Source organism: Enhydra lutris, unplaced genomic scaffold, assembly GCF_002288905.1.
Source record: "Enhydra lutris kenyoni isolate GAN:26980312 unplaced genomic scaffold, ASM228890v2 scaffoldscaffold6, whole genome shotgun sequence".
NCBI classification, from domain to species: domain Eukaryota; kingdom Metazoa; phylum Chordata; class Mammalia; order Carnivora; family Mustelidae; genus Enhydra; species Enhydra lutris.
In genome coordinates, this window is record NW_019154090.1 from 24,451,734 (window position 1) to 24,695,526 (window position 243,793).

The window sequence follows — 243,793 nt, forward strand, 5'->3', positions numbered from 1 at the left end:
ATAATAATAATAATAAATTAAAAATCAGGGCCAGGCAGGTCCCATAAATGAGCAAAGTGGGTTATGTGTAAGATAATAAAGAGTAATAGAGTCTGTAGTTAGCTGGGAGTTCATGCTCCTTCTAGAAGAGGCAGCTACTAATGTGGGATAGAGATGCCCAGTATTATTGCCAGTTAACAGGTCTTAAAAGAAACAAAAACAACCTCTAAGTCCAGATTTTTAAGTTAAATTGGTTTTTAAGTGCTGGCAACTAATTCAAATTAAAAGAGTACTGTCCTTGCCAAAAAACTCATACCTTAGGGCTGAGTTTGGCTTGTGAGCTGCTAGTTCGTGCCTGCTAATCAATTTTGGTCCAAACCTCCCTGCACTACTTACCAGCTGTGTGCTCTTGAGCAAATTACTTCACCTCCGAAGTCCTAGGTTCTTTTTTTTTTTTTTCTTCAGAGAGATTTTATTTATTTATTTGAGACAGAGAGCATGCATGCACAAGCAGGGGCTTGGGGAGGGTGGGAAGAAGAAAAGGGAGAAGCAGACTCTCTGCTGAGCAGGAAGCCCAACATGGGGCTCAATCTTAGGACCCCAGGATCATGACCTGAGCCAAAGACAGACATTTAACCAACTGAATCACCCCAGTGCCCTTGAAGTCCCAGGTTCTTATCTGTAAAATGGGGATAATTAATTCCCCACATTAGAGGGTTGCTGTAAGGATTTCTAGAAATAAATGTATGTAAATCACTTAGCACAGTGCCTGACCTAGAGCTAGCAAACACTCAAAATAGTTTTATCATCAGTGTGAAGGTTATTCTATTTCCTGTAACCCATGAAATCATGAACTAGAAAAAATAGAAAGGTCTTCAAAGACATCTCATCCAGGAGGTTTCAAGCCAGTTAAGCTATAGAACCCTCTTTTAAGCCAGACCTTTCATAGAGAGACAGTGAAAAAAAAAAAAAACAAAAAAAAATAACCAGTTGGGGGATGAGGTGGCTTTGAATAGGGGAAGGGAACCTAGACTACGGCCTACTAGGCCTTCCCACTGCTCCCAGCTGCAAACCACCCTCCTTAAGCTGTAGTTCCTCCACAAAATTCCAGGGTGTTGCAGAACACAGTTTGAGAATCACCATTATATTCCAGATCCCATTTTACAAATATGGAAACTGAGGCTCAGAAGGGCATAGAAATTTGCCTAAGTTTCAGTGACAGGAAGGGATTCCTGCCTTCCATGCTAATGCACTTTCGACTGGGAATGGCGCTCCTTCCTTCCTGTCCACTAGGTTGAGAATAAAATCTCTCTCAGTGCTTCCCTGTTTGGGTAAGGAGTAGCCCCCACTAGCATTGACCCAAGGCCCCAGGATATAGCCAGGTTCATGGTGGACAACTAGTTGGATGGGGAATGAACTCAGGCTTACAAAAGTAGAAAAGGAATTTATCTGGACGGTACTGGGAGCTCAGAGAGCTGAGGTGCCGGGACCAGAGACACAGATGTTACTAGAACTCCTCTCCAGTCCTTGTCTTTCCTTCTCTCTGCATGTAAGCTTTTCTGCTCAAGGCTGGACACAGCCGCCACAACTCTGAGCTTGCACAACTCTCAGCGGCTCCACCAGACAACCTGAAGCCTTCTGCTTCGAGTCTTAATGACAGAATCTTAAGCAAGGACTTTGATTGGCCCAGCATGACTAGGGGCTCATCCTGAGACCAATTATCCACTGTTGGTGGGGTCAAGTACCGTGACTGGCCCAGCTTGAGCCAGGTGCTCACTCTGTAATCAATCATTGTCAATACAGATGTGGGAACGGAGAAAAAGATGGCAGCCCCTACTAGAACCACACGGTCAGAGAAGGAGAGGAGCCTTTCTCTCTTCAGTGAAGCTTACTTCATCTCTCCTGCTATGCACACCTGCCACTAGCTAAGTTTAAATGAAAGGTTCTACTCTCCAAGCTTTGTCACCCTTTATTTATGACTATTAGAGAACACACATCCAGCTTACCTAGAGAATGGAGGCATATTTGTCAATTTTTGTATCCTTCCAGCACAAATAAGAAGCCCCCTAAGTGTATCAGACTGGATTGTATTTAATTAATCCTTGGAAGTATTTAGTCCAACTCACCCATTTTACAAATAGAGAAATGAGACCTAGAGAGGGTAACTCACATGTCTTGAACACTGAAGGCTGTCCATCAGAAGAGTTACAGAACCAGGGCTAGAGACTTCTCATCTTGACTCTAGACCAGGGCAGATTAAACTCTGTGTTTAGGGGCGCCTGGGTGGCTCAGTGGGTTAAGCCGCTGCCTTTGGCTCAGGTCATGATCTCAGGGTCCTGGGATCGAGTCCCGCATCGGGCTCTCTGCTCAGCAGGGAGCTTGCTTCCCTCTCTCTCTCTGCCTGCCTCTCTGCCTACTTGTGATCTCTGTCTGTCAAATAAATAAATAAAATCTTTAAACTCTGTGTTTAATCCTTGCCAGTAGGGACATCTGAAAAAAACAGAACACATATCTCATTTTGGATGCGCCCATTGGCAAATTTTAGCCAGGAGCCCAAACCTCCCTAGTGTTCAGCAATTGATGACATCAGAGCCAGATATCAAATGAACAGGCCTTGGTTCCAACCCCAACATTGCCTCTTACTAGACAAGTTTCTCAGGCTCTCTAAGCCCCCAATTTTCTCTGTAAAATGTGCATAAATTACATTTACCTTGAAAGTTGGGAAGACTAGCAATAATGTGTATAGTGTCCCTGACACATAGAAGCTCCTCAAGAAATAGTAAGCTCTTCTAATGATTGTTGTTGATGATAAAGAAGATGAAAAAATAAGAGCTTTGACTTCTCAAAGGAAAGAGAATTGTTCCTGAAGCTCTTCTCTTGGAGAACATAAATCCATATCTTTCCTGAGCAAAGGAAAGGAAGAGAAGGAGGGAAAGTGGGCAAGCTGTGACAGTCTCTACCCTCCCCTGAACATTACTGTGCCTTCTCTACCCCAAACTCTGCTCCATCCCACTGCAGTGCTGAGACCACCAACTTTGAGCCATCCTAGCTAGGAGGAAGGAAGTGCACGTGGCAGAATCAGAAGGCCACCCATGACAGCAGATAGCAAGACTGGAGCTTATGGTCCCCACCCCTGATATTGGTGACTCAAGGTTATGGGGGAAGCTTTCATATAGGTTAATGGAAGGTTGTTTGTCTCTCATTCCTCACTGGCTCAGCCCTAGAGCCTATCTCTCCTCTCTGCCTTACTAGTAGGTCTCCAAATTTATCAAACAGTAGACAGGAGGCATCTTTAAAGTATGATCTTCATTAACTAGGGAACAAATCATTCCATACATTCCCTTCCAGAGCCTCCTTCACCAGGGACTTTCAGCCTCCTAACAAGAGGGGACACTTCCTCCCACTTCCCATGACCTTCTCCCCCCGCCCCCCACCACTGTATCCATGAGCCACAACACCAAGATCAGATACAGCAACATTAATCGAAATTGACATTAAGGGTTCACTTGCTAAAGCAGAAGCACATTAGAAGAAATATAAACAAGGAAGGTTTTGTGTCTGTGGAGTTTGTTCTAATGAGAAAAGCCATGACTAGAGAATCTTATTCAAAAGATTGAGTGCCCAGGAAATAACAGATAGATGAGGCCTGCTACCCCCTCCCCACCTCCAATATTCAGAAGAGTGGCTAACACTTCCTGAGACTTTCCCAGCAACCTTGCTTCAGTCCTTGCCTCCCAGGTAGATTTCTGTAAGAGCTGTCCACCACATTCTCCTTAGTGTTCTCCATCTACTTCTCCAAATCCACTTTTCCACATTCATTTACGAGTTCGTGATCAGATGTTCTTATTTTTTAAGATTTTATTTATTTATTTGACAGAGAACAGCGAGAAACGAACACAAGCAGGGGAAGTGGGAGAGGGAGAAGCAGGTTTCCCACCAAGTAGGGAGCCTGATACAGGGCTCAATCCCAGGACCCTGGGATCAAGACCTGCGCCAAAGGCAGACGCTTAATGACTGAGCCACCCAGGCACCCCATGATCAGATGTTCTTATTTGCTGTTATACCTCAGGAATTCTTGCCCAGGTGGCCCAAGAATTTAGCTTGGATCCAACCAGGGGACCCAGAGACTGAAAGATTCACAACTGGAATAGACATGAAGATACGCAAGTACTCAGATATCTACAAAAAGAACATAAAATATTCTTTAAATTGTGCTGTAAGTGGTATATTGTCTTTTTATGGGTATTAATGGGTGGTTGTAGGTTATAGCTACTGTTTTTTTTTTTCTACGATTTTATTTATTTATTTTGAGAGAGAGTGTGCACAAGCAGGGAGGACAGAAGGGTGAAGGAGAGGGTGAAGGAAAGGGAGAATCAGACCCCCCACTGAGCAAGGAACCCAATGTGGGGCTCGATCCCAGCACCCTGGGATGACGATCTGAGCCAAAGACAGACATTTAATGACTGAGCCACCCAGCCACCCCATAGATACTGTTTTTGCCTGCACAGTATCATTTCCCCTTTGCTTGATATCAGCACCTAACTTTTCCTGTGAACCTCCACTCTCATTCTTGATCCAGACCATAAACTGTGGATATTAAAGTCTGACCACCTGGGTTTGAATCCTGGCTCTGCCCTTTACTAGCTATGTGAAACCTGGGCAAGTTCCTTAATGTCTCTGTGCCTCACACAAGAAATACAGAGAATAACATCTGCTTTACAGAGTTCTTGGGAGGATTCTAAATACTTTAACTCATAGAATCCTCCCAAGAACTCTGTGAAGTAGATTCAGAAACCAGATTAGGTTTCAACCCATGGTACCAATTCAAATAATTGATATGGCTGCCCACGTGTGGAGAAGGATTCCATAGTGGACAGGTTTCCAAGGGGAATTCTATCAAACATTTAAAGAAGAATTAATATCTATTCTTCTGAAGCTATTTTAAAAAACAGAAATAGAATGAAAACTTCCAAATTCTTTTTATGAGGCCAGCATTACCTTGAACCCAAAACCAGACAAAAACCTCACCAAAAAAGAGAATTACAGACCAATTTGCCTGATGAACATGAATGCAAAAAGTCTCACCGAAATACTAGCCAATAGGATCCAACAGTACATTAAAAGGATTATTCACCACACCTAAGTGGGATTTATTCCTGGGCTGCAAGGTTGGTTCAACATCCACAAATCAATCAGTGTGATACTCTACATAAACAAAAGAAAGGACAAGAACCATATGATCCTCTTGATAGATGCAGAAAAAGCACTTGACAAAATACAGCATCCTCTCTTGATTAAAACTCTTAACAGTGTAGGGATAGAGGGTACATACCTCAATATCATAAAAGCCATCTATGAAAAACCCACAGCGAATATCATTCTCAGTAGGGAAAAACTGAGAATTTTTCCCCTAAGGTCAGGAACATGGCAGGGATGTCCACTATTACCACTGCTGTTCAACATAGTACTAGAAGTTCTAGCTTCAGCAATCAGACAACAAAAATAAATAAAAGGCATCCAAATCAGCAAAGAAGAAGTCAGTCTCTCACTCTTTGAAGATGATATGATACTCTATGCAGAAAACCCAAAAGACTCCACTCCAAAATTGCTAGAACTCATACAGGAATTCAGTAAAGTGGCAAGATATAAAATCAATGCACATAAATCACTTGCATTTCTATATACCAACAATGAGACAGAGGAAAGAGAAAATAAGGAGTTGATCTTGTTTACAATTGCACCCCAAACCATAAAATACCTAGGAATAAACCTAACCAAAGAGGCAAAGAATCTGTACCCAGAAAACTATAGAATACTCATGAAAGAAGTTGAAGAAGACACAAAGAAATAGGAACACATTCCATGCACATGGATTGGAAGAACAAATATTGTGAAAATGTCTATGCTACCTAAAGCAATCTACACATTTAATGCAATCCCTACCAAAACGCCATCAACTTTTTTCAAAGAAGTAGGAACAAATAATCCTAAAATTTGTATGGAACCAGAAAAGACCCTGAACCGCCAAAGGAATATTGAAAAAGAAAAGCAAAGCTGGTGGCATCACAATTCTGGACTTCAAGCTCTATTACAAAGCTGTAATCATCCGCGCAGTATGGTACTGGCACAAAAATAGACACATAGATCAATGGAAAAGAATAGAGAACCCAGAGATGGACCCTCAATTCAATGGTCAACTAATCTTCAGTGAAGCAGGAAAGGATATCCAATGGAAAAAAGACAGTCTCTTCAACAAATGGTGTTGGGAAAATTGGACAGCCACATGCAGAAAAATGAAACTGGACCATTTTCTTACACCATACACAAAAATGGTCTCAAAATGGATGAAAGAACTAAATGTAAGACAGGAATCCATCAAAATCCTAGAGAAGAACATGGGCAGCAACCTCTGTGACCTCAGCTGCAGCAACTTCTGTCTAGACACATCTCCAAAGGCCAGGGAAGCAAGGGCAAAAATGAACTACTGGGCCTCCATCAAGATAAAAATCTTTTGCACAGCAAAGGAAACAGTCAAAACCAAAAGCCAACAGAATGGGAGAAGATATTTGCAAATGTCTCATTAGATAAAGGGCTAGTATCCAAAATCTATAAAAAATTTATCAAACTCAACTCCCAAAGAAAAAATAATCCAATCAAGAAATGGGTGGAAGACATGAACAGACATTTCTCCAAAGAAGACATCCAAATGGCCAACAGGCACATGAAAAAGTGCTCAACACCACTCAGTAACAGGGAAATACAAATTAAAACCACAATGAGATACTACCTCACACCAGTCAGAATGGCTAAAATCAACAAGTCAGGAAACAACATGTTGGCGAGGATGTGGAGAAAGTGGAACCCTCCTACACTGTTGGTGGGGATGCAAGCTGGTGCAGCCACTCTGGAAAACAGTATGGAAGTTCCTCAAAAAGTTGAAAATAGGGCTACCTGGGCAACCCTGTTGGGACCCCCTCTCACTCACGAGAGCTTTTTCTATAGCCTTGCTTAATAAACTTCTATCACTTTATTCACTCTCCTTTGTCCACAAGATTCATTCTTCAACACTGTGAGACAAGAACCTTGCTCTCCCACATCATTGGCAGCTTTGTACTATCACTTTACTATTGCTCAATAAACCTTGCTTTGCTGCCCACCAAAAAAACAAAAGAGAGAGAGAGAGAGAAAGAAAGAGAGGTACCCCACGACCCACCAATTGTACTACTGGGTATGTACCCCAAAGATACAAATGTAGTGATCCAAAGGGGCACCTGCACCCCAATGTTTATAGCAGCAATGTCCACAGTAGCCAAATTATGGATAGAGCCTAGATGTCCATCAACAGATTAAATGGATAAAGAAGATGTGGTATACACACACACACACACACACATACACACACACACTCACTGGTATATTATTCAGCCATCAAAAAAAAAAAAAAAAGAAATCTTCCCATTTGCAACAACATGGCTGGAACTAGAGGGTATTATGCTAAGCAAAATAAATCAATCAGAGAAAGACAATCAACATATGATGTCACTAATACGTGGAAGTTAAGAAACAAGGCAGAGGATCCTAGGGGAAGAGAGGAAAAAATGAAACAAGATGAAACCAGAGAGGGAGACAAACCATAAGAGACTTAATCTTAGGAAACAAACTGAGGGTTGCTGGAGCAGAGGGGGTAAGGAGGTAGGGTAAATGGTTTATAGACATTGGGGAGTCTATGTGTTGTAATGAGCACTGGGTATTATATAATACTGATAAATCACAGACTTGTACCCCTGGAACAAATAATACATTATATGTTAATTAATTAAATTTAAATTTTAAAAATCCCAAAAACAAAAACCAGTCATGCTCTAAGACAATGTAAAAAAGTTGGCAATCAGGGTGCCTGGGTGGCTCAGAGGGTTAAGCCTCTGCCTTCAGCTCAGGTCATGATCTCAGGGTCCTGGGATCGAGCCCCGCATTGGGCTCTCTGCTCAGCAGGGATCCTGCTTCCCCCTCTCTCTCTGCCTACTTGTGATCTCTCTCTCTGTGTCAAATAAATAAATAAAATATATTTTTTTAAAAGTTGGCAATCTTATATAAAGATTTTGGTTTTGAAGATTTTTTTTTAAGTAAAGATTTATTAAGAATAGAAAACAAAAGGACTCTAGGCCAATTTATCATGAGAAAGAATTCAGAGTGGGGGCCATGTGAAGTTCATAGACCATCAAATCTCATGCTCTAGGTAAAAGCGCACTCCCTATTTAGCCATGGGTCAGACAGTATGAAATAATTATCCTAGGCCATTAATATGGTGGCCCCAATGAACCACACTTCCCAATAGTGAAGCTTTTTTTTTTACTTTTTTTTTTTATTAACATATAATGTATTATTAGCCCCAGGGGTACAGGTCTGTGACTCATCAGGCCCAACAGTCACTCTTATATAGTCTTTTCCCACATTGACAGTGGGCTTGGCCATGTAACGGACTTTAGCCAATGGGACATTAGTAAGCATGATGCAAGCAGAGATAAATAATAAATAAATAATGAATAATAAATAAATGCTTTCACACTGGCTTATCCACTTGGAATGCCCGTTCATTTGCACCTTGAACAACCATGTAAGAATGACTAGAGAGACCGAATGAAGAGAGTCAGAATCCTAGCCATTAACCAACCTGCCCGCTGGATGCAACCACGGAGTGACCATCAGCAGGATCAGTGGAAAAACCACCTACCTGAGCCCAGCCCAGACTGCACAATTATGAACAACTAAAATGTTTTAAACTATTGTTTTAAACTATTAAGTTGGGAATTTTTTTACATAGCAATAGACAAATCATCAATAATGTTCAATAACATTTCCTAGCTCCACAAAATTCTCAAAGCCTTCCCACACCTAAGAGAGTGGGACTGTTAATAACCTCATTTTACAGATGGGAAAACTGAGGCCCCAAAAAAGGCCCGAATAATATCCCCAGCCAAGCAGAAAGTGAGCTGCCCCACTCATACACTTCTGAGTCAGCTCCTTCCACTGCATTTCCCACTGCAATAACTTCTATCCAGATGAATAAATTTATAAACAGCAGAAGAAGAAGGTGTCATAAAGAAAGAGCACTAGACAGGGAGTCACAGTGGCCCGGACTGATGTTGGCTATTGCTTGGCCGTGTGAGCTTAGACAACGCAAACCACTTCCCTCTCCAAGGTCCTGTCTTTCCAACGTGTTTCAGTGAAGGGGAACACTCAGAAGCTCACAGGAACCAGGCAAATAACAGACAAGGGAAGCAGGCCAGGTGGAGGCTGTGGTGGCAGGTGAGCTCACACCCATCTAAGGGGGTGTTAACCAGCTCCAGTAGTCTTACCATGTGCAATCTGGGCTCAGTGTGGCCAGATTGCCAATTTTTTTTTTCCCTTGGAGAGAGAGGAAATACAGGTTATAATGTGAAGCTTCCCAATGTTAAAATATTACAAATTCATTTGAATTTTAAAAATACTATGTGGGACCAAAGAAAATTATATCCATTTAGTCTTTGGGCTGCTGTTTTAAACATTGTTGACCATGTTATTTCAAAATGCCCTGTCAGAGGCACCTGGGTAGCTCAGTCGGTTAAGGGTCTGCCTTCAGCTCAGGTCATTATCCCAGGGGTCTTGGGATCGAGTCTCACGTCAGGCTCCCTGCTCAGCAGAGTCTGCTTCTCCCTCTCCCTCTGCTCCTCTCCCCCACTCGTACTCTCTTTCTCTCTCTCTAGCTCTCTCTCAAATAAATAAATAACATCTTTAAAAAAAGAAAATGCCCTTCCAGAGTTTACACTATGATCAAATAAAAATGCCTACCTGTCCTACCTCTGCCCTGCACACACATAACATTTCCATCTATCCTGCTTGTGTCATAGAGCCTGAAGAGCAAGAAAGCCTTGGGTGTAGCCACCACTTCTACCGCAGAAAAAGAGGTGCAAAGGCCTAGCCTCCAACGCCTAAAGTGGGTAGAACCTTCGAGAGGGCTAGGAGCAGAAGAGAAATGACATCTCCCCAGTACTTACTGTGTGCAGGCAGGCGTACAGTAGAATCTTGGCAGCATCGCATAGCGGTGACAAGACCAGACCTTCTAGCCTAGCAGACCTGGGTCTGAATCCTGACTCTGCCACTTGTGAATTATGTGTCTTTTGGCTTGTCCTATGCCTCTCCTGGCCTCAGTTTACTCATTTCTTAAAAAACAGAAATCTTGATGTTTCCAGTCTCTCAAGGCTTTGGTGAGAATTAAAAAATGTAAATGTAGTAGATGCTGTGAGCTGGCTATCCCCAACTCGTTTATAGCCTCCCTTGCTGCGAAAGCTGTCTTGATGTCCTAGGTTCCCTAGCAGGTAGGGTTGCTCTTACAACCTAGGTGAGAGAGTTCTGGCTAGTGATATGTAAGTGAAAGTTGCTTGGTGTTACTTACCTGATAAGTATTTTTTTTAATTCAAGTATAATTAACATACAGTGTTATATCAGTTTCAGGTGTACAGTATGATTCAACAGTTCTATACATTACTCTCAGTGCTGATCACAATAAGTGTACTTCCAGAAAAGGTGTGTGTGTGTGCGCACGTGTGTGTGTGTGTGTGTGTGTGTATGTTTTAGAGACAGACAACTGGCAACTGTTCAGACTCTCGCACCTTCCCTGTGTTCTGCGTAGAACACAGATGTGATGCACAGAGGCACAGCAGCCTTCCTGAAATCTTGAGAACAAAGATTAACTTATAAGAATGATAAAAGCAGAAAAAACAGAAAGAGCCTAGGTTCCTCCAGACTTCATACGTGAGATCAGTGAAGCCCTATAGATTCATGCCACTGTTACTTTTTTTTTTAAGATTTTATTTCTTTATCAGAGAGAGAGAGGGAGAGAGAGCGAGCACAGGCAGACAGAATGGCAGGCAGAGGCAGAGGGAGAAGCAGGCTCCCCGCCAAGCAAGGAGCCCGATGTGGGACTCAATCCCAGGACGCTGGGATCATGACCTGAGCCGAAGGCAGCCGCTCAACCAACTGAGCCACCCAGGCGTCCCGCCACTGTTACTTTTGATTTTTGCTTCTTGCCACCAAGCACGTTTCTGACTCAGACAGCATAATATCTGGTTCACTGTAGTTCTCAATAAATACTACCTTTGTTATTTTGCCTATGTTACTTTTCATAATCATAACCACCTATGCTGTATTGTTTTTTTATTTTACTTACTTGAGGCACCTGGGTGGTTCAGTGGGTTAAGCCTCTGCCTTCGGCTCAGGTCATGATCTCGGGGTCCAAGGATCAAGCCCCACATCGGGCTCTCTGCTCAGCGGGGAGCCTGCTTCCCCCTCTCTCTGCCTGCCTCTCTGCCTACTTGTCATCTCAGTGTGTCAAATAAATAAATAAAATCTTTTTTAAAATTTTTATTTATTTATTTACTTGAGAGAGAGAAAGCTAGTGGGAGGGACAGAGAATTGAAAACAGACTCTACCCTGAGTGCAGAGCCAGATCAGGGCTCAATCTCATGACCCTGAGATCAGGACCTGAGCCAAAACCAACAGTCGGGATGTTCAACCAACTGAGCCCATCCAGTCACCCCTATGCTGTGAGTATTATTACCCTCAGTTTAGAAGGGAGAAAGCCAGACCTCTTCCCAAAGTGGGTTATAAAGTTTCAATGAAATGGGTAGCCATAAGAAAAACAAACATTTATCAGCATTTGCTATGTTCCTGGCACAGTTCTAAGTGCTTCACAAGTATCAACTCACTTACTCCTCACAGCATCCCTGGAGGAAAATGCTATTATTATTCCCACCTAACAGATGAGGAAACTGAGAGCAAGAGGTTAAGAGATTTGCCTAATATAGACATAGAGGCTGGACATAGAGGACATAGAGGCTGGAGGAGGGTTGTTCATCCCTGATCATAATGAGCCTTGAAGACAGAAATGTAGTGGCAGCAAGTGACAACCCAGACATTATCTATATTAATAGAGGGCATTAAATTGAAGGGACACATGTAGCTCTTCAGTTACCAGCCAATGCTCTGACAGCCTCACCGTTCTCTATAAGTCCAACCATGCTTACATGCGGTGCAGAGAGCTGCCCCTCACACTGGCTCTCTACTAAAGAGCTTAACTGTCCGAGAGAAAATACCAGGAGTCCTGCCCAGCTCTGGGCAAAGCTGCAACAAACTAATTGAAATTAAATGGCTCGGATCTCAGAAGGCAAGGGGACACTGGGAAACATAGAGTATCTTTTCACTCAACAAATATTTAATTAGCATTTTTATGTGCCAGCCACAGTGCCATGAACTATAAATATGGCTAAGGCCAAAGCAGGTAAAAGCCTTGCCTTCATGGAGATTATATCTTTAGGAGGATTGAAATCTACCCTCTATAATTCATAGGCACCAAAAAAAAAAAAAAAAGTATAGGTTACTTTTTATAGGTGACCTTTTTTTTCTTGTGTTTCCTCTATATATTATTAACAGAGAAAAATAGAAATTTGTTATCAACAGTACCTTAGTCTCTGCCAGTTGAAAACAGTCTTGTGTAGGTATTTGGTATCTTTTGAGTTAAAGGTTCATTTTTCTTTGATCTCTACCACTTCCTCAACTCAAGGTGGTCGGTGGGTGTCAGCCAGTGCACACATAGATCCTTGTGCTAGTTATCCTCTGGGGCAGTCACCTAAGAGGTCGGGAGACAGTATGTGGACCCAGATGTGGACCACCCTCTCCTCCCCACTGATTCAGTGGAAGGGTGGGAAACCCCAGGATACCATGGCTTAGGGGAAGGATGATCCATCTGTAGCCAAAAGCCAGAGCCCTCCCATGTCTCCTCATCCTGATCACTCACCTCCATGCTCCAAGATGATTACTACAGCTATGACCCAAAAGACTCAGCCACAGGGGCACGCTTGGCCCGTGTACCAGACAATTCAGCATTACTGGTGATGATGCCCACAGAAATATCCTTCAACCAATTACAGATGGGAAGTGATGGCTACCCAGCATCCTCACCCATCATATGGGATAACTCAGAAGGGTGTTCTTAACTCCCAGAGTTCCCCAGTGGGATCAGCTCCAGTTGCCAACAGTGGTAAATTACACGATCACACGTAATTCATTAATAGACTTTCCTTTGCTTCCTTGCTCCCCACCCTACTAACAGTATTTCTTGAGATCATCCCCCAAATTAATTACTTGGTCTCAAATTCTTGTCCCAAGGTCTACAATGAGCAAACCCTAAGGTACCATCCATTTAATAGCTTTAGGTCATATTAGGTGATTTCTGACAATAAGCCAATAGAAAGAAGCCCCTTTATCTCATGTTATCAAGACAGATATTTGATCAGCACATCAAAATATTAGTCCAAATGTGGGTTAATTATAATATATGATATATATACACCTCAAACATTTTCATTTAGTCTAAAATAAACCAATGTACAGTCAGATGCCAATCTTCTGACAGAGGACCAATCTTCAGAAAACTCAACATTACTCACAAAGGCTTTTAGGTAAGCAGAGATATACTTGGAGAGAACTTGAAGAGGCAAAGGAATGACAGAAGGGAATTAACTGGGAATTAACTAACTCAGGGCTGTGAGTTCCAACCCTCATGTTAGGGTCGAAATGCCTCCAAGCTTTAAGCAGTCACGATTACAGTGAAGCTGGCCAGAAACCAGCCCTCCCAGGAGTCCAGGGACAGTAGGCAACCATATTTCCCTACACCACTGCCCCAAAGAGAAGGGTAACTGCTGTCAAGTCCAGTTTCACATCCCAGGTAGCTACCCCGGTGGCATCTAACCTGCCCTCCCTCCCCCACCCAGTAGCCCACAGAGACCAAACACAGAGGGCCCTCAAAGAGAGTGTGAGAGGGAACTGTGTCCCAGAATGGTGTGTTATTTTATAACAGGGTCACAGGACATCCACATGGGAAGTATTCCAGATCACCCCACCCCTGCCAGTGTATAGATGGACCACTAAGGTACAGATTAAGGAAAGGGCTCGTTACCAACTTTTTAGCTCTCATAAGGAGCACTATAGTTCATGCAAACTAAAGTGGTTTCCCGGGGCAGGGGCAGGTGGGGAGGTGCCTGGGTGGCTCAGTCATTAAGCATCTGCCTTTGGCTCAGGTCATGATCCCAGGGTGGGACTGAGTCCCGAATCCGGGTCCCTGCTCAGCGGGAAGCCCGCTTCCCCCTTCCCATGCCCCTTGCTTGTATTCCCTCTCTCGCTGTGTCTGTCTCTTCAAATAAATAAAAATCTTTTTTAAAATTTTAAAAAATAAAATAATAAAATAAAGTGGTTTCACGGTTCCCAATGGTTTTCCCAGTGGCCATGCCAGTGCTCCCTACCTTTATTCTGGAAATTGAGTCCTGGTGGTTAATCCAGGCCATGAGCATGTGACTCAGAGCAGGCCAGTTAGGGGCCGCCTGGGTGGTGCTGTCCATTGGGCCCTGGACTCTTGGCTTCATGGAGGCCATAATTTCAGGGTCTTGAGATCAAGCCCTGTGTTGAGCCCCACGCTTAGCACAGAATCTGCTTGAGATTCTCTCTCCCTCTCCCTGCTCCTCCTGCTTGTGTGTACACACACTCTCTCTCTCTCATTCTTTCTTTCTTTTTTTTTTTTTTTAAGATTTTTATTTATTTATTTGAGAGAGAGAGGAAGAGAGCACCAGCAGAGGGGGCAGAGGGAAAGAGAGAAGCAGTCTCCCTGCTGAGCGTGGAGCCCAATGCAGGGCTTGATCTGAGCCACCCAGGTGCCCCTCTCTCTTTCTTAAATAAATAAATCTTTAAAACACACACACACACACACACACACACACACACACGCACGCACCAAAAAAAAAACCAGGCCAATTAGAGACATCTCCTGGAATTTCTTACACCGGAGCTAAGGGACTTTCTCTACCCTCCAGGAGTTGCGGAAAACAAAAGGCTACAATTCTAGAGTTGCTAGAGGCCACATTCCCCTCCCTAGGGGCAAAGGCCATCTGCGATAAGCAAGAATGGCTCCAACAAGCACAGAGCAGTCGAGAAAAGTGAGGGAGAGAAGATCCTGACAGCATTTGGATATTGGAATACGCTCACCACTAGATCAGTTCTGTCCTGTGCTATCCACGGTTTGGCTATGTGAGCCAATAAATCCCCTTTTGTGCTCAAGCCAGTTAGAGTTGGGTTTCTACCACTTCCAACGAAGCATCTTTGACTAATACAGACATCCTAGCAATGGAAAAGATGCGGAGCCTTCAAGTGGCCTCCTGGCAACAGAGGATCACAGTCAGGGGCTGGGACAACAGAAGAGGGGCCATATAGAGATGACAGCCAAAAGCTAGTCTTTAAGCATATAGGAAATACCTTCTAGGGAATACACATAATTCTTTTCACACACACAGTCACACACATGCGCACACACACCAGGGATAAAGGGGGGAAAGAGCTTTAAGGAACAGGTACTGTCAGATCAGAACACTCTGAGTCAGGTGCTCATTTCACCCCCTGGTAAAGCCCAGCCCCTAGGTACGCTCTAACTATATCAGGCAGCAGAAAAACTAGACACATTAGCTATTGTTCTGACTCTTATTCTCCCTTTCTTTTATGAATCATTTCTAAATTAATGTATTACCTTTTATAACTTTAAACAGCCATAAAAATGAGAACAGATCCATTCTTTATGAAGAATTGCTCAATATGTGTGTTATCTCCTCTCAAATAGAAGGCCTCGAGTGCATGTGAAAGCTCGAACATAAAGCGCTGGGGTTGTTTGTCAATTCCTTCAGGGGCAAGCCCCAGCCTGGTGGTCAGGAAAGGGAGCTTAGAAGCATACACTTGGCACCAATGTTTTATTTATTTATTTATTTTTTTACAGGATAGAAATGTTTGTTAATTGAGAAAAGTGAATGTAGTGTTTTTAAAGCCCTATTGCGGAAGGTGGGGGAGGAATCCACTGTGTGAATGTTTATTGTCTGAGGCTTAATTGTATGTTGATGCTTTGGGATTAAAGGGAAAATATGGGGAAGGCTTTGCAAAGGGGGCTTAGGTCCTGCGTGAATGAAATATTACAAGAGGAACCATAGGCTTTTTTTTTTAATGTGTTTTTTTTTTAAGATTTTTAAAATTTATTTGACAGAGAGTGAGATCACAAGTAGGCAGAGAGGCAGGTGGGGGGTGGGATGAGAAGCAGGCTCCCTGCTGAGCAGAGAGCCCAATGTGGGGCTCCATGTGGGGCTCCATCCCAGGACCCTGAGATCATGACCTGAGCCGAAGGCAGAGGCTTAACCCACTGAGCCACCCAGGCACCCTGGAACCATAGGCTTTTGATAGATGATAGATTAGATTGTTGTCGTGAAGATCTCCCCACCTTCCCCTCCACATCCGTGGGTGCAGTATGTACTTCCTCACCTCCTTATTAGACTTCGTTTGGCCAATGGGCTTAAAATATACTTGTGTCGTTGGGCATGCTCTCTTACAATTCAGAAGGAAGGAAATATGTTCTGGTTAGCCCCTGGGATTTTGGGGAAGGATGAGAGACACATGGGAGTAGAGTCACCCAAGCAGGACCTGTTGAGTGAAAGAGAGCCATTCAGCTGACCAGGAATCTCAAAACTAACAACCAAATGTCATACGCCACTGAGTGCTGGAGGTTGACTATTGTGTGGCATTACCACAAGACATTAGTGTGATTTCCATTGATCATGCAACCTGGTGAATCCAGGTAACATTTGGGTTATTTTACTAATAAAAGAAAATCCTAAAGTGAGTGAATCATTCACGTTGTATTATAACTGATTTTATTATTACTGATCAGGTGTCAAGGTGAACACTATAATATAATTACCCTCCCCTGCCCCCACTACCTGCTGACCTTATGCTATGGTTTCAGAACTTGGAGAAAGAATGGTGTGGTTTCAGCTCTGGGACCTCACAACACTTCCTAACCTATCTGATCTGGGTCATGAGGCTTGTAATTGGGATATCCATAGGTGTGATTTGTTGGAAGAGGCAATCTCCACCATGACCCTGAACACTCATGAATGTTCCTACTGGATATGCCAAGAATATAGGCCCTGGTTACCCTTTATTCAGGTCATTCTCAGGGTTGTGTTTAAGACAAACAACCTTGAAGGATGAAATAGTGTTTTCCCTTCAATAAAGAGGCCTGTTACTGCTCCGTGGAAAAGCCGTAAATTCTCCAAGCTCAGTGTTGTCCTATAAACACAATTCACTGTGTGTGCAGGCCCCCCTGTATCACCTCCATGGGGAATCAGTAGAAGCCCGACCTTCTGACTTCACCTTGTCCCTGTCTCTGCCCCAGGAACCGGACTTCTGCCAGCACCAATGAAGCAGCCGAGCTTCTCATCTTGTAAGTAGGGGAAAGTCTCAGTCCCTTCCCAGCTCCTGCCATGGGTCACCTTCTATGAATGTCAACTGTCCCATGCACTGCACAGGACTGAAATCTGTGAACTCCTCCAGAGCAGGGGCCCCCAGGGGCAACATGAGGCACCAACCTGCGAAAGGGAACTTCATAAATTCTGAAATGTAAAGATTAGAAGGAACCCTTGTGATCAGAAGCTTAGTGCAGTAATTCCTAGAACATGGGCTATATCCCTGGTGGGTCACAAGATGATTTGAGATAATATGTGGAAAAGCATGATTTTAAATTTTGGTGGCAATTATTTCTAATATGTGTTGGAAAAAGAAGGTAGTCCTCTTTAAAGACATATTTAAAGGGACGCCTGGGTGGCTCAGTTGGTTAAGCTGCTGCCTTCGGCTCAGGTCATGATCCCGGGGTCCTGGGATTGAGTCCCGCATCAGGCTCCTTGCTCAGCGGGGAGCCTGCTTCTCTCTCTGCCTCTGCCTGCTGCTCCCCCTGCTTGTGTTTTCCCTCTCTGACAAATAAATAAATAAATAAATAAAATCTTTTAAAAAAAACATATTTAAAGAAAAAGAATAGGCTAACTTAAATACACACACACACACACACACACACACACACATATATATATGTATATATATACATATACACATATTTTATGTGTATATACATTATATATGTATATATACATTTAAAAAATCTTTATAATGACTTAAACCCTAAAAACCAAATTTGATGATCTCACACAATGGAAAGTCTGGATGTTCCAGTTTTCTACTGCTATAGAACAAAGCTTCCCACCTACTGACGTGTGTTCACAGATTTTGAGGCTCAGAAATCCAGACAGGTCACAGAGGGTAAAAGTTTTCTCTCAGAGAGAAAGAGCGAGCCCAATGTTTAGGGCTTTATCAAGGAAGACTAACTGCTGGAGGTGACTCACCTGGCAGAGGCTGGAATGATCTGAAGACTTTTCTCCTCACATGTTTGGCACCTAGGCTGGCATGACTCAAAGGCTGAACTCAACAGCCCAGTAGGGGCTGTTGAACACAGAATCTATACATGGCTCCTCTATGTGGCTTGGGCTTCCTTACAGCATGGCTGACTCAGGGTAGTGACTCAGGTAGTGGCTCAAGGTGTCAAAAGCAAGTGTTCTAGGGAACAAGGTCCTTTGTGATCTAGACTCTGAAATCATATTGAGTCACTTCTGCTATACATTTTTTTTTAAGATTTTATTTATCTATTCAGAAAGAGAGAGAGAGAGAGAGAGAGCAGAGGAAGGGGCAGATGGAGAGAGAGAATCCTAAGTAGACCCCAAGCTCAACAGAGCCTGTCACAAGGCTCAATCCCATGACCCTGAGACCAAGACCTGAGCTGAATCAAGAGTCAGATGCCCAACAGACTGAGCCACCCAGGCACCCCTCTGCTGTACACTTAAAATAGTCACAAGCCCACCAGGCTCAAAAGGGAAGGACATAGACATGACCTCTTAATGGAGGATATGTCAAAGAATTTACAGAGTTAGCAAACATTTAAATTCCAAAAGACCTGCAGCTGGTGGCTTTAAATATATCATTTTTATTTTATTTTTTATTTTTGTTCTTTTTTTTTTTTTTTAGTTTATCCATTTAACAGAGAGAGAGAGAGAACATAAGCAAGGGGAGCAGCAGAAGGAGAGGGAGAAGCTGGCTCCCCACTGAGCAGGGAGCCCGATGTGTGGCTGGATCCTAGGACCCTGGGGTCATGACCAGAGCCAAAAGCAGTTGCTCAACTGACTGAGTCACACAGGTGCCCCTATTTTTTATTTTTGTTAAAGATTATTTATTTCAAGAGAGAGAGCACAAGGGGGGCGGTGGCACACAGAGGGAGAAAGAGAATCTCAAGCAGACTCCATGCTTAGCATGGAGCCTGATGCAGGGCTCCATCTCACAACGCTGAGATTTTTTTTTTTTTTAAAGATTTTGTTTATTTATTTGTCAGAGAGAGAGAGAGCGAGCACAGGCAGACAGAGCGGCAGGCAGAGGCAGAGGGAGAAGCAGGTTTCCTGCCGAGCAAGGAGCCCAATGTGGGACTCAATCCCAGGACGCCGGGATCATGACCTGAGCCGAAGGCAGCTGCTTAACCAACTGAGCCACCCAGGCATCCCTCAAAACCCTGAGATTATGACCTGAGCTGAAATGAAGAGTCAGAAGCTTAACTGAATGAGCCATCCAGGCACCCCTAAATATATTATTTTTTAAAGAAATTAGAGGTGTCTATTCTTTCTTTTTTTTGGACGTGTCTATACTTAAGATGCTACCTGACATACTCTAAAGTGTTACAGTAATTTTACTTATTATTACTAGATTCTTTCAGATTTTTCCCCACATACACCAATATATGTAAACATGTAAGTATCATGGCACACAGATAAAACAGTATACACACAATTCTATAAGTTTAAAAAACTATAATGTGGATATCTTTTCATGTCTGTGTCTATAAAATGATTTCTTTTGAAAAACTTTCTGTCACGGAAAATTTCAAACATATACAAAAGTAGAAGCAATCTTATAACAAATCCCATGTGCCCATCACCCAACTCCAATGATTATCAACTTAGAGACAGTTTAGTTTCATTTCTGCCAACACCCACCTCCTTTCCTCTCATATTATTTTGAAGGAAAACTAAGACATCATATCATTCCGTTAGCAAACACTTTACTATGTATTAGAGTTATCCCTCAAAAAAAAAAAAAAAAGAATTATTTATCCGTTTGAGAGAGAGAGAGAGAGAAGAGCAGGGGGAGGGGCAGAGGAAGAGGGAGAGAATCTCAAGCAGACTCCCTGCTGAGCATGGAGCCTCATGTGGGGCCAATCTCATGATCCTGAGATCATAACCTGAGCCAAAACCAAGAGTCGGGTGCTTAATCAACTGAGCCACTCAGGCACCCCAGAGCTATTCCTTTCTTCTTCTTCTTTTTTATTTTTTTAAGATTTTATTTATTTACTTGTCAGAGAGAGAGAGAGCACAAGCAGGGGGAGCAGCAGGCAGAGGGAGAAGCAGCCTCCCCGCTGTGCAAGAAGCCGGCTGTGGGACTTGATCCCAAGACCCTGGGATCATGACCTAAACAGAACGCAGACACTTAACCGACTGAACCACCCAGGTGTCCCAGGCTATTCTTTTTTTTACATGACAAAATCAAGGGGGTCATCGCCCTTGATCTCACAGTCCTGGGATCAAGCCCTGCATCGGGCTCTCTGCTTAGCCGGGTTGAGGGAGCCTGCTTCCCACCACCCCCCACCGCCGCCTGCCTCTCTGCCTACTTGTGATGCCGGTCTGTCAAATAAATAAATAAATAATCTTTTTTTAAAATGACAAAATCAATACCTGGTTGTTATAAAGAAGCCCAACATTATACACAAATAACAAGGAAAATAAATATTCCTCATAGCCTCAACTTCTAGAAATAACTGCTCTTAACATACTCTTAGTGGCTATTCCTCTAGATCTCCTTTTCTTTTTCTTTTTTAAGATTTTATTTATCTGTCAGAGAGAGAGAGAGGCAGGGGGAGTGCACCAGCGGGGGGAACAGCAGACAGAGGGAGAAGCAGGCTCCCCCTGAGCAAGAAGCCCAATGTGGGACTTGATCCCAGGACCATGACATCATGACCTAAGCCAAAGGCAGATGCTTAACCAACTGAGCCACCCAGGCATCCCTAGATCTCTTTTTCAATGCACACACTAGCATATTTCAATACTTAAAAAAATTAAAACAGAAACATTTGGTACATTGTTGTATAACAGAAATGTTTTATTTAGCAATATACCTTGGCTGTATAGTCATTGCACCAAAGGTTCTGGATCTTTCTACTGAACTCTCCCCATTTTGAGACCCTGGAAAGGTGGGGCAAGTTCCAGTGTGAAGACTTTAGGCAGAAGCCACCATACAAAAGCAAAAAAAAAAAAAAAAAAAAAAAAGCAGGTATTGATTTTGTCATTTTTTAAAAAGATCATTTATTTATTTATTTGACAGACAGGGATCACAAGTAGGCAGAGAGGCAGGCAGGCATTTCAACCCTTCCTCTCCTCCCCTCCCCAATAAGGTAGATTTTTACTTAAATTGGTTCAGTTCAATGTGTACAAATTTTGGCTGGGTTTTGAGAGGCATTATTGAGTTGGCTATTTGAGGAGCAGTGGTTATGGTGAGATAGAGGCAGATAGGGCCTTCACTTGGGAGGCTGCACAGTAAACTGTAAATGAACTTGGACTGAGAATCTAGACATGTGATTTCCTTATCTTGACTCTGAATTTTGTATGCTTTATTAAACTTTTGAGATACCTCTTTCCTAGATGAATTACAAGGGTTGAGAACTGAGATATCTTTTTATTAGGTCATCCTATTAGGCATAATTTTGGAAAAGAGGAAAGAAACCTATCATTATTTGGAGAAAAGGTAGATGTAACTGAAAACACCAAGAGAATCAAAAGAGAAACTATTGCAAACAATGAAAGAATTCTGTAGAATAATAGGGTAAAGAATTAATAAACATTAAGGGCGCCTGGGTGCTTCAGTGAGTTAAGCCTCTGCCTTAGGCTCAGGTCATGATCTCGGGGTCCGGCATCAAGCCCCACATCGGGCTCTCTGCTCAGAGGGGATCCTGCTTCCCTGTGTCTCTCTGCCTACCTCTCTGCCTACTTGTGATCTCTGTGTGTCAAATAAATAAATGAAGTCTTAAAAAAAAGAATTAATAAACATCATCAACTGCTCTCATATATGCAAACATTAACCAGGTAAAAGACTTAATGGAAGAAAATATCTCATTTACAATAGCAACAAAAAGGTGCAAAAAGATTCAAGTTGTAAGGAAATGATTTCTTTACAAAACACCTAGGAATAAAGGTACAATAACTGTATGCAGAAAACTTTAAAATATTACCAAAGAACATCAAAGATTTGAACAAATAGGGAAACATGTACTTGGATAAAATGACTCAATAACCCAAAGATGTCATTTTCACTATGTTTATACATACATTTATCCTAATGCCAATAGAAATGCCAACAGTTATTTTTGAAAGTAAACAAGCTGATTCTAAATTCCATAAGAAAAATAAACAAACAAGAATGCCTGAGAAAACTCTGAAAAGAAGAATGAGGGAAACCAGCTCCCTCAGACGTTCAAACTTATTGCATAACCACAACAAAACAATGCAGCCGTATCACATGAATAGTCAGGGAATAACTACTTGGACAGAAGAGAATGTCCAGAATACACCCAAAATACAGGAATGAAGTATATGATAACAGTGGCATCTCACACTAGAGGAGAAAAGAGAGACTATTTCAAGAGAGTCGATGGAAGAGTTGATGGAAGACAGCTGGGTAGCCTATCTGGGGGGAAAAAGTTAGATCAATTCCTCACTCTCTTCACCAAGATAATTTCTACAAGGATGAAAGATTTAGGTTAAAAAATAAAGATACTAGGAGAAAACATGAGGAAATTCCTTTATCTTGTTGGCATGGAAAAGGCCTGTCTAATCGTGACTCAAATTCCAAATAAATTTGACACAGAGAGAGACCGAAAGAAAGAAAAGAAAGAAAGAATGAAGGAAGGAAAGGAAGAAAGAAAGACAGTCTACATGGCAAAAATACCAGAATCAAATTTAAAAGATAAGCAATATATTGGGAAAAATTTTTTTCCCAATCAAAGCTGCTCCCCCTGTTTGTGCTTTCTGTGTCAAATAAATAAATAAAATCTTTATTTAAAAAAAAAAAAAGAAGAAGAAACCAATATTTAAATGGGTAAGGATAAAAATGGATTATTCACAAAAAAAGGAAATGTATGAAGAGATATTCGAATTAATTTAGAATAAGAAAAATGCAAATTAAAACACACTGATCTGCTGTTTTTCACCATCAGATTGGCAAAATCCCCAACATTATACTCCGTGAGGGAGCCCATAGTGGTCTTATTTATCTCTGGTGAAGAGAATGAACAATACAAATTGGTGCAACCCCTATGGTAGGCAATTTGGAATTACCAAAATTAAATATACATATGGGATGCGTGGATGGTTCAGTTGGTTAAGTGTCTGCCTTTGGGTGAGGTCATGATCCCAGGGTCCTGGAATTGAGCCCCGTATCAGACTCCCTGCTGAGCAGGAAGCCTGCTTCTCCCTCTGCTCTCCCCCTGCTTGTGCTCTCTCTCTCTGTCAAATAAATAATAAAATCTTTAAAACACACACACACACACACACACACACACACACACACACAGCCCTCTCAGCAAACTAGGAATAGAGGGAAACTACTTGAACTTTATAAAGAATATACATCAAGGGGCACCTGTGTGGCTCAGATAGTTAATTAAGCATCTGCCCTCAGCTCAGGTCATGATCTCCAGGTCCTGGGACCAGGCCCCACATCGGGCTCCCAGCTTAGGAGGGAGTCTGCTTCTCCCCCTCCCTCTGCTTCTTTCCCTGCTTGTGCTCTCTCTCTCTCTCTCTCTTAAATGAATAAATAAAATCTTTTTCTTTAAAAAGAGAACATCTGGGACGCCTGGGTGGCTCAGTTGGTTAAGCAGCTGCCTTCGGCTCAGGTCATGATCCCGGCGTCCTGGGATCGAGTCCCACTTCGGGCTCCTTGCTCATCAGGGAGCCTGCTTCTCCCTCTGCCTCTGCCTGACATTCTGTCTGCCTGTGCTTGCTCTCTCTCCCTCTCTCTCTCTAATAAATAAATAAAATCTTTTAAAAAAAATAAAAATAAAAATAAAAAGAGAACATCTATCAAAAAACCTATAGCTAACATCATACCCAACAATGACAGACTATTTCTCTCTATGATAGGAAGAAGTCAAGGATATCTGTTCCTGCTACTAGAAGTTATAGTCAGTGCAAGAAAGGAAGAAAAAATAAATAAAAGATAGGAAAAAAACTGCCTCTATTTGCAGATGACACGATTATCTACATAGACTATCCCAAGAAATCTAAAAAATATAAAGCAGAACAAAAAACAATACAACAAAACCTCCTAGAACTAATAAGCAAGTTCAGCAAGGTTATAGGAGGGGTACCTGTTTGGCTCAGTCAGCTAAGCATCTGTCTTTGGCTCAGGTTAGGATCTCAAGGTGCTAGGCATTGGGTTCCCTCTCCCTCTGCCCCTTTCCCACTGGTGTGTGCATTCTCTCTCTCTCTCTCTCTTAAATAAATGAAGAAATAAACTTTTAAAAAAACAAGGTTATAGGATATAAGATGTATCAATCACATTCCTATAAACTAATAGCAAACATGTAGAAACTGAAATTAAAAACAAAATACCATTTACTATAACTCTAAATAAAACTAAAGAATTAGGTTAAAACTTAACAAAACATACTCAGGATCTGTATGCTGAAAATTACAAAATGCTGATGAAAGAAATCAAATATTTAAATAATTGCAGGGACGTTCCATATCCGTGGATTGAAAGTCTCAATGAAGTAAAGATGGCAATTCTCTTCACATTGATCTATAGGTTTTACCTAATTCCTAACAAAATCCCAGACAGGTGTTGTTGTTGTTGTTGTTGTTTAAATAGATATAAACAAGTTTAGATTGGTTAAACTTGGGTGCCTGACTGGCTCAGTCAGAGGAGCATTCAACTCTCAATCTTGGGTTGAGAGTTCAAGCCCCACATTGGGTGTAGAGATTACTTAAATAGATACATAAATTTTTTTAAAGGATTGGTTAAATCAATCTTGAAAAAAAGTGAAAAGAATTACTCTATCTGATATTAAAGCCTATTATATGAAAATAATAAAGCAATTCAATATTGGAAGAGGAATAGACACATAGATCAATAGAACTGAATAGAGAATCCATAAATAGACCCATACATATATGCCCAATACAAAACAAATCAATGAAGGAGGATAGCCTTCTCCACAAATGGGACTGCAGCAATTGGACATCCATAAACAAAAAAACAAAACAAAACAAAACCCAAAAAAACCTTGACCTAAACCTCACACCTTGTATGAAAATGAACTTAAAATAGATTATGGACTCATATGTAAAACGTAAAACAATGAAACTTTCAGAAAAAAAAATGGAAAAAATCTTTAGGGTTTTTGTGGGCTTGTGTCCTCCTCAAAATTCATGTTGAAATCCTAATCTTCAGTACCTTACAGTGTGACTGTTTTGGAGATAGGGTCTTTTAAAAAATATTAAGGTTAAATGGGGTCATTAGGATCAGTCCTAATCCAGTATGAATGGTGTCCTTAGAAGAAGAGGAAATTAGGAGGAAATTAGGGGGTGCCTGGGTGGCTCAGTGAGTTAAAGCCTCTGCCTTCGGCTCAGGTCATGGTCCCAGGGTCCTGGGATGGAGCCCCGTGTCAGGCTCTCTGCTCCGCAGACTTCCAGCCTCCAGAATTGTGAGAATATAAATTTCTGTTGTTTAGGCCACCCAGTCTGCAGTACTTAGTTATGGCAGCCCTAACAAAATAATAAAGCAGTCTAGAGCTTGGCAATGAGTTCTTAGACTTGACATTAAAGCATGATCCATAAAAAAGGAAAATTGATAAAGCAGACTTCATTAAAATTAAAAACTTTTCCTCTGTGGAAAGACTCTGTTAAGATAAAAGGACAAGCTACAGACTGGGAGAAAACTGTTGCAATTCGCATATCTGACAAGGGACTAGTATCTAGAATATAAAACAACTTTCTCAATACTCAACAGTAAAAAATTCAAAAATAATTCAATTAGAAAATGGACAAGAGACATGAACAGACATTTCATCAACGAAGATAGATAGAAGGCAAATAAGCACATGAAAATATGTTCAATATCATTAGCCATTAGGGAACTATAAATCAAAGTTATAATGAGATATCACTACATGGCTAAAATGAAAAATGGTGACAATGCCAAATGCTGGTAAAGATGCAGAGAAACTTGAAATAACTCAGCAATTGCACTCTGAGGCAGTTAACCTAGAGAAATGAAAACTTATCTTCACACAAAAATCTGTACACAAATGTTCAGAGCAGTTTTATTTGGAATGGCCCCAAATTGGTAACAGCCCAGATGTCTTTCAGTGGGTGAATGGTCAAGCAAGCTATGGTATGTCCATACATGGCATACTGGTCAGCAGTGAAAAGGAACAGGCCATTGAAACATGTAGTACCTGGAAGAATTTCCAGGGAATTATGCTAAGTTAAAAAAAAGTTAATTCAATGGGGCACCTTGGTGGCTCAATCAGTTAAGCATCTGCGTTTGGCTCAGATCATGATCCCAGGGTCCTGGGATTGAGACCCCTCATCCCTGCATCAGATTCCCTGCTTGGTGGGGAGCCTGCTCCTCCCTCTCCTTTTGCCTGCCACTCCCACTGCTTGTGTGCTCTCTCTTTCTCTCTGTTAAATAAATAAATAAAATCTTTTAAAAACAACAATCCCAAAAGGCTACACGTATGATTCATTCATGTCACAGTCTTCAAATGACAAAATTATAGACATGCAGAACAGATTAATGGTCGTCAGGGGTAGAAAAAATGAGGAGTAAGTGATGGGGAGGAAGGTATGTGTGGCGATAAAAGGGCAATACATAGGATCCTTGTGGGGGTGGAACTATCCTGTACGTTGACGTAACAATGTCAATATGCTGGTGGTATTGTGCCATAGCTTTTGCAAGATGTCACTGTTGGGGGAATCTAGATAAATAATTGGTACACAGGATGTCTTAGTATTATTTCTTACAACTGCATGTGAATCTACAAAAGTGTTATGTTAAGGGGGTCCTGGGTGGCCCAGTTGGTTGAGCCCACCCAGTTTCAGCAAGGTTATGATCTTGGAATTGTGGGACTGAGCTCCATGCTCTCTCCCTCTGCCCCTCCCCACCATGCTCTCTCTCATAAATAAATACATCTTTAAAAATTTTTTTAATTTTAATTTTTTTAAAGATATTATTTATTTATTTGACAGAGATCACAAGTAGGCAGAGAGGCAGGCAGAGAGAAAGGAGAAAGCAGGCTCCCTGCTGAGCAGAGAGCCTGATGCGGGGCTGGATCCCAGGACCCTGGGGATCATGACCTGAGCCGAAGGCAGAGGTTTAACCCACTGAGCCACCCAGGCACCCCTAATTTTAATTTTTTAAAGATTTTATTTATTTGAGGGACGCCTGGGTGGCTCAGTTGGTTAAGCAGCTGCCTTCGTCTCAGGTCATGATCCCAGCGTCCTGGGATCGAGTCCCACATCGGGCTCCTTGCTCGTCAGGGAGCCTGCTTCTCCCTCTGCCTGCCATTCTGTCTGCCTGTGCTCGCTCTCTCTCCCTCTCTCTCTCTGACAAATAAATAAATAAAATCTTTAAAAAAAAAAAGATTTTATTTATTTGAGAGAGAGAGAGACTGTGAAAGAGAGAGAGCATGAGAGGGGCGAGGGTCAGAGGGAGAAGCAGACTCCCCGCTCGGCGGGGAGCCCCGCTCAATCCCCGTACCAGGATCATGACCTGAGCCAAAGGCAGATACTTAATCAACTAACCTTGTACCTTCTGGAAAGAAAGTGGCTTGGAGGGGCCAAAGGAGGAACTGGAAAGCCCAAAAAGAAGACTTTTCCCAGCTAGAGAACAATTGAGCTCCACATTCTTCAATGCAGCCTAATCTACCTTTTATTTGTTTATTTTTAAAGATTTTATTTATTTATGACAGAGGGAAAGAGAGCACTAGCAGGGGGAGCCTCGGGCAGAGGGAGAGGGAGAAGCATGCTCCCCGTGCAGCAGGGGGAACCTGACCAGGCGCTCAATCCCAGGACCTTAGGATCATGACCTGAACTGAAGGCAGTAGCTTAACCAACTGACCCAGCCAGGCGCCCCTAATCTACCTTTGAAAACAAATTAACTGCTCTCCTCTGCTGAGGAAACCTTTCCACCCCTAGGATAAAGGCCAGCAACTCAGCATGGCATTCGAGACATTTTCACAATGTGGTCTTAACGCCGCTATTTCCAGGCTCATCCTCTCTCCCTACCACTTTAATCACGATGTTTTTTTTTTTTTATCAGAACACTTGAAGTATTGTCACACCTCTGTGCCTTCGCCCATACTGTTCCTTCTGCCTGGAATGCCCTTCCTGCACACTTCACCCTTACAATCTCCAACTCCTTAAGACCAAACACCAGGTTCTCCTTTTTTCTGGATGCTTTTCTGACCAATCCATCTCCCCATGCACAATTAATTGCTCTCTGTTGAGAGTTCCCAAGGCACTTTCTCTAACTGCCATTTTATCACTCGTGACACTGGCATATACTCAGGAGTGACTTTAATTAATTGTTACTAAATAATTAATTGAGGGGCCATTTGATATCCTTTTCCCCCAGTAGACTGCCAACTTCAGTAAGGTAAGGATCATGTCCGTCATAGAATTTCATTGACCAGGGCAGTGACTAGGATCCTGGAGCTGACTGCTAAGGGATTCTCCAAAAAGTTTTGGATCTTGAGCCCCCATTCACCTTCAAGGAGCATGCCCGGAGCATGAACTAACTGGCACTGAAGAGACTGAACTATGATTCTCCTTGTTCAGTTTATGCAACTCTATTATTGGAGCCCTACCTTGCAGTCCACCAGTCTCCCTGAGGTTCCAGCCCACCAGATGAAAGGGGTTAAACCCTGCCAGCAGGGGTTGGGGGCAGAAAGCCTAGAGCTGCATATCCAACACAGTAGCTACCAACCACAAGTGACTATTTAAATTTAAATTTGTTGGGACGCCTAGGTGGCTCAGTTGGTTGAACATCTGCCTTCTTCTCAGGTCATGATCCCAGAATCCTAGGATCGAGCCCCCAGTCGGGTTCCTTGCTCAATGGGGAGCCTGCTTCTCCTTCTGCCCTCCGCTCGCCCTGCCTGTGCTCTCTCTCTCTGACAAATAAATAAAATATTTTTTAAAAATCTTTAAAAAAATAAAAATAGACTTTAATTTGTTAAAATTAAATTAACAATTGAGGTCCTTAGGGGACGCCTGGGGGACTCAGCTTGAGTATCTGACTTGGGCTCAGATCATGATCTCAGGGTCCTGGGCATTGAGCCCCATATTGGGCTTCCTGCTCAGCGGGCTCCCTGCTCCCTCTGCCCTTCCTCCCACTCATTCTCCTGTTCGCTCTCTCTTTCTCTCTCAAATAAATAAAATCTTAAAAAAAAATTAAGGTCCTTGGTTAAGTTAGCACATTTCAAATGTTAGCTATCTGTGGCTAGTGGCTAATGTATGAGACAACATGGAATTATAAACCATTTCCATCATCACAGTCATTTCTATGGGACATCACTGAGATGTAGAGAGTTACCGTTTACTGAGGGTCTCTTATAAAGCAATAGTCTTCAAAAGCATCTCAGAGAGTGTGCCCTGGGATCAGACTGCCTGGGTTCGAACGCCAACTCTGCAGTCACTAGCTGTGTGACCTTGAGCAAGTTTCTTCACTTCTCTGTGCCTCATTTTCTTCAACTATAAATTGGGAGGGTATCACAGTAGTATCTACTTCATAGTAGGTTGTTGTGAGGGCTCCATGAGCTAACACAGTAAAACACTTGGGAATCACTACCCTGGCCCACAGTAAAGGCTCAGTTCCTGATTTGTTTGGTTCTGAAAATGTTTAAATGTTTTCTTTAAATCTCACAACAGTCCTCTTAGGTGGGCGCCATCATGATTCCCATTTACAGATGAGGAAACTGAGGCTCAGAAGACAGAAGAAACTTGTCCAATGTCACATGGTGAGAGATTGGCAGAGCTGACTTTGAACTCCAAAGCCCACAGTTTTCTAGGCTTCCTCCTTTGAGGGGTGGGGACAGATATGCCCCTAGCCCCAGCTGTAACTCGTTTTAGCTCCACAGTCCTCTTCGCCCAGATGAGCTCCTGCCAACCCTCCCAGGGGCTCTGAGCACTTGACTGATGTCCCATCTCCATCGGCAGGGGTCTCCACCATGAGCTGGCATCCGTCAGAAAGCCTTCTCCTTCCTGCTGCCCTAGATGAGATGCTAGACCCCGAGCGCTGTGCAAATACAACATGAATTCTGCTGACTGGGTAATAATAAGGCTCCTAAATCAGCACTTGGACTTTTTGCTTTACATATATTACTCAAATTACGTGTCAGGGATTAACATACATTATAAACCAGATGTGCCAGTTACATATTTCTCTCTGGAACATTTCTTGGGTGCCTCCTGAAACTGCTACTGGTGTTAATCACACGTTCTTGCCACCACGCTTGGGCCCTGGCAGGGTCCCCCGATGGCAGGAGGGCCAGGATGGGGTCAGAAAGGATGGGAGGCCAGGCGAAGCTGGAAGGAACCAGAACCTGATTTTCTCACTGTTTTTTTTTTTTTAAGATTTTATTTATTTATTTGACAGAGAGAGATCACAAGTAGGCAGAGAGGCAGGCAGAGAGAGAGGGAGAAGCAGTCTCCCTGCTGAGCAGAGAGCCCGATGTGGGGCTCGATCCCAGGACCCCGAGATCATGACCCGAGCCGAAGGCAGTGGCTTAACCCAGGCGCCCTGATTTTCTCACTTTGAAACCAGGCCCGGCTGCCCCAGGTTTCTCAACCACTTCCGTATCTTTCAGCCATTCTGGCTGTGGTTTTCGGTCCCCAGTGCTTAGCCAGAGTCTGCTACATAGTACATATTCAGAAGAGGTGGCAGAGGCTGCTGACTGCCTACCAAAGGTCTATTCTCTCCTTGTTTCCAGTGAATAGAACCCTGATACTGTTTGGAGCTGCAATGGAATAAGCTAAAAGCATTCACCTACCCAATTTCCTTGTGGCTAACTATGGTATGTGAGTCAGTTCTAGCCACTAAGATGGAAGGGGAAATATGCTGGGGATTCTCAAGAAATCCTTACATAAGGACCATCCCTTCTTGATTCTTTTCCTCCCTGCCTGGAACAGAGTCATGATGGTTACAGCTGCAGCCATCTTGGCACTGTGAGGTTACAAGCATAAAAGCAAAAGCCTACATGCTTACTTAGGTGGAGGTGTGAAAAGATGGAGTCTGGAATCATGTGGATATATCCGAGCCTTTGTACCAGCCCTCTTTTGTCTTCTCCAGACACTTTTTTTTTTCCAGTCACATTCTTTTTTTTTTTTTTAATTTTTAAAAAGATTTATTTATATGTTTATTAGAGAGAGATAGAATGACTAGTGGGGAAGGGCAGAAAGAAGCAGACTCCCTGATAAGCAGAAACCGAGATGTGGGACTCAATCCCAGGACGCTGGGATCATGACCTCAACGGAAGGCAGACACTTTACCAACTGAGCCACCCAGGCATCCCTCCAGACACATTTTTCTCTAAGGTAAATAATCCCCATCTTTTTTTTTTTTTTTTTTAAGATTTTATTTATTTATTTGACAGAGAGAAATCACAAGTAGGCAGAGAGGCAGGCAGAGAGAGAGGAGGAAGCAGGCTCCCTGCCAAGCAGAGAGCCCGATGCAGGACTGGATCCCAGAACCCTGAGATCATGACCTGAGCCAAAGGCAGAGGCTTAACCCACTGAGCCACCCAGGTGCCCCAATAATCCCCCATCTTTGGTTTGTGGTTACTAGAGTTTATCATATGGCTGATGTATTTGCCTTCAGGGCCCCTGTCATCCACAGAGAAGCAACTCTTGGGGAACCTCCTCAGTCCCTGCCTTTCTTCCCTGAGGTGCGGTCCTCTCCACATTCCTGCCCACACTCACTTCTCAGAGTGTTCTCACCACGTTTCCTGCTGGGTGGGCAACAGATCATGGCCATAGCTAATTGTGTCCGTGTAATAAATCTGACTCGACTGGATTCTCTCCCTGAGAATTTCAACTGGACCCAGAGATTTGCATTCAGAACACACATATTGGCATCTGCAGCCCATCAGGGCCACTGGAGGCTTTGTTTGGCCTGTACAGCATTTTTTTTTAGATGATTGATATTAGAAAACATCCAGCTTCCCATAAAAATCTAGATTTCTGGCTTCTCTTGAAATCATGGAAAGTCTGGCATCACTGGGCTCAACATTCCATGTGGCCATGAAGGCTACGCTGAGAAGCAGGCGCTCCCTCTAGGCAGCCCTGCCCTCCCCCATACCCCAGAGGCCCCGCCTCCTCCCAAGGTTCTTACGCATGCGCCTCCTCACTTCTTCCTTTTGCCTCGCATGCGCCTCCTCACTTCTTCCTTTTGCCTCCTGGGCTGCTTCCGGCGCTTGAGTTGAACACGTCGGATCCAATTAGACTCCGTAAGGCCCTGATTCCTGATGCTGAAGAAATGCTGCCTCTGAAAACGGTTACTCCGAGCCAAGCAGCACAGTGAGGACTTTACACACAGTATCTTATTTAGTCCTCGAAACAAGAAGACCTGGCACGCCTGGGTGGCTCAGTCGGTTCAGCGTCTGCCCTTGGCTCAGTTCCTGATCCCAGAGCCCCCGAATCGAGTCCTGCATCGGGTTCTCTGCTGGGCAGGGAGCCTCCTTCTCCCTCTGCCTGCCTCTCCCCCTGCTTGTACGCTCACTTGCTCTCTCGCTCTGACAAGTAAATAATAAATAAAATCTTAAAACAAGGGGCGCCTGGGTGGCTCAGTGGGTTAAGCCTCTGCCTTCAGCTCAGGTCATGATCTCAGGGTCCTGGGATCAAGTCCCGCATCGGGCTCTCTTCTCGGCAGGGAGCCTTCTTCCTCCCCTCTCTTTCTCTGCCTGCCTCTCTGCCTTGTGATCTCTCTCTGTCAAATAAATAAATAAAATTAAAAAAAAAAAATCTTAAAACAAAACAAGAGACCCTACCATGATTATTGTACGGATGAGGAACGAGGTACCGTAACTAGACCGAAGCCTCACAGTAGTTATAATCTGGGATTCAAATCCAAGCATTCAAACGTCCGAGTGGGTGCTTCTTAATCTACAGACTATGCTGCCTTCTCTTGAATTAAGACCAAGCCACAGCTGCAGAAAAATGCAGGGGCACAGAGCGCGCGCCAGGATAACAGAAGCACCATCTCCCCGAGGCAGGGAGCGGCTGCGGAGGTGTCTGGCTGCTTTCTGGCTCCTTATGAGGCCTGGAGGGAGCGCCACACTTGGGTTCTGAGAAAATTTCCACCAGTTGGGATTCATAAATGCAAGCCACAGAAACTGATTCTCGAGGATTTATGCAGAAAAGGAATCAGTGGAAAAGATACTGGGAAGCTTTCAGCATCGCGGGGAAGGCTAGAGAAGCAGACCTGGCTACCACCGTGGGAGAGGCTCAGGCTAGTCTGGTGCGGACCCTGCTGCCCCCACTAGGGTACCAGACCTTTCAGCTTGCCCATCAGACTCTGCTCAAGCTCCACACCTGCCGCTATGGACTGCTGCTGGTCCTACTGCCTGGGCTGCCCCAGAGACGGAATATTGTTGCCTCCATGGCCACCATCACCACATTAGGCCTCTCCACTGTCCCCATGTCTTTGAATCACTGGCTCCTCATTCAAAATGTAATGTGTACGCCTCTGACTGCCTGAGCCTAGGTTCCATGCCCAAACCCTAGTTGCAAGGGAGGCTGGAAAGCAAAGAGCTAGCATTTGCACACTCTACATTGGAAAGTGAGCTCTGCTTCCCACGAAGACTCATACGGTGGGAAATTCTCCAGGTACAAGTGTGGGTTTCCGAGTCTGGGCACCAAAAGGGGCAACTATAAATGAATGCTTTTAACCTAGCTAGCTCTCTCAATTCAAGGTTGCATTAGGAAAGAGATAGCACATTCCAATGGAATAAAGAGAAAAAAGAATTTATAAGGTACAAGAAAGGTCAAGGAAAACCAGTGAGGGAAGGGGAAGCACCCCAGAGAGCACAACAGTTGGGGGGCATTAGGTGTCCAGGGTTGAAGGGTCAAGGAGAGGGGATACTTATGGAAATGTGAAAAGAAGTAGAGTTGTAGATGAGGGTCTTCTAAAATGGCACCAGTCCACAGGGAGCTGGGGCAATAAATACCCTAATTTCTCTTTCCTGCCATGCTCTAGTCTCCTGCAGGTGCCTCCCGTTGGGCAAACCAAACAGGAAGCCAGAGAATAAAGGATCGTCTTGACATAATCCATAGAGGTGAGCCTCTGGGACAGCCCTCCAGGAAGAAGAGGGTGAAAGGTAGATCTGAAAGCTAAACAGAATGGCCAGCAACTGTGGTGTGATCTCAGTCTCATCATTTAATGACTCTCAACTGGTTTCTCCACTGCAAAATGAGAGCCCTGACATTTTGTGGTTCACACAGGCCTTCCTGCTGACCACTTATTCTGTTATTTCCTCCTTTCTGGCTCCCCCGTAAGTTTACCCCTATGTCAACCTCCATATAAAGGTCAAAGCCTTTGTTTCCAAAAGCAGTCTTCTCTACATGCTTCCAGAGATTCTCCTTTGCTGTAGGTGGAAACAGTTCTCCATCCAGCTCTCCAAATTCTGATTTAACGACTCCCCTGGAATTCTGTCATAACTGCAGCTTGCCTTTTCAGGGCATAAAATGTCTGCCCAGATCTCAAGAGCTCCCCTGATGGGGCTGTTTCTTTATCCTTTAGTGCCTCACTCGTTCTCTTTTTCCTCTCACAGCTTGATCCTCCAGCCAAATTCCCATCCTGGCTTCCCTCACAGCCCTCTGAGCAATCACCTCTCCATGACCCAGACCTCAGACTTTCTCAGTCCTCCTACTGCAAAGAACGTCACATCTCTACCTTGACTGCAGTTTGGTGACTCCATTGCCAGCATGGTTTGAAATCATTATTGCCTAGATTTCTGGTGGAAAAAGCAAGGTTTCTCCTCATTCTTTAAGTGTTCAGTGGGTGACCTAGATGAAACTATGAAGAATGAACTCAAAGAAGTGACCGTTCGCAATGGGTTCATATAAAATATGAATAGTTTATGAAACACACCCAATAAGTGATTACAAATCTTTAATGTATAATAAGTGACGATTGTAACTGAACCAAACAAGCGTTTGTCCACCCAATGTGTGGTAAGCCAATAAAAACTGATACGGAGCCTTTGCGGTGAACAAAGATAAGCAATTGATTGGTATGGCGCCACCAAGAAGAACAGGGAGCTAATGCTCAAAAGTACTGAACTCCCTGAAGGCTTGCAAGTGAGGGTTTCAAGGGCAAAATTCGGGGCAGGGGCTTCCCGAGAAGGTGGGTGCTGTTGACTGGAGGCCTGTGAGGTTCTTAACCTTAGATATTACTTAACATTTTCTAGTGCTGTTTGTCTGGTGCCCCAGAAGTCTATTCCACTTCAAGAGACTTGGAATCTGAGAAAATCTTTGTTTTGTGTGTTACAGACTTCATTAGTGCTAATTACTATTTGTCCTACAGGTTCCTCTGAATGATAAGCATTTCCACTTTTGAACCTAGGCCTATGTGTGCCCTGGCCAGTCCTGCTGTGCCTGGGACTTATAGGACCTCTGGTGTTCAGTCTTCCATCTGAACTGACAAGATGGACACCAGCATCATATTATCCCAAAAATTAGCATCACAGGAGCACCTGGCTGGCTCAGTCAGTAGAGCATTTGATTCTTGATCTTGGGGCCATGAGTTCCAGCCCCATATTGGGTGTAGAGCTTTACTAAAAATAAAAAGAGGTGTGCCTGGGTGGTTCAGTGGTTTAAGCCTTTGCCTTCAGTTCGAGTCGTGATCCCAGGGTCCTGGGATCAAGCCCCACATCAGGCTCTCTGCTTAGTGGGGGCCTGCTTCCCCCCCTCCCCCTGCTTCTCTGCCTACTTGTGATCTCTGTCAAATAAATAAATAAAATCTTAAAAAAAAAAAAAAAGGCATCACAATTCTTGGGGAGATATAGTAGTGTTGTGGACTCTGCTATTCCACACAGGCATTTCTGCCCTGAGGAATGAAGGACTTATTCTGCCAGCTGCTGGAAGTGCTCTCAGCAGATGACCCCGAGATGAAAGTCTTTTTGGGGTGCCTGGATGGCTCAATTGCTTAAGCCTTTGCCTTCGGCTCAGGTCACAATCTCAGGGTCCTGGGATGGAGCCCCGCATCAGGCTCCCTACTCAGCAGGGAGTCTGTTTCTCCTCCCTCTGCTGTTTCCCTGCTTGTGCTTCCTCTCCTTCTCTCTCTCTCAAATAAATAAATAAAATCTGGAAAGAAAGAACGAGTGAACTTCTTTGGCAATTTCCTTCACTGCTGTCTTTTTGAGGTAGCCTACACACAATAATTGACCAACTTGGGAACAGAGGGGCCTGGTCCTCTTGCCCCAACTCAAGACCACTTTGAAGACCTGTCCCGCCTCAGAGTTCCCGTGTGGTCAGTTGAAGCATTTGTTCTGACATTGGTAGCTCAGATTTCTCCCTCTGCTCTGTCCTGTTCCTTCCATAGATGATCCCAAGAACAATCCCCAACCAACCTCATGCATGCCTATCTCTATCTCAGAGTCGGCTTTCCAGAAAACCCAACCTGCCCCCACCCCCATCCATGCCCACTGGACTGTGACTTTGCAGCTTCTCCAACCAGGAGATTCTATTTCTCCACTCCCTGAATCTAGACTGGCCTTGCGACTTGCTGTGGTGAATGAGGCAGAGGTAATAGCGTACCAGTTCTGAGCCTCAGCCTCCAGAGGTCTTGCGTGTTTCTCCTCTCAATCTTGCAGCCCTGCTGCCACCACAAAACAAGCCCAAGCTAGCCTGCTGGAGTATGAAAGACAAGTGGTCAAGTCACTGCTGCTCCCCAGCTGTCAGCCAACACCCCCGCCCCCAGAAGGAGAGCCAAGGCCTGACCACAATCCATGAATGAATAGACAAGAACAGAATACTACCTAGCTGAGCCCATCCCAAGCTGCTCAGCAGAGAGAATTATGACCTAGTAGACAATGTTGTTTTAAGTCAGTTAAGTTTGGGGTGGGCTTGTTAGGTAGCAATTCCTAAATGATACAAGAAAGAGCTGTTTGAGAAACCACCTATGATACTGTGATTTGTTATAAGAAATATATATTTAATCTTTGTCCCCATTTCTGCCTCACAGTTCCCCAATACCTTTGGAATTTCCTAAGTATTGAGAGTGATCAAGGTGTCTTGTTACGTTAATGAAACGACTTTAGGAAAACTTCTAAGAATGGGGGCTGGTTTACAATGGAGCCAGTCCCACCCCCTAACCTCCTGACAGGGAAGAAAAGCTGGAGATTTAGTTCAATCAATGGCCAATGGTTTCATCCAACGTGCCTTGGTAATGAAGCCTCCATAAAAACCCAAAAGGATGGAGTGCGGAGAGCTTCCAGGTTGGTGAACACACGGAGACCGGGGAGAGCAGCTTGCCTGGAGAAGATATGGAAGCTCCCTGCCCCTTCCCCATACCTCTCCCCACGCATCTCTTCCACTTGGCTATTCCTGAGTTAGATCCTTTTACAATAAACCAGTAATCTAGTAAATAAAACATTACTTTTAGTTCTGCTCTAGCAAATTAATCAAAACGGAGGAGGAGGTCAGGTGACCTGGGCTTGTGACCAGCGCCTGAATTGGGGGCAGAGCACCGTTGTAGGACTAAACCCTCAGTCTGTGGAATCTAATGCTATCTCTAGGTCGATGGTGTCGGAACCAAGGCACACACTCAACTGATGTCCTGAGTATTGGTTATTGGTGTGTAATGTCCCTCCCAACATTGGAATTGGTACCAGAACCTTTCAGATAGAAAATAAATTTGTGGAGGCAGGAGCCTCTGGCCACAAGCAACAACACATGGGATGAGTAAACAGCTTTCTAAGAGAACATGGGCAGAACTTATTATTTTTTTTTAAACTGATCTCCATGCCCAAGATGGGGCTCAAACTCACAACCCTGAGGTCAAGAGTTGCATGCTCCACCAACTGGGCCAGGCAGATGCCCCGGGAAGAACTTATTTTTTGCCCCAGTGACTGAGGTAGAAAGATGGGACTGGAAATGAAGGTGTTGAAAAGTAAAGAAGGAGGAGAAAGTTGTGAGCAAGATGTTTGAGACTAGGAACAATAGGGTTGAAACAGTAGGTAGAATCCCCCAAGGACAGTGGGATTCTGTACGCCTGGAGATGAGATGGCAGAAGACAAATAAGCAGAGATGAACCTGAGAGTTATTTTGAACTTCTTTGCATTTCTTTGATGTAACCGCTTCTCTGTTTATTTGCATCCCATCCAATCTTCAGGAACATCTTCTTACAATACAGGAACCCTCCCAGTCAGTTGGTAGAAGTGCCATTTCAGCACAGTTTGGTAGTATGTATCTAGTGAGGTACAAAATGCACATGCCCTTTGGCCTGGCAACTCCACTTCTAAGTTTTTACAGAGAAACGCTTGCTAATGTGCACCAGGAAACACGCACAGAATGTTTGCTCTTTGCAGCATTGTCTGTAATAGAGGAAATTCGGGAAAACCTCAAGTGTCTACAAGCAGAACTTTAGATAGATGAATTTGAAATATTCCTAAGATAAAATACTATATAACAGTTAAGAATGAACTAACATCTATATATATATATATATATGTATATATATGTATATATACATATATATATATATACCATCAAAGATAGATCTCAAAACACATTATTGCGTAAAAAAGCAAGTTCCAGAGAATAAAATACGATATCCTTTTAGTGCATTTACTTATTTTTAATTTCTTGAAAGATTTTATTTTTAAGTCATTGCTACACCCAACACGGGGCTCGAACTTACCACCCCAGTCAAGAGTCACATGCTCTAAGGACCGAGCCAGCCAGGTGCCCCTTTTGTGCATTTTAAGTCTACACGAAACAGCAGTATGAGCATTTATGGATACACTATATGCAGTAAAATTATAAAAACAAGATTTGGAAGGACAGACACCAAATTCCTGATGGTGAATTTCCCTGGGGAGGGAAGTGTACAGAGAAGATTTCACTTTTAACCCTACTAGTTTAAAAACAGCAAATATAAAATAAAGCAGATGATAAAATGATACCATTAAATTCTGAGAGTTGGAGGGCATGGGTGTTTGTTAGATTATGTTCCGTTCTTTTGTGTATTTAAAATTTTCTACCAACTGAGAAAAAATCTAATTATACCCATGAATGCTTTCTGTGATTTGGGTGGTTATTTGTCTGTGTGTGTGGCTGAGTTTCACATCTGGGTCACAGAGATTCATGCCAAAATCAGGCGCCCAAAGGCAGATGTTACTGAGCATGTGAGCCCCCTGGAGTCTCCAGACTCTTGGAGAGAGCTCTGTAGACCTACAGACTGTGGACCTGGAATCCAGTAAATCTTACTGAGATCACCTGTGGAGAGAGACTCTAGGATACATCTGGGTTATAAGTGTAATCATTTACAAGCATTGATACCAGTGGTGAGCTGCTCTTACCAATTACATGAGTGGTGGAAAAAACTCTTCCGCTTTGTTGATTTTCCAGAGTCTACCATCGGGCCAGATACGCATGCATATCTTGGCATATGTTCTTCCTGTCATTTAGAAAATTAACTCTAGGGGCGCCTGGGTGAGTCAGTCGATTGAGCATCTGACTCTTGATTTCAGCTCAAGTCATGATCTCAGGGTCCTGGGATCCAGCCCCCAAATCGGGCTCTACACTCACCAGACAGTCTATCCTTCGCCCTTTGCCCCTCTCCCACCACGTGCACACAAGCACAAGCAAGCGCTCTCTCTCTAAAAATAAGTAAGTCTTAAAAAAAAAAGAAAGAAAGAAAGAAAGAAGTCTTTTTTAAAAAGATGTTATGTACTGGAGAGAGAAGGTGCAGAGTGAGAGAGAGCAAGAGCGAGAGAGAGAGACAGAGAGAGACAGAGAGCATGAGTGGGGGCAGCAGAGGAGGAGAGGGAGAAGGAAACTCTCTGTTGAGCAGGGAGCCCGACACAGGGCTCAGTCCTGGGACCCTGGGATCATGACCTAAGCAGAAGGCAGACACTTAACCAACTGAACCACCCCCGTACCCCTAAATAAATTAATTTTATTAAAAAAGAAAGAAAATTAACTCTATCCATCGCATCCAAATGTTTTTTGTAAGTCCTGAAACTACACATACTCCCAATTTTTTTGAGTGGGGATTGAGGAAGGTGTGATAAACATAGTACAGAATGATACTAGTACAGAGTACAGAATGATACAATGTTATGTAGCTCTATGTCTGTTCCCGGGGCCTTACACACAGTGACTCACCCCACCTTTATACCAACCTAAAAACACAGGTGTTATTATCATCTTCATTTTATAGATGACGAAACTGAGGCCCAGAGAGGTTAACTAATCCCAAGATCACACCTGGAGCAAAAACTAGAGCCAAGATCCGAACACAGGAAGTTTGTGCCCGGGGTCGGCATTGTTAACCGCGGAACCTATCTTTCCAAACAGACTTACCAGAAGCCCGGAGTCAGGTGCACAAAAGCAATGCATAAAATTCACAGGACTTTCTCCAGCACTTTCTCACCGGCATTGTTCTAAGCCCTTATTAGATATTACTTTGCATAAAAAGTCAAGTGGGAGATTTGAATCCATCTTGAGTCACTCTCAGAGGGGTGGCGGACCAGCTAAAATGTAGATTGTGTGGAGTACTTGGGTGGCTCAGTTAATTAAGCATCTGACTCTTGATTTCAGCTCAGGTCATGACTTCAGGGTTCTGAGATCGAGCCCCGCATTGGACTCTGTGTTGAGTGTGGGGTCTGCTTAAGATTTTCTCTCTCCCTCTCCCTCTGCCCCTCCTCACTGCCTGCGTGTGCTTGCTCTCTAAAAATAAATATTTAAAAATAATAATTAAAAAAATAAAATGTAGATCGTGTGCCTTATCTCATTGACTGCTTATAACTACAATCTCAAGTTGGCACTATCCCCGCGAACAGATGTGAAAACCTAGCATCAGGGACATGACATGCCCTGGCCGAGATCACAGGAATGTGAGAGATTCACATCATGAAGCTGGAATTTGAATTCCTATCTGTCTAGCTCCAAAGCCAGGCTCCCTTGGCCTCCTAAAATTCAAAGTGTCCTCAAGGTGAGGAGGCTACTGGTGCCCAGTGCCAGGAGCGAGGAAGCAAGCAAGTTGTTTCCAACAGTTTGTCAGATTAACGAGGCAGACACTAGCTCATCCAAGCGGCTAAACAGCATCTAAACATGTTTCAGAACCATTTAAAGCTTTCAGAGATGCCTCCCCTGAGTCTAGAGTCTGCCTCCACACCGACTTGACAGTGTGTGGAGGACACACACTATTGTGTGATTGGACATGGCACACAGCTTCCCCAACCGATAAACGACTTCTGCTAAGTCCTGCTAGGTTCTCTACTAAGGTGTTGAGAAATACAGCCATGGGAATAAAAGGGCTGGGAACTGGCGTGAAAGGACACCCACATTTCATTTGTAAGCTCAAAAGCCAGTCTATCATGAAACATACAAGGTCTTAGCACGGGCTGCTGGAGAGGCCGGGTGGGTGGTGTTTCCACAGGCTAAGCAATCCTCCTGCAGGACTGTGGACATGGGGGGCAGAAGAAGCCCCCCACCCCACGCCATAGATGGGATAGGGTGTAAGCTGCCTCTCAATGACACAGGCACCAGGGGCGCCTGGGTGGCTCAGTGGGTTAAAGCCTCTGCCTTTGGCTCAGGTCATGACCCCAGGGTCCTGGGATCAAGCCCCACATTGGGCTCTCTGCTCAGCAGGGAACCTGCTTCCCCCTCCTCTCTCTGCCTGCCTCTCTGCCTACTTATGATCTCTGTCTGTCAAATAAATAAATAAAATCTTTAAAAAAAAGAATGCAGGCTCCAAAGGGGACCTGGCATGTGGAACAGGAAAACTGAGTCAAACTACATTATGGAAGAATAGACACTGAAGTTTTGTCAGTGTCCCAGTTATAACCAAACACTCAAAATTTAGTCACTTAATATAGAAATCATTGGTTTTTCTCATGAGCCTACAATTTGGGCCAGGTTCAGGAGGGACAGCTCATCTTTGTTTATGCAACATCAGCTAGGATCCATTTCTAAGATGTCTCACCCATGGGGCTGGCGAGTTAGTGCTGGCTCTCAGTTCCTCTCCATGTGGACCTCTTCTTAAAGCTGCTTGGGCTTCCTCACAGCATGGCAGCTGGGTTTCATGACTGAAAGTTCTAAGAGACAGAATTGGATACTGATAGTTTCTTAAAGCCTGTGGCCGGAAACCGGTACGTCATTTCTTTCTTTCTTTCTTTTTTTAAGATTTTTATTTATCTGACAGAGAGATCACAAGTAGGCAGAGAGGCAGGGTGGAGGAAAGCAGGCTCCCCGCCGAGCAGAGAGCCCAGTGCGGAGCTCGATCCCAGGACCCTGAGATCATGACCTGAGCTGAAGGCAGAGGCTTAACCCACTGAGCCACCCAGGCGCCCCTGGTACATCATTTTTACCACTGGTCTGACATTGAGAGCTCAGACCCAATAAGAGGGGATATAGCTTCCACTATTTGCTAAAAAGAATATCAAAGAATCAGAGGCTGTATTTTAAAACTGCCACAGTGAGAACTTCCCCTTGCATCCTATTCTCACAGGGAAAGAATGGCAAAAAGTTTATTTTGTCTGCCTTCTCCAGTGCCTTGTGGGAGATTATGGGCTGGACTACTGCAGTGAGGATTCAGAATATCTCTGAAGGGGTGGGTCCAGATTCCATCTCTGAACCACCTTCCCTCTTGTCTCTCCATTGCCTCAGAAGCTTTATTTCATTTATTCATTCATGCACATACGCATTTCTTCATTCTTGCATTGCTTTTAGCAATACTTGTTAAGTACCAATTCTGCTCCAATACAGCGGTGGTAAATAAAGCAGAGACATGGAAACCGCAGCCCCCGTGGAACTTACATACTGTGGGGGAATCAGACAATCAGCAGGTAAAGAAACAAATATGTAATTCAAATTGGACAAGTGGGGCGCGACGGTGGCTCAGTCAGTTAACCATCTGCCTTTGGCTCAGGTCATGATCCCAGGGTCCTGGGATGGAGCCCCACATCGAACTCCCTGCTCAGTGGGGAGTCTGCTTCTCCCTCTGCCCCTCCCTCCTCCACTCCTGCCCGCTCTCTCTTGCAAAAATAAATAAAATCTTTTAAAATAAGTAAATAAATATAGTGACAAGTGCTTTGAAGGAGCCCAAAGAGGGCATTGCTGAGACTTGAGCAGGAGCCCAGCAAGGAGAGCCGTCAGTGATGGACAAACATCCATGGGACTAGAGAGACCAGGCTTCAACAGCAACATGGTGATGCAGCGAGACGCAATGGAGTGAAATGCTCCGACTTCCTAGTTCTCTCTGCGGGTGGCATTGGAACTGTACTGATGCTCTGAACCCAAATGATCCCCTAGGCTTTGAAAATCCAGGAATCACGGGAAGCCTAAAGAGGGAGATTTCGGCTATTGTACAAATAATGGCATGTGAGGATTTGAATGAGTGGAAAATTAAAAAACAGCGCTTTATTTGTGCCCTCAAACTGGCAACGTAGGTTATTCTGATTATTCCAGTTGATTATTTATTTATTTAAGAAAAAGACGATTTTTAAATTTTACTTTCACTCATTCCTTCTTAAAAGCCTTTCCTGTATGGAGACTTGACTTTCTGACCTATATTGTTGTCATTCTCTAAAGAACTTCTTGCAAGACATGAAGACTGGCAACACATTTCTTCAATTTTGGCTTATTTCTCTGTTTGTTGTGAAGGAGAATTTAGCAGGTACAGATTTCCAGGTTGGTGGGTGTTTTCTCCCAACACTTTTTTTTTTTAAATATTCGTTCCAGTGTAGTTAACATACAGTGTTATATTAGTTTCAGGTGTGCAATGTGATGATTCAACAACCTCACACATTGCTCAGTGCTCGTCCTGGTAAATGTACTCTCTTCACCCACCTCCCCTCGGTTTTTTCATTATAGTTTTGTGGTTTTTTAAGATTTTTATTTATTTGACAGAGAGAGACACAGTGAGAGAGGAAACACAAGGTTGGGGAGTGGGAGAGGGAGAAGCAGGCTTCCCGTCGAGCAGGGAGCCAGATGCGGGGCTCCATCCCAAGACCCTGGGATCATGACCTGAGCTGAAGGCAGTGGCTTAATGACTGAGCCACCCAGGCGCCCCATGTTCATTCACTATAGTTAAGTCTGTTTTTTTGGTTTATTTCCTTTGTTCATTTGTTTTGTGTCTTAATTTCCACATATGAGTGAAATCATAGTTATCTCTGACTTATTTCACTGAGCATTATACTCTCTAGATCATTCCATTTTGTTGCAAATGGCAAGATTTCATTTTTTATTGCTAGATAATATTCCATTGCATATATATATATATATATATATATATATATATACCAAATCTTTTCTTTTTTTGAGATGTTTTTATTTTTGTGTGAAAGAGAGAGAGCACGTGAGCACGAATGGGGAAGAAGGAGAGAGGGAGAAGCAGAATCCCCGCTGAGCAGGAAGCCCAATGCAGGACTTAATCCCAGGACCCAGGGATAATGACCTGAGACGAAGGCAGACACCTGATTGAGCCACCCAGGTGCACTATACCACATCTTCTTTATCCATTCACCTATCAAAGGACACTTGGGCTACTTTCATAATCTGGCTACTGTAAATATTGCTGCAATAAACATAGGGTGCCTATCTTTTGGAATTAGTGTTTTCCTATTCTTTGGGTAAATGCCCAGTAATGTAATTACTGGATCATATGGTAACTCTATTTTTAAATTTTGAGGAACCTCCATACTGTTTTCCATAGCAGCTGTACCAGCAGCACACAAAGGTTCCCTTTTCTTCACGTCCTCACTGACACGTGTTTCTTGTGGTTTTTTTGTTTTGTTTTGTTTTGTTTTAATTTTAGCCATTCTGACAGGGGTGAGGTGGTATCTCATGGTGGTTTTGACTTGCATTTCCCTGATGACGAGTGATGTTGAGCATCTTTTCATGTGCCTGTTGGCCACCTGTATGTCTTCTTTAGAGAAATGTCTGTTCATGTCTTCTGCCCATGTGTCAATTGGATTCTTTGTTTGATTATTCCAGTTTAAAAATCTCAGGCACATGACTTGTACTGACTGACACCCTACAGCTTGGTGAGTGAGGAAATAGTTACAAAATGGAAAGGCTGCACAGGCTATGAGATGGGCAAGAACAATTCTGTTGAGTCTGTTCTGGGGCTGGAGTTATCGACCTCTTCAATTTAGGGCAGAATTTCCCCTTAGTAACTGGAGAAGGGCTGATCCTGCAGTAGATGTCAAGAGGTCTCAGCTGTAGGGCAGGAAAGAGGCAGGAATAGAAACCAGGCAGAGGATAATGGATATTTCATGAAACCATTTTGTTAGGAATCCAAAAAATTGGAATTGAAAAGGCATTGGCATATGGGCAATAAAGGCAATTGCTCTCAGATGCGATAATCAGTTGGGTTTAGTCTGGCTGCAAGTAATAGGAAATCTAACTAAAACTGCTTATGTAAAAGGAGACATTATTGGCTCACAGTCCAAGTGTGTCTAGCTTCAGGTACAGCTTGACCAGGGAGTCAAATGAGCTCACTAGATCTTAGTTCCCTCTATCCCCATTTTGTTCTTCTTCAGTTGCTGGCTTGAGTTCCAAGCCTTATGATAAGAAGGCAGTGGTGGATCGAGCTCTTAGGTTGTACGTACTGTAGGGAACAGAGTCTCCTTTCCAGAATCCTGAGTAAGTCTCACTCTATCTCATTTGCTTTGGCTGAGTCATGTGCCCATCCATGAATTCAACTGTTGGGGCCAGAGGAATGAGATGTGCTAAGTCAGGAGTCTCAACCCCAGAATGGAGGGTGAATTCAGTTTCATCAGATTCCATGTGGCATGATGATGGGGCAGAGAGTGTTTTCTCAGAGGAAAATCGGGGTGTGAGTACTAGAAGGAGAATGAATGGGTATGAGGTCCACATGTGAGCTCCAGAAAGAAACCATATCTGGAAGTGGGAACAGGACTATCCCTAGGGTGCATAGGGCTCTTGACAAATAGGTTGGGGAGCACTGCCTATGAAAACAATTTGATTAGAGATATAAAATTCCTGGGCCCAGATGAGGTGTAGGGATTTACTGAGAAGCCTGGGAATAACTGGAATTAAGTGGTACTTTTATGTTTATTGTTCAATCAGTACACATACACATTTTCATGGTAGCCATCTCTTCCAGTTCTTTACTGTCAAACGACAGTGGTGTTCTGGGATGTTATATCTTGCACTATGAGAAAAAGGCAGCAACTTAGTGCTTACAATGCCATACTCTTCAGACCATGTTTATGCTGAAACAATAGAGCTCTTGCTTCTGCATTTCCCTGGTACCGTTTATTCAATGCTGGTTACACCGTTACTCATGGTGCTGCATCATCCATCCAGTTGCCAGTGAGTAATGGCTTCCACGGACTCTCTCAAAGGCGGTGCTTCACTGATGATGGAAGTCTTACCCAACGTATGGGCAATCTGTGAATGATAATTCATTTTTGGTCATGTTAAATTTACCACTTGGAATTTTATAGTCTCCAACCATGTCTTCTCCTTAACTCTTTGAGCTGCAATCACGGCATTCCTAAAATGTGATTTCAATGTTGACCTCACTCCTGCCCACTACCCACCATTGCCAGCAGGGAGCACAGATGAGGGCAACAGTATCATTTGTGCAAAGAATGTCTGTCCTCATCCAGCACAGCTTAAGGCTAACCCAGAAGAGTAAGATTTGCCTTATCAGTCAGAGGCAAGAAAGGACATTGATAATGATGTCCTTTTGGAAAAGCTGGTGAGGTACGGAGCCGAAGGACAAGAAAGAATTCTTGAGACTTGGTCTTTGGTGCAAAAATGTGCTTATTAAAGCACAGGGACAAGACACCCAGGTAGGAAGAGCTGCTGCACTGGGGTTGTGAGGGGTGGCTGATTATACACTTGGGAGTTAGGGAAGGTAAGGACAAGGGAGGTGTACAAAAGGACTTTCGTATGCTAAAGAAGACTCTCAGGATACCAGAGGCCTTGCTATTGTCAAGCTAAGGTTGTTTTTCCCTCTAGCATTGACATTAAGATAGCTGGGAGCTTCCAAGAGGACTATCACACACATCCCACCCGGGGGAGTGGTGGTGGGGTAGATGTCGGCTCTGGTCATGGGGGGGTGTCACCTTGTACTTTGTCCTCAGCTTGCCTTTGCTCCCTCGTCAGTAGGATGAGCTCATGAGCATTGCAGAACAGTGAGTGGGCACAGCTATACTCAGAATACTGACACATGACCCAAAGCCTGCAGAGTATTTTGGGTCCAAGAGAAGAAGGTACCAAGTAAGGACACTTGCTGCTACCCTAAAACCCATGGGCGCTGCAGACCAGTAGTGGCACTATAGTCTGAACACAGATGGGCAAAAGCCAATGCACAGGCCCAAATATGTGGGTCAAACCCAAGGGTCAGTGGTAGACCATTCAGAGCTCAGAGCCCTGAACCCCTCCTGGGTCCGATGTGAGAGTCACCTAAAATCTGTGCGTCAGCATCGTTCTACCAAAGTGATTTCATGTGATACCACAAAAGAAATACCACGCCAGCCAGAGGGAGTCATCTGCTTCTACACCATCCTTTGGAAGCAGGTCCTAGCCACAAGACCCTAGGAACACCCCACAGGCATGATCTTCTCAGGTCACCCAGTCAACTCCATAAGTGTGGTACGGGGTTAGAGCTCACTTTGAAAGAGGGTTGGAGAAAGAGGACTGAGAACCCACATGGACCCTGGTCCAGGCTCAGGGAGCCCCATCTAAATGACTCTGCCAGCCCTAGCCACTCAGAGGGGTTCTTAGAAACTTTTGAGATAGGGACACCTGGTGGCTCTGCTGGTTGAATGTCTGACTCTTGGTTTTGGCTCAGGTCATAATCTCAGGGTCATGGGATCAAGTCCTAGGTCAGGCTCCCTTCTCACTGGAGAATCTGCTGAAGATTCTTTCCCTCTCCCTCTGCCCCTCCTCCCACTTGTGCATGCTCACACTCTTTCTCTTTCTGAAAATAAATCAACAAACCTAAACAAAACTGTAAGGACCTATTTAACCAGAGGCTTCCATTAAGGTCAAACAACAACTTGTTGTTTAACTCTTAAACTGTCCCTGCTCCCCTTCCCCCAGGGGACTGACTTAAAAACAAGTCCCAGAAACCAGCCCCAGGTAACAAAGCCCAGATACAAGGGTGGGCCACGCCAGGTGGAGACATCAGATCAGTGGGGGTTGCATACTGTCTCCCTAGCTACCAAGGAGTATGGGCCCCGCCCTTCGGAAGCCTTTTGGGCGCCAATTCTAACCAAGGTGTGATAGGCTAGGTCAAATGTCTACCATAGGGTAAATTGTAATTGAATTGGTCACCTAGCATTACTGTGCAGCTTTCTCTGTGTGTTACAATCTCATTGGCCACCTGTGTGTGGCCAGGCCTGACCACATGGCCTTTGCCCTTAAAAGCTAGTCTGTGAAACAGAGAAGGGTCACCCTCTCAGTAAGAGGCGTGGCCCTGGCCCGTCAGTCTGATTCTTGATGCCTGGCGCGAAATAAAGCTTTGCTTGACCTTCGCTTTGTATCAGTCTCGCTCCTTTAATCATGGACCCATTTGGGGGGGGGGGCATAACAAAAACAAAACAAAACAACAGCCATTTTGAGGTAGGTGTTTCTGGCAACCAGGACTTAACACAGGACAAGGTATGGGCTGAGGGTACCAGACCCCCCGAACACTGCGGCCAGCCCCACGCGATTCCAGACACCAGAAGAGGACCGCCTTTGAGGAATGTACTCCAAAGCGCAAGGTCCCTGAGGCGTGAGCCTAGAGCAGGGGACCCCCCTTACTGGGTCTCAGGCCAGTACTGAGTGCGCGCTAACCACATGTGCACGTCAGATTCACAGTTCAGCCTGACCCATTTCCTGAGCAGCTGCTAGGTGCTGGGCACGGGGTGGGGACAAACGGAAGTCTGTGAAGCCACGGTGCATTGCACATCATGGTGTCCCCAGAGCCACGATCCACCGGTGGCATGGCATCGCTCCACTCCTGTCCAACAGATTCCAAAGCGCCTGAAATGGAGAGCAGCCCGCGCCTCCAGGGACCTGTTTCTACCTCACTGCATCCACTATTTCATTATAGTCCAACAAATATTAAATAGCAGGAAATACTGAGGTTTGGTCCGTGTGCTCTAGGCATTTGTTGAGGCCTCATTACTTTTGAGAGAGCTTCTGGGTGGAGGGCGGGGAGTGGGGAGACAGTGAGAGCCCAGAGGTGTGCATCATGAAGGGTCCAACCCAGGGCTGGGGTTTGTCAGAGACAATAATCCTCTTTCCTTCCACGGGGTTCCTTTTACACCTTATGCCTTAGTAAAGACTCTGTTGCTTAGAAGGACAAAAGTCCTCAAAAACGGAGACTCCCAAGAGCTTCCAGGAGGCGGCAGAGGAGATCACATCAGATAACCACGGCACTCTTGTGCAGCTGAGAGCACAAGTTAGCTGGGGAGGGGCTGAGCAGCGTGGAAAACAGAGAGCTGTTGCGGGAGAAGAGCAGGCGAGACCCAGGAGCAGTGAGTAGTGTGGGAGGGTACAGAGGGGGAAGCCGAGTCAGTGCCTGATGTGTGACGTGAGAGGCAAATCCCCTGCTCTGTCTCCTGAGCAATCTTCACTGAAGATTTGTTCCCATTAATGTCCTGTGGCAGCCTTCTCTGCGCCGGCTCCTACGTTCCCAAAACTCCACCAACACAAGGCCCCGGGGCGGGCTTGTTAGTTTCCTAGGCCTGTCATAGCCCACAACCACAAACCTGGTGCCATAAAACAGCAGAAATTGATTTTCACACAGTTTTGGAGACTAGAAGTCCAAGATCAAGGTGACGAGAGGACTGGCTCCCTCTGAAAGCTCTGGGGGAGGATATTTTCTTGCTTCTGTCAGACTCTGGGGGCCCCAGGCATCCTTTGGCTTGAGGCCACATCACTCCAACCTCTGGCTGCATCTCTGTCTGTTTTTGCTTTCCCCTCTACGTTTTCCTCTTCTGTTTCCTTTACTGTTTTTAAGATTGTATTTTTAGGGGTGCCTGAGTGGCTCAGTTAGTTAAGTGTCCACTTTCAGCTCAGGTCATGATCCTAGGGTCCTGGGGAACAAGCCTCATATCAGGCTCTCTGCTCAGCAGGGAGTCTGCTTCTCCCTCTCCCTCTGCTGCTCCCCCTGCTTGTGTTCTCTCTCTCTCTCTTTAAAAAAGAAATAAGTAGCAATTTGTACATCCAACACGGGGCTTAAACTCACAACCCCGAGATCAAGAGTCACATGCTCTACTGACTGAGCCAGCCAGGTGCCCCTCTTATGTTTTTCTTTTCTTTTTCTTCTCTTTCTTTTTTTTTTTAAAGATTTTTTTTTTTTAATTTATTTGACAGAGAGAAAGAAATCACAAGTAGGCAGAGAGGCAGGCAGAGAGAGAGGGGAGGAAGCAGGCTCCCTGTGGAGCAGAGAGCCCGATGCGGGGCTCGATCCCAGGACCCTGAGATCATGACCTGAGCTGAAGGCAGAGGCTTTAACCCACTGAGCCACCCAGGCGCCCCTCCTTTTTTTTTTTTTTTTTTTTAAGATTTATTTGTTTTAGAGAGAGAGGGCATGAGCTGGAAGGGCAGAATGGGAGGGAGGGGTAGAGAGAGAGAGAGAATCTTTTTTTTTAAATCTTATTTTATTTATTTGTCAGAGAGAGAGATACAAGCAGGGGAAGGAGGAGAGGGAGAAGCAGGTTCCCCGCTGAGTAAGGAGCCTGATGCAGGACTTGATCCCAGGACTTTGGAATCATGACCTGAGCTGAAGGCAGATGCTTAACTGGCCAAGCCACTCAGCCATCCCAGAGAGAGAGAATCTTAAGCAGACTCCACGCTAAGCTCAGAGCCCAATGCGGGGCTGGAACTCACAACCCCAAGATCACAACCTGAACAGAAACCAGGAGTTGGATGCTCAACCAACAGCGCCATCAGGCACCCTTCTTCTGTTTCTCATAAGGACATTTATCAGGCATTAGATTTAGGGCTCATCCATATGATCCAGGATGATCTCATCTCAAAAGCCTTAATTACATCTCCAAAACCCCTTTTTCCAAACTAGGTCACATTTACAGGTGGATTAGGATATGAACATATCTTTTTAGGGGAGCCACAACTCAATCCATTGGGGTAACAATGATCCTGAAGCTCTGGGGCAGTATCATCACTGGATGAACAGTATCTTTAAACTGAGCATCAGATATCACTGTGGCCAATGTTCTCCACCTGGGAAGGTCTTACTGGATACTTGCGTCCTCTCGCCCTGGCCTGCTGCCAAGATATTTCCCCCTCTCTCCTCTATATACTCTGTACAAAAAGATCTGTTAAAACAAAGTGGTAGGGGCGCCTGGGTTGCTCAGTGGGTTAAGCGTCTGCCTTCTGCTCAGGTCCTGATCCCAGGGTCCTGGGATCGAACCCCACATCGGGCTTCCTGCTTAGCGGGGAGCCTGCTTCTCCCTCTCCTCCCTGCCTGTGCTCTCTCTCGCTATCTCTGTCTCTCTCTCAAATAAATAAATAAAATCTTTTTTTAAAAGTTCTAAAAAAAAAAGGTTGGAAATAAGGCAAAGATACGGGAGGCAAATACAAAAGAGTACTCAAGTAAAACTGAAAATCACTGTTGCTTTATCAGGAACAGCAGAACAGCAAGGTTGGCCCCTCAGCAGGTATCCCTTTGCAAAATCAATAGGTCTCTTGAAATATTTTCCCCAACAAAAGATCAATACCCTCTCAAGGAAGAAGTCTAACATCTACCTACAGAGCGCAACCAGCACACACTGCTTCTGAAATAACGGGTTTTCTCCCAGCACCTGTAAAGCAGGACACTGTGAACTGAGAACTTCACTTCCCGGAGAACCTTGGTCAGGAAAGGATTTTGCAGAGACCGGGAGAGTTCTCAGTACAGGGAACATTCCACGAAGGCTGTGCTCCTTTTCCTCTTCAGGCCTTCAAGTAATAGTCCCAAACAGAAAAGCTACTCATGCTTATTTATGTCTGTTATTTTTGCGTGTGGAGTTATGTGGGGGAAGGGACATCCCCTCCCTGGGCTCAGTGTTTCTGTCACTAAGCATGTATTGTGATTTATAGTAAGAAATAGATAGCTGGCCCTGGGCAGGTACAGAGCTTCTAAAACCCTTGGAATTTCCCAAACCTTTCGGTGCTACAAAGGTGAAAGCCACCTTTTGTTATTCATAGCAAGCCCCTATCAACCACACCTGAATTCCTGTTAATGATGACTTGAAAAGCCCAGGATGGGGGCTGGTTTCCAGAGAACCCACAGGGAGAGATGATTGGATTTCCCAGCCCCATCACCACCACCACCCCCCCACCTCCTAGGAGGAGAGGAGAGAGGCCGGCCGGAGATCCAGCTCCATCACCAGTGGCCCCTGATTTAATCAACGGTGCCCAAGTAATGAAGCCTCCATAAAAAGCCAGGATGGGGTTTAATGAGTTTTCTGAGCTAGTGAACGCATGGAAGTATGGGGAGGGTGGTTGTTCAGAGAGATCTTGTTAGCTCTGTGCCCCTTCCCCACCTATCCTGTCCTGAGAATCTTTCAACTGACTGTTCATTTGCAGCCTTTAATAGCCTTTGTATAAAATGGTCTTCTAGTAAGTGAACTGGTTTTCTGGGGTCTGTGAGCTGCTCCAGCAAATTAACTGAAGCTGAGGAAGGGGGTCATGGGAACCTCCTATCTATAACTGGTTGGTTGGTGGAAAGCACAGGTGACAACCAGGAATTTAGACTGGCATCTGAATGGGGAGGGCGGGGTGGGGGGCAGACTTGTGGGACTGAGCACTTGGCCTGTGGGTTCTGACACTATCTCCAGGTCCTGTCAGAATTGAGTTAAATCTGTAGGACACCAATCCGTGTCCACTGAGAATTTGGAGAATTGCTCAGTGGTGTTGGAAAAGCACACAAGACTAACACAAGGGGGGAACCCCCAGGACACCTGCACACAGTCCTGCGATGTTCTTCCTTTTCATCTGTTTCAATACAGGTCTTCCATGTCAGATTTCACTTGCAATAAGTCTGAAGACTAGTGAACTTGATGACTTACTTCTAAGGGCTACATCCAGGTCTGCCCTTTGCTCAAGTTACTTAATAAATATTTACTGAGCAACCACTACGTGTGAAGCATGATTGTAGGGACTGGGGCCACAGCAGGGAACAAAAAAGCAAACACTTTATTAAAGAAAAAGAGTTAACAGGCTCAAAATGGAATCACTTGTGGTAAGCCCCACATCCACAAACCAAGACTTAATATCTAACCTAACTGTAGCTTCAACCTCTCCCAGGAACATCATCTTAATCTTTTTTTTTTTTTTTAAGATTTATTGGGGGGGGGGGTTGCTGGTGAGGGAGAAAGAATCTGAAGCAGACTCTGCTCTTAGCACAGAGCCCAACAAGGGGCTTGATCTCAGGACCCTGAGATCACCAAATGAGCTGAAACCAAGAGTTGGACGCTCAACCAACTGCAGGACCCAGGAGCCCCTCCTAAAAATGTAATCTTAAACCAGTACATCCGGAATTCCCTGGTCAGCACTGATGAGGTCATCTGCTGATGGGCTGCTTTCTACTCCAAAGATGAGGTACTCTGCTTTTTCCTTGTTCATGCGTCCTCCTGCCTTTGAAGGGGTTCGGGACAGCCCTGCACTGAATGTGCCACTCTGACATGGGGACTGTTTGAAGCTGAAGGCACCTACGACCCTTTGGGCTCAAGAGGAACTTTGGCCCCTTCCTACATAGAAGAATCTGAATTGGGGGTCTTTCCCAGAATAAGGGTTATTAGCAGAGATAATTTTATGAGTGACTCATCCATATGGCAGGGCAAACATCTAATTACCAAACATCTGATCTTCTTATCACCCTGTGAAATGCATTCCTTTACTCTGAAATCAGACCCATATCCCCTTCTCCTTAACTCAGAATGACAAATATACCTCATTTTGCCTTCTTTTGGCATTTCCATGTCTATGTGGATTCCTCATACATATGCTTTGTTAAGTTTGATTATCTCTCCTGTTAATCTGTCTCATGTCAATTTGATTCTCAGTCCAGCTAGAAGGACCTTTGAAGGGACAAGAATTCTTGCTCCCTGACACTATGAAAAGGCTTCCACTTTGTCCAGCTCTTCAGAACTCCTTTCTATTTGCTAGACGGGATGCTCCCCAATCTGTGAATTGTCGTTTAAAGCCAGTTTGGTTGAGGAGCACCTGGCTGGCTCAGTTGTTAAGCGTCTGTCTTCGGTTCGGGTCATGATCACAGGGTCCGAGGATTGAGCCCTACATGGGGCTCCCTGCTCAGCGGGAAGCTTGCTTCTCCCTTTCCCTCTGCCCCTCCCCCTGCTTGTGTTCCCTCTCTCATTCTCTCTCTGTCAAATAAATAAGTAAAATCCTAAAAATAAATTTTCTCAGTTGAATTTTGTTTTTTAATAATTTCTACCCTCAATGGAGTATCCACCAGAGTGGGAGGACATGCGACAATTTTCTTTTTAAAGTAAATGGACAGTAGATGAGAAGGTGATGAGTGCTCTGGAGAAGAATCAAAGGGGGGGTGCGATGTGTAAAAGGGTGATCAGGGAAGGGAAGACTCATGGAAACGTAGCACTTGAGTCAGCTTGAGGGAAGTGAGAAATGAGCATGCGGGATCTCATAATAGTAGATACTGTCTAGTATTTTTAACAGTTATGTGTTTATTACAACTATTTTTTTGTTTTCATTTTTAGTGGTAATATATAGTTATCTTCTTTTTTAAACATTTTATTTACTTATTTTAGAGAGAGAGTGAGAGAATGTATGTGAGAGCAGGAGGGGCAGAGGGGGAGGGAGAGGCAGAGAATTTTTTTTTTTTAAGATTTTATTTACTTATTTGACAAACAGAGATCACAAGTAGGCAGAGAGGCAGGCGGGGGTGGGAGGGTTGCAGGCTCCCCACCAAGCAGAGAGCCCAACGCAGAGAGCCCAACGTGGGGCTTGATCCCAGGACCCTGAGATCATGACCTGAGCTGAAGGCAGAGGCTTAACCCACTGCGCCACCAAGGCACCCCAAGAGAGGCAGAGAATCTTAAGCAACCCGACCATCTAATCCATCTCACAACCCTGAGATCATGACCTGAGCCCAAACCAAGAGTTCAACACTTAACCCACTGAGCCACCCTGGTGCCTCTATAGTTTTCTTTTCTTTTCTTTTTAAAGATTTATTTATTTATGAGAGACAGAGAGAGAGGGAGAGAGAGTTAGGCAGACTCTGAGCTGAGCACGGAGCCCACCGGGGGAGGCTCCTTCTCTCAAACCTGAGATGGCGACCCGAGTTGAAACCAAGAATCAGAAGGTTAACCAACTGCGCCACCGAGGCACCCCTACAGTTATCTTTTAAGACAAAAGTTTTTTTTTTTTAGAGAGAGAGAGCACAGGCAGACAGAGTGGCAGGCAGAGGCAGAGGGAGAAGCAGGCTCCCCACAGAACAAGGAGCCCGATGTGGGACTCGATCCCAGGACGCTGGGATCATGACCTGAGCCGAAGGCAGCTGCTTAACCAACTGAGCCACCCAGGCGTCCCTTAAGACAAAAGTTTTTAACTTTACAAAGTGGGAACTGATTCAAAGTACAATACTAAGTAAATTAGCGGTGGGTCCAGCACATATAGCACAGAGGGGCCTGAATGGATGGGGGTGGGTGGTATAGGGCTGGCGTGTGTGTGTGTGTGTGTGTGTGTGTGTGTGTGTGTGTGTGTGTGCGTGCGCGTGTGTGTGACAGAGATAAAGTGTGTGTGTGTGTGTGAGAGAGAGAGAGAGAGAGAGAGAGAAAGAGAGAGAAGGAGAGAGAGAGAGAGAGAATTCACCTGAGATAGAAAAAGGAAATAGAAGTTTATTGAGTACACATTAAAGGAGCAGCAGACAGGACAGCACAGGAGAGACTGCGCTGGGGCAGTGGTGAGAAGCCACAGTTACAGGACAGGGTGAAGGAGAATGCAGACTATGGAATTCTCCCTTTTTTCGGTAATCTTCGTGCCTGGTTGTAATTGGTCAGTTAGGGCCCATGGTCAATTCAAGTGGGTCCTTTAACCGGCCTGTTTGCATTCAGCTCAGGGGTCACCATGGGCCCTTTTGCCTTGCTCGAGCTTCCATTTCTCAAGCTCGTTGCCCAAAAGCAACCTCTACATACAGCAAATATGAAGGTGATTCCCAGATGCCTGAAGCTAGGAAAAGCCGACTTTAAAATTCATTAAATTATCTCTGGTGGCTATTTCCTGGGGTAATCTTTTTTCTTGAAGAACAGTCTCACATCCCTAATAAAAAACAAGGAGAAACTGGGAACCCAAACTCGACAACGGCTTTGCAACCACCTTTCAAAAATGCATCCCAGAGCTTAATAAGCATTTACTGCTCACAAAATCGTTACTGAAAAGGACAGAACATCAGTAGTGCAGGGCACAGGTGCAGGGGCACCCTGTGATGGCTGATCCAGGTGGACGGGAACCTGCCTCTGATTAAGGCAGCGTCTTCAAGCCTGGCAGAGCATAACATCACTTCTCTCTTTTTTTTTTTTAAATTTAATTTATTTATTTGAGAGAGAGAGAAAGAGAAAAGAAGGAGCAGGAGGAGGGGCAGAGGGAGAAGCAGATTTCCTGCTGAGCAGGGAACCCTATTCCAGGACCTGGGGATCATGACCTGTGCCCGAGGCAGACACTTAACTGACTGAGACCCCCAGGCGCCCCAGAACCACCTCTTTAAAAAATATAAAAGTAAAAAAAGCCCTGGCCTCCCCCCAGACCAATTCCATTAGAATCACCTGTTCGCTTTGAAAGCTCTCAAGTCATTTCCTACCTGCCTATCCTCTTGCTCCCTGGTGCCCAAGAAGTACAGCTTTGAATAAGACAGACGTAGGTTCAGATCCTTCCTGTATGCTGTGTGACCCTGTTTGATCCTTCTGAGCCCCTCCTGCCTAATCTGTACATAGTAACAATCATACCCACCCCTAGAGGGGCTTCGATGGTGCCATGATGCAGGACTGGCCACATGCCCACAGAGCATGCCACACAATGGAAGTTCAGTATACCCTGTCTCCTCCTTTCTTCAGTGATAATCCCACCACCCAGAGTTTGAAACAGAATAAAGGGGCACCCAATAGCAAATCCTCAGCTTCCACTCTGAGCTCTCCAAGAGCAGAGGCCTGAGTTTATTATTCAGAGGGAGTAACAATGCCTATGAATCAAATCCTTAATCCATTCTTTCTTTCTTTTTTTTAAGACTTTATTTTTAAGTTATGGACATTGGGGAGGGTATGTGCTATGGTGAGTGCTGTGAAGTGTGTAAACCTGGTGATTCACAGACCTGTACCTCTGGGGGCTAATAATACATTATATGTTAATAAAAAATTTTAAAAAATTTTTAAAAAAATTTTAAAAGACTTTATTTTTTAGTAATCTCTACACGAACATGGGGCTCAAACTTACAGTCCTGAGATCAAGAGTAGCACACTCTACTAAATGAGCCAGCCAGCCTCCCCTCCATTGATTATTTTCTATTTTTAAATTAATATTTAATTATATCAGTTCTGGGGCAGCTGGCTGGCTCAGTCAGTAGAGCATGCGACTCTTGATCTCAGGGTTGTGAGTTTGAGCCCCTTGTAGGATGTAGAGATTACTAAAGAGATAAGTAAAACTGGGATGCCTGGGTAGCTCAGTAGGCTAGGTGTGTGCCTTCAGCTCAGGGCAGGATCCCAGGGTACTGGGATCAAGTCCCATGTCAGGCTCCCTGCTCACAAGGGAGTCTGCTTTTCCCTCTGCCTGCTGCTCCCCCTGCTTGGGCTCTGCTCTGTATCTCTCCCTCAGACAATAAATAAAATCTCTAAAAATAATAATAATTAAATAAATAAGTAAAATTTTTTAAAAAGTAATTATATCAGTTCTAATTGAGCCATTGCTTTTTTAATTTGAGAAATTAACACGCAGCATTTAATATTAGTTTTGTGTATACAATACAGTGATTGAACAGTTCTAAACCTTACTCAGTGCTCATGATGTAAGTGTGTGCTTAATCCCCTTTACCTATTTCACCCATCCCCCACCCACCTCCACTCTGGTGACCATCAGTTTGTTTTCTATAGCTAAGAGTTTGGTTTTTTTGGTTTGTCTTTTTCTTTGTTCATTTGTTTTGTTTCTTAATTTCCATATATGAGTGCAGTCATAGGCTATTTGTCTTTCTCTGCCTTTTTTTTTTTTTTAAACAAAGCATTAGAAATAAAGCACAAGTCTTCTTTGCACATCGCACACAACATCCTGGTCACTGGCCCCTTTTTCAGTAATGAATTTGGCAAGTGCCTTCCAGCACTTTTAAAAATACGTTTACGCATTTTATAAAAACCGACAGAAAATATATAACACTGTTTTATGTGTTTTTAGTGGATAAGTGGGGTTTTTTTTTACTATGTAGATCATTATGGAAATTTTAAAATACAACAACATGTTTACAAGATTTACTCCACATTGTTACATATAGCTGAATATATATATACATTCCTTTTAGTTCCTCTCTAATATTCCATTGTATGGATGGGCCACATTTATGTAACTATTTTTCAACAGATCGACATTTACATTATTTATAAGTTCTTAAACATTTATTTATTTGAGAGAGAAAGACAGTGCATTCAAACGGGGGAGAGGCAGAGGGAGAGAGAATCCTGAGCAGAGTCCCCTCTGAGTGCAGAGACCTTAATGGGGCTCGAACCCACAACCCTAAGATCATGACCTGAGCGAAAACCAAGACTCAGACACTTAACTGACTGAGCCACCCAACTGTCCCTAAATTATTTCTAAATTCTTTTTTTTTTAAAGATTTTATTTATTTTTATGACAGAGATCACAAGTAGGCAGAGAGGCAGGCAGAGAGAGAGAGAAAGGGAAGCAGGCTCCCTGCTGAGCAGAGAGCGGGATGTAGGGCTTGATCCCAGGACCCTGGGATCATGACCTGAGCCGAAAGCAGAGGCTTTAACCCACTGAGCCACCCAGGCGCCCCTATTTCTAAATTCTTAACATCACAAACAAAGCTGCCAGGAACATTCTTATACCTACCTCCACGTACTCCTATGCATTTAAAAGAAAGAAAGAAAAAAAAAAAAAAAAAAAAACAAACCCCAACATGGGGCTTGCATGATATCACAATCCTGATATCAAGAGTCACCTGTTACACCAACCAAGGCAGCTAGGTGCCCCTCTCCTGTGTATTTTTCACCTTCAGAATTACTCATTTGCTCAATAGTGGAATGAGCGAGCACTGGACTGGGAGTGAACTTTGGGCTGGAGGCTTGGTACCTCTGAATCCTAGGCTCTTCATCCTAGGCACAGTCTCTGCCCCTTGCCTGCCATGATTCTCCCACCTTAACCACTTCACCTGCCTCCTCACTGAGCTCCTGTCTCTGGTGAGGTCTCTGGTTCCTCCCAATGGAGCCCTAACACCAGCTATCACGCCCTTAAAGTTCTCCCCAGCTGTAGAACTCAGCCCTGGGGAAGGCAGAGCCTGTAGGGGTGAGACGTGGGAGGCCCAGGGGGTGGTGAAACAGGCAGAAGCACTGAGAAGGGCCGCAGGGGACAGCACAGAATCACAACAACCTGGGAGTGACCTGCCTGGAGAACTCCCCACTGGCCATACACATACTCCCCATGAGGTCTACCGGGGCACAACTGCTCCCGCCCACCTCACAGTCCTACATCGGGCTACTTCGGCACTTTGCACACTGAAGTTTAGCCTGTTCTCTTCCTACCTGTGTCCTCCTTGGCCTGTGAACTTCTTGGAGGCTGGGAGTGCGTCCCTCAAATGACCAAAATGGGTGTGGATCAAGTAATAGATCCGAATCAGTGTTTGTTGAAAAACATTCTGCCCTTTGGCTCGGAGTTGGACTTGGGCAGGAGAAAAGAGCAGCCCTGGCAGGTAGTCCAGGGAAGTAGAACACATGTGTCAGTCAGGGGCTCTGAAGCTGGCAAAGTATATCATAAGCCCAGGGAAAGTCAGACTCCAATCCTACAAGGTTTGGTATTTCAATTATCTACTGCTATTTCACAGACTACTGCAAATCTTTTCTTTTTCCCCCTTTTTTCCCCTTTTTTTTTCTTCCTTTTTCCTCCCCCCCCCCCTTTTTTAACATAAGCTCTACGACCAATACGGGATATGAACCCAAGACCCTGAGATCAAGAGTCACATGCTCTACTGAGCACGCCAGGTGCCCAGCTACTGCAAATTCTAATGGCTGAAAACGATTTATTATTTCTTACCATTCCAAGGGATGGGCAGATGCAGCTGTGCAGCTCTCCCACAGGATGTTTGCGAGGTCCCTTACGAACTCAAGGCGGGGGGGGGTCTGCAACATTCAAGACAGTGCCTGGGATGACTGGGGGCTGGTTGGGCCTTACTGTCCGGCAAGTTAGTTGGATTTTTTTCTCAGTAGCACCACTTCTGATGGGAAGAGCAGCATGCTTTCTCTGGGATGGATGGGAAGGTGGTGTTGACCTTAAAAATAAAGCTGCCAATTATTTTACCAGTTCAAAAAAAAAAAAAAATGTGCTTTGTTGTTGTTGTTGTTTCTGGAATAGCAGAAAACTGCAACCTGGGAAAAACAAACTATGACAAATCATAGGCAAGTCCATAGAACAAAGGAGAGAAATGCTCTTTTATAGAGGAAAGGAGTGGTGGGGCGGGCTATTGTAAACACAAAGTCCATTGGAGTAACTGGGAGTCCCAAATATAATGGCTTTTCATTGGCTGAGCTGTGACTGTCTCTCATTGGCTGGGCTGTTGCTAGGGGAAGAGGAAAGCCAGAGAGCGGGGAGGGAGGTAGTATCCAGGTGCAGTCCATCTCTTCCTGTTGAGTTTGCAACTGAGCACAAGTGATTGGGCAGGAAAGCTCCCTGCCCCAGTCTCTTGATTCCATTTTAAACAAGATTTCCTTTAAGAAAATTTTTTTAAAGATTTATTTATTTATCTTGAGAGAGAGAGAAAGAGAGCACAAGTGGGAGGGGCAGAGGGAGAAGAAGAGAGAACCCCAAGAAACCGCATCCCACGATCCCAAGACCATGACCGGAACCCAAAACAAGAGTCAGACGCCCAATCGACTGCGCCACTCAGGCGCCTCACAAGATTTCCTTTTATTAATTTTCACAGCAGCTGTCTTTGGAGGCAATCTCCCATCGTTGGAAAGAAAACTGGAATATTTTCTTCCAGGTACCAGCCCTTATAGTTCCCTTTATGTAGGTCTTAGGTGGGGGACTGATGGAGGAGGACAAGTGATTGATGATGCCTATGAGAGAGACTGAGAATTTGTAGAGAAAAATCCAGAATAGTCACTAACTGCTAAGGCTGTCAGAGAAGGGGTGGATAAAAAGAACATAGAGGCAGAGGAATGGTAGGAAGGTCAAGGCTGAGTTTCAGGACTGAGCTCTTTGATGGTGGAAGGGTCAGAACCCCCCACCTACATGGGTCACAGAGGTGAACTGGCGACAGTCACGTCAGGATGAAATCCAAAATCTTATTTCAGTGGGGAGAGGGGAGGAGAGAAGCATTGTGACCCCCCACCCCCCAACCCTGCATTGTGACCTGCCTTGGAGACCACAGGTCTCACCCCTCCCCAACTCCCAGGGATGGCTCTGGTCCTCTCACCCCTGTAATTATTTCTGAGCCAACTCTTCCATTTAGGACAAGACAATTCCTTGAGTTTCGATTGCTTCCAGTCAAAGAATAAGGGTATCTGTCCAGTTTCTCCTAATAAATATTTGAACATCAGTTTGTTAATTTTTCTTGCTCTTTGTGACAGAGATCAATTGCTATTTTACATTACACTCAACTTCTATTAGTTTAGGATTTACTTCCTAAGTGATACCACTAGCATTGGGCTTGAATAAAACATTTTACCCTGGACAAGCTCATTAAATTCTTGAAGGTGAGCGGACAAAAGGGAGGGAGAACCAGCCCTAGTTTTACAATTTCGAGGGTATCCATTGAAATCCACTAGGGGACTATCAAGCAGGATGGGGGTTAGGAAGTGCTAGATGATGAAGGATAGAAACCATTGTAAGGACAATCCTGTTGGGCCTCAGGACACCAAAACTAGCCCTTTCCCAGAGCCAACCCCACCCCCAAGCTGGCTTCTGATACCCCTAAAGTGTTCAAGGCTTGGCCTCAAACAGCTCATCCTGGCCCAAATAGGACTCCCATTTCCCAATATGTTTTGCATCTTCCTACTTTCTGACAATTAAATCATATTTTTAGGGTCTCATTTTACTTCTTGGAACTGACATTCAGCCCTGCTGAGGGTGGTGAAATTTTTTCATCTATAAACAGGGGATTTTATGGGGCACCTGGGTGGCTCAGTAGGTTAAGTGTCTGTCTTCAGCTCAGGTCATGATCCCAGGGTCCTGGGATGGAATCCTGCATAGTGGCGGCCGTGCTCAGCAGGGAGCCTGCTTCTTCCTCTGCCTGCTGCTCCCACTGCTTGTGCTCTCTCTTTCTCTTACAAATAAATGAATAAAATCTTAAAGCAACAATAACAACAAAAAAGTAAACAGGCGATTTTATGAGAATTATCTTGTTCACTATCATTATCATTATAAATATCATGCTATCCCTGACCCCCCCTCCCCAAGGGCTACACCCTGCTTTTCAGACTCCCCTGTCACTCAGGGCACAACTCATTAATGATGTGGCACCCTATATTGAGAACCCCTCTAGCTCAGAAGTCAACTGCCCCACCCACTTCTCTTTGACTCCAAACCCTGCCCCTGCTGGCTTGATTCCTCCCCTTTATTCCTGCAAGAACCCACATACCCACATTCAACAAATGCTATTTTGGGATTGAAAAGCCGAAGGAATTTCCATAGGAGTGTTAAAGAGTTGAGTGTTTAGATTTGAGAAATGTAGTTTATGACCCCATTATTTTCCTGCAAGACTTCAGACTCCCAGATCTCACTTTATAGGTAGGGTCTGATCTTAACCCTTCAGCTTAACACGCAGCTCTGTTGAGGATGGCAAAATTACATGCCCAAGGCCATGGGTAAAAGGGAAAGAAATCAGGGAAAGCTCAAAGCAACAAGATTGGATTCCCTCACTAAAAGGACACAGGCTCCCCCAGTCGGCCCTTCTTCCTCCGAACCACTCCAAATTTATAGCCTAAGAGTGGTGTTAAACACTGGTCACCAGTTACAGACTCTCTTTGCATTTATGGTCATTTTTCCTGTGGGTGTTTATTTCCTTTCTTTTGGGGGCCTCAGCTGCGCACAGCCCAATCAACCAGAGAGGTTATGATCATGTTTTATCTCAAAAGAAAAGGGCACAGGGACTTGGTTACTGACCTCCCAGGTAGTTCCTGGCCCATATGCAAATTCTCCCAGGTCATCCCCAGCTTCAGCTCTGCAAACCAAGGGTTAACTTTGAGGGGCATATTTATGAAGCCACAGAATGTCCTTTGTGGCACAGTTCCCCAGAGCAAGAGGTACCAACTTCCTTATAACCACATATTTCAGAGGGAAGGTTCTAGAAGAGTCCTGGAGAATCTGCTGCACTTGGATGGGGAAGTGGCTAAATTATTTTATGTTCCAGAACATCTAAGATCCCACTTTATGACTACTTGGAAAGCCAAGAGGGATAAACGCAGGACCGTGCTCATGGGGACCAGAACTTGAATCTTGGAAACACAGGAACATTCCCCCCTCTTCGGGTCTATCTTTCTCTCTCCCCTTCCCTTTGGCCAGCTTTCTCTGCTCCTATTTCCACATAACATCAATATGCCACTTAAGTTTGCTTGTGTTCCCCCAGCAGCAGACCTCAATACAAGGATCCAAGTGCAAGTCATTTACTTGAGAGGCACCCCAGCAAATGCTGGTCAGGGAGTGGAAATCGAGACAGGGAAAGCAAGGGAAGGATGCATGCTTGGCCAGTTACCACTGTGCAACAGGATCTCAGTCCTACCAGAGAGCTCTGGACATGGTGTAGAACATGGGTCAGAGTTAACCCACCCAAGGGGCGGGGGAGCCATATTCCCCCCTTCAACTGTAATCAGTCCTTGGTGGAAGACTGCACCCTGGAGGACATTAACCCTCTGGGACTCTGGCAGCCAGATAGAAGCCCTCAGGTGGAAGGTGCCAGGTCCCAGGTGTTTAGGGCATTCATCAGGGGCTCTCACACATGCAGACGCTGCAGCAATCATGGCTGCTCCCTTGCCCCGGCCAAATGCTCTGTGAACATTCATCTCTAGTGCTTGCCTGTGGCCTGGGTTGAATTATGGCCTCCTAAACTTCATATATGGAAGTCCTAGCCCCACCCCAGTTCTTTAGAAAGTGACTGTATTTGGGGGCGCCTGGGTGGCTCAGTCAGTTAAGTGGCTGCCTTCAGCTCAGGTCATGATCCCGGGGTCCTGGGATGGAGCCCCACGTTGGGTTCCCTGCTCCATGAGGAGTCTGCTTCTCCCTCTGCCTATAGCTCTGACTGCTTGTGCTCTTTTTCTCTCTCTCTGTCAAATAAATAAAATCTTAAAAAAAAAAAAAAAAAGAAAGCGACTGTATTTGGAGAAAGGGTCTTGGAGGAGGGGATTAAGTTAAAATGAGGCTGTTTGGGTGAGCTCTAAACTGACCGGTGTCTTTGTAAGAGGAAATTTGGACGTACCCCAGGGATGTGCACACACAGAGAAATGATCATGTGAGGACACAGAGAGAGGATGGCCACCCACAAGCCAGGGAGAGGGAGGCTGTGGGAGAAACCAACCCTCCCAGCATCTTGGTCTTTGACTTCTAGACTCCAGAACCACGAGAAGTTCCTTCCTTCCTCCCGTCCTTCCTTCATTCTTCCCTCCCACGATCCCTCCCTTTCTCTCTCTCTTTCTTTTTTAGAGAAAGAGAGAGAGAATCTTAATTAAGCAGGCTCCACACCCAGCACAGTCCCTGACTCAGGGCTCAATCCCACAATCCTGAGATCATGACTTGAGCCAAAATCAAGAGTCAGACACTTAACTGACTTGAGCCACCCAGGTGCCCCGAGACATATCTTTGTGTTGTTTAAGCTGCTCAGCCTGTGGCAGTACTTCATTAGGGTAGCCCAAGCAAACTAATCCACACTTCCCTGTTTCTGTATCTTCATCTGCAGAGTTGTGTCTGGTTGGCCCAGCTCATCTTTTCAAGCCAGGCCACCAGTCAGAAGCGATGGAGCCATCTTTGGGTGAGGTGTCCATCTCAGGCCAATCAGCCTTTGCGGGGGAAACAGGGCCATATGGCCAGCACTGTGAGTGAGGACCGATCTCTGAACAGGAAGCGTCGCTGGGGAAGGCACCTCAAATATGTCTGTACCTTGGCCTTCTGCAATAGTCCTAAGCGGAGGTGGTCAGTCATCTGTGTGCTTGCTTTAATCTGGGACATCTCCAACCACTGTGTCCTTGTCCCAGAATAGATCATCCAAGGAAATAAGCCAGAACGATGCTGAGCATCTAGACTCTGCTTCAGATAACCCACACCTCAGGCCACGTGTTGTCTGGCTTCTGGGCTAGAAGACCGTGATCGCGAAAGTCCCCAGCCCTGTCCACCGGGGCTCAATCAGACGTTGAGAGGCACAGCTTGCCTTGTCTGGAAACCAGCAGGTTGTGAAGCTGACAGTTAATTAGATTAATTAGGAAACCGTGCCTTAAAATGTAATGTTGTTTTCATGAGTTTTTAAAGCCTATCAGAATGTTTGCCGAGCTTCATGGCTGGTAATTAACAACCTTGTAAAAATATACAAGGAAACAAGGAGATAGATGTCAGGAAGCTAATAAATGTGACAGCTGCCAGACACACAGACAGAGCCTCGTTCTGGCCTTCTTATCTGCTAAGTTCATATCCCTACTCTGCTGGAACTTTCCATGGCCTCAGGCAAGTTCCTCACCCTCTCTGGTGTCATATGCTTCTCTAATGAGAAGCCTGGATGATGGCTAAGCCCCACACCAGCTACATTTCTTGGCCTTTCCCTTTCTTGTACCTCGGAGCATGGGCCTGCAGGCTCCACTGGTCTGAGGGCAATTCAATCATGCAGGCCTAAGTGTCCACACAATAGGTAGGGTTCCAGTATCTCAGGGAGATCGCCAGCATCCCAGTCCATGGAAAGGGACATCTTTTTGTAGCCAAGGTCCATCCCACCTTCTCTGGCAACAAGTTTTTCCTTTGTGAGATCTCTCCATCCTGGATCTGTCCCTGTGTTTTAGGGAGAGTTGGTTCCACCCTTGGCCCTGCGGGATGGGTCTTCCTCTCAGCTGTAGCACTCAGAGCGTCTCAACCCCCTGACCACAGGGATTTGTTCTGGGATGGCCAGCTAACCCAATCAGAGCCAACGAGGCACAACAGAGAGGCTCTCTGTTCCATTTCACTGGGATGGTTTAGGCCTCGGATTGTGGGCAGCCATCTTTTTCTCTTTGAGAATTCCTATTTGTCTTCTCAAAGCCTATCTCAGTGGCGTCTCCTCTTTCTCAGCTCTGGAGGCAGGCAGTCACTCCTTCCTCCGTGCCCTTGTGGAGGGTTGCTAGTGAAGTTTCTCCAAATACCTGTATTTTGGGGACCTTCTACAACTGGACTGGGATGGATCCATAAGGTTGTCACTAGTACCTGACTCAAATTGTCAGAAGGAACAGAAGGAAAGACCTTCAACGGCTGTTGACAAGATTCATTATATTACCCAATGCCCCCTTTGTAAGAAAATGCATGATAAATTCCCAGAAAAAAGTTGTCTTGAATAATTGGTAGTTTCACTTCTGGAAGATAATGATAGTTGTGGAATCCATTGGGTTTCTTTTTCTTTTCTTTTTTTTTTTTTAATTTTACCACCAGGGGACCCAAAATAAGTCCAATGTTCTTGTTGAGGTCACCAGTGACCTCCACGTTGCTAATCCAATGGTCAGTCCTCATTCTTCACCTTACTTATCCCACCAACAGCATTAAACATAGATGACCCCTCTCTCTCTTTCTCTGTTTATTTGGCTTTCAGGACCATTTAAGCTCTTGGTTTCCTCTCCTATCTCACTGGCAACCTCTCAGGTTTTTTGTTGATTCTTCCTCCTTTCCTCAGCCTCCAAACATAGGGAGGTCATAGGGTCTAGTACTTTGTCATGTGACACTAACTTCATTGGCAATCTCATCTAGGCTCAGGACTTTAAAGACCATCTTCCTGATTATGATTCCCAAATTGCTATCCGTAGCCTGGGCCTTTCTCCTGAATTTTGAATTTATATGTCCAACTGCCAATTTTACAAATCTTCTTAGACATCTGTATTAGTCAACGTGGGCTGCCATAACTAGATGCCACAGACTGGTGGCTTAAACAGCAGACATTTATTTTCTTACTTTCCCGAAGGCTGAAGTCCAAGATCAAGGTGCCAGTGGGGTTGGTTTCTGATGTGACCTCTCTTCCTGGCTTGTAGATAGTCACCTTCTCACTGGGTCCTCACACGGTGTTTCCTCTGTGTGCATGAGGATGGAGATCTCTGGGTGTCTCTTCCTCTTCTTACAAGGACACCAGTCTATTGGATTAAAGCCCCATCCTTTTGATCTCACTTAATTACTTCCTTGAAGTCCCTATCTCCAATACAGTCAACAATGAGGCTTAGGGCTTCAACATATGGATTTTAGGGGTGGCTGCCTGGCTTAATCAGTAGAGCATACAATTCTTGATCTCAGGGTCATGAGTTCAAGCCCCATGTTGGGTGTAGAGCTTCTTAAAAGCAAAAACAAAACCATGTGGATTTTAAGGCAACATAATTTAAGGGGACATTACAACCAACAGGCACCTCAAACTAAACACATCCAAGACTAAGTTCCTCCCCAAACCTATTCCGCTCATGGTCTTCCCCATCTCAGAAAATGAGCCCCCCCCCACCGCCCTTTCGGTTACTCAGGCCAAAACCCTTGAGGACATCCTTGACTCCTTTCTCTTTTTGTTTCATATCCTTCCTCCAACCCATCAGCAAATCCTATGGCCTCTATCTTTAAAATATAAAATACATCCTGTACTCCACTACTTGTGACCTCCTCGCTGCTTCCACTTTATTCCAAACCACCATCATCTCTTGACTGGATCACGATAATATTCTGAATGCTTTTCCTGTTTCTGCCCCTATCATCCTCCAGTCTATTTTACTCCCAGTCTCCAAAGATACTCCTTTCAAGCCGTAAGACAGGTTGCGCCTTCCTCTGTTCCTGCAGCGGCACCATCATGCTCAGTGTAAAAGCCAAAGTACGTATGTGGCCTACAAGGCCCCACGTAGTCTGTCCTCTTGTTACCTCTTCAGCTGTTTCTCCTATTGAGTGACTTGCCTTCATGCAAAGATGATGACTAGTGGTCATGGGAGTGGGTGAGCTCACTTGGGGCAGGGGAATTAAATGAGAAGAGAAGATAAGGGAAGGGAAAAGAAGGGGAAGGGAGAACAGGGAGGGGAGAGGAGAGGGCACAGGGAAGAGGTTGGAAAAAAAAAAAAGGTGAGCTGAGAAGGGACCGCTAGAGGACTAGGACAGGAGCCAGCAGAGATAGGTCCACCAAAGCCCAGGAGAGAGATGTTCCAGAAGGAACAATCTCTTACTGAGGGCCCACAAGGCTGAACATCTCATCTTCAATTTCCCTTTTGTGCTGTTAAAAATTTTAAACCTTTTTAAATGATGACCAATTTGTCAGCGAAGCAGTTGGCAGCCAAGCCTGCTAAGAAGAAAAAATATTAGCATCTTTCAACTGGTCATTTTTTTCCCCTTTTCAGCATCAGCAGGCCAGAACCAGTATCCATTATTAATAGATGCATGTTTTATTAAAGGTATAAAGACCAAAGATTTGTAACTTTAATAATCCAGATTCTTATTTTAAATTCTCCAACATTATTATTTATTGATCAGCTGAGGGTGTTTCTTTCGAAATCGCCAATCCGCCAATTCCTGGAGGGGAGATAGAAGCGGTGGAATTAGGAGACCTAGCATTGATACTAACTCACTCAAGGGTGGGCAAAAAAACTCCCACAAAATGAGCAACCCCTCTGTGCCGGGCCCTGGACCAGACATGGTGCATAGGGAGCAGGATGCCAAAGACGGGACCCTCCCCTAACTGGGCAGACAGAAAAATAAACAATATATGGATAATGCAATAATTCGGGTGTGTATGGGAAGTAGAGCTGAGTGGTTAAAAGCTTTTCTCTGGAATTAGGAAGGTTTAAGTCTCAGGGCCACAGCTTAACAGCTGTGTGATCTCGGGCATGATACTTTTCCAGTCTGAGCCTCAGTTTCCTCATCTGTATAATGGGGATGATACAAGGTTGTCATGAAGAGTAACAGCAATAATGATGCACGTAGCTTGCTTGGCCTGGTGCTTAGCACACAGTGAGCCCTTCTCCGTTAAATGCTAGCTAAGGTTGTGGTGGTAGTGCATTGATTGGGCATTGATTCTTTCTGGAGGGGAGGGGTTAGGAGAAGCTTTCACAGAGGAGGACAGCTGGCTCTTGAAGGATGACTAGAATTTTAAAAGGTTGCCAAGCGGAAGGGAAGGTTACTCCAGGCAGAGAAAACCACCAGGGAAGTGTGAGGTGTATTTTGGGGAAGCTAAGAGCTTGGTGGGGCTGGGGAGTATGGTAGCTGGAGGGGACTGAGGGCAAGTGGCTGCAAAGGAGGGTCTAAGATGGTAGAGAGGACCTTACAGGAGAAGGGGTCCAGGTTTGCCTTAAAGGTTATGGGGAGCCTTGCAGGTGTTTTTTTGTTTTTGTTTTTGTTTTTGTTTTTTAATTAAGGCAAAAAACAAATACATGTAACAAAACTTACCATCTTAGGGGCTCCTGCCGGGGTCAGTCAGCACAGGATGCAACTCTGGATCTCGGGGTCAGAGTTCAAGGCCCCTGCTGGGTATAGAGATGACTTAAAATCTTTTTTAAAAAGGTTACCATCTTAACCATCTTTTTTAAAGATTTTATTTTTAAAGTAGTCTCTGTACTCAATATGGGGCTCAAACTCATGACCTTGAGATCAAGAATTGCATGTTCTACCCACTGAGTCAGCCAGGCGCCCCCACCTTAACCATTTTTAACTGTACAATTCAGTGGTATTAACTATATTCATATTGTTGCGCAAAAGATCTCTAAAACTTTCATTTTACAAAAGAGAAACTCTGTATCTATCAGACAACAACTCTCCACTTTGCCCTTCCCTGAACCCTGGGCAACCAGCATTCTACTCTGTTTCTGTGAGTGTGGCTACTTTAGATACCTCATGAAGAGAAAGCATATAGTCTTGTCCTTTTGTCACTGGCTTATTTCACTTAGCAGAATGTCCTCTAGCTTAGGGGCGCCTGGGTGGCTCAGTCCAGTTAAACGTCTGACTCTTGATTTCGGCTCAGGTCATGATCTCAGGGTTTTGAGATCGAGCCCTGTGTGGAACCCCATGTCAGGTTCTCGGGCTTGGCGCTCAGCACAGAGTCTTCTTCTGCCTCTCTCTGCTCCCCTCTCCTACCCTCCCCCTTCCCTAAGACCTGCTCTCTATAAAATGAATGAATGAATGAATAGAATTTTTTTAAAAAGAGAATGTCATTAGCTTCATCCATGCTGTATCATGTGGCAGGCATCCTTCCTTTTTAAGACTGAATAATATTCCGTGCTTTGTGTATACCACATTTTCTTTATCCATTCATATCTTGAAGAATTTTAAGCAAGAATGTGACCCAGTTTGATCCGTGATTTAGAACAATTGCTGGGGAAGAGGAGAGACAGTGTCTTTCTAGAAAAGTGGAGGTGGGGCGCCTGGGTGGCTCAGTCAGTAAGCATCTGCCTTTGGCTCAGGTCATGGTCTCAGGGTCCCGCATCGGGCTCCCTGCTCAGCGGGAAGTCTGCTTCTCCCTCTCCCTCTGCTGCTCCCCCTGCTTATGCTCTCTCTCTCTCTCTCTCTCGGTCAAATAAATAAAATCTTAAAAAAAAAGAATGAAGTGGAGGGGACAAAATGGCAGCAGGGAGCCCAGGAAGGAGCTAGTGCAGTTGTCCAGGCAAGACGATGGTGACTTGGCCTCAGACATGGCAGGGGGCTTGGATTCCAGAGACAATCTCGAAGGAATTGGCAGGATTTGATAATGATAAAAGATATGAGTCCTAAGTTTAGAAATCCAGAGGTGCCTCAGGTCTTTCCAGCCCCATTCATCCCTGGAAAGAGGAGGAAAAGAGGGGATCTGGCTGGTCTCCTTTATCTTGGCTGGCTACATAGGCAGGTGAGGGAACATAGCCCCAAGGGGAGAGAACATTGGCCTTCTGGTCCCTGTACCACCTGTGGCTCACTGTGAGATCTTTGATAAGCCGGGACCCCCTCTGGTCCTCAGTTTCCCCACATGTAAAGGGAAGCAGTTAGTAAGGCAGTAATGCTCCTGTAAATGATGATGGTGGTGGTGGTGATAGCCAGCAACTCTGTCTGAGGGCTTACTTTCTGCCACGCATCCTTCTAAGTGCTTTATAAGCATTAGTGCATTAAGGCAGTTAATTCTATCAATACTACTATTATCCCCATTGTACAGATGAGGAAATTATGACATCACTTGCCTGAGATCCCAGTGATAACACGTGAGCTGAAATTCAAATTCAAGCAGTCTGGCTCCAGATCATTCCGGGAAATCTCTAGGAGAACTTTAAAGGATCAGATGGGGGCGCCGGGCTGCCTCCGTCAGCAGAGCATGAGACTCTTCATCTTGGGGTTGTAAATTCAAGCCCCACATTGGATGTAGAGTTTGCTTAAAAATAAAATCTTTCCTTAAAGGATTTCATTTCTTTATTTGTCAGAGAGAGAAAGAGAGAGAACAAGCAGGGAGAGCAGGAAAGGGACAAGCAGGCTCCCCTCTAAGCAAGGAGCCCAAATCCTGGGATCATGACCTGAGCCCAAGGCAGGCGCTTAACCGACGAAGCCACCCAGGTGCCCCCAAAATAAAATCTTTTAAAAATAATAAATAAATAATAAAATATCAGATTCCTGGATCCCCCCTGGACCTGCTGGGACAGAGCCTCTAGTGTGGACCCAGGCAGCATTTGCTAAGACACTCCCAGGGCTAAAGTTGAGGCTTGAAACTGAGGGTTCTCTGGGGACAGACAATGCCTGAGTCTGACCTGAGAGGGAGTGGAGCGTGATGCTCCCCCGCCTTCCCTGAGCACTGATTTTCCTTGGATCCAGGGGTGGGTGACCCTTTAGGGGACAATCCCAAAGGGGTGTCCGGGTCATTCCCACCCCTCCCCCCAGTTCCCCCAGAGGAAGTAGCCTTCAACCTCCCAACTCCCCCAGTCCTCCAGAGAAGGTCCCTGCAGGATGTGAGGAAATACAAATGACCAGTGATCCTAAGAAAAGACACTCAACCTCTCTAGTAGTCCAGAAAATCAATAAGAAGATGCCCTGGAAGGTTCTCAAGAGGAAAGGAATGTGGTCAGATAATTTCCTAATCAAACTCACCCCTGCTCCACTTGGAACTCAAATGCACTCGAGTACTCTCAACATCTAAATTATTCCCCTCTTTGGGGGGAGGGGAGTACATACTATCATGACAGTATTAGAGCCACAAATATCTTGGCATCTGGTTATTTTTAAAAAGGACAACATACCGTCAAACTAGATACCAATAACCAGCAATCACTAGCATAATCACTTTTTTTTTTTTTTTTTTTTTTTTTCATAATCACTTTTTAAAATTTTAATCTAAAAAAGAGCTTAAGGGGTGCCTGGGTGGCTCAGTGGGTTGAGCCTCTGCCTTTGGCCCGGGTCGCGATCTCAGGGTCCTGGGATCAAGCCCCACATTGGGCTCTCTGCTCAGTGATGAGCCTGCTTCCCCCTCTCTCTCTGCCTGCCTCTCTGCCTACTTGTGATCTCTCTCTCTCTGTCAAATAAATAAATAAAATCTTTTAAAAATAAAAAAATAAAAAGAATAAAAAATAAAAAAGAGCTCAAAACCACTGCTCTATGCACTGAGGATGAATCTCACAGACAGAGCAGATGAGCAAAAGGAGACACACATACACACACACACACACACATGCAATACCAGGTAATTGCATTTATATGAAAGTTTCAAGAACAGAAAAAGCCAATCTCCGGTGACAGAAGTCAGGATAATTGTTCTCTTCAAGTTAGTGACTGCAAAAGAACATTCAGGGGGGCTGGAAATACCCTGTGTCTTGATCTATGTGGGGATTACGTGGGTGTACCCAAAGTAACAATTCACCGGGTGATGCATTTATAATGTATGTACTTCACTGTGTACAGCTCATACCTTAATAAAAATGTTTTGAAGAGTTAGATTTATTATGTCTTTCTGGTTATCCATGTCTTTCACTAAAATGTGGACGGTGACTCAACACTGTCTAAAGCTTACACAGTCACTCATGCAAGGCAAGTGGCAGAAGCAAAGGTAGATTAGGATTTGGCTTTCTACCCAAAGGAGCTGGCACATGGCTCTGGACTTAGAACAAGGATCACAGCTGGAGGGGGCTACCCAGGGCCAATCATGTCTGATGCCACTGAGATCCTGGCTCCCCACCCCACACCCCACAAGATCCAAGGCCAGGCCTGGACAGCCCACTCCATCAGGCAAATGGCTCAGTCAGAAGGCAGCCAGACACAAGAGGCCAGGATGTGCAGGGTCCCTTTGGGATGGGAATAAATGAAGCATTAGTTAGCAGAAGCCTGGGCCACAGGGTTCTGTCTGGATCAAAGATAAGAATGGAGCTGGCCATGGGGCAACAGGGAGGCCAGAGTCAGTAGGAAGGACCATTAGAAAGGACATCAGGGGGCGCCTGGGTGACTCAGTCAGTTATGTATCTGACTCTTGATTTTTGCTCAAGTCATGATCTCAAGGTCATGAGATCAAGACATATGTTGAGCTCCGAGCTGGATGTGGAGCCTGCTTAGGATTCTCTCTCTCTGCTCCCACCCTCTCGTCCTCTCTCAAAAAAAAAAAAAAAAAGAAAGAAAGAAAGAAAGAAAAAGAAAAGAAAAGAAGAAGGACATCGGGTCATTTGGACAACACTCATAGTTAATAGGATTCTCGTCTCCTAGTGGTGCTACATGCCAGGAGGCCTGGGCTTACAGTAGAGGCTGGATGAAAGATGTTCAACCAGCCCAGGCAGAAACCAGAGATACCCAGTTCCTGCTCAAGGTTACACAGCAAGTTAGTAACTGATCCAGGCCAAGATCTCACACATTCTATACCGTATGGGTTTCTTCCTACCACTCCAGTAACACCCCAAGGCCCCAAGATTATTTCTATTTCCCCCTCTGGATACTCGACATTTTATATACCCTTTTCAGCTGAAAGAAAGGAAAAGAAAAAAGAAAAGAAAAGAAAAGAAATATACTTCTCGAGTCTATGACAACTTACATCATCTTAGAAATGCAAAAAAAAAAAAATCCTACACCACCCACTTTTAATACAGATCTTTGCCGTATTGGGAAGTATAAATAAACCAAAAGACTGATAATTAGTTCTAAATTCAAGCGAGGTTTATGGAACGTGAACCATTTGGGTAATCGGCTGGGGTGGTGCCATGAAGTGGTAATTAATTTGTTTTTTCCTTAAAATGTTTTACTTAATTAAGGGAGGTGCTGATTTATATACACCCATCCCTTGGGGATGGTTTGTAAGGCAAGAGAAAATTCCGACTGTCTCCTTGCCACGTTTCTCATCGAATTATTTCATTACATTCAGATACACTTTTGTAACACTGATTGTGACAGATCCTGGAGTTATGAGCTCATAAATCCTGGGGTGGGGGGAGCAGGAGACGTACACTTAATGGGAAATGTTCTCATAATCAAAAGAATATTTCAAGCTGTGACAATGCAGGCCAAGAGAGGGAGAGGGAGCACTTTTCCTTCAAAGAATAACAGGTTGCTGAAACCAAGCCAGCACCTGCAGATCTGTCTACTTCTGGGCTCCAAAATCTCAGCTTGCCGAGGGTGGAAGTCAGGAGGAGTTGGATCTAGTCCTGGCTCCACCATAACTTACTTTGAGCTGACCTTTCATTTATTCAACATCTATTTAATGAGCACCTACTGTATGACAGGCACTGTGTTACATGCTGAGGATACAGTGTGAACAAGGCAGATTTGTTTCCTATCTTCACAGAACTTAGAGTCAAATGAGAAAAATAACAAACACATAAAAGAATAAATAGCTGATAAGCATAATCCCTCCCTATGATCTAGCAATTCCATTCTCAGGCATATACTCAAGAGAAATGAATGGGGGTACCTGGGTCGCTCAGTCGTTAGGTGTCTGCCTTTGGCTCAGGTCATGATCCTGGGGTACTGGCATGGAGCCCCACATCAGGCTCCCTGCTTGGCTGGAAGCCTGATTCTTCCTCTCCCACTCCCCCTACTTATGTTCCCTCTCTCGCTATGTCACTCTCTGTCAAATAAATAAACAAAATCTTTAAAAAGAGAGAGAAAGGAGTGTATATCTGTCAAAAGAGATGCATTAAAGTGTTCCTAGCACCATTATCCGATAGCTCCAAATCAGGAACAGCCATCAGGTCCACCATCAGTAGGATGGATAAATAAATTGGGGTATATTTAAATAGTAGAATACTGCATAGCAATAAAAAAGAAAAAAAAAAACACATTGCCTGTATCTACATGCAAAACATGGCTCAACTCACAAACAATGACAAGTGAAAGAATTTGCACAAAAGGTGTGCAAACCATATGATTCCATTTATATGAAGTTCCAAAGCAGGCAAAATGAATATGACAAATCCGAAATCAGGATAGTGATTACCTTCAGAGGGAGAGGCAGAGGGAGCTCTCTGGAGTGCTGGAAACATCCCTTGTCCTGGTAACCAGAGGTGGTTACGAGTATATGTATGTAAAAACTCACTGAGCTGCGCACCTAAGATGTATATACTTTACCCGTGCATATTATACCTCAATTAAAATTTTAAAAGAGAGAACAATTTTAAATAACACATAGTTGAAATGATTTCACATCATGATGAGAGACGTGAAGAAAATAAAAACAGGTAACATGGAGGGTCATGTGAAGGTAGAGGTGGAAGTTGAGCAATATTAAGGGGAGAGGCCAGAAAAGGCCCTTCGGGGCAGGTGGCTTACATCTGATACCAGAATGTCAGGAAGGAAGCCGCCCACGTGAAAATCCAGGGAAAGAGCATTTCAGAGAACCAGCAAGGGCAAAGACCCCGAGGTAGGGCATCTTGGCAGGAAGAACATGGAGACCAGAGCAGGGCGAGAGAGAACAGAGGAAGAGGGGGGCCAGAGGGGCTGTCAGGAGCTGGGCAAGAAGGGCCCTGTAGGCCATGTAAGGGCTTGAATTTTATTCTAGGGGTGATATGAGCCACTGGAGGGCTTAAGTAGAGGAACGACATGGATCAATTGACCTAAGTTTTCAATTAATTAATTGATTGATTGACTGATCGATTTTGAAGATTTTTTTTTCCTAAAAGAGAGAGAGTGGGAGATGAGGCAGAGGGAGGGGGAGAGAGAGAATCCTCAAGCAGACTCCCTGCTGAGCTCAGAGCTCAGTGCAGGGCTCTAAGCCACAACCCTGCAGTCATGACCTGAGCCAAAACCAAGAGTCAGTTGCCTAATCGACTCAGCCATCCAGGCACACCAACCCGACTTTTTAAAATCGAGGCCACAGATCTATTAAAATGGGGAAAAGAAAACACCGAAACCTGACAATACCAAGATGGTGAGGATATCAAGCCTTAGGAACTCTCACACATTGCTGGTGGCGAGGCAAAATGGGACAACCATCTGGAGAGCACCTGGGCAGTTTATTACAAAGTTTAACATACACTTACCAAAGGAGCCAGAAATCCCACCTCTTGGTATTTACCAAGTGAAATGAAGGCCTATGTTAAATGAAAAACCCACATGCAAATATTTATATTAGTTTTTTTCATAATCATGAAAAACTAGAAACAATCCATACATCCCTAGGTGGAGGAATGAATGAGCGCACATCCTATCAGAGCCCTATCATAGTCTACTACACAGCAGTGAGAAGGAACAAGCAGTTCCCACCTGCAACAACTTGGATATTAAGTGAAAATGTTAAGTATAAAAAGCCAGACGCAAAAGGTTACCTATCGTGTGATCGCATCTGTTAGACATTCTGGAAAAGGCAAAACTGTGGTGATGAACAACAGATCGGTGGCTGCCAGTGGTTCAGGGAGAGGGGAGGGCTCGGCTACAAAGGGGCAGCATGAGGGAATTCAGGGGGTTAAACTGTTCAGGATCTCCACTGTGGATTATGGTGGTGGTTCCCAACTCTGCATTTTCAAAACTCTTAGAACCACACACCAAAAAGAATGAATCTAACTGTACATAAATTTTAAAATAATTTTTAGGGGCACCTGGGTGGCTCAGTCATGATCAGGTCATGATCCTGGGGTCCTGGGATTGAGCTCTGCATCGGGAGCCCTGCTCAGTGGAGAGCCTGCTTCTCCCTCTTCTCCCTCTCCCCATGCCTCCCTTTCCTTCTGCCTGCTGTTCCTCCTCCTTGTGCCCTCTCTCTGTGTCAAATAAATAAAATCTTTAAAAAAATAAAAACAATTTCGAATGTAAAAAAAAATTAGGTTGTATTTTCCTATTAAAACATAAAGACTACTGGAAGGAATGAAAGAAAGAACTATCTGAAAAGTTGAGCCATATTGATTAAGATATCCAAAGGTGGGGGTCTAGGCCCTCCCAAGCATGAGCTAGGAACAGTGTCACGCGGTCACATCAAACTTGGCCTCTGAATGTTGCATTTTGCTAGAGCCACTTCATGGGGGTTGGGGGGGGTGCGGTGGGGACTGTCTTAGAAGCAGACCCAAAGACAAAGATTCCTGTGCAAGTGATTTGTTAAGGAAGTGCTTCTACGAGAAGCTGGACATGGGTGTGGAAGGCAGGAAGGTGAAAGGGGCAGACAGGAGTGTAGCTTCAGCCTCGGCCTGATCCCACCCAGAGCTGAGGAATGTAAATTACACCTCGGAGCCTAGGCGGGAAAAGAGGGGAAGCAGGAACCAGAAGGTGCTATGCCTACTGTCACGGGGATCAGCAGCTAGAAGGATAAAGAAGTCGACTGTGTGAAATCCTCACCTTTCAGACATATCTTCTTCATTCATATTCCAGGATCACAAGCAAGAACCATAACAACCACAAGGCAAAACAAAAGCTAAGTTATAAATGAACTGCTCGACAGCACTGTATGTTACTTTTGCTTATTGTCATCAACAATTGGGACATTAAAGTTGCTCATATGCATAAAAGTGCATAAAAATTCTAAATGAAAAAAAGAGAAGTACAGGGACTGTTTGCCGAAGCTTCAGGTTCCCTCCAGGGTGGGCTAAGGGAATGTGGGCAAGACGCTGATCCAAATTAGACACTGCGCTTTACATATTAAATCTTCTCCGCCCTCCTGTGAGATAGATACTATTTCCATATTCCATATTTCAACAAGCCTACAATGGTATCAATCACATTATACATCATTATTTTGTTACCACCAAGAAAGAAAAAATGCGACTGCTTAAAAATACAGCATACCATCAATTGTGACATACAGCCCAATTTCAGAGATGTGAAATGTAAAAGACTGTACATCTTGGGATCAATAAAATATGACTCATCCCCACTTTGCAGATGAGAACACCAGGCAACAGGAGTTAATGTTTAGTCCAAAGTTACACAGCTAATGACGATAAGGGCCGAGATTCAACCTGGGCCCATCTAACCCCAAAACCCGGGTCCTCTGAATTTCCCATGGAATAATCTGCTGAGTGTTGCCAGACAATTTGAACAGCTAACTATGAATGGTGTCCCTGGGATTGCGGGGTGCTTATTCAGTGGTAACTGGCGGTCCTGAACTTGTTCCACTGAGCCCGGCTGGGGCGGTGGGCTTAGAACCTTCTCAGAAAGCTGGGGATATACCCTGAGCCAAAGCACTAGGGTGGAAACAAGATAGGAGCCCAGGGCTAGAAATCAGCCTGACCTCGCCAAAGGATGTACACTGGGAAACCCAGACAGAGACAGGCCAACAGACGAGGTAGTCTTGAGTAATAGGCCACCTGGAAAATGCCCTCAGCCTCTCCTACTTCCTTCAGGGCCTACTTTCTGACATTGCCAGTTACAAGTGCCAGAGGACAAAGCACGTTCTTCAAGCCTCGTCCTGCTCTAAAATCAAGACCTTGTCTCCCAACCCCTGCTCCTGTTTCTCGAAGACCTTCCTGAGGTCTAGCAGTGATCGGGCAACCAATTTGCTCACTGCTTCCCTGGGTTTGAGCTGAGTTGTTGATAATCCTGCCATGGACCCTCCTAGTGTATTTCTTCATTTTATTTTTCCTTATGCCACTGGGTGAGTTTTATCAAATGTGAGAAATAGATACATGTCAGATGCATGACCTTGGTCCCTGGAGAGTTTTGAGGACATTCCCTGGAAATGATACTCTGTTCTCCACATTAGGCTTATCCTGGATATCCAAAGGATTTGGGGAAAAAGTTGATGGGATTTATTTTTTATCTCTTCCTCCACTCTCTATCATTCCAAAATCTCCGGGTTAGAGGCCGCCTGGTTGGGCAGGTGTAAACAGTAGGTATTTTGAGCATTTACTCTGCCTGCCTCAACTTCCCACTATGCAGAGGGTCTATTGATCTGAAGCCAAGGCCTCAGGGATGGGGTAAGTGTGGCCACATCTCTGGGCTCCACAAAAGTGGAGAAGGTCCCAGCATAGAGGCGTGGCACACTACAACACAGCCAGCAGTTTCACTCCCTTCCTGGGACCTCACATCCTCCCCAGCCATGTGGTGAGTGTATCACCCAGGAGAAGCAGCAGAAACCCAATCCACACTGGTTACAATGGTTCATTACATGTGGCAGCTGGACTGGGCTGGGGCATGCCCAGATAGCTGGTAAAATGCTATTTCTGGGTGTGTCTGCAGGGGTGTTTCCAGGAGAGATTGGCATTTGAATTGAACCCAGTAAAGCAGAAGACCCTCCCTAATGCAGTGGGCATCACCCAATCTGTTTAGGGCTGAATCGAACAAAAAGAGGGAGGAAGGGTGAATTCACCTCCTTTCTGCTTGAGCTGAAATATCCATCTTCTCCGTTTGGACATTGGCATTCCTGGTCCTCAGGCTTTCAGGCTCACATCAGGACTTACATCAGCTCCCTCCACCACCAAGTTCTCAGGCCTTCAGATTCAGACAGAATTATACACCAGCTTTCCTGGTTCGTGGGACTTCCTGGCCCCCATAACCACATGTAGCAGTTCCTATAGTAAGTCTCTCTTATTTGTCAGAGAGAGCGAGAGAGCAGAAGCACTAGGAGCAGCAGAGGGACGGAGAGAAGAAGCCCCCCATCCTCCCCGAGTAAGGAGCCTGATGCAAGGCTTGATCCCAGGACCCTGGGATTAGGACCTGAGCCAAAGGCAGATGCTTAACCCACTGAGCCATCTAGGCGCCCCTCTTCTTATATTTATCCCTACATATCCTACTGGATCTGCTTCTCTGGAGTCTCCTGACTTATACACCAACTTAAGAGAAAGGGAGACTGTCTCCTGCAATGCAAAAAGGAAGTTAACAACCAAACCTCAGGCTGGGGAGGGATGGACCTGTGCCACCTAATTCCTGGCACCTGGGGCTGGAGGCCACCAGGATTCCCTGAACCCCACCCTAGCTCTGCTCCTCAATGTGTCAGATTCCTTCTCTCTTACTTCAGGTGCCACCATGGTCACCCACATTCCTTCTCTTTTCACACCAGAGAAAGGAGCTGACTCACTCCAATACAGATTAAAGGACTCTGGCCCAGTTTGGATCAGATGCCACCAAGAATCGGGTCACTCAGCTGTGACCACATGAACAGAATGTAAAAACATGGGGCGCCTCCTAGAGCCACAAGGTGAGACCAGAGAGGAAAGGGAATTCCTGGAAGAATGGGGGTGCAGATTCCTGAAGGAAGTAGGAATTATGCCAAGCATGGAACCTCAGAATCCTTCTCAACACAGTACTCTAGATCACCACTACCACTGGGTCAGACTGATCCAATGAGATAAAACCATCAATCTAAACTTTAGACCCCAGACCAATAGAACATCGGGAAGGATCTTTTAGGTCCATCCTCCTTGGCATCCACCAAAATAACCAAAACTTTATAAAGGACCTCATAGATCAATGACCAAATGACTTGTGGCAAAGATTCCAGAATTTCACCAAGTCCCCAAAATTTTCCTCCCAGGCCCCAGAATTAGCTGGTACCCATCAGATGTCCTCTGTCGATAGCTAGTTAGTGATCACTCAACACATTAGATGGCTTCCATCCCTAATGTTGGCAGTTGGGGCCCACTACAGTCTGAGTATTTTTATTTTGCTCTGTTCCTAACTAAGACTGGCGCTGGGGACTCTGAATGGCTGCGCGATGTGTCAAGACAGTTAAACAAACAAAGCCATCACGTCCGTTTGCTCACACGCCAATCCTTGGCTGGGCCCTGGCAGGGCCGGAAGGCTCTCTGTTCATTTTTCTTTAGAGGCAGTGTACTCCTCTGAATGTCTTTGTTATTATTATTGATCTCCCTGGGTCTCCTTATGGCCAGAAATAAGGAATCCAATTTGATTAAGGGCTGATTTGGCCTGCGAGGCAAGACGCGCCAATACAACAGCGGAGACTGGAGCAGGCACAAATTTGGTTAGAGTTGACCCAACACATTCGGGGTGGCAGCAAGGCCACCAGTGCCCTTCAGGGGCCCCTTCCAGCTGTCAGCCTCCTCCACCCCTTCTCTGCTGACCTCCTGACTCAGATGGGGGTTTAAAAAAAATTTTTTTTAAAGATTTTATTTATTTATTTGACAGACAGAGATCCCAAGTAGGCAGAGAGGCAGGCAGTAGAGAGAGTTGGAAGCAGGCTCCCTGCTGAGCAGAGAGCCCGATGTGGGACTCGATTCCAGGACCCCGGAATCATGACCTGAGCCGAAGGCAGACACTTAACTGACTGAGCCACCCAGGTGTCCCTCAGATGGGGGGTTTTAATGTAACTAATGGAAGATATTGCCAAGGCTTACACAGTCCACAGCTCCGTATCTGAGCCTCCATCCCCTTAACGTCTCTCAGAAGTGTGAAGAGGTGATTCATGCTGGCTTTGGAGTCCAGCCAACTTGGGTTCACGTCCTAGCTCTACGACACACAGTGGGGCCCTGGGCAAGTCATCTGTACAATGAGTATATTACACTGACATCCCTTTGGGTTGTGATGGCAGAAATTCTCTGTTGTCTTTTGCCTTTCAAGCCTTCATCCTCTCAGTTCAGCCCTAGCGAGCTTCTCGTAGGTCCCTCCCAAGTGCCAATGGCCTTCCAACCCAACGTATTCTCATGGCTGAACTCTCTTTCCTTTACTGTTCGCCTGTCAGGTCTCTGCGTAGGAGCCACTTCCTCCAGGAAGCTTTCCCTTGCCTCCTCCCCTTCCCCCAGATGGGTCAAGGGCCCTGGCTCTGGGCCCCACCATCCCTCATCTCTCTGCCCAGCAATTGTCTGCCTCCCCATCAGCCCGGGAGCCCTGGGAGGGCTGAGACGGGGCGTCTCCTATGTCTCTGCCTCCTCAGTACCAGGCCCACAGCAGGCACCCAATGCATGAATCAAGTCTGTGACGATATTTTACTGTCCTGGTTACTATTGCTGTGAACAAATTACCCCAAAACCTACCAGCATACAACCCTTTATTAGGCTCACAGTCTGCGGGTCATGACTACAGACATGGTGTGAAGGGCATGGCTTTTCTTTGCTCCATGACCGTGGCCTCCAGTGGCAAGATGGGAGGCTGGGAACTGGGGATGTCCCCAGCCACACCTCTGGAGGTTATCTTGGCTACTGGACGAACCTCTAGCTGAAATTTACAACTGAACCCCTTACCAGTGGCCTGTCCCCACAGCCTGGACTTCCTTGCAGCCGAGCGACCTCGGGGCAGTTGAGCTGCTATAGGAACTCCAATAGGAGTGTCCCCGTGAGCAAGTGGCAGGAGCCGGTGCCTTTTAAGGCCCAGCCTCAGGGGCCACGCAGTCGTTCCTGCTGCCTTCAGAGAAGGTTTGGACACGTTTTAAAACTGCTCAGTTTTCTTCCAGCTTCCACTTAGGATGTAGAAAGCTGGAAAGAGGATCACTTCCACCTTTGCCACAAGAAAAACCCAGATCATCTGTGATGTTATGACTTTCCTTGTAGCTATCAGAGAGCTGAGATCACAGGGCAAACAACTGGCCTGACATCTCGAGGCACAGGCATTGGGGCCCCTGCATGGTTCAGCGTCCGACTCTTGGGTTCGGTTGCGGTCATCTCAGGGTCATGATCTCAGGGTCATGCGATCGAGCCCCAGCTGGGGCTCTGCGCTCAGCATGACGTCTTTCTCATCTGAGCTGGAGATTCTCTCTCCCTCCCCCTTTGGTCTTCCCCCTGCTCGTGCTCATTCTCTCTCTCAAACAAATAAATAAAATCTATGAAGACACAGTCACCTCCAAGGAAGATGGGACTTGAGCTCTTGCTTACTCAGAGCTGATACCAATAAACTGGAAAGAATCCAAATAAATTTTTAAAAAGCTGCGAAGGCCGAGTGTGGGCTGGTATGGTGGTGTGGATCCCCTGAGGGCAGCCGACTAAGGGGAAATTTGTACCCCCAACAGGCTCTTCTCTGCAGACTACACTGGGCGCTGTGAGGGAGACTGGGGGTTAGGGAGCCTACCTTGGGGTGCGGGCCTAGCGGAAGGAACAGCTGCCACTGCTGGAAGAAAGGCCATAGGCACTGGGGAAGGGGCAGCAAGCCCCAGGGCCCTTGGTGCCCACTGCAGCTGGGGGAAAGGCACAGAAAAATCCCTATGCCAGTGAGAGAGGGCTGGATCACTAAGTCCCCCGGTCTCAGAGCGCCCGCCTAAGACTTAAACAGAACCTTAAGAACAGAGGGCAGCTCCCACACCTTCTGCTTCCAGACTAGCAAGTACCAGTAAGAGCTGTCTGCTGCTGGAGGCCAGCAGGATCACACGGGAGGAACCTCTTCCTGGCGCAGGATCACAGGCAAAATCTAAAGCTGGGGGTGAAACCGGATCATTGTGGGGAAAACCGTCCAGCAACCCAGCTCCCACCCTGAATACAAAGCAGCTCTAGAGGAATTTGGAGTGTGATGCGCTGACAGCAATCCTTGGAACAAAACCCCAACCCGGCTCAACTCCTGTCCATACTGATCCACCCCCATGCTGAAGAGCTGGCAAAGGAAAAGGCATGACTGTGTTCAGGCACAGATACTATTTGCTTCAGTCTCTACTGACCTACACAAGACATCGAGCATCCAACTCTTGATTTTCGTTTGGGTCATGATCTCAGGGTCACGAGATCAAGCCCAGCGTGGAGCCCCACGAGGGCCCCATGTCAGGCCCCCATGCTTCGTACAGAGCCTGCTTGAGATTCTCTCTCTCCCTCTGCCCCTCCCCTGCTCACACGCTCACCCACACACTCTCTCTCTCTAAATAAAATCTTAAAAGAAAAAAAAAACAAAAACAAGGGGCATCTGGGTGGCTCAGACAGTTACGAGTCTGCCTTCAGCTCAGGTCATGATCCCAGGATCCTGGAATCAAGTCCCACATCCCGCTCCCTGATTTGCAGAGTCTGTTTCTCCCTCTCCCTGTCTGCCGCTCCCACTGCTTGTGCTTTCTCTCTCTGTGTCAAATACATAAATAAAATCTTTAAAAAAATTTTTTTACAAGAATTTGTTAAAAAAAAAAAACAAAACCCCAACTATGCAAAGCAGAAGGTATCTTTAAAGTATGAAAAGAGGCAGCACCTGGGTAGCTCAGTCAATTAAGCACTGATTCTTGGTTTCAGCTCAGGTCAGGATCTCGGCATCCTGGGGTCAAGCCCAAGTCTGGCTCCGCACTCAACGCAGAATCTGCTTGTTTTCTCCCTCCACTTCTCCACCTGCTCTCTCACGCATGCTCTCTCTCTCACACAAATAAATAAAATCTTTAATAAATAAATAAATAAATGAAGTGCTGAAAGAGGCTTCCACCTTTAAAGTTTGGAATGGAGTGACATCCTTAAAGTGCCAAAAGAAAACAAAAAAACCAAAAAACCACAAAAAACCCTGTCAATCCAAAGTTCTATGCCCAGAGGAAATGTCTTTCAAAAGTAAGCAAGAAATGTCAGACCACTTCAGTTAAACAGCACCAGAGAATTAATTACCAGCATGTGTTAAAGGAAGTTGTTCAGGAAGAAGAAATATGATACCAGAAAGAAACTTATATCAATGCAAAGAAACGAGAAGTGCTAGAAATGGCATAAATGAAGGCAAATATAAAAGTGATTGTTCTAAGTACAGCACGGGGACGAGAGTCAATAAGATTGTAGTAAGTCTGAATGGTGACAGATGGTCACTACACTTACCGTGATGAGCATTTCGTAATGGACGTAATTTGTTGAATCGCCATGTTGGGAAGCTGAAACTACTATGTCAACTGTACCTCCATTAAAAATAAAAATAAGACAATAAATAAAAATTGTTTCATGTTTAATTACTCTAAAAGATATGTGACTGTCTAAAGCAAAACGGTAGAAATACATTGTGTGTTTGTAGTACTTGTGAAAATAAGATGCGTGAGAGATGGCGGGAAAGAGTTCAGAGCACATGGCCCTCGGGCCTTACACATGCAAAAAAGTATAACATTAACAGAAGGTAAGCCCCCAGACAGCTACTAAAGCCACCGAGGTCACCCTCCCGGCAAGGATTTACTCCATATCTTCCACATGCCAGATTCCAGCCAGTTCTGTGGATTCCAGACACTCACCGAGCTCACAGGGGTAGCATCCTGGGGGCTGATGGTGACAAGTACCTGGCAGAGAAGTGGCACAAAGGACACATCAAAGAATGTGGATTTCTTAGTAGTTTGCCCCACACTCTAAGCCCTTCATCTGGTCTGGGGTCTTCAGGTTATATAGGACAGACAGAAGGACAGATGTCACCGGTTGTTAAGTGTGACTTTTCCTTGTTGCTTCAGAATCAGCAATGGGACTCAGGACAGAAGATGAATAAGTACCAAGCTTCTTTCTCAAGATAGCCAAGATATCTCTCTAGCTATCTCAAGATATCTCAAGATAGCTAGAGAAGGCAACTGGCTCTTTTGCTCCCCAAGTGTCCTTCTCTGAATATGCAGGTGAGGGGGACAGTCTTTGGAGTTGGGTGTGCTGTCAAAGGAGGCGGGGACAGATGGTATTACAGCTTTCTGTCCCCTGATAGCGGAGAGGAACTCCCACTCCTCCAGCCCAAGCCAAATGAAGGGGACTCCAAGAGAAATCTCAGAAGCTGGGGGTGCCATTTAAAAGGGGAGACCAGCACCTCATTCTTATTAGATGTCTGCTTGGGCTCACCCATTCCTGGTGACTCTCTTAGTGGGAGAAGAACTGGGGAGGGGTGACCAGGCAGAGAGAGGAGACACCTGGAGCAACCTGTGTTCCAGCGTCTGAGTGGCAAGGTTGTGGGAGGTTTCTGGTCCTTAGAAGATGTACCTAGAAATGCTCACATTTACATAAAGAAACTCTGTAAGGAGACACAAGGGACTAAGAAATGTGGTGGGTGATGAGAAGGGGACAGTTGAGAGAAATGTGGAAGTGAGACTGTGTGGCTAGTTTGTTTGTTTTTTCAGTGTGTGACTAGTTCGGTGTTTGAAACCAGTGAGCATGTGACTCTGGAGGGATTTTTCCCCAGCCCCACCTGGCAAGTGGGTGTCTGACAATTTAGCTCAACTCTGATATGACCTGCCTGGAGATAACATCAGATCCCACAGGTTGAGGGCTCAGTCCCACAAGACTGCCCCCACTTCAGCTACGGCGGGAAGTTGCCACAACTCCCTCCCTGGGTTCAATGGATTTGCTAGAGCGGCTCAGAGAAGTATTTGTTCACATTTACCAGTTTATTTTGAAGGACAGAGCTGAAGAGCCAGAAGAAGAAATACAAAGAGCGGGGTCCAGAAGGGTCCTGAGCGCAAGAACTTCTGTCCCCTTGGAACTGGGATGTGTCCCCTTTCCGGGGGATACATTCACCAACTTGGAAGCTCATTAAATCGAGTTGTTCAAGAATTTGCAGAAAGCTTAGCTTCTCTTAGCTTCCTCCAGGTTGATGGGTGGAGCTGAAAGTTCTAACCCTCTAGTCATTTGGTCTTTCTGGTGACCTGCAGAACTTTCCAAAAAGTGACCTCATTAACATAATAAACTCAGGTGTGGCTGAAAGGGGCTTGAATAATAGAAGATACCTTTATCACGCTTATCATTTCAGAAATTCCAAGAATTTTAGGAGCTCTGTGCCAGCAATGGGATGAGGACCCATATATATTTCTTTTTTTTTTTTTAAGATTTTATTTATTTATTTGACAGATCACAAGCAGGCAGAGAGGCAGGCAGAGAGAGAGGAGGAAGCAGGCTCCCCGCTGAGCAGAGAGCCCAACGCGGGGCTCGATCCCAGGACCCCGAGATCATGACCCGAGCCGAAGGCAGCGGCCCAACCCACTGAGCCACCCAGGCGCCCCTCCTTCTTTTTTTTTTTAAGATTTTATTTATTTATTTGCAAAAGAGAGAAAGAGCACAAGCAGGGGGAGCAGCAGGCAGGTGTGGGGGAAGCAGGCTCCCCAATGAGCAGAGAGCCCGATGCGGGACTCGATCCCAGGACCCCGAGATCATGACCTGAGCCGAAGGCAGAGGCTCAACCCACTGAGCCACCCAGGTGCCCCTCTCATACATATTTCTTATCGTAAGTCCTAATATCACAGTAATCAATTCTAAAAAATTAACTTACAGGGGCACCTGGGTGGCTCAGTCAGTTAAGCATCTGCCTTTGGCTCAGGTCATGATCCCTGGGATGGAGCCCCGGTGTTGGGCTCCCTGCTCAGCGGGGAGCCTGCTTCTCCCTCTCCTCCCTGCTTGTGCTCTCTCTCACTATCTCTGTCTCTCTTTCAAATAAATAAATGAAAAAATTTTAAAATATTTTATTTATTTATTGGACAGACAGAGATCACAAGTAGGCAGAGAGGCAGACGGAGAGAGAGGAGGAAGCAGGCTCCCCGCAGAGCAGAGAGCCCAACTCGGGGCTCGATCTCAGGACCCCGGGGTCATGACCTGAGCCGAAGGCAGAGACTTTAACCCACTGAGCCACCCAGGCACCCCTGAAATCTTTTATTTAAAAAAAAAGTGGGGGGGGGGCGCCCGGGTAAGCAAAGGGTAAGGAACGGGAGATACGGTCGGCTAGGCTGAGTCTGCTGTTTATTTTGCGGTTAATAGGGAGCCGTAGAAGGAGGCATATAAAAGCAGAGGATGGAGACATGTAGGACATGACAAGACTTGTAAGCGGCCAGGGTGGAGGGTGGCTTGTTGGGGGGAAGGCTAGAGCTAGGAGAGCAGCATCAAGAAGGCGGGTATGATCACCCAAACAAAGTACATGGCCACTGATCTAGGGCCGAGATCCAGAGTGGGTGGGGAGAGTTGGGGGTTGGGGCGAGGAGGGACAGTCAGAGAGGGACGTGTTGAGGAGGGGAAGCCAGAAGGCAGAGCTAAGGAGGCCTCCCCTGGAGGGCAGGGAGCCAGCTCCTTTCCCTTCAGAAGAGATGGGGATGTGTGGACATCAACCTCTGAGCTCCACCCGGCCATGCTGGCCCCTGGGAAACCCCTACTCCCTCTCCAGGGGCCAGTCAGTATTCCTCCTGTGTGCAGCCCCCTAATTGGTGGAAGAAGTGTCGGAGGCTGCCCTCTTGCCATGGCTGACAAATGCCTGTCTGAACAAGAGCTGGGGGAGGGCCATGGAGTTCTCTGTTCAGCTTCCCAGCTCCCAGTTCCCCAGGCCCTGCTGCTCCTGTAAGCTTTGGGAACCAACAAAACCCAGTGCTTGATGGGGCCACCCAGTCACCCATCATGCAAGGTCCGTGCACTGAGACACTGAGACGGGGGGAAGTCCAGCAGCCGAGATCCAAGCCAGGGTCCTTGAGTCAGAGCGGGGAAGGGGGTGGTGGGGCTCAGCAGGAAGAACATGGGCTCAGGGCAGTCGAATCTGTCAATCACCACAGCTCTCTGAGCTACGACTTCTGCCGTAAATGAGGATAACGTTCTGCGTGGCAGATGGTACAAGTTACTAGCTCCAGACCTCCTTGCTCTACTCCTTTACTAAGAGAACCACAATTACTGCACGGTGGGAAAGAAAGGTGCCACCCAAAACCTCACTCTTTTCAGTTCTCTTTGCAACCTGTGGTCGCCCTGTGACCGGGTTCCGGACAAACGACAGAAGCGATGTGGGTATTTCAGAGATGCGATGCCAGCAAGTTCAACAAGGCGGGTGAACCCCGTACTCTTGAGGATGACGGAGTGGGAAAATAAAGGTGGCCAAGCCTCTGGCAGTTGCATGGAGCCACCACTCCAGCTTGGGGCCACCATATTTGGACTTCTGGTTGGAAAGAGTTGGCATTTCAATGCCGCTGTGAGCACAGAAGATGAGGTTCTAGACCCTGTGAGAGGCTGGAAGCTGGAGCTAGGCTGCCTACATAAAGCAGAAGATGGAAATGAGCTATTTCTTCTTTGAATGGAAACCGGATAAAAACTGCCCAATAGGGATGTCTGGGTGGCTCAGCTGGTTGAACCTCTGCCTTCAGCTCAGATCATGATCCCAGGGTCATAGGATCGAGTCCCGCATCAGGGTCCTTGCTCATCGGGGAGTCTGCATCTCCCTCTGACTGCCCCTCCCCCTGCTTGTGCGCTCTCTCTCTCTCTGGCAAGTAAACAAATAAAATATTTTTTAAAAAACAAAACAAAACAAAAACCACTGCCCAATAACCCTGGATAGCAATGTAGAAGTGGGTTTCCTACCCTGGGCCATGGAAGGAAAAACGTCTTCCAAGACAAACTGAAACAGATGGGTTGAGCAGTGGTCTGGACATAGCTGTGGCCTAGAAGATCTAGATATTTCAAGGCTATCACCCAAACTACAACACGCAGAGACACAAAGATGCGAAATATAGAATAAAAGTTAAGATGGAGGGTGAAATAAGAGGATCCATCATACATCTAACAGGAAATTCCAATAAAAGACAATAAAGAAAGCGTGGAAAAGGCAATACATGAAATCTAAGATTTTTTTCCAGAATTGGAGAAAGATCTGAGTCCTCATAGAGTTCAAAGTGGGATAAATAAAAAATAAATGCACACTTTGGTAGTGAACAACAATAAAAATAAAAACAAAGCCTTTAAAGCTGCTGACGGGAGTGGGGGGGGAGGATGTGGTGATTCCCTTCGGAAAAACAATTAGACAAGCAAACAGACTTCTGGTTGGCAACAATAGGAGCCAGAAAAAAGTAGAATAATATCTCTAAACACAATGAAAAAATACTTGTCAGCCTAGAATTCTTTACTTAACTAAACTGTCATTACAGAATAAGACCAAAATAAGGATCCTTCCAGACATCAAGATAATAGGGCTCAGGGGTACCTGGCTGGCTCAGTCAGAAGATTACGTGACTCCTTTTTTTTTTTTTTCTTTTTTCAGATATTTATTTATTTATTTGTCAGAGAGAGAGAGTGTGTGTGAGAAAGCACCAGCAGAGGGAGGGCAGGCAGAGGGAGAAGCGGGATCCCCACTGAGCAAGGAGCCCCATGCAGGGCTTGATCCCCAGACCCTGGGATCATGACCTGAGCCAAAGGCAGACCCTTAACCTACTGAGCCATACAGGTGTCCCAGAATATGTGACTCTTGATCTCAGGGTCATGTTTAAGCCCCACGTTGTATATAGAGATTACTAAATAAATAAATAAACTTAAAAGAAAACGATTAATAGATTTTACTACTCACAGGTGATCACTGAAAGAAGTATTGGGGTGCCTGGGTGGCTCTGTGGGTTAAGCCTCTGCCTTCAGCTCAGGTCCTGATCCCAGGGTCCTGGGATCAAGCCCCGCATTGGGCTCTCTGCTCAGCAGGGAACCTGCCTCCCCAGTCCCCTCTGCCTGCCTCTCTGCCTACTTGTGATCTCCCTCTCTCTGTCAAATAAATAAATAAAATCTTTAAAAAAAAAAAAGAAGTATCAAAGAGTGCACATCAACAAGAAGGAAAATGAACAAGGGAGATATGGCATGCAAGGTGCAGTGGTCTCAAAGCTTTTGGCAACACATGATGGAAAAATCTTTAAAGGTTTTTATGCTAAAAAAAATAACGCTAAGGAGGCACCGGGCTCAGTCAGAAGAGCATCCCACTCTGCTCTTAGGGTCTTGAGTTCAAGCCCCATGTTGGGTGTAGAGATTACTTTAAAAAAATACTAAAAAAGTAAGGTTTTATCAATAACATGGAACTAAAATCCTAAACAACAGTAACAAAGGAGTTGGGAAAAGGGCATTCAGAAGGAAGGCAATGTATTCTGAGATTTTCTTTTTTAATCACTTTAGAATCCATGCCGTTAAAAACAAGTAGGAAGGGGCGCCTGGGTGGCTCAGTGGGTTAAGCCGCTGCCTTCGGCTCAGGTCATGATCTCAGAGTCCTGGGATCGAGCCCCGCATCGGGCTCTCTGCTCTCTAGGGGAGCCTGCTTCCTCCTCTCTCTCTGCCTGCCTCTCTGCCTGCTTGTGATCTCTCTGTCAAATAAATAAATAAATAAATAAATAAACAAGTAGGAAATTCAAGTGTGGCTTCTGTGACGTTCAGATTGATCAAAATTAAAGATGGCCACAAATCCTTTGTCACTCATTCCATCACATGCCTTGGATCTGTTTTGTCTTTATGATTTTTTTATCCAAAAGAATGAAGTGACACTGCGTAATATTCAAGGCTGGGCCTTAAGATAACTACAGCTTCTAACTTCGCCTTTTGGAACTCTCCTTCTTGAAATCCAGCCGCCACGCTGTGTGGAGGGTCAAGCAGCCATGTAGAAAGGCTGAAGAGGAGACTAAGGTCGCCAGCCAACAGCCCCAACTAAGCTCCCAGCGAGCGGCCAGCATGAATTTCCAGGCGTGTTAGGGAAGCCTTTTTTAGGCCCTTTACCTCTTAATGCCCCAGTCTCATGAAGCAGAACTGATAAAAAAATTTTTTGTTTTAAGCCATTCAGGTGGAATGGTTTGTCACGCTGCAAAAGATACCTGAACAGAATGAAAATAATATTTATACCTTCCAAACAAATAGATGAAATTAGCTAAAGAAAACCTGATCAGTCCAACAGTGCCTGGCTGGCTCGGTTGGAAGAGGATGCCCACTCTTGATCTCAGGGTTGTGAGTTCGAGTCTCACTTTGGGTGTGGAGATTACTTAAAAAAAAAAGGACAACTTAAAAAGAAAATAAAACTTGGGCGCCTGGGTGGCTCAGTGGGTTAAAGCCTCTGCCTTCGGCTCAGGTCATGATCCCAGGGTCCTGGGATCGAGTCCCGCATGGGGCTCTCTGCTCAGCAGGGAGCCTGCTTCCCTCTCTCTCTCTCTCTGCCTGCCTCTGTCTACTGTGATCTCTTTCTGTCAAATAAATAAAATCTTAAAAAAAAAAATCTTTAAAAAAAAAAAAAGAAAAGAAAACTTGATCAATCCAAAAGGAAGCTCAAAGAAGAAAAAATAAGAAGCAAAGAAGAAAAGCTTCTCACAGTCCCACGTTACCTCTCACAAATGGCCTTTCTGGAAAAGCAATGAAGCTTTGGATTTTACTCTGTTTCTAGCTGGACCTTGACCTTCCTGATTTTCAGACAGGCAGGGCCTGGCCACGGAGATGGCATGGGAGGAGTGACAATGTTTGTGTCTTTTCTTTGCTACTTCCTGAGCTCCCAGCAGCTGGCCATAGCTCTGACTAAGCCACCAAAACTCTTTGGTCTAATTAAAAAATAAAATCAAAGCAAGAAAGGAAACTTTTTATTACACGTTCCTAATGGTGGAAAATAGTTTCAGGCATTAAAAAAAAAAAAAAAAGCATTCAGCTGGCTACTTCCCAGGCGTCAAAAATTAAGAGCCACTACATTTTATTCTGAGGAATTAATGAAAAATTTTACATGGTGGCGTAAAATGTAGGGGACAAGATGAAGGACACAATTCTTCACTGAAGAGCTCACTCCCTCACTTGCAGCAAAGACATTAGCTGCTCTGAGCAGGAGCTGCAGGCTCCCAGAAGACCCAGTGGGTTATATGGGGCCTGAAGGAGCCGACGGGGGGAATCAGGAACTTAGTAGCTTCATGGCTTTAGCCAAGTGACATCTCATATCCTTAGTCCCCACCTCTGTAGAGTGGGAACAATAGCACACCCCTCCCAACTTGTCCTACCTTCCTTGGCTCCAGGGACCTCCCAAGGTGCACTCCCAGGGACACAGGCCCAAGCTCTTCTTGTTTCCACGAGAGTTCATTCTAAAACACAGCAGTGAGCTACCCCTCCACGGGGGTGGGGAGAACTGGGTTTATATCACTCATTCTGCAGCAAACAACTGAGCATCTCCTTTGGAGCAAACACCAGTCACTGTGTGGGGAGAGGGATGGAGGTGGCAGGGGGAGTACAGGGGGGTGGGGTTTTTAAAAATATGTAATTTAAATATATTTGGGGGAAAAGCAGGCTATAATCGTCCTTGTTTTTTATTTGAAATGTTTCTGAATCCAAATTTGTTACCTCCTGAATATCTCCTCCCATGTCCCACCTCCCACTCAAGGGGCCCAATATTGGCCGCAGCTGCTCCCTACCTCCTACCCCCAAATCCCATTTTGGGTGCTGTCCTGGCCTCTCCTCCGATTTCAACATCCAACAATCCTGATCCTACCTCTGGAACCTCCTTTGGGTCTGTCCCCTGCTCTCCATATCTGCTGCCCCTACCCCAGGAGAGGGCCTGCCATCACTCACTTCCCCTCTGATCTTTGCACAACTGAAGTGAGCTTTCTAAACACAGTGTGCAGCCCGGTCCCTCCCACTGCTCCAAGCCTTCCTTGGCTCCAAGGGCTTCAGGACAACATACGCACTCCTCACCTGGCATCGACACCCTCCAGGACCTTTCCAATTTCATCACTCATCACTCCCTACACAGAGCCTAGAGCTACACAAGAGCCCTGCTCATCCCAGCTAATTCCTGCCACCGTGCCTTTGTCCATGCTGTGCCCTCTCCCTGGCATTTTCTTCCCTCTCTCCATTTCTCTACCTTGTGCCCCCATCCCAACATCCACACCTACTACATATCCAGATCCTTTGAACATCATCTCTCTAACACCTTCTAGCCTGGTCCGACCAATCCGCAACTCCGGTCAAAAACGTGTGTTGGGAACACGGCACTGAGTCAGACTGTGATCCTGTCCTCAGCGCCCAGTCTGGTGAAAAAGACACAGACGCAGATGATTAAATCCTGTTTTAATAACGTGGGGATGAAGGACACTTACCGGCTGGCATTCCAGAAGGAACCCTACCATAGCCAGAGAGGCCGAGGAAGGCTTCCTGCGGAGACAGGCCTTGAAGGGAAGAGCACAGCATTCGCAAAGGCTGGGGGTGCCCCATCCAACAGGGGGCCCAGCCTAGCCTCAAGAAGCCTCCTCCCAGTGGCTGGGAGCATTTCCAGTTCTTCAGAGCACTGCCCAGAGGACGAAGATTTATTTATTGGTTGTAAAGTGAAAGCTAGGCTTGGGTTGGCCAGAAAGAGGGCAGAAAGGATAATAAAGAGGCAGGGAGAGGACAGGCCCCTCCAGCCCTGGGGTCCCTGAGTCAGCAGCTGCCCTCAACTCAGTGCTTCTCCAACAAAGGTGCCTCCCACAAGCACATAGTGAGTGCCTGCTGTTTACCAGCTTTGTGTGGCTGCTGGGATACCGGGGCGAAGAGGACAGAAACCTTGCTGTCAGCCAGAGACAGATGCACCCCAGGCAGGGACAGGCCAGAGGAGCAGGCGCTGAGGTGGTAGGAACCCTGGAGGCCAGGAGAGCCCAGAGGAAGGCCCTGACCCGGCCTGGTTGGTGTGGGGGGCAGTGAAAGAGGACAGGCAGAGACAGCTTCCAGGGAAAGGGGCTAGGACGGGGAAAGTGTATAAGGATGTCCCCCAGCCATGCCTTGTGCCCTGGGTGGGTACAGGTCCGCAGTCCTCAGGGAGGTTGTCCATCATGGGACAACCTCTGTGGCTCTGCCCCTTCCATCCCCCAGCTCCCACCCTGGGAGCCCACCTCAGACCTCCTGCTGCCTCTGAGTGCTTGTCCTCGCAGACAGCTCTGGCCAGCCTCCCCCTCTGGGGTCCCCCTACTGACAGACTTATCCGTGCACCCCCTCCCTGCCCACCCACGTCTGGTCCAGGGCAAGGAGGCCAGGTGACTGCATAAGCAGGGCCCCCCACATGGCAGAGATGCCCGTCTGCCCTTCTGGTGGTCCCCATCTCTGCAAAGGCTGCCTTTGGAGGTCCCCCGTCCTCACCCATAGAGTGGAGATGATCACCCCCCTCCCTACCCCCACCTCCAGGTCTGCCAACTTGCAGTCCAGTACCTCTCTCCTCTGTCTCTCATGGTTTTCTGCTTCTGGAGACAGGACAAGGGGACAGGGGCTGTTGGTGGGGCTGGGGGTTACAATTGAAATCACAGAAATTGCTGTACTGTCTTTTATAACCCCCAAGGGTGTGTTTGGCCCCAGTTTTAACTGAGCATTCTAGAATGTGGGATACTTGCGGTGCCTGGCTGGTTCAGTCTATGGAGCATGTGACTCTTGATCTCAGGGCTTTGAGTTTAAGTCCCACGCTGGGCATAGAGCTTACTTAAAATAAAAAAAAAATAAAAAAAAAAAACATGAATGCAGCGTACTTGGTGCTTTTGCCTATGGCTTTGGCCTTGGTCATCGCTGCTGGGGCAACAGGGAACTAACTGTTATGTGTCCTCTGGTCTGTGTGTGAGATGTATAAACTCCAGAAGAACAGGGACGGCTACCTTATTCATTGTTATATCCCCAGTGACTCATGCGGTGCCTGACATAGTAGATGCTCAGGAAACATTTGTGGGGAAAACAGAAAGAAAAGGGGAGGAAAGGAAGAAGGAAGGGAGAGAAAAAAGAAAGAAGTAACTTTGAAAGAGTCTTCCAGAATCCCAGAAAGCAAACCCTCTCTCCTTCAGCTGGGTAGAGAAAATGCACTTTGGGGGGGACTGTTACTGTTCATTTTTAAAATTTCCATCAAAGGACTCCAAAATTCAATTCCCTCTTGAATGTTTTTCTTTTTCCATTTTCATCATCCCCCATCTTTTCAACACTCACTGTTGAGTTGGTTGATTGGATTGTGGCTCTGGGGACTTGGAAAAGTCATTTTAGGCGCTTAGAGTTCCAATCACGCTGCTACCATGCCAGCCCCCCCTTTAGCGCCAGAGAAACTATCTCTTATGAGAGTCGATTATATCTGTACAGCCCAGAGCACCACGCTCCAAAACATGGACTGTAAAAATTCTCCGTGACTAATGTATGTCCAATGAAAATATAAAAAACGCCTATTTAACGGGAGAAGGGCTGACTGGAAAGACCCACATGCTGGTGAAGTTCTGTGCCTGACGTCAGACAGGACCCAGGCCTGGAAAAGGCTGGGAGCTCCCCTGCCCCAGAGCCAGACTGTCCAGTCCCTCAGGGCTTGTGGAGGCTCCCCAGTCCTCCTGACCCCCAGGGAGCAGCAGGCTGGGGAGGCAGTGGCAGCCGGAGGGAGGCACAGCAACAGAGCACCTCCTGTGTGCCAGGCACCGTGCTAGGCAAAATCTCATGGACTCCGGAAAACAACTTCAGGAAGCGAGATTTATTATCACCCTTTTGCAGAAGGGGCTTTCCGTGGGATCTCAAAGGGCGAAGAGGAGTTAGCTGGGGGAAGAGGACAGTCCTAGAAAGGAATTACATGAAGAGAGAACAGCATGTACATAGGTGGGAGGCAACACACAGAGTAAAAGCAGTTGGGTATTGCTGAAGCAGGAAGAGAGGAGGGAGGAGGCTGGGGGAGTGAGCAGGAGTCAAGTCACAGAGTTCAGCGGACTTTGCCAAGCGGGGAAGGGACTGGGAACCACTGGCCAGGATGAAGCCTAGAGGGATGCCTCATGGAGACAAAGTCAGCAGGAACGGGTGACTGATTGGTCGGCCAGGGAGGCTGAGGGGAGGAGAGGACCCAAGGATGGCACCCCGATTCCAGTCTCCAGGGCTGATGGTGGGGCTGCCTCTGACTCAGGGACCCATGGGAGGCACAGGTCAGCAGAAAGGTGCTGCACGGCACTGTGGGCGTTGGGGTTCATGGTGCTTATAAGGGATGAGCCCAGGGTGAGAGGGTCTGCCTCAGATGTGGTCTGGGCCCAGCTTAGGGGCACAGTGGTCAGCTGTCAGTTTGGTCCTTAAAGCCACAGAGCACAGGGGCTCCCCTAGGACAGTGTGGGTGGGACGCTGCAAATGAGCAGCTGCGGGCCTCGTCGGTCCCGCACACAGGGTCAGCTTGGCCTGCACAGTATTTTAAAAAGCTTTGGAACCAACATCTAAAAATTAGGCTCATGCAAAAATCCAAATCTCTGGGGGTGCCTGGGTGACTCAGTCAGTCCAATGTCCAACTCTTGATTTTGGCTCAGGTCCTGATCTCAGGGTTGTGATATCCGTCTCCTCACTCAGTGAAGAGTCTGCTTAGGATTCTCTCTCTCCCTCTGTCCCTTCTCCCCTCCCCGGCTCTCGCATGCACGTGTTTTCTTTCTCTCTCTCTCTCTGTCAAATAAATAAATATATTTTAAAATAGTTTCTATTTTAAAATAATTATATATTTGTTTATATATAAAATAATTTAGATATACAAATAAATATATTTTAAAATAAATAAATTTATGTATGTCTGTATTTATTTGACAGAGAGAGAGAGTGCAAGAGAGCACAAGCACGGGGAACTGTAGAGGGAGAGGGAGAAGCAGGCTCTCTGCTGAGCAGAGAGCCCGATGTGAGGCTTGATCTGAGAACCCTGGGATCATGACCCAAGCCTAAGGCAGCTGCTTAACCAACTGAGCCACCCAGGTGCCCCTAAATATGTTTTAAAAAATACAAATCTCTGGTTTCCCTTGAGAAATCAGAAGATCTGACAAAATGGATTAGAGAAGAACTTAATGCTGAGAAATAGCTAAGAAGTGGTTGCCCTCTCCAACAGGCACATGCATTCTCATTTCCCACAGTCCCCACCCCTCCCTACTGTCTCACAGAACCCAAGGCTAAGTAGTTCTGTTCTCAGCATTGCACTTGCACTATATCCCACACCTCTCTTATGTATTTTGGGGTATTTTCTTAAGATTTTATTTTATTCATTTGAGAGAGAGAGCATAAGCAGGTGGAGGGGCAGAGGGAGAGGGAGAAGCAGGCTCCCTGCTGAGTGGGGAGGCGGTCGATCCCAGGACCCCAAGATCACTGCCTGAGCAGAAGGCAGATGTTTAACCAACTGAGCCACCCGGGCGCCCCAGGGTTGCTGTTTATCAAGCAAAACAGGAAAGCATACGTCTCTGTAGATGCCAAGACTGTTCCTTTGCGTTTACTGTGCAAAACAAGTCTGTGTCAAAAGCCCAGGTCATCCCTCTTCTCTCATTCCCAAGCCTGGGTGTTGGGGGGGGTCCCCTGATCTAGAGAGACATACCAGACGGAGAAAGAGAGAGAGAGATCAGACATGGAAGGTGACACAGGATGTACCAGGGGAGAGACTTTTAAGAAGAGAGTGATTAGCACCATTTAAGTTAGAGTCGAGTCGGATAAGCCATGAAACACCTGTGACAAAAAAGTACACACATGCATCCACACACAAAACGCACACACATGTGTGCGTACACACGTGCTGGCACACAGACACGTGCACTCAGGCACAAAGACGTGTGTGTATCTGCACAAACACGAGCATGCGGGCACCTGCATGTTCACAGAGCCTCCCGAATCTGTGCGCCCTCCCAGGGATCCATGCTCACACCTAATGAAGCCCCACCAGTTCCAAACCAGCAACTCGTAACTAAATAAATATGATAAACACTTCCCCTCCAGATGGCTCTGCACGCACACCCACTCCTCCCGCTCGGAGGGATGGCACATTCTATGCCAATAAATCCTCCTGTTTGAAAACATTTGCCTTCTTAATTGGCCCGTTTACGGATAAAATATGTTCCTGGGTAGTGCTTTGCCAGAATGGGACGCTGAGATGCCCACTCGCCCTGGGCTCAGCCCAGAGACAGGACTGAGGGCTGCTGGCACCACAGGGGTCCCGCCTGACCCATCCACAGAGACAAGACCCAAAGGCAAAGGCTCTCAGGACTGTCAGGGAGGCCCCCTCACTGGCTTTTTCCTCCCTGTGCCTCACTTTTTTTCTCTGGGTACACATTTCTTGAGCTTAGGGCATGCAGAGCTATCTAAGGTCCTTGGAGGAATCCTGCTTCACACTCCCCTTCCTTGGACAGCAGAGGTGAAGTGTGATCACTAGGATAACCCCCCTAGTGGGCTGAATGGCGGCCCCCCAAAAGATCTGTCACATCCAAATCCCTGGAACCTTTGAATGGGACCTTATTTAGAAAAAAGATCTCTGCAGATGTAATTAAATTAAGAATCTTGAGATGATGTCATTCTGGGTTACCCAGGTGGGCCCTAAATCCAATGACAAGTGCCCTTATAAGAAGCAGAAGACACACATAGAAGGTCATAGGAAGGCAGAGGAGGAATTGGAGGCTATTTACCACGGAATGCCAAGGCTTGCTGGCAAATTAGGCAAGGAAGCACTCTTCCCAAGAGGCCTGCTGACATCTTGAGTTCAGACTTCTGGTCTGAACTGTGAGAGAATAAATTCCTATTGTTTGAAGTCACTCAGTTCATGGGGTTTTGCCGCAACAGCCCTAGGAAATTAATACGCCCCCTCTTTTATGTGGGGTACGACCATGACAGAGCCGGGACTCCAATTTTCATCTGCCCTTTACTCTGACACTTCACAGTTTCCAAAGGAGACTCCCAGTAGAGATGGGGAAACCGAGGCCCAGAAAGGAGCCAGGTGTCACCTGGTGGCAGAGCCAGGACCAGAACCCAGCACGCTGCCCCTCCTGGGACTGTGCCCTCCGCTGTTTCTTCATCAGGAGCTGAGTGGGCAGATGCACAGCAAAGGACAGCCCTGAGGGGAGGTTTCCCCCCAGGATCCCATTCTGGGGCCCACTGAGGAAGGACAGGAAAGAGAGCCCCTTAGGGGTCCCGTTCTCCTCTGCTCTAAGATTGTGGAGGCTGAGAAAAATTAAGGCCATCCCACCTCAGGTTTAGCCTTAGCATAAGTACAGCCATCTTAGCTCCAGCAGCCATCTCAGACCCCTGTGCCCAAGGGCTGAACTTTCCCCTACTTTACTTTAGTTCTAAGGACCCCCACCCTGCTTTAGTAACAGGAAGCCCCACCTTGCTTTGGTTCCAGAAATCCCCACCCTGCTTTAGTAACAGGAACCCATAAATACCCCTGCCTTAACTAAGCTCGGGGTCCAAGTCCCTACTCCACTGTGTCGGTTATACTTGGGCCCAAGCTTAAGCTTGTTAAATAAACCCTCGTGTGATTGCATCGGTGTTGGCTCCATGGTGGTCTCTCGGACGCGAAAACTTGGGTACAACAAGATAAACCCAGGAAGAGTCAATCATGAAAATCTCTCATAGCCACTTTCCACTGAGAACTCGGGATGTGCCCAGTGTCTTGGCAACCTCCTCTTCCACATGCCCACCCCCACCTGGGGAGATGTCTGAGGACATCTGTTCCCGCCCTTGCTCAGGTGGGAAAGTAAGGACCGAGAGACAAAGCCACATCCCAGGTCATGCTGGTCACCAGCAGAGCTGGGATTTGAACTCAGGTACGTCTGCTTCAAATGCCGCTCGGCCACGTCACTTCACAGGTCAGAGAGCCAGGGCACCTTCTAGGGGGCTGGGGAGCAGCCAGGCCACCAGGAGCAGAGGGAGGCCTTGAGTCCTCTTTCCTCTCTCACCCACAATGAGCTGGTATATGGCTCAGTGGCCCCAACATGCCCAGGTCACCTACTGTGTGACCTTGGCCAAGTGACTCCCCACTCTGAGCCTCCCTTTTCTCATCTAGAATATGGGGTACATAATAACAGCTACGCCTAAGGGTTTTTGTGAGGACTCCTGGGAAGAAAGCTGAGAAAGCCCTTAGTAATATGCTGAGCATCCAGTAAGTGCTTAATAAATGCTGGCTGGCATTAAAGTCTGCTTAGAGGCCAGTGAGAGAGAGCACAGAGCCTCGGGCCATGGAAAGTCACTTGATGAGGCCAAGATGTCAGGCTATGGCCCTACCTCTGTGCTCACCACTAGTGTTCCTCCCCAAGGGACACACCTCCTCTGCTAGTGACTCAGCCCAACTGCCCTTCTGAGAGTTGAGAAGTGTCCAAGAGAGATGTGCACAGCCAGGCAAGGGGAGAAAACAGAGAAGGGAATGCTGGTAGAGCAGGCTCCCCCAACCGACACCCAGCCTACCTTTCCTGGGAGGTATGCAGTAGGTGCTCAGAACAGGTAGCCTCAGTGACATCCTCTCCCCTCTTCACGGGAACATCAACTGGATTTATAACCAGTGTGACAGCTGAGGGTTCAGTCTGGCAAATAGGAACAGAAACTAGAACATTAACATTAGCCAAGAGGGGTTGGCCAAGGTTCAATGTAAGAAGAAAAGGAGAGTGGCAAATACTGTCACCACACCAGATCCATTGAATTCTCCCTGTTCTGCAGGGACAGTCAATGATCATGTGGGGTTCCCGTGCAGACCAAACATCTACTCTTCTTTTTTTTTTTTTAAGCACTCTCTACACCCAGTGTAGGGCTTGAACTCACAACCCCAGGATCAAGAGTCACACACTGCACCGACTGAGCCAGCCAGGTGCCCCTAAACTACTTTTCTAAAAAAAGATTTTATTTATTTGTTTGAGAAACAGAGGGAGAGAAAGAGTACAAGTCACGGGAAGAGGCAGAGGCAGAGGGAGAAGCAGTCTCCCCGCTGAGCAGGGAGCCCGATGCGAGGCTTCATCCCACGACCCTGAAATCATGACCTGAACCCAAGACAGACGTTTAAACAATTGAGACACCCAGGCACCCCCACAACTTTTTTTTTAATCATGTAATGAGTTTCCCTGTAAGATCTCATTTGACTTAATGATTCTGTTACCAAAAAAAATTGAAAACCTCTATCCTAGTCCAACTATGCTTTTCATCAATTAATTCATTTACTCAACTAACAAGTATTGAGCCTCCCAAGCGCGGGCACACAGTGGTGCTGAGCACAGGACTACAACAGCTGTGCCCTCCTGAAGCTTAGGGGATGGAGGGACAGACAGACATTGTGCTAGTAAATGTAAAGTCTCTCCAGTGGTAAGAACAAGGTAGGGGAGCAATGAGGTCATATCATTGAGGAGCTAAGGGTGGGGGAAGCAAGCCAGGCAGAAGGACCTTGTGCTCGCTCTAAAAGACAATAGGCTGTGGACTGAGAAGGTCCAGCCTAGATATTAAAAGGTCCCCCAGTCTGCTGAGTGGAGAATGGTTTGCAGGGAGGCAGGGAGACAACAGGGAGACCGACCAGGAGGTTGTGACAAGTGAGCATTGTTGATGGCCTGGATAGGGCTAGTTTCACGAGTGTGCGACCTGTGCAATTGCACAGGGCCCTCACTCAGAGAGGCCCCACTTGGTTTAAGACCCTGTTGTCACTGTCTTGAAATTCTTAATAATTTTTAACAAGAGGCCCTGCATTTTCATTTCGCCCTGGGCCCCCACAAATTACACAGCAGGCCCTGACCAGAGCAGAGACAGGGTCTTCCTTAAACACTCCAAGTCATAAACAGACCTTTTCCCACTAGCATGCTGGAGCCAGCTTGTACCGTTCCCAAGAGCCAATTGTTCCATTTGGAGGAATTATGTTGTCCTGTTGGTATCCCGGAATTGGCCACGCTGTGAGTAGTTACACCAAGGAACTCAGCGAACGTTACAAGTAGGTCTTTTTTTTCTGAAGACCGTTCTTCGTCTGTCTTTCCCAGAGTGGGTCCACTGCCCTCTTCGGCAGTTAAAAATATAGTTTCTAGGCACCCCTCCCCAGACTTGCTCGGTCACCTACTGGGTGATTCTGGGGGCCCCCTGAGGCTGCAAGGTCAGGGCAGGAAGGCCCTACAAGATGGGCCCACAAGCTTCCCAAAAGGAAAAACGGGTTTGGGGGAATTGGAAGAGGATACCGGCAGAGGTGTGGGGGTGGCAGGTCACCAAGAGAGCAGAAGGACAGCCTCTGGGGGGGTTCTGTACCCTTGGGCGCCCAGCTCTAGGTCAACAGCTGAAGTCCCCAGATTGGGACCCTCCCTCACCTTTCCATGTGAGGCCCAGAAGTAAGGGGGAGACATCACCCACAGTGCTGTCCTCCTTTGTTGGCGTTTTGGGGAAGGGCAGGGACCCCCAACAGAGACACCTCCCCATAGGATGAAGGAGGAGCGCAGACCACCAGCGCCTCTTCCTCCCACGGCCCCAAGCAAATAAGGTGCTCAGGAAATAAGGACATTGTTACCAATGTTGTTGTCCTGATGGCCCCGCCTCAAGGCTGGCTTCTCCCTTCTCCTCTCACCCCTCAGGGCCTGGAAGGAGCTGGGACACACCACCCATCCCTCTCCCATCTAATCAGAAGGCCTCCTGCAGCCTCTCCTCGAAGGACCCCCGCAAGGCAGGGCAGGGAGGAGATTCTAAGCACACACACCCCGCGTTCCCGTCCGGACTCCTGATTCCCTTCCGCCTCTCTGTCGGGGAGTGCAGACCACCCGGGAAGAGCCCACCCTCCCCGGATGGTTCCAGCGGAGCGCGGGGTCTCACTCCCTGGGAGATGGCGCCACCTACAGGCTCGCAGGAGCGTTGCGGCGTCGGCCCCTCAAATCCAGGAGGAGCACAGAGAGGATCCCATACTCTTTAGGGGCCTGAGGCGTGCTCCATCACTGGACCACAGCATTACATTGTTTCCCATTGTCCCGTACCTGGAAGGAGCCGTGGCAGCGTTCCCCAAGATGTTCTGCAGAACCCACACCCTAGTCAAGAAGTTGGGAAAACGTCCCTTGGAGATTCTCCATGCACATTTGGCCCTGATGTCTGACTTAACTCTTCAGTTCCCTCAATGAACATCGAGGTCATGGGAAAGTTATTCTTTCTAGGCCTCAGTTTCAGTTTCTTCATCTGCAGAATAGGGGTGAGGGTGTTGCCCTAGAAGAGATTATCTCAAAGGCTAGGAGGATTTCTCAGACTTCAACGAGAAAGAGGAACCGAGGCATGTTTAAAATGCAAGTTCCAGGGCCCCATCCCCCCAAGCACTTCTGACGGCTGCAGGAATCTGCATGTTGAACAGTCCCCAGGAAATCCTAGTGCAGACGTCCTGCCAACCACAGGATGAGAACAGGACTTCAGGGAGACTGGAAAAGCAGGCAGAGAGGCCTGCCAGATTCTGCTGGGAAGATTGGAAGCTTTGATTCTGTCTAGAGGGCAGTAGAAGTCACTGAGCTTTTATTTATTTTTTTTTTATTATCACTTTTTTAAGATTTTTTTTTTATTTGGGGCGCCTGGATGGCTCAGTGGATGAAACGTCTGCCTTCAGTTCAAGTCATGATCCCAGGGTCCTGGAATCAAGCCCCGCATCAGGCTCCCTGCTCCATGGGGAGCCTGCTGCTCCCTCTCCCTCTGCTGCTTCCCCCCTGCTTGTGCTCTCCTACTCTTGCTCTCTCGAAAATAAACAAAATCTTTTAATTAATTAATTTTGAGAATGCGAGGGAGTACAAGCGGGCGGGGAGCAGCGAAGGGGAGGAAGAAGCAGAGTCTCTGCTAAGTGGGGAGCCTGAGGCGGAGCTGGACCCCAGGACTCTGGGATCAAGACCTGAGCGGAAGGCAGACACTTAACCAACTGAGCCACTCAGGCGTCCCAAAGCCACTGAGCTTTTAAAGGTTTTATTTATTTATTTGTCAGAAAGAGAGAGAGCAAGAGAGTACACGAGAGCACAGGCAGGCAGAATGGCAGGCAGAGGCAGAGGGAGAGGGAGAAGCAAGGACCCTGATGTGGGACTCGATCCCATGACGCTGGGATCATGACCCAAGGTGAAGGCAGCTGCTTAACCCACTGAGCCACCCAGCAGTCCTGCCACTGAACTTTTAAACAGGAGTGAGAGCTCTTTAGAAAGATTACTCTAGCTCTGGCTACTGTGAAGGATCCGGGCCCTGGGGAGGCAAGGTGAGTGGCAGACAGACCATGAAGGTCACTGCTGAAGCTGCTCAGTTGAGATTTAATGACATCCTTGACCAGGGGGTGGCAATGGATGGGAAGGAGAGGGGACAGATTTCAAAGGTAAACCCTTTAATTCCTTTGAAATACAGGAAGACAACCCTGAAATTTCTGATTATCTTTATTTCGTATCCCAGCCTTTTAAAACCTCAAGGAGTTGTATATGTATTATGTATATATTAGTACAATGATACATACATATACATAATTTATTAATGTATATATTTGTATTATATATAATATATAGAGAAAAGGAAATTTATAGAGAGACAGATAGATACATACTCAAAAGAAGTCTCTGGATGGGGTGGGGTTTGGAGACAAGATGAATTAATTCAATTCCTGGCACACAGTAAACACTGTTAGCTATCATGGCAGATTGTATCTTCCAGAGATAGGCCCAATGATACCTTCTGTCCTCCATGGTCTTTTAGAACTAGCCATGCCCTCTTCAAGAAGTGGAGTCTAGGGTTCCTGGCTGCCTCAGTCAGAAGAGCCGATGACTCTTGATCTCCAGGTTGTGAGTTCGAGCCCCATGTGGGGTGTAGAGATTATGTAAATAAATAAAACTTTAAAAAAGAGAGAGAGAGGGACGCCTGGGTGGCTCAGTTGGTTAAGCAGCTGCCTTTGGCTCAGGTCATGATCCCAGCGTCCTGGGATCGAGTCCCACATCGGGCTCCTTGCTCGTCAGGGAGCCTGCTTCTCCCTCTGCCTCTGCCTGCCATTCTGTCTGCCTGTGCTCGCTCGCTCTCCCTCTCTCTCTCTGACAAACAAATAAATAAAATCTTAAAAAAAAAAAAAAAAGAGAGAGAGAGATGGAGTCTAATTCCCCTCCCCTTGAACCTGGATGGGTCTACAACTCACTGATAACCAGTAAAATGCATTGAAGTGGCTCTGCATGACTTCTAAAGCAAGGTCATGAAAGTAATGTGCCCTCCTCATCCTGGCTGGGGCAATCCCTTTTAGAGCCATGAGCTTGGCCTACACTGATGCTCTCACGCTGTGAGGAAGCCCAAGCCACATGGGGAGGGCACATGTTCCTGCTGACAGTCCCAGCGGAGGTCCCAGCCAATAACCAACATCAACCACCACAAATACCAAAGGACTGTAGAGGCCTCTGGGTGATTCCAGCCGCTGAAGTAATCACCAGCCTTCAGGTCTTTGCAGGTGACGCCCCAGTTATCAGGAAACAGAGACAAGTGGTTCCCACTGGCCCGTTTCCAAATTTCGGACCACAGAATCTGTGAGCATAATGCAATAGTTGCTTTTCACAACTAAGTTTCAGGATGGTTTATTGTGTAACAATAGATAAGCAGAACTGCCATCCTTACGTGCCATAGTATCTTTGTCCACACTTTCTGTGAGGGAACCAAGTGCCCCCCACATAGCCGCCCAGGCTGAGGAGGAAGGGAAGGAAAGAGAGGCAGTATCAGTGAGATGGTCTGGGTTAAAGAGGTAGGGTCTCAGGGTGGGGAGGGAAAACCAGCCCCAGGGGCTTCCCACCTTCAGAAGGCCCTTGAGCAAGGAGACTGACTTCACATGGGTCTGACACCACTGTTCCTTTCTAGGTCACACTGGATGATTCTAGACCCTGTTGCCTGTGGTCTTTCTGCTCTCAGCAGGAAGATTCCTAAGAGGGCTGGCCTCCTCTTTGGACCCAAGCATTTGGTCACATTGAGAGTTGGAACCTTCTGAGGGAGGGAGACAGGGAAGAGAGGCTGTGAGCCTGCCCCTCCCCCACCACTGTGGCAAGTAAGTGCTGGTGGGAGAGGGGGTGGCGAATGTGGCGGTTGGATTCTTGTGGCTCTACTGCTCCCCAGCTCTGTGACCTTGGGCAAGTCACCTTATCCCACTGAGCCTGAGTTTTCTTAGCTGCAATGTGAGGTCCTCACCTGCAAGAGTTCTTGGGTGGATAAAATAAGGATGAAGCGGATTAAGTGCTTGTTCTTAGTAAATACCTCCTTACTACTTGCCATTCTTTCTGGCTATTGTTCTTACTGAAAACCAACAAGTCCAGGCAAGTAATATTATTGGGCAAAGGAACATATTTCTGCTCCAAAAGTGGGGACCTCTCCCCTTCACTTCAGCCCGGAGTTGCCCTGTGGGAATTTGGGTTCAGTTCAGCCAGAGCTTCACAGAAGTCTAGCTCGGGACTGGTGCAGTCTTGGCTGTGGAACCCAAAGATCTGGGCTTCTACCCCAACTCCACCTGACGCCTCTGTTGTCTGAGCAAGGCCAGGATGCAGCTTAGCAGGAAGGAAGGAAGCTGTTTCTGCAGAACCGGGTACCCAGACAAGATAAGAAGGGACCTGGATAGGGAGACAGGGGAGTTGAGTTCATGCTTTGCTCTAACAGTATTTGCTATGGACTTGAAGTACCTTGGTGCCTTTGTTTCCCCATCCGTAACTCATTTCAAAATACTTTTAAAAAGATTTTATTTATTTATTTGAGAGAGAACACGAGTATGAGCAGGGGAATGGGGCAGAGGGAGTGGGAGAGAATCTCAAGCAGACCGCACAGAGTGTGAAATCCAACATGGGGCTCCATCTCACAACCCTGAGATTATGATCTGACCCAAAATCAAGAGTTGGATGCTTAACTGACGGAGCCACCCAGACACCCCCCTCATTTCATAAATATGTAACTAAAGGTCTACTGACCCTGAGTCATTGACCAGCCCATGCCCACAAGAAGGCCAGAGTGGCCTCCAGGCCTTTGCGCATGCCGTTGAAAACTATCCTAACTCTGTCTTTCACACTGTTTCCCTTGCTGAGCCGTCAGCACCCCTCAATCTTGGCTAAGACAGTACTTCCTCTCACAAGCCCTCCTGGGGCAGGTACCCTCTTCTCAAAGGTTTTCACTACAATGACTATCCAGCCTGTCGGGGCAAAGATGATGAAGAGGACGACGAGCTAAATGTTTTCCACCAAACCATGAGCTGGCACAAAGACACCCCAAATACAGCTGCTGAATGGCCTTCACAGAATAAGCAATTCATCTGCTTCTTCCGTCACTTACTAGCAGTGTGACCCAGAGTTTCCCTAAAGCCTCAGTTTTCACATCTAGCAAGTGGGGCTCATAATAGCTGGGCTTCCCAGCTCGACCTCACAGAGCTCTCTAAACCTTGCTGTGTGCTTGACAAGCCACGACCTCACAGCTCTATGAGGCAGCACAGTGGGTTGAACAGTACCCCCTCCCCCAAATTCTTGTCCACCTGGAACCTCACAATGTGACCTTATTTGGAATTAGGGTCTATGCAGATATAATTAAAGTAAGGATCAAGATGAGATCATACTGAATTGGGGTGGGCCCTAACAGTGACAGGTGTCCTTATAAGAGACAGCAAAGGACACACAGACACAGAGAGAGGAAAGCCATGAGAAGACGACGCACAGACTAGAGTGATAGAGCTACAAGCCAGAGAACGCCCGGCGCTACCTGAAACTGGAAAAGGCGAGGAAGGAGCCTCCCCAGGGCCTCTGAGTTTGGACTTCAGGCATCTTAAGCTGTGAGAGAATAGATTTCTACTGTTTTAAGGCATCTGGTTTGTGGTCATTTGTCTGGTGGCAATAGAAAAGGAAAACAGACAGGGGTTTTAGTACCTGCACATTACAGGGGAGAAAACAGGCGAAGGCAATGAGGTCACTTTCTGAGGCTCTCACAGCCCCTGTGCTACAGAGAGGCAGGATCTGAACCTCGTGTGCCGGGCTCCAGAGCCTTGTGCTCTTGGCGTCCACATCCTGGCCTGTTTCTGCTCACACACCGGCTCTCTGTCCAGTCTCCACTTGGAAGACGCAGGAATTTACCCCATGGTACTGCTGCTTCTAAAACCACCCCCCACAACCCCACTTCACTGAGGGAAATAGGAGGCAGCCTAAAAAATTTCATCTCTACCCATCCCCTGCCCCCAAATCTATGGCCTGAGCCACTGATTTTCTTTCCTTCCTTTCCCTATCCTCCCTGTCTCCCTTCCTTCCCTGATTCTGGACTATGTAGACCCCTCAGTTTCACGCTCAAGATTGCAGTCCAGCCCCAAACTACCTCTCCAGTTCTACCTCACCCCTCTTCTCAAGCAAGCCCTTCCCCCGGTCAAATCCTCCTGAGGCATCCCTCACCTCCCTGCCTTGTTGTCCCCTCTCACAAGCCTCTCTTGGTCTAGAATGCCCCGTTCGTTGCAGGCACACATCAAAATTCCACTCCTTCTTCAAGCCTGGGCTCAACTTCCACCTCCTCCCGGCACACCCAGTCAATAGCACGCTACCCCTCTGACCATAAACATGCTTACACACAACATCCTTGAGTACTTGATCTGTGCCCAGGAGATCTAGGGGGTGGAGAAATGCAGTGATCTTACTATGTGGAAAGAGAGTGGGGAATCCTAATGAGAGTGTGCAAAGTGGGAAGCAGAGGAGGAAGCAGAAAATCCCTGCAGGAATGAGGCAGACTGTGCCCAGGAGAGGCAGGCCAGGGGACCGGAGCCCACATAAAGGCTGAGAGGCAAAAAACACATACATGGCAAAGAGCACATGTTGTAGGAGACAGGAAATTCTGCATTACAGTATGGGAGAGACATGGGAAGAGGTTCCAGCTCATGGAAGGTTCATGTAAACCATTCTGAGGTCTAGATCCCGTCCACCTTAGTGTTCCAAAGTGTTGCCCCACGACCCTACATCAGAATCACCCAAAGTGTTTGTTAAAATGCACATTCTTGGATCCCCACCCAGCTCAGTGGATGGGGCCCGGGACACAGAACTTTCAACAAGCTTCCTGGGTAATTCCAACGCACCTTAGTTTTCCAACCACAGAAGAGGGGAGGGGGGACAGATTGAAGGATTTGAAAGGAATGCATCATGGACAGATCTGCTTTTCAGAAGAAATGGATAGAGCTGATCTCCTATTTGTCTGTTTCAGTGTCTGCCTCTGTGGTAGACCCTTGGTGCCACCTAACTCAGCAACCATCCCCTCAACTTCCTTCCTAAAAACAGTAATGGGCTCAGAGAAGGGAGGTTCCACCCCCAGCCCAAGGGGAGAATCCTGATTGGACCCTTCTGTATAGTCCCCACTTTCCCAGACTCCTTTACAGCAAGAAATGACCATGCAACACTTGTGTCCACGAGGTACCGGGATAGTTTTCGTGGAGGCTTCTGGGAAAGGTCTGCCTCCTGTTAACACTGGCAGAGGTGAAAGAAACTCTGGCTATGCTGATCCTCCTGCTTCTAGATCGTGGGGGTGTGATGAAAGGCCATCTAATGACCGAGACGGACCAAGCCCAATAAGGAAAAGCTAACGTATAGTGGACGGCAGAGCGGAAGGATGCAAAACCCTAGTTCTTGTGACATGGTTGAGTCACGGCCTCAAACCCAGACTGCCCCCATGCCCTAGCCACCCCTATTAAGCCCTCCACCAAGCCAAGACTTCTTGTCCTGGGACTATGAGAATGTAAACACCTCGAGGGCAGGGACTGTGTCTACTGCCTGCACTCCCAGTGCCTTGAACATGCCCGGCACACAGTAGGTACATAGTAAATATTTGCTGAGTAAGCTTTGAACAGATAAGTAGATGACTTTACTGTCATGCCAACTGAGTCTTCTGTGGCTTGTAGCCAAGGAATTATGACACTAACTTTTCTCTCCAGCCTGAGAACCTCCTGAGAGCAGGAAAGAGACTGAGCATTACTGAACACGGCAAACTACAGCCTGGCACAAGGCCCACATTTAAGAAGCAGCAGCTACTTCTCAGAGGCACCCCAGACACTGCCCTCTGTTGGAAATCCAGAGCTGCCCACCCACCCAGGAGCCACGGTGATTTTATTTTTTGAAGATTTTATTTATTTATTTGACAGAGACACAGTGAGAGGGAACATAAGCAGGGGGAATGGGAGAGGAAGATGCAGGCTTTCCGCCGAGCAGGGAGCCTGATGTGGGGCTCAATGCGGGGCTCGATCCCAGGACCCTGGCTGGGATCATGACCCGAGCCAAAGGCAGATGCTTAACGACTGAGCCACCCAGGCAACCCCATCCTCCTAGGTGATTTTAATCTTAAGAGGTTTAGGGATGGGCATTAGAGAAGGGATCCTACCAAATTCTGCTAATTGGCATGCAATTAAGAACAAATATTCATAGATCCACTTTTCTGAAGAAGGTCCATAATGCTCATCAGGTTCTCCAGGGGCTGTAAGACTAAAGAAGAGAGAGTGGAAGAGGCTGGGCCAAGGTCACATCGTGAGTCACAGCAGACCTGAGACTACCACCCATGTCCTAGATTCTTAGTCACTGCCCTGCACTCTCTCTCCATGGGAAAGGTCATTTTCTTTAGTGTACCAGTGGTTCAATAAACCGATGCACCAGGTGGGCCTAGTCAATAGGAAAACCATGGTTTCCAACAGCAGGAGGCTCTGCTGTCCTGTGGGCACTGCCCATGGACACAGACATAGAAGAACTACAGAAGATCATGGAACTGCACAAGAACCACTCACTCCTGAACTGTACCCTCTGGGTACATCACGTAACATCACATAAGATGAAGGCCACAGATCCATGACCTCCAGAACTTAAAATGATTTCTAGTAAGATCCACTCTGTTCTTTGGTTCAGACTGTTGATGCAGGTCACGCTCAAGTCTTCCACAGGTCTCGACAGACTCCACTGGGCACCACGCTAGCCTCGAGAGAGTCAGCTCCCGAAGCAAATGACAGATTGATTGAACACAACAGCAAAGTATGAAAATTAATTGAGATATTTAATAGACAGTGCAAACCATAATTTCATCTGAATATAAATGTATGCACATGTTTCCAATGAGTTATCTATCAGTTATCACAAACAGCAACAAGGACCTTAGAGCTATGTTAGAAAAATGTATAGCTGTGATTTAATTCTACAATCTCACTTGCTCTCAAGAGAACACCATCCATTTCAAATCAGTGTCACAAACTCCAAAAGACCAGGAGGGGAGGAGAAAGGCGTGGGCAGAGTGGTGAACACAGGGGCCAGCACACAGGTGATGGACAGAAATACAGTTCTCAAGGAAACCAAAGTCAGATGCATTATTACAGCTAAGGACAAGGAAAAGCCTATGGCTTTTTTAAAAAACTTTTCTGCCAGTACCATACAAGTCTTACAAAGAGATGTGCGACAAGTCAACTGACTTAAGAGGACAGAGGCTACATTTTCAGATCATTTCAACTGCAAACGGTCGGCCCATTCCATCGAGGTTCAGCAGTGGAGTTAGCGTGGTCCAGAAGCTCAATGTTGGATTTGCAAATACAGTTTATTTTACAGAAATTCAACATTATAAACAGCAGGCACCTCCCACCCTACCCACCCGCCCCCCTCCCCCTTCCCCGACCCGCTGGGTGCAGACCATGCTATGCAGAGAGTGAGCAGGGACGCGGCCCTACTGCTTTGGAGGGAGACTCAGGAGCGATGGAACCTGCCCGCACCATGTCCTGCCTGCCCCGCACACGCACACGCCTGCCCCGCTGCACAGGCCACCAGAGTCTGTCTGGGCCCAGCCTGCACTGGACCAGTTAAATGGATCCAGCCCAATTCTCCAGTTCCTTCATGTCATCCTCTTCCTCTTCCTTCTTCTTGGCTGTGTGAAGACAGAAAAGGCTACTTAGGATGGCTGGTTACAAGATCTCGACACTTTCCAGCTAGGTGTGGGCTGTGCTACACCGAGTCTCTCAAACAGCCCTGCCCTTGCACCCAGCCTCACCCAGCTTCATCGCCAGCCTATCAGCAACTGCTTCTCTGTGCCCGAAAGCTGCAACATAAAACTCCAGATAAGAGGCACAAGTCCAGGGCACCGCCCCTCCACCAGCGTCCAGGCCAGGCAAAACAAGGAGATCTACACTGGGAGTCCGTCAGAATTCGTCCCACAGCATTCAAGGAGGGGGACATCAGGAAGAACCCCAGAGGAGATCTAATCCTTGCCAGCACTCCCCCTCCACCTCAAGAGGCTTGAACCACTTCTCCGCACCCACAGGCGCTCCTTAAACAGTGTTTGGACCCCCTTTGCCTGCATCCACCACAGGCTGCTGACTCAACTTGAGGAGCCGTTTCTTCTTGATATGTGGGAGGGTAAGAGGGACTACAGCCTCGTTACTCGGCTCCCCGGGCTCTCTCTCCATGCCAAGCCAAACTTCTGTACCTTTTCTAGAAGTCTGGTGTGGAATACTTCTACCCAAGGGTGAAATAACAGAAGAGGGAGGGGGAAGGAGGAGCAGGCAGAAAGAAAGGAAGGTCTTATAGAACCAGGGCTCTAAAAAAGCCAAACATGTTTCCTTCCCACACTGGCTGCCTCTGAGACCCCAAGTTTTTGTAGGTGTGCACAGCACAGAATATTAGACAGGAACCAAGAGCTGTCCCAGAATTAAACTCTCACACCTTCTCCTAGTGCCTAGAACTTTCTCTTGTTTGGTGACGTAGGAAAAAATCATTCTGGAATAGTGGTTCTCAACTGGGGGGTGATCTCCCCACACCCTGCAGGGGACATCTAACAGTATCTGGAGACCTTTTGGGTTGTCACAACTTGGGAGAGACAGAGCCCAGGGGTGCTTGTGAACATCTTCAGTACATAAAACAACTCCCCTCCCCCAACCCAAAGAATTACCAGGCTGTGTCAATAGTGCCAAGGTTAAGAAACCCTGTTCTATAGCAAAACTAGGAAAAGACAGGTGATGGTGTCTCCATGGCCATCACAACAGATCTTCTGTGATTCTCATTCCTGGGCAAACTCAGAACCCAAACGGAGGCCAACCGACCTCAAGATTACCCACAACATGGCACTAGGGGTATGTCATGACGGGGTAAGAAGTACTCACTGGGCTTTGATGGTAAGGTTATAGAGGGAACATTTGGTAGAGGGACTGTTTCGGGTCCACTGATTTCCAGCAAATTCTTGTCTAGTTCCTCCTGTTCTAGTTCTTCTAATTCTGCCATGAGCTCATCCTGGTAAAGGAAACAGAAGAGTGAGAGACATGTCCCTGAGACTCCTACCCCCTGCAGCAGTCCCGCTTTCCTGATGACTCAGAGGACACACACCCCTTCTAAGAAGGTCAGAAGAGAGACCAACTCCACATTCACACTCTGACTCAAACCCTAAACATGGTTCTACTGGTGAACATAATACACTATCCAGCAGTTACAGAGTCTCTACCCAGTGTCCTGCACTAGCTGTCAGCATTTTGAGAGGAGGGATTGCATCTTTTCACTCCTCTTTCTTTATCTCAGAACTGGGTACACTCAGTGAATGTTCAGGAATATTTGCTGAATTGAAATTAACTTGACTAGTCCATCAAATTTCAGTCTGAAAACATGGAAGACCCTTGTGCTGGAAGCCAAGTCTAAGAGCCACAGGCTGTTTTCTCAGCTATACCGTGGGAATCAGATAGCACAAAGAATTAGGTTCAGTGGAGAGGACCTGACCTTCAGTAGACTCAAATCTAACACAGAATGAAATATCTTCAGCAGGGCCTGATATTGTATTTTAAAAACCTAAGACTCAAGATCCCAACTGCTACAGCAAAAACTGGTAGGTGGCCAAGTTCCAGATGGATCCCTCAGGGGTCAGGTATAAATGCTCCTTCCTTGGCTTCATCTTTACCACAAATCAGAGTTGCCCAAGGGCAAATCCGGTAACCTACAAGGAACAGTCACCTCGGCTGCCCCAGCTCCGAGCCCATGAGATGTGTAAAGTAATTATTTACTGAAACCAATTACTGACCTGAAACCTGCTGAGGGGTCCCTATGGAGAGCCCTTTACTCAACCTAAACTTCTATCCCAACGAGTGAAAGCTGTTTCTCAAAATGTAGAATTAGGGAAAGTTAATATCATGCCCTATTCATGTCCAAGACTCTGGAGGAATGAGAACTGGTGATTTCCCAACCGCATACAACCTGCCGGAGAGCCTTCAACAGCACATCGAAGGGCAGCCCACGTGTCATTTGTGAAGCTTATGTGAACCACTCACCTCATCAAACTCTTCTCCAAATCCTACAGGTTTTGAAATAGCCGTTGAAATCTCCTCTGCAAGTTCTTGCTGGTCAGCAATGTCCTGCATTAACTCATCAACTTTATCGATGTCCCTTTAAATGAAATGGACAGATGTCATATTGGACAATCAGTCTTTGTAAGGAGAGTCTACGAGGCAGGAACAGAAACCCCAGGCACACAATCTGCTTCCTAACCCTACCCTCTATAATTACTTCCTGTAAGGAATTACTTGTCTTTATTATCTTTCTCCCCCTTTTAAAAGAGAATCACAGGGACGCCTGGGTGGCTCAGTTGGTTGAGCAGCTGCCTTCGGCTCAGGTCATGATCCTAGCGTCCTGGGATCGAGTCCCACATCGGGCTCCTTGCTCAGCGGGGAGCCTGCTGCTCCCTCTGCCTCTGCCTGCCATTCTGTCTGCCTGTGCTCGCTCGCTCTCTCTCCCTCTCTGACAAATAAATAAAAAATCTAAAAAAAAAAAAAAGAGAATCACAGAATCAAGAAGATGGAAGTGTTCTTAGACATCATCCAGTACAATGCCCTAAGGAATGAGGCTTAGCAAAGTTAGATGTCATATTCATGATCTCTCATATAAGCTAGTAATAAACACGTCAGACGAGACTACAGGACTTTAACTCCTGGGCCAACAGCTCTTCAAGCTCAAAGGCAATTCTGTAACTGTACAGGGAGAGAGAAAATCACAAACCACAAAATACAGCTGTGCCACTTGATAGGTCCTTCCTATCTACTCAAATCCACTTACGGCTCCTCCTGTGGGGCCCAAAAGAAAGGCAAACATGCAGAATTACTTCCTATGCACTGTCGGTCTTCTAAACATACAATTAATCAGTGTAATCCATACACATATGCTTCAAAGCATGCACAGGAGTTTGCTGAGACGAGCTCTGCGCTTGGCATCTTGGAGAACACAGAAATGGAGCAGACATGGACCTAACTTAGGAAGCTCAGTCCAATGAACATCTACCCTCAGATAACACCTCACTTATTTACTTTTCTGGCAACCCCACATTTCTAGAGCAGAGATTAGCAGACTTTCTCTGTAACGGACCATACAGGAAATATCTCAGAATTTGTGGGCCAGACAAACTGTCACGAACACTCCACCCTGCTATGTACCACAAAAGCAGCCATAGACAATATGTAAATTAATGGGTACGACTATGTATCCATAAAACTTTATTTACTAAAATAGGTGGCAGGGCCACAGGCTACATTCTGCCAATCCCTACTCAAGAACATGGCTGAGTGCCCCCGAAGAAGTAAAAACGGCTTCAAACCCTCCTTGAATATATGCTGCGAAGTCCAAGCACAACAGCAAATGCAGAATTTGTTCATGGGAGAGGCCCTCATTTGGAACCTAGTGTTACCCTGGCCTTTAATTACAACTGTAACAAGGTTGGTCATCGATTTCTGAGGCCACTATACATGAGAAGTAGCCACATAATGGAAGGATCGCTGAGGTCAGGAACACTGTTTTTAAAGATTTTTTTTTAAGTAATCTCTAACTCAAATTCACAACCCTGAGATAAAGAGTCACATGCTCTAGGGATTGAGCCAGCCAGGCACCCTAAGAACATTGTTAAATATGACAGCCAAGGACTGAAACCAAGAGGGGAGCCAGAAAATTCTTTAATTAAAGAATTAAATAATTTTAGAAATTAAAGAATTAAAGAAAATTCTTTAATTAAAGAATTAAAAATTTAATTAAATCTGCAAAAGCAGATTTAAGAACACAGAAATCCGAAGCCCTTGGATGCACCACGATTTTCAGGACCCCGGACAGCATCAGGAAAAAAGACATGAACACTGATTCTAATCCCAGTTCTATCCAATCTCATCCATAACCTAGGGCAAGTCACCTCCCCTCTCTGGGACATGGCTTCCCCACCTTGATAATCAGAGGCCTGGATGAGAGGACTTTTTAAGGACCTTTCCAGCTAGAAACTCTGCTCATCACAATAACCCTGAATTACTCAGAAATACTTTTTCATTCCATGAAATCTACTTTTTTTTTAAGTGGCTCCACGCTGGGTTTAAGCCCCAGTGCAGGGCTTGAACTCACAACCCTGAGATCAAGACCTGAGCTAAGATCAAGAGTTGGACACTTAACCCACTGAGCCACCCAGGTACCCTGAGATCTGCTTCTTCAGGCAACAAGGTACAAAATCCATTTTAAAAGGAGTTCCATGTGATTTTGATTTGAATTTCCCTGATGGCTAATGATGGTGAACATTTTTTCATGTGTCTGCTAGCATTTGTAGATCTTCATTGGAGAAGTGTCTGTTCATGTCTTCTGGAAATTCAAATCAAAACCACACTGAGAACCATCTTATACCAGTCAGAATGGCTAAAATGAACAAGTCAGGAAACAACAAATGTTGGGAAGGATGTGGAGAAAGGGAACCCTCTTACACTGCTGGCGGGAATGCAAGTTGGTGCAGCCACTTTGGAAAACAGTATGGAGATTTCTCAAAAAATTAAAAATAGATCTAATCTATCATCCAGTAAATGCACTACTGGGTATTTACCCTGAAGATACAGATATAGTGAAAAGAAGGGCCATATGTACCCCAATGTTCATAGCAGCAATGCCCACGAGAGCCTAACTGGGGAGAGCCAAGATGCCCTTCAACAGACAAATGGATAAAGAAAATGTGGTCCACATATACAGTGGAATATTACTCGGCCATCAGAAAGGATGAATACCCAATTTTTGCATCAACATGGATAGGACTGGAGGGGATTATGCTGAGTGAAATAAGTCAAGGAGAGAGAGTCAATTATCATATGGTTTCACTAAGGAATAACATGAAGGACATTAGGAGAAGGAAAGGAAAAGTGAGTTAGGGGAAATTGGAGGGGGAGACGAACCATGAGGGACTGTGGACTCTGAGAAACAAACTGTGGGTTTTAGAGGGGAGGAGGGTGGGGTAATGGGTGAGCCTGGTAGTGGGTATTAAGGACGGCACATATTGCATGGAACACTGAGTGCTGTACATAAACAATGAATCTTGGAACACTACATCAAAAACTAATGATGTGGGGTGCCTGGGTGGCTCAGTGGGTTAAAGCCTCTGCCTTCAGCTCAGGTCATGATCTCAGGGTCCTGGGATTGAGCCCCACATCGGGCTCTCTGCTCAACAGGGAGCCTGCTTCCTCCTCTCTCTCTGACTGCCTCTCTGCCTACTTGTGATCTCTGTCTGTCAAATAAATAAATAAAATCTTTAAAAAACAAAACAAAACAAAAACAAAAAACTAATGATGTATTTTATGGTGACTAACATAATACAATTAAAAATAAAAGGGGAGTTCCAAAACAGAATGCAAATTAAAACAAACTTGGGTGTTTGAATGGATAAATCAAAGGGTCGCCCAAGGCCATGTCCCGGGATTGAGGCCCTGCCACATGGGTGCCCCCCCACCAGTGGGTAGCCACGTACATGTTGTCATGGGCAGCCTTCATGGCCTTAGCAGCATAGCCCATGTTCTTGAGCACCTCAGTGTTGGTATTGGCATTCTCCAGGGCCTCCCGCTGAAACTCGATGGTGGATAGAGTGCCGTCAATCTGCGCCAGCTGCTTTTCATACCTCTTCTTGCGCTTCAGTGCCTGGAGGGCCGCTGCATCGGGGGAAAAAACAGGGTTTCAGAGAGCCTGACACCAGAATATCCCAGAGTTCACTTGAGCCTTTGCCCTAATTATAATCCATGCACCTCAGCTGGTGCCTCCACTATAACACAAGGTTATTAGTCTCTTCTACACAAAGAACACATTCCATTTTCTAAGAAAACTACAAAATTCACATATTTCAAAGTGCAGCAAAGCATACAAGCTCAAGCTCACACTATGTAACCACACCCCCACAAATCAAAGCACGGAGAGGCTCTGAGACAGAGAATGTGTTTTGAGGCCATACTACTTTAGGTTCAAATCCCAGCTCACAGACTTAGGTGAGCTACTCAGCTTCCCCAACAGGTTCGCTGTGAGAAATGAGATTATATATATAAATACCTAGCACAACTTAAACATAGTGGACACTAAAAAACAACACCTCTAATTATTTTTTTATTAAAGATTTTTTTAATTATTCATTTATTTGACAGACAGATCACAAGCAGGCAGAGAGGCAGACAGAGACAGAGGAAGGGAAGCAGGCTCCCCACTGAGCCGAGAGCCCGAATCCCAGGACCCTGAGATCATGACCTGAGCTGAAGGCAGAGGCTTTAACCCACTGAGCCACCCAGGCACCCCAACACCTCTAATTATTATAAAGCAGCTTTAAAGTATCATTTTATGCTAACTCAATTATAAAAACAGTAAATAATAACTATACTAAATACTGGATAAGTTAGGGTTAAATGCCCCCTCACACACAGCTGACAACTGTAAGTTGATATACTGACTCTGAAAACCAACATGGCAACACATAGCAACAGCCCTAATGATGCTCCTGCCCTATGACCCAGTAATCTCCTTCTGGAAATGTATTCAACAAAAGCAAAAATTCTCATGCCCAAACATGGTTACTGTGGCATTCTCTATCATAGAAAACAACACAACTAAAATAAAGTCAGAATTCCCTGCCAGGGACAAATGTGGAGTCTGACCATTTAGCCAAGTCAATGTCATCATCTAGCTATGCTTCCTGGCATGTTAAGGCTGGAGAAATCATCTTGTTCTTAGATCCAGTCAGGGCGAGCAATCCGACCAAGGCGAATCTGTGCTAGAGCAGGAGCCAAAAGCACATCTCTCTACTCAAACCCAAGGTGCCTTCCCCTTGCCATCTCAATTCCCTTCTTGGCACCTAAAGGTATCTTTAGTACATATCTTAGATGGGTATCAAAGCCAGAACGAATGGGACCCTACTTGGCCCGGACAGCACTAGTCTTCAACACAAACACACACAGACACCCCCCGACACACGCTCCACCATGTCCCTGAGCTCCAGACCAGAGCCATCCCCATCTCCGGCAGGCTTTTAGGGACATGCAATCATCTCGCTTACAGGGCTGTGGCTTCTCCATACGTCACGTGAATAGGTCCCATGCTCCTCCTACTCATGCTTCCTGTTAGCCTAGGACTGCATCCTAAGAACCATCTGCTAAGGAACTGCACGGAAGCCGTCCATTCTTCCTCTAAAATGAGCAAATAAAACCACTAGGAAAATTCTTCCAGCCAAAGGATAAAGCAGGCTAATGAGAAACTGCAAAAAATCTGAAGAACAATGAAATGTGCCTCCTTAAAAGTTGACAAGACAGTCAACCTGCTATCTCCCTTGATCCCTGCGTGAATGGCCTATGACCTCAAGAAGTCCAACCCGCAGTCACACCCAGGGGTCCCCAAGACTCCCTACTGAACACCTTCACCTGCTAATTACTAAGTCATACATGCTATGGAAGTACCTCACAAAACAGAAATCCTTTAAGGTAGAGACGGCCACCCTTTTTAGCAGATGAGGAAATAGTTTCAGAGAGGTTATGTAATTCAGGTCACCAGGTGGTAAGTGGCAGAAGGAATTAAGCCAAGGGTGGAACCCCAAAGTCCATGCTCTGCCATTCTAGCTATTATGCCTTCCACTTAATGAAAAAGGCAGGATCCTCCCCTGGAGAGGTCATCCGGTCCAGTGGGGAGTGGGATCACAGAAGAGGGAGTGCAAACCCAACTATGTCATTCCTTTGCTTAAAAACCCTCAGCAGTTGGGGCACCTGGGTGGCTCAGCTGGTTAAGCGACTGCCTTCAGCGCAGGTCATGATCCCAGGGTCTTGCGATCAAGCCCCGCATCGGGCTCCCCTGCTCAGTGGGGAGCTTGCTTCTCCCTCTGCTCTGCCTGCTGGTGTTCTCTCGCTATCTCTAACAAAATCTTAAAAACAAAACAAAACAACAACAACAAACCCTCAACAGCTCCCTGTACCCACATGACAAAGCCTCCACATGGTTGAATATGACCAGTAAAATCCTGCAAGGGACCGGGATTGTCCCCACAGGCTGGGTTCTGGGAGACCTTTGCCACTGACCATCATGGCAGAGGGAAGATGTCCTGGGACATAAGTGCTCAGGGCCTGGGGTTTCTTCCCTGGCCTTCCTTGGTGTTGTGTTGCCTTTCCACAGAAACAAACTCAGACATATCCTAATCAACAAATGATTCTCAAGTTTCCTTTCTTTTCTTTCCTTTTTATTTTTAAAATTAACATATAATGTATTATTTGTTTCAGGGGGATTCTCAGGTTTTCTCAGGTCAATGTCTCACAGTGCCTCTTTCCCAGATCCACCTCCTCAGCCGTCCTCACCACCCATACATAGCCCAGTCTATAAAAACTTCTCTGCCATGTTCATGAGTAAAGTAAACAAGGTGTCTGCCTGCCTGCCATGTGGTAAGCAAGCAAGATGGCTATGGCAGTCTCGTCCACCTTCTCATTTAATCTTCCTGCACCCAGTCATGGGGCAAAGATCCCAGATCTATTACTAACAAAGACACTGGAGATCAGAAAGGTAAAGCGGCTCATACAAGTCATACTGCTGTTATATGGAGAGGGGAGGGCTCAACCACTTGTCTGTGTAAACCCTCAGGTCTCTGCTCCCCCCACACAGGCTCAAAATGAGGTCAAGTGACACTGGAACGAACAGTCCTCAAAAATGAACAAGGAGATGACCCACCTGCCTTGCTTTTCAATGTCCTGAGTGTACCAGGAGCCTTGACTTTATATAGTCAGCTACCTTCTGATTTTTGTTTTTTTCTCCTTTTTTCAAATTTCGTTCTTGGGGTGTTTTTTCTTTCTTTTTTTTTTTTGTTCCCCCAGCACAAACCTTTGTGTAGAGGGCTGACTTTCAATAAATCACAGAGAGGGAGCTGCTCTGCTTTGTATGAAACCCCAACCCAGAAGCAGGGTGTCTATGAATGCTTTAGCACCAGGTTCCCCATACATTCTGATTTTTAAAACCAAATTTATTCTTTCCCTATTAACATATGAGATTTAGAGAACTGCTTTAATTTTTTTTTTCTAATACATTTTTTTAAAGGAAACCCATCCTTTTTTTTTTTTTTTTTTAAAGATTTTATTTATTTTTAGGGCACGTGGGTGGCTCAGTCGTTAAGCGTCTGCCTTCAGCTCAGGTCATGGTCCCAGGGTCCTGGGATCGAGTCCTGCATCGGGCTCCCTGCTCTGCGGGGAAGCCTGCTTCTCCCTCTTCTACTCCCCCTGCTTGTGTTCCCTCTCTCACCGTGTCTCTGTCAAATAAATAAATCAAAATCTTAAAAACTTTATTTACTTTTGAGAGAGTGTGCGCACATGTGCGTGAGCACGTGAGTGGGGGAAGAGGCAGAGGGAGAAGCACACTCCCTGCGGAGCAGGGATCCCAATGTGGGACTCGTTCTCAGGGTCCTGGGATCATGACCTGAGCCAAAGGCAGACGTTTAACTGACTGAGCCACCGCTGCAATCATGACTTGAGCCAAACGCAGATGCTGCAACGACTGAGCCACCCAAGTACCCTCTAATACATTTTCAATTAGCAATGACTCCTTGTATGCCAATCTTTCATTTCTTGGATCTCCACATTACTTCTAAAATTCCCCAAGTAATAAATGATCTGATAGCAAATACCCAAATATATCAGTGCAGTAAGCAAGAGACCCCCATCAATGAAATGTTCATATTATTCATGTTTACAGACCAATATCGAGCACAATGGCTGGTACACAGTAAGTGCTTCATATATATTAAACTGAACCTCTAATTTCATCTGTATTTTGAGTTTTTTATGTATTTTAGGCAGGGTTCCTCACGTGTGGTACACCCATATTTTATCTCCTGTGTACCTCTGACTCAAAGGAGAAATGATAATGTCTCACTGAAACACTAGCTAGAACAATCATTTGATAGGATTCTTTCCCTGCATCCCTCCTGGCCCATAAACAGGAACTTTTGGAAGCACCTGCCCTTTCCTCCATCTTCACCATGAGGTGTGCTCTTGGAGAGGAAGAAAAGGGCCTAAGCAAACAGCCTGGCCCTCTAGGACTTCCCCCTCCTGCCTACAGGGTTCACACGGTCTTCCTCTCCATGCAATGAACTCTCCAGGATGGTACCTGGCACGGACAGTTGATTTATTTACCCCAATTTAACTCCTGTGTTTATTTCTCAACTAGTTAAGAACTCTAAAAAGAAAGGGTACACTATCATTTTCTCCCTTCGTATGTGGTTCATGAGTGATCTCCCCGCCCACCAAAAAAGATTAATTTATTTTAGTGGGGGAGCAGTAGAAGGCCAGGGAGAGAAAGTCTCAAGCAGACCCTCACAGAGCGTTGGGCCCAATGCACGGCTTGGACTCACGCCCCTGCGATCAGGACCTGAGGTGAAACCAAGAGTCGGCATTTAACTGTGCCATCCAGGTGCCCCTAACGTAATCCTGAAATTAGGGGCGGCTGGGTGGCTCAGTGGTTAAGTACCTGACTCAGCTGTGGCTCAGGTCCTGATCTCAGGGAAGTAAGATCCAGCTCTGTGTCAGGCTCTGCACGGAGCATGGAGCCTGCTTGGGATTCTCTCTCTCCCTCTGCCTCTGCCCCTCCTCCTGCTTGCGTATTCTCTCTCTCGAAATAAATAAAATCTTAAAAGAAAAAAAAATATTAGACATGAAGTCACCACTTGGGGACAAGGATATGTATAAACATAAATATTATTTTTTAAAGATTTTTATTTATGTATTTGACAGAGACACAGTGAGAGAGGGAACACAAGCAGGGGAAGTGAGAGAGGGAGAAGCAGGCTTCCCGCTGAGCAGGGACCTCCCCCCCCCACCCCAATGCAGGGCTCAATGCCAGGACCCTGGGACCATGACCTGAGCTGAAGGCAGACACCTAACGACTGAGACACCCAGGCACCCCTGGGAACATAAATATTCATAGCATCTGAACCTGTCTATATTTTAGAAAAGTGTGGCAGAATGGTAAAGTATAACTTAGGGCAAACTAAAGGAGTAAAATGCCACTCTTCCTGCATACTGTTACACTTAAAGTGATATATCATCCATCCCAACCTTATTTCTGACCACAGGAATTTACTTCAATATGTAGCCAAAATTTAAAGAGACAAGCCCTGGGATGCCTGGGTGGCTCAGTCGGTTAAGCACCTGCCTTCAGCTCGGGTCATGATCCCACAGTCTTGGGATCAAGTCCCACATCAGGCTTCCTGCTCAGCAGGGAGCCTGCTTCTCCCTCTCCCTTCTCCCCTCCCTCTCCCTCCCTACTCCCCCTGCTTGTGCTCGCTCTCTCTCTTAGATAGATAGATAGATAGATAGATAGATAGATGAGCCCAATGTTTTACATAAATACATGCTGGCTCTTAGTGTTTTGCCTTATACGTCTCCAAATTCCTGATGGCTGGGTTTAAAAAAACAAGTACTGGGTTCTTACTACAAGAAAAAAATATATAACTGTGTGAGGTGCTGGATGTTAACTAAACTTATCTTGGTAATCATTTCATAATACATACATATATCAAATCATTATGTTGTATGTTAGCTAAAACTAACACCATGTTATGTCAATTCTATCTCAATAAGACGGGGGAAGGAATGAAAAAAATAAAAGCAAGTACTGGGTTAACAAGGAGTTCATCTAAACCAAATATTCAAAGAGGTATCCAAAGAAATCCCTTTTCCTGTCAAAGGACCCCAGTGTCATTCATAACCACGGTAGCTTTAACAGCCGAAATCTAACTCAGGCCAACAGAAGTTAAAGAGGTTGCTTTTAGATGGAAAAAAATAGTCCTTGGAATCTCCATATTTAATTATGCCTTTGCCGGTTCCAAGAGAGTAATTACAGCAGCAATTACAGAATCTAATAACCAGCTTTATTGGCTCTGAAAGCTGAAGCAAAAACAACTCCAACCATGTTGAAATAAACATTGGTCTCCAGACAGTTGCTTCATTAGACACTCTAAACAGCTATTTGGAGGAATAATACAAAAGAGACACCCCATGAAACAGAGAGACCAGTTGAAAAGACATTCAACTAGGACTGGAAACTCCTGCTGCAAGGCACCTGTTAGTGACTGCACAGAAACCATTTTCAGAGATCACAGTAGTTCAATACAACTAGCTAGGATGCTCCTTTCTCTTAGGCAAAGGCAGACTTGACTTCTCTTTGAAGAGTTGCTGCGGAGGGCAAATTTGCCTGCCCTGGTCTGGGGGCATTCAGGAGAGGAGCCACGAACCCAGGGCATCTCAACGGATCCCAAAAAGTCATAACTCTACACTCACGACTAGTACAGAGAGATTTAGGCAAGGAGGGCCCAGTGATATCTCCTCTCACTGAATGAATGAATGATGGTGTCCTTTCAAAGGCCCAAGATTCTACACCTGAGTTCATCTAGCAGAAGATACTAAGACTGGAAGGGAAGGAGGAGAATGCTGTTCCTTTCCCACTCTCAGCACACAGCAAACACAAACACACTCCAGAGGACACTTACACACAAATGCAACAGTAAGTGGGAATTCTGAAGAACACTCAGCAGCCTGGTCATGGCAGGACACTGGCAGGCAGGCCGCTGAGTGAAGCTGAGGGAGACCCCGCTTTGCCTGCATCTCGCAATCATTCAGATGTTCCCGCTCATCATGCCCATGACTAAACCTCAGGAGGTTCAGGGTACCCTCAGCCAGGAGAACCACATCTGGCCTTCAACCAATAGTCGACCCAGCCACTGGTCACTGTGCTGGGGTCACCTGTCATCTGTCCTATGTATGTGGGCAAGAAAAGACCCAAAGTCAAAACAACCAAGTTCATCACCAATGTCAAAGAAAGCCATTCTCCTTCACAGATGGTTATTAGTAAGCATCCCTACACCACACGGCATCAGATGTCCTGCCAGACCCTGACTAAATGAGTTATAACTCTGGCATCAAAAGGGGGAGGGGTGTGCACCTGAAGTATTCTCAGAGATCCTGAAGTCCGACCTGTCTCATTAGGTGACTGAGGAAAAACAATGCCCAGAAAAGGTAACACAGCTTGCCAGGATCACACCTCAACTCTCTTGTCTCCAAATTAAGTTGCTACAAATAAATTAGCAGTTCCCCACCATAAGTAAGCAGTTCCCAAAGCTCTTTCATCCAATTGCTAAACCCTGCCCTTTGCAAATCCCATTTAAAAGCTCATGCTGACACATGAAAGAACCAGAAAGCTTCCAGTATTCTCTCTGAAGTTCCCAGTTAGAAGAAAAAGAAAAAAGAATGGAAAAGAGGTCCAAGATCTGCCTGGTTCCAGAATACTTTCCATAAATGGGTACTGCTGAACCTGTCCACAGGAATGCTGTATTTATGCCCACACAGCTGAAGAGTACAGGCGAGAGGTGCAGACAACATTTTTCAGAGCAGCCTCCTTCTCTGTGATCTATCTCCCTGTTCCCCTAATTTGCTTTCCGTGGCCTGGAGCTAATGTGCTCCACTTAGAGATGGTAAAATAAGTACTTGTGTATGACCAGGCAAGTAGAGTCTGAAACCCTGCTGACTTCATCAGCAAACACACAGGGAGTACAGTACTCGCTGCAAGGAAAAATTCTAGAGAGAAAGAAAGAAGCCCCTTATCCGTTTAATGGGGACAAATATGAAAGAAATATGCCCCTCAATTAACAATCTAACAGTATATCAAATTGCTCCAAGTCGTTTAAACAACACATAGAAAGTATGTTCTGCAAAGGTTAGATAAAGACATGATAAGACACCTTCAAACAATCTTAGGAAATGCTGGGTCATGCCAAGTTAACATGGTCATTTAGGGAGTCCAGCTGTTCAGCTGTGAGTTTCAGTTCCACTATCAAGTAAACCCCGAGAAATTACTGAACCTCACTAATTCTCAGATAATAATACTCTAATAATAAAAATACAGAATTATTTTGAGGATTAAAATGAAATACATATGTGAAGCACCTGGCACAGGGCCAAAACGGCCAAGTGCTCAGTAAATGCAGGTCACTGGTCTTACTAGTAATTGTAGGACTTCTCAGAGCCTGTTTTAACAGAAAAGAACCACTACCATTACCGCCACCATGCCTTCCCCCACAAAAAGATAGCGTGGGGAAAAAAAACAATTTAAAACCACCTTGATCAGTTAGCCAACATAAGCTTCACCATCCTTTGTCTCCCAGTTGATGTGTATGAGCACTGGTGTGCACAGAAAAGAACACGGGGCTTGGTGTCAGAATCCTGGCTCTGACACTAGCCTGAGGTAAGTTATTTCACCACTTCAACAAATGGAAAAATGGGAGTAATTAGCACTACCCCAAAGATGAATGAGAAAAACAATCTCTCTGGAAATACTCAATAAATGGGAGCTTTCTCTTCATTCTGCCCACTTCTTGAACCTTCTGCCTTTCTCTCCTTGCCTGTGTCTGATGTTCTCTCTGGGGATCTCTGTATCTTCTTTTCCCTGTGCTGTTCCTCCTCCTAGCCCAATGTGTCTCTCCAAGAAACAGTATGTATCTGTGGCATGGCGGAGAAAAACAGAATATAGAACAGCAGCTAACACTTACAAGGAGCTTGCTGGGTAGTAGGCCCCGTGACTGGTACTTTATGTGTGCACTGGATCCTCCCAATAACCCTAAAAGCAGGTACTGTTATTGCCCCCACTGGCAGGAAAATTGAGGCTCAAAGAGTTTATCACTTGCCCAAGTCATATGGTCAGACAGTAGGAGGCCTGAGATCAATGCCAAGCTGCCTATCTGCAAAGGGCGTGTTCTTACTCCGCAGAGGAACATCTTCTGCACTGAGCAGGCAGCTGGCCTGCTTCTGCCTGAGCTTGGGGATCTGAGAACCTCCCATGCCTTCCCCACCTAAAAGATTCCACAAGCTAGCAGTCTGGCACCAAGGGCACCCAGAGGCAGCTCAGTCTGCCCAGAAACACTTGACTAGTTGGTAATCCATGAGGGTAGGCAGTAAAACCCTTTGGCTGAAAAAACAAAAAAATTTTTTTTCCAGCAGATTTTAAATTGGTTAAAAGTATATGCGATAAAATCCAACCATTTCATTAGTTCCTCTGTATTTAGGTCGACAATTCTACATAGCCGGGAAGACTGTAATGAGTTGTTTTCTGTTTTAAAGAATATCTTCTTCCCTCATGCCTGCCCTGTATTTTCCCTAGGCCATAAGCTCCTCAAGAGTGGAACCTACAGCTCTGTGCCCCTAATAGCACTGATACACAGAAAAGAGAGGGGGTACTCCATAATGCCCAATTTTGCCCTGTCGTTTCTCTGAGGTCAGTGGGCTCTGCCCTCTGTCCTCTCACCCCGTAATGTCCTCTAGATCTTTTCCCAAGGCCTAAAATAACCTTCCTTCTATATTCTAGAAGACCCCAGGACTATAGCTATAAGAACCTGATAAAGTTTCTCAAACTTCTATCACTGGATTACCTTTTTTTCCCCTGTATTAACTCCTGTTGGGATGCCTAGAACTCTAATTTTTTTTTTTTTTTTAAATAATTTCCACACCCAATATGGGGCTCACAACCTGAGATCAAGAGTCACATGTTTTACCGACTGAGCTAGCCTGGTGCCCCATGATGCCTACAACTTTAAAACCAGAGTCCAGGGGCTTGTTTAAGTGACAGTGAGCCTAGGACCTCCCCCTTGTGACTATATCTGAGAGGAAGTAGCAGAGAGCCAGAGTAAGCAGAATATTGTTCCAGACTGGACCAGTGGGAGTGGCCCAGGCCATGAAGAAGAACAAAAAATGGTCAAGAGAAGTCAGACCCACGGAGAGGAATAGTGCAAACAACTGTGTGGCTGCATCATCTTGTTCCTAGAAGCGCAGCTGATAGCTTCCCAGTGCTCTGCTGCAGCTGGGTTCCAAAAGGGGCAGGAAGAAGAGGTGTTTCACTTCCCAGATACAGTAGACATCCAGGGAGTAGCTCTTGTGACAAGGGTAACTCAGGGCAAGGTGGGGTAACTAGGATCCCAGGAAGGAAGGTAATCCTGGAAGGTAATCTGCCTTTAGTTATTGAGGGCCACAGTCAGACAGCTTGTGCTTTGGGATCCAAGGCCAAGGTTCAGAAAAATTTCATTTAAACAGCTATCAGAAACTAAAACTAAGCACCCATGCAACCCAAAGAAATGTCTTAGGTGTTCCATGTCTTAATACATAAATTTGAATGTTACATATTTCACACGAAAAAATCCAGATTTAAAAAAAAATCCAGATTTGTGGCTTCCTTTTGATAATGCAAATTTTCTGGCAACAATCTGATGCAACTAAGTAGTAGGCACCCTTTCAGAAGCATGTACTCTCTAGTGCATCTCACTGCCCACCACTGCCCACTCTCATATACATGGCCATGTTAATCATTTACATGTCCTGACCACTCCATAACACTAGACATTAATCTTAAATCTGGAGGAAACTGTTATGAATTATCTGGGACAATCGCTTGCCTTCAGGCAGTTAAGGTTATTCCCAACTTAAAGACAAGCAACCGAAGGTTCAACAACTTGCTCAAGGTCATGAAGTTAGAGGTAATGGCCAAGAAGGAATCCAAGCCAGGTGACCTGTCCCCTGGGACAATGCTCTTTCCACTACTCAGGGAGACTTGTGTCTAGACAGAACCTGAAATATGGGTCCTGTGATCCTGAATCTAGCTTCTTAATCTAAATCTGTCATGATCAAATTATGTCACTTAGCAAGTCCCTCTTAGGGCTCCGACCCCTCATCAAGGACATAGGAAGGGTGGATTAGATGCTCCCTCTAAGGTGTTCCTCCAGGTCTAATACTACATGAACCTGTATAGTTCTAAAATTTCCAGTAACTGATTAAAACAAACACTAAAGGCTTTTTCTGACCCTGTGTGATCTTGAAAATGTAATTAACATCAATACACTCCATTTCCTGAGTGTTTCACCTCATCAAGTCTTTCCTGTCCAATAAAATTAGCAGTATCTCTTTTAACTGGTTTCACAAATTTGTATTAGAAAAATCACAGACTCCTTCTAGCCTCTGCACTCAGCGGCCCCAGCTGGGCGGAGGAAGTCAGCACTCATGCCCAACACTAGCCACAGATGTCATTCATATCTGTCATTCAGCGAAAAGAGGTAATTACAATTAGAAGGTAAAGCTAGATGCCCTCACTCTCCACTTCCCTATAAGCTCTGGCACTGCTGACCTCCTCTCTCTGAAATGCCTCTCTCCTGTTAAGTCTTAGAAGATACCCTAGAATTGGCTCCCTGGCTCCCACAGTCATTTCTTCTTGGGTTTTTCTAGATCCTTTCTCTTCTTCTCAATTCCATGTGGTAGGATGGGGCTCAACCTTGATCCTGAGTTCTTTTCAAATATACCAACCTGAGTTAACACACCTGTTCAGAGCCTTGTATTTTTATTCTTTCATTTAATCCTTACAATAAGGAATTAGTCTTATTAGTCCATTTATAGATGAGGAGATTTGAGGCTGGAGAGATTATGTAACTTGCTAACCTCTCAAAGCTTGTTAATAACCGGCACAGTAAGGATCCAAATCCATATCCCTCCTGCTTCTATCCAAGATAAAATGGCGGGGACTGAACTTAACCTCCTACCTAAGAAAAATGAAACAACGATTTGCAAGACACTAGACATCAGGTAAAAAAAAAAAGGTCAGTGATCCCTGAGAAATGGGAAATAAACTAGGTGACAACTGCCCTAGTTTATTGCTTTGAGAGTCTCCGAGGCCTCAGAGCCAGGAGAGAAAACCCAGGTAGAGCCTGGCAAGCTTCCCTAGTTGACAAGATACAGCTAAGAGTCTAGAGAGACCAAAGTGGCTAGAGTTCACAGGAGACAAAGAGAGGACAAAGCTGGAGGAGGTGAAGGGGAGGGAGACAGAGAACACATAACACAAACTCTTGGAGATCTGCAGTCCCTTCAAGTATCCAGCAAAATACTGATCAGTCCAAGTGTGAAGAAATTATCTGAGGCCAAGGAAAGGGTCACTCAAAAGGGTAAGAAAGAAAAGGACCAGGTGCTCACATGGGGCTGGTTATAGCACCTGTCCCTCAGCCATACTGAAAAACCTCGTAATTTGTGGGGTTTTGGGTAGAGTATTCAGAAGGGTCTTATCTCAATAGCAGGGAATAAATAGCCCTGCTCTGGGCCCACCTAACAAATTTTAAAAGCGGGACCCCAAAACAGAAATTGTTACCAACAAAATTAACTATGCCAGACAAAGCTTAAGAATATAGGAATAGGGGCACCTGGGTGGCGCAGTGGGTTAAGCCTCTGCATTCGTCTCAGGTCATGATCTCAGGGTCCTGGGATTGAGCCCCACATCAGGCTCTCTGCTCAGCAGGGAGCCTGCTTCCCTCCTCTCTCTGCCTGCCTCTCTGCCTACTTGTGATCTCTCTCTGTCAAATAAATAAAATCTTTAAAAAAAGAAAGTATAATACAATAAGTTAAATATGTATATTATAATTCTAAAGTATTAAAAATAACAAAGAATTACAGCTAACAAGCCAACAGAGGAGAGAAATGGAATCATAAAACCACTTAGCCCAAAATAAGGCAGAAAAAGAGAAAAAAATGGAAGCAAAGAACAGATGAAACAAATTTTAAAAAGAGCATGATGACAGATTTATCTTTAGCCATATCAATAATTACATAAAAGCTCACTTTCTGGGGCGCCTGGGTGGCTCAGTGGGTTAAGCCGCTGCCTTCGGCTCAGGTCATGATCTCAGGGTCCTGGGATTGAGCCCCACATCGGGCTCTCTGCTCAGCAGGGAGCCTGCTTCCTCCTCTCTCTCTGCCTGCCTGTGATCTCTGTCTGTCAAATAAATAAATAAAATCTTAAAAAAAAAAAAAAAGCTCACTTTCTAAATGCTTCAATTAAAAGACAGAAGGGGACACCTGGGTGGCTCAGTTGGTCAAGCATCTGCCTTTGGCTTTGGTCATGACCCCAGAGTCCTGGGATCAAGTCCTGCATCGGGAATCCTTGTTCATCAGGGAGCCTGCTTCTCCCTCTGCCTGCTGCTGCCCCTGCTTGTGCTCTCTCTCTCTCTCTCCCCCTCTCTGACAAACAGTAAAATCTTCAAAAAAACAAAACAAAAAAAAGGCAGAAGTTATTGGGGAACCTGGGTGACTCAGTCGCTTAAGTGTCTGACTCTTGCTTTTAGCTCAGGTTATGATCTCAGGGTCCTAGGATCGAGCCCCACAAAGGCGTCCACAGTCAGCAAGGAGTCTGCTTAAGAATTCTCCTTCTCCCTCTGCCCCTCCCCCTGCTCATGTTCTGTCCCCCACCCCTTTCAGATTAAATCTTCTAAAAAACTAAAAATGAAATGTATAAGTTAAATGACTGGATTAAAAATCCAACTATATGCTACCTACAAAAAAATGTACTTCAAACATAAAGACAAATAGGTTAAAAGTAAAAGAATAGAAAAAAGATTACCAAGATTACACTATTCAAAAGAAAGCTGGAATGGCGGGGCACCTGGGTGGCTCAGTGGGTTGGGCATGTGCCTTCAGCTCGGGTCATGGTCTCAGGGTCCTGGGATGGAGCCCCACATTGGGCTTCCTGCTCATGGGACGTCTGCTTCTCCCTCTCCTTCTGCCCCTCCCCCCACTGCTTGTGTTCTCTCTCTCCCTATCTCAAATTTTAAAAATCTTAAAAAAAGGAAGAAAGAAAGAAAGAAAGAAAGCTGGAATGGCCATACTAATTAATATGCCAAAATAAATTTCAGAGCAAAGAACTATCAGAGACAAAGAGCATCTCATAATCATAGAGTTCAATATGTCAGGAGGATATAACAATTAGAAACGTGTAGATCTAATAATGGAATTTTAAAATACACAAAGCAAAAATGGATAGACTTGTAAGGAGAAACAGGTAAACAGAGTTCAATACCCTTCTCTGACAACTGATAGAGTAGACAGAAAATCAATTATGGATACATAAGTCTTGTTCATTGACCGATGAATGGATAAAGAAGATAGCATATATATACACAATGGAATATTACTCAGCCATCAAAAAGAATGTAATCTTGTCATCTGCAACAGCATGGATGGAATTAGAATGCATTATGCTAAGCAAAGTAAATCAGTCAGAGAAAGACAAATATCATACGATTTCACACATATGTGGAATTTAAGAAACAAAACAAATGAGCACAGGGGAAGGGAAGGAAAAATAAAATAAGATCAAAACAGAAAAGGAGACAGACCATGAGACTCTTAACTACAGAGAACAAACTGAGGGTTGCTGGTAGGGGAAGATAGGGGGATAAGCTAAACAGGTGATGGGCATTAAGGAGGGCACTTCTTGGGGTAAGCACTGGGTGTTATATGTAAGTGATGAATCACTAAATTCTAATCCTGAAACCAATACTACACTATGTTAACCAACTTGAACTTAAACTAAAAAGATAATACTAAAATAAAAATTTTTTAAAAGATACTTAAGTCTTGAATAGCTAAAAACCGATAAATTTGACCTGACATCTGTAGAAGACATCACCACCAGCAGAATACTCATTCTGTTCATGGGTACACAGAACAGATACCAATACATACCACATTCTAGGCCATAATACAAATCTCAATAAATTTAAAAGGACTCAAGTGATACAAAATATGCTAACCATAATAAAATTAAATTAGAAATCATAAACAGAAGCTCTCTGGAAAACTCCCCAAATATTTGGAAACTAACATACTGCTAAACAGCCCATGGGTAAAAAAAGAAATAAAATGAGAAATTAGAAGTTTTTTTGGTTTTGTTTTTTGTTTTTTCTGAGAAAGAGCAAGCGTGAGTGAGCACGAGAGCCGGGGGAGGGCAGAGGGAGAGAATCTTAAGCAGGCTCCACTCTAAGCACAGAGCCTGCCCTGGGGCTGGATATCTTAACCCCGAGATCATGACCTGAGTGAAACCAAGAATCAGATGCTTAACTGACCGAGCCATTCAGGTGCCCCAATTACAAAGTATTTTGAACTGAATGAAAATGAAAAATAACATATTAAGATTTGTGGGACACCACTAAAGCAGTACTTAGGGGAAATTTTACAGCACTAAACATTTATAGTAGAAAAGACAGACCTCAAATCAGTGACCTCAGCTTCTACCTCAAGAAACCAGAAAAAGAGGGGTGCCTCAGTGACTAGTTGGTTAAGCACCTGACTTTTTTTTGGTAAGATTTAATTTTTATTTATTTTAGAGAGAGGGCAAGCAAGCATGAGCAGGGGGAAGAGGGAGAAGCAGGCTCCCAGCCAAGCAGAGAGCCTGATGCGGAGCTCAATTCCAGGACCCCAGCATCATGTTCTGAGCCAAAGGCAGGCGCTTAACTGACGGAGCCACCCGGGTGCCTCTAGGCATCTGACTCTTGATTTCGGCTCAGGTCATGATCAGGGTCAGGAGATCTGATCAGGATCATGAGATCTGACCCACGTACATAAAGGAGTTCACAGACGGGCAAAAAGATAGGCAATGGGATACAGTGACAGAGGTAAGCACAGGGCCCTAGGGGAGCACAGAGGAAGGGAACCTAACCTTTGGAGTTATCATTCAGTTTAAAGGATGATAAGAGATAAGAAAGACACATTCCCAGAAAGGAGGAACAGACAGGCTTTAGAGAATGGGGGAGGGAGGAGCAAAGATAAAAGCCGAAGAAGAGAGAAACCTAAGAACAAGCTTGTAGGTCCTCTAAGGAGGGGCCAGACTTTATCCCAGGGTTAGAGGGAAGCCACTGAAGGATTCTAAGCAGGGCCAGCATGTGATCAGATCTGCATTTCAGAAAGATCATTCTGGCTGCTGTGAGCAGAAAGGACTGGTGACCACTACAATAATCCAGAGTGTGGATTTCAAGGGCCTGACCTAAAGGCCACAGCAGAGGGATGAAGATGAACTTGAGAGATACCAATAAGGAAGATTCTGTGGACCTGTACCACCTGTCTGACTATGTAGGGGAAGGAAATGTCGAGCCAGGAACAACCCCTAAGTGCTGGCTGCGTCAATCAGGTGGTTAGGATGCCATTTCTCAGAGACTAGTGACTCAAGGGAGAAAAGATGGGACAGGAAGGGAGAAACTGGGGTGCCTGGGTGGCTCAGTCGTTAAGCGTCTGCCTCCAGCTCAGGTCATGATCCCAGGGTGCTGGGATCAAGCCCCACACTGGGCTCCCTGCTTGGTGGAAAGCCTCCTTCTCCCTCTCCCACTCCCCCTACTTATGTTCCCTCTCTCACTGTCTCTCTGTCAAGTAAATAAATAAAATCTTTAAAAAAAAAAAAAAAAGGAAGGGCGAATAAATTCTCCCATGGTGTTTCTGCGGGGCTGTGTACTTCAAAACTCAAATTAGTACCTGAAATTTAAATGAACATTCTCTAAATCCATACAGTGAAGATAGGGAAGTTCAGGGGCTCCCAACGGGGTCAAGTCTAAATAGTTTCTTACATGCTCTTGTAAAGAGTAAAGGATTCAAAGGTAACTTAATTGCTATGATTTATGCATGTGTGTGTCAGCAGGATATATAGGTAAATGCTTGTAATTTGCAGAGGCTAACTGTGGGCCTTGTAATTGGTTGCCTTTGGGAGGGGCACAGAGTGGCTAGGGCAGAGAGGGCACTTTTAAAATTATGTACCATTTACAGGTCAATCTAATCAAAACAAACAAAAAAGCAACTTAAATAAAACAGCGAATTTCTGCCCCATCCCCAGACACGGAAAAGGCAATTATATTAAAAACAGCAAATATCTGGGGCACCTGGGTGGCTCAGTTGGTTATGCACCTGCTTTCAGCTCAGGTCATAATCTCAGGGTCCTGGGGCTGAGCCCTGCTTCAGGCTTCCATGCTGAGCGGGGCGTCTGCTTCTCCCTCTCCCTCTGCCCCATGCCCAACACACACATACACTCTCTCTCTCAAATAAATAAATAAAATCTTAAAAAAAAGAAAAAGAGCAAATCTTTACTAAGAACAACTTAACTGGGGCACCTGGGTGGCTCAGTGGGTTAAAGCCTCTGCCTTCGGCTCAGGTCGTGATCCCAGGGTCCTGGGATCAACCTGCTTCCTTCTCTCTCTCTCTCTCTCTCTCTGCCTACTTACTTGTGATCTCTGTCTGTCAAATAAATAAATAAAATCTTAAAAAAAAAAAAAAAAAAAAAAAGAACAATTTAGCTATGTCTGGCCCTGGACCTGTGGTCTGGTCCCACCAGTGGAGTAAAAGCATTGACTGCACTCCTTCCCCCACCCACCAGATTCCAGGCTGTATCTCTTAGCCCGGCTTACTTGGGGTGATCGGGTTCTTGGCTAGGATAGAGAAAAAGCAGCGCCTGCCCCTGGTTTCCGTTCCCAGGCTAGAATGAAATGTTTCTTTTCCAGCTGGCTTTCCTTCCCCTGCTTCCAGTTGAATTCATGCCAACAAAAGCCCCTCTGCCTGAACAAGCACGAAAGCACCCTGGCAACTGAGATGACAACAGAGGTCTGGGGGCTGAAGTTGTTTGTGGGGAAGTGGTGAGAGGGGAATGCCAGCAGAAAAACACTAGGAAAGGTTTTTTTAAAGCGGGAGGGAAAACCAAAGCAGCGTTTTCTCTTTTTAGAATCAGACAGACATGATCATGTGGGTAGAGACAGATCACCCTCCTTGGCTGAACGGCAGCTTCCAAGAAATGGAGGGCAAGAGGAATCACTGTAAGCTGGTGCCTTTCTGGCAAAGAGCAGTCTTCCCTGGTCCACAAAAAAAGGGAGGCAGAGAATCTCAGCATCCTGGAATCCTAATGCATATTTCTATTTTCACACTGTAAGAACGTGAACTCTGGGAGAAAGGGACTTGTCTTTGTATCTCAGTATTCTCGGGACATAGTAACGAGGTGTTCGGTGAGGGATGGCTGGTGGACAAACACACTTCTGGAAAGTAAATCCAACCTTGTCTGTACAGAGGAGGAAACTAAGACCCAGGGAGGCACAAGCTGAGTGTATGCTCAATAAACACCTGGTGGAGGATGGTCGAAAGACCAGAACCCAGGTCTTGAGTTCTTACCCACAAGCGCTGCTAGGGCTGGGAAAGAACGGAAGAACGGAGCAGAGAGCTCTACCAGGGAGCAGAAGAAATGTGCAGGGGCAATTGTTTCCTGAGGATCAACTTCCGTAAACCCCAAGCCTCTACAAACAAACCTTGTCTCCCCGGCCCTAGGGTGGAGTAGGCTCGTGATCCAAGCTGGGCCATAGAACAGACATCCCTCCCCCCATAGCTGTGACTGGTCTAGTCACCAGGACAAGACCAAGCAGCCAATCAGATTCCGCTTCTGGAATTGGCTAGGAGACTCCAGAGTAGACCCGCCGAGATCCAAAGTTGTAAACAGGGCAGCCTGCATCCCTGGCCAAGACTCATGAGGAAGTAAGAATGAGTCAACAAGCCGAAAGAGAGACCAGCTCCACCCCGCCCATTCCCATAGTCACGTGTCAGTATGTCCCGCTTCCGCAGAGTAAGCCAGTGTGAGTTGGCATGTTGCCAATTCAAGAAATGAAGCAGTTAAAAAAAAAAAAAAAAGGCAGAGAAGCTGGAGCTTCTCAACTTGGAGGCCAGGATCCCTATCACAACCTGCAAAATTTCACCTTGTATGCGTGTAGTTTTGGGAGAAAACTATACTTACTGGATTCTGAAAAGGGTCTGTGATTCCCCCAAGAATTAAAAATGAGGGAGCTTGAGAAAAAGGAGATAGACATTCCCAAAGCCAGGGTCTCTTGATGAGGATCTATGGAGAGTTCCTGATTGGTCTACCAAATTTGGATGTCTATTTACTATTCCCATCTCCTAGCTCTGCTGCCCCCAGCTTCCTTCATGCCTGCCTTTACTGCTGCAACAGCTTCTGCACAGATATCCCTATCTCCAGGAAAATAACAGAACTAGAATTTCTTCTTGCTACTCTCTACTCCCTGCAACTTTTGTGCCGCGTTGTTTACCTCAAGTTCTCAACAGGATGAGCATACATCCTGGTTTTCCTGAGATAGTCCTAGCTGATACCTGCTGACCAGAGAAGTTATGATTCCTCCTTTCACTCTCACAAGTGTCCTGGTTTGGATGATCTATATACAGACACCCTACCCCCAGGAATTAGATAAGAACCTCCCTCTTCCTTTTTCTTCCCAGTCACAGATCCTGTCCCATGGTGGAGAGATACACACAGCAGAGGTTCTGAGGATCTCAGGGCAAAAAAAGAGAAGCACAGGGGTATCTCATGAGGACAGGGCCATTTCTTCCTCCGCAATGCACCTTGCCAGTCCACCTGGGTCAGGGGGATTAGGTGGGAGTTTGGCTAAAGTCCTGTTTACACACACACATGTACTTCCTCACCACTGGGGGAATTTACCTCTTACATCCACACTCAACCTCCCTGACTGAGGAGCTAGGTAGTTAACAATTCTACCTCCCCTCCCACAGCATTTACCGCCCTCCCTATGCTGGCTGACCTGGATCAAGACTGAAACATGGAAAGCAGCTTCAGCCTCTTCTTTAGAGGCTCAAAAAGCCTCTCTGCCCACAAATCTTCAGCCTAAGGCCTAACCCATAAGCACATCAAGGAAAGGGCCCATCCTACAATCTGAGCAATCAGGACCCAGGAGCAAGTGGCCTATGTCCAGTGTGGGGCCCTATGTTGGCTGTGTTTCTTGGAGGCAAAGGGATTATGTTGCATACTTGCTCATAAGGTTATGGGTTGAGCTCTCTGAGCTGAGGGTGGGAGTTACCCCCTCTCTACTTGTCACCAGTGGTCTTTCTTTTTTTTTTTTTTTTTTTTCAAAGATTTTATTTATTTATTTGTCAGAGAGAGAGCAAGCACAGGCAGACAGAGTGGCAGGCAGAGGCAGAGGGAGAAGCAGGCTCCCCACAGAACAAGGAGCCCGATGTGGGACTCGATCCCAGGATGCTGGGATCATGACCTGAGCCAAAGGCAGCTGCTTAACCAACTGAGCCACCCAGGCATCCCCACCAGTGGTCTTTCTAAACACAGACTTTAACATTCCACTCCCCCGCCTAGAAAAACCCTGTACCGGCTTCCATTCTCTGCAGCCTCCTCAGCCTTCCAGTTCTCCTCAAATGCTCTTCTTACCCTTCATCTGGCTCGCCCCCACTTGCAGGGCTATCCTGACAGCAACTTCTCAATCACCCCACTCTCCCCAGGCCAGGCGAGGACACTTCTGCATGCTCCTGAACTTCTCCTTGCTGAAGGCTGCCTCAAAGCATTAACACATAATACTATAACTGACGTCCCCTTAGAGAGTGCAATGAACCTTCTTGGGACAGTGTCTGGCATAGAGGAGGTGTTCGCGCCCATGTGTCACTTGAATGAATGAGGAAGAAGCAATGTCTGCGGTCTAGTCAATCACTTAAAAACTTCCCAAGGACCTGCCATCATTGTTTCTCCACATAAGTTTATTTGAACCAAGTCTGACTACTAAAAAAGTTCTTAAACTATCTCAATGGACTAGAAACACAAACAACAGCCTGAGATCCTCATAACTTTGGGAGAGCTCTAATGAGACTTTTATCCTTGCCAGTCCTGTTTATGAAATCACAAGACACCCACTGGTCTACCTCCCAGGGTCAATGAGAGAACAAATAATGAATCTGTTCCTGGCTCCAACCTCCTGGGAATATAATAGTGATGGCAGTTCTGCTTCTGTTCTTTGCAAAGCTTTTGAGCAGATATGCTAATAATGGCTGGGAAGACCCCCTTCCTTATCACCATCCCTTAACATCGTTTATTAATTTGTGATTCAGGTCAAATCTCATTGTAATTAATTTCCTGGGGCTAACCAAATTCTAATGCTGGAATGAAATTCATTTTTATCAACAACTGCTAGAAACAACTGGGCCACAGTCAGATAAATCAGTCCTGAGGTACTGTGAGGTAGGAGTCAGACAGACCTGGCTCCATATCCTATCTCTATCATCCACATTCTGGGCAATCTTGAGTGAGCCTTAAGCTCTGATTTCCTCATTTATAAAATGGCGATAAGACATAAAATAATCCTAGTATGATCTACAAAGCCTATCACCCAAAAAAGTTCAGCAAACATTAACTGAATCAGAATCCATATGAAAAAAAATCCCATTTCAGAAAGTACAGTAATAGTCATTCCCAAAAGGCTCTTCCCTAGATCTATTAATTGGGTGATCATGGGCAAGTCACTTAATCATTCTGAGACTCAGTGTCCAAATAAATAAAATAAAGATAATAACATCTGTAATCTCACTGGACCATTGTAAGGAAACACAGGAGCACATGCAAGGCAACTTGAATGGTACAATACCTGATCATAGATGCTCAACAAATCTTCATTTCCTTCTCCTTCAGTAGCAAAAGAATGTAAATGGAAACTGAGAAAGCTAAGTAACTTCCCCAAAATTGCAGTTAGTAAGTGAAAGAGTCTAAATGCAAATCCAGTTTGTCTGGCTCCAGGTCTTATTATGATTATTACTCCTGTTTCACAGGTGAGACCAAATAGTTAATCTTGCTAGCAGACATCAAATTTAAGCACCCTTCTGCTCATGATTAATTTTGGCCAGGGGGCCCTGGGTGGCTCAGTCAGTTAAGTGTCTGCCTCCAGCTCAGGCCATGATCCTGGGGTCCTGGGATCAAGCCCCACATCAGGCTCGCTACTCAGTGGGAAGCTGGCTTCTCCCTCTCCTGCTCCCCCTGCTCGTGCTCTCTCTCTCTCTGTCAAATAAGTAAATAAAATCTTAGGGAAAAAAAAGAAACCTTGGCCAAAAAACCCCAAAGAGTAAAAACAGATTGGGCACAACAATGTGAATGTACTTAATGCCACAAAACTGTACACATTAAAAATGGTTAAAACAGAGGTGCCTGGGTGGCTCAGTCAGTTAAGTATCTGACTCTTGAGCTCAGCTCAGGTCTCAGTGTCAGGGTTGTGAGTTCAAGCCCTGTGTTGGGCTCCACACTGCATGTGGAGCCTACATTTAAAAAAAGGTTAAAATGGTAAATTTTATGCTCCCAACAGTGACAGATTACAAACTGAGTGTTTTTTATAAAGAATGTAAAGAAAAGAATGTCAGAAGGCAAACTTCCTGGGGCGCCCAGGTGGCTCAGCTGGTTAAGCAACCAGCTCTTGATTTAGGCTCAGGTCACAATCTCAGGGTCCTGGGATGGAGCCCAGCATCCAGCCCCACGCTGGCTCCATGCTCAGCAGGGAAGCAGCTTAAGGATTCTTTCTCTTCTCCCTCCGCCAGCCCCTGCTTGCTCTCATGCTCTCTCTCTCTCTCAAATAAATAAATAAATCTAAATAAATAAATAAAGGAAGGAAGGAAGGAAGGAAGGAAGGACGGAAGAGGAACTCAGGCTTCCTACTGAGGAAAACAATACCTCAGTAGTTAAGCAGAAAACAAAAAGAAGAGGAAGTGAAGTGCCAAAGACTCTCTAGTCAATTAAAGCCCTTAATCCTGGCCACAGTAGCCTCCACATCCCCTCGCTAGGGGGGGTCCCAGGGCACCCATGTCAGATGACTGACAGCCTCAAAGTCTTCCCTGCCTCCACAATCTTACCCCTCCCACCTCTAGTATTCTGGTTTTCCTGGTTACACTGTTGGGGGGAACCACCAGCCCTCCCATCATTGTGTTCACCCTCCACCCCTACCACCACCCTCTCCCAGCTATGCTTCCTCTGAAATACCACTGAGTACTCCAACAGAATATCTTTGTACTCTACTAGACATGAGACCTGGTTCTGGTTCCAGCCCTTATCAAATCCAAGTCTTGGTTTCCTCATCTGTAAAATGGAGACGAGGAATGGACCCAAATGATTTAAAGTCTCTTATGATTCCAAGACCCAGTAATTCATCACAACCTGAACAATGTTCAGCCAAGCTAAGCCGTTTGCCCTTCTTTCCTATCTACACGTGTATCAAGGTAAAGTTCTCCAGTGTTCAGATGTCCCAGCCTAGTGTCTCTTCATGCTAACCCTGTCTTAGGCACTGGTCTTCACCACAGTGGGAGACTCTTTCTTTAAAGAAAAGGATCACCCTGCAGCTACTTTAGCCATGGCCTTCTTCCCTCCTACCAACCACAGAGCTATAGGCCTTTATTAGCCGTTGAAACCAAACAAAAACATGTTTCCTACACACGAAAACAGATCAAAAAGTCCTTTCTTGAGTCTGTTTTCGCTGAAGAAACAGAAAATTCTGTTTTAAATTATCAGCAGAGAAATTCAGGCCCAAAATTAACTCAAAAAGATTTGTGGTCTTATAAGTCTTAAGACCCAAGGGAGAAGGGAAGTCAGCTCCTTAGAGCCTGGTAGCCAAAGAAGGGGAGAAGTTCCTTGTTTTTGCTCTCCTCCATATTGTCTAAGTTCTCTCCAGCAGAAAAAGTAAGACAGCAAACACCAGAGATGCAGACTTTCAGCTGGGCCTGCACCTCTCTAAAGTAACCAACATGGTCTAAAAATGCAAAGAACTGGCTGAGAAAGGACTGAAAGGCCGTAGCCTGGCTCCTTTCCTGTATTTATGACTAGTGAGAGGACTGGGGAAAATTCTGTGGCTGGAAATACACATACTTGCCTCTCCCAGCCAGAAGCCACCTCCTTCCTCCAGGCAGTTTTTTTTACAGCCCTTGTCATTTTGTCCCTGGGGTCCTACGTGTAATCCCTTAAGGGGTGTGAGCTCAAGACAGAAGTCAACAATTACTCATTCCTGAGCTCCCAGCAATACATAGCACAGCACCCTATACTACTAGGTGTCTGGGAAACAACTGAATGAGTAACAGAAGGGTAATATAATGCCTCTGAGATTCTTAAGGGGGTCAGAGTAAACAAATACTGTTTCCTCTCAATTCCTTAGCCGCTATAAAAATCATCAAGGCTACTGAAGTACTAGAAATGCTCTACGTCTTGACCAGGGTGGTGACTACACGGGCATATACATTTGTAAAAGAAACACTGAGCTGTACACTTAAGACTTGTCAGTTTTACTATAAATAAAATACACCTCAATAAAAAAGAAAAAAATGAAGAAGCACCAAAAATCGCCATTTACATACCAACATTTTCTTAGATCTCTTTAGAGACTTCCTAATCCTCCCTAGAGTCCTATAAAAGGGGTTAAAAGTAGGAATTATTTTGATCCCTTGCATAGGAGGGATCCCCCCTGGAAGACAGGGAGAGACAGCCTGGTTACACAGAGTCAGGAAGGCGGTAACAACAGGACCCCTGAGGTTTATGATCCTCCACTCAGGCTGTGGTGCCATCCTGCCAAACCACCAACAGCCAGTTATAATTCAAAAGAAAACAACCTCCTAAAATAGCAACTGTTTGCTCCATCTCTCCTGTCAGCTGGCTTTCTGCATGGCAACTTTAATTTTATTTTCTGCATGGCAACTTTAATTTTATTTTCAAAATCATTCTAGGAACATACCACCCCAGAGTCTGTTGAGAAGCAGTGAAGCAGCAGAACTCAATGGAATGAGGAGATAAGTAAGAGCCATGCATTCTGGTCCCCGATTTGTCTTCATGAGCTGTGTCACTTTCAACAGGTCACTTAACATTTCTGGGCCTGAGATTTCCCTCTGAATGGGCAAGAACTCCAAAGTTGTGTGATTTTTTTCCCGAGCTGCTTAGGAGACAGGGAGGTACCATGAAAATTAATAAAAGGGAGAGAACGGTTTTTAATGGGCATTAGCAGGGACGTGAGGTTTTAAAGGCCTTAATTTACAACCAGGTGGGTAAATGTCTTCCATATTTCTAAGAGGTTTAGCTGTTGCTCACGGTGGTGCCAGCATTTATACCAAGCATACAAGGTCTTTGCAGAGAAGACCACTGCTCTCCCCCAAGACATCCAGTATCCTCTTTAGTCGTCATCTTAAAAAGCAGATTTAAATAAAATGACTCAAGTCAGGCCAGCCCTGACCAGCTGGTTCCTTTCTCCACTCCCCTCACAAAGGAGACAAATCCTTTGTATCCTGTGGCCCTGAAAATAGGTTGGTGAGGAGGTTGAGAACTACTATAAGGAAGCACTCCCAGTATGCTTAACTGGTCACTGCTGGGTTTTTATCCAGCAGGGCTTAAGCCTGCTCAGCCCCAGAGGAAATGTGTGCCTCTATTTGCCGAAAGGCTGGCAGTCAAGTCAGAGGCAGACTACTGATCCAAAGGAGGCTCAGACACCAGGAGAGATGCCCTCTGGCATCTGTGCTGTTCACCTGGATGCAGGCTCACGGGAGCAACTAAAAACCATTATTCAGCTCTGGCTTCTGAACCAGGGAATCACAATAAAAAGACATCCATCATTCTACACATTCTACAAAACAGTCTGTGGCTGCCCTCAGCTTTTACAATGAGCAGGGCTGTACCCAAGCTGCTAACAGACAAAATGACTGCTAAGCTGCTCTATTTTTTTATGCAGAAAATTGCTTAGAGCAACACCTAGTTCTCTGGAGAGTTTCTATAATATGGTACTTGTTGACTCAGACAATGTTAGAACAGGAAGAATCTTAGCATTCATTTAATCCATCCTTCTCACTGTATTGTTGAAAAAACAAAGGGAGGGCACTTGCCCAAAGATGCTAGTGGACAGAATCAGAACCAGAATGGGGGCGGGGAGGGGGGGCACATGGGGAGGTCCTAGGGCTCTGCTTGGCCCTCCTGGGTGATGGAGGATGCACCTAGAAAACAGGAGAGCTAACAGGAGGCTGAGAGCTCAGGAAAGAGCAGGTAATAAGAGAGTGAGCTCTCAGATTTTTGTGAGGATAGCAGAGAGAGAAATCAGGCTGAACTTGAAATGTAGAGCCTCAGAAACAGACATCCTTGTCATCGGCCAAGGGAAGTGACTCTCCCCACCTCCCCCTCTCTCGGATCAAAGATAAACATGAAGAGAAGACTAAATAATCTCAAAGATCACAACTAACTGAGTGAGCCAGCCAGGAGCTGGGAGTGAAATGCACAACATGAAGCAGCCAAGGACCTGATTAATAAATGCGTCCGGGCCAAACTAGTTTAAGTAAGGATGATCTGCCTGCCTACCTTCAGCAAATAACTGAGATACTCTCAAGGAGAAAAAAGTTACTCTTCTGTCTCTACCCAGTTGCCCAGGATAGTCCAGGTCTCAGATAAAGCAAAAGGGGAACCAGGAAGAAGCAATGAGAGAAAGGGGACTGACCCATGAGTCCTCCCTTATAAGGGAACAACCCCTCTACCCACTCCTTTCCCCGGGTGATAGTGGGTAGAAAGCCTAAACTTCACCAGGGTGCCGCAGGAAGATGGCTGCCGCTCCCCATAAACTGCTCAAGAGACAGTGTTCATGGGCTGTATGCCTCACTCAATTCAACCTAACACAGATTCCTCAGCTTAGCGTCCAGGGCTTGCGCAGGGAGGCTGCAGCCTATCTTTCCAACTTTTCCTCTGCCTGAGCCACCCGACCCTTTATCAGCCCCCAACTTCCCCACTCCTCCCACATACATACACAGTACCTTGGCTCCCATAAGTCCCTCAGCCTGGAATGGCCCTACCTGCTTCCTCTGTTCCAAATCTTATTCATCTGTGTCCTACACTGTCCCTTCACATGGAGTCTTTCACGGCGGGTACTCAAAATGTTGGCCAAATTGGGTAGAACTTACTCTAACAACTTTTCTCCTTTTTTTTTTTTTTTTTAAAGATTTTTATTTAGTTATTTGACAGAGATCACAAGTAGACAGAGAGGAAGGCAGAGAGAGGGGGATGCAGGGCTCGATCCCAGGACCCTGAGATCATGACCTGAGCCTAAGGCAGAGGCTTTAACCCACTGAGCTACCCAGGCACCCCACAACTTTTCTTCTTTTCCCACCATCATCTGACAGGAACAAACAGCCCCATCCTGGGATGCCAACCAGTTCCAGCTCCTAAACCTTAGAGTGGCTGGTTCTCTTTCAGGGACCATTTGTGCAGCCTCACCTCTCTGCCTCTTACCTCTGAAATAAGAGTAATATTTCTTGTCAGAGAAGCTGAGTGCTTCAAGAGGAGAGGCTGTGGAAACACATATTCTCAAGTTCAAGGCCATTATTTTAAACTCCCCTTAGACCCATGCGCCATTTACCAACTAATGCTAAGATCTTAAAGCTTGTTTCCAGCCAAATGCCTCTTCTTTTGTCACAAATGCCCCAGTGTATAGCTGTTGAGAGAGCTGCCCTGAGGACTCTGGGTAGCCTACTGGCTTTTTATTTCCACAGACTGTGGAGATTTCTATCTTGAGTGTAAAGAGAGTTCATGATTTCAAGAAAAGCCCTGAATTTCAGGCCTGCTGTTCTTCCAAATCTCATGGTATAATACATCAACTGGTTCCCAACCTATGGGTTTTGAGTTCAGAGGGTTCACAGTTACCACTGCACAACTCTCGCAAATGTGCCCACCCTGCACTGCCTGTGCGCTAAATGGTGAACATATCACACAATCACAAAAGCAACTGCCACTTGACCACCTACTACCATTCATGTGAGAAAGTCCTAGGATGGAGACGCAGACAGTGGGTATATCATACTGATTGAAGGTAATTATGTATCTTCTCAATTAATGAGTACCAAAGTACAACTATGCATGACCATTCCTGATTTTTTTTTCTGGAATTAAAAAAGCATCCTCCTGCCTGAAGACTGAAAACCTCTGGGTTGGTGAATGAATCCAGAAAAGCATCCTCCAACCTGAAGACTGAAAAACTACATTGGTCAAAGAGTCCGAAGTAGGAGGGACTCAGATCTAGGTCCCAGTCCAAGCCGGACTTTCGGAAAGCAGAACTGGAAAGCCCTGAGCTATCTCTAGACCTTGGTGTCCTAAGGAAAACAACAAAAGGGTAGGATTAAAAGTACTCTAATGGGTCCTCTCAGCTCTACTCTTTAAAACAACTGACCCTTAGGCCAATCTCTGGAACTCTAGAGCTATACCTGTGTAGCCTGACCAGCCCTAGAGCAATGGTTCTCAATCCTAGGAGCTTCTGTCCCCCAGAGGACATTTAGCAGTGTTTGGAGACATATTTGGTTGTTACAGCTGGAGAGGGAACGCTATGGACATCTAGCAAGTAGAAGTCAAAGACGCAACTAAACATCCTGCAATGCACAGGACACCACGATCACCACCCCCCAAAGAATTCTCTGGTCCAGACTGTCAACAGTCCCAAGGTTGAGAAACACTGCTTTAAAGACCACTGAGAAACTGAGTTTATTGTGGTAAAAGAAATGGAAACCAATCTGGGAAATGCACAGTGCTAACGCTGTAGCAGACTGTGAATGAATGAATACAGTGAACAAAGGCTCTCAAACCATTCCAGACACATATCAACAGTCTCCTCTTTAGTTTTCCCTCTGGCATTAGTCCCACTGTGGATAACATAATCCAGTCATTCTGAGGACCCCCAACCTTGTCCTCATCTTCAATCGGACCCACACCCATTATTGACACACTACCTTGCTAAAGCTGGCAAAGGAATGTGAAATTGAGCATTACTAACAGGGAGCCAGAACAATGTGCACGGTGTAGTAGGAAAGCACTAAACTTGGGTTCTAGCCTTGACTCAGTCCCTAGGGAAACCATTTAATTGCTTTGAGCCCTAGTTTTTTCCTCTGCAAAAAGGGGTTAAAATCACAACCTGCCCTACCTATCTCATAAAGCTTCTCCGACTTTCAAAACAAGATCCTGTTTGTGAAAGTGCTTTGGAAGCCATAAAATCCTATACAAATGTGAAATATTTCCCTGCAGAACAATTTGCACTGTACTTACATAGTGTAAAGAATAGTTAAAAAAAAAAAATTATTTCCAATGACGGGATTTTGTCCATTGGTAAGTTATGAGCACTGAAGGCTATGGAGTCCTGGCCCTATAGGACACCAAAAATACCAAAACTCACTGTGACACAGTTAACCTTGGGATCCCCCAAGGCTTCTGGATTGGACCAGTGACTCATGTAATCTGAATGTCAGCTTTCTCATCTCTAATGGGGATGTGGGTGTAATACCACTTAATGCATGGGCTGCTGAGAAAAAAACAAAAACTAAAACAAACATGATCAAATTTATAAAGTGTATGGCATTTCCCAAAGATAGGGAGAATGTTTTCATTTTCTGAAGATTTTTCTCCTGAAAAAAAATTTTTTTTTTTTACTTTGAAATAAAATTGTTTTTAGAATGATGAAAATAACTTAAGAAAAGGTATTTTTAGGGCGCCTGGGTGGCTCAGTGGGTTAAGCCGCTGCCTTCGGCTCAGGTCATGATCTCAGGGTCCTGGGATCGAGTCCCGCATCGGGCTCTCTGCTCAGCAGGGAGCCTGCTTCCCTCTCTCTCTCTCTCTCTCTGCCCGCCTCTCTGTCTACTTGTGATCTCTCTCTGTCAAATAAATAAATAAAATCTTTAAAAAAAAAAAAAGAAAAGGTATTTTTATACTGCTCTGCCCTTTACAACGCCAAAATTACCTCTAAGATCCAAATATGAGAAGGGCTCTCTGCAGCCACCAGTCCTACTGCCGTCTGCTAAAGGCAACAAACCGGACGGCCGCAGAAGGCTATCAGAGCCCATTACAGCTCCACAAGCAAATCTTTTAACTCCAGACTTGTTAAGCAATCTGCAACCATTCACTGACCCTGCACAAGATTCTAAAGGGAAAATGGTCTGGAGAGGTAAAAGCAACTGATCCACTTGATGGGAGACTTAAGAAACTCGCAATTATTTTAGTTTTAAATGTTACCCTTGTCAGTCAACGTTTCAAAGTCTAATGAACTCGGGACAGGGAGCTGGTCAAACTCCTCACCTGAGTACCGACTCCTCTTCACACCTCTGCAGAGGACAGCAGCCAGGCCACACTCATGTCCAAGTATAATTTTTGCTTTTACAACTATCAAGTCTTTCAAAGATTATAAACAAGAAACTTACAGTTCCTGATTATGCAAACAGTAAATCATTCCTCAAATTTATTCCTACTTCCTTTTAAAGGAAGTAAGACAACTATAAAGCAAATTTGTAATAATTATCAGAATAAGCTGTACTTTAAATTTAGTATTCTAAAACTAATTCTTTTATGACTAAGCTAAGTTAAACATGTATCCATTCTTATGTCCCCACAAGGGATCCTGATCCAAAGTGCTTTTTAAAAGCACTGCATATATTTCCATGTTCCTGGGTTTTCTTTCTCAAAAAATTTTTTTCTTCTTTTTTTTTCCTTAAAGATTTTATTTATTTATTTGACAGAGAGAAAGAGCCAGAGCACACAAACAGGGGGAGCAGCAGAGGGAGAGGGAGAAGCAGACTCCCCGCTGAGCAGGGAGCCCAATGTGGGGCTTGATCCCAGGACCCTGGGATCATGACCTGAGCTGAAGGCCAATTGTTTAACCAACTGAGCCACACAGGCGCCCCTCAAAAACTTTTTCTATTAATTCACAGTTTCAAGCACTGATACATTTTGAGTTCCTTCCTCTCTTAGAATCAATTATTCTCCAAAAAAACTATTTAATAAAATACAGATTAGATCAACACACACAAAGAGACTGTTTCAGTTCCCTCCACTGCATATCCTGTATTCTGAATATGCTTCTGGAACAGATCACACTGTACCCTGATTATACCTGATTACTTGTCACTCATGCTACACTGTAAGCATTCAGAGGCAATGACCTGTCTTCATCCGCACTTACCCAATAAACTGGGATAGTATCTGGCACACAGCTCAAGTCAATATATTCTTATCAACTGGGTTTGTGAATAAAGCAAAAAAGTTTCTAGCTACTTTCATCTTTTAAATTAAAGTATAACCAAACAATATTAGTTTCATGTGTAGAACATAGTGATTTAACATTTGTATACACTGTGACATTTACATACATTGCAAACTGATCACGGTTAAGTCGTTTCCAATCCACAATATTACTGACTGTATTCCTATGCTGTACGTTATATCCCCAAGACTTACTTTATAACTAAATGTTCGTACTTCTTGATCCCCTAACCGATTTCACTGCCTTCCCCCAAACCTCTTCCCTCTGGCAACCAGCACTCTATTCTCCGTTATCTATGAGTCTGCGTTTTTTGCGGGTTTGTTTTTTTTTTTTATTCCACTTATAAGTAAAATCATGAAGTATGTCTTTCTCTGTCTGACTTATTTCACTTAACATAATACCTTCAATGTTGGGGCGCCTGGGTGGCTCAGTGGATTAAGCTGTTGCCTTTGGCTCAGGTCATGATCCCAGACTCCTGGATCAAGTCCCTCATCGGGCTCCTTGCTCAGCGGGCAGCCTGCTTCTCTCTCTGACTCTGCCTGCCACTCTGCCTGTTTGTGCTCTCTCTCTCTCTCTGACAAATAAATAAATAAATGAATAATTTTTAAAACTCTTAAAAAAAAATACCCTCAATGTTCATCCATGTTGTTATGAATGGCAAGATTTCATTCTTTTATTGGCTGAGTAGTATTCCACATGCATGCACACACACATGCCCCACATCTTCTTTAATCCATTCATCTATCGATGGATACTTAGGTTGTTTCCACATCTTGGCTATTTTAAATAATGCTGCATTAACACGGGGGTGCATATATCTTTTCAAATTAGTGTTTTTTTTAGATACCCAGAAGTGGAATTGCTAGATGGGGCAGTTCTATATTTAATTTTTTTAAAAATATTTTATTATTTTACAGAGAGAGAGAGAGAGAGAGAGAGAAAGAGAGAACAAGCAGGGGAAATGGTAGGCAGAGGAGAGGGAGAAGCAGGCTCCTTTCTGAGCAGGGAGCCAGAAGCAGGACTCGATCCCAGGACCCTAGGATCATGACCTGAGCCGAAGGCAGACACTGAATCAACTGAGCCACCCAGGTGCCTGCCCCCTCTATATTTAATTTTGTGATGAATTTCCATACTGTTTTCCAAAAGCGTTTTTACCGATTTACAGTCCCATCAATAGTACAGAGGGCTCCCTTTTCTTCACATCCTTACCAACAATTGTTATTTATCTTTCTGATAAAAGCCATTATGATAGATGTGAGGTAATATCTCACTGTGGTTTGTTTTTTTTTTAAGATTTTACTTACTTATTTTGGCAGAGAGAGACACAATGAGAGAGGGAACACAAGCAGGGGGAGTGGGAGAGGGAGAACCAGGCTTCCTGCTGAGCAGGGAGCCCGATACAGGGCTCGATCCCAGGACCCCGGGATCAAGACCCGAGCTGAAGGCAGAGAGACCTAATGACTAAGTCATCCAGGCGCCCCCTCACTGTGGTTTTGACCTGAATTTCCCTGATGATCAATGATGTTGAATCTTTTCATGTGCCTATTGCTACCTAGATATCTTCTTCGGGAAAATGTCTGTTCAGATCCTTTGCCCATCTTTTAATCAGATAGGTTTTTTTTTTTAATTGTTAATGAGTTGTATGAGTTCTTTATATATTTTGAATATTAACCCCTTAATAGATACATGATTTGTAAATATCTTCTCCCATTCAGTAGACTGCCTTTTCTTTTTGTTGATGGCTTCCTTCACTGTAAAGAAATATTTTAGTTTAATGTAGTCTCATTTGTTTACTTTTGCTTTCGTTGTTTTTGCCTTTGGAGTCAGAAACAAAAAAACATCACTAAAACCAATCTCAAGAGCTAACCAACTGTTTGCCCTTCCAGGAGTTTTATGGTTTCAAATCGCATTCAAGTCCTTAATCCCATGAGTTAATTTTTTTTTTTAAAGATTTTTTATTTATTTATTTGACAGAGATCACAGGTAGGCAGAGAAGCAGGCAGAGAAAGAGGAGGAAGCAGGTTCCCCACCGAGCAGAGAGCCCGATGCGGGGCTCGATCCCAGAACCCTGGGATCATAACTTGAGCCGAAGGCAGAGGCTTTAACCCACTGAGCCACCCAGGCACCCCCCATGAGTTAATTTTTTTTTCTTTTTTTTTTTTTAATTTTATGAGTTAATTTTTTATACAGTGTAAATGGTGCAATTTCATTCTTTTGCATGTAGCTGTCCAGTTTTCCCAACACTATTTATTGAAGACACTGTCCTTTCTCCATTGTATATTTTTGCCTCTTTGGTCATAAATTAATTGACCATTTACACATGGGTTTATTTTTGGGCTCTCTATTCTATTCCGTTGATCTATGTGTCTGTTTTTATGCCAATACCACACCGTTTTCATCACTATAGCTTTGTAGTATAGTTTGAAATCAGGAAGTATGATGCCTCTGGCTTTGTTCTTTCTCAAGATTGCTCTGGTTATTCGGGTCTTTGTGGTCCAAATAATTCTGTATTTGCTCTAGTTCTGTGAAAAATGCTATTGCACTGGGTCTGTAGATTGTTTTGGGTAGTATGGACAGTTTACACAATATTAATTCTTCTAATCCATGAGCAGGAATATCCTCCTATTTATTCGTCATCTTCTTCAATATCTGTCATCAATATCTTACAGTCTTCAGTGTACAGGTCTTTCACCTTCTTAGTTAAATCTATTCCTAGGTATTTTATTCTTTTTTCTTTTTAAGATTTATTTACTTATTTTATTTTTATTTATTTATTTACTTTTAAAGATTTTATTTATTTATTTGACAGAGAGAGATCACAAGCAGACAGAGAGGCAGGCAGAAAGAGAGGAGGAAGCAGGCTCCCTGCTCTCTGCTGAGCAGAGAGCCTGATACGGGGCTCGATCCCAGGACCCTGGGATCATGACCTGAGCCGAAGGCAGAGGCTTTAACCCACTGAGCCACCCAGGCGCCCCTATTTACTTATTTTAAAGGGAGGGGGAGCATGACCAGGAGAGGGAAGGGGGAGAGGGAGAGAATCTCAAGCAGACTCCTCACTGAGCACTGAGTACAGAGCCCAATGTGGCGCTCGACCTCAGGACCCTGAGATCATGACCTGAGCTGAAACCAAGAGTCACTCAACCAACTGAGCCACCCAGGTGCCCCTGTCTCCTTTCAGTTTATTGTACAAAGGAGTTACACTAGTCCAAGTTAAAAGCAGACCCCAAGTAGTTACCTTATACAAGCTATGAGGTTTTTAAACTTGTGATAAGGGAAAGAAGGGAAATTCTACTCATTGCACAGAAATCCGCACTTAAGCCTCAGTGAGCCAGAAGAACTTAAAACTCATGAACCTTTAGCTGGTCATGTTTATCTAATCCAATCTCTACGAGGAAGTAACTGGCATATATTCTTGCACTGGTCACCCTGTAGGTGAATTACTTCTTCATATTCTGGATGTTCAACTACAGTAGCATTGCAGGCAAATTTCTTCTTAAACACATTCACTAGTTTTTATTGTAACATCTGCAACCCCTTGGACAGGAGTAAGGGTCTTCCTGCTATTTCTCGGTTCAATTTTTTTTTTTTTAAGATTTTATTTATTTATTTGAGAGAGAGAGAGCAGGAGCAAAGGGGAGGGAAAAGCAGACTTCCCGCTGAGCAGGAGCCCAATTTAGGGCTCAGTCCCAGCACCTGAGATCCAGAACTGAGCTAAAGGCAGACACTTAACCACCCAGGCATCCCTCTGTAGAATTCTTATATATATAATCCTCAGTGCCAGCAGGAAGCAGAACATCACCCTTACTTGCATCAGCAAAAGAGTCACAAGAGTGGAGGTTCTGGAGAGGGGAAATTTGATATGATTCCTTTTCTTCAGTGGAAAAGGCCTGCGGGGGGGGGGGGGGGGGACCGAGGGGGGGGGGGGGGGGGGGTAGAGCACGATGGCTCAAGGGAGAGGCTGCTGAGTCCTCAGTGGTGGCTCAATGACGGGCTATTTTATTCTTCCTGATGCATCTGTAAGTGGGACTGCTTTCTTGTTTTCTCTTTCTGATAGTTCCTTATGAGTGGATAGAAATGCAACAGATTTTTGTATGCTAATTTTATATCGCACAGCTTTACTAAATTCATTTACTAGCTCTTGAGAGTTTTTTGGTGGGTGTCTTTGATGTTTTCTATATATAGTATCATGTCATCTGCAAATAGTGACAGTTTTACCTCTTCCTTTCCAATCTGGATTACTTCTAGCTACCTTCTTTTATTTATTTGCTTATTTTTATTATTAACATATAACATATTACTTGTTTCAGAGGTACAGGTCTGTGAGTCATCAGTCTTACCCAATACATACCACTGACCACAACACATGCCTTCCCCAATATCCACCAGCCAGTCACCCCATCCCCCCACTAGCCATCTTCTTTTAAAATGGACCATCTGAACACGGAGCCTACTTGGGATTCTCTCTCCTCTCCTTCTGTTCCTACTCCACTCATCCCCCCCCCCAAACAAATAAGATAAAATGGACCAACTGAAGTGAAATGCAAATGTTTACCTACGTAGCACTACCATCAAAAAGATCTGGGATCTCAACATCAAGGTCCCTAAACAGTACAAAATATTCAAATCCATTTCAAAAGCCTTAGTTCCCTTTTCTCAAATATACTACTCTGTACTCAGCACAGCTAGATGAAACAGAGGTTCTTCTGCAGCTTCTGGTTGTAACTCTAGATGTGGTGTCATATACCAAAATGATGTCATACACCAAACATGAGTGTCTATATCCAACCTCCACCCCACTCTACCCACCCCACTCCACCCTGGAGCTGCCTACTCCTTTAAGGACTAACACAAAAGATCACACTGTCATCTCAACCCAAACTGGAGAACTGCTCCCTTCTTCCAATATCCAGCATGCTCCATTCAGGGTGCTCCTGTGGGTGGCACTTACAGCCAATTTTGCGCTTTAATTATTCCTGTCCTAGGTTTATCCACCCTACCAAGAGTAGGGGCCTTCTGAGAGCAGGATCATTTGACGGGCCCTACACTTGGAATAGGAAACACTGGGTGAAAGTCTGAACTTCTACTTTGGGACTTGCAGAATCTCTAGCTCTGAGCAAACTCAACTGCCCTGATTGTTTAATGGGAAGAAACTTTCCTCAGCAGGTTGTTCCAAGTCCCAGGCCTAACACCCTGAGAAACACAGTGCTTGATTCACTATCACCCCAAATCCAGAGAAATGTCATTTTATGGAATTGAACAGGGCCAGTTGATGATGGAATTCCCTGCCCTGATCCTCTGCCATCATTTCTACTTCATCATCCCATATAACTCCCCTTCAGAAGGTCTCAGACCTGTTTAACTGTAGGATCCACTGGGCCAGGCTGTGTCTTTTTCACTGCCTGAAAATCCACATGGCATCTCAGATAGCTCCTAACACAGAACAGGCTCTCAGAGAACATCTGTCCCTCCTAATACAGAAAACTGGTGGGTCAGAACACTGCCAATGCCATATAAACAGAACAGGAAACAGTCACAAAGCCACTGAACCAGAAAGAAATCAGAACGCACTGAAAAATCATTTAGGATTAAAAAAAAAAAAAAAAAAAAAAGACTTCAAAAAATTCATTTCCTAGCCACGCCCAGGCCCCAGATGGAGTTAATCCCTCTTCTTCCGGCACTCCACACAAGCCTCACTGGGTAGAAATTCTTTCTTTACCGACTGGTCCCCCAACTAGGCAGTAGTGCTTACTAAGGATGGGAATTGCCCCTAACTTACCACCAGGGTTGCCAGTGCCTAACAATCGATGGGTCCTCGTGACTGACAGCTTGACTGAATACGTGTCAATTACCCAGATGACTGACTTCTTTCATGAAGAAGGCCATTACCCCATCAGCAGGACAAGCGCTTCAAATTTTTCAAAGGAAGGGGAGGCAGATTCTACTGAACCACTGTGTTCTGTGACCTCACTGGGTTTGGAGCTAGCTAAAGGTATCTGAAAATAGATTGAGCTGGGTAAGAGTTCAATCTCTGAGCAGCCAAAGAAGTGAGCAAACTGACCAAGGAGACAGCATCCCTGAGTGTCTCCTTGTGAGGAATGAATACTGACTGGCACGGGCATATGAAAATGCCCACTATTCTCATTTAATATCCACAGTAACTACAAAAAGGTGTCTCTCAAACTTTCACATACATACAAACTACCTAAGGATCTCATAAATATGCAGGTTCTGTTTCTGTAGGGCTGGTAGGGCCTGATCATCTGTATTTCTAACACTTTCCCAAATGTTTCCATAGACTGCACTTTGAGTAGCAAAGTTGTCAAGTAAATACTATGTACTGTTTTTGCAGCTAAAGAAGCTGCTGCTCAGAGATACGAGGAGACTTGCTGCAGATCACAAAGCTGGCAAGCAGCAGAGGTGGAATAAGAGTGCAGGTCTTCTGACCCTAAGCCCATCACCATTTCCAATATACCATACAATTAACCTTTTGACCTACACAGCTATGACCACAAAGGTGTATAGTTTTCCTGCATTCCTCAAACAAGCCCTCCAGCCAGCTCTGTCCTGTATGGAAGAGGGAGGAGGTAGCTCTAGAAATATCAGCTGTGGGACAATCAAGCCAGCCAGGTGCTTTTGTTAAGAACTTAAATCACTTGAACCTTCAACTAAGGGTTCTTAAGGGCCAAACTTTACTAGTAGTTACCAGATGCGCATTCCTTTATTAATGAAGGGCTGGTGGAAAGCAAATGCTTAAAAAGCAAAAAGACAATTAAAAAAACCCACCAACAGTCTCAGTGATATGGGAATTATCAGGGCCATTCAGTACATAGAACCAAATTAATTCCTAGACAAATGGCTAGCCTGCATTTTCTGGGCTATGCTGCTCAGACCTTGGCTGGAATATTCAGAGATTCAGCTCCGCCCACTCCACAACTTACAGGCATCCCTGATAAAAAGGAGCACATTCAAGGGAGGGTAACACGGAAAGAACAGAAATGCCTGGCAACAAACAGTCAAGAACAGAGAGCTGTCCTAGAGAAATGCAGGCTTGAAACATTAAGCACCATCTTCCCTGATGTCTTGTTGAAGGAGGATTAGACCTGTTCTCTTTGGCCCCGAAAGACAGCATTAGCAGTTAGCTTTCCCGATGGAAGAAACACCATTCACAATCCTCTCCTGTCAGAGCCAGGATCTGCACCCAAGCCTTCCAATTCCAGGTCCCACACTCTTTCCACTAGCCCAAACTGCTTCCCTACCGAGCTACTACCACCTCAAGCTGTTGGAAGTAGGCACTACAGGAAGAAAGATCTCCATTCCAAAGAAAAGAGGGGATTTTATCGTCAGAGCTACCCAAAGACAGACGATGCTGTAGTATGGGAGGATAGAGCACCTAATACAAATCCTGTCAGCAAAGAGGTTCAATCAGAGGTTAATCGCTTGGCAGGAGTACTACAAAGGGAATTTGGGCATTGGATGGGTGGCTGGGTGAAATGAACCTGCCAACCCTCAGAGATGAATTAATCTATTCCTGCTGTATTTTCCTCTAATACTTCATTTGTACCTTTACCATGGTTTGCCTTTTATTAGTTACTTGTACATGTATGAGTCTTCCCCCACTGAACTGGGAGCCCCGGCAGGAAGAAAACAGTGTTTCATCCGTCTTTATATCCTCTATTGTGCCTAAGACTACACCTGGGAAATCAGGGACACATTTACATCTCTCCTATGCTCAAGCACTCTGCTGGGCACTTTACATATATCAACTTACTCCACATCCTCACAAGAACCCTAAGAAGTATTATTTTTCCCTTTTTATAGATGGGGACACTAAGACTCAGAGAGGTTGAGTAACTGCCGAGGTACTGGCAGTTGAGTAGTTGAGTCAGCGTTCAAACCCAGAAATCTTTTGCCTAAATCATCACACTGCTCTCCTCCTAGAATGAACTCAAGAAACATCCGCTGTCTTGAGCCAAACCAGGTCTGTTTTTATTTCCTGTTGCTAAGTTCAAATTTTCCTTCTAAATATAATCATCTATGGGGCACCTGGGTGGTTCAGTGGGTTAAAGCCTCTGCCTTCGGCTCGGGTCATGATCTCAGGGTCCTGAGATCGAGCCCCACATCGGGCTCTCTGCTCAGTGGGGAGCCTGCTTCCCTTCCTCTCTCTCTCTGCCTGCTTCTCTGCGTACTTGTGATCTCTGTCTGTCAAACAAATAAATAAAATCTTTAAAAAATAATAATAGTAATAATAAATATAATCATCTATCCTCAAAATGACCAATCTAAAGTTGTGGTTGTTTTTGAATATCCTCTCTCATTCTTTTAAAGAAAATGGCACAGCACAAAACAATTCTGGGTAAGAGAACCAAGTTTTCATAAACCTTTCCTATCCAAAGGAATTCCTCAAGACCCCCATAGCTTCTCTTCTCCCAGTTGGCCCTGGCTCCACCTCAGGATTTGAGACCACCGAAAACGAATCAGGTCCTGGCTTTCTGCCTCAGGGATACACGGTTCGCACAGGGACGCAGGGCTCGCACACATCTTCACAGGCTGTTTTCCAAGATCTTGCTCTTTGCACACAAACCCAAACAGGGACAACACTAAATTTCCCTGAGCAAAATAATCCAGGCTCAAAGGTCCTCACATTTAGCTCAACTTCCAAACAAAATCTATCTTGAATTTCAAACCACATTATAAACCTACTGGCAGGCACATAAAAATATTTAATCTCCCTGCCAAATGGGGCAAAAAAGATTTTGCCATTTGAATCAAAGGCACCAGCATGTTTGGACAGACAACACATGAGGCCTCCCTGACACTCCATCTGTCTTAAAAAGTAAACCAAACCCAATCTGGCCAACCATTTCTTTAAACAAGAAACTTAAGCATCACCCAGGGAAATTCCCACTGTTCAGTTCCCTGGGTGGGTTTTGGGTTTTCTGTCCCAGGGCCTCTGGAAGAGGAGATCCTGCTGACACATGCACCATTAAGACGCTATACTTTTCTTTCTTTCTTTTCTTTTAAGATTTTATTTATTTGAGGGGCGCCTGGGTGACTCAGTGGGTTAAGCCTCTGCCTTTGGCTCAGGTCATGATCTCAGGGTCCTGGGATCGAGCCCCTCATCGGGCTTTCTGCTCAGTGGGGAGCCTGCTTCCCTCCTCTCTCTGCCTGCCTCCCTGCCTACTTGTGATCTCCATCAAATAAATAAATAAATAATTTTTAAAAAAAGATTTTATTTATTTGAGAGAGATAGAGCAAGCCCGGTGGGCACTCGCTTGAGCATGAGCAGGGGGAGGGGCAGACTCCCCGCTGATCAAGGAGCCTGATGCAATGAGGGCTCAATCCCAGGATCCCAGGATCATGACCTGAGCCCAACGCAAATGCTTAACCGACTGAGCCACCCAGATGCCCCAAGACGCTGTACTTTTCAACCTGGTAACTTGAGTCTAGAGAACCAAAAGGCCACACTCACTATAAATGTTAACTTACTAAATTAAGGTGTCTTCCCACCTGCTAACATTTCAAAGCAATTTTTTTAAACATGAGAGAGCCACCCCGGCTCCAGCAATGAACAAGACTTAACGAAGATGTATTTCCTGTGAGCACACAGCCTCTTAGCATCCATCAGACATTTTCCACTGAACCTAAATTAACCTGCAAATGAACTGATTTGCATCCATTAATCCAAGAGAAATTTATCAGTATGGGGTGTTTGGGATACCCAGTCTCATACCCATTTCCTAATCTCATACTGTTCTCTCATTAAACTAAAATATAACCCCTTCTCCAAACTGTTTTCTTCCTTATCAAAACAGGAAAAAAGGGAAATCTGAATCAGTTATGGTAGATATTTCATAAACTGTTACAACACCTCTCTCTCTTTTTTTAAGATTTTATTTATTTATTTATTTGACAGTGAGAGACACAGAGAGAAAGGGAACACAAGCAGGGGGATTGGGAGAGGAAAAAGCAGGCCTTCCACGGAGCAGGGAGCCAGATGTGGGGCTCAACCCCAGAACCCTGGGCTCATGACCTGAACCGAAGGCAGACGCTTAACAACTGAGCCACCCAGGCGCCCCAAGTTGTTACAACACCTTAAGAAGAAAAAAATCTTTGATATTTGACCATCTTTCTTGGGAGAAAACTAACAGGTCACTGTAGAAAGATATCAAAAAAGACCTAAGTTTGAGTGATTTTTCTCAGTTCACCTAGACTGGTTTTCATCCAGTTCTCAGTGAAAGAACTTTTCCATTTTGACAATCAAACCAAAGAAATCTGAGCAGGAATAACTTTATCAGAAAAGGAAAGTATACTTTCATATCCACAGTGTGTCACACTCTTTCATATATTCTCTTAGTTAATCCTCACCGAGGTAATGTGAGATAAATATTATTTCTACTTTATAGAAAAGGAAAGTGTTGATATTTAAGTCCTTGAATGTAAGGGACCATGTTTGGTTTCTCTTTATTTCCAGCACTGAGCATGGGGCCTGGGACACAGCTCAAGAGTCTGCTACATGCTTAAGAATGAATACATGACTAAAGGAAAAGAAAAGAAATTTGGAAAAAATATGCAATCCAAATTTTGCTCCAGGACCCCCTAACTAAAACCACTTCCTAGAACACACTTGCATACTGCAAATAATCTACTTGAGCTTCAGAGATTTGTTTGAAAGGACACTTTATCATCTTTCCAATGTATACACCACAAGGGCATGGCGTGGCAGGGCAAGGGGCAGGGTGTGGTCCTATCTCATTTCTTTCCCCCCTACTCAGCACCACACCTTGCACCAGTGGGTGTTTAATGAGCTGGGTGATGACAAAGGTTAATAACTGATGCCTTCGGCCATCACGGAAGTACACAGAACACACGATGCCCATAGCCACCAGAAGAACTGGTCTCTGAGCCAAGTTACATCCTCTCTTGGGCCTCATTTTTTTTCTCTGTACAATGGGAATAACAAAATACACTCAGAAGATGGTTTCCATTCATTTAATAAATACTTACCAAACCTTAACCATATGTCAGCCACTATGCTAGGGGACACAGTGGTGAACATAACCATCACATCCTGCCTGGAGGCGCTCACAGTTTCAGTGGATGCCGGGAGACTCGTGAAAAAAGTTTTACAAATCTCAAAGGACTACTACACAATTATGAAGTCCTGCTCCTCCTCTGTGTTTCTCAACTTGGTTAATGACATCACCATCCACTCAGCTGTCCAACTTGGGAATTGTCCTCAACTCCTCCCTCCTTCATTCTACCCACCATTCCCATAAATCTTCTTTTGGTTTCTTTTGATTCTCCTTCAGAGAAGTCTGACATGTATTAACTTCTCCTCTAGTTTTCCATGCTTCTACTCTAGGCCTTTTGTTCGCACCTGAATGATTACAAGTCTCCTTATAATAACGATAATGGCAAGCATTTACTGATCACTTACCATATGGCAAGCACTGTGCTAAGAGCTCTCCATACATAACACAATTTAACCCAATAAGGTAGATACTAACTAGTACCCCTATTCATGGAGGAGGAATACGAGGTGCAGTAACCAGCTCAAGGCACCAGCTAGTAAGTGATAAATCTATGGCTCAATTCATGTCTATGAGATTCTATCCATACATCTTAATGGATTCCTGCCTCCAGCCCCTTCCTGATTGGTCTATACTCCTTACTTTTACGCTGTTGCTGGTGTGCTCTTTGGAAATCCAAGCTGATCTGTCTCTTCTGCTTTAGGACAGCCACTGGCTCCTCAGGATCTCCAGCCTGAGGCCTGAGGCTACTGCTCACTCTGCAATACTATTTCTCTGCTGTCTCACCCCATGAACACTCTCACTGCTCCCCAAACTCTTTGCTGACCCATCTCACACCTCCTTCCTCTTGTAAAGCCTCCTTTGCCCTTTCCCTTCCAGACAGGAACCCCCTCCTATGCAACCTCAGACCCATGTACACATATTTCAGCACTAACTGGTAGGTTCCCCTCCCTCCCCTTCTCCTCCTACTTCTTTTCCTCCTCCTCTCTCTCCCTCTCTCTCTTTCACACACATACACACAAAAACTACAACAAAAACACACCCACTATCAATTCTGAGTTCCTGGAAGGCGCACAGTGTATTTTCATCTGATTCTCCAGATCCTGACACAATAGCAAGTCAATAAGTGACTAAATGAATGGTATGTGGTGGTGTTTATACCTCACACCTTTATCCCAATAAGCAGACAAGACCTTTCCCCCAGAAGATGCTAAAAAGAAGAGCAAGATGCTCCTGTCCTCTCAGGCAAACTCAAGAAGATGGGCTGCTTTCAGCAAAACTATTACAACTAAGATTGGTCATCCACCGTTTGCTGGTACTCTCTCTCCAAACCTCTTGAAAGCAAATCCAATCACCTCTAAAACTGCAAAAACTAAACAAGCTCCAGACCAAAAGTCCTCAGAAGAATTGCCCTCTCAGATGGGAGATGAGGTAAAGGGATACCCTGCTCCCCCCAGCACCCTGCAATGGGCAAAGCATTCCAAAATGCAGACTGATAAAAAAACAATGACTCTAATGAACAATAAAGAATCCTGACGAGGGAGAGTCATCCAAGAAAAAAAGCTAGAGGCGCAAAATCTAAAACCTACCCTCTATCTCCAGGGCTATCTATAACTGGAGTCTAGGCCACAAATGGATAACAGCAACTACCTCATGTCTCCTTGCTCCCACTCTCATCCCACACCTGTCTACTTTCCAAAGAGCAGCCAGATGGTGTTTTTAAAACTCTACCAATGTGAAGGACACACTCCTGGGTAACACCCTCCAACATCTTTCTATCCACTTGAAATAAAATCCAAACTCTACCAGGAAGTCCAAGGTCCACTCCCCACCCTCCTATTTCATACCATTTTCCCTTCCAATTGCTACATTCCAGATATAGAGGTCTTCCGTTTCTTAAAACAGGCCAACCTCCAGGCCTTTTCCTATGCATGGAAGGCTCCTCCTCTAGCTTTTTATGGAGCTGGTTCCTTCTGAAGGCTCAGCTCAAACTTGACTTTTATTTTTTTTTTAAAGATTTTATTTATTAATTTGACAGAGAGAAATCACAAGTAGGCAGAGAGGCAGGCAGAGAGAGAGGAGGAAGCAGGCTCCCTGCTGAGCAGAAAGCCCGATGTGGGGCTCGAACCCAGGACCCGGGATCATGACCTGAGCCAAAGGCAGCGGCTTAACCCACTGAGCCACCCAGGCGCCCCCAAACTTGACTTTTAAAAGAGGCCTTTTCTGGGGCGCCTGGGTGGCTCAGTGGGTTAAGCCTCTGCCTTCAGCTCAGGTCATAGTCTTGGGGTCCTGGGATCAAGCCCCGAGTTGGGCTCTCTGCTCGGCAGGAGCCTGCTTCCCCCTCTCTCTCTGCCTGACTCTATGCCTACTTGTAATCTCTCTCTCTCTGTCAAATAAATAAATAAAATCTTCCAAAAAAAGAGGCCTTTCCTGACCACTCTATCTACAGGGACACCCCTTTGCCCACTTCATCAGTCCCCATCACATCATCTTCTTAAGCACTCACCACCACTAGACAATATTTTCTTCATTTACTTTCCTGTTTCTATCATCTCTCTCATAAGGGTGGAAGCTACACTTTGTTCATCCTGTCAATACGCAGCAAGCACTCAAAAAAAAAAATTTCCAGAGTATTTGCTGACTATCAGCAAAAAAGCATCCTCAGGATGGGCTATTTTGTTCTTCTGTTAGAAGGAAGAAAACATCTACCTAGCCTCTACAAGGTCCTGGGCACTGTAAATGCATGATCTTCCTTTTAAAGAGGTAAAATAACCAGCTCAAGGTCACGTGGCTAATGACTAGCTGTCTTCTAAATTAAATGCTTAGGTTTGTGCAGTTCCTCAACCCCTCTCACCTTTGCCTCCCTCCGTGGGGGCAGGCACTGTCACTCTACGGTTCCCTCTCATACCGCCATAACACCAAGAAGATCAAATACTTCTAAAGTGCTCTACAGTTATTAAAGCATTGTCACATTCACCTTAAGAAGTCTACAAAGCATACAGAAAGCCATACAGCAACAGGAAGTATATTAAGCATGCCCCAAGGTTCACTATTCCCACCCTAACCCCCAGGAGTGGGGACTGGGAAGGAGTCACTGACAATGGAGGAATGGAGTCCCTATTTCTGGTTCAGAGGGAGTGGAAGCCGTGAGTCACCCGTGAAGGCTTATGCTACCAGAAACTCTTGATAAGACCTGGCTATGAGGCAACAAGCAGTGAATCACGGATCTGGAAGGCACTGGCTGATGGACGAGGGGAAAAGGAGGCCTCAAAGGGCTAGCAACTTGTTCAAGTTCGCTCAGCAGGAAAGCAGACGGAACCAGGGTTCTCCTCTCCCCCAGTCCTCTTTTCTCTCCCATCAAGGAGGCTTTCCAAGGAGAATTCTGAGTCAGGGGGATGGGGAGAGGGCAGGGGCAGCTCATGGACTCCAGAGGGGTCAGGAGAAGGCAGGGGTAGGACAAGAAAGGACACATGAGTTAGGATGGGGGACAGAAATGAGCCAATGAGAAAAAGACGGCAGTTTCCCGAAGGTGGGTGAAGGCAGGCCTGAGAGGAGAAGGCGGAAGAAGACGGATTACAGGGAGAACCGAGGGAAGTGCAGTGAAACCAGGGTCTGAAGGGGCCTGGCAGGGAGGGGAGAGCCTGAGGGGCAAAGGCAGGAATGAGAGTCTGATGGTGGAGGAGATCCAAGGCCCCAAGAGACACTCAAGGGAGCCAGACGGGAGGTGTCCGGAAAGGCCTAGAGAAGAGTGGGACCGGGGAGAGTTCTAGGGTCGGGGCAGACCCTGGGACGTGTCTGATGAAGGTGGAGTCCGGGCCCGGGGAGCCTTAGGGGAGCCTGAGGAGAGTCCGAGGGGACCGGGCCGACTCACCGCGCTTGTTTTTGGTGCCGTGCTTCTTGGCGGCGGTCAGCTCCTGCTCGATCTTAGTTTCTAGAAATTCCTGCTTCTTACTTAGCATCTCCTCCGTGTCCCGCAGCCGCTGGATGGCATCCTGAGGGGTCGGACCGCCCTTGCCGGCCTTACCCCCTCCTGCCCCGAACAGTTTTCCGAACACCGACATGGTGGCTGCTCGCCGCGCCGGCCTGCGCCGCCCGCTCCGGCTCGGCTCGGCTCCAGCGCCCGCTCCCGGCCCGTCGCTCCCTGCCGCCGCAGGCCTCTCCGCCGCCTCCGCCCCGCAGCTGGGCCCAGCCGCGCCACCTCCCACAGGCCCCCACGCCCGGCCCGGCCGGCGTCAGAGCAAGACGCCGCTGACTACAACTCCCAATGGGCAACGCGCCGGCTGTGCCTCAAATCTAAAGGAAGGAGCCGCATTGCACGCCGGGAGTCTATAGTCTTCCGGCTTGAGGCGCTCGTCGGCGCGCCTTTTTGGCCTAGCTAGAGTCAAAGGGCGAGATGGCATGCTGGGAAATGTAGTCTCCTTGGAACCCGTTCTGTAGAGGTAGGACAGGCAGAGTTACCAACAGTATTCTTAAAAACATTAACAAGCGTTATGCACATTCTGTGATCCAGGTACTATACAAAGTGCTTTACGTGCATTATCCCGTTTAATTCTCACAAGCCTAGGAATCTTTAAACCTATAATACTGTTCCTATTTTGTAGTGAGTAACCAAGACTCAAACTGAGTGACTGGCTTGCTTAATTGACTAGCCCTGTCTTTGCCTATTTTGTACCCTCTACCTAGAAGGCCTTTCTATTCTTTATTCGGCTAACAGGTTCTTCAAAACCTAGTAGAAGCTAACAGCCTTGGCACTGGAGTTAGACTGCAAGGGTTACACTTACTTGGCCAAGTTAATTCCCCTACTCTGTGTGCCTCCCTGGAGATGATAATAACAAGATCACCTCCAATAACAAGATTACCTGTAAGACAGGCAATGTAAAGTGCTTATTGAGCATGGCCTAGCACTGTTGGTGCTCAAAAATTTATTCCATATTCTTGGTCATCATTATACACACTAGTAATTAAACCAGGAGGAGACTCAAAACTTCCAAAGTGGTAGAAGCATTAAAGATTTTTTTGCCCCTGCATTTTACAGACCACTGTAGTGGTGAGGCCACGATTTATTGTTTTCCCTTGTCCTTTGCTGTCAAGAATCACTCCTCCATCCATTAACAGTGAGGCAGCATCTAATAGCCAATACTTGGCTCAAGCCCATCATTTTAATTTGCTGCTTCCAGTTTTTTATTTGGAAGCCTTGTTACTTGTCACTTAGACTTGTATGAAAGCAAAGAGTAAACCAGTTCTGAGTGAGGGTGCGAAGTTCTCTCCAATGAAGAAAATCATTGCTTCTCAAAGTCCTTTTTTATTCCTTCCTGGACCTTCCAAATATGTGAAGTTGCTTGGGAGCAGTTTCAAACAAATGAGAGCTTGACTGAATTTTTTTTAATTCTATCACATACAAGTCTTCTCTCCTTCTCAGACTATGATCTACATGTAGATAAAAACATGCCTCAGATGTTGTTGTTCTTATTGTAATCAACAACAATCCTAGCCTGCATCTATGGAACCATTCCCAGAGGATGGGAGAGTTTATCTCACCCAACTTTCCAGGTTGGAAAAAATTTTTCAAATGTGAGAGACATGCCAGAACTGTCAAGATCCATAGCATCATAAAATGTGAAACGTAAGTCACACTTATGCTTGTTTCGTCATTGAAGTATTGCAACGTTCTTATAAAAATTAAAAATATAAATAAGGAGGCTTCAATCAAGCCACCTCATGAGTACAGCAACTCCTCCACATCTAAGCAATCCATCCCCTCCCCTCTTACTTAAGTCATGCTATGATCAGATATACAGGTAGAAAAGACTTGCTGGGTTTGAGCCATGACTCAAAGAATATATGAACAGGAGACACTAGAGGCCTTACCATCACCAGTCTTATATTGTTGTGGCATCAACTGAGGATGACAGCAGGACCCCTCATGTCATTACATTGCGAGCTGAGAAAAACATCTTAGGGATATGATAACAGAACACTTAGATTTAAACTTGAATACCAACCCCAGTTAATTTGTGTAGGCTACTCAGAATCCTGGATTAAGAAGAATTTTAAGGCTGCATCAGGACTCCCTGAAAGAACGTGCTGAGATCTATTTGTGATGTCTGACTGGAGTGTGGGATAGGAAGTGGTGATAAAAGGGCAAGATGGTTGTGATCCCGGCTGAGAATTCAACTGCCTTGGTAGAAATTCATATAGTGGGCTGATTCCACGCAGGAGAGCCCTGAGTTTCCCTGGATGTCATTTTTCTGGTCTCCTGGGCAAATGCACAGCCTTTTCAAGCCATGACTGACTAGCATTAAAAATTGTGTGAAAGGAATGACCTATCATTACATGCAACAACTTGGAAGATTTGCAGATATTATGCTGAGTGAAAGAAATCAAACACAAGCCTGTATAATTCCATTTATATAGAGTTCGACAACAGGCAAAACTAATCTACGGTTATAGGTGTTAGAATAGTGGTTATCAGGGTACCTGGCTGGCTCAGTCAGCAAAACATGTGACTCTTAATCTCGGGGTTGTGAGTTCAAGCCCCACATTGGGTATAGAGATGACTTCAATAAATAAACATTAAAAAAAGAATAGTGGTGATCTTCAGGGGTGGTACAGACCAAGCAGAATGATCTTTATGGGGTGCTGGACAGGTTCTATATCAAGATCTAGTGGTATTCATGTGGATGTGTACAAATTTACCTGTCTTCATAATTAAGATCACTGCCCCTTACATATTTCATGTACTTTGCTAAATAAATGTTACATTGCAATTTTTAAAACTTCTCTGGTAAAAACAGCAACAAAAGCATACAGTTTTTATTTGTTTGCAAAGTACTTTTGCACACAAAATCTCATCTCCAACCATCAAAGCCCTAAGAAATAAGCATTACTATACCATCTTCATCTTATTGTTGAAGAAGCTGAGGTCCAGATAATAGAAATTGCACAAGGTCGCATGGTTAAAGACACTCAACCATATATTTATTTGTAAGCTTCCTCAAAAATGTCGTCATGAAAAGCTAAGTTAGGGCACTTGGGGTGGCTCAGTTGGTTAAGCATCTGTCTTCGGCTCAGATCATGATCCTGGAGTCCCAGGATGAGCTTTGTTTGGGGCTCCCTGCTCAGGGCTCCTCTCCCTTTGCCCCTCCCCCTGCTCCTTCTCTCTCTCTGGCTTTCTTACTTTCTCTCTCTCAAATAAATAAATAAAATCTTTAAAATTAAAAAAGAAAAGCTGAGTTAGTAAAACTTATAATAGGTTTCAAATTATGAATAATAAAAATTCCTATGAAACTTGGTCTCATGTAATTATGTCAAATCAAATAGAGGATTTGCTGATTTTTAACTGTAAAAAAACAAGTATATCCAATATTCCTTCCTGATAAAAACGTTCAACAAAGTAGGAATAGAAAAGAACTGCTCAATCTGATATAGAAGATTTATGAAAAAACCCACAGCTAACATCTCACTTTATGGTGAAAGACTGAGCTTTCCCTCTCAAATCAGGAACAAACAAAGATGACTGCTCTCATCACTATTTGACCTTGTACTGGAGATTCTAGCCAGGGCAATTAAGTGAAAAAGAGAAATAAAAGGCATCCAGATCAAAAAAGGAGTAAAACTATTGGGGCACCTGGGTGGCTCAGTGGGTTAAAGCTTCTGCCTTCAGCTCAGGTCATGATCCCAGGGTCCTGGGATTGAGCCCCAGATTGGGCTCTCTGCTCAGCAGGGAGCCTGCTTCCTCCTCTCTCTCTCTGCCTGCCTCTCTGTCTACTTGTGATCTCTATCTGTCAAATAAATAAATAAAATCTTTTTTTAAAAAAAGGTGTAAAACTATTTCTATTTGCAGATAACAAAGTCTCCTATATAGAAAACATAAAAGAATACACACACACACACACACACAAACTATTAGAGCTAAAAACAATTTGGCAATGTTGTGGGATACAAGATCAACACACAAAAATCAGTTATATATGGGGCGCCTGGGTGGCTCAGTGGGTTAAGCCGCTGCCTTCGGCTCGGGTCATGATCTCAGGGTCCTGGGATCGAGCCCCGCATCGGGCTCTCTGCTCAGCAGGGAGCCTGCTTTCTCCTCTCTCTCTGCCTGCCTCTCTGCCTGCTTGTGATCTCTGTCTGTCAAATAAATAAATAAAATCTTAAAAAAAAATCAGTTACATATTTGGGGTACCTGGGTGACTCAGTTGGTTAGGCATCCAACTGTTGATTTCAGCTCAAGTCATGATCTCAGGGCCATGAGATCAAGCCCCAAGTGGGGATCAGTCAGGCTCCACACTGAGTGTGGAGCCTGCTTAGGATTCGCTCTCTCTCCCTCTTCCTCTGCCCCGCCCACCTCTTGCATGGTTTCTCTCTTTCTCTTTCAAAAAAAGCGGCTTGCCTGAGTGGTGGACTCAGTTAAGCATAGGAGTCTTGGTTTTGGCTTAGGTGCTGATCTCAGGGTGCTGGGATTGAGCCCTGCATTGGGCTCTAGAAGTCTGCAAAAGCTTCTCTCTCCCTCTCTCTCTGCCTCCCCCCATGCTCTCTCTCTTTCTCAAATAAATAAATAAATCTTCTTAAAAATCTGTTATATTTCTATACATTAACAGAGAATAATGTGAAAATGAGATTAAAAAAACAATTCCATTTATAATAACATCAAGAAGAATAAGATACTTAAAAATAAATTTAACCACGGAAATGTAAGTCTTGTACACCAAAAAGTACAACACATTGTTGAAAGAAATGAAAGAAGACCTACATAAATGGAAACACATTCCATGTTCGTGGATTAGAAGACTTACTATTGTTAAGGTGGCAACATTTATTACTTATTAACAAAAATTAATCTGGATTCAATACAATCCCTATCAAAATCTGAGCTGCTTTTTTTGTAGGAAATAGATAAGCTGATTCTAAAATTCACATGGAACTGCAAGGAGTCCTTCATAGCCAAAACAAATTTGGAGGACTCACGCTTTCCAATTTCAAAACTTACTATAAAGCAACAGTAATCAAAATAGTGCGGTACTGGCATAAGAACAGACATATAGATCTATGGAATAAAATTGAGAATGCCAGAATAAGCCAATATATCTATGGTTAGTTGATTTTCAATGAGGATGCCAAGAACAGTCAGTAGGGAAAGCATAGTCTTTTCAACAAATGGTGCTGGGATAACTGGACATTCACATGCAAAAGAATGAATGTGTACCCCTACCTCACATCATATACAAAAATTGACTCAAAATGGATCAAAGATCTAAATGTAAGAGCTAGGGACACCTGGGTGGCTCAGTCACTTAAGTGTCTGCCTTCAGCTTGGGTCATGGTCCTGGGGTCCTGGGATGGTGCCCCATATTGGGCTCCCTGCTCAGCGGGAAGATTGTTTCTCCCTCTCCCTCTGCTGCTCTCCCTGCTTCTGCTCGCTCTCTCTCACAAATAAATAAATAAAATTTTAAAAAAGAAAAAATAAGTGTAAGAGCTAAAACTATAAAACTTAGAAGGAAACATAGATATAAATCTTTATGACCTTTGATTAAGCAACAGTGTCTTTTTCTTTCTTCTTTTAAGATTTTATTTTTTGAGAGAGCACAGCGTGCATGAGGAGGGAGAGGGGCAGAAGGTGAGGGAGAAGCAGATTCCCCACTGAGCAGGGAGCTGGATTGATCCCAGGATCCCAGGATCATGACCTGAGCTGAAGGCAGAAGCTTAACCAACTGAGCCATCTAGTTATCCTTAGGCAACAGTTTTTTAAGTACGTCACCAAAAGCACAAGGAACAAAAGAAAAATATAGATACATTAAACTTCCTCAAAATTAAAAACATCTGTGCATCATAGTAAACCATCAAGAAAGTGAAAAGAGGGGCTCCTGGGGGGCTCAGTGGGTTAAAGCCTCTGCCTTCGGCTCAGGTCATGATCCCAGGGTTCTGGGATCAAGGCATCAGGCTCTCTGCTCAGCAGGGAGCCTGCTTCCCCCTCTCTCTCTGCCTGCCTCTCTTCCTACTTGTGATCTCTGTCTGTCAAATAAATAAATAAAATCTTAAAAAAAAAAAAAGAAAGTGAAAAGACAACCCATAAAATGGGAGAAAATAATGACAAGCCCTATATCCGACAAAGGATTAATATTCAGAATATATATTTAAATATATATATTTTAAACCCTCTTACTGCAACTCAAAAAACATAAAGACAAACAACCCAATTAAAAAGCACTGAATTGGGGTGCCTGGGTGGCTCAGTAGGTTAAAGCCTCTGCCTTCGGCTCAGGTCATGATCCCGGGGTCCTGGGATTGAGCCCCGCTTTGGGCTCTCTGCTCAGCGGGGAGCCTGCTTCCTCCTCTCTCTCTGCCTGCCTCTCTGCCTACTTGCGATCTCTGTCTGTCAAATAAATAAACAAAATCTTAAAAAAAAAAAGCACTGAATTGTACACCTTAAAATAGTTAAAATGGTGAATTTTGTTATGTGAATTTTATTTCCAAAAGAAAGTGTGTTGAAATAATGAAAGCATATTTTGGTGCCCACCACACAAACCTAGATTAGAACTGAGGTTCTGCCATTCAACTATATGGCAACTGTGGAAGGCACTATCCTCTTTACCAAGCCATTCTGAGGATTCACTAAGAACGTAGGTAAAGGGCTTGCTACAGACTATGCATCCAATAAATATTTAGAAAATAGGGGCACCTGGATGGCTCAGTGGGTTAAGCCTCTGCCTTCAGCTCAGGTCATGATCTTGGGGTCCTGGGATTAAGCCCCACATTGGGCTCTCTGCTCAGCAGGGAGCCTGCTTCCCCCTCTCTCTCTGCCTGCCTCTCTGCCTACTTGTGATCTCTCTCTCTCTCTCTCTCTGTGTCAAATAAATAAATAAAATCTTTAAAAAAAAAGAAAATATGGGACACTTGGGTGGCTCAGTCGGTTAAGCCGCTGCCTTCCGCTCAGGTCATGATCCTGGGGTCCTGGGTTCGAGTCCTGCATCAGGCTCCTTGCTCAGCAGGGAGCTTGCTTCTCTCTCCACGTCTGTGTGCCACTCTGCCTGCTTGTGCACTCATTCTCTCTCTCTCTCTCTCTGACAAATAAATTTTAAAAAATAAAATAAGATAAATAAACAATAATAGTAACAAGAAGAAGAGCAATCACTGACATCTGTGGGCCCTCACTGGGAGTCAGATGGTTTACAAAGAATATTTCATGACTTACCTGACTGTAGCCCTATGAGGTAGATACTGATTACAGCTGAGGAAACAGAAGTTTAAAGAGGATGAATGACTGACCCAAATACATCCCATTACTAATGACGTGGCTGACAGAAAATCTTTGTGTTTGTTTTTTTTTTAAGATTTTATTTACTTATTTGACAGAGAGAGGAGGGGGAGCGAGCACAAGCAGGAGGAGCAGCAGGCAGAGGGCAAAGGAGAAGCAGACTCCCAGCCAAGTCGGGAGCCTGACATGGGGCTCAATCCCAGGGCCTGGGATCATGACCTGAGCCAAAGGCCGACTCTTAACTAACTGAACCACTCGGGTGCTCCTGTCCCCATCTTATGCATTAGGTACTGGAGAAACAGAGAAGTTGAACAGCTTGCCTCAGGTCACACAGCTTATAAGGGCCAAGTTGAGATTCTTACTATAAGGACAACGTTTTGAACCTCTATGCTACACTGCCTTTATCCAAATGAATGGATAAAGAGATATGCACAAATAAACACAAATAAATGAAGTGTGATGAGCCTGCGAGCAGGTATGACCTCCCTGGGGAACAGGGCAAAGTAAGCAGTAGGGGTAGGAGTGACCCAGCAGAACCTGAGAGAGGCAAGTGGGGAGTGGGCGGAGACTGCGCTGGAGGGCCTCTGAGCTTGAGCCAATGGTGGGTTCCAGCGCCTGCCTATTCCATACCTACTCATCTGAGCATGTGTAGGCTATGCAACAGGCACTGTGCCCTAGAGGGTCAAATGTTGCCTTCTTAGTAAGGCTTTTCAGGCCACCCTATCTCACACTGCAATCTGCACACCCCCCCCCCCCGCAATATACACTCACACTACTCACCTCCATTTTTTTTTTCTACAGTACTCATCACCTTCTAACACATTATGTAACTTGCTTATTTGTTGTTTATCTTCTGGTTCTTCCAGAGATGATCTCCACAGATCATTATTTGTCTGGTTCACAAGGTATCATCAATGCCTAGAATTATGCCCAGCACATAGTAGGCACTTGATAAACATTTGTCGAATGGATAAATGAATGGGCTGAGGTAGCCGTGACTTGGGGGGCAGGAAAACTAGGTTTGGATTTAGCCTTGTGATGATGGACCTGGGACAAAACCCTTTCCCACTCTGGGCCTCCTGTTACTCTCTGTGACTCTACAAAGGGCACAAGGCCCTGAAGTTGGGCCTTAGCCCCTGGCTTCAGGATTCCGTGCCTGACCACCATACACAAGCTGCCCTTGGTGAGCAGGGGTTCACCCCCAACCCTGAGGGGGAATCTGCTCAGACTACCAACCTACAGGACCTGAGAATCCATGGGTGTCATTTGCTGGCCGCCTTGGACGTTGGGAGCACCGGCAGCTGCCACCTCCACTCCAGCCCTCCAAGGGAGACAAAACTGGTCTGACCAGTTCTTCTGGGCCACACTAGTACCTGCTGTGTCCACTGAGATTTCCAAGCCGTTGCCTCTGTCATTTGTCCCAGATATTCTCAGCTTCTTAAAACAAGGAAAATGGAGCTTTACAGGGCTTCAGGTTAGCCCTTTCTGGGCCCACATGACAGATTCTTCCCGAGGGAAACATATGCTTGGCCTCCATGGAATGGGAAAAGGGGATGGCTAGAGTGGGTCTTGTTCTCTCAAAGTGCTGTTGTTGGTTCATTCAACAAATATTGATCAGGCAATTCCTGAGCAGTTCTAGATACTGTAGATGTATCAGTGAACAAAACAGAGAAGTCTTTGTCCTTGTGGACCTTTTGTTTTTAATGAGAAGAATGGACAATAAAAATGTCTAATATAATGTCAATGATGATTAATAAAAATGAAGAGGAAGGGACTAGAGTGTGATGAGGGTGGGGAGGGGTTATTTTAGATAAATTGGCCAGGGAAGTCCTGAGGAAATAACTTTTGGACAAAGGTAAATAGAAGGAGGGGGCCAGTATTAGGAAAATCTGGGGGAAGAGCATTCTAGACAGCCCCACACTAGAGGGTTGTAGACAGGAAAGTGGGGTCACCTGGGTGGCTCAGTGGGTTAAGCCTCTGCCTTTGGCTCAGGTCATGATCTCCGAGTCCTGGGATCGAGCCCCACATCAGGCTCCCTGCTCAGCAAGGAGCCTGCTTCTCCCTCTCCCTCTGCCTGCCCCTTTGCCTGCCCCTCTGCCTGCCTCTCTGTGTACTTGTGATCTCTCTGTCAAATAAATAAATAAAATCTAAAAAAAAAACCAAACAAACAGGAAAGTGGTATAATCTGATTGGGGCTCTAGAAAGATTCCTTGGAATGCCATCAAGAGAATGGATCATGGAGGAGAGAGAAAGAAAGCAGGGAAACCAAAGAGAAGGCTGTTGCAATCGTCCATGCAAGAAAGGCTGGCAGCCTGGACAGGGCAGTGATGGCTGAGGAGATGAAAAGTGGTTGGAGCCTTGGAGAAATGATTAAAATAACAATGACAACAAAAACCAAAACCTTGGCCTATCAGAGCCGATGAGAGCTTTAGTGATCCTAAGACAAGGCAGGAACTTTGGAGTCTGTCAGTCCTGTGTTTGAAGCCCAGCTCCACACACTCTGGCTGAGAGTTTCTGAGCAGGTTGTCACACCTCTCTGAGCCTTGGTTTCCCTATTTATAAACTGGATGTGATAAGAGAGCTGGCTTCCAAGGGTGTTTTGAGGACTCAGTGACATGTAAATAAGACAGAGATCAGAGAGTTTGGCACTTAATAGGCAGTAAAGTTAGCTATGACTCAACTCCCCACATTTATTGATAGAGAAACTGAGGCGGGTTAGCTTAGAGGCAAACAGAGGACAGGCGGTGGGAGGGAGAAAAGAAAGCACTATTTACAGGGTTCCTCAAATCATATATGCAGGTCCAGAGAGAAAGTTAGTTCAGTAGGCAAGGAACATAAAAAATCATGTGGCACCCTCTGGCCGTCTTGTTTTCCTACTCTCAAAAGACATGGGAAATTAGAAATATGTCTCTAAGATAAATCAACACAAGTATAGTAAGTAGCAACTGACATTCAGCTGCAAAGTCAGGGAGACCTTAGAGAAGAACAGGAACCGTGGCACCTGGAACACGTGTGCCCATTGAAAGGGGCCGGCTAGGTCAGTTCCCCCGAATTGCTGTCTCCCTATGCCCGACATCCTTATTTTCAGCAGAAGTCAGAATCCAGATTTTCACGTGAAATCTCCCATTTTTAAAAAGATTCTATTTTTAAGTTATCTCTACCCCAAAAATGGGCTCAGACTTATAACCCGAAGATCAAGAGTTGCATGCTCCACCAATTGAGCCAGCCAGGCACCCCAAAATCTCCCAGTTTGGTTTTTTTTTTTTTTAACTTGCTTTTTTCTTCTTAAGTAGGCTCCACACCCAGCATGGAGCTCACTGTAGGGCTTGAACTCATTGCTTCTGGAGTATAGGAACCCAGCATTTTTTTTTTTTTTTAAATTTATGGAACCTAGTGAATTTTTTTTTGAACCTAGTAAATTTCTATATATTGCTCTTGCTATTATTTCAGCATTCTTGACATTATCTCACCCTTTCTGATCCTTACAGTTTCTTTTTCTTGCCTTATTACTTTGGCTAGACCTCCAACACAATGTGGGAATCATGATAGCGGGCATCCTTTTCTTATTCCTTTTTTTTTTTTTTTTAAAGATTTTTTAAATTTATTTATTTGACAGAGAGAGAGAGATCACAAGTAGGCAAGAGAGGCAGGCAGAGAGAAAGGGGGAAGAAGGCTCCGGGCTGAGCAGAGATCCTGATGCAGGGCTCGATCCCAGGACCCTGAGACCACGACCTGAGCCGAAGGCAGAGGCTTTAACCCACTGAGCCACCCAGGTGTCCCCCTTTCCTTGATCCTGACACAGAGGGAACATATCTCACTTTTCACCACTGTGGTAGGTTTTTAATTTCATTATTTTTAATTGTTGGCTTTTTTTTTTTTTCATTGTGAAAGCTGACGTCTGTCTGTAGGCTGCATTCAACCCATGGGCTGCCAATTTGTGATCTCTGCTTTCCCTGAATTCTCTGTCTGAATTGTGGTAACCTTATTGGGTAGGTACTATTATTCTCACCAATTTGACATATGAGGACACTGAGGTTCAGAGAAGGGAAGTGACTTGCCACAGCCACATACCTGGGAAGGGACAGAGCCAGGATTCAAACCTAGCTCTGCTCAATGTCAAAATCTGTGGGACCCTGGATGCTCAGGACAGCCTCTCTTTACACTTTACCCTCTCCAGCAACTTGGAGGACTTACAGGGTGCTCTGGAATCCTGGAGCAGCTCTGTCGTCAATTTTGAGTGACCCTTGACCAAGGGTCTTCCCCTTCCTGGGCCTCAGTCTCCCCATCTGTCAACCCGGGGGGATGTAGTAACAAGAATCCCAATATGGTCCCAGTCTCCTTCCCTGCAGTCCAATTATGTATCTATCAAATATTAGGCCTTGATATGTCACTTCTGTGGCCTGGGTCTGCCACATACTGCTATGTGATTTGGGGGTGCTTAACCTCACTGTACCTTTTGCCTCATCTCAGGTTTAAGATGGAATTAAAAGTAGCACCTACCTCCAAGAGCTTAGGACATGCCAGGCATGGCATAAGTGCCTAGTAAACATGAGTCCTCATGATTATTGATAAATGTACATGTATGTGTACATTGACAGGAAAAGACAAAAATATAACTTAAGTAGTTTTATTAGGATGGAGACATGGTTCTTAACATTTTCTTTAATGTCACAATTTTTTAAAACGTTTAATGACTCCTCCATTTTGTAGAGAACAGTCTAAATTCCTCAACCCAACATCCAACGATATCTGATTCAACATCAACTTATATTTCAATACAGCAAAGTGGCTAATGGCACATGGAGGCAGGCCACCCCAGCCTGAATCCCATCTCTGTGACTTACTAGCTGTGTGAGCTTGGGCAAGGAGCTCTGCCTCTCTGTGCCTTTGTTTCCTCATCTGTAAAATAAGGAAATTAACAATTCTCACCTGATGGGGCTGAGGTGGTATGTGCAGTGTCCATCATGTGGAAGCTTGAGACATATAAGGGATTATTATGATCTAACCACTACCTCCAAATCTCTGGTCATCCTGATCCATTCACCAGCCCCAAAATTATCTTACTTTGAAGGCTTTACTCATGACTTTCTCTTCCTGGCATGCCTTTTCCTATTTATCCATCCATCAAAACATCCTGTGTCAAGGACCAGCTCAAATGTGCCCTCCCCTAAAGAGAACTTCTGTCCTCACCAGCCCCCCTCTGGCAGTGAAGGCTGGGTGCACTTCAAGCTCTCACTACCTCAGCTGTATACCACTTCCTCATTGGTCCTTCCTCTTGCATCATACCCTTCCTGAGGGGAAGCTGGGCTTGCTCTGAGCTACAGCCCAGAGCCCCAGCACAGATATCTGAGGGATGTACCAGCCTTCAAGGAAACTCATCAAACTGAGTCCAACAGCTCTGCTGCATCCTGCCTGTCCTTTCTTGGGCCTCGGTTTCCTCTCCTATCACTGAGGCAGTGTGGCTGTGAATAGAAATGAGGAGACCCTGGTCAAGGCCCCTTTTCTCTTCCCTGCCTCCCAATAAGCCTGGCTTGCTTCTCCTCTGGACTAGCTGGGGAGCGGGGACAGAGTGCTGGCAGTGGGGGCAACTACCGATTTTAGAGGCCTGCTTGCGATGGACCTCTGGCTCTGATCAGAGTTTCTGATGTTGAAGGGTTTGGGGCAAGGCCCAGGATCCTGCATTTTTCCAAAGTGAGTATAAACCCCTTCCATGGCCATGTTCTGAAATGTGGGAGCACCGAACCTCTCATGGCTAACGGGGCAGCGTAGCTGTGGGCAAGGGGCCATGGGCCCTCTCAGTCCCCACACACTTTGGAGGAGGGAGTGCTGCCACCTAGGGGCAAAGAAAGAAACTGCCAAGGCTCGAGCCTGAGCCATTGGACACATTTTGATAAAAACATTTGAGCACTTTCCAAGTGCCAAGCACTATGCCAAGTCCTTTGCACATATCATCATATTGGGTCCCCATGACAGCCCTATGAGGTCGAAACGTCATTAGCCCCATTGTACAGAAGAGACACACAGGGCTCAGAGACGGCAAGTGACATACCTAAGGTCACACAGCAAGTGAACAGCAGCACTTAGATTTAAGGCCAAATCTGGCTGATAGCTGTACTCTAACTGTGACACTCAGTGCTGCCTAAACACCTATGTCACAGAGTCATCTGCGGATACCCTGTGGAACCGTATACGAAAAGGTCCAGCAGATAAGGGCTCTACCCATTTCAGGCCTCCAGAAGAACAGCTTGACCAGAGGCCACACTGAGACAGCCCCGAGGAGGGGCAGGTGGGACCACTCTGTCTTCTCTCTTAGGTGGGCTGACACCAGGCTGGACCAGCCAGACCCTGGGCTGCTGGCTTGGCCAGCTCTCTGACCTCCAGTGCCCCTACCTGGAAGCGGTAGGCAGCCCTGCCTCATATTCCAGAATGCCACAGGCCTAGCCAGCAGAATAGGAGCCACAGCAGGCTGGCCACAGGCGAGGGTTCATAAATGACACTCCAGAAGGATTTTGGCCAATGGCTCACTTCCACAGGGAAGGATCTCTTGTCGGCCCCTGAGGCCTAGACCCACAGGGGAGCACCAGGCCGGGCTCTGGGAGCAAACACTGCGGGTCCGTCACTCTGAGGCCTGGATGTAGACAGGCACAGCTAGCATGGCACATGGGCCCTCGGCCCCGGCCTGCAGCTCTGCCAGCGCCAGGTTGGAGCCCAGGCTCTCTGCATGCCCGGGCACTACCAGCTCCGGTTCACCCCCCACTGTGCCACCCACCACGATGGACAGCACTGCGTCTGGTTCCGAGAAGGGCGGCTTGCCTGAGACAGCCTCGGACACTGACCCAGCCCCAGTGTCCTTCAGCTCCTCCAGCCCCAGCGGGTCGGGCAGGGGGGTTACCACCTTACGCCCGCCACTGCTGCCACTGCGGGGTGCTGCCCTCCTCCGGGAGGGCCGCCGGGCTTGCAGGTCCTTATCCTTCTGGGGGCCAAGGCGGCAGCGGTGATCTTTGAGGTATTTGTGTCGGGAAAAGCCCTTGGCACAGCCGGCGCAGCGGAACTTGTAGTTGCCGGTGTGGGCACGCTGGTGCTCCGCGAGGTGGGCACGGCGGCTGAAGGACTTGCTGCACAGGGCACACTTGTGGAGCTTCATGCCTGGAGCGAGGGGAAGTCCGTGAGAGGCACCCTGACCCCTTAGTCTGCAACCGCGCCTCTGCACTAGGGATAAAACCCAGTCTCTTGGCTTGCCTTTGGAGCACGTGTCCAATCTGGGCTCTGCTCCTGCCAGTCTCATTTCCCACCTTTTCCCAACCAGCCACACCAGCTCTCCTCAGGCCACCAAGATGGCGCCTGCCTCTGGGCCTTTACACTTGCTCTATCCCCTCTGCCTAGAATAGCATGCTCTGCCCTGAAATCTTGGCTAACTTAGCCAGGTCACCATTATCTCTCTCCTCTCTGGTCTGTCTGTCTCACCCTCGTCCCCTCAGACCATCCCTGCAGGGCAGCTAGAGATGGCTTCATGAACTACACAAAGGATCCTAACTCTGAACCCTCCAGCAATTCCCCAAGTTTTCCACAAAGCCCTGTGCGTTGGACCACCCCCTTCACCTCTCAGCCCCATTCCCTCCTTCCACTCACCAGCTCTCAGATCTCCATGCCTCCCACTCACCTTTCCTTGTCTTAAACAACCCCTCTATTCTCTCCCCTGCCTCAAGGCTTTACACTTGCTTCCTCCCTCTGGAAGCTATTCGCTGGTTCTTCTCATCCCTCAGGATAGGTCTGATGTTACCTCTTCCCGGAAGCCCCCCGATATCTGCTTCATTTCTTTCTCTGCCCCATCCTTCTGTTTATTCCCATCTTTGTACTCTGCATACTTTGCTGTAAGATACTTACACATTTGTTGTGCATTTTCAATCTCTATCACTAAATGCAAAGCTTTCCCAGGGAGGCAGGGGGGGCTCTGCCCATCTGATTCCGCCCCATCACCCCCAGAGTCTGACATGTGATAGGTTCTCAATAGTCACTCACTGAGTGAATCACTGGTGCCTCCACGTCTACCATGAAGTCAACTCCAGCCCACACTCGGCCTGAGCCATACTCCCCTCACCCTCCCTGGGACGAAGGCTCAGAGAGCGGCAGTGACTTGCATGAGGCAACGCAGCAGGACAGTGGCTGTACTAAGAAACAGACTCAGGCCCTCTGTCTTCAGTCCTCAACTCTCTACTCTCCCAGTTTTCAAACTTCCCTTAGCCACTAAATCCTTTCTGTAAACCTCTGGTTTTTAACCAGGGGCAATTTTACCCCTCCGAGACTTTGGCTTGTCCTCTGGAGACATCTGTGGTTGTCCTAGCTGCAGGGAAGATGCCACTGACATCCAGAGGGTAGAGGCTGGATGTACTGGGAAACATCCCACAATGCACAGGGAGGCCCCCGGGACAAAGCATCAGCTACTGCAAAATCTCAAGAGTGCCAAGAAACCATGTTTCAGACCCAATGGTATGTGGAAAGCCAGCTGAGCTGCTCTGGGGACACAGCAGCACCCCAGGAAGTGCCATAGAGCCCCTGGAAAGCTGAGGAGTGGGGTGGAGAGCTCTGCTCCATGCACCAGCTGCCCTGCTCTGCTGAGGGTACCAAGGAACCTTCCTGGCTGTGTCCTGGACCCCGCTGGAATCTGATTTCCCTCCATGTCCGATCCACATCTCTATCACACTGGGCACCTCTCTGATTTTCAGCTATCTCCTCTCAGGCAAGCTTCCCCCTCAGCCTGGGGAACTGTGTCTGACTTACCTCCATAGGACCCCGAGGACTCTAATGCAGACATGGCTCATGGTTCCTATGAGCAAATGTCTGTTGGCTGGAATATACCAGGCAGACATAATAAGCTTCATGGGATGCGCCTGCTCTTTCTAGGAGGCCCACCCCAGGGGTTCAGACCCTCCTGGTATGTCCAGCGGTCACTTACCGGAGTGGGAGAGGATATGCGCCTTCAGCTTGTCTGGCCGGTTGAACTCTTTACTGCAGCCTGTGTGTGTCCTGGAACCCAAAAGCACTGGTCAGGGGGAGCTCACCAAACTCAGACTCTCTTGCTGGTCTCTGTGCTAGCCCTGGGCATGAGGGACTCCCTTTCTACCCCAAAGACCAGGCAAGGAAGCAGGGTGGGGAGTGAGGCAGGTCAGGTAGCAAGGCCCACGACAGGATAATAGGAGAGAGGCCCTTCAGAACCTCGGCCCTGACGATTCTCTGTCCCACTGCTGGGTAAATCGGCCCCTCCCACTCATGCCAGTCTCCACTCACGAGAAGGGGCATTTGTATTTCTTGAATGGCTCATGGATCAACATGTGTCTCTTCAGTTTGTCCTTACGGTTGAACGCGGACTCGCACACTGAGCATTTATAGGGCTTCTCACCTGTAGGAAGAGACACAGCTGGGGGGTGGGGACTGCGAGTCCCATGAGATGGAGTCTGAATATGGGGTACACTAGAGGACAGCAGCCCCTCTAGGGAAGTGGCCTGGGAGAAAACAGCCTCTCCCATTCCTCATGATTTTGTTTCTCAAAGGAGAAGAGGGGGCTATTGCAGATAGGGCAGTCAGGAAAGGCCTTTCTGATGAGGCAAGAGGGGAGACCTGAGGTGGTAGGGGAGCGAGCCATGATGGAAATTGGAGTCAGGGTCCCAGGAAGAAGGAAAGGTGGGAGTGTGTGGTATGTCTGAAGAGCAGTGGGGAGGCCAGTGTGGCTGGAACAGAGTGGGGAAGGGAGAATGAGGCAGAAGGGGAGGTCAGCGAGACAGCTAGGCCCAACAGGAAGGGCCTGCAAGGCCTAGGTTTTTACTCTGAGTAAGAGGAGAAGCCTCCAGAGGGGCTGAGTGGAACAGGGACAGATCTAACTTAAGAGTATCACGGGCTCCCTCTAGCTGCATGCAGAGGACAGACTGGGGGGGATGGGAAGTAGCCAAGAACAGACCATGTTAGGAAAGCGGAATCGGCAGCCTTTGCCAGTGGACTGACTGTGGGGTGACTGAGGGGAAGGGAGCCAAGAATCTAAGGTGGGCCTGAGTGATAGGTGAATGGTTGTGGCATCTACCGAAATGGGGTCCACCACAGGGGAGAGAATTATACCTTATCTAATGGAATTGTTGCCACAAACTATGAAGGAAGTACTAGGTGAGAAAACTGAAGGTCATAGTCTGTACCTAGTGAGCTAAGAAGCCAGCCCAGCAGTGTGATGCAGAGTCTGCCTGAGTCGCCCCCCATCGGCTGCAGCAGAGCCTGGTGGGGACCAGGAGGGGGAGGAGAGCAGCTCTCACCTGACAGGGGTCCTAACCTGTCCTGTGGAAAAGGGCTGCCACTGGGCTGTTTTGACTTCCTGCCATTATTTCCTCCCTGTTCTCCCTCTGGAATGAATAAAGTCCTTTTGAAAAATGCCAACCCAGTGATTAAGGAAATTCTGGCCCTTACGATAGAATGCTCTGCAGTCATGTGTCCAGATTAGTGTCCAGTTGTGTTTCCTGATCTGGAAAGAGGCTCCTGGTCATACTGCTAGTGAGGAAAGAAAACTGTAGAACAGCTTAAGACAATCCCCCTTTTGTTAGAAAAGATAAAACCCTCATATTCCAAAACAGTCCTAGCCACAGGTGGTTGTATATACCACCTGTGCAGATGCAGGGAGAGAGCTGAGGGCAGGTACATACCAAAACGTCAGTAACAATTAGGATTCGAAGAGGCAACCTAAAGTTTTACCTTATATACTTCTCTGCTGCTTCCATTTTTTAAATAAGCATGTATTACTTTTGAATAATAATTTTTAAAACTATAAAGAGAGTAATTTGGTAATATCTATCAAAATTACCAAGCATGTACTTTTTTCTTCTTTTGTTATGGTAAAATATACATAAAATTTACCATTTTAGCCATCTTTAAGGGTCCATTTCAGTGGTATTAGATACACTGGCATGGTTGTGCAATCACCAGCACCATCCATCCCCAGAACTTTGGCATCATCCCAAACAGAAACTCAGTACAATACTGCATATACACTGGAACCTAGCATTTCCACTGCACAGAATACACAACTACAGACATACTCCCAAAAGTGTGCCAAGGGGACACACACAGCATTTTGCATACAAACTAACAGCTAAAAATAATCCAAGTATCCATCCCCAGGAACCAGTTAAATAAAAAATAGTAAATAAAGGGCGCCTGGATGGCTCAGGGGGTTGAGCCTCTGCCTTCGGCTCAGGTCATAATCTCAGGGTCCAGGGATCGAGCCCCGCATTGGGCTTTCTGCTCAGCTGGGAGCCTGCTTCCCCCTCTCTCTCTGCCTGCCTCTCTCTCTGTCAAATAAATAAATAAAACTCTAAAAAAAAAATAGTAAATAGGGAGGAATTCTATGCAGCTGAGAAAAAGAAGGTACTGCTAGAAGTATCTCCAATGTATACTGATGAGTGAAGAAAAAAGGCACATAACAGAGTTATAATATTCACTCCATTATGTAAAAGTAAGCAAGCGTGTGGCACAAATACAAAATTAAACCAGAAGGACTCAGACTAGAGCCGCTAACTGCAGTCATCTGTGGGGAGGGGAATTGGGGATACTTTTCAAACTGCAAGTTACGACCTGCTGGTGGTTATTTTAACAACTAAAATTAAACAGAATAGAAAATATTGTTTACGAAATTTCTGCTTCAGTATATGCTCTGCATATGTGTTTCCTGGGTTGTAGTATAAAATATATTTTTTTGTCATAGGTCATAGTAAAAAATTTTTTTAAATATTTGGATTATCCATTTGAGGTGAGAGGATGGGGTTATTTTCTTTTTCTCGTATTTTTTTTTATTTTTATTTTTTTTTCATATTTGCTTTTGTAATGTTAAGGATTTTCTATTCAGGTTTTTGCAACTTTTGGATCCTTCTAAATGAAAAAAAATTTTTTTAAGTAATAATCTTTTTTTTAAAGATTTTATTTATTTATTTGAGAGAGCAAGTGCACAGAGGAAGAGGGAGAAGGAGAGGCAGACTCCCTGCTGAGCAGGGAGCCTGATGTGGGGCTCGATCCCAGGACCCTGAGATCATGACCTGAGCTGAAAGCAGATGCTTAAGCCCCTTAAGTAATACTCTTTTTTTTTTTTAATTTTTTAAAGATTTTTATTTATTTATTTGACAGACAGAGCTCACAAGCAGGCAGAGAGGCAGGCAGAGAGAGAGGAGATGGCTCCCTGCTGAGCAGAGAGCCTGATGTGGGGCTCGATTCCAGGACCCTGAGATCATGACCTGAGCCGAAGACAGAGGCCTAAACCACTGAGCCACCCAGGCACCCCAGTAATACTCTATTAAAGATTAAAAGAGAATAAAATGTCAATGTATCTCAACTGGGGAACCAAGGAGGGGGATTCTGCCCAGGTGTGGGTGGGAATTTTGCAGGGAGAACAGCACCTCCACCCCAAGGTGCTCAGAATGGTCTGAGTGAGCTGTCAGGGGGCAGAGCCAAGGGTCCCCCCACCAGCCTCCAGAGGTACATCTCCACTCTAGTACTGGTGGGAATTCCTTGTTCACTTGAGAGGGCAGCTTGGAAGGTGGCCAGAAAGGAGATGAGGAAAGAGTGGGGAAGGAACTGGATGGGGAGGGAGAAGAGGGCTGGAGAAAGATGGGATAAAGGGCAGAGGGGGATGGGAAGGGGAAAAGAGACGGAGCTGGGGGAGCAGACGGGGGCTGGGCAGGAGTTGGGGGTGGGGGACACAGGGCACGCACCTGAGTGGATGTGAGCATGCAGTTTGAGGTAGTGCTCCCGCCGGAAGAACTTCTTGCACACCTGGCACTTGAACCTGCCGCCACTGCCGTGAGTGGGCAGATGGCGCCGCAGGTAGCGCTCACAAGGAAACACCTGGCAGAAGAGAGGAGCTGGCCTTAGGTCTGACTCAGTAGCCCTCACCACCCTCTGAGCTTAAGGGGCCCCTCATTTCCCACACTTATGGAAACAATTTCCTTTCTGCCCACCGGGGTCAAGGATCAGGGCCCAGTGTCAGGCTTAGCCTTAGAACCTCACAGCTCCCACAACTCCCCCATAACGCCTGCTCTGAGCTCCTGCCAGCCTGCTTTTACTACCCAGGAGGCCCTTCTTTCGTAGCCTGACAAACTTCCACTTGGCCATCAAGATCCAGCCCAGGTGTCACTGCTTTTGTGAAGGCCTCTCTGACTGTCCAGTGCCACAGAGGGCCATACAAACTCGACCCTTGAATGTTCATATACATTTTATTTATTTCTTTGTTTGTTACTTAAAGTAAACTCTATCCCCAACATGGGACTCGAACTCACAACCCCGAGATCAAGAGTCGCACGCTCTACTACCTGAGCCAGCAGGTACCCCTGTGCATCTATGTTTTTAAAGTCGCCATCTGACCCCTTGAATCATAACCTGTGGCTTAAATGAGATCCCTACGAGGGCAGAGGAGCTTTCATTCACCGCCACAGGGCCTGGGTCAAATGTCGCACATGCAAAAGAATGAATGACAAAATGATTACATAACAGAAGAAACTGAATGAAAAGGTAACGAAGAGCCAGAAACATGGAAGCCAAAATCTTCCTCTCCGGCCTTAGGAAAGGCATTCGTTCATTTTTTCATTCATTTGCTACAGAGAAGTAGTCAGGGTTACAGACCCAACTACTTAGTAGCCTCTCCATGTCCTAGCTGGGAGAGCTTGCTGTACCTCGGTTTCCCCATCTGTAAAATGGGAAGAGTAGTGGTATGCTTCCTAGAGTTAAATGACTCAATGCGATCAAATGCTCCGAAAAGTATCTGGCACGTGGCTCTTGTTCAATCCATGATACCTTTTCTTTGGAACACAAATTCCAAAGCCCCAAATTAGGCTATCTGCATAATTAGAAACATCTACCATGCAGCTGACATGCAACCAGGGCTGTCCTGGAAAATCTGCCGTGTAAGGCTGTGAGAAAATGAGTAGATTAGAGAAACCAGTTAAAGCACCAGGTGGATGCAATCAGCGGAATCCAGACTTCAGGAAACTGCACAGGACCAATGGCCCAGTTTCTTCAACAAATAAATTAAAAGAAAAGAAAAGAAAAAAAAAAAAAAAGGAGCACTGGTGGAGAGCATCTGTTGATGAACAGAAACTTTGGTTGTATCGAGTGGCTGGAGTGTATGGACCTGATTCAGACAAATAAACCTGACAAAAATTATGATGTTTCCAGGACAATTAGAAATGAGAACATCAGGCTTGGTGATGGTTTTCAGATTCACTGGAAAGAACCCACAGCAAGAAGGACAGTAATAGGTCAGGAAGCTGGAGGCTGCTGTGCCGAGGCTGGGCCTGGGCCCAGGAGAGGCCTCACCCCACATCGGCACAGCCTGGCCGGGCCTGGCCCGGCCCAGTGGCAGCCGCAGAGTGGACACGTGTGCTATCCAGTGGCTCAGCTGGGCCATGCAGGGCTCTTCCTCTTCAGAGGTGAAGTGTCATCTATGGAGACGAGCCCAGGAGAGTGGGAGGTATTTGCTCTACAACCTCTGACCCCCCATCATGGCCCCAGGGGGAAAGGGCAGTGGTACCCACCTTCTGGCAGTGAGGGCAGGGGAAGTTGTGAGTGGCAGTCTGCAGGTGGTGTTCCAGGGCCTCGGGGGTTGAGTATTTGTTGACACATTTGACACACCTACATGGGAAGGAGCAGGAGGGGGACACAGCAGTGTGAGGAGGCCGGACTGGCCCAGCATCAGCCATTCTCCTCCCCCCAGGACAACAGTGGGAGGCAAAATTCTACACTTAATTCATTCTTTTCCTTTCAAAAAAAAAAAAAAAAAAAAAAAGGGAAGGTCAAGGGGCTTGAACTCATGACCCTGAGATCAAAAGTCGCATGTTCTCGGAGCACCTGAGTGGCTCAGTCAGTTAAGCCTCTGCCTTTGGCTCAGGTCATGATCCCAGGGTCCTGGGATAGAGCCCCATGTCAGGATCCCTGCTCAGTGAGGAGCCTCCTTCTCCCTCTGCCTCTGTCCCTCTTCCCTGCTCATGCTCTCTCTCTGTCTCTCTCAAATAAAAAATAATAAAAAATAAAATAAAAAAGTGACATGCTCTACTGATTGAGTCAGCCAGGTGCCCCAGAGGGAGTCTTTGATGAAAATTAAAAAAAAAAAAAGAAAAGAAAATCAGACCATGTTACATCCTTGCTTAAAAGACCCCACCTTGGCCTACAAGGCCCTAATGGCTTGACCACTCCTACCTCTCAGACTTCATCTTTCTCCACGGCCCACCCCACTCTGCTCCAGCCACCTTGGCCTCCTTAATATACCCTGAACACACCAAACTCTCCAGCCTCAGGGCCTTTGCACCCGCTGTTCCTGCTACCAGGAACACTCTCCCCCAAATATTCCCTTGGGTAGCACCTTCTTATCCTTCAGGTTTCACTTCAAATGTCACCTCCTTAGAGATGCCTTCCTTGAGTACCCTGTCTCAAGTTGTCCCCTGTGGCCCACCCCCGGGCACTCCCTACCCAGTTTTGTATTCTTCTTAGCACTTATTATCTATAATTATTATTTATGTGCTTACTTGATTTGATCTGTCTCTTTTATCAACAATGGGGCTCTGGAGGCAGGGACCATATCTGTCTTGTTCATAACCTGATTTGAGCACCAGTGACAATCTAGGATGTGAAGAAGTCAGACAGACAAGGATCCAGGCCTGGCCCCTTCTTGTTTCTGACCCTCAGTTTCCTCATCCACAAAATAGGGTAGGAATCCCATATGGACATGCCTCTTGTTCATTTTTAAGACTGTCACAAGAGTCAAAGGAAACAGGTGTGCCAAACAGCTCATTAATCACAAAACATTAAAAATGTGGTCTCCACTCTTAACATCACAGGCTGGCAAGCCTTCAGTTGCAAGCTGCTCTGAAGAGAAGATCCCTCCAGTCTCCCAACCATAAAAACATCTGCCAGCAAATGGACCCATTTATAACGAGGTTCCAGTGAGGAATGCTCCAGGTCGGAGGGTAATTCATGCTAAAAATAGAAACATGGGCCCTGACATCTGTACACCAGGGCCACCATGGGAAACGCACAGGCAGACTGCACCTGTGGTAGGCCCAGGGGACCTCCTCAGACCACACTCTGGAAACCACAGGCTAAATGCCTCCAGATGGCAAGAAAGGAAGAACAGGTCAGGTGGGAGCAGAGCTACCAGGTGGGGGGTCAGTGAGGACAGAGATGTTCCAAGCTGGTGAGGTAGGAAAGGGCAAGAACTCCACAGGCCTCAGCGGTGAGGAGACACAGATTTCTGTGGGAGGTAGCGTAGCAGGAACCATTAAAATTAAAACTTCCTGCCAGAAATGCCACCCTAAGTCATCCAAGGTGACATCCTCAGCATGGGGGCAAACCCATGTCCTGTGCCTGCTGATAACTGTGTGCTGAGGACAGAGCGTTACTCTCTAATATTTCCTGCCAAGAGGGCCAATCCTGCATCTAACCTGAGGTCAAATCACACAAACCCCAAGTGAGGACATTCTACAAAATAACCGGCCTATCCCCTTCAAAAATACCACGGTCATGGGAGACAAAGACCAAATGAGCAGCTGTTCCTGCTTAAAGGAGAATAAAGAGACATGATCTAACGCAACCTGTGATCCTGGCTTGGATCCCAGGCCAGAAAAAACATTTACTTTGTCTATAAAGGATGTTATTGAAACAACTGGAAATTACTGGATGAGGTTTCTAGGTCAGGAAACGGAACTGTATTGATTTAAATTTCTGATTTGATAACTGCACAGTGCTTCTGTAAGAGGTTGTCCTTCTTTCCAGAAAATATACACTAAAGACAAAGGGTAAAAGAGCATTGTGTCAGCAAATTATCCTCAAATAGCTCAGAACATAATACAGAATATATGTTGAAAAGTTAACGTTTGGAAAATTTGGGTGAAGGGCATATATGGGAATCCTCTGTAGTACTCATGTTTTTTCTGGAGGTCTGAAATTACATCAAAGTAAGTTCCTGAAAGTGACTGTGGTATGGGGAAGGGGCTCAGGGTAGACAGGGAATTTCTTTTCACTCATGCCCTTTTTTAGTAATCAAATATTGTACTATATACATATAATTATTAAATAATTATTTTTTAAGAAACTTAAAAAAATATTTTATTTACTTATTTGACAGAGAGAGAGAGATCACAAGCAGGCAGAGAGGCAGGCAGAGAGTGAGGAAGGGAAGCAGGCTCCCTGCTGAGCAGAGCCTGATGCGGGGCTCGATCCCAGGACCCTGGGATCATGACCTGAGCCGAAGGCAGAGGCTTTAACCCACTGAGCCACCCAGGCACCCCAATAATTATTATTTTGAAGTAGGTAACCGATCTTCTTAAAAGCCCTCATTGATTAAAAAAATTGTTTTCTAATTTTTATTATTCCTTTTTTTTGTTTGTAATCTCTACACCGAATGTGGGACTCAAACTCATAACCCTGAGATCAAGAATCGCACGCTCTTCTGACTGAGCCAGCTAGATGCCCCTCCCACATTGACGTTGGACCTGCAAAATCACTTCTAGGAACTTATTTATAAGTAAGCAAAGATGTCCAAAGTAGTTCTCGGTAGTGCTGTAGGTAATAATGAAAAACTGGGAATAACCTGACTATCCTGCAATCACGAACCAGTTACATAAATTTGGCACGTACAATGGAATGATAAGCAGCCAGTGAAAAGGCTGGGGCAGGTCTGTTTGTGCTGAGATGCGAAGATATCCATATTATAGTTTTAAGTGATACCGCACAGCACGTGTACAGAGTAAACCCATTAAGTTTCAGTTTGCTGGAAGTTGTAAGACATGAAAAAGGCACAATGAATTTTCACCGAAGTCTGTAACTGTGTCTGGGATGACCTGACTCCAATGTAGCCTGTGGTAATTGTATCTACAAACATGCTCATTACAGACACAGACCAAATAACATGTACCAAGAGGATAATAGGGATTATTTTTGCTTGGCAGGGTTTTGGTTTTTGTGCGATTTAAAAAAATATATTTTTCTCGGGGCACTTGGGTGGCTAGTCGGTTAAGCATCTGCCTTCAGCTCAAGTCATGATCCCGGGGTCCTGGGATCGAGCCCCATGCTGGGCTCCCTGCTCAGCTGGGAATCTATTCCTCCCTCTCCCTCTTCACCCCCCTACCCCTTGTGTTCTCTCTCACTCACTCTATCAAATAAATAAAATCTTTACAAAATATTTTTTTTCTCTGCATTGAACATAGGTAACTTTTGTAATTAGGAAAAAAAATCAATAAATCTTATTTTTAAAAGGAAAAAGTAAATATATAGCATATATAGAGTGGCATGCATAAAATTCACTTGAAGGGTTTGCGGCTTGGGGAAGCAACACAGATAGACCAAGGCAATGTTGTCCAAAGGTGGCAGAGCAGATAGACCAATGGGGCCAGGACACCTGGAAACAGGATGAAGCCACTATACCTGCTCAAACATTACTGAGAGACAGAAATAAATTCTCCCTCATTTATGCCACTATTATTTGGAGCCTGTATTGCATGCAGCCAAGCCTATCTAAACTGTAAAATAATAACTTCCAGCAATCACATTTATTGAGCCCCTGTGATGTTCCACGTATCATGTCTGAGAGCCTCACAGTTGTCTTACCTGATCCTCGTAAATAGGCCCTATAGTTATCCCCATTTCAAAGATATGGACACTGAGGCTCAGAGTGGCCAAATATCTTGCCGAGGTCATCTCCAGGGCTTGTAGTCAAGCTGGGATTTGAGCACAGGCAGGTGGCTCCTTACCATTACCCAGAACACCATTCCACCCTTGGGTCATCCAGATGGTGGCCTGCCTCCTCGGGCCTTACCTTTGGGCCAGGAGAGGCGATGGCTACCAAGGGTTCCTGGCACTGTAACCCTCACACAAGAACCTAGGAGAAGAGACTGACTGTAGACACAGGGCATTGGGCTCAACCCTCAGCCTACAAATTCCAAGACCAGAGCTGGGAGGCTTCCAAGGTTCCAGACGAGAATTCGAATCTCAGCTCTGTGCTGACACTGTTATTCTGACAAGCAGGTCACTTCTCCTTCTGAGCCTTAGTGTCCTCATCTTCCAAAGGGGGAGAACGCCACGGTCATGAACTAAACTGTGTCCCTTCAAAATTCGTGTGTTGAAGCCTTGGCCCTCAATGTGATGGTATTTACAGATTTAAGGATGGGACCTTTGGTGGGTGGGTGTGGGTGTGTGTGGGTGTGTGTGCGCGTGTTTGGGTTTTGATGAGATCAGGAGGGTGGGGTCCTCATGATGACAAAGTGCCTTATAAAAATCTTTTTTTTAAAGATTTTATTTATTTATTTGGCAGACAGAGATCACAAGTAGGCAGAGAGGCAGGCAGAGAGAGAGAGAGAGAGGGGGAAGCAGGCTCCCCACTGAGCAGAGCCCAATGTGGGGCTTGATCCCAGGACCCTGGGACCGTGACCTGAGCCAAAGGCGGAGGCTTTAACCCAATGAGCCACCAGGAGCCCCACAAAATGCCCTTATAAAAAGAGATTCTGTGTCTGTGGCATTTTGTTGTAGCTGGAGCTGACTAATACCACCGCCTCCCTCCGAGGATTGCAGGGATCAATGTCCCCAAGTCAGAGCTTGGCACATAGTAAGTGGTCCCTTCTTTTTACTTGCCATCTCACTCCAGAAAGCCACACACTCACAGCAACTCTCAGATAATTCACAAATCAATCAGGCAAAAGCAAAAGAAAATGTGCCCTGAGTTCAAGTGGGAATTATCCATCACTAATCGGAAATCTCTGCCCCTTGACTGGCCAAAGCTTTGCCTAGGTTTCCTGCCTCTCTGGCTCCAGTTCCCAGTCTCCTCCAGGGCAAGCTGCCCTGCACCCATTTAAGTCCCAATCCCCTTGTCAATTTCTCAAAAGCTTTTGTGATTTCTACAGGCCCTTCTTACCCTTACCCTGGCCCTACCCTCCCCTTTAGGCCACATCTAAACATGCTGTCCGGGGCACCTGGGTGGCTCAGTGGGTTAATCGTCTGCCTTCCGCTCAGGTCATGATCCCAGCGTCCTGGCATCGAGCCCCATATTGGGCTCCCTGCTAGGCGGGAAGCCTGCTTCTCCCTCTCCCACTCCCCTGCTTGTGTTCCCTCTCTCACTGTTCTCTGTCTGTCAAATAAATAAATAAATAATTTTTAAAATCTTAAAAAAAAATAAAAATAAACATGCTCTCCCACTTCCACTATACACAACGCTCATTCTAAACCACTTGCTATTTCATTTCATATCTCTATACTTGCTGTTCCTTCTGCTAGGAATGCATTCTACCCTACCTACATGGCCAACTCTTACTCATTCCCTCAAAACCCAGTTCAGATAGCACTGCTTCAGGGACACCTTCCCGGCCCTAGGTCCCACTGTGCTTCTTGTATACCTTATATCGATGTATATATTAGCATTTTATCACAATACCCATAGGTGTTCTCTCCCAAAGGAGCCCATGCGTTCTAAGCTCAGGATCTGTTGTTACTTACCTCTGAAGCCCAGAGTGACACCCAGGAGTTACGCCTCATTAACACAGGTTATTAGATAAATCCCTACCCGCACAAGTTTGTACAGAAAATCAAAACCATTCCAACATGAAAATATTCACTAAGAACTGGGAGAAGGCCCCTGACAAATACCCCTCCCTGTTTATCACTAATACCGATTCCCATGCATTGTGAGCTAGGCTTCTGTGGCATTGGTTGAACACACAGCAAAATGGCTGCAGGCAAAAATGTGGGTGTGATCTCACAGTTAGGAACCTGATACTGGGGAGCGCCTGGGTGGTTCAGTGGATTAACGCCTCTGCCTTCAGCTCAGGTCATGATCCCAGGGTCCTGGGATCGAGCCCTGCATCGGGCTCTCTGCTTGGCAGGGAGCCTGCTTCCCCTCCTTTCTCTGCCTGCCTCTCTGCCTACTTGTGATCTCTGTCTGTCAAGTAAATAAATAAAATCTTAAAAAAAAAAAAAAAAAAAGAAAGAAAGAAAGTGATATTGGGCACCTGCAGATAACCCATAAGGAGGGTCTGGAAGAGGGACCAGAAAACCACCAAATAAGAGAAACTCAATGAGGACGGTCACGGGATTAAAAGCTCAATGAGAATGGTTTGAAGACTCAAGCATTAAAAGCTTGTGACAAAACTGAGGGAGCCTTTCTTCATTTGCCAGAGGGATGCTCTCTATGACCACCACGGAAGACTAAAATGACATTAAGGATTCTCAGAAAAAATTACCCCCAATAAAATCTACACCTGGTTCATTCCTTGCTCATTCTAAGAATCAGCCTCTGGCTTCAACTTTAACCTGAATTTTATAGACTATAAAACAAGTGAATCTTATTTTTATCAGTTTTGCTTTCCAGTATGTGCTTGTTCATTCTGTTTCCGTTCTAAGAATCTGTGTACCATTCTGACTGTAACCTACATTTTGAAGATCAGACAAAATCATATTTTCATACTAGTTTTAGTTTGGGAAAAAATATCGGTTTTCCACTATGAATGAAAAAATATTGCTTTCCCCTTTTTTCACATTATTTTTTTAGGATAAATGTCTACCAAACTGAAGAATGATACAAGGAGGGCCAGCATCTTCTCCCCAGGTCCTCAGCAGTCAGAAGGAGCTAGGCGGCCGAGCCCTGGGGTCCCTGCGGGGAGAGGGGGTATAGGTGGGGGGAGGTCACATACTTGTAGACTGCGCTGTCCTTCTTGGGGCTGTGCTGAGGCAGGAGGCTGTGGGAGTACTGGTGCACGCCCAGATCATAGAGCGAGGGGAAGTCCTTGCCACAGAGGTGACAGCGATAGCTCAGCTCCTCCTGGTGGCTCTTGATATGCTCCAGAAAGGTGTCGAGCTTTGGGAACGTCTGCGCACAGCTTTTGACCACACACTTGTATACCTTGAGGGAAGACAGAGACCAGGTGACGGGAGGCAGATGGTTCCCCTGTGCCCCTGCTCCTGGAGCTCTGTTTTATCTTGATGAAAGAGTCGTCTCTTCTCAGCCCGTCACAAGGCCCCAGGACCTTTCCCTCAGGTGCTGTGTGTGACCTGGTATCTTTAGGAAAATTACCCCAAGCCGGGAAATGCAGTGAAAAAATAACATCGTGTCCTTCCAGTGCTGTACTAGAGTAGTGGCTCTCTGACTTGAGCGACCACCACAGTGACAGGTTGCCGGGCACCACTCCCGGACCATCTGAGTCAGCAGGTGTGGAGGGCCTGAAGACAGGCCTTCCTAACGAGCGCCCAGGTGACGGGTGCCAAAGTCACAGCTCTGGGGATCTCGCCCTGAGAAGTGCTATCTACCAAGCCTGCCCAGGGTCATCCCACTCTCTGGGGGCTGTGCCTTATTTTGACTATTTACTATGGATTAGGAGCCTGACTCTAGAGCTAAATATTAACTTGCAGAAAACAGCTCCAATATAAATGATTTTTGTCAGGTAGCAGAGATATCCCCAAAGGTCATGGGTTTTACTGCCCTGTAAGACATTAACCAGATTTGAATCTACCTTACCCATCTTATCTGAATGTTCCTTTCTTTCACTGACCTAACTATACCTATGTATGAATACCAGTATTCTATATCCTCTTTTGAACTGGCTTTGTCATCCTTCTAGTTTCCTTATTAATGAGTTATGTAAAATTCTGGCTCATGTTCACTATGTTATTTTTATGAGAATTAGGTTTTTAAATTTTGAAAATTATACTTTGACAAGCATACTCCTGATTACCTATACAATTCCACTTGCTGCTTCTTCCTAACAAAGTGAACCCTGATTTGTTCAAGCCCCCTTAAAACACTTGGTCTCCCTGGATCCCTTGTATCTACTGTCAGCCATCGGGCTCCTTTCTTGCCAGTGATATATAGGCAGCAGTCTTTAGGGAAGGCATTACTTCCAGAACACAAAAAGCAAAAGCTTCCTAAGAGAAATCCCTCTGCTTTTCTCATTTGTCTTGACTGGAATACAGATGTGATACCTGGAGATACAGCAACCATTATGCAACCTTGAGGATGGAAGTCACATGCTAAGGAGGCAGGGCCACAAACCAGAAGTAGCCTGAGTCTACAATGACATAACTGATCTATACAAGCCCAACGCCGCTTACTTAGGGACTTCTTGTGACATAAGGGAAATAAAACCTAACTAGTAAGCTAGTTGTCTATTATTTGCAGAGTAATAATGAATTCCTAAGTGTTAGAGCACGCCCACTGGTTCTGACTAATGAGAAATCTACAGAGGGCTTCTAGGAAAGAAGAGACACAGAGAAGACAGCCCATTTTTGCTACGTCTAGACCACTGCCTAGAGTGACTACCATCCCAGGACCACAGGTAAGCCATCAGTGCAGAACCAGGTCATATCCTCAGGTGGCAGAGGTAAGAGGTGGAAGGACACTGGGTCCTTGATGTTGGGGTGAGTCAAATGACTGTCTCAGGCCTGGAGCTGTGCAATCTTGGCTTTTCACTACCCTTGGGTTGCAATGACAAGCCTCTTAATTGTTTAAGCGCTCTGAGTCAAAGTTTTCTGTGATTTTCCCCAAGGGTGTCCCAATTTAACACCATTAATCCCCTGCTGGGAATCTAGGATAAGGGACAAGTCAGGAGATTTAGATGAAGATTTTATTATAGTGACGCTCACCATGGTTTTGCTTAAATAGCAAAACATAGTTCATATCCTACATGTTAAAACAGGATTTCTTAAAATGTAGCTGTTAAAAATGATGTTTTTTTAAAAACAGTGACACGAGAAAATTCTCAGAATAAAAAATTAGGTTAAAAAATAGAAAGCACAGGGGCGCCTGGGTGGTTCCGTGTGTTGAGCCTCTGCCTTCGGCTCAGGTCGTGATGTCAGGATCCTGGGATCAAACCCCACATCAGGCTCTCTGCTGAGCGGGGAGCCTACTTCCCCACCTCTCTCTGCCTGCCTGTCTGCCTACTTGTGATCTCTCTCTCTGTCAAATAAATAAATAAAATCTCTAAAAAAAAAAAAAAAATAGAAAGCACAAATCCCAAGAGAATTTATGCTTATTAAAAAAAACCCAATCTCTTGGGGCGCCTGGGTGGCTCAGTGGGTTAAAGCCTCTGCCTTCGGCTCAGGTCATGATCTCAGAGTCCTGGGATCAAGCCCCACATCAGGCTCTCTGCTCAGCAGGGAGCCGGCTTCCTCCTCTCTCTCTGCCTGCCTCTCTGCCTACTTGTGATCTCTGTCTGTCAAATAAATAAATAAAATCTTTAAAAAAAAAACACAACCCAATCTCAAGAGGTCCCATGTGGATGGTTACACTTATACGACATTCTCAAAGTGACAAACTTAGAAAAACAGAGAACTGATTAGTAGTTTCCAGAGGCTGAGATTGTTGGGAAAGAGGAGAGCAGGTATAATAATGACAGGCAGAATGAGGAAGATCTTTGTGGTGATGGAATAGTTCTGTACTGTGACTGCAGATTTTACCTCTAATAGGTAAAATGGCAAAGAACTACACAGAGCTTTATACCCCTGTCAGTTTCCTGGTGTAGCTCTCAGGCTATAGTTACACACAATGTAACCATAGAGGAAAACTGACTGACGGGTATAAGGGACCGCTCCCTACTATCTTTGTAACTTTCTGCGAACCTACAGTTCTTCCAAAAGAGAAAGTTTTTTTTTTTTTTTTAAAAAAGCTATCAGAAAAAAAAATACAATTCAAAATTATACGTATATACAGATCCTAATTATAAGAAAAAAAACCCTAGAAACTACAAAACATGCTGGATTTTGTGGGGCATTCTGGGGAACACGTATTGCAAGGTGGTTAATGACATGGGGTTTGGCTCTGAGCCCCGACCCAGTCAGTTACTGGTGGTCACTCTGGATAGGTCACTTCGCCCCTCGGGGCCTCAGTTTCTGCATTGGGATGTACTGAAAATGCCTATCATAACAACATAAGGTTGTTATGAAGATTAAATACAATTTTGAATGTAAGCATTCAGCAGGGTGTCCAGCATCTAACAAATGCATTCTTCAACCTATACATTCTTTAGATTTTTCTGAAATTAAAAAAAAAAAAAAAATTCTCTTTATTTATTTATTTACTTATTACTTTAGAGAGAGGGAGAGAAAGAAACCTAAGCAGGCTCCAAGCCCACCATGGAGCCAGACACAGGACTCTATCTTACTACCCTGAGACCATGACCTGAAAGCCAAAATGAGCCGAAATCAAGAGTCCGACGCTTAACTGACTGAGCCACTGAGGCGCTCCTGAAGTGTACGCTTCAAAAAGGGTGAATTTTGTGAGATGTAAATTGTATCTTGATTAAAAAAATAAAAAACAAAAAAAGACTGTGGTCCTAAATCCCCATAGTAGGTGTTTAGACATTATATTTCCTTGGAGTATTGAGAATTTTTCTCATGTCCGGATTCTATTTTGTATGACGTATAAGAGCTGGGTTTCCTCCCTTGGCCTAGCACCATAGTGGCCCCACCCAGAGAGGGGAAGCCTGGCCTATCACGGGTGGTTAGATGGTAGCTCACTGCAACTGGGGCGCACTCCTGTCCCTTTCTAGGTACTGTTCAAGACTCCGGCACCAGCCGAGTCTCCCATCTCCGGTGGTTGTGGCCTCCCGCTGCCCACCATCTGCTTTACCTGCTCATTCTTATGCTGGGTCATGTGGGACTTGAGCTGGAAGTAGGTGCTGAACTTGCTGGGGCAGAACTGGCACAGGTAGGAGCTATCGATGAGGACAACCTGCTTGGCCTCCAGTTTGTCCCCTTCGTCCTCACCTGCAGCAGGCAAGGCCTGGGGCTGTGGGGCACCCGACAGGGACTGGCCCAATCCTGTTGAGAAAACCAGGGAAGAAGTCATTGAGACTGGCAGAGGAAGAGTCAGGACAGAGGGCCATGACGTTCAGGAAGGGTTCACAGAGCACCCGCCGTGTGCTGCCATCTACCATGTTCCTGGTGTCCGACACTGTACTCAAGGCCCCACACTCACATTCAGCTTTGCGCACAGATATCGCCATTCCAGGTGTCCACCTCCTGAATGCTTACATCCTGACTGGTAAACAGCTACTGCCTCAAATCTCCTCTCACTGGTCTTTCTCTAGCCCTCTCCAGGTTTGTTAAAAATCTGGAACACTACTCCCGGCTGCATTCAACATACTTCCCCAGCCCCCCGTTCCAATTACAATCATTTATTTAGCTGCTCTTCCCTCACTTTTTGAAGACAGGGGCCTCTGACTCATCTCTACAGAGGCCTCCATAAATGTTTGCTATATGGTTGAAACGCTGATGCCAGGCACTGTAAGGATTTTGAAAAAAAAAGAAGAAGAAGAAGACGACGACGAAGAAGTAAAGAAACAGATGGGACGGCTGGATGGCTCAGTCGGTTGGGCGGGTGCCTTTGGTTCAGGTCATGATCCCAGGGTTCTGGGATCGAGTCCTGTAGGAGCTCCTTGCTCGGAGGGGAGCCTGCTTCTCCCTCTGCCTGCCACTCCCCCTGCTTGTATGTGTTCGCTCTCTCTCTCTCTCTCTCTGACAAATAAATGGACAAAGTCTTTAAAAGAAACAGATTGTTCCCCAAGGAGCTCAAAAAAAAAAAAAATGCACAGGGCACACAGAGACTGGCTAAACACACTGTAGGGCTAGTTCCAATAGGAAGTTCAAATAAAAGTGGCCACATGCTGCTCGTGCAGCAAAACACCCCCTTTGTTCGCTGGTATGTGGTGGGCTATGCCCACCCGGGGGGACTCTACAGGAAGGGCTTAGGCCCTGGCCCTACACTGTCCAATACAGAGGCCACGAGCCACATATGGTGACTGAGAACTCAAAATCTGTGGCCAGTCCATATCTAGATAAGCTATACACATAAATAAACCCTGGATTTTGAAAACCTAGTATTAAAAAAGAATATAAAATGTTTCATTGATAATTTCCTTATATTATACACTAAGATGATATCAGGTTAGATAAAACATGATTAAAATTAATTTCACTTTTTTTAAGTATTGTTTTTATGTAGCTACTAGAAGGTTTTATTTTTTTTTAAAGATTTTATTTATTTATTTGACAGACAGAGATCACAAGTAGACAGAGAGGCAGGCAGAGAAAGAGGAGGAAGCAGGCTCCCTGCCGAGCAGAGAGGCTGATGGAGGGCTCGATCCCAGGACCCTGGGATCATGACCTGAGCCAAAGGCAGAGGCTTTAACCCACTGAGCCACCCAGGCGCCCCATACTAGAAGGTTTTAAATTACATATGTTGCTCATATTATATTTTTGTTAATAGCACTGCTTAGGGCCTAGTAAGTCCTCACGCCCCATACAGAATAGGAACTAAACCAGTATCAGATCTGGGACATGATCATTAGCTCAGGGACAAGTGATGGCTCGGAAGGGAATCCTACAAAGTTTAAGGGGCCTTGGAGACCATCTGCCCAAGGAAGTCAAATAGGTTTCAATTCCAAGTCAACCGATAGTGACTGCCTACAGCAATATACTGAGAGTGATTCTGAGGCAGGATCCAGGCACAGCAAAAAGGCCAGGTGATGGATTAGTGCTGTCTTCTAGCGGTACAGTATTAGAGTAAGGCCAGGCTTACTGTACATTTGTCGTCCCTCCTTTCATGCTATGCTCCATTTTATTTTTCAAAACCCTACCCCTAAATGTGATGGTATTAGGAGGTGGGATTTTTTTTTTTTAATTTCTTTATTTGACAGAGAGAAATCACAAGTAGGCAGAGAGGCAGGCAGAGAGAGAAGGGGAAGCAGGCTCGCCACTGGGCAGAGAGCCCGATGTGTGGCTCGATCCCAGGACCCTGGGATCATGACCTGAGCCAAAGGCAGAGGCTTTAACCCACTGAGCCACCCAGGCGCCCCATGCTATGCTCCATTTTATAAATAAAGTAGACTGAAGCCCAGAGAGGTCAAGGAGGTTGCCCAAGGTCACACAGCTGGGAATAGAACCCATGAAGCTTCAGAGGACAGGTATGGGCACGATGGCATTCCCTTCTTCGACCTACCTGTGTTTTCCTCATCCTCCTGCCTGCTGGGGTTGAGGGCCATGACCTGTACGGTCACAGAGTTGCGAGAGACAGTGCCACCGCTCCGCCCTGGAGGCCACACCTTATGAGTCTGCATGTGTTTCTTGACGTTAGATTTCTGGGCAAAGGCACGGCCACATGCAATGCACTGGAAGGGCTTCTCACCAGTGTGGCTGTGGGAAACAAAGCCCGTCAGGCCCCTCACGTAGGAACTGGGATGTGACCCCAGCAAAGGAGCTCACAGCCACCAAGAAGGTCCAGACAGAGCCTGCGGATGCCACTGGCCATCATTCTGACACCATGAGGACAAGCCGCCAGACCAGAGGCAGAAAGACCCTGGGACCTTGGTGACATTTCGGAGTTGCTCAATCAACCAGCCCTGGAGCTGACCTTCTCTGTGAGCCCTGCCCCTTCGGTGAGATAAAATATTTCATAAATGTTTAAGCACTCTCAGAGAGGGATTTATTCTTTGAAGAAGAAATGGCACAGTCACAGCATAGCACTTGTACCATTATTTAATATTTTCCTTCAAATAAATCCACTTTTTTAAAACTTCAAATAATTTAAAAATTAAGCTTCCTGTTGTCATATGGAAAACCCCTGATCATAAAAACAAAGTAACCAAAAATGCAAGAATTTATAAAACAGTATTATTACGATCTATACAGCTGCATTGTCCAATAAGGTGGACCCAAGCCACATAGGACTATTTAAATTTAAATTCATTAAAATTAAATTAAATTAAAAATTCAGTTTCCTAGTCATACTGGCCTCATTTCAATGCTCAGCATCCACATATGGTCAGCGGCTACCCTACTGGACAGTGACAATTTGGGCATTGCCATCACTGCAGAAAGTTCTATTGAGCAATAGTAGTGTAGTCTAGTGAGGTCTTTTTTTTATTTAAGTTAATTTAAAAATTTTTTTTAATTTAAATTCAATTAATTAATATATAATGTATTACTGGTTTCAGAGGTACAGGCCTGTTCAGGTCTTGATCTCAGGATCGTGAGTTCGAGCCCCACCTGAGCTCTACTCATAGTCATCTTTGCAGAGCATGGCACCCCCCAGGTCAGCCCTTTCTGCAGAAGTGAGGATTGAGGCATCCCTCACCCCTGCAAAGACCCCACAGTTCAAGTCCATTTCTCCCCCCACCCCGCAGGGCTCAGACCTTCTTCACCGTAACGGGCAGGCCCCACAACTTTCACAGATCCCTCCTACTGCTCCTGAGACAGAAGAGGGAAAACCGACCTGACTTGGACAGAAGGTCTGAGAACCATGACAGGATGGGTGGGGCCTTGGCCATCAGCCTGGCAAGGGGACTGAGCAGGGAGCCTTGCTTCTACTGTGGACGGTCCTCCAGCCAGGGCTGCTGAGGAGCCACCTGCCCCACCATGTCTGTGTACCTTCGGATGTGCTGCTGCAGGTCGAAGTTTTTGGTGAATGACTTGTCACAGTACGAGCACTTGAGTTTTTGAGGCTTGGGCTTCCCTGCAGCTGAAAAACAAGGTGGGGGATGGGTGGGGAACAGTGAGGCTGGGGGTATAAGTGAGGGCAAAAAGAGCAGCCTCCGATTTCTCTACCCCTTGTACGTGGAGCCAGAAGGCCCAGGGGGGGTCTACATGCACAGACAGGCAGGGGAAGCAGCACAGAGCCTCTCACAGTGCCTGGAGGAGGAACACCCAGGAGATGCTCTGCTTAGAAGAACAGAACCACCTCTGAAAGCCTCCCCTTGGCCTGTGGATAAAAATCCCAACTTGGTGCTGGGGCCTACAGGGCTATGCATCCTCTGCTTCCTGCCAACCTCATCATTCTCTCCATCCAGCTGCAGTGGACTCCTTGCTAACCTTGCAAGACCTCAGGTGATTGATATCTGTGCCCTCCCCCTCCACCACCAATTTCTAACACTGCCCCTGCCCCATCGCTAGAATCTCTGAAGGGGTCACAGACACCACTGCTTGCCTGATATCCACTGTCCCCCTTCTTCCCTCAAAAACCCCCAAATAATGGAAACATCAATATTCCCGGCTAAAAGAGACATTTCCCAACTTCCTTTGTAGCTAGATAGGGTCATATGACTAAGTTGTGATCAATGAGGTGAAAGCAAAAGCATCATGCAGAACTTCCGGAAGCTGGGAGATGCCCCTTTTATCCTTTTTACTGCCTGGAATATGAAACTGATGACCAGCGCTCCAGCAGCTATCTTAGATGGTGAGGCACCCTGATAACAGAAGCTATGCCCTGGGGGTAGCAGAGCAGAAAGACAGAAGAAATGTAGGGACCCCATGACCACAGAAGCACACGATTTCCAAACTGCCTGACACTGGCCTTGTTTTGCACAGGAGAAAAATAAAATTCAATCATTTTAAAGTCACTCTTACTTTGGACTTTCCACTACATACAACCATACTTCATCCTAGCCATCGTAAGAGGGAAGATCAGAACTAAGCAGCCTTATGGACAGGAGAAGGCTGAAGAAAGAGAGGAAAGACGCCCCTGGCAGGTGGCGGGCCCACCTTCTGGGAGTCCACTGGCACCTTTGGCCCGGCGGGTCTTCAGTGTTGGTGGGGAGTCAAAGGTGGCCACCGTGCCCCCAGTAGCACTGGTCATGGGGGCAGCCGGGTTTGGTCCTTTCGGTTTGAATCCCTGTTTGCCAGGGCTGTACACTGGAGGGGTGGGGTATACTGGAGCCTCCACACACTGGTTTGGCACCTAGAAGGACAGCACAGTGAGGGAGAAAGGCCTGGGAAGGATAGAAAAGAACTAGACCAGCCAGGGGGACCCTCACTGTGGTCCTGGCTAAACTCAGCCAGGATCGCAATCCTAACCCCTCCATCTGGTTCAGTCAGCCCAGTCACTCCCAAGACCCTGCAGAACTTCATGGAGCCAGTAGGCTAGAAGCAGCTTTGGAGCCAGGCAGTCTGGGTTCAAATCTTGACTCTGTCACTTATCTAAGTGATCTTGGAGAAGTCTTCCAACATCTCTCAATTCCCCAGCTGTAAAATGGGGCTAATCAGAGTACTCCTCTCCTTGGGTTGTAGTGAGGATCAAATGAGTTAACATGTGAAGAGCTCAGAAGGGTGCCTAGCATACAGTAAATGTTCAATAAACATTAGCTGCTGTTACGGCATTATTGGTAGTAGTAGTTTGTTAGCAAAGGAGAACCAGGAAGTCAGAAGGGTCTGTATCCTCACCAGTAACCCCGCTTCCTAACTGACCCTGCCTGATGCCACACCAGCATCTCTCAACTGAGAATGGACCCTGAAGCCACAAAAAATTCATTTACACCAAATGAATTCTGAGCCACTCAAACCTCGTTAACACTAAGCTTATGCCATGACACCAGGGCATTGTGAAAATTTCATTAATTCAATGATTTACTCATCATTCATTGGTTTTTCCAGGCTGGCTTATCCAAAACTTCACTTCCTATCCTCCTCTGCTTTTTTCTTTTTCTTTATAGACTTATCATTATCTAATAAATTATGTGTTTTACTTACTTATCTATTATCTGCCTAGTTCCATGAAGGCAGGGGCTTTTGGTCCACTTTTGTTTACTGTTCCATCCCAAGCCTTGAGTCATCCTTGCCACAGAGTGGACATTCAATAAATATTCGCTGAACCAGTGAATTCATTTATATATTATAATATAATGAACATAAAAAAGGTATACTTGTTCATTCAGGTGATCAAAATATATTTGTCAGATATATTTGGTCTTCATCCACAGTTCCTGGAAATGCTTCAGAGCCATAAAAGTGAAATGGGTGTCTTATTATTTTTGTTTGTTTTATTTTTGATGAAAGTGACTTTTGGCCCTGATCCAAGGGCAGGCTGGTTGCCTAGAGGACCAACCATGTGCCTGATGGTTTGGAATGTTCAGTCCCATCCCCCAACCTCTGGGGAATGAGGAAGGGCGGCAGGTTCAACTAGCCACAGCCTATGACTTAATCATGATTATGTACTGAAACCTCCATAAGAAATCCAGAGGACTGGGTTTGGACAGCTTCCAGGTTGACGAACACATGGATGTGGGGTGAGTGGGACACAGAGCCTCCATGCCCCTTTCCCACACCTCACTCTATGTACCTCTGCATTGGGTTCTTGATCCCATATCCTTTATTATATCCTTTAATAAACTGGTAAACGTAAATGTTCCCGAATTCATGAGCTGCTCTAGCAAATTAACAGAACCTAAGGAGGAGGTTGCTGGAACCTCCAACCTGTGGCCTGTCCATCAAAAGCACAGGTAGCTTGCAACTGGCTAAAGTGGGGGTGAGGGCAATCTTGTAGGACTGAACCCTTAACCTGTGGGATCTGCTGTTATCTCTGGGTAGATAGCATTAGAAATGAGTTGGAATTCTTGGACACTGTGCTGGTGTCTGAGAATTGCCTGGCATCGTGAGGGGGTGGTGGGAGCGGGACCTCACCCAATAATGGAATTGGGTCCAGGAACGAGAAGAGTTGCTATCAGTGGATGCATGTGTTGGGCATCTAATATGGCACCATCTGGTATGGTAGGTGCTTCTGCTAGATCTCGTCTGTTGGCCTTTGACACCATTCCTACACGTTCCATGTTCCATGCTCTCCCCTGATATGCACATTCTCAGACTCCCTTGCCAGCAAGGTTCTGAGCACAAATTAGGCTCTGCCCACAAGAAGCACCTGCAAGAAATCTGGAAGGCAGAGAAAAGTAGAAACTGCTTTCCTCTGGCAGCGGATGCCGGAGACAGGAAGGTGTGTGGTCCTAAATTTTGAATGGCTGGGGGCGCCTGGGTGGCTCAGTGGGTTAAAGCCTCTGCTTTCGGCTCAGGTCATGATCCCAGGGTCCTGGGATCGAGCCCCACATCAGGTTCTCTGCTCAGCGGGGAGCCTGCTTCCCCCTCTCTCTCTGTCTGCCTCTCTGCCTACTTGTGATCTCTGTCAAAAAAAATCAAATAAAATCTTTAAAAAAAAAATTTTTTTTGGATGGCTGGCTGAACCTTCCATCCCCCTCCTGACCACCAGCCTCGAGGACGGCAGCACAGTGACAGAATCCTACAGCTTCCCCAGCTCTGGGCACAGCTGGAGTTTCCTGGTCCTCTGGGCCAAGCAACAACAGTGAATCTGAAAACCAGTGGCCTCTGCCAACTCTGCCCTCTGCTCCGTCTAGCCCTCCTGAAGCCACCTTTGTAAGCACCTGGACTCCTGCGTTAAATCCCTTTGCCAGAAATGCCCAGAGTGGTCCCTATTTTCCTGACCGATACAGAACTCAATAAATATTACATGGACGAATTCACCCGTCATGCAAGTCATCACTGAGCAATTGAGTGACGGCCAGTGGGTTTGCTCTCTTTATCCTCAACAGCTCTGCAAGGGGAGTTCCCATTCCAGAGGCAGGGAGACTGAGGTCAGAGGGCCCTATTTCAGATACCTACTATAGATGCGCCACAGGCCAGGGACTCTGCTAGGGGCCAAGGATGCCAGATCAAAGAAGACTCGGGCTCTGCCCTTGTCCACGCAGGAAATGAACAACAGCAGCTCCCCCTGGTCTGGCCCCCTCCGCCTACCAGGCCACCTCATCCCCTCAGCATTGCACTGACTTAATTTTTTTTTTTTTAACTCAACACAGGGAAGCTTGCTCTGTTCCCTCAGGCTAGGCTAGATCCCCTGCAGGCTCTCATAACATCATGCAGTTGGTGGTGAGATCTCCCTACTGGTCTGGCTCTCCTTAGAGAGAACCATGCTCTCTAAACATGGAATGTCTGTATGGCCAGATTGTAAGGTGAGTGGGGGGTTAATGTGACCTCAAGTGCAGGCTCTTGGTGTCAACACCGTGCCCCCTAGCACTGGCGTTGGGACAGGTTCTGAACCCCAAGCACCTTGAGCTTGTAGCAGGGAATGAGTATAGCACACAGGGTACACGCACCGGTTCTGTAGCTTCAATTCTCTATGCTTCCCAGTACCCGTGCCCTTTGCAGGGTGATTTTGCAGCCTTCCCCCATCAAACATGGCATCGGCTTCCCTACTTCTTAAATCAGCTGGCCTACATTGGCCAACAGAAGAGAGCCGGTCACAAGCCTAAGCTCCAAGAGGCCACAGGCATTTCTGCTTGCATAACCGTGCCTCTCCCGCTGCTGTGAGCACATGCCTGGCAAGCCCGCTAGGGGATGAGGGGTGCCCTGGAGCAGGGCTGAGTTAGCCAACTTGTCGCACCTACAGGCCGTCCTATAGCAACTGACAGCTGCCATCTCTGCACACCTGGGAGAGCCCGGCCAAGGTCAGCAGAGTTGCCAAGCAAGCCACATAGGTTCAAGAACAATGAACACATTCTGCCATATACCACTGAGGTTCTGTGGAACTTCCTTCCACAGCCCTAGCTAACCCATACATCTAGCTTGTTAAAAAAATGTTAAGAGCCTGGGGCACCTGGGAGGCTCATCGGTTGGGCGTCCGACTCTTGACTTTGGCTTGGGTCATGATCTCAGGGGTCATGAGATCGAGCCTTATGTTGGGCTTCTGTGCTCAGCTGGAGTCTGCTTAAGATCCTCTCCCTCTGCCCCTCCCCCTGCTCTCCCTCTCTCTCTCTCTAAAAATATAAATAAAATATTTAAAAATATAAGAGATATTCACATAGATAATTTTTTGGAATCTTCTCCCTAAAACATTGGTGTTCTCGGAATGTTCTGAGCCCTCCCTGAGGGCAGCTTCTATTTCTGCTATAACCTCTACTTCATACCCCCTTCTCAAGGCTTGCATTCTACCGTTAGGGCTGGATTAAAGTCCTTCTTTCCCATGATGCGGATACCCCCCTGATCTGGTTCTGTCTCCCACAGTACCTCTGGCACCGTCTGGCACAGAGCTGGTGCTCAGGAAAGGTTCAGGTTACCCATGATAACCAGAACCAGTTTCTCTCCCTCCACCCCAAACCCCGAGCTCCGCTCACCTCCAGGGGTGGGTAAGGCTGCATTCCCAATGCCTGGATCTCCACCGTGCCACTCCCAGCCAGGGGCGCCGTGGCACTGTACACCTCCACTACGCCATTGCCGCCAGGGTTGGGACGCCCAGGGGGCCCCAGGCTCTGGGGTGGGGGCGGTGGGGGCTGGGGTGGTGGGGGTGGGGGCAGTGGCGGAGGGGGTGGAGGAGGTGGTGGAGGCTGGGTGAGGTAGCTTGGTGCGGAATGCATGTTCAGGCTGCTCTGAAATCAGAAAAGAGAATTAAAGTGTCACACCCTCTTGATACCAGCTGTCTTGTTATCAGCCGGGAAGGATATTGGTCTTAGCCAATGACGTGGAAAGAAGAGCCCCTCACAAGGCAGCTCAGAGGACAAGGCTGATGGGAGGCATGGCAACAGAGTCATGAAGAACACAGAGGAAGCATCAGCCAGGTGCCATTACCCCTTTTCTCTAGGAAAGTCGACAAAAATGGCCCAGCTTGGACACCTGAGTTGATCTAATAGCCCCAGTGTTGCTGTCCTAGGGGGGCTTGCTTGTGGGGCCCGCTCTTGAGTGGTCTCTGAGATCCTGCCTTGTGGAAGGTTGCCTAGGACCACTAAGGCTATTTTGCTCCCCTGGGGCACTGACCATTCTATACCAGGTCACCTAGATCATTTGTACGGACAGTGTGATCTGGGGTGAACACCTCCTTTCCTTCTAAGAGTATGGAATTTTGGTCACTTTGGCACCTACATGACCAATCCCCAAGAAAAGCCCTGAGCCTCGAATCTTAGGTATGCTTTCTGGGCAGAAACATGCACACACATTGCTGCTCACCTCTGCTGGAGGAAAAAGTGTTTTGGGCAATCTCTCCCCACTGCCCCAAGAAGAGGAACTTTAGAAACCTATGCTTCGATTCCTCCAGACTCTAGCCCATGTCTTTTTCCCTTGCTGATCCTGCTGTGTATCCTTTGTCAGGAATAAACCACAGCCACCAGTACAACTATCCCGAGTCCTCGGAGTCTTTCTAGAGAGTGTGTGGGTGGCTCTGTGGGTGTGGCTGGCTATGGACCCCTGAAATGCAGCCACTGACTTCTAGAAATTTCTTCCACAAAAATAAAATCAAACAGGTGGGCAAAGATATGTGTCCATGGACGGTTCTCTAGTAGTTTTTATAATGGCAAAAAATGGCAATGACCTACATGTCTGTTAACAGAAGCCTGGCTATGTAGGCAAGGGTCCATCCACACAATGGAATATTTTACAGTTATTAAAATGATCGTGATCATGGGTGCCTGGCTGGCTCAGCTGGTAGAGCATGCAACTCTCGATCTCTGGGTCATGAGTTCAAGCCTCACATTGGGCGAAAAGCTTACTTTATTAAAAAAAAAAAAGGCCCATGATCAGTATTTCATAAAGGATGTTCCCCTCAATTGCTGTTCCTTGGGTTCCACAGTCAAGCATGTTTGGAGGAAAATCTGGGGTGACAATAATCAAAAGTGTTTTACTCCGGGGGGGGAAAAAAAAAGCGAGGGACAGGGCAAGGAAAGAAATTGAATGTCTCCACCCTGTGCTGGTTTGACCAAAGATTCTTTGTGTACTGGAACATCCAAAGGAGCCACTCTTCTGAGGAACATTTTTGGAAAATACTCATATAGAATTGTAGGCTCAGATAATGATTTTAAGCAAAAGGCAAAATAGAAAAAAAAAGCAAATTTCAGAACAGTGCATATTAACATGGTCCACTGATACAGCTATGTGTATTATAAATGTATTTATATATAAAGCTGTTCCTCAGGTCACCTGGGTGGCTCAGTTGGTTAAGCATCTGCCTTCCACTCAGGTCATGATCCCATGGTCCTGGGATCGAGTCCCATATCAGGCCCCTTGCTCAGGAGTGCACCTGCTTCTCCCTCTGCCTCTGCTGCTCCCCCTGCTTTTGCTCTCTCTCCCTCTCTCTCTGACAAAAGAAATAAATAAAATCTTTAAAAAAACACAAAAAACTGTTTCTCTATTTGCATTTAAAGATTGGGGAAGCCAGACACCAAAATTCTAGCAGAGTTTTCTTTGGGGAGAGAGAGCATGGGTGGTTGATTAATTGATTGACTTCCCAACTTTTATTCTTTCTTTTTAAATTGTTTTTAAAGATTTAATTTTTAAGTAATCTCTACCCCCAATGTGGGGCTCAAACTCACAACCCTGTGATCAAGAGTCACATGCTCTACCAACTGAGCCAGCCAGGTGCCCCCGCAACTTTTATTTTATTTTTTTTTTAAAGAATTTATTTAGGGCGCCTGGGTGGCTCAGTGGGTTGAGCCGCTGTCTTCGGCTCAGGTCATGATCTCAGGGTCCTGGGATCGAGTCCCGCATCGGGCTCTCTGCTCAGCAGGAAGCCTGCTTCCCTCTCTCTCTCTCTCTGCCTGCCTCTCTATCTACTTGTGATCTCTCTCTGTCAAATAAATAAATAAAATCTTTAAAAAAAAAAAATAAAGAATTTATTTATGGGGCACCTGGGTGGCTCAGTGGGTTAAGCCTCTGCCTTTAGCTCCGGTCATGATCTCAGGGTCCTGGGATCGAGCCCCGCACACGGCTCTCTGCTCAGCAGGAAGCCTGCTTCCCTCTCTCTCTCTGCCTGCCTCTCTGCCTACTTGTGATCTCTCTCTGTCAAATGAATGAATGAATGAATGAATGAATAAATAAATAAATAAATAAAAGAATTTATTTATTTATTTATGTGTGTGTCAGATAGAGAGCACAAGTAGGGGAAGTTGCAGGCAGAGGGAGAAGCAGGATCCCTGCTGAGCAGGGAGCCCCATGTGGGACTCAATCCCAGGACCTGGAATCATGACCTGAGCTGAAGGCAGGCGCTTAACTGCTTGAGCCACCCCGGAGTCCCTCCCCCAACTTTTATTCTGAAAAATCTCAAATCTACAGAAAGACTGCCAAAAATACAGGGATCAGGGGCCCATGGCTGGCTCAGGGAGTGCAGCATGTGGCTCTTGATCCCAGATTCATGAGTTCCAGCCCCACATGGGCATAGAGATTAAACAAAACAGACAAAACAAAGAATACATTGATCAGGCTTACATTCCGTCTAATTTACCAGTTGTTACCATTTGGCCTCATCTGCAAGGTGCACATACGGGTGTGTGCAGGCAGATAAATGTACATACACACAGGGTTATATTTGTGTTTCAGCAAGCCATGTGACAGCTGCAGACATTGTAACACTCTGTTCTTCAATACTGTATTCCATGCATCTCCTAAGAACAGGATCTTCTCCCATATAACCACAATTTGACAATCGCACTCAGGAAATTGCGTGTTGATATAATACTACTATCTAAAATATTCAAATTCCTCCTATTCTCATTTCCCCAAAGTGTCCCAATAATGCCTTTGGATTCTTTCCCCCCAATCCAGGATCCAACCAAGAACTGCATATTGCCAAGGGAAGGGCAGGCAAAATGGGTGAAGGGAAGCAGGAAATACAGGTGGAAAAGAAAAACAAAAAAACCTCACACGTTGTAGTCGGTTGCCATGTCTCTTTAGTTTCCAGAGTAATTAAACTTTGTTCTTACTTTTCTATTGTGTATTTTCTAACATTTTCCAATGGATACGGAACACTTTTGTTAAGAAGTTAGGAGGGGGCACCTGGGTGGCTCAGTTGGTAAGGCATCGGACTCCTGATTTCGGCTCAGGTGATGATCTCAGGGTCATGGGATTGAGTCTCACATGGGGCTCTGTGCTCAGTGGGGAGTCTGCTTGAGATTCTCTCTCTCCCTCTCCCTCTGCCCCTCCTCTCCTCACCCTCACTCCCTGTGCACACACCTGTGCTCACTTTCTCAAATAATCTTTTTTTTTTTTTTAAAGATTTTATTTATTTATTTGAAAGACAGAGATCACAAGTAGGCAGAGAGACAGGCAGAGAGAGAGGGGGAAGCAGGCTCACCGCTGAGCAGAGAGCCCGATGCGGGGCTTGATCCCAGGACCCTGGGATCATGACCTGAGCTGAAGGCAGAGGCTTAACCCACTGAGCCACCCAGGTGCCCCTCTCAAATAATCTTTTTAAAATTTTTTTTAAATTGTCAGAGTAAAGCTCTTTTTTAAAATTTTTTTTAAATTTTAGATTTTTTTAATTTTAATTTTAAAATTTTTTAAGTTTTATTTATTTATTTGACAGAGAAAGAGAGGCCACAAGTGGGCAGAGAGACAGGCCGGGGGGTGGGGGTGGGGGAGAAGCAGGCTCCCCACTGAGCAGAGAGCCTGATGTGGGGCTCTATCCCAGGACCCTGAGATCATGACCTGAGCCGAAGGCAGAGGCTCAACCCACTGAGCCACCCAGGCGCCCTTACATCTTTTTATCTTTAAGATTTTATTTATTTGAGACAGAGAGAGTACAAGAGGGGGTAGGGTCAGAGGGAGAAGCAGACTCCCCACTGAGCAGGGAACCCAATGCAGGACTTAATCCTGGGACTCCAGGATCATGACCTGAGCTGAAGGCAGTCTTTTAACCGACTGAGCCACCCAGGTGCCCAAATAAATAAATCTTAAAAAAAAAAAAAAAAAAAAGAATAAAAATAGGAGGGTGTCTGGCTGGCTCAGTCAGTATACATGTGCCTCTTGATCTTGAGGTTGTGGGGTCATGAGTTCAAGTCCCATTTGGGCATGGAGACTACTTATTTAAAAAAAAAAAGAAGAAGAAGAAGAAGAGGAGTAAAAATAGGAGTCAAAATAGCCAGACTATGGCTATGAAAACCCAAAGTAATGTTCTAGGTCTCAATTAAAGTGACATCTTCCCTCCCCACAGCAGCGCAGGCCAAGGGGAGACTGACAGTCCCTCTTCAGCATGAGAGAGCTGAGGCCATCCACTCTTCTTTCTACAAGGCTCCAACTTCACGGCGGGCAACATACAGGCCTGGAGTCAAGACCCTATGAGAAGCCGGTCCCCTCTTACCTGCACAGGCGGGGGGCCCTGGGACATGGGCTGGTCCAAGGACGTGAAGGCCGACATGGCAGACATGAGCACGTCATCACTCACCAAGATGTTCCCCTGCACCAGGGTCTGGATCAGCGGGGATGGGGGCACAGTAATGTACGTGGAGATCTGGGTAGTGTGAAAGAGAGAGAGAGAAGGGAAGAGAAGAAAAGGGGAGAGAAGACAAAGGATATGTCTGAGGCTTTGGAAGGAAACAGGGCATGATGAAAAGGCTTGGGCTCTGGAATCCCACAGACCTGTTTCATATCCACCTCGCTTCTCCCTGCTGTATGACCCTGGGCAAGTCACTCCACCTTTCAGAACTTCCATTTCCTTATCTATGAAATGAGAGTAAGTCACAACTCTCTGTAAGACAAATACCCCCTAATACTTTCTGGTATCTCTCCTAGAGTAACACTCATACATGTCTACCGGGAGTCCATAAACAACAGTATCCTGTGTAGTTTTATTTCTAATAGCGAATAACTAGAAAGAACCTCAGTGTCCATCAAAGGGTAAACAGAGTAAAAAAAGGCAACATAGTCATAGCTTAGAATACTACACAGCAGACAAAAGGTATTGCACGAGAAACCAAATTATACAATAACATGCAGATTATATTTTCTTACTTAAAAAATTCTAAAACAATAGCTCTGTATCACTCCTGTGGGAATCACCATGCTCTGTGTTAAGAGAGGTCTGCAGCAGCCTGAGAAGTATCAATGTACAGGTCCTATGGCTCTGGGGTGAATGCTTTTATTCTGACAGCAGGAATTATGTCTATACAACGGAAGGAGATAATGTTTTAAAGGAATGAACAGACAAGAGGCAGCCAGCAGGAAACCTGACACCTTGACCTAGCGTCCTGAGATGTGTCCAGCCTCCATTACGAGGATGCTTTAATCCCTCTAAGAGCCCTTGACCCAGGGTGTCTCTGCTTTCCCCTGACCTCCAGACTTGCGGATCTGTCTGTGTCTTCACTCCCTCCACTTAAAGAGCGATGGATATCTCAAATCCAGCATGACCAGTGGACTCCTGACATCCCCCCACCAAATCTTCTTGCTGTTTTCCCCACTTCGGGAAATGGCAACTTCATCTCTGCAGTGGATCCCCCTCGACTCCTTCTGATCTCACACCTCACATCCAACCCATCCACAAGCTTTACCGGCTCCACCTTCAGAACATTTCCAAAATCTCATCCCTTCTCTTCACCTCCACTGCCACCATCCCAGTCAAGCCACCACCACCAGATTGGTACAACAGGTCCCTAAATTTCCTGGGTTCCTCTCTTGACTCTCACCAAAATCCATTCACTGTACAGCAGCCAGAGTAATATAGTTTAAGTGTAAATCAGACTATGTTCATCTTCTGTTCAAAACCTTCCAAAGGCTCCCATCTCACTCAGAGTAAAAGCCCACGAAACCCACGTTTGTCAGGATTCCCCCTGTTCCCTGTCTGACCTTATCATCTCCTGCTCTCCTCCTCACTCACTCAGCTCCAGCCATGCTCACCTCCTTGCTGGTCCCGGAATAAACCCAGCACACTCCCACCCCAGGGCCTTTGCATTTGCAGATCCCTTCTCCTGAAATACTCTTCCCCAAACTAGCAGCATGACTCATTCCCTCATCACCTTAGGTCTCTCCTCATATGTCACCTCTTCACAGAGCTCTTCCCCAAGTACCATCTACAAAATGGCAAAACCTCCCATCCCTGTCTCGGCATCCCCATCTCTCTGCACTTAACATCCTAAAAAAAAAGTCTGTCTTTCCGTATGTGTTTGGTACTATCTCACCCACCTCCATAATGTCAGTGATTTGGAACATTTGTCCATCACGGTGCCCAAACAGTGCCTGACACAGAGTGCAAGCTCAAAAAAGACTTGAATGAATGAACGAACGAACACACAAACAAATGTATACCTGGCGATTGGCAGGAGGCGGGGCCTGCTGGACAGCTGCAGGGGCTGCTGAAGGGGTGTAGATGCTGTTGGTGGCCAATGAGACGGTGGCCAGGGGCAGGGCATTCCCCTGGCACTGTTCCCGCTTGTGGGTCATAAATGCTGGCAGTGAGTTGAATGACTTCTTACACTTTCCACAGAGAAAGACATCCTCATCATCTAGGGGTCACACCCACACGAACAGAGGGAGAGGAACAATGATGAAAAGCAAGATAAATGAGAGGGCACCACAGTGAGAGACAGGAGAAAACCTGTGGCTAGACCACAAGCATGCCAACTTAACAGAAATCTGTGACTCAGCGTGCGTGTGTCTACTGCCAACTTTGTGCTTCCAAAAGGAGATTTCAAAACCAGGTAGGCTCCTACAGGAATATCCAGTCATGTCTACCCAGGTATTGAAAAATTATGAATCAGGAAATAGTAGAGTGGGTGTGCTTCAAAGCTGAGAAATTTTGGAATCTTTATCCCACCTGAATTGTTCATCAGTCCCCAAACGGGCTACATGACCTTCTACGTTTTGGTATCCCCTGCTCCCTCTGCAGGCTTCTTCTCTCAGAACAACTCAGGCCGCAAGACTCTGCTCAGATGTCACCTCCTTCAGGAAGCCTTCCTAAAGCTAGTTGCCACAGTTCCTTCCGCTGGGTGCATCGCTCATATCATACTTCTTCCCAGTACCATCAGACTGTGAATCCCCCAAAAGGGAGGAAATAAGTCTTACTTATTACCATAACTGCAGTATCTCCTGGGTACGTAGGAGCCCCTCAATGGGTATTTGCTGAATGAGTGAAAAACTCAATGAATGATTAGCTATAGCTGATACCACCCACTGAGGGTGGCCATGGTAGACCACGCCATGTACTGTGCCAAGCACTTGACACATTGTGGCAGAAATGTCTACTTGTTGGGGTGCCTCGGTGGCTCAGTTGGTTAAGCATCTGTCTTTGGCTCGGGTCCTGATCCCAGGGTCCTTAGATCAAGCCCCACATCGGGCTCCCTGTTCAGCGGGAAGCCTGCTTCTCCCTCTCCCACGTCCCCTGCTTGTGTTCCCTCTCTCACTATATCTCTCTCGATCAAATAAGTAAATAAAATCTTAAAAAAAAAAAAAAAAAAGAAACATCTACTTGTTATTCAACAGCCACTCTTCCTTCTTAGACAGTAATAGTGGGAAACATGACCATCTAACTAAAGACTCTATCTCCCAGCCTTCTTTGCAGCTAGACATCATGTGACTGAATTCTAACCAATAGGACAAGAGCAAAAGTATACTGTCTATGCAACTTTCTTTTAAAGGAAGGCATATAGGGATGCCTGGGTGGCTCAGTCAGTTAAGCATCTGCCTTTGGCTGGACTCATGATCCCAGAATGCTGGGATCAAGTCCCACATCGGGCTCCTTGCTTGGCGGGGAGTCTGCTTCTCTCTCTGCCTCTTCCTGCCACTCCCCAGGCTCATGCTCTCTCTCTCTCTCTGACAAATAAGTATATAAAATATTAGGAAAAAAAAAAAAAAAAGGCATATAGGGGCACCTGGGTGGCTCAGCCGGTTAAGCTTTTGCCCTTGGCTTGGGTCATGATCCTGGGGTCCTGGGATGGAGCCCCACACTGGGCTCTCTGCTCAGCAGGGAGTCTGCTTCCCCCTCTGCCCCTCACCACACTTGTACTTGCTCTCTCTCTCTCTCAAATAAATAAATAAATTCTTTTAAAATAACAAAATAAAAAATAAAAGGAAGGAGTATGACTTCTACTTTGTTCTTTCTTCCCTTCGTGTTGGCTAGAATGTGGAAATGAAAGTGGAAAGCTGGAGTAGCCAACCTGGACAGCAGGTAGAGGGCAACAGAACCTTAAGAAAGAAAGGGTCTGAGTCTTACCACACCCACCCCAAATGCACATCAGGACTTCGTGTAAGAGAGAAATAAGCATTCATCTCTACAAACCACAAGAAACTTGTGTTCCTTATTTACAAAACAACTGAAAGTGAGTCCCAAGCATCCTCACAAGGTCTCTAAGAGGTTAAGACTATTATCCTCATTTTACAGATGTAGAAACTGAGGCACAGAGAAGTTTACTTACTTGCCCAAGGTCACAGAGCCAGGAACTACGGGAATAAGGATTCAAACCCAGGTGGGTATCTCTCTGTGCCCAGAATTGCTCCCAAGTGTTCAAAAATGTTTGTGGAATGAATAAATGAACACACAGACTCACACAGGGCTCTAAAGTTCCTTATCTTCTCTGTGTCTCAGGGGCCTGGCCTGGAAATTGGAGATTCATGTTCAGCCTGCTCTTTCCATAGAGGAGAGGTTGAGAAATAACTTTCTGGTCAAAGGTGCAAGCATTACTAAGCTCCTAGCCATTCCCTATGTCATGAGCCTCATGTTCACTAAGTGATTGAGAAAGTGCATCCTCATTGCCAAGAAGAAACAAGCATGAGCCTGAAAACCCAGGCTGGGAGGAAGGGGAGAGGGTTCAGACACCAGATGGTATCCTGGGCACCCCAGTAGGCAATTCACTCCCATATCCCCCTCATGAGCCCCATCTGCTTTTCATAGGAAGCTACCCACCCTTCCCACTGGGGAACCTGCCCAGATACTTACCCAGTGGCTGGATAGCAGGAGGTGCATTGACACTCTGGCCTGTTGGATCAGGGACTGCTCCTTGGCCGTCCAACAATGACTGGACGGCCAGGACGGTCTGATTGTCCATTCCTGAAAAAAGAAATGGAGTCTCTGACTTCCCCTTCATGAGCCAGACCCAAAGCAAGCCCTCTGTGGCAAAGACGGCTGGCTGTGCCCCAATATACATTCTCTCCTACTTCCACTGCAATAGAACCCAAGATTTTTGGCTGAAAATATGGCCCCACGATAAAGATTACATTTCCCAGCTACTCTTGCAGCTAGGGACTGTCTAAATTCTGGACAATGGGGGAAGAAAGGTGTTCTATGGCAGTACCTGGGAAGTTATTTTAAAACTGCCTGGTATGAGGGGCACCTGGGTGGCTCAGTGGGTTAAAGCCTCTGCCTTCAGCTCGGGTCATGATCCCAGAGTCCTGGGATCGAGCCCCATATCGGGCTCTCTGTTCAGCGGGGAGCCTGCTTCCTCCTCTCTCTCTGTCCGCCTCTCTGCCTAATTGTGATCTCTGTCAAATAAATAAATAAAATCTTTAAAAAAAACAAAATAAAACAAAACTGCCTGGTACGAGATGCCCTTTTTTTGCCCTATCCTCCACCCTGCTTCCTACAATGAGAATATGATCATGGGAAGTCTAGCCACCACCCCAGATCGTAAACCTAAGAGCCATACCCTAGGGATTGCAGGGCACAATCTGGAAAGGTCCTGGGCCTCTGAGAACCTTGTAGAACACAGCTACCCTTGGAGCTTTGGACTGTCTTCCTCTGGTCTCCCATATGAGAGAAATAAACTTCTACCTCGTTTAAACCACTGCTAGATTGGGCTTCTCTCTTCCTCAGGGAACAGTCTGATCCTAAATCATAAGCCCATCCACAAATCATGTTACCGAATCTTCCCCATCCTACCCCACAAATTTGTTTGCTCTTGGGTGTCCCTGCTTCCCTTGTTTTCCGATGTGTACTTCTCCTTTCAGTTCCTCGGTAAACAGTGTAATCGAATTTATGATCAGGACACCCGTGGGAAGCTGAGTACTTCCATGTTTTCCAGTCAGCTGTCACTACTGCTGAGGTTCATAGTAGTACACTGTCTAGCCATGTCACCAGCTGGAGGACGGGCCTCCTCACATCTAAGTGGCCACCAAACCACACTGCCTCCCTCCCAAAAAACCCAGAGGGTGCCTCCTTCTCTCCATCCCCACAGCCAACGCTCTGCTTCCAACCTCTTCCAACCTTTTACCTGGACACCTGCTCCAGCTTCCAAAAGCAATGCAAATTAGAACTATTAGCTGCCACAGCCAAAGTGAATTCATATTTTCTCTTATCACAATGCATGTTGTGTCTCTCCTGAGGCCAGCACCTCCCTCCAACCCCTCCTGCTCCCTCAGAAAACACTCTCCACAGTAAATGGTCCCTTTCTTCACAGTATATCTGCAACCTCCCCTTCCCATCAACAGCTACACATGCTCAGGTCTCTCTAGAATGCTCTCTCTTGAACCCACGTTCCGATCTCTCCTCCCTTCAACACCAATCATCCTTCTACCTCCTCTACCCACCTCTCAATCTTCTTCTACCTACTTCATGGGCTTAAGCTCCCAGCATTCCACCAAAATCACCAAAGAAATCTGGCAGCATCAGAGATTCCTTCCTGAGACACCCCCCTGGCTCTAGGATACCTCCCTCCTGGGTCTTCTTCCACCTCTCTGCTCACTCCTTCACAACTTGCTCTGCTCTCTTCTGTCCAAATCTCTTCTAGGGCCACCTGGGTGGCTCAGTGGGTTAAAGCCTCTGCCTTTGACTCAGGTCATGATCCCAGGGTCCTGGGATCGAGCCCCGCATCTGGCTCTCTGCTCAGCAGAGCGCCTGCTTCCTCCTCTCTCTCTGCCTGCCTCTCTGCCTACTTGTGATATCTGTCTGTCAAATCAATAAATAAAATCTTTAAAAGAAAACAAAACAAAATAAATCTCTTCTAAATGTTTCTGTTTTGAAAGGTTCCTTCAGTCTGGATTCTCTCTCTTCTCCCTGGGCAGACTCACTTAACTCCCATCTAATTCTCCCCAATATGGAGTCCCAAACTTGGGGTTAGCTCCCCTGGATGAGCTTCAGTAAGTCTCCAACTATTTTAGGCAAAATTGTGAGTCAATAAGCATTTGTATGCAAGTCTGCACATGAGCATTCACAGTTTTATTCATAATAGTAAAAAACTGGAAACAATTCAGATGTTCTTCAATGGGTGAATAATTACACTGTGGTACATCCATACCTTGGAATACAACTCAGTAATAAAAAGGAATGAAATAGGGTCGCCTGGGTGGCTCAGTGGGTTAAAGCCTCTGCCTTCGGCTCAGGTCATGGTCTCAGGGTCCTGGGATCGAGCCCCACATCGGGCTCTCTTCTCGGCAGGAGCCTGCTTCCTTCTCTCTCTGCCTGCCTCTGCCTACTTGTGATCTGTCTGTCAAATAAATAAAATCAAAAATAAATAAATAGGGGTGCCTGGGTGGCTCAGTGGGTTAAAGCCTCTGCCTTCGGCTCAGGTCATGATCCCAGGGTCCTGGGATCGAGCCCCACATTGGGCTCTCTGCCAGCAGGGAGCCTGCTTCCTCCTCTCTGCCTGCCTCTCTGCCTACTTGTGATCTCTGTCTGTCAAATAAATAAATAAAATCTTAAAAAAAATTAAATTAAATTAAAATTAAAATAAATAAATAAAAAGGAATGAAATACTGATAGGCATAGTAACTTGGGTGAATCTTAGGGAATTATGATAAGTGGGAAAAAAGCCAATTTCAAAGCTCATATACTATATGATTCCATTTATATGACATTCTTGAAATGACAAAATTTTAGAACTGGAGGACGGATTAGTGGTTGACAGACACCAAGGATGATGGGGAGTGGGGAAGGAGGTGGGTTTGGCTATCAAAGGGCAACGTTTTATGGTGATGTAACTGTTCAATATGTTGTAATATAAAATAGTCTTGCATGTTACATTGAAGAAAACTAGGTAAAGGGTATATAGGAATCTACAGAAAAAAACCCACAATGATTTCAAAATAAAAAATTTGATTCAAGGGGCACCTCAGTGACTCAGTGGGTTAAGCGCCTGCCTTCGGCTCAGGTCATGATCCCTGGGATCCCTGGGATCCCTGGGACCTGGGCTCAGGTCCTGGGATCAAGCCCCATGTAGGGCTCTCTGCTTAGGAAGGAGCTTGCTTCTCCCTCTCTCTCTGCCTGCCACTCCTCCTACTTGTGCTCATTCTCTCTTTCTCTTTGTGAAATAAATAAAATCTTAAAAAAATTTTTTTTTAAATTTTGATTCAAAAAATACTGCCTGTCAAAACTATGGAGACAATCAGAAGAACAGGGATTCCCAGGGGTTTTGTTGGGGGGGGTTGGCTATGAAGAGACAGAACAGAGATGATTTTTAGAGCAGTGAAAATACTCTGTGATGATATTGTAATGATGGATATCTGTCACTGCACGTTTGTCCAAGAGAATGTGCAACACACACAGTGAACATAAAGAAAAGCCATTGATTTTGGATGATTATGGTGTGTCAGTGTAGAGTCATCCTTGGTACCAAATGTACCATCTGGGCGAATTATGTTGCTAATGGGGGAGGCTAGTCACGTGTGAGTTCAGAGGCTCTTCAGGAAATCTCTATACCTTCCTTTCAACTTTGTTATCAACCTAAAGCTGCTAAAACTAAAAAACAGTCTTTTAAAAAAGGCTGCCTGTCTAAAACTGAGATCCAGCGAAGTGTGTCACCCTCACTGCTCAGTTTTACCTCTTCCAGTAATTCTCATCAACAAGAGGCACCAATGTCCACCCAACCAGAGTCCCTAGGGCACCCCTTTACTCTTTCCCCAACCTCTTCTCATTTCTAGTCCTTCAGCAGCAAGTCTAGCCTATTCTGTCCCCACATTGCCTCTCTTCAGATCTACTTTCCTCCTTCCTGTAGCTGTCCCCCTGGCCCAGGCCACCACTGGTTCTCAGCAGGACAACTGCAGCTACTTCCCTCACCTCCCCGCTGCCACTCTGGCCCCCTCCAGTGCGTTCTCAGAGCAGCCGGAGTGAACTTTATAAAACATACATCAGATTGTTCTGCTCCCCTGTTGAAAACCCTTTCTCAGCTCCACAGTGATTGCAAGATAAAGTTCACAAGTCTCAGCTCTAACTCCTCACTCACATGAACTTCTGTGAATCCTAGAAGACCTCTCTTCCCCCAGGGCTTTGCAAATGCAGATCCTACTACCTGGGTCATCTCTCTGGGTCCTCACAGTTCCGCTGTCCTTGCCCTAGCAGAGCATGCATGTCACTGTTCTAGGAACTGGTTTTTCTTCTAATTTCCTCATCACTCAATACATGAACACATTCTTGTAGTAAAAATTCAAACGTGGAGGACGTCCATGAAAGCTAAAGAGAAAGTAGGCCTCACCCTATTCTATTGGTCTTCCAGAGGTTAAGTACACTGACCCTGTCCCTCCACATCTGTCACCCTAAAAGCTGGCACTAAAAGCCAGCTAAGGTAATCTTCTTTTATAGTATACCTTTTCTGTAACTGTATAATTTTAATAGTTGTTTGTTATATAATTTCTATATGCCTCCCTCCACTCATGTGACCCCTGCCCAACTGTGGGGCAGGAACTGTGTCTGGCTCAGTAAGTATTCCTGAGATTGAAATTCTCCCCCCAGTGGGGTGGGGTGTTCTCACCTATTTCATGGTGAGGACTCCGATCCTCCAAAAAGTAAAGGGACATGGCTGAGATGTCCTATGGGTCTCAAGGCTCAGCAACATTCTACTAGTCCGATCAACTTTCAGTCTTCTGATTTATCACACCCCTCTAAGAACATTCTCAGGTCTGTATCCCGCCCCCCCTCCCCCGCAACCTACCCTGTGCCAGGGTCCTAAAGTCAGTAAGGCTCCCGCCCACCCATCCATGTCCTGCAGGTGTATAGAGAGGTCTATGCAGTGTTTGCTGACTCCAAAGCCCACAATTCCCTGCGCCTGAGGTCCACTTCCACGCTTGGAACCTCCAGAGCACAGGACAATTAGATGGCACCCAGTGTTTATAGGGTTCCGTCTGAGGGCACTGTGTGTCCCAGCCAAGCACACCGCTGACACCCATCGTTTCTTGATCTGAGTGTATAAAGCTCTGCACCCTAGCACGGTGCACAAAATAGGCACCTAGTGTTTGTTTGTTTGCATGTGAGCACCGAGTCCTGGCCTTGCACACAGGTAGCACCTATCCTTTCGTGGTCTGATTTTGAGAGACCACCTCGGGCACGAGGCACAGTTGGCCCTCAATACAAGTCATTCGTGGTCAGGACGCCTAGTTAGGTTGCTTCAGCCGCCAAGCCCTTTTCGCCCCCGTACCACCGCCTCCCTCAGCGCGGACTTTGCGAGGCCTGTCTTCCACTGTGTTGCCTCTCCGGCTGTTCCCTCCAGGACATCCCTCCTGCGCCGACCCGAGGCCCTCGCCGCTGACGCTGTTCCTGTCCAAGGCCTTCCCCCCTCTGCCCCGGCCATGCTCCCCCGGCTGTTCTGCCCCGGTGCTCCCTCCCCTCCCCCCGGGCTTTCTCTCCTCGCAGTTCCTGTCCCCTTGTCCCCCCCGCGCCCGGCCCCTGCCCCCGCGGGTGTTCTGGTCCCTCCCCCCCGCCCCCCCCCCTTGGGCCCCTCCCCGCCGCTGTTCCGGCCCCGGGGCCCCCCCCCCCCCCCCCGCCGGGCCTCGGCTCCCGCGGCTGTTCCCGCCCGTGCCCCTCCCGCCCCGTGGCTGTTCCGGCCCCGGCGCCCTCCGCCCCGCGGCCGCCGCGTGCCCTGGACCCGGCTCTGCGAGGACGCGGCGGGAGGTGGCGCAACGTGGAACAGCCGCCTCCCCCGGCCCCGCCGCAGCTCACCCTCCAGGGCCTCGAAAATCGTCTGCGCCATCTTGGAGCTGCCGCCGTCTCGGGAGCCGAAGCGGGGCTACGTGAGCATTGTGGGAACCGCGGTGGGGTCAGGGCCGCCAGGGGGCGCTCGGGAGCTGCCGCCGAGCCCCCTCACCCCCCCACCCCGCCCGCCGTCTGGGAAATTCAGCCGTGGCTCGCCTGTCATGCCTAGATAACCCAGCCACCGGCATGTGGATCCCCAAACCTGTCTCACATGAACCCCCAATTCTGCACACTGACCCCATCCCAGCCGCACACAGGAGACCTCCCAATTGGGTATTGGACCCCTAATATTATCTGGATCTTCCACCCCCACCCCTGCTCGTGAGACTCCCATTTCTGCAACATGGAACTTATTTCCACAGCACACAGTATCCCCCACCTAACCCGGACCACCCAACTGTGTCACAGCGACTTCCACCTAACCCAAGACCCCTGCCTTAGCTGTGCAACACTGATTCTCACTCCTAATTGTTCCCAACCACAGCGAGCCCCATCACTACCTAGTGGGAGTCACCTATCTCCTGAAGTGCCTCCCATCTCAACCTGGTCTTAATCCCCCATCGTCTCAAGAGATTACCCATAGCTGTTACTTAACTCCCACTTGCACCTGTTGGGGACCTCATTTCCTCTTCATACAGACCTCCACCCCTGCCTCCTGGGGACTGCATTCTGTCAATAAAACCCCAATACCGGCCTCAGCAACCTCCAACCCAGCCTTAAAGAAAGACTATCCAGGTCTCCCAGATTCCCCCCCCTCCAGTCCTCACTGGGACACCCTCACAACACTGCTCTCCATAGTTCATGCACCATTAGCCACTAATTGAGAGTTTACCATGCACCAAGTCCTATAATAGCTCCAGGATCCAGTGCTCCCTTCCCTTGGAGTTAGGGATGGGGGAAGCAGACAAATTTAATTTTTAAATCTTAAAAATTAGGGACGCCTGGGTGGCTCAGTTGGTTAAGCAGCTGCCTTCGGCTCAGGTCATGATCCCAGCATCCTGGGATCGAGTCCCACATCGGGCTCCTTGCTTGGCGGGGAGCCTGCTTCTCCCTCTGCCTCTGCCTGCCATTCTGTCTGCCTGTGCGCGCTCTCTCTCCCTCTCTCTCTGACAAATAAATAAAATTTTTAAAAAATAAATAAATAAAAAATAAAAAAAATTATTTAATTACTAGGGGGGTGAGGAGTTAGGTGAGCCTGGTGGTGGGTATTAAGGAGGGCGCATATTGCATGGAGCACTGGGTATGGTGCATAAACAATGAATCCTGGAACACTGAAAAAATAAAATTAAAAAAAAATTATTTAGGTACAAGGTGTGACAGTGGTTCCAAAGAAGTACACTTGGACCACAAGGAAGAGTTGGGGAGTGTGTGGAGGGGAGACGCAACCAGGGAGTTCCCCTCAATCATGATTTCTTACAAATGTGGCCAGATCCTCCAATTGCACTACCGTGGGTTTGACCCTAAATGTTCTCATTGTTTTTTCTTAAATATCTATATTAGTCTCATCCAAAGTAATAACCATAAAAAAAATCACAATTTTCATTTTCTCATATTCACTAAATATATAACTCCTAAGAGTAAAAAAAAAAAAAAAAACTTGCTCAAAGGTCCTTTGTCAGGGTGCCTGGGTGGCTCAGTCAGTTAGGCAGCTGCCTTCAGCTTGGGTCATGATCCCAGGGTCCTGAGATCGAGCTCTGCATCAGGCTTCCTGCTCAGTGGACAGCCAGCTTCTCCCTCTCCCTCTGCCTGCCACTCTGCCTAATTGTGCGCGCGCTCTCTCTGTCAAATAAATATATAAAATCTTTAAAACAAAACAAAACAAAAAAGGTCCTTTGTCCTGTGGAACACTACCAGCCATTGTTCCTGATAAGTTGCCTCACAGACCCTCTACTTGCACACCCCCTCAAGGTCCATTTCTACTGATGAACTCCCCATCTTGCGCCAAATACCGCCCCTGTCTTCCCCAACACTACACCCCTTCCCCTCCCTATTCACACTTGCACAGCAAGCCCTGAGCAAATGCCCCAAAAGAGAACCTACCATTTTCCCAGATTGCATGCCTCACCTTCTTTCCTGGGAACTTTGGAGACCTGGGGCCCTCCTCAAGCCCTAAACCCCACTTTCCATTGCCTCTCTGACAGGAATGGGGCAGGGATCCCTCCTCCATGTCTTTCCTTCCCCATTGATCCAGTGGCCTCAGATTCTTGTCATCTCTCCCCTTCAAGAGCTTCTCAATATAACTGTTCTTTTTCAAAATTATTCAAATAATATATTAATACATTCACACTCATTTGATTAGAACTGACCCTAGAACAACATAGGGGTTGGGACACCAGCCTTGCACACAGTTGAAAATCCTGTGTATAGCTTCTTTTTTCTTTTAAAGATTTTATTTATCTATTGTTTGAGAGAGGAGAGAGAGAGCGAGAGCACGCACATGAGAGGAGAGAGGTCAGCAGGAGAAGCAGACTCCATGTCAAGCAGGGAGTCCAATGTGGGACTCATCCCAGGACTCCAGGATCATTACCTGAGCCAAAGGCAGTCGCTTAACCAACTGAGCCACCCAGGTGCCCCTGTGTATAACCTCTGACTCCTCAAAAACATAGCTACTAATAGCCTACTGTGACCAATAGCATAAAGTCTGTTAACAAATATTTCGTATGTTATATGTATTATATACTATATTCTTACAATAAAGCTAGAAAAAAGAAAATGTTATTAAAATCACAAGGAAGAGGGACATCTGGCTGACTCTGTCGGTAGAGCATGTAACTCTTGATCTTGAGGTTCTGAGTTTGAGCACCACATGGGGTGTAGAGATTATTTAAAAATAAAATCTTTAGAAAAGAGAGGGGACACTTGGGTGGCTCAGTAGGTTAAACTTCTGACTCTTAGTTTCAGCTGAGTTGCGGTCTCAGGGTTGTGAGATTAGCCCTGAGTCAGGCTTGGTACTCAGCGGGGAAATCTGTTTGGGATTATCTCTTTCCCTCCAACTCTGCCCTGCCCCCATGCCCTCCTCCCTCAGCTTGGCTCTCACATGCTCTCTCTCTCTCTCTCTCTCTAATAAATAAAGCAAAATTTTAAAAAGATTTTATTTATTTATTTGAGAGAAAGAGACACGTCGAGAGAGGGAACACAAACGGGGAGTGGGAGAGGGAGAAGCAGGCTTCCCACTGAGCAGGGAGCCTGATTCAGGCCTTGTTCCCAGGACCCTGGGATCATGACCTGAGCTGAAGGCAGGCGCTTAACAACTGAGCCACCCACGTGCCCCATAAATAAAATAAATCTTTTAAAAAAAGAAGGGAAAATACATTTGTAGCACTGTACTGTAAAAAAAATTCACCTGCATACTTGAAACCCATGTTGTGCAAGGGTTAACTGTAATTTAAAATATTTATTACAGTAGCACCTGGGTGGCTCAGTTGATTCAGCGTCTGCCTTTTGCTCAGGTCATGATCCCAGGGTCCTGGGATTGAGCCCCACATCAGGCTCTCTGCTCAGTGGAGAGCATGCTTCTCCCTCTCTGTCTCTCTCCCCACTCATTCTCTCTCTCTCAAATAAATAAAAAAAGGAATAAAATAAATAAAATATTTATTACATACATATTGTGTTAGATATTGTTCTAGATGCTGGGGCATGGCTATGAAAATAAAGACAAAAATCCTTGCTCTCATGGAGTCATAGTCCTGCAGGCAAGATGGACTGTAAACAAGAAAAAAAAAAGAGAGAGAAATATTCTGAGACTATATATTTTTTTTCCTCTGCAGGAAAGGAAGCTACTTTAGACAGGGTGGTGAGGGTTGAGGTTTAGTTCTGAGGGTGATGGGAGGTGGCACTGGACAGTAAAAGTTTCCACTAACGCAAGTCTTGGTAGTTTTCCATATATTTCCATATTTTCCATATATTTCCATATATAAATCAAGTATATACATACTTGATTTTTATTTCTTCTTCAGACCTTCGCAAATTTTGCTCTGTCTTACCAAAATGCTGTTCTTCCACCCTCATTGGAACACCACAAGCTTGGTGCCTTTGTCTTTGTGCCTCCTCTAAAATCTTTCCTTGATCTGCCTGGATGGGATCCCTCTCTCCATTGCTGTTCCTGTTTCTCACAGTACCTGGTACTACTGCTGTCATGTGATACTTCTCTTGGAAATCCCCCTTCCTTCCACCCCCCTTTAATAGGAGCTCTCGAGCACCGGAGGTACTTCACCCTTCTGGTTGGAACTCAGAGCCTGACACAGAGTAACCTGAGAAATGCTTGTTAATTGACCAGTTGACTGACAGAGCAGCTGAATGAGTTTTCAGGGACGCAGAACCCATCTCCAACAGGCTCCCCATTCGGGCTGACCCCTGCTCTGAACTTTCTGCTCCTCACCTCCATCTCCTCATCTACCCAAATCTGTCAGTCCTAGGTCCTATTTCCTTAGACAGCTTAGAGACTCCTGGTATACCTAACATGGTAATTCTAGGCATGGAGCCAAGCAGGGAGGAAGGAAAGTTTGGGAAACTTCCAGTGTCCCCTTCCACAATGAGTGCTCCAGCCACCCCAGAAATGTTAACTTCTCCATGGAGAGAGAACTCATGAGCAGCTTAAACCAGATTCCCAGCTGCAAGGGAAAGGAAGTGAGGACACACATAGCTGGGCCCTGACATCTTGTTCATTGGCATTGGTAGGAGACAGCAAAACATGGTGGTTGCTATGGGCTGAATTGTGTCCCCCCAGAATTTGTATGTTGACATTCTAAACCCTAGTACCCCAGAATGTGACTGTATTTGGATATCGGGCCTTTAAAAGAAGTATTTAAGACTAAATGAGGTTATATAAGTGGGTTCTATCTAGTATGACTGGGGCCCTAAAAAAAGAGGAAATTTGGACCCAAGTATGTACAGAGAAGACCATATGAAGACACAAGGAGAAGACAGTCAACTACAAACCTTTCAGTGTTCTTCAGAGGATATTTTTATATTTTAATGTCGCATTGCCACTATTTTCAGAGGAAGGATTACCTGAATAAGCCAGTCCCCTATTACTGAAAAGGAAGAAAGGGAGAAGGAAAGGAAAGGAAAATAAAGGAAAGAAAGGGAATCCAGTTTCAGTGCTAAAATAGGCCAAGTATAATTCTTCCTTCACTGACCTCTGACACCATCTTCTGACACTGACCCAGGCAATAATATCCCAGATAAATATAACATGGCCCGAGTACTAGGGGATACCCTCACAAACCACAGCCACCACTCAACATGTAGCTGTTATCCAATGACCACTCCACACAGTGACACACATAAATTCCACCCACCAGTACTCTGGAAGATGTCAACCCCAAAGTGTACTGCTTCAACAAACATACGTTGGACACCCACCATGTGCTAAGTGCTGGGATTATAGCAGAGAACAAGACAGACAAAGTTTCTACGGTCACGGAATTTACAGCCTGGTAGGGGCAACAGACGATGGACATGAAGCAAACACATAATTTCAAAGAGTGAAAAGTTATATGAAGGAAATAAAAGGAATCAGCTACTTTAGATGGGACATCTAGGAAACCCTCTCTGAAGAGGTGGCATTTGATCTGAAACCTGAAGACTAAAAAGGAGCCCGCCATGCCGATAATGAATACCAGTCAGGAAAATAATAGGTGCAAAAGCGCTGAGACAGGAGCCTTCTTGGCATGCTCAAGGAACGGCAAGCAGGCCATTTGGACTGGAGAGGAGTGAGGGGGCAAGTGACAGGGTATGAGGTCAGAGAAGGAAGCAGGGGCCGGATGATAGTCTTTCTTGTGGGCCGGGGGAAGTAGTTTGGATTAGAAGAATAAATGGGAGCCCTTGAGATGTCATGTGATTTATGCCCGAAGAAGCACTCGGAGCACTGTTACCCAATCGGAAAAGTCTTGGGTAGAGATGAGACCTGGCTCCTCCCAGTGTCACCCTCTCGATTCTAGGGAGGGTGGCTCCTCTTTCAGAAAACCTCCTTTCGAGCGTTCAAATGACGTATCTCCTGCCAAGCACGAAGCCAACAGGACAAACCCAGGTGTGCAATTCTGGCGTCCCTTGGAGCTAGGCGGGCGGAACCCGTTGTGATTGGTTACAAACTCTCCCACTCTTCCAGTCAGACCGCTCGTTCCCCATGTGAGACGAGTGAGCCATTTGATTGGCGCTTCCCGTAGAAGTGACAGCAGACGCAGCCTATGAGCCCAAAGACCCGGCTGCTCTGTCCAGAGCAGCCTGCTGTGCCGCCGCAACCCGGGGCTGTCAGTGCTGGTCCTGCGGCTCGCCCCCACCCCGCGTGCCTCTCTCACTATGGCGGTCCCACCGCAGATGCGAGCTCTGCTCCATGCGGTCAACGCACTGTTGCGCAAGCGCCGCTACCACGCTGCGTTGGCCATGCTTAAGGGCTTCCGGAACGGGGCAGTGTGAGTGGGGCCGTTGGGCTGGGCCGGGGCTGAGGGATGGGTCCTGCTTAGGTCGGAGAAGCGGGTTCGGGGCCGGTTGCCATTCTGTGTGCCCTTGAGAAGCCCTGGTGTGTCTCTAGGCCTCGGTGTGCACTATTTGCACAGTGGGCGCTGGGGATTTTGGGTTCCCTGCGCCTTCTGAGCTGGGGCTCCCATTAAGCTGTTTCTGGGTCCTCCGTGCTTTGCAACCTGGCGCACATGCCTTGACCACCTCCCACTTCAGTCCCTGTATCCCCTCGTTTGGGCCGCCACTACCCCCCTGCTTTGTGACCTTGGGTCTGTTTGGCTTTAACGGTCCCATCTGCACAATGAGAAGTGGCCACTGGCCTCTAGCAGGCCAGTGGCGCATTGTGTGTATGCTCCCACAATTAAGCCGCCTGTGGGCTCACATCCACTTCTCACTACTCATCTGATGACTCTAGCTCTAAATCCCCATCCGGCCCAGAAGACTCCTGGGGCATAAGCCTTTTGCAATGACTGTAAAAGACGGTGCAGATATTTGCTGGGCAAATTGATTATATCCTGGCCATCCGATCTGCTGGAAAGGAGTCTTGGGGTCATTTCACCTGGCTGGTAACTGCAGGGGAGCTCCCTGCAGTTACTCATGCACGACAGCTGATGTGCCAGAACTAGTGATGCAATGGAGCAAACTGTACAAAGACTTGTCCTCATGGAGTTGACATGCTAGTTAGAGGAGCATGCCATGGCGGTGAGAATGCCTCTGTTCCAATCTTGGTGCCACCTACCTGTGTAGTGTTTTGTTTTAAGATTTATGTATTTGACAGCGCACAAGCAGAGGGAGAGGGAGAGGCAGAGGGAGAGGGAGAAGCCGGCTCCCCGCTGAGCAGGGAGACTGATGTAGGACTCAATCCCAGGACCCTGAGATCATGACCTGAGCTGAAGGCAGACACTTAACTGATTGAGCCACTCAGGCACCCCTACCTGTGTGATTGTGAGCAAGTCAGTTAGCCTCTCTGACCCTCACTTTCTATAAAATGGGGCTGGTAATAATACTTACATCATACTGGGGCCCCTTACTGCAATGCCAGGCTCTTGGCTTCCGTGAGAACCCAGAGTCAGGTAGGATTGGTTCCAACTGGGCCTGAAGACTTTACCAGCCATGCTTAACTGTAACTAAGGTGGGATAACATCAGTGGCCCTTTGCCAAGGTATTCTTAGGACAAAACAGAGATGAAAATGAGTCATATAGTAGCCGCCAGTGGTTATTGCCCAATGCTAGCTTTGTACACCTATTTTCTTTTCTTTTTCTTTTTTTTAAAAGATTTTATTTGTTTATTTGACAGAGAGAGACCACAAGCAGGCAGAGAGGCAGGCAGAGAGAGAGGAGGAAGCAGACTCCCCGCCGAGCAGAGAGCCCGATGCGGGGCTCGATCCCAGGACCCCGAGACCATGACCCGAGCCGAAGGCAGCGGCTCAACCCACTGAGCCACCCAGGCGCCCCTGTACACCTATTTTCAACCCAGTTGTCTTTACGGGACCCTCCCAGCCAGGGCAGTCACTTGCTAAGGTGAGGCCCTTTTCAGGCCCAGTTCCTTCATTTCAAAGCTGGGTGCCTTCATCTCTTCTGGCCTCAGTTTCATCCTCTGTAGAATGGAAACAGCCTCACCCAAATGGAGTGCTCTAAGGCAGTGATCCCATTACGGTTCAGTGCTAAGACACTATGACCATCTGTAAGGACCTAGAGTCCAAGGTCCTTGTGAGATTAGTCTTTAAAGTACTGTGGCAGTACCAGGCATGCTTTACAGAGGAGGTGATTGTGTTGTTTTGAAGGGCAAGTTGTAATTTGGCAGAAGTAGAAGGGCAACCCAAGCAGAGGGAATGTTTGAACAAAGGCCTGGAGGTGGAAAAGAATATGCTATTTGTGCAGAGAGTCCATCCGTTCAGGGAGGCAGACTTGGACGACTAAGTCATAGGAGCTTTGTAAAGTTGAACTCACTGATTTCCACTCCTAACTATATAAGTATGCATCTCTAAAAGTAAGAGCATTTTCCTATATGGCTAAATTATCATAATTATACTTAATAAATTAATAATAATCCTATAATGTTGACTACTGTCCAGTTAATAGTGAAATTGTCCTAGCTACCCCCTAAATGTTCTCCCTAAATGTTAGTTTGCTGAGACTAGACGCCTCCCAGACATCACATTGCACCTGCCATTATGTCCTTTAAATCCTTTTAAAGTCTGCGCATCCCTTTTTAAAAATTTTACTTTATTTATTTGACAGTGGGAGTACAAGCAGGGGGAAAAGCAGAGGGAGAGGGACAAGTGGGCTTCCCTGAGCAGAGAGCCTGATGTGGAGCTCGATCCCAGGATGCTGGAATCATGACCTGACCTGCAGGCAGATGCTTAACAGACTGAGCCACCCAGGCACCCCATGCACGTCCCTTTTTTCAGGACATAGAATAATCCTGTGAATGGTATCAACTGGCTCCCACCTGAGTTTGAGGGCTCTGGGAATGGGGCCTGGCAGATGTACAGTGTTGGGGACACTATTCCACTTGTGTCTGGGGAATAAGGAAGGACTCTTTTCACTCTGGAGAGCTGGAGGAGCCTGAGGGCCTCTTTGTTCAGGGGAAAGAGATATAACTTTGGAGGAGGGGAGGGAGACAGCTTGCTGGGACCAGGATGGGGTTCCTGTCCACTGCTAGGTAGGGGACAAGATAAGCCATTCAGCAATAAGATTCTGGCTTCAACATATTAACATTTACAAACTTGATTTGCATTTTATTAAAGATTTTATTTTTTTATTTGACAGAGAGAGCACAGGTAGGCACAGCAGTAGACAGAGGGAGAAGGAGAAGAAGACTCCCCACTGAGCAGAGAGGCTGATACAGGTTTGATCCCAGGACCCCAGGATCATGACCTAAGACGAAGGTAGACACTTAACCCACTGAGCTACCCAGGAGCCCCTTTAATTTGTATTTTAAAAAATTAGGTAACAGGGGCGCCTGGGTGGCTCAGTGGTTTAAGCCTCTGCCTTCGGCTCAGGTCATGGTCTCAGGGTCCTGGGATCGAGCCCCGCATCGGGCTCTCTGCTCAGCAGAGAGCCTGCTTCCCTTCCTCTCTCTCTGCCTGCCTCTCTGCCTACTTGTGATCTCGGTCTGTCAAATAAATAAATAAAATCTTAAAAAAAAATTTAAAAAAATTAGGTAACATTCAGAAAAGGCATAAAAAGTTAGATGCTTTGGGACACGTGGCTGGCTCAGTCAGTGGAGCATGTGATTCTGATCTCAGGGTTCTGAGTTCAAGCCCCACAATGGGAAAGAAGCCTACTTTAAAAAAAAAAAAAAGTCAGATGCTATGAAGTCCTGCCCACTCCATTCCTCTGTCACCGAGTCCCCCTCCCTGGAGGTGACACCTGTGTCCAGTCTCATGTCTCCCTTCAGAAATACTGTCTGCATATACAAGCAGATACATATATTCTTCCCCACACCTTTAAGACAAGTTTTATTTTGAAATAATTTAGGTTTATGAATTACTTCATTTTACACAATTTGACATTTTATACATCTCGTTCTAATATATCCTGCAGTGCACATAGAGCTGTGTCAGTCTCTCACATCTGTGTAGCATTCCACTCAGTGGTGGGACCATTATTTATTCATCCGAAAGCCCCTATGGGTGGACGTGAGTTTGCTTCTGGTCTTTTGTGGTTTCTAACAAGCCTGTGATGAATAGTCACAGATACTCATATGACAACAATACATAGCTCCTGGTCATTGTGTCAGGAGGCCATCAAGGATTTTTAGACCTTGTAGCTTGGCAAGATCAGGACCTAGAGCTGGAGAATTTGGTAGGGCCAGAGGGAGTCCAATAAAAAAGAAGAAAGGAAGAGACACTAGTGTTGGTTGAACTAGAACTTTGACATGTGCTATGTCCTTAACTGCTAGAAGCAACTCTGAAACGGAGAATACTTTTTGCTGGAGGGAAAAGGGAGGCTCAGAGAGGTTAAGTGATTTATCCAAGTTCACACAGCAAAAAGTGGCAGGGCTTTGGCACCAAATATACAGGATTTCCTTTCCACTACCCACTTGAGTATAGTTAAAACAATGGGGGCGCCTGGCTGGCTCAGTCAGTGGAGCAATGCAACTTGATGTCGGGGTTCTGAGTTCGAGCTCCACATTGGGTGTGATTATTTAAAGATAAAATCTTTAAAAAACCAACAAAAAACAATGAAGGAGAATGTATACATGCTCACGTAATCCCCAGTTGTTCAAATGAGGAGGTAAAAGGAGAATCAGGGAAAGAGGTTTGAGTCTTAAAAAGAGGCATTTCTGTAACACTTAAAATGTCTGTTCTGGGACACCTGCTGGCTCAGTTGGTAGCTCATTTGGGGCTGTTGATCTCAAGGTTATGAGTTCAAGTCCCACCTTGGGCATGGAGCCTACTTTAAAAAAGAAGTTTATTTCAATTATTTTAATTTTTAAAAAATATTTATTTATTTATTTTATTTTTTTTTTAAGATTTTATTTATTCATTTGACAGAGATCACAAGTAGGCGGAGAGGCAGGCAGAGAGAGAGGAGGAAGCAGGCTCCCCGCTGAGCAGAGAGCCCGACGCGGGGCTCGATCCCAGGACCCTGGGATCATGACCTGAGCCGAAGGCAGAGGCTTTAACCCACTGAGCCACCCAGGCGCCCCTATTTATTTATTTTAAAGAGAGAGGGAGAGCACCCAGTGGGGAGGGGCAGAGGAAGAGGGACAGAGAGAATCTCAAGCAGACTCCTTTCTGAGTGCACTGAGTGTGGGGCTCAGTCTCACCACCCTGAGATCATGACCTGAGGCGAAATCAAGAGTAAGACGTTCAACTGACTGAAGCCACCCAGGCACCCCTCAATTATTTTAATTTTAAAAGCAATGTTTAACCATTACAGATCATTTTGGAAATATGGAGAAGTTAAAAAAAAAAAAAAAGACAAAAGTAAATTCCCGTATTCCTCTGGCTCAGGGAACATTGCTAATAACAATTGTGGCATATGTCCTTCCAGTTTTTTTTTTTTTTAATCCCCTTTTAGAAAGCTGAGGTCCTCTTGTGTATCATAGTTGGAAAGAGGTACATTTTGAATAGGTAGAAGGAAGTACGAGGTTATCCAGCAACTATTGTAGGGAATTTATTAACTTTAAGATAGACCAAGCTAAAGGTAGAACCTTCCAGAAATTACCTTCCCTCATAAATAATGAAGGGCTGCTCCAGAATCAGTCACAATCCTGTATGGAGCACATTATTATACATCAAGCACCATGCAAGATGCTGGGGACTCTGCAGAGGATACATCAAACACAGTCCCTCACAATGCCTACCGTCTAGGGGAGGAAAGAACTAATCAGAATAGAAAGAAACTACGAGTAATTGAGTCATTAACGCAGGACTGTAAAACGCTGCAGAGAAGCTTGGAGCTCTGTGGTCTTGAAAATATTGCCCTAACATGGTCTGGTGGATAAGAAGCCTCCACAGAGGGGCCCCTGAGACTTGAAGGCTGAGGAGTTCCGGAGGGAGTAACTCTACACTACCAACTGGGTGGGGCCGGTGGAGGCCTTTGACACACATCGTCCCCTTTCATTGAAATTATAACCACCCTCTAGCCTGACATCCCCTTTGGCTGTTAGGCAAACCGAGGCTCAGAGAAGTTAAATAGCAGGCCTGAGGCCCCACTACCAAGAAGGTGTCAGAGCTGGGATTTGAACCCAGATCCAACTTGAAAGCCAGCATTATCTCCCCTTCCAGGGTGACGTTAGGATTAGGGCTGAAGGGGGTGGGGGGTGGGGGGACAAGGCATCAGAGAGCCGGGAAAGAAACTGTGAGGCAATGATGCCATCCATAGTAACTGTTTCCTTTCATTTCTACAGCTACGGAGCCAAAATCCGTGGCCCTCACGCGCTGGTCATGACCTTTCTCTTCCGGAGTTGCAGGTACCCACCCCCTCCGCACACCCCCAGACTCTGGGAGAGTGCAGTCAGCCCTCGGTGCCAGGACCTTTTCACTAGCTTCCTAGTCAGGTCGAGCCCCGCCCACCACCTCCTCAAGTACAACTCTGATCCTTTGAGTCCTACTCAAAAACTCCCCGTGCTCCCACAGTCCTCTGGAGAAGCCCAGCTTCCTTCCTTCAAAGGCCCTCTCCAACTAGTGTTGAGCGCTGGCCGATGCATGGAGATGCTGAATCACTGTATTATACACCCGAAACTAATATAACAGTGTCTGTTCACTATATTAAAATAAAAAACTTAAAAACTTTAAAAAAAAAGTCCCTCTGCTGCCTGGGCGCCACTGCATGCCCACATTCCTCCCTTCCGGCCCCTTGGAGTGCTCCCGGCTCCCTGGACTCCCGGCCACGCCACGTGTGGCTCCACCGCCACGTTTGCTCATGCAGTAACCCCCTCCAGGTGCGCCCTTTCCTCTTCACCCCACCTTTATTTCCCTGTTGGCAATGCATACCATTATGTGAGGAGCACTTCTTAGGAGAACTGTCCGTGACCTCCTTGGCTCCCTCAGACATCTCGGTCTTCCTCCATCCGCCATAGCTTTCCCCTCAGGACACTTCTCAAAAACCACTCCGTGGCCTGGTTTTTAATGTCTGTAGCCTCACCTGGCGCTTAGAACAAGCCCACGTGGACAGCCTCTTGGCCAATTCCAGCTCCCAAGATTTTCTCTTTTCGTATTTTTATTTAGGATCTATCCCTTTATTTATTTTATTTTTTAGATTTTAATTATTTGAGAGAGTGTGAGCACAAGCAGGGGGAGGGGCGGAGGGAGAGGGAGAAGCAGACTCCCCACTGAGTAACGAGCCTGACCCAGGGCTGGATCCCAGGACCCCGGGATCATGACCTGAGCCGAAGGCACAAGCTTAACCGGCTGAGCCACCCAGGTATCCCTAGAAACATTTTGAAGGCAAGATTAGCACCAACAGTTAACTGGGAAATCCGCCTTTCTTGCATTAGAACTGGCAACACTAGAGGCACTTGGCTGACTCAGTCAGTAAAGCATGGGACTCTTGATCTTGGTGTCTTGAGTTTGAGCCCCATGTTGGTCACAGCGTTTACTCAAAAAAAAAAAAAAAAAAAAAAAAAAGGAAAAAAAAAAAGAGAACTGGCAACACCAGGCTCATGTTCCTCTGAGGCGAGAACCAGCTGACTCCTGGCTGTCCTCACTCACCTGGCAGATTTCCACAGGTTCCAGTAGACCCACTTAAAGGCCCTCATCTAGCCGTGAGAGAGCTTGATTGCAGGATCCTTGAATTGACCTCCCAGAGTACACGCTGCCCTTCTCCCTGTGTTCTCTCACTGCCCCCTAGTGACTTAATTTTAAAGGATAAATAGAATCCTTGCCCGACTTAAATGTGCACTTTTGTTAGGATAAAGACAAAACTGCACGTCCCCACCTCTCCTCACATTCTTTCCCCCCCACATTCTCAGCTCAGGCCTTGGTTTCTCTCTGTTCCTTTACTCCCCACTCTCTGTCTCTCCTCCGGACCTTTGCACGTGCTGATCCCTCTGCCTAGGATGCAACCCCTCTCCCCTCTCCATCTCATTGACTCCTCATCCTTCGGATCCCAGAGTCATCTCTAGTCAGGGTGAAAGTTTGACCTTTGCTTTGTGATAATTTATGTTTGTCTCTCCCATTACATCATATACCTCATGAAGGCAGGAAGCTTTTTTTTTTTTTTTTAAGATTTTATTTATTTATTTATTTGACAGAGAGAGATCACAAGTAGATGGAGAGGCAGGCAGAGAGAGAGAGAGAGAGAGAGAGAGAGGGAAGCAGGCACCCTGCTGAGCAGAGAGCCCGATGTGGGACTCCATCCCAGGACCCTGAGATCATGACCTGAGCTGAAGGCAGCGGCTTAATCCACTGAGCCACCCAGGTGCCCCCAGGCAGGAAGCTTTTTTCCTCAGAATCCTATCCCCAGTTCCAGTACATAGTAGGCTCTCCCTTACTCCCTCCTTCATGACTTCATATGCTCATGCCAAAAAGTAATTTACTGAGCACCTACTAGGTGCCAGGCCCTATTCTGGGCCCTGGGGATCAACAAGCCAGGTGTAGACACCACCCTCTGGTAGCTTCCACTGGGGTGGGGTGGGAGTGGGAGGAGAATAAGCCTGGCAATGTCAGCTGGTGGAAGAGCTGTGAAAGTAAAGGAGACAGGATGGTCAGGCTAGGCTCTCTGAGGAAGTGACCTGGAGTCAAGTCCGAGGGCATGGAAGCTAGAGGCCTGGGGCTGAATGAGCCTGGGCCACCTGCTGGCTCAGGTTTGCATTCCCCGGGGGGAGGGGGGAGAATGCCCTCGGAGCAGTTGGGCCCGCACTCACTAAGGGTCCCTGTGTTTGTGCAGCCTCCGGGAGAAGCTGCGGGCCATTCTGCAAGCCACGTACACCCACTCCCGGAACCTGGCCTTCTTTGTGTTCACCTATAAGGGCCTCTGCGCCCTGCAGGCCCATGCGCAGGGCGAGACCTACCAGGTGCACTCGTTCCTGGCCGCCTTCTTCGGGGGCTTGCTGGTGTTTGGAGCTAACAATAACATCAACAGCCAGGTAAAGACCCTTCCCCAGGATAGGGCTCAGGGCACAGAGGCTGGGACAGGAAGATTGTGGTCTGGGTATAGAATTCGGGGTGGTGGTCAAAGAAGATGAGGTTTTTTTTAAAGATTTATTTATTTATTTGACAGAGGGAGAGAGCACAAGCAGGGGGAACAGTGGGGAGAGAGAGGGAGAAGCAGACTCCCTACTGAGCATGGAGCCCGGTGTAGGACTCGATCCTAGGACCCTGGGATCATGAACTGAGCCGAAGGCAGAAGTTTAACAACTGAGCGATCCAGGGGCCCCCTAGATGTTGTTTTAAAGTCCTTCTTGGGTGACATGAAAAGTTGGTAGCCCCTCCCTTTGCCTCCCTCCAATTTATTAAATACTTTCAAATTATAAAAATCGTGGTTTATTTTCGCATTTTAAAAATGCAGAGGCGCCTGGGTGGCTCAGTGGGTTAAAGCCTCTGCCTTTGGCTCAGATCATGATCCCAGGGTTCTGGATTGAGTCCCGCATCGGGCTCTCTGCTCCGCAGGGAGCCTGCTTCCTCCTCTCTCTCTCTCTGCCTGCCTCTCTGCCTACTTGTGATCTCTGTCTGTCAAATAAATAAATAAAATATTTGTAAAAATACAGACTAAGCACCCTCTATATGTCTGGGGCACTTCTAGGTGCTTGGGGTGTATCATAATAAAATTAGAAAATAAATTGAAAAGAAAGCTCCCAACCCCCTCCAGTTCTCAAACCGCTGTCCAGGAATACTTTAACTGTGTCCTTTTTTTTTTTTTTTTTTTTTTAAGCCTTTTTCTCTTTAAGATTTTATTTATTTGAAAGAGAAAGCATGAACCTAGGGGCAGTGGGAGAGAAAGAAGCAGACTCCTTGCTGAGCAAGAAGCCCCACATGGCCTTGATCCCAGGACCCTGAGATCATGACCTGACCTGAAGGCAGAGGCTTAACCCACTGAGCCACCCAGACCTCCCACTTTAACTGTGTCTTGTGTGCCCCTTCAAAAATTGTCTGTGCTAGTATCTGTACACACCAGGAGTTTTTCACCAATGAGATCACACTGCACTCTTTCTTCACAGAATGATGTATTTAGGAAATCTTTCTTGTCAGTCCATCATTCTTTTTTTTTTTTTAAAGATTTTATTTATTTATTTGACAGACAGAGATCACAAGTAGGCAGAGAGGCAGGCAGAGAGAGAGAGAGAGAGAGAGGAGGAAGCAGGCTCCCCGCTGAGCGGAGAGCCCTATGCGGGGCTCGATCCCAGGACCCTGGGATCATGACCTGAGCCGAAGGCAGAGGCTTTAACCCACTGAGCCACCCAGGCGCCCCTCCATCATCCTTTTTAGTACCAGCAGAGCTCTCCATTGTGTGAATCGACTGGCCTTGATTTCCCCAGACTCCTCTGGATGGACGCTTAGGGGGTCTGTAGTCTTTTGCCAGGACACACACACATTCGTCTACATCTTTGTTTGGATATGTGTCAATCCATCTGAAATTCCCTTACCACAGAACTATGGAATCCATAGATATGAGCATTTTGAATTTTGAGAAACTTTCCCAAGGGTTTTTTGGGGGGTTTTTGTTTTTTGTTTTTTTATTTGTTTAGAAATGTCACTGGTCTGTGAACTTCTAGGGGCTAGGAATCCTGGTCATACCATCTCCTTCTCCCTCCCTTCCTTTCCCTGACCCCGGGTAACAACTACCCTGACCTCCATTTCTAAAATTTTGTTATATCAAAAATGTTACGTAAGTAGAGTCATTGCAGTATATAACCTTTGGTGTTTGGCTTTTTCACGCAGCATAATTCCCTAGAAATTCATCCAAGTTGTGTGTGTATCGATAGCTCATGCCAGGGCATGGGCGCCCCACACTTTGTTTAAACATCCACCCACCGACGGACATCTGGGTTGTTTCCAGCTCTTGGCTATTAGAAATACAGCTAAGAATATTCTTGTACAAGTTTTTGGGTGACCATAGGTTTTCATTACTCCGGAATAAATGCCCAAGAGTCCAGTTGCTGGGTCATATGATACATACATGTTTAAGTTTTGTTTTGTTTTGTTTTCAAGATTTTTATTTATTTATTTGACAGACAGAGATCACAAGTAGGCAGAGAGGCAGGCAGAGAGAGAGGAAGGGAAGCAGGCTCCCTGCGGAGCAGAGAGCCCAATGTGGGACTCGATCCCAGGACCCTGGGATCATGACCTGAGCCAAAGGCAGAGGCTTTAACCCACTGAGCCACCCAGGCACCCAATGTTTAAGTTTTTTTAAGATTTTTATTTTTAAGTATTTCATAATCTCTGTAGCCAATGTGAGACTCAAACTCAGAACCCCCAGATCAAGAGTTGCATGTTCCACCTACTGAGCCAGCCAGGTGCCCCATCCATTTTTTTTTCAAGATTTTATTTATTTATTCATTTGAGAGAGAGAGAGAAAGAGCTCAAAGAAAGCATGAGTGGGGGAGGGGCAGAGGAGGAGGGAGAGAATCTCAAGCAGACTCCACACTGAGCTCGGAGACCCACGCAGGGCTCGATCCAGACCCCTGGATCATGACCTGAACTGAAACCAAGAGTTGGATGCTTAATCGACTGAGCCAGCCAGACACCCCCATGCATGTTTAATTTTTTAAGAAACTGCCAGTCTGTTTTCCAAAGTGACTGTATGATTTTACATTCCCATCAGGAATATACAAATGATCCATTTTCTCCACATCCTAGCCAGCATTTGGTTTATCACGTTTTATTTTTTTTTTTTTTTAAGATTTTATTTACTTATTTGACAAGAAAGAGATCACAAGCAGGCAGAGAGGCAGGCGGGTGGGGGGTGGGGAGCAGGCTCCCCACTGAGCAGAGAGCCCGATGCAGGGCTCGATCCCAGGACCCTGAGATCATGAACTGAGCCGAAGGCAGGTCATCGTCAACCCACTGAACCACCCAGGCGCCCTGGTTTATCACGTTCTTAACTTCAGCCATTTGATAGGTGTGCAGTGCTTCCATTGTGGTTTTAATTTGCATTTCCCTAATGGCTAATGATGTTGAACATCTTTACATGTGCTTATTTTCCATCTGTAGAACCAGTTCGGTGAAACATCTGTTTGCATCTTTTGCTTATTTTCTAGTTGGATTGTTTCTTTTTTTTACCACTGAGTTTTGAAAGTTTTTTAAAAAAATATATATCCCAGGGCACCTGGGTGGCTCAGTGAGTTAAGCCTCTGCCTTTGGCTCAGGTCATGATCCCAGGACCCTGGGATAGAGTCCCACATTGGGCTCTCTGCTTGGCAGGGAGCCTGCTTCTCCCTCTCTCTCTGCCTGCCTCTCTGCCTACTTGTGATCTCTCTCTGTCAAATAAATAAATAAAATCTTTAAATATATATATATCCCAGATAGAAATTTTTGTCAGATACATGTTTGTAAATACTTTCTCCCAGCTGTAGCTTTTCTTTTCAGCCTCTTCATATGGGCTTTCACAACCCATTTTAAATTTTGATGAGATCCAGTTTACTGATTTTTTATTTTTATGTGGGTTGTGGGTTTTGGTGTCAGGTTACCTTTCAGTTTTGAGCCATGTAAATATTCATTTCCTAAAAATGTTAGTGAACAAGAATGATAAATTACAGCAAAGAATAGCAACATTAAAATACCTGCTACGGGGCACCGGGGTGGCTTGGTCAAAGCCCCCAACTCTTTTTTTTTTTTTTAAAGATTTTATTTATTTATTTGACAGACAGAGATCACAAGTGGGCAGAGAGGCAAGTGTGGGCAGTGGAGGGGGCGGAGCAGGCTTCCTGCTGAGCAGAGAGCCCCATGCCGGGCTCGATGCAGGGCTGGATCCCAGGACCCTGAGATCGTGACCTGAGCCAAAGGCAGAGGCTTAACCCACTGAGCCAGCCAAGCACCCCAAGCTTCCAACTCTTGACTTCAGCTCAGGTCATGATCTCAGGGTCTTGAGATTGAACCCCGTGTCATGCTCTGCACTGAGTGTGAAGGCAGCTTCAGATTCTCTCTCTCCTTCTTCCTCTGCCTCTCCAACTCCCCCAATAAATAAATAAATAAATAAAATCTTTAAAATACCTACTACCTACCACTTCAAATCATCTTGCACACTAGCTTTGAAAAACACTGACCCAGGCTGTCTCAGTTAGAAGAGCATGAGACTCTTAAACTTGGGGTCATGGGTTCAAGCTCCACGTGGGGTGTAGAGATGACTAAAAGAAAGAGAGAAAGAAAGAAAAACCCTGATCCCATGTGCAGTAGGTGCCCCAGGACGCAGGGGTGGGCTGAAGGGTCCCGGTGGCTGGGAAACCGCCCCCCCAACTCTGGTCCCTCCCGTAATCCCCTGTCATTCCCTCCCTGCAGATCAGCATGTACCTGCTCTCACGAGCCCTGTTTGCCCTGTGCCGCCTGGGCGTGGAGAAGGGCTACATTCCTGAGCCCAGGTGGGACCCATTCCCGCTGTTCACCGGGCTGCTGTGGGGGCTGGTCCTGTGGCTCTTTGAGTACCACCAGCCCACTCTGCATCCTTCCCTGCAGTCCTCCATGACCTACCTGTACCAGGACAGCAATGTCTGGCATGACATCTCAGACTTCCTCCTCTACAACAAGAGCCTCCCCTCGAAGTAATGGGGGCCCTGAGGTGCTGATGGGGGCGTCCACAGCCGAGATCGGCTCCATCGGCGAATCCCCCTAAAGGATCCTGCCTTCTCAAGATCATGGTTCTCAGGGGCACCTGGGTGGCTCAGTGGGTTAAAGCCTCTGCCTTCAGCTCAGGTCATGGTCCTAGTGTCCTGGGATCGAGCCCCACATCGGGCTCTGTACTCTGCAGGGAGCCTGCTTCCACCTCTCTCTATCTGTCTGCTTCTCTGCCTACTTGTGATCTCTGTCTGTCAAATAAATAAATAAAATCTTTGGAAAAAAAAAAAAAAAAAAAATCATGGTTCTCAGACTCCAACTTGTATTGTCCCAAGGTTTCATTTGCCAAAGCAAAAGCACTGATTTCCAAGTCCCGTTAAGTCCTCTCCATTGGTGGAATGAGTGGTGAATTGGGCTGCAGGGCCTCAGACATGATTCCAGCTGTGCTGCTGGCTAATGTGAGACCAGGGAACACCCTCCCCCCACCCCACCCCCACTCTGGTCGTCAGGGGTCAGCGAGCCTAGAGGGCCCTGAAGTCTCTTCCTAGTAGCTTATGGTCTTTGACCATTCTGTGTACCAGGACTCCTTGCCGGTGGGGGGAAGGGAGGGGGGCGGAGGCAGCAAATATGTTTTTAGAAAAAATTGAATTCCTGGGCTCAGGTGTTGCTCTAGTGGAAAAACTCTAGAATTCCACTGTCCAATGGAAGCACAGTGTGATTCGCATATGTAATTGAAATTTGTTTTAGAAGCCACGTGAAAAAAGTAGGAAGAAGCAGGAGAGATTAATCTTAATTATATATTTTAACCCAGTATTTCTAAAATATTGTCATTTTAACATCTGAAAATTAGTATAAAAATTAATGAGATATTTTATATTCCTCGTTCTTATACTAGGTCATCAGAATCAGGTATGTGATGTGTACTTAGAGTGTGTCCCAATGGGGACCAGCCATATTTCAAGTGCTCAGTAGCCGCATATGGCTGGTGGCTACCATATTGGTTAAAGGAGATATGGAACACTTCTATGCTTGCAGAAAATTCTAGTGGACAGTGCAGATACAGAGCTAGGGGACATGGGTTTGAGTCCCCCCACTCCACCACTGTGTAACCTTGGGGAAGGTTTCTTAACCTCTCAGAGCCTCAGCTTCTTATAAAATGAGGATAATCATAATACACACATTGGATTTGTAGAAGTATAAGAGCTGCTATTACTACTAATTACTTCCATTAGTGAGCTCCTACTTCCTCCCGGGTGCTTTGCATGTATTATTTTTAACCCATACAATGACCTTGCAGGTATGTATTTTGATCCTCATTTCACAGATGTGGACACAGGATCAGAGCCGGGAAGTCACTTGCCCAAGATAATCAAGATAATA

At 46.0% G+C, this 243,793-nt stretch overlaps 3 protein-coding genes and 1 pseudogene across 4 annotated transcripts; 1 reads left to right on the forward strand and 3 right to left on the reverse strand.

Moving 5' to 3' along the window:
- Window positions 1-112,158: 112,158 nt before the first annotated feature.
- LOC111141848 (charged multivesicular body protein 4B) lies at window positions 112,159-165,297 on the reverse strand. The gene is made up of 5 exons (XM_022494685.1): window positions 165,002-165,297; window positions 118,892-119,069; window positions 115,413-115,527; window positions 114,264-114,390; window positions 112,159-113,032 (listed from the first exon to the last, which is right to left on the reverse strand). The coding sequence occupies exons 1-5, from the start codon at window positions 165,189-165,191 to the stop codon at window positions 112,968-112,970; spliced, it is 675 nt and encodes a 224-aa protein (XP_022350393.1). The 5' UTR covers window positions 165,192-165,297; the 3' UTR covers window positions 112,159-112,967.
- On the reverse strand, window positions 153,279-155,983 carry LOC111141461 (annotated as a pseudogene).
- An 11,700-nt stretch (window positions 165,298-176,997) lies between the features above and the next one.
- Window positions 176,998-222,790, reverse strand: LOC111141598 (zinc finger protein 341). Of its 2 annotated transcripts, none has more exons than XM_022494267.1 (15): window positions 222,759-222,790; window positions 216,834-216,944; window positions 214,208-214,404; window positions 212,268-212,417; window positions 207,322-207,573; window positions 202,934-203,108; window positions 201,803-201,893; window positions 200,376-200,569; window positions 198,006-198,196; window positions 194,077-194,285; window positions 186,940-187,036; window positions 185,122-185,254; window positions 181,670-181,781; window positions 181,338-181,408; window positions 176,998-179,530 (listed from the first exon to the last, which is right to left on the reverse strand). In XM_022494267.1, exons 1-15 carry the CDS (start codon window positions 222,787-222,789, stop codon window positions 179,001-179,003), a joined length of 2,544 nt encoding a protein of 847 aa, XP_022349975.1. In that variant the 5' UTR covers window position 222,790; the 3' UTR covers window positions 176,998-179,000. The 2 variants fall into 2 exon arrangements, with proteins under 2 accessions (XP_022349975.1, XP_022349974.1); XM_022494266.1 differs by having other exon boundaries at window positions 202,913-203,108.
- A 6,250-nt stretch (window positions 222,791-229,040) lies between these two features.
- On the forward strand, window positions 229,041-242,542 carry LOC111141909 (peroxisomal membrane protein 4). Its single transcript, XM_022494747.1, has 4 exons — window positions 229,041-229,204; window positions 235,114-235,176; window positions 237,594-237,792; window positions 242,141-242,542. The coding sequence occupies exons 1-4, from the start codon at window positions 229,092-229,094 to the stop codon at window positions 242,402-242,404; spliced, it is 639 nt and encodes a 212-aa protein (XP_022350455.1). The 5' UTR covers window positions 229,041-229,091; the 3' UTR covers window positions 242,405-242,542.
- The last annotated feature ends 1,251 nt before the right edge of the window (window positions 242,543-243,793 follow it).

Excerpts from the sequence above, each read along its gene's own strand:
- LOC111141848 (XM_022494685.1), bottom strand. The coding sequence starts at position 165,191 with ATGTCGGTGTTCGGAAAACTGTTCGGGGCAGGAGGGGGTAAGGCCGGC. Across the intron at positions 114,391-115,412 it reads TTGGAGAAGAGTTTGATGAG|GATGAGCTCATGGCAGAATT; the intron begins GTGAGTGGTTCA and ends TTCCTTTACCAG. Across the intron at positions 113,033-114,263 it reads AACCTTACCATCAAAGCCCA|CCAAGAAGAAGGAAGAGGAA; the intron begins GTGAGTACTTCT and ends GTCTTCACACAG.
- LOC111141598 (XM_022494266.1), bottom strand. The coding sequence starts at position 222,789 with ATGGCGCAGACGATTTTCGAGGCCCTGGAGG. Across the intron at positions 185,255-186,939 it reads CCTGCCCTCACTGCCAGAAG|GTGTTTCCTTGTGAGCGCTA; the intron begins GTGGGTACCACT and ends CTCTTCTGCCAG. Across the intron at positions 181,782-185,121 it reads GCATGCTCACATCCACTCAG|GTGAGAAGCCCTATAAATGC; the intron begins GTGCGTGCCCTG and ends CTCTTCCTACAG.
- LOC111141909 (XM_022494747.1), top strand. The coding sequence starts at position 229,092 with ATGGCGGTCCCACCGCAGATGCGAGCTCTGCTCCATGCGGTCAACGCA. Across the intron at positions 229,205-235,113 it reads GGCTTCCGGAACGGGGCAGT|CTACGGAGCCAAAATCCGTG; the intron begins GTGAGTGGGGCC and ends TCATTTCTACAG. Across the intron at positions 235,177-237,593 it reads TTTCTCTTCCGGAGTTGCAG|CCTCCGGGAGAAGCTGCGGG; the intron begins GTACCCACCCCC and ends GTGTTTGTGCAG.